Source organism: Mustelus asterias, chromosome 8 (assembly GCF_964213995.1).
Source record: "Mustelus asterias chromosome 8, sMusAst1.hap1.1, whole genome shotgun sequence".
Taxonomy (NCBI): Eukaryota; Metazoa; Chordata; class Chondrichthyes; order Carcharhiniformes; family Triakidae; genus Mustelus; species Mustelus asterias.
Window position 1 is genome coordinate 75,514,298 of NC_135808.1, and position 266,084 is coordinate 75,780,381.

Below are 266,084 nucleotides of genomic sequence, written 5' to 3' on the forward strand. Positions count from 1 at the left end.
CTACATGACAGAAACACCAAACATCCCAAACCGTTTTGCGGTAGGAACAATTCCATGCTCTCAGAAGGGGTATATTCGGAGGAGAATAGTAACCTGGGCTATTAGCAGGGAATTCTGCGCTGACTGGGAAGCCCCGGGTACACTGGGATCCTCACTGGGGTATGGGTTCCTCGGAGCTTTATCTCTGGGGGGGTCAGCCGGGGTAATTGGAGCAAAGAATAGAAACCATATTGTTTGTGGACTAACAATCCTGGGAAACAGCACTTCAAAAGCATTGGAGGCTGTTAACCAAGAAATGGCTGAACTGAGATTGTATCCACAGCAGACACGATACGCAGTGGACTACCAGTTAGCACAAAAAGGGGGAGCATGTGCAGTCATAGGCAACAAATGCATAACCCATGTCACAGATGAGTCTTACAACATTACACAGGTCATCAATGACATCAGGAAACAACTTGATAACTTTAGACAGGGACCCAGGAGAGGAAGTAGTTGGCTGGCATGGCTGGTGGGGGAGTCCTGGGAGTCGTACCTGTTACATGGATTGGTCATACTCATTGTCATTATAATTGTCTGTTGTCTGACTGTTGGATGCCTTAAAGTCTGTTTTAAAATAATGTTGACAAGAATTGTGCCAGGAGTCAGTGTGTACATCAAAGAAGAGCCCCTAATGAAGATCCCTGAAGACGTCGGAAGAAATGAAGATACTGGAAGAAATGAAGACATCGAAAGAAGCGAAGAAGGAGAGAAGAACGAAGAATTGTATATGTGAATGTATAATTGTTGGTCTGGGGATTGTTGAAGCCATAATCCGACCAAAAGGAGGGACTGTAAGGGGAAAATATAAGGAAAGCACACTTTACAATGGCTGCCTGGCACATAAAGAGTTAACTGGGAAAGGAGCCAAAAAGCAGACACCAGCTCCCACTTATCAGAAATCACTTTAAATCAAAACCTAACAGACAAGCCATTTCTAAATCACAGACAGTGACTCAAAGTAAAACAAACACCTCAGGAAGCCAAGCCGAGGGTCGAGACATCTTTTAAGATAAGGAAAACCCGAAACAAAGGGAATAGATTAGCCATAGGTAGGGCGGGAAAATATGAATGCAAGGAAACCAATTAACACCTGAATGAGCCGAAACCAACCATTGATAGATACAGACATGAGGAAATGTACCCATTCATAAGAACAATACTATGTTAAATGTCTATATCTGTTTGTACCTGCCTAAATGATGTGATAATGTTCGAATCACCGGTCCATCCATTGTGTAAAAAGTATAAAGATGGACCGCTCCCGACATTTTACCGAGAGAAGGTTTGCTACAGACATGTGCCTTGTCTCCATGGAGCTCCGTTAAATAAATCGTATTTTCTGAATCTCGAAGTCTGACTACTAGTGGATTTTTCCCACAACACCACCCAACAACTATGATCTCTTGTTCTAGATTCCTCTCTTTCTATAACCTCTGCATTACCTGTTAATGTTGGGATGGTACTAGTGTCCTCCAATGTAAAAACTGAGGCAAAATATTGATTTAGTGTCTCAGCCATTTCTGTGTTCCCCAATAATAACTCCCCAGTCTTATCCTCCAAGGGACCAATATTCCCTTTAGCTACTCTCTTCCCTTTCATATATTTATCGAAGCTTTTGCTATCCTTTTTTATATTTTGCGCTAGTTTTCTTTCATAATTTACCTTTCCTCTTTTTATTACTTTTTTTAGTAACTGTTTGTTGATCTTTAAAGGTTTCCCAATCTTCCAGCCTGCCACTGGCCTTTGCAATAGGGTATACCTTGGTCTTTGTCTTTATGTTATTTTTAACTTCCTCGCTTAGCCATGAAATTTAATGGATGTGTTCAATATTGTTATGGGTTTTGATAAATAAGGAAAAGTTGTTCCCATTGGCAGGAGAATCCAATAACCAAAAGACACAAGTGGAGAGCTCCAGCTCAGAGGGGCCTATCTCCATCACTGAGCCTATCAAAGTTTGAGATTGATGGATTTTTGGACACTAAATGAATTAAGGGATGGGGAGGGTAGAAGATCGACCATAACATTGCTGAAAACTCAAAGAGCGGTATGGCCAACCAGGGGAGAGATGAGGAGATAGATTCCACACAGTGAGCTGTTGTGATCCAGAATCAGTAGCAACTTACAGAAGAGAATGTGATCTATATTTGAGAAGTATAAATTTATAGGGTAATGGGAAAAGAACAGGGGCTTGGGTTGAATTGGATATTCCTCTTGGAGGGCTAGTACGGGCACGCAGGGCCGAATGGCCTCGTTCTGTGCTGTATCATTCGGGCGCTGGCTGCTCTTAACTGCAACCTGCCTTTTTGACACTGAGTACAAAAGTGGCACCAGCGACTCTAACTTTCCTGTTTGTGTGTACATGTGAAGGGACTGTATCTCATCTAATACCTTATCACAAATAGTGTCTATATTTATATTACTTTGTGTCTGTGCTTTTTAAAACCGCAGTACAGCTATTCTTTTCTATAATTCTAGGGTCTGTTTATTCAGATCTGTCTGCTTTCGGACAGGATTTATTTGTAATTAGACAAGTGTTTTGTGCCGCTTGTCGCTGGGGCCGCCTCTGGACTCGGAAGCAGGAACTGGGCGGATCTGCGGGACGGAATAGCCTCGGCTGCTCTCACTGTGAATCTGCTCTCGCAGCGGAGCGGAGCTCAGCCCCCGGTGGCCGCGATGTTGCCACTGCCTCCGGACCGGGAGATTCTCTATAAAGATAGCAGAGATGCTCTCTCCATCCGCCGCCGCTGGAAGCTGCTGGTCGGCCTCCTCTTCGCCTCGCTGGTCGCAGCTTACCTCGGGCTGGTGGGATACTTCGCCGTTTACAGGGATTTCTTTCCAGGTAAGAGCCAGTCTGTTGTCCAGAGAACCCCACCGATTTCAAACATTAGCCTCGGAGCCGCGGGAGGGGATGAGAGGGGTAGGGTTCACAGGTTAAAGTGCTCTCAGATATTGCTGGTGGTAGTGTGTCTCGGATATGAAGGTGCTGGGACCTTACCTGTGATGGGGTGTTAGTGCGTCCTGGGTAGGAAGGTGTTAGGTCCTTACCCGTGATGGGGTGATAGTGTGTCCTGGGTGTAAAGGTGCTGGGTCCTTACCCTAACATGTGATGAAGGCAGTGAGTGCCCCTTTAACCGAAGCCAACTGTCTTCACTCTTTCAGATTTCACTATCCCACAGTTGCACTGCCTCACACTCTCAAACTGACTCTCAAACACACAAAGCAACTCTCGAATACAAACATTTGTGTACAGTGTGTTTCACACAGACACGGATTGGCTTACAGACGCTCTCTGGCACATGCTGCGCTTCTTTTCATTAACCAAATAAACTAAATCGATTAACAGTGGGGTAAATTAAAAATGCAGCCCCTTAAAGGGATATTGCAACAAAGTGAACAGGATCTCAAAGGAAACTTAAAACATCAAAGCAAAAAGGGATCGATAATGCAACCTCGTACCCATGTCTTTGGGCAAGGAACTGGCACACGCTGTGTGTATTTCTTTCTCTCTCACAGCTACATTCAAACAGTTCACAAACAGCCTGACTCACATATATACATACTGCTTCATACATGTGTACAGACATATAGCTTGGAAAAGAATATGATAAATGAAAGTGATCAAATTGCAATCATTCTGATTGCTGGATGCCCCCGTTAATTATATTTGATAATTAAAATATTTATAACTTGCTTTGTTTTCACAAAGATAATGTATAATTGGTGAGTTTTGAAAAATGTGTCACACATTTAAGTGTGGTTCAGTGGGCAGCACTCTTGCCTCTGAGTCAGTAAGTTATAGGATAGGTCCCATTTCAGGAACTTTACACAAAAGTCAAGGTTGACACTGCAGTGCGGCACTGAGGGAATTCTGAGGGATCAGTGTCAGAGGTGCCATCTTTCAGATGTGACGTTAAATGGCTGTGCTCTCAGATGGACATACACCATCCCATGGTGCTAGTTTGAAGACCCTCACCCTAGTAGCCTGGTCAATATTCATCACAAAGAAGATGATCTGATCATTATCATGTGGGAGCTTGCTGTATGCAAATTAGCTGCTATGTCTACTCCATTACAACAGTGACTACACTTCAAAACTCCTTCATTATATGTAAAGTACTTTGCGACAGCCTGTGGCATGGAATAACATGAATAAATGGATGCTGGTGAGGAGACGTGTGGGTTTGGTTCTAATTACAATTCACAGACATCAATATTCATTCCAATGATGGACTGGAATGATTGCAAAGTAAACAAACTAGAGCTGACAACCCCGGCCCCCCCCTCCGACAGCCCCCGCCCCCACCCTCCCTCCGACAGCCCCCGCCCCCCCTTCGACAGCCCCCGCCCCCACCCTCCCTCTGACAGCCCCCGCCCTCGCCCTCCCTCTGACAGCACCCACCCTCACCCTCCCTCTGACAGCCCCTGCCCTCCCTCCGACAGCCCCTGCCCTCCCTCCCGACAGCCCCCGCCCTCGCCCTCCCTCCGACAGCCCCCGCCCTCGCCCTCCCTCTGACAGCACCCTGACAGCTCTTGCCTCCCTCTCCTGTTGAGGTAATGTTCTACATGCAGAAGATATTCACCTAAGTGGTCGTTTTTTTGTGCTTAAGCCTGAATTGTAAGTGTTGACAGGTTATTTAACTATGGAAGCTATCACAATAAGTTAGATCATGTCCTTAACAAAAACAGAAAATGCTGGAAAATCTCAGCAGGTCTGACAGCGACTGTGGGGAGAGAATAGAGCCAACGTTTCGAGTCTGGATGACCCTTTGTCAGAGCATCAGACGTCTCAATTTCTCCGCTCCTCTCAACCACTCTAACTTGTCTCCTTCTGAACTTGCTTCACTTCTTTCTCTTAGGACCAACCTTGTCATCAAACTCGCCAACAAGGGCTGTGATGTTGTTGGCTGGCATATGGACCTCTATCTCACAGAGGCTGAGTGAGCGCCAACTCTCGAACGCTTCCTCCTACCTCTCCCTGGACCATGACCTGACCACTGAACATGGTTCTCAGCTCTGACAAAGGGTCACCCTGACTCAAAACATTGGCTCTATTCTCTCCCCACAGATACTGTCAGACCTGCTGAGATTTTCCAGCATTTTTTGTTTTTGTTTTCAATCCCAGCTTCCGCAGTGTTTTGCTTTAGATCATGTCCTTACCCGATATATACACTTTCCAGCAGTGCCTCACTGGATTGCGATGAGCCTTGCTGATTTTTATTGGCTTTCTCTAGCCAAGGGCAAATATAGCACAAATGCAGTGTGATTGACATCAGTTAACTCAACACCTTCTGGCCTGCATTATTCAGCATTATATTGCAGTTGGAAGAATTTCTAATTAACTCCCAGCTTGCCCCCACTGCCTAATGAACACTCGCTGTGACTCTTTGGTACCACATCAGTGCACTTGCAGCCTGTTCAGCAAAGCCAACAAGTCAGTGGCAGCTCCAGTAAAACAGCAGGAACTGATCTGAAGTCTCTGAATAGAGCATACCACAAGCTGTAGTGGGAGGAACTGAAACTGGCCAATGCAGCCCATGTGCCCTGGGGCCAGTGGAATTGTACCAATGAGACTGGGAGCCTATGTGACTGGGCAAGATTACCACAGAGATTCAGATATAACCACATGCCCACTAATGAAATGGGAGGCATTAAGTTGAAGCAGAAAATATCAGATGAGTCTATCATTGTGGTTTCACTAACAAAAACAGAAAAAACAGCGAGTCAGGCACAACATCTGTGAAGACAAGTGTGACAAGCTAAAGTTTCATGCATAACTCGTCATTAATGGGAAATGCAGGATTTATGTCTGAAACATTATCCTGCCCCTTCTCTCCACAAATGCTTTGTCTGCCCAGCTGAGTTTCCGACACTGATCCCTTTGACGACTACTACTTTTTAATAACGCCTTCGTTCCTAGAACAATCCCCATATTCTAGAAAAGCAGTTCAAACCAGAGCAATAGGATTGGTCAGCTATCCTAGAATAAACTGGAATGGAAAGGAGAACAATGTCTATTCAAAATGAATGCCAATAAGTCTGGGAATATAAAGGACTGGAAATTATTATTCAGTTGTATAGGGCTTTGGTCAGGCCCCATTTGGAGTGCTTCTATTTGTTTATGTAACACGCCTCAGGAAGAATATATTGAAATTGGAAGGGAGATTAATTAAATTAATGAGTTAAATTGTGCAGACAAATTGTACAAATGAGACTTGTATTTCTTGGAATTTAGAAGATTGGAGGGGAATCTAATTGAGGTGCTGAATTGATAAAGCGGTTTGATGAGGTGAGAAAGAAAGTCTTGCATTTATGTAGCACTTGTCACAGTCGTAAAGTGCTTCAAAGCACTTGGCAGCCAATTAAGTAGTTTTGAAGTGTAGTCACTGTTGTAATGGAGGAAACAAAGCAACTAATTTGTGCACAGCAAGCACCAACAAACAACAATGTGGTAATGAACAGATAATCTGTTTTGGCGATGTTGATTGAAGGGTAAACATTGGCTGGGATAACTTTCCTACTCTTTGAAATAGTACCGTGATTTTTTACAGCCTCTGTCTCCTCTGGAGGAGGAAATCAAGAACAAGGGAAAACAGGCTTATAATTAGAGCTGGCCATTCAGGAATGACCTACTACACTATCTTCCCCCAAAAGGTTGTGGATGTGAGGATATTGGAGCTTTCAAGACAGCTTTGTAGTAGATAAGATATCTAGGGTTATGGGTCAAAGATGGGTAAACGGAATTGAGGTACAGATCAGTCACAAACTAACAGAATGATGAATCAGGCGTGCAGGTCTGAATGTCTTCTCCTGTTACTGCATTCTTGCTGCTTTTGAGGCAGATTCCAACAACAGTGTGTGCTGCCATCAATGGAAGCCTCATCAGAAACTATCACATAGGCTTGGTACAAGAAAATGGAATCTTTTTGACCCAGGGACTGACTGCTTGGTCAAATTCTAGTAAAAGCACCCAGATCAAATCCCACTGCTTGAAGCTTTTTGTATGTATAGATTTCTGGTAGGATTGGGTTTGGTTGTGATGCTATCTGTGTTTTAGATAATGCACTGACATTAACTTTTCCAATTCACTTATGAAGAGTACACTCTTGTTTATTGGGATACCAGAGGGATGCAGGTTCCTATGGAATGATAGCCTGGCAAGAGCAAGCCCATGTGGAGGGTGGAAGTTAAGCACATGTGCATTAAGTAGACAATATCATTCCTCATATTGACTCAACAATATTTTAAAAATGCCACCTTGCTAAGGATATAGGAACATAGGAATTAGGTGTGGAAATAGACAAATTCAGTCTTTTGAGCCTGCTCCGCCATTCAATCAGATCATGGCTGATCTCTCCCTGGACTCAAATCCACCTCCCCACCTGTTCCCCATATCCCTTTATCTCTTTTTTAAAGTTAGAAATATATCTATCTCCTTGAAACCATTCAACGATTCAGACTCCACCGTGCTGTGGGGCAGCAAGTTCCACAAATTCACCACCCTCTGAAAGAAGTAGTTCCTTCTCATCTCAGTTTTAAATCTACCGCCTCTCAAACTATACCTGTGACCTTTTGTTCGAGATTGCCCCATAAGAGGAAACATTTGGTCTACATTTACTTTATCAATCCCTTTTAAAATTTTATATACCTCGATCAGATCCCCTCTGATCCTTCCAAACGCCAGCGAGTAAAAGCCCAAACTGTTTAATCTCTCCTCATACATCAACCCTTTCATCCCTGGAATCAATCTGATGAACCTCCTCTGAACTGCCTCCAATGCCACCAAATCTTTCCTCAAATAAAGAGACCAAAACTGGACACAGAACTCCAGATGTGGTCTCATCAACACCCTATACAATTGCAACAACACTTCTCCACTCCAGTCCCTTTGCAATAAATGCCAACATCCCATTTGCTTTTTTTTATTACATGCTGCACTTGCATACCGACTTTGTGCAATTCATGAACATGGACACCCAAATCTGTCTTTGAATCTTTCCATTTAGGTAATAATTTGCCTTTCTATTTTTTCTGCCAAAATGAACAACCTCTTATCCACAGTAAACGCCATCTGCCAAATTTTGTCCCATTCTCCAGCCTATCAATATCTGTCTTTTTATATCCTCTGCCTGCTTTCCTACCTATTTCAGTATCATTCGCAAATTTTGCTATGTTACACTCTGTCCTTGCTTGCAGATCATCAGAATAGTGAGGTAGCTATGATAGTAATTTATTATGGATATACTAGTGAAATTGCCAATCTGTAATTGTTGAATTATTCTGTAAAATAGCCAAATATTAAATAATTGTCAAAATTCCAATGTGTCCAATGTATTGGAATCATGCAGTACAGAAGGAGGCCATTTAACCTGGCCTTTTTGAGAGAGCTGTCTGATTAATTCTACCCCCGTCCCCTAATCCCATAACTCAAACTCCTCTTGATAAATTCTAATAGGGGGCTGATTAATAGAAGGTTATTAGATGATGACTCTTCCCTCCAACATTATACTCACCCCAAACTTTAAATTGGAATCTATTGTTCCCAGTGTAACATTTTGTACACATGAATACATATCTAAATTGTGTCTCTCATCAGTCTAAAGGTATCATTTACAGATCCAACCAAACAAATCAACAGCAGGATTAAAACTCAATATCGAATGTAATGCAATGTCTGTCAGATATCACCAACAACTTGCATTTATATAGGACCTTTAATATAGTTGGCAAGCTTCTCGAGAGTGTAATCAAACAAAATTTGACGCCAAGCCACATAAAGAGATATTTGCACAGGTGAACAAATGCTTGGTCAAAGAGGTAGATTATAAACAGCAGCTTAATGAGGAAGAAGATTCGAGAGCTTAAAACAAGGAAGAGAATTCCAAACAGTAAGCTGGCACAAAGCTGTGTTACTACCATTACTTAATTTAACTACAATTGCAGGATGGCCAATATCATTATAGGCTTGAGTATTAGTGGTTACTGTAGAGGTAAGTAGAGTCTTAATAGTAATTTACAGACTTTAGTCCATCATAAATATAACCTAATTGTAAGTTTCATGAAATATCATTTCATGTCCATATAATTATGTGAGTTTAAGTTCAAAGTCTCTTTTCAGTGTATCATTAGAAACCTTCAGTATCAAAGCCATCTCTTGGCTTGTAACCATAGAAAATATACACCTCCTCGCAAACTGATTGTACTGTCAGACAGAATCATTGCAGCACAGAAGGAGGCCATTCAGCCCATCATGTCTGGACTGGCTCTCTGAATGAATAATTTATTTGATGCCATTCTCCTGCCTTCTACCCGTAACCCTGCATATTTGTCCTTTTTGGATAAGAGTATAATTCCCTTTTGAGTGCATCGATTGAAGCTGCCTCCACTACACTCAGTGCTGTTCTTCTCTGGGTGTCATTTCAGGACAATTCAGTGATAAACTGTCATCATATCAGCTTTCTCCAGTATTTGTTCTTTATACTTTAGCTAAACTGCGACATATTGTAAACTTTTTGAATGACTGTTGTACAGTACGTCATTCAGTATTTCAAATTAAGCTACTAGCAATTAACACTCAACATTTCTATTGTTCGTCAAGGACTGTGTAGTGCACTCTCAGGTGAATGAAATCCAACAAAAAAACCTTAAGCTACCATAAAATTAAGTTCCCAATTTGATGACAATGCTTTCTAATGTTCTGTTTTAAAACATATAACTGACTGCCTGTGGGAAGTCTTGCAAGATAGTGTGCTCTGCTAATGGCCAATATCGTAACTGCTGAGGAATGCTTTCAGTCACAACACTGCCTGAGTCATCATTTTTAAAGCTCCAAGTTAACATGAACCAAAGAAGAAGAAGCTCCTTCCCAAGATCCACAAACAGGACTGACCTGGTAGACCTATTGTTTCAATCTGTTCCTGTCCCACTAAACAGATGTTTTCCTCACACCCTACACCCTGTAAGGATTCCATTCCATTCTCCCAATTCATAAGAACATAAGAACATAAGAAATAGGAGCAGGAGTAGGCCATCTAGCCCCTCAAGCCTGCTCCGCCATTCAATAAGATCATGGCTGATCTGATAGTGGGTTCAGTTCCACTTACCCGCCCGCTCCCCATAACCCTTAATACCCTTAATGGTTAAAAATCTATCTATCTGTGACTTGAACACTTAACGAGGTAGCCTCTACTGCTTCATTGGGCAGAGAATTCCAAAGATTCACTACCCTCTGGGAGAAGAAGCTCCTCCTCAACTCTGTTCTAAATTGACTCCCCCGTATTTTGAGGCTATGCCCCCTAGTTCTTGTTTCCAATGTAAGTGGAAATAACCTCGCTGCTTCTACCCTATCCAGCCCCTTCATTATCTTGTATGTCTCTATAAGATCTCCCCTCAACCTTCTAAACTCCAATGAGTACAGGCCCAGTCTACTCAATCTCTCCTCATAAGCTAACCCCCTCATCTCTGGAATCAACCTGGTGAACCTTCTCTGTACCCCCTCCAAAGCTAATATATCCTTTCTTAAATAAGGGGACCAAAATTGTACACAGTACTCTAGGTGCAGCCTCACCAGTACCCTGTACAGTTGCAGCATGACCTCCCTGCTTTTATACTCCATCCCTCTCGCGATAAAGGCCAACATTCCATTTGCCTTCTTGATTACCTGCTGCATCTGCAAACTGAGTTTTTGTGATTCATGCACAAGGACCCCCAGGTCCCTCTGCATAGTAGCATGTTGTCACCGTTTAAATAATAGTCCATTTTACTATTATTCCTTCCAAAGTGGATAACCTCACACTTACCAACGTTATACTCCATCTGCCAGATCCTTGCCCAATCAATTAGCCTATCCAAATCTCTCTGCAGACTCTGTGTCCTCCACGCAATTTGCTTTCCCACTCATCTTTGTGTCATCTGCAAACTTTGTTACCCTACACTCGGTCCCCTCCTCCAGATCATCTATGTATATGGTAAATAGTTGAGGCCCCAGCACCGATCCCTGCGGCACGCCACTAGTCACTGATTGCCAACCGGAAAAGCACCCATTTATTCCGACTCTCTGCTTTCTGTTAGATAGCCAATCCTCAATCCACGCTAACACTTTACCCCCAACTCCGTGTACCTTTATCTTATGCAGCAACCTTTTGTGAGGCACCTTATCGAATGCCTTCTGGAAATCTAAATACACCACATCCACCAGTTCCCCTCTGTCAACCGCACTCATTATATCCTCAAAGAATTCCAGTAAATTAGTCAAACATGACTTTCCCTTCATGAATCCATGCTGCGTCTGCTTGATTGAACCATTCTTTTCCAGGTGTCCTGCTATTTCTTCCTTAATGATAGATTCCAGCATTTTCCCAGCTATGGATGTTAAGCTAACTGGCCTGTAGTTACCTGCCTTTTGTCTACCTCCTTTTTTAAACAGTGGCGTTACATTAGCTGTTTTCCAATCAGCTGGCACCTCCCCAGAGTCCAGTGAATTTTGATAAATTACAACTAATGCATTTGCTATTACTTCTGCCGTTTCTTTTAGTACCCTGGGATGCATTCCATCCGGACCAGGGGACTTGTCTACCTTTAGTTCCATTAGCCTACCCAGCACTACCTCTTTAGTAATAGTGATCGTTTTAAGGTCCTCACCCCCTACATTCCCATGACCGTCAATTATTGGTATGCATCATCCATTTCCATTGTCTCTGTTTCAATGATGCAACCTTCTACAACAGATTTTCTGAGATGTCTTTTTGTCTCCTCGTTCAAGGAGTACATTTACAAGACCTGAACTCTTTTAGGATTTCCCTCTTCCCAAACAATATCCAATCTAATAGATCAATATGTAAAGGCCAGCTTATAGTTACCACACTGTATATGATTGAATAGTTAGTCCGAGGAACGTTCTCTTGGTTTGGTGAAGATATTTGTTTTACCTGCCTCCAAAAAGGTTTTCTGCACTCTTACTTCTGGTCTGGGCCAGCTGGAACTGACTTACAGGCTGTTAGGTGGAATCTGCACCCTGCTTCCACAAAGAGGCTGCCAATGGTATCATTGTTTCCCTTTGAAGATTCTCTCTGTACATTTATCTGTCGATCCCCTCGACTTCTGTTAGTTTTTCAGATTAACATATGTATATTTTTCCTGAATGGTGCAAATGTCTACCTCAATATGCTTCCTGTTGGCAGGATCGCGTGTTTCTTTTGGTCTGTCTACGACTGCCAATCTTGTCTAGGGATTCACATCCTGTGACAATACCTTTTAAAATGCTTTGGACCTGCTGGTGTATTCATGACACCAGCACCAAACACGTTTCTCCCCCGCCTCTCCTTTCAGTATTCCGAAGGGACCATTTCCTCCATGAAACCATGATCCACACCTCCATCATCCTGTCACTTTCCCAAGCACCTTCCATGCAAACACTGGTTTCCTTTTTACCTTCTCTCTCGTCACCTTTCCCAAACAGCCATCTGACTGTATGTAATAAATTCTGATTTTTTTTTCTGAGTATTAAGTCCACTTAAAGGGATTAATTTTCTTTTTGGATACAGCTGTATTACAATATACTTTAGAAGCAGTGATTTACAATTGCTTCTTTCAATTTAGCATACTGTATTCACTGCTCACAATGTGGTTTCCTTTATATATGGATTGGGTGATTGCTTTGCAAAACAGCTTTGTTTAGTCCTCACGCATGATCCCGGTTGCTGGCAGCTTGTTATTTTAATTCTCCATCTTGTTCTCACGCTGACATCCTTATTCTTGACCTGCTTGCACTGCTTCAGTGAAGCTTAATGTGAGCTTGAGCTGCAGCATTCCATCTTTCAATTAGGCAATTCCCAGCCTTTTGCACTCAACACTGAGTTCAACAATTTCAGACTGTAACCCCAACTTTATTTTCTTTGAATGTTTCGGTTTGTTTATTATTTTCGCTTTCATACAGCGGAAAACCTACACTAGGCACATCTTTTGTTCTATGTTTCTTTCCTTGCTCCATCACCATCCCCTGTGGTGCTGTCTGACTTACCCTACTGTCCTTCAATCTCTCCCGTCTTACACTCGATCACAAACCTTTCTTTGTCCTTGTCCCATCCACCCCTTGCTCAAAACCCATTGGATATCTAACCTTTCTCAGTCCTGATGAAAGGTCATTAACTCTGGGGTGGTTTTTCTGGCCTCCCCATGGTGTGTTTCTCATGGCGGGAGGTGGCATGCAGTTTGCTGGTGGTGGGGTCTTCTGGTCCTGCCACTGTCAATGGGACCAGAAGATCCCGGCTGCCCACTTAACCTGTTCAGCACCACAAGGAGCCATCTTTTCATAATAATCCAAAACCACCAACATAATAATCCTGGTTTCAGGCTGCTTGTGTATAATGGAGAGAAGTGCTTTGCAAAAATTTTATGGGCTTAAAAAGAAATCAACTGGGGCAACAAAATGCAGTTTTCCACAAAAGTCATAGGGTTGAAGAAGTTATTCATTGTTTAATTTTCGCTCCGGACTGTGGCGGATTGCTAGGGTTTAAGTTCGCGCTTGTGATTTCGTAGCCCTGTGAGTTCCCATTTCGACCTGCTGCTGGTCAGACTACTGCTGATAACGTCTTAAACTGACGAATCCAAACATTTAGTGACAGAATAAATCTGTGAAGAGTTTTGCGTGAAGAGTTGCACGATGCTTAGTATGTGTGCGAGAAAGAAATCCAGAAATTCTCACGTTATTGGTGTATGCTCTGCACTTTTCCTGCTTTGAGAGCTCTTTCCTGAAGTGACTTCCTTCAGTTGTTATGGGACCTTCACAAATCGCTGGCCTTGCATTGTCTGGATGTTACATCAGGCGTGCGTGAGGTGAAGATTTAAAAATGAACCTTAACTACAAGCCAAACCAGTGAAAGATGCTGTCAGCGTGTAGGAATAGCAGTGAAAAATGATTCTGCTTGCCCTTTAATCAGATAGCAATGATCAAACACAACAATTCGGGGCCTCTCCCTGCACCATCCTATTTTTTGTTGCACTCGGAGTCACGCAGCTCCATAATTACCTCATAATTATCTTCATTACAGACACCACAGAGCTCTGAGAACTGACAATGCCTTTTACTGGTGAATTCTCAAAAGCACAAGAAATGTTAATGATACTGTTTAATGACTTACAGATTTGGGCAGAGTGTTGCTGGTTGAGACACTCCCTGTTTGAATTTTACCTCAATTACTCACTGCAGACATTATCCTCTATTCATCAAAATCTTCAATCAGGTCCTTACACCCCCCCCACCCCCCATGCCACCATTTAATTTACCCCCCTCCAAAGAATCATCCTGGGGAATGGGGGTTGGTGTCGGTGGTGATTCCTAGTTATTGCTTGACCTCCATCTAATGGTGCCTCTATCTCTTGGAGCCCAACAGTGAATGGAGCAGGCTATTCAACAATGGAGGGTGTCACAACTGAACCTGATGATTTTCTCACCCGGGGTGTGAACACACATACTTTTTAGCAACTGTTGCAGGGTTCTGACCTCGGCTGGTTTTATTATCCTCTCTCTAGCCCCTAGAGTTGCCAGCTATGATTTATGTGTATCCCTGGAAGTTTCATCCCATGACTTCCCATGCTCCAGCGATTAAACAACTCCCCCCCCCCCCCCCCCCCAACAACATCTGGTAAAGAAAAAAAAAGTTCAAAGAAAATGGGAAAACAACTTTAATATCCCGATGATTTTTCCAGTGGTATAATGGAGATTAATCTTCAATTTCTGGAGACTCCAGGCCCATCCTGGAGGATTGGCAACCCTACTAGTCACAGGGACTGACTTAAATTTCAGTAAGGTGAGATAATCCAGTACAGACTATCGAGTCGCACAGAGATTTTACTGGTCTGTGTAGCTTAGAACCATGTTTATCTGTTGAGCCCAGGATATTGCTTTTAAGTTTGCAGTTATAATTGCTGTTGACATTGAACTGTGAGGTTACTACTGTGCTTATTTTCTCCAACTAATTGCATAGCAGAGGAACCAGTGAGGAGGAGTCCCCAGTCCCTTTTTATATCTTAGGTTATAGTGTCCCTGATTCATACATATGTCTAGCTCGAGCTGCTTCCAGATCAGATCAGGCAGCTGAGAAGATTAAAACGGAGCTTTCCAAGCTTTATGGATTTGTGGGTTGCATCATCTGGGGACCACATGTAAACCTTAGATCCGTGTTCCTATTACTTTGCAAGTAGTTCATAACATTCATGCTCTATTCATAACATTCATACTGTATTTATCCGCCGGTGAAGGCACAGCACTAAAAACAACGGCTGGGATTCTCCCAAAACAATTCTAAGTGTCAGATTCGCATAAAAAGAGGGAGTAAATCCCACTGGTTTTTTTTTTAGTGGGATTTTCAGAATGAATCTCCCACTCTGAGCACTGCAGAGTGCCCTAGCGAGATTCACGCTGAAAACCCGGGGATGGGGCCTATTCTCGCTGGAGAGGCTGGCAGCATAGCGCTGAGTGGGCAACTGCGCATGCGCCGATCTGTCAGAGTAGAGATCACGCATGCACAGTAGCCCTGCACTGCTAGCCTCCTGATTGCACAGCAACCCTGCATTGATGACCGTAGGAACCCCTCCCACCCGATTGCTGGCCTCCCAGATGCCTCTGGGTCAGCCCCCACCACCCCTCCCCCCACAGTCCCTATCTGCTGATTTCTCCCCCCCCCCCCCCCACCACAATGGTCAACCCCTTCCCTCCCTCTGCACTGATCCCAATGCAGAATGGCAGTGGGGCCCTGCCCCCCCCCCCCCATGGCACTGCCTGGTGGGCAGTGCCAAGATGCCTCCTGAACATTGCCACTTTGCCCTTGGGCAGTGCCAGGGGACCGATTACCCCTGACCTCCATGGCCTCCCTTCACTCTAGTGGGGTTGGACCGCCAGCTCCCGGTTAGCAGGGAGCTGTTGGCTAGTGGGCCAGGCGACTACAGCCCCGGGCCCGCTAATAATATTTAAATAGGGATTTCAATATTCAAATCAACTCCACGCTGATTTCCAGCACGGATCTGTCGTCGCCGGAAATCTGGGCTCTGGAGATGCGCGGAGGCTGTGGTGCCCACCCAGGAGCCCACAAAACGGCTAGAGCAGCGCAGCGGGCTGGGAGAATCACCCCAACATTTTCCAAACTTCCACAAGCACAGAATTCAGGCAGGATAAACCAACAAAATAAAGCCACAAATGGGATTTGTTTGTTAAATTTCCAGAGCTTGGTATTTAGGGCATGGAGTTTGCATGTGGCTCTGAGTGCAGTTCAGACTCCACTAACATAAAGGATCCCAGGAAGGGATTGGAAAAAGAAGGACTTGTATTTATATCTCGCCTCTCACAATGTCAGGATGTCCCAAAGCCCTTTACAGCCAATGAAATACTTTTTGAATGATAGTCAGTGTTGTAATGTAGGAAATACAGCAGCCAATTTGTACACAGCAAGTTCCCACAAACAGCATTAAGAAGATGACCAGATAATATTTTGTAATGATGTCAGTTAAGAATGAATATCGGGCAGAAACCTGGGGAGAACTCCTCTGTTCTTTTTCTACATGGAACCCTGGGATCTCCTACAGCCGCTTGAAATAAAGGTAAGCAGAGAGACGATTGAGAATGGTTACGGGAACTTTTTACTTTTGGCCAAGGGGTTTCTTAAGGTGTGCAGAAATCCATCTCCATGTACGAGTCGCTGAACCAGAGAAATCCATCTGGTTAAAGCTTTCATTTGCCTGATATGGAATACAAACTCTTTTTTGTAGGGCCACTCATGCCTAAATCCAGAGAGCTTAGCAGAGGATGTCAAGAGAAAAGCATTAGTGATCTCCCAAATCTGAACAGGACACTGGTAAACATCCTGCTGTCATTAGCAATAGGGCTTTGGCTTGCCAAATACTTTGGAGTCAAGAGAAAATAACTCCCCAATGGATAGTGACTGGTCTAGTCTTCCAACTCCCTTGATAAACCAGGCTGGTTTGTCAATCATCAACACACACAGTGGGACATATGGAGATTACAATCAGAGGATAACATGGGGAAACCATCAGGGAGGACACAAAGGAAGAAGCTAAATGGGCAATGCTGCAGTCATTAGGATGTTCAGATAAAGGCATAAAAGCCATTCCTGTATAATGTGAACCCTACCAATGAACCAGGTTTGATTGTTACTGATGTAGAAGAAATAAATCCAGTAAGTTACATCAGCACTTTTTATGTCACAAAATAATATAATATCTGTGACCAAAAGAGGGGGAGGGATCACTTAATCAAAGTGAGTGGCAGGTAAAAACACAATTAGCATTCTTATTTGTATCTTCAGACAGGGACCTCAAGATAAATGGATCTTTCAGCCCAGGTGGAGACCTGCTGGATTACTTGCTTCAACAGGGAATGATCGACAGGAAGGATGGGCTGCTGGTCACTTGGCACCATGCTGCAAATAGCAAGAGCCAAATGGAGAAGGCCCTGAAAGGTAAGCATCCAGAACTCAGAGAGTTTAGATCAAAAGAAGTGATAAATAAAAACCAAGTTTACCACAGAATAAGTTACCAGGACAGAGCCTTTAAGCAGACGGTATAAATGTAATCACAAGGTGGAGAGACATGTTTCTGGAGAGAAAGGATTGAGGGAGTGTAAGAACATGCATAAAGATACCTGGCTCATCAAGTTTATCCCTTCTGTAGAACAGGTAGAATCTGCTGTACGTTGGACACAAACACAACATACCTGATTCCCGAAGGAAAATCCTCCACAATGGATCTCAAAAATATTAATCTGTCTTCACATTTCTACTTTTCAATCCTGGCCTGCTGTTCTCCACAAACAATATTCCTCACCCCATTGTGCTGGTCCCAATCAGGGAAATGTCAGGTATTCCTGGAGAATTTGATACATATTATTCTCCAAAGCTATTACTCTTCAACAATGGAGAGGGCAGAACATCGTACACTCATGCCCCATTCCATGTGTTGAGCTTGTAAATTAAAAACAAAGAATGACTCCAGCATATATTCCCAGATCAACAGGTCTTGGAACCAACTGTGTTCAAAACCACATTGTGCATTCTGTGCACTCTTTGACGAATGTTATTCATCCTGGCCTCATATTTGATCTGGGCATTCATAGATAATTAGATTAGCATCTTCGACAAGACTGCTGCAGCCTGTCTGACTTGCACATCAAAGTTATGTATACTGTAACCAAAATCTGGACATTTGTCTCTACCTTACAGTTTAGATTCTAAAACATATTTACCCTAGGTATCTAAAATCACATAAAAATATAATGCAGACACCTTTCTCTAGTTGGTGCAGGGTGAAAACTTTGCTTTCACTACAAGTTGGGAATGGGCAATTTGCTAAACTGGTTATTGGGCGTATAAGTTTGAAAGGAAGCTGTCCAGAACCTTCCAAAGACATGAGGAAAAGATCAAACGGTATCAGTAGCTTAATGTCAAAGGACCACAAAGTTAAACAGAGGCTGTGTCCAGAATGTCTGCCTCCGATCACGAAGTCTCTCAACTATCTTCAGTTTGCTGCAGTGATTCAATTTATCCAGTGCAGCTTTAAGCCTAATAATCACCCAATGTGATGGGAAAGAGGAATTTGGGAATGATGCACTCAGGATTTTGGAGCTGTTCTTGTTTATTAAAGTCCAGCTCAAACATTTCCTCAATGACTAGTATTAATATTGCTCACATTGTGAGGAGGACTGTGGCTGCACCACCCGGGAACTAGCGCGGCATGGTAGCACAGTGGTTAGCACTGCTGCTTCACAGCTCCAGGGACCTGGGTTCGATTCCTGGCTTGGGTCACTGTCTGTGTGGAGTTTGCACATTCTCCTCATGTCTGCGTGGGTTTCCTCCGGGTGCTCCGGTTTCCTCCAACCTTCCAAAGATGTGCAGGTTAGGTTGATTGGCCATGCTAAAATTGCCCCTTCGAGTCCTGAGATGTCTAGGTTAGAGTGATTAGTGGGTGGGATATGGGGATAGGGCCTGGGTGGGATTGTGGTCGGTGCAGACTCGATGGGCCGAAGGGCCTCTTTCTGCACTGTAGTGTATCTATCTATCTATCTATAGGAGAAGAAAAACCCCTCTATTAATAAAGATGACAGGCTCACTGCTGAATTGGCTCAGTGTTTGTAAAGAACTAAACTGTATGGACAAGTTCATTGTCTGGAATTTGTTAAGGTGGCTGCTCTCAGGTGGAACAGTGTGTAAGAGTACTGCAGCAGTTCTGGAAAAGGGTGGAATTTAAATATTTATTTGAATGAAGAAACTCAACCAAAGGAACTCACAGAAGCATAATTAGACAAAGAACTCCTGACACAACAGGCCTGGTTAAAGATGAGCTTCTGAATGCTGTCAAACAGGAACTCACAAGCTCGCAGTTAGTGACACAATACATTGGCCCACTGTACATTGCTCCTTTGGTGTTGAAAACCAAGGTCAGTGGGAGAGGGGTTTTATTGATGCAAACTTTTTGTGGTAGTCACAGCCTGATTATTGTATATCTGTGTTCCCAGGCAGTGCAATGGTGCTGGAAGCTGATGTCAATATTGAAGGACTCAACACTCTAAACGAGACTGGCATTCCGATCATGGCTCACCCTCCTGATGTCTACAGTGATAATACTTTGCAGGAGTGGCTGGATGCTGTCATCAGATCCAAGAAAGGTAAAACTCACCTCAGTCACTCTGAACCAAATCAAGATTTTCTTCCTTTCCATCCACATTGAATTTCTCTGCGGCCCTTATCGATGCTTTTGTTACTGCTAAACTTGACTATTCCCACACACTCCTAGCCAGCCTCCCTAGTTCCATCTGCCACCAGCTTGAGGTAATTCAAGTATTACAACTGGGATGGGAAGAGTGCGCAGTTTATCTAACCCCACTACTCCACACGGTTAGTGTATATGCTTAATTCACTCACCACAATGGCCAATTATTCACCTTCACTACCTGAATAAAATAAACTTCAACCAATAAACTCAATAAGAAGTGTCACAACACCACATTAAAGTCCAACAGGTTTACTTGGAATCATGAGCTTTCGGAGCGCTGCTCCTTCATCAGGTGAATGGAGAGGTACGTTCACAAATATGGCATATATAGGCAATGACACAATTGCAAGATAATGGTTGGAATATGAAGAATGGTTGGACTGTGTGTCTTCTTGCATTCAATGCGATGGTTGGAATGCGAGTTGTGAGACTTCTTACTATGTCCAATGCCGGCATCTCCACATCAATAAACTCAGTGATTGTTTTATTATAGAACAAAACTTTATTAAAACAGCTTGCAAGATCTAGGTAACACACAGTTTGTAATCTGGAAGTGTATTTATCTTCCCTTTTAAAAATACCCCAGCAAACACAATCACACACACAGGACAAACAAATAGCATCCCTGCAGAGATTGGCAGTTAAAGATGCTCCCTCATGCAAAGACAGATTGCTAGTCCCATGTCTGAAAGTTCTTGCCAAAGACACTTTGGTGTGGAGAATAGTAGAGCCAGATTAATCCTTGGGATTGCCCCCTCATCTCAGCCTTTTGGGTTTCCAAATACAGATAAACTGCACTGAGATGAGGATTCCTAGCTGGATATCGATAACCACACTGCATTTCAGACAAGGCAAGGAACGTGAAAACATTCCCCTTGATTTATTCCCAAATTCGTTTTCTAAAAAATCAAGTTCAAAACATAAAACTTGTCTCTGTTGGGTGATTTCCAGTAAATCACTCGGGCCATTACCTTTCAAACATTTCCCCCCCCCCCCCAGTAATTAAAGTAATTACAGTTCAGATAAGCAAATTGCATTCCTCCTGAAGTGATATGCTGGTCATTTAGCTGAAGTCATGCGATTTCTTGGAAAATATGTATTTGTTCACATTAAGGTGAATTTCTGACTTTTAAAAAAAATCCAGATCCGTTCCCAAGTGAATGTCTTGATATTCCAATTTTTAAATTGTGGATTTAGATCATAGAACATGGAACAGTACAGCACGAACAGGCCCTTTGGCTCACGATGTTCTGCTGAACATGATGCCAAATTAAATTAATCCCGTCTGCCTGCCCTTGGTCCATATCCCTCTATGCCTTGCATATTCATGTGCTTAACTAAAGGCCCCTTAAATGTCCCTATTGTATCTGCAGCACATTCCAGACAACTATCACTCTCTATGTAAAAAATACTTTTCCCTCACATCTCCTTTGAACTTTCCCCTCTCACCTTAAGTGCATGCCCCCTAGTATTAGACATTTCAATTCTGGGAAAAAGATTCTGACTGTCAGCCCTGTCTGTGCCTCTCATAATTTATAGACTTCTATCAGGTCTCCATAGCCTCTGCCGCTCCAAAGAAAACAATCCTGGTTTCTCCAGCCTCTCCTAACACAAAACTCTACTGTCCATGTCCTAATTTACACAGGACTCTGCTTATCCATTTTCCCTGTGCGGCCTGACATAGGCTGGCTCCTGAATCAGCAATGCCTCCAGTTTTCAAATTCTCATTCTTGTTTTCAAATCCCTCCATGGCTTCACCCCTCCCTCTCTCTGTAATCTCCAGCCCACCCAAGATCTCTGGCCTCTCCAGCATCCCCAATTTTAATTGTTTAACCTCCTTTCAGCTGCCAAGACTCTAAGCTCTGGAATTCCCTCCCTAAACTTCTCTTTCCCCCTTTAAGTTGTCCCTGAGTACCTTTCCTTTTTAATATAGCTTCTGGTCATCTGGCCAAATCCCCATTTATGTGGCTGTGTAAACTGAGTTTGATAACACTCGTATAGTGCCTTTTGGATGTTTTATTATATTAAAGATGCTACATAAATGAAATTTGTCCTTGTATTAAGCTACATATTCTGTTCAGGAATAGTTTTATACCTTTCTTTAGATGAGAGAGGCTGAGATTTAATGGGAGAAAGAATAACCAGAAGAGAGATTTGTCATATTAACCACAATAAAATCAACAAATTCAACGCAACATGTTTTTGTAAAAATTAGTGCGCTTTTCGAAGAAGAAATGAGACTTCAATAGTTTCATTTTGTTTTACTGTATTACCAGCCCAAGACTGCCAGAGAGACAGACTCACATTAATGTAATCAATCAATGCCAAGGAGCAACAGACACTGACAATAGCAAGTTAGAACAAATTTATTCTTTGCTCATTTCACAATGGACTAAAAGGATAAGTCATTTCTTGTTCTTTTTAGAATGAACAATAACAGGTTCTGGGCTGGAGCTTTGACTCCTGTGGTGGTGCGGGGACTGATCAGTTGGATTTTTTAATAGTCTTGATTACAAATAACTGTTAAATATGTTGATAAATCAGCAAGATTTTAATTTGTTAAACAAACCCCTGTAACTCTGCAGTTTAAGATATGAAAGCTTTTCATTTTGTTGGGAACAGGAAAGGACTATCAAACATAATCGTGCTTCTCTCTTTATCATCAGTCAACCCCACCCAGTCATTTGGCTTCTTAATTGTGATGTCCTCATTTTTTAACCGCTCACTGATGGTATTTGAATCTCTCACTATTGTGAAAGATTACCACAAATTGACTACATCAACCATGTTCCTAATCTTGAAAACATAATTGCAAAGTTTAGCTTAAAACGTTCATATCGAAGTTGTTAATTAATCCATGTTACAAATAAAAAGCATTTTCTGCTTGACCCTTGGGTTACTCCACACCCAACATGTCTCCAGCCTGAGAACTTGCCATTTAAATCTACAATCGACATCTTTTCTAAATCTGTTATTTACCTTGCATCTATTCCACAATTCCTTATCGAATGTTGTGAAGGTCAGAGCCTCTGTATAGTACAGCACTAATGCTGGCCGCAGCTCTGATTTTAACAGTAGTGCTACAGTGCGAGGAAGGGGATCCCCTCAGGTGTCTTTCTAAAACACTGCTTGAGGCAGTAGTGCTTCCACTGATGGATCTAATGGCTGTGAATGGCAGGACAGTAGTGGCAATAACTGGGGATGTCATGGCTAGGTTGGACGGTGTATTTTCTGGATGCAGTTAAAATGACCCTTCCGATAGAGTGAACATTGCAGTTTTCTCTTGGCTGATCTGTATCAACCTCTCCCAACATTGGGGAAAGTTTGTGTTTGTAAAATGAAGGTTAAAATAATACCTTACAGACACAATCTTATGAATGGCTGTTGCCAGTGGTACTTTTGAATATACCTGCAATGTAAACATTGTGGATTATTGATCAGAAATCCCAGAATGTTAAATATGTGAGGGGCCCAAGACGTGGACACCATTGGATTGGAAAGGGTTCAGCGGATATATCTAAGGCTCTGAGGAAGTAAAATCAATATAATTTTCCTTAGGTATCAAGCTGGATTTCAAAAGCATTCATGCGGTAAACCCTTCCCTGGACATCCTGGTGAAGAAGTATAATGAAATGAGTTTCAACAGACCGGTCTGGTTAAACGCTGACATTCTGATTGGTCCAAATGTCCCAGGATTCATTCAGCCCGTCAATGCCTCCAGGTAACTTTAACCTTGGCGCACTGCTATTTTCAAATCCAACTTCAATGTTACTGGACACTCTTTTTGCATCAGCCATACTTCTTTTTTAAATTACTTTGTGGGATGTGGGCATCATGGGTAAGGCCAACATTTGTTGCCCATCCCTGATTGGCCTTGAGTCGAGTGGCTTGCTTGACCACTTCAGAAGGCAATTAAGAGCCAACCACATTGCTTTGGGTCTGGAGTTATATGTAGACTTGACCAGTTAGGGATAGCAGATTTCCTTCCCTAAAGGTCATTAGTGACTCAGTTGGATTTTTATAACAAAAAAATGATAGTTTCATGGTCACTATTCTAGAGATCAGCTTTTAATTCCAGTATTTGCTAATTAGTCAAATTTAAATCTCCCACCAGCTTCACTGTAATTTGAACTCGTGTCCCCTGGGATTATCACTGCAGCACCATCTTCCCTCTAATAACACTTCACATTGTGGAGAAACCTCACAAAAAACAGATTTTAAAAATCTTTTTGTGCTTAAATGTTTCTAAATGTAGAACTGTTAACAAGGAGTTGCATTGGTGGGGCCCACCGTGCAGCACTCTTGTGAAGCTGCTGGCCAGCATCATGTCTATGCTGTGAACCTGTGGTATGTCTGTTCAGGATGATGAATGGACCTGCTGCAGTCCCATCATCAGACCCTGGGTGCCAGGCAGCAACAGGTCAAGATTATTGATCAGAAGCTATAAAGATTTCCATGTGTGCAAGCATCCTCGCTCACCGTCTTTACATTGCTCATTGCTCAGCATGTGCCTGAGATCTTTTATAAACTGCATTGGATTCAGCAGTGATACTCGGAATAGTCTAGGATCCTGTGATCACTCACTGTCAGCAATGGCTATGCATTGGAGAGTGCTACGGAACTGTAACTCAGCGGGGATAGCATTTCTATTGAAAGGCAGGGATAGAAGAAACTCTTTATAATTCCCTTATTTCAGAGAAGAAGCTGCTCCTTGCACAGACTTGAACATGCGCTTATAGAACCTAACACTTCCCTTTAAATAATTTAAGAACAGTTGTGTAGCTTTAAATCACCTCTTGACCGATTTCGCAAAATGTTTTCTCGGAACCATCTGTGTATTGTTCAAATAACATTTTTTAAAAAGTAATTTTTACCTCAATTCCTGTAATATTTCCTATCAGATCTTTCAGTTCCTTAATAACAATCATGTGATGTAACTACAGCTGTAGTCCTGTCACGTGTCTGTGAGAAGCCACAAGCTTCTTCCAGCTCTGTCAGTTTAAGTCTGGTAGAAATCCAGTTATCAAATCAAGAATGTGAAATTCACGTGCCGTCATTTTCAAGTTGGGGTGGCACGGTTTGCACCTGCTTAATTCGAGGTGGGGAAGATACAAAATTCATCAGCTCAGCTCATCGGAATGATTTTAGTGCCAATTCCAGCACTTCTCTCTCCTTAATGCTGCTGGTGAGCTCTCTACACAGCAGGAGGCCCAGGCAACATCACTGCAATTTGCTCTTTTTAAAAGGCACATTGTTTTTTCAAAGGGAAGCTGCAGAGATAGATTGCTGCAGTGAAACTTCTTGCAAACGGAGAGATCCAGACTGACTGATGCAGCACTAGAGGCATTAGTGAAGTAGGTAAACGTGAGGAGAGACACAATGGTTCCACAGGAGGCCAGCTCGCTTTCAAGGCCCACTCTCAAAGGGAATGTGAACAGGTAGATCAGGGAGGTCAACTCCTGGAGTCTGGAATTTGACAGCAATGCCACAAGAGGTCAAACAATATTAAGCTATGGTTCACGCTGGTGAATGCATCTTCACAGAATAGCTTCCACTCACCACTCCACCAAACCCTAATGCTGCTCAATACTCCCATCACTCGCCCAGCAACTCTCACTGGAAATCAGGATTTATACCTCACATCCAAATATTCCACCTCACCCTCACACACACACACACCAAAACTGCTGGCCTCACACTCGCCTCTCATCGCTTGCATCTATATCCAGCTATTCAAACACAGTACGAACCAATCACTGACATTCTTCCCTCGCTCGCGCAGGGCGAGGCGGCAAACAATAAAAGATAGCAACCTTCCCGTTGGGAGTTCCTGTTTTCGGACACATAGGTAGGGCCACCTGCCTGACCACAGCAGCTGCTGAAGAGAGAGCTACAGCACTAATGTAGAGGCCGCGTCACTAACACTCTCAGCCTCCAGCTCAGACACTGACACTGCATTTGCCTTGAAGGCAAGTATCAAGTAGGGAGCAGCCCATAATGAGTTATTGGGCATGAGTGGGCCGGGTAAAGGGATGCTCCATGTGCCAGGGGGTGAGATGACAAACAAGCACGGCTGCGGTGGACTGAGGTGAGGGTGTTGATGGCCAACATACAGAAGGGCATTGACTGGGCATGCTTGCAGACCTGGCGCAGAGCAGCCAGTGCCACTGCAGTCATCCACAAGTTGTAGGTCATGTATGTCCATGGTGGCCAGTTTAGTTTTGGCACACAGACAACTGAGCTTAAGGAGTTTTCCATTGATTTAATACTGACACTAGAGAACAAATGATCTTTGGTGAGGTGAATAGCTGCCAGGGAGGTTGGAAACAGTCTGGGGGTTGTTTGACCCTGGTTCAGATTTTGAGGCTGTTTCAGATCTCCCACTCACGACAGTTGCAGTCATAGTTTCATGAAGCGATCGCAGGATTACGATGAAATCCTCTGGACATTTAAATCTTTGGAGCTAACCCACAGAGCCTCGTGATTTACTGAGGCAAATACTTTAATCAGGATAATAAATGCAACACATAGAGTACAGGATGTTGCTCTCGACATTTTTCTTCGATTTGTCTGACAAGGAAGATCATGTTGGAGGTTCCTCTGAAATATCTAAAGCCACAATGTCTCCAGGAGGATTTCCTCAGCCACACACGGTAAGAAATTCAGGGGAACGTGTGTCAGGATTTTCCCCACAATGGACAAGAGGGAAATATCTTGCTAGGTTCGAATAGCATGGTTTAATCTCCCTTCTTGAAGATAGTTGCAGCTGTCACATTTTTGAAGTCCTCCTAAATCTTCAAATCTGCATACAAGAAACTCAATCTGCTCTTGAATGTGACCCACATCTGGTCAGCCTCATATTCTACCTTCCATATATGTTGAAAGAGAGGCACTGGATTGGCTGAGCACTTCCCATATCTTGGCTGCCACCTCTTTCCAAAGGCAAGGGGAAATCCTACACTGGATCAGCTGTGCAGCTCCCCTTTCTGTAAACTGCGGCAGTGAGTGTTTAACAACAAAGACAAGTTAACAAGTCCTAGTGTCCAGAGCAGATGCCATCACCACTCTCTGTACTGCCATGGGACCTGGACTGTATATTAGAGACACAGCCAGGGAAATTCCATCAGCCTCTCCCGCATCCTCTGGGTTCAATGGGAGGACCTTCAAATAATTGCTACTGTTCTTCTTCAAACCAGAAGCACAAGCATTTGGGATAAACTCCCACAAAATCAACTTCAATGGATTGAACACTGGTCAAAAACTATCCCCCCAACCATCTTGTGTTTTCTCAACTTCAAATGGCCAACATTCCAGGGGAGAGGACATAGAAAACACTTCAAAGACACTCTGAAGCTCTCCTTGAAGTGTGGCAGCATTGACATTAGTGAATGGGAGGCAATTGTTACCAATTGTCCAAAATAGCGACAACCTGCCCATCAAACTCCGTCATGCTTTAAGTCACAATGTCTAAATGATGAGGCAGAGGAGGGAAGGAAAGGAAGCAAATCCTGTACTCCAGGTCCCACAGTCTTGTGGGACATCCTGCCACAAAGATCTGTAGGTCAAGAATCAGTTCAGTCCATGAAGACCCAATGGCAGAAACACATAAGCCTGAGTAGATGTCATCCACGAATCGAGGGGCAGCCACTAACAATGACAAATGGGTTTGAACACCAAGATGCTGGCTGCATTGGTTAGCCTGCCAGCCAACCTCTTGTCACTGTTAAGAGGCATGCAGGAGTCTGTCTCCAACTTGGCAAAGGACATGACGTTTTGTTTTCCCCCTCCATAGTCTCTGCTCCACCTGTTTGTTGTGTTGCAGACCAGACACATTTGCGGTACTATTGCCGTACCCTTTACAGCCTGTGTGGGTGTGGCTACACTGTATGGCAAATGCATCAAAATATCTCTAAAAACTCTCCAGAGTACTTTCAGACATTTTCCAGTAAGAAAAGTTCCAATAATTTAACTTGCCTGCAATCAAGGTGCCAGGTTCTCTAAATGCAGTAACAGTTCCATGGGGCCTATCTTTACCCTTCAACACGGGCATTGCCAAATATGGAATCCTGGCCACACATCAGAATGTTGGGCTGTGCAACATTCAAGCTAACACCAACTCATTATGTTTGGGGACAGGCAGGGGTTACAGCTGTGTGGCCCCATCACAATGGGGAATGTCATGCAGGCTGGGTGGACAGCAGTCAGTAACACAACCTGCCCCCTGGGAAAGACCACTAAGCCTTTGTTGTGCCATAAGAACTTGCATTGCATGGTTCAATTTTTCTCTCCAAAAGTATTCAAAGTGGGAGGAAATCCATTTGATCCAATTATTCTACAGAAAGCTAATTCCTGTCCAGTGTAATGATAGCGTTGTGATAAAAAATCCATTCCTAGTATCTAATAACTGGCTGTGATTACAGACTGTAAACTATTGAAGAGGTTTGGGAGACTTGCATATAGAATAATGAATCCCTGGCATGAATGAATGACAGACATTTAATTAAGGGGTTCGGATAGTCGTCAACGACTAGATTCTGATCTAGGGATGTTGCTAATTTCCTGAACAAAATAACTTAATAATAACGGGTGCCTGTGAGTGTGAGTCGCAGGCTGAATTTAATCTATCACAGTGGAGAAAATTAAACTCTGCTGGTTTCTAACCATGTACCTTATGGCTGGGTAATAGCTGGGAATTATTGACGAGGGACAGCTTGTGTTTTAAGCAGAGTTTTTATGTTTCATATTGCTCCTCCTTTTGAACAGTTTTCTCTGACAATCCCAGCTCGCTAAATGCATCAAGTTCCTGCTGTGGGATTACACTTCCTAAAGGGACATTGCTGCACTGTGAAATTTGTAGCGTCTCGTAATCTTTTACCTACTATTTGCTCACAAGGGAATTACATGGTTTCTTCTGACTAACTTCAGTTTCATAACAGCACACAAATGCCTAGCAAATCCCTGCAAGTGACTTGCCTCCTGATTCCCCAAAGCTTGTCTACCCCCTCAATGGCACAATACTCTCCACTTATCAACACTCCAGAAGCTTAACAGCATTCAGGACAAAGCAGTCTGTTTATTGGGCATCCCTTCCACAAACTTACCATACACGTTCTCCACCACCAGCATACAGTGGCTTCCATGTATCACTTAGCTGGAGAGACAGAGAGCAATGTATCTACGTTTGCTCACGATACCAAGCTAGGTGCAAAGGTAAGCTGTGGGGAGGACACAGAGAAGCTGCAAAGAGATATAGACAGGGTAAGTGAGTGGGCAACAAGATGGCAGATGGACTATAGTGTGGGGAAATGCAAAGTTATTCACTTTGGACCTAAGAATAGAAAAGCAGAATAACTTTTAAAAGGTGAGAAACTCATAAGTGTTGATGTTCAAAATGATTTGGGTGTGCCTGTCCAAGGAATGCAGAAAGTTAACATGCAGGTGGAGCAGGCAAACAGGTGGCACGGTAGCACAATGGTTAGCACTGCTGCTTTACAGCTCCAGGGACCTGGGTTCGATTCCCGGCTTGGGTCACTGTCTGTGTGGAGTTTGCACATTCTCCTCGTGTCTGCGTGGGTTTCCTCTGGGTGCTCCAGTTTCCTCCCACAGTACAAAGATGTGCAGGTTAGGTTGATTGGCCATTCTCAAATTGCCCCATAGTGTCCCGAGATGCAGAGGTTAGAGGGATTAGCGGGTAAATGTGTAGGGATATGGGGGGTAGGGCCTGGGTGGGATTGTGGTCGGTGCAGACTCGATGGGCCAGATGGCCTCTTTCTGCACTGTAGGGTTTCTATGATTCGATGAATTAGGAAGTCAAATGGAATGTTGGCCCTTATTGGAGGGGATTGGAGTACAGGAATAAAGAAGTTAGACAGGGTTTTGATGAGATCACATCTGGAATACTGCTTGCAGTTTTGGTCTCCACATTTAGGAAAGGATATACTTGCATTAGAGGCGGTACAGTGAAGGTTCACTAAATTGATCCCTGGGTTGAGGGGTGGTGCTATGATGTGAGGCTGAGTAAATTGGGCTTATATTCCCTGGAATTTGGAAAAGATTCTGAAAGGGCTTGATAGAGTGAGGAGCGATGAAAGGGTGGCACGGTGGCACAGTGGTTAACATTGCTGCCTCACAGGTCCAGGGACCTGGGTTCGATTCCTGACTTGGGTCACTGTCTGTGCGGAGTTTGCATGTTCTTCCCATGTCTGTGTGGGTTTCCTCCGGGTGCTCCAGTTTCCTCCCGCAGTCCAAAGATGTGCGGGTTAAGTTGATTGGCCATGCTAAATTGCCCCTTAGTGTCCCGGGATGTGTAGGTTAGAGTGATTAGCAGGATAAATATGTAGGGTGATGCGGATAGGGCCTGGGTGGGGTTGTTGTCAGTGCAGACTTGATGGGCCAAATGGCCTCCTTTGCATTGTAGGGTTTCTGTGGTTTCTATGAAGAAAGTGAAGTGATTAGCCGTGATTGTATTGAATAGCGGAACTGGCTTGACAAGCCATGTGGTCTACTGCTGCTCCTATATCTTGTGTTCTGTCACTGTCTAAACTGTCACTGTGTAAAGATGCATTGCAAAAATCCCCAAAGTTTCTTCAACCGCAGCTCTCAAACCTCCACAACCTAGAAGGACAAGGACAGCAGGTGGGTGGAAACACCATGTTCTCCAAATTCCCCTCCAAGTCGCATATCATCAGGCATGGATATATCATCATTCCTTCATAATCTCTGGGTCAAATCCTGGAGCCCAGCAGCACAGTGCAAACACCTTCACCACATGGACTGCAAGAATTGATAAAGAAGGCCCGCCATCACCTTCTCAAGCGAAACTAAGGATGAGCTCTGACGAAGGGTCATCCAGACTCAAAACATGGGCTCTATTCTCTCTCCACAGAAGCGGTCAGACCTGCTGAGATTTTCCAGCATTTTCTGTGTTTATTTCAGATTCCAGCATCCGCAGTATTTTGCCTTTATTATAATAGGCAATATATGTTGGCCTTGCCAGCAATTTCCATAGCTCCAAACCGAATTGAAAAATAAGTCCTTAAACTGACCAGTGCTTTACTAATGTTTTGAAATTCTAGGACCAGAAGGGAGCATGAACATGGGAGGCTTCAGGAGAAACAGTCTGCATGGATTTCCTTTGGGTGTTCTGGTTTCCTCCTACAGTCCAAAAATGTGCAGGTTAGGTGGATTGGCCATAATAAATTGCCCCTTAGTGTCCAGAGATGTGGGTTGGGGGGATTAGTGGGGTAAATACGTGGGGTTAAGGGGTTAGCCTGATGAGTTGGTGCAGACTCGCTGGGCCAAATGGCCGCCTTCTGCACTGTCGGGATGCTATGATTATTTCTAAGAGCTATATATTAAACAGATACTTCTGATTCTGATCTAATCTGTAAATTGTTTCCTGTAGGTTCTTCGGTCTTATTCAGCACAGGTTCCCAAACGTGATCCTCTCCCCTGGCTGGATATCGCTGTACTTACCGGTGATCGCGACCAAACCCTACACACGAAAGATGGTTGAAGAAATGTACGGCCTGGTCAAGGGTTTACCACAACGTGTCACATTCCCTGTCCGAGCTGTGCTGCTGAAGCAAGCTTGGCCACATTTTAGTTGGCTACTCAGTCAGTCACCAAGGTAACTGCAATGAAATTTTAACTAATAAAGGCAATGTGCTTATTTGAGTTGCTTTTATATTGGTGCTATTGCATTCTGATTCAGGGGCTAGGGTGTGTGAATGTGTGCGTGTGAGTAAAGTGTGAGAACGTGTTGCAAGTGTGTGTACGTGAGGCAGAGATCATCTTCGTTACGCTTATGCTGTTAAAATAAATTCCATTATCTCAGAGTAAAACCTTGGGACCCATGAAAAATAGGGCCAGGGAATCAGATTTAGCAGTAAAAGCATTAGCATCTAGCTCAGGGTGGCTGCGTTCCAAATTCAAATGGGACCAATATCAAAGCAGCTTTTAGATATTATCAAAAATGGTTTGAAAGTCAAACCAGTGTACGTTATCAGAAGAATGTTTTTTAAACAACCCTGTAACTGGGCAAGGCCAGGGAAATGATTAGATCCCAGTCTCTGCTACTGTAACTGTTTGGTAGACGTTGTGTCGGAGACCTACACAGGGTCATCTCCTCCTCAAAGCAGCCAGTTTGAATTCAGATACCGGGATGTCTTATGTGCTGTGCACTCTCTTAAAAATGGGCATGCACTGTGTAGGTTGGTAAATGACAGATAAATAAGACAAGAAGGGTAAGGCTGAATCTAGTTGTGCTCCCTGCTGTCTGGCAGCTGGTAATAGTAAGATGGTGAGACGCATGTGAGTGTTCCCTGGAGTATTTGTTTATTTTGTAATTATATATAATTAGCATTGTTACTCACTGCCATGTTAATCATGGGCGCCTATCTTATAAATGAGATGGAATTTATGTAGGTTAATTGTTTAGTTTGACTCATGGCAGAATCCAACACAAAATAATTTATTTAAAAAATTTAAATACAATTATGGTCAGAAGAAGATAAAAAGCTACAAAGATTGATATTAGTTTGTTGCTGATAAAACTTATGTTCCTTCCCCTCTGAATTGCTGTGGTTAGAATCTACATTTACATTATTTTAGCTCAACATTGGTTAATGCAAATGATCTCATTCATTTCATTTTGCAAAGTTCCAATTTTGCTATGTTATTGTTGGTGGGATAACCGAGGTGACCGGTACTGCCTAAAGTTTAGATAATACAAGACTCACAAGGCAGGTATCCCTGTATAAAGACATAATTTTATTTAAACCAGCAGCTGCCAGGAGACCATCAAAGGGCCAGGACAGTTCTGAGATAAAGCTATCAGACCTCTCTGATGAAATCTGATGTAATTCAAAACACATCAATTGTAGGTTTTCTTATCAATCATTCCCGCCTTCCAGTAAATTTAAATCAATCATCTTCAGGGTACACAAATCAACAATAATACATGTCAAATACTTTAGCCAATCACATTCCACTCCTCAGCATAATGGCACTTCATTAGTCCATGAAATCCAGAAGCTAACTCCTGTCTTGGCTGACCTCACTCCCCGGTTGCCTAGTAGCCTAGGATGCTCAGCCCAGAGTTCAAATAAACGCTCTCATGGGTTCCCTTAAAGGTCACTGTCTAACCAGACTAACCTGTGACACCACTTCTGGGCACTAGTCCATCTTGTCCGGACAGTCAATAAACTCTATTCATGAAAAATGATTAAGTGTTCTAAATGTTCTTTCCAACCAAAACTTTAACTGATAAATCTTGCATATTTCCAAGATTCTTTTATTCTTTCGAAATATGGCTTCATCTTAATGTCTTTTTACCGTGATGCCCAGCTGTAAATTGCTGTTAGATAAAGTGAACAATATTCCTTTAAATCAATAATAATACATTCAAAATGTGTTTTACAATCATCACTCTTTTGAATCAATTACTGCATCTAGTATGTGTAAATTTCTTCTTGTTAGCTCATAAACGTATTTTAAAAGTCATTTAACTGAATGCTGCTAGTTCTGTCAGTGCCTCAATGTCTAATGGTTTACAAATCTTACCACGCCATTAGGGGTTCCACTTACAGTTATCTACATTGGTTCACAGAATTGTTACAGTGCAGAAGGGAGCCGTTTGGACCATCATGTCTGCACCAGCTCTCCAAATAACCATTACACTTAGCGCCATTCTCCCGTTCTCTCCCCATAACCCTTGGGATTATTGGATAATTTGCCTCTGCTTTAAGCTTGGAAACAAGTGGGTGCTCGAAGTCCATTGCAAAACTGTAATCTGCAAGAGATTGGAGAACCTCTGCATGTTGCCCAGAGATCAGCAGAACCCTGGGGTAACTGGGAAATGACAGGCCCAGGACCTGTGGTGTGAAAGCTCCCGTGTTGGGAAATCTCTGGACAACCAGTCAGTGTTCAGTGCTTAAGATCGAGTGCAGGTTACATGCAAGACGAACAGCTTCTATTCTACTGATGGAAATGGTTATCCTTTACCCTCTCTGTATGAAACTGGACAAACATGTTTTACTAAGGAGGATCCTTACAGGCATTTGAAAGAGAGCAAGAGTGAGACTTTACTCATTTCTCATGGCTGGATTTGTCCCCGGATTCTAGAGATGAAAGGTTAGCATTACCTATTCACCATCTCTGTCAATACAGAAAGAAGGACTGACCAATAGCATCTGGCGCAGAGCTTCTTAATTGGAGTTTTAATTTTTGTTTTCTTTCCCGCTGTTTTGGTGGGGGGGGGGGACTGGACTGATTTTGCTGCATTAAAGCTCCATTGGCACCAGATACCCTTCAGCACTTTGCCTGACATCCATTCCTCGTGTGTCAGTTATTCAGCCATAAATGAGTATGTCCACTTCCAAACATACATGAACAACAGCACGGGTGTTCCAACAGAATTCCTGGGCATGGGAAGCCCAGGGAGACTTATTTCTCCAATGTGAGGAATGGTGTGAACTAAGACAAAATACAGTCACGAGTGGTTGTTAGGCATTGAACCTGAGAGCTTCTATTCTGTGTCACTTAGTAAAATAGCATGTGTCCCACAGTCAGCCTCAGTATCCCCCTGACAAGAAAGGAGTATAAATCCACTAGTCATACCCCTGTTCAGCAAGGAGGGGTATTTACCCACCCGAGTTAACCTCCCCTCCCTCCCCTTGTCTAGGAAGGGATATGTATCCACTAGTTACATCCTTCCCTGGTGTTTAGGAGTATCACCAGAGTGACTGCCCAGACTAGGAAACACAAAAAAGCAAGGCTTACATCTATATAGCGTCTTACTGGACTCGCAATGTGCTTCAGTCATAGAATCATAGAATCCCTACAGTGCAGAAGGAGGCCATTCGGCCCATCGAGTCTGCACCGACCACAATCCCACCCAGGCCCTACCCCCACATATTTACCCGCTAATCCCTCTAACCTACGCATTTTAGGATTCTAAGGGGCAATTTTTTTAACCTGGCCAATCAACCTAACCCGCACATCTTTGGACTGTGGGAGGAAACCGGAGCACCCGGAGGAAACCCACGCAGACATGAGGAGAACGTGCAAACTCCACACAGACAGTGACCCGAGCCGGGAATCGAACCCGGGACCCTGGAGCTGTGAAGCAGCAGTGCTAACCACTGTGCTACCGTGCCGCCCCTTCAACAAAGGATAAAATCATGCGGACTGTTTGCATAAAATTGGGTACCCTTCAGTATAGAAGATTGCGGGCCAATCTCATCAATGTGGTTAAAACATTAAGTTTCAACAGGGTAGATATGAAGGAACTATTTTCTCGAGTCAGTGAAGAAGTTTTTTTAAAAAGACTAGTCAGGGTTGCAATGTAGGAAACACAGCAGCCAAACTCCCACAAACAGCAATGTGGAAATTATCACAAAACTGTTTTATGTAAAGGGAAAAATATTGGCCGGTCACTGGGAATAATCTTCCTTCAAAATAATGACATGGAATCTTTCACATCTGCTTGAGAGAACAGACAGGGCTTTGATTAACAGTGCAGCTAGTGAGGGGTATATAGCCATTAGAACCATTCCCTCCCACCCACCCAAATACAGAATAGAAACACATAGAACAAAGAACAAAGAACAGTACAGCACAGGAAACAGGCCCTTCGGCCCTCCAAGCCTGTGCCGCTCCTTTGTCCAACTAGACCAATCGTTTGTATCCCTCCATTCCCAGGCTACTCATGTGACTATCCAGGTAAGTCTTAAACGATGTCAGCGTGCCTGCCTCCACCACCCTACTTGGCAGCGCATTCCAGGCCCCCACCACCCTCTGTGTTAAAAACGTCCCTCTGACATCTGAGTTATACTTCGCCCCTCTCACCTTGAGCCCGTGACCCCTCGTGATCGTCACCTCCGACCTGGGAAAAAGCTTCCCACTGTTCACCCTATCTATACCCTTCATAATCTTGTACACCTCTATTAGATCTCCCCTCATTCTCCGTCTTTCCAGGGAGAACAACCCCAGTTTACCCAATCTCTCCTCATAGCTAAGACCCTCCATACCAGGCAACATCCTGGTAAACCTTCTCTGCACTCTCTCTAACGCCTCCACGTCCTTCTGGTAGTGCGGCGACCAGAACTGGACGCAGTACTCCAAATGTGGCCTAACCAGCGTTCTATACAGCTGCATCATCAGACTCCAGCTTTTATACTCTATACCACATCCTATAAAGGCAAGCATACCATATGCCTTCTTCACCACCTTCTCCACCTCTGTTGCCACCTTCAAGGATTTGTGGACTTGCACACCTAGGTCCCTCTGTGTTTCATGTGACATGTGGAGACATATGTCTCCATTAGAATCACCATCACCACCCCTCCCCCCACAAACTAATGAAAGACATACACACTCTGTCAACACTCCCCCCCCCCCCCCCCCACCTCTGCAGACGAAGGATGGATAAATACACTGGCGTCAGCCCACTCCCTCCCCAGCACAGGGTAGGGAGGGGTATAAATCCACTATAGCTCCCACCAGGCTTTGGAGGAGTATATAATCACAGGAGCTTCCACAGTCTAAGGAGGAAAAATGTCCATGAGAATCACTCCCTTCCCCATTTTACACTTCTGGTTCTAATATGGAGAATTCAGCTGGAAAATTGCACATCCCTGGGATTGGGGTGAGAAGAGCTCAGGCGCCAGGTATGAAGCCACCCATGCTTGGAAAGCCTGCTGTTCATGAGGAATGGTCCTTAGACAGGATCATGGGGTTTCTGATGGCCCTTGAACTTTAACCTTTGTAGCAATAAGTATCTCCAGGAGACGAGGGAAGAAAATTGTGAATCTGTGTAAATGGTCATTTGTAGATGAGTTCAGTGTTCATGAGCAGCCTGCCTATCAGATTTCTAACAGTTGTTTATTTGTGTATGTTTTAGGTACAGCCTCACTCTGTGGCAGGGATCAATTGATCCCATCACTGTGGAAGATCTCTTATTCTTCAGAGACAACAGCAATGTTGAGCAAATCTACTACGACATTTATGACCCTACTTTGTCTAAATTCAAACAAATTGCATGTATGTATTCAAGTTTCTTTTAATTAATTCTGCTCTCTCTTCCACTGCACATCTTTTTGATTTGATTTATTATTGTCACATGTATTGGGATACAGTGAATAGTTTCTTGTGCGCAAAACAGACAAAACATACTGTTCATAGAATACATAGGGGAGAAGGAAAGGAGAGGGTGCAGAATGTAGTGTTGCAGTCATAGCTAGGCTGTAGAGAAAGATCAACTTAATAGAAGGTAAGTCCATTCAAAAGTCTGATGGCAGCAGGAAAGAAGCTGTTCTTGAGTTCTTAGGGCAGATCAGAGCTCTGCTGTGAGGCTGTTGACATTGCCTCTGTTACCTAGTTGATAAAATGTATATGTGAGCACAGCTTGCAATCAATCTTCATCTGGTCAATCTGCCTCCTTGTGGGAAGTTGCCCAGACTCTGTTCAGAGGTTCCTTATTCCAGCACGTTTGGTGTCATAGAAGTTTACAGCATGGAAAAGGCCCTTCGGCCCAACTTGTCCATGCCGTCCTTTTTTTTTTAAACCCCTAAGCTAGTCCCAATTGCCTGCATTTGGCCCATATCCCTTTACAGCCATCTTACCCATGTAACTGTCTAAATGTTTTTTAAAATACAAAATTGTATCTGCCTCTACTACTTCCTCTGGTAGCTTGTTGCAGACACTCACCACCCTCTGTGTGAAAAAAACTGCCCCTCTGGACCCTTTTGTAATTTTCCCCTCTCACTTTAAACCTATGCCCTCTAGTTTGAGACTCCCCTACCTTTGGGAAAAGATATTGACTATCTAACTGATCTATGCCCCTTATTATTTTATAGGCCTCTATAAGATCACCCCTCAGCCTTCTACGCACCAGTGAAAAAAGTCCCAGTCTATCCAGCCTCTTCTTATAACTCAAACCATCAAGTCCCAGTAGCATCCTAGTAAGACCCTTTTGCACTCTTTTTAGTTTAATAATATCCTTTCTATAATAGGATGACCAGAACTGTACACAGCATTCCACGTGTGGCCTTACTAATGTATTGTACAACTTCAACAAGACATCCCAACTCCTGTATTCAATGTTCTGACCAACAAAACCAAGCATGCTGAATGCCTTCTTCACCGCTCTGTCCACCTGTGACTCCATTTTCAAGGAGCTATGAACCTGTATCCCTCGATCTCTTTGTTCTGTAACTCTCCCCAATGCCCTACCATTAACTGAATAAGTCCTGCCCTGGTTCAATGTACCAAAATGCATCACCTCGTATTTATCTAAATTAAACTCCATCTGCCATTCTTTAGCCCACTGGCCCAATTGATCAAGATCCCGTTGCAATCCGAAATAACCTTCTTCACTGACCACTGTGCCACCAATCTTGGTGTCATCTGCAAACTTACTAACCATGCGTCCTATATTCTCATCCAAATCATTAATATAAATGACAAATAACAGTGGACCCAGCACCAATCCCTGAGGCACACCGCTGGTCACAGGCCTCCATTTTGAAAAATAACCCTCTACAACCACCTTTTGGCTTCTGTCATTAAGTCAATTTTGTATCCATTTAGCTACCGCAGCCTGGATCCCGTGATAAGAACATAAGAACATAAGAAATAGGAGCAGGAGTAGGCCATCTAGCCCCTCGAGCCTGCCCCGCCATTCAATAAGATCATGGCTGATCTGAAGTGGATCAGTTCCACTTACCCGCCTGATCCCCATACTTAACCCTATGCAACAACTTACCATGTGGTACCTTGTCAAAGGTCTTTCTAAAGTCCATGTAGACAACATCAACTGCACTGCCCTCATCTACCTTCTTGGTTACCCCTTCAAAAAACTCAATCAAATTTGTGAGACATGATTTTTCCACTCAAAGCCCTGTAAGGTGCTGTAACCCAACCTGCTGCACAATGTGAATTTTCCACTGTGCGTTTACGACTTCAATACGGCTGCTGTCAGTTGTTGCCTAAGTATTAAACTTCTGAGTAATGACGGCAAGTTGGGCAGGATTACCCAGGTCAGGCACAGCAGTTTAAATACAGACCAAAGCACCAAAACGTCACCAGCCAACTGCAGATAAAATTTCATCTAGTGAATTCAATATCAAATCAAGTGGAGAGAGAGAAAGATGGGGTTAAGGGAGTTATAAGATAGAATTAAAAAGTATAAATGTTAGTACACATTTTTTATTTTTTTAAATCTCTAATAATTGTTAAAATATGAAGACCTTACAGTTTAATTTTCAGTGTTAGAGAGGTTGATAGTAATGAAGGCTTCCCTTTATTTCGATGCTGAATGACTCAATGAGATACTGAAGCTTCAGGAGAAGCTGGTGAACTCGGACAACAACTTCCTGATTTCTGTGTTAAACAGCTCATGTGTGATCACTTAATATAGCTGAGCGTTTATTCTACAATAATGATCAGTGCTAATATCCTTACCATTATTTTTACTGCAAAATCTGAACTGTTTTGCCTTTAGGCCAGTTCATCTGTCCCTGATGGCTATCCAGTGATCCTTGCTGGAAGGTTTGGTTATTGGATGAAGACAGGATTGAACTTGGTTGCACCCTCTTTCCCCCCCTTGCTCATCACCAACACTGGTGGAATATTTTAACATTATCTAGGTTCACGGAGGCCTGTGTGTATCAACCTCTTCAGGGGAGGTGGGGAGAGATTTGAAATAAAGCAATAAAATCTGAATGTAAATTTAAGTAGTTTCCTGCAGAGTCAGAATTCAATTTTATGCAGTTAATCTACTTTCATTGTGCACAGTGCAAACAAATCGTAGCAGAAGATTTTACCCTGGTGGGGAACTACTGGACTACTTCCGCCATCAAGGCCTCAATGAGCTGCAGATCAACTGGTTTGACATTGGAACCACATTGCTTAGCTTGAAAGAATTACTTCAAGGTAACACCATTTTTGATCACAGGATTTATCGTCACAACAATTTCAAGCCACTGCCTCCTCAAACCTCAACCTAGAAAGAAAATAATGAAAATTAAAGTTATTAAAAAGTTAGAATTAATAAAACAACCAGGAAATATAGGTTTAGGTAAAAACAATTCAACAAGCTACTTGCTAGATCATTTTATCTTGGAGAGTGCTCGTGTCTGCTGAGTTGTATCTTGCATGTGAAGCAGCTGATTTATATAAACCATTCACTCCTTATTCTATCAAAATCACCATCACCAATGAATCTCTCAGTTCCGTGCCACATCTTCACCCAAGTCAATGTGAATGGAATTAATTCTGTGCTATTCTGGTGCTTCTAAATTCCTCTGATGTTGGAATCAGAGGAATTTGTCTATATGATGCTATAGACATATAAAGTAAATCTATACTGTCCCAATGAGTATTCCAAGGTCATACAGGACATGAGACAGTCAAAGAGTAAAGTTGTCTCTATGCTGACTCAACATCTAATATTGTAGAACCGGACACTGAGGATATGCTGCACCAGTGAGATCTATCAGGTCATAGAGTAGGCTCATAATAATCTCCCTCCATCATGCCCCAATTGTGTAACTTTACCTCATTTTAAAATATTTAAAAATGCCATTGAGTGAAATTTAATTATAAGCTGTGCTGGGCAGTGGCCTCATACTACAGGGAAATGGCATGAACTGCATTATACACCTGATAGCCAGTCAGTGAAGGAAGAAGCCAGAGACATTCACACAATGAATTATCACAGGTATATATCTCCTAGCTTATCTCATGCCCTGTGTCAGTAAGTATCTCCTTTTTTCTTTAGTAAGTGTCTTTTATATGTGCTCAAGTAACCATCTAATCAATGCTGTCCACCTGTATACACTTAACCTTAATTGATATCTGACTGGAGTACTTAAACCTTTTCCTCAGATATGTTCCCCTTGTGTGACCAACAAAAAAAACAGAGAATCGACTCAGATTTCACTTAAACAAAACCTTTCTCTTTACTTAGCACTTTACCAATTCTCAACATAAATCTACATTAGTAAGTTGCAACACTTATTTTAACCTACTCAACTTAATTCGTTTAACTTCAACCTTAACTTTAACTCATTTAACTTTAAACTTGTTAACACTGGTTTAACTTTAACTCTAACTTTAAGTTTTTGGCTGAAAACCAATAGTACCTGCTTGGGTGAACTGGCCAGGTTTGCCTTGGGTATGAATCTTCCTCGTGGTTTCTTTGTCCTTTATCTTCAGGACACACATTGCAACTGAGATTCTCGCGTTTCCACCGAGGACAAAGACTCAAAGTACCTCTTTTATCCTAAACTTTGCACATTCTTCCAGAAGGTTCTCTGGCACTCAACTAATGATACCATCGGAAACTGCTCACAATGTTTGATTATAGCCAATGGAGTAAACAATTCCCGAATGTTTATACGAAGTTGATGTAGTTACATAGCCTCACCCTATATGGAATCAATGGCTCCAGGATGTCTTGCACCCATCCAAACAACCATCCTTATTTGGTCAACACAAGAAGTGTCAGGTCACATCTCACAGGACAGGTCATGACTTGCTGCAGCCTTCTCTGACCTACATCGGTGTTTTGACACAACTTGGCTAAAATTCCCAGCATGTTTAATTCTCAATGTCACTGTTACCGTTGCCCATCCAGCTACACAATTAAAAAGACCGGCTACAAACTCAGTCCCTAACAGCCAACAGAAGAAACAGGTTTTAACCTTATTGGTTTGATGCGCAAGAGGAGGCAAGAATTTTCTCTGGCAGTGGTGATATTACTAATGATACAGGCATGAAAGTACAATAGGGCCACAAAGGCTAACTTCAGAGAGCTTGCAAAGACCTTTGCTTGTAGAAGTCCTGATAAAAACGCTATGTAATGTAATTGGAGAGATATAGACACTGAACAGGTCAAAGAATGCTTTTGCTTCTTATTCTTTGACCTATGGTATCTCAATAACACCTCTATATCTAGATATAAACTCAGTAGAGATAATGCCACTTTCACTTCAGCATATATGAATGCTAATTATGACTACAATTAATGTGCAATACAGATTGTTTTAAATGTCAGAGACTTTATTCAATTTATCACCTTTGAAAAAAGTAGTTTTTTAAAGAAAGACAGATTTTTCATTTATGCAGCATATTTTACATTGTTGAGACATTCCGAAACACTTCACCAGTCCAAGGGAATTAGTGTGATGGTTATTATTTAGGTGAATGCAACAGTCGATTTGCACATAGCAAGGTCCCATAAGCCACAATAAGATGAGTCATCAAATAAATTGTTTTAGCACTATCCGTTGAGGACATTGGAGAATTAGTTTGTTCTTCTTTGAATAATGCCATGAGCTCTACCAAAAGTGCAGCCCTCCCTCAGCACTGAATTAGTGTCACTCCAGATTGTGTGTGCAGGTATCTGGGGTGGGGCTTGAACCCACAACCTATGATTAAAAAAAGTGCTACCACTGAGCCAAACTGACCAGTTCTGGTCGCCACACTACCAGAAGGACGTGGAGGCTTTAGAGAGAGTGCAGAGGAGGTTTACCAGGATGTTGCCTAGTATGGAAGGGCTTAGTTATGAGGAGAGATTGGGTAAACTGGGGTTGTTCTCACTGGAAAGACTGAGGATGAGGGGTGACCTAATAGAGGTGTATAAAATTATGAAAGGCATAGATAGGGTGAACGGTGGGAAGCTTTTTCCCAGGTCGGTGGTGACGTTCACGAGGGGTCATAGGTTCAAGGTGAGGTTGGGGAGGTTTAACATGGATATCAGAAGGACGTATTTTACACAGAGGGTGGTGGGGGCCTGGAATGCGCTGCCAGGCAAGGTGGTGGAGGCGGACACACTGGGAACATTTAAGACTTATCTAGATAGCCACATGAACGGAGTGGGAATGGAGGGATACAAAAGAATGGTCTAGTTTGGACCAGGGAGTGGCGCGGGCTTGGAGGGCCAAAGGGTTTGTTCCGGTGCTGTATTGTTCTTTGTTCTTTATCAATGGAAATCAAATTGCCTTTCTACCTCTTCATTTTGAAAGTCTCTCTCTTCAAATATATACATATATAGTTTGTTCTCTTTAGGTTACTTCTGAGACATTTACCATCCAGGCATTGAAAGGTTGGTACCATTTCTCACCAGTTAGATCAAGGCCTGAAACTCAGTGCATAAGGATCACAAGAGTGAACTTGCAGCCTCTATCTTCCTACCAGGGGCTTGATGAGGGCTGAGTAACGGGATATAGTATCGATATAGCAGCAGGTAACAATACAGCAGGGGGTGGAGGTGGTTCCATTAACGGCATAAAGTGCTGAAATGAAACATCAAGACAAGATCATAACTTTCTGACAGAAGCCAGCAAGTTTAGGTGAGCTGAGAAAGAAATGGGACAGTAGGATTTGATGTTATCATGATAGAAGGTCATACTGACAACTAATGTGAGGTTTATTTTGGATGACCAAGTATGGAAGAATTCAACATAATTTGTGCATATGCCTGCAGCCGAGGCAGATGATTGTGGGATCCAGCAATTAGCCCTTCTTGGGTGCCTGATATTTGATTCCTGCAATCCCTGGATTATGCCCACTTTATTCCCAGTTGGTCAATGATTTCACTATTGTTCTGTACCTTTATTATCTCAGTGTTTGGTATTCATTTTATGTGGTGACATATTGTGCGGTTTTGACTGTTTAGTAAAAATGAAATGTAAACATCTGATGTAGCCTGAACACAACATATAAATGTTGTATTTTCAATTTATTAAGGAAATGATGGAGGAATGCTTATTCTGAATGTGAAGAGAGAAGCTAATAGTGCCGTTCTGATGGTAGAGAGTTCGAAAGACGGATCGGAATTTCCTTTGGAATCAGCTCTAAGTCAGATCTTAAGTTCATCAAAACCATGGGGCATCTACCTGAAGATAAAATCCCAGCAGGCACTGACCCAAACCCTGTATCTGCTTCAGCGAGCTTACACAGCACACCTTCTTCACAAGCCTGTCTGGGTCAGCATGGACATCTCTCATGGCAGTTTTAGCATCCCTGGATACATAGAAGGCAAGCAATTCATCAAAACCATAAATGAAATATTTCCTTTTGTGACTGTAGCTCCAAGCTGGCCAAATGAAGCACTTGCCCAGGGTTACACACAGCCATTAGTGGAGAACATGTTAAATCTTTGTCAGGGGCTGTGGCAAACTGTGTCCTTCCAGCTTCAGGCTGTTGCTCTGGGTAAATCATGGAAGGCCACCACTGAACTACTGCAGGCTTCCCCCAGTTACACTCTGACAGTGGAGCATCTCCATCAACAAGGCACCTACACAGATGGGTTTCAGGGGCTGATCAACATCCGAACATACAGCACTCAAAGGATTTACTACCGTTTACCCCAGGATTATAGAAACAGCTTTCAAATTGATGTCTTCACTTCATAAAAACTAATTTGTGATTCTTTGTATTTGTGACCTACCAATCCTGTCTCTCAGGCAGGCAAATCATTGTCACGCTCTGCACCATTAAGTCCTTAGTCCTGAACCACAGAAATTATTCGCTGAATTTTGTCACATACATAAGCTACAACCTAATTAACTTTCAATATTTTCTCAGTTTAATACAGATTAAGATTTTTATACCAAAGATCGTTTTCCAGCTATTGATTGTAAAATTTGATGAAAAGGCCAGTACGCATGAGTTGGGGTGCATTGTACAGTTTTACTCACTTAGCAAGTTGCAATTGTGTTCTTCAGTTTTCCCCATTAAACAGAGACCTTGACACCCCCTCCCCACCCCCCCCCCCATTCATCTACCCTTGCAAAGGTAACACGAAATGCAATGAAAGGTGTCATCTCATCAATCACTAACCTACCATGCAGATTTGTGCAAGCTCACATACACAGACCTCAGCTTCACATCCATCAGTAACAGATTGCAATGCAAGCTGTAGATATCTTTTACACTGAGGTTTCACGCAAAGACATTTCAGTTTTCTTAGTGACTGCAGCTAAGTGACGTTCGACACAACAAACTTGTCAAGTCACATATGGAGTGACACCCACTTTAGTTCCTGCGTGATCTACTTTGACAAATCTCGCTTCATCCATTTAAATGTGATTCATCTCATTCTTTCTGATCATTAACCTCACTAACATTTTCACAAATATTGGCAGCTGTTTATACAGGTTTGTGTCCTCTGTGCCCACCTCTATTCCCACCCAGAGGTAGCATAGCCAGTTAGTACTTCCACAGTTAAATTGTTTTTTGCTTCATTCAATCATGTATAGCAGGACCTCACGTATAGCAGAAGATTCTCACAGCTTGCTCTCCTTTTGATGGTCACATTCAAATGGCAATGTTGGATTTTATTGGAAGAAACAATAATTTAGAGATGGGCAGAACAGGTTAGAGATCATGTTCAACCCAGAATCTCACTGAATAGTACACACAGTCCATTTGACCTACAGTCAAGCTAGATATTCTAACTTTTACCCTCCAGAAGACGCATGACTCATCCATGTCCCACACAGGCATGAGAGTAACTACCATGATTTGGAAGCAAAAGGTCACACTACATGAATCTGCTGAAATTAATTTGAGGTGGTAACTAGCAAGGACTCTCGGACACTTCCTCCTACGTCCCCCTGGACCACAACACCCATCACCGAACATGAAGCCACTGTTTCCAGGACTGTCAATTACCCTATCACCTTTGGAGATCTTCCTTCCACAGCTTCCAACCTCGTAGTCCCCCAATCCTGTGCAGCTCGCTTCAACCTGCGCCCCAAAATCTACAAACAAGACTGCCCATCATATCAGCCTGTTCTTGCCCCACTCATTTCTTCCTATTCAACTCAATTCTCTCTCCCTTTGTCCAGTTCCTTCCCACCTATATCTATGATTCCTCTGATGCCCTACATCATATCCACAATTTCCAGTTCCCTGGCCCTAACTGCCTCGCTTTACTATGGTTGTCCAAACCCTCTACACCTCCATCAGCCATAGGGCTCTCTGCTTCTTCCTCCAGCAGAGGCCTGAATAATCCAAGTCCTCTATCACTCCTCTTCGTCTTGCTGAACCTCCTCTCTCTCTCTCAACAATTCCTCCTTTAACATGTCTTACTTCCTGCAAATAAAAGGTGTGGTTAGGGGTACCACATGGATCCTGCTTATGCTGTCTTTTTATGGGGTATGTGGAAAATTCCCCATTCCAGTCGTACTCCGACTCCCAGCACTCCATCGGTACATCGACGATTATTTCGGTGCCACTTTATGCTCCCATCTGGACCTGGAAAAGTTTATCGATGTCCAAAAAAATGAGGCATCTTGAGATATGACGGATTAGGTTGCTGGGTCTTGCTAATCACACTGCTTATAGGGTTTTAAAAAATCAGAATTACTTACAGAAACTAGCCAGTCAGTTTGATACACAATAGCTTGGGGCAGAGATGAACTTTCCATATGTAATTAATTGTATATGCATATGTGAGTAATATGTGACAATTGGATTGCTCCAGCAGGAAGGGCAGAACAGAATACCTTAATGGCAGGTAAAGGGTTAAGTCATTTAATTCATAGACCAGTATCTTGGGGACTCCTTTTAAGTCTCTGCTTTTCAACTGTATTTTTGGTGAAATCATCATTTTAAATAGTGGAAATGGCTGAACACCTGAAGTACTCGAGACAAACTCTCTCATATCTTTCAATAAAGCTTTAAAACAACGTTGAACGGTATATCTGAGGTTGACTTCCACCCAGCCAGCAGTCAATCTGAAGCAGTCATTACCACATGAGGCAGTCTCTTCATTTATGCATGTGGAAATAACCAGCAGAATTTTGCTGAATGCTGGCTTAGAGTGAATTTCAGCTTGAGCCATTGCCTCCAGGTACAGTGGTCTCAGGCTAGGTGGATGTGGTGATTTAATTTTCTTTCCTCATGGCTTTTTTCCCCTCTCCTCCTTATTGGAACTGAGCTCCAAGAGCAATAGCCACAACCTTGACAGGAAGTGGCAACAAGCTTTTCACCTGCAGGATCCTAAACAGTGCTTGAGAACAAGGTCATTGGAATAATGTTCCTCTCCTCTCTGCTAACCCACTAACACTGTAGTTCCCTGGATATTAAACTGGGGGACCTTTCCTTAAGTCAGTTTTTCATTGGCCACATTCAGTGGAGCTGGTGATTAAATTTTAACAGAATGATTGCCCTTTAGCTGAACCTCTCTGACACTTCTCAAGTTGCATAATTTTTGTAAGTCTTCACGATATTTCCAAAAAATCCCCACATTTAGTTATTTCACTGTCATCTTTTAAACACTTCCAGGAGCTTGCTGATATTGTGGCAATACTGCAGAATGTTTAACTTGAATTATTTTCATTTGTAACTGGCTGATTTTATAATGTTTAACAGGCTATTGTGTTATGTTAGTGTTTCATAAAGGTTTTCATTTAAACTTTTTAATGATCAATAAAGTACACACCCATGTTAAGTGTTTTTATTCAGTGTTTGTTGTGGGTTCTCTAAAGGCTAGGTATCGCCAAAACTTCAGCCAATACAAAGACACTCAAACCCAGTGTCTTGGTTTAAAGATGTATCTTTATTAACCAACGATCAAAGGAAGAGATAACGTTGGTCAGTCCAATGCCTCTCTACAGAGAAGGTTCTGAGTTTTCCAATACAACTCCGGTTACAATGCACGGATTGATCAATTATACATTTCTCATATCAAATTCTCTCGCCTTTCATTAGTTATGATCAAATCATCTTCAATATAAATCAATCATTAATAACACTTGTCACATACTTTAGCCAATTGCCTTCTATCCTCTGATGTCATGGGATTTCATTAGTCTGTAGAATCCGAATGCTTCCTCCCTCTGTTGCTGATGCTTCTTCCTCTGTTGTCCAGTAACCTCTGACGCTTAACTACAAACGTCAAAGGTTCCCACCAACTCCTGCTACGTCATTGGCCAAACAAGACAGATGTATGTTCTCACGTCTGAGAAGGGACCTATCTTATCTGGATAGTATGAAAAACTCTGTTCGCGAGTAGCCCTGAGAACCTTACTGCTAGCGACTTTCACTGATAAGAACTTACACATTCTGAGGTTTCAGTGTCTCCAAAGAATGTGGTTCTGCCTGCTAAGGTTTCATCCCATCATTCCTTGCAACAGTCTACACTTGGCTAAAGTGCACAATTTTATAAAATATAGTTAATACATTTAACATACCAAAATACATGTTTATATTAGAAATACTTGTTCAAATCTCATTCTTATATGCCATTATGCAGGCAATCTCCCTGTTAAGCTATTTGTCTAATCTGAGGTCATTTCACTTAATGCTAGTTTTTTTTCGTGACTTAAATTCCTGATTATTTTCAATTTCTCTCACCTACGAGGATTTTCTCCCCAATAGTGTTATAAATGGCAGAATTCATTCACTGGAAATGAGGGCTGCGATTCTCCCAAAAGTGCTGAATTGGCGGGAAAATTGTTTTGGATCCCGACTGTTTGATCAGTTCAGCTTCTCACTCGAATCTCCGCACTCTGAGCACTGCAGAGGTCGCAGCCATGAATATCATTAAAAACCCAGGGGGCGGGGCCTATTCACACTGGAATTTGACAGTTCTGGAACTCTGCGCACGCGCAGTGGCCCCAATCTATCAGACTTCCCATTTTCTGGCCAGCTCGATCACTGGCCAGCGCGAGACCCCTCCAGCTCCCCCCCCCCCCCCCCACGGCCCCACCCCCCCCCCCCCACAACAATTCCCGGGCCAGCCCTGAACCCCCCCCACCCCAGAGCGCCCCGATGTCCAGCCCCACCCCGCCACCCCCCCAGCAGTGGCAATCCCCTCACCTCGGCAGACCTCCCCACTGCTGACCCTCCTACCCTCCCCCAGCAGACCAGCCCACCCCGATCGCTGCCCTCCCTTCATCCCAGACCAATCGCCATGCAGAGTGGCAGCGGGACCCCCCCCACCCCCACTGATTGTCCATTGGCCCTGCCCACAACAGGCCCTGCCCCTTGGCACTGCCCAATGCCCAGTGGGCAGTGCAAGGTGCCCCCTGAGCATGGACATTTTGCCCCTCGGGCAGTGCTGGGGGCACAGGCTGGCACTGCCAGGGTACCCATGCCCAGGGGACACCACCCCCCTGCCAACCGACCCCCTGGGACCCCCCGATTGCTTCCCTTCATTCCGGCGGGGTCTCCCGCTAGTCCCCCCAACATGGAGAGTAACTCTAAACCCCGCCGGAATTAAGTACTCCTGGCGGGGTGGGAGATTCAATCGGGACCGGTAAGTTCCCGATAATTACATTGAAAACATATTTAAAATACATTAAAAACAGATTCAAATTACTTACCTGCCTTCCCGCCGGTTTCCAGCGTGGTCTGACCGGTGACTGTTCGCCGGCTTTGGGAGATGCGCGTGCATTCCTGGCACATGCGCAGATCCCGGAACAAGGCCGGTGACGCGTATCTCCCACCGCGACCTGCCAGAAAAGTTGCAGGTTGCGATAGGAGTATCGTGGCCGAGCTTTCCACTAGCACATGGTGAGTCCTTGTAATCACTGTATTCAGTTCCCTGATGGTAACTTTGGCTAGCGTTAAATTGATTTTCTTCCAGCGTTTCAATGTTACATTGTAGCATCAACTGTGGTTTCAGTTGAAAGGAAAGGATAATTGACCGTGACCTAACGATAAAGTATCTTTTTGAAACCACACTCGCAACTCAAAGAGACACAGAATTGGCAAGTTTAGCTTTACAGAAAACATATACTTGCTTTAATGAATTTCCTGGCAGATTGTAAAGAATGCAAAAAGAATTTTCACTGTACACAGGCAAAATGCACAAAGTATTCAACAGGAACGACTCAGAGGCCAGTAACATGATCATCAATTTGATTTTATTTTAGTCTTATATCAGTGACAGCTTTTTACCTACATTCCTCATATATTCATCTTTAAAGTCAATTCTTTTGAAAATTAGTATAAAAATATAATGGATTAAATCTGGCAGTCTGCAACAAATTGCTGTACACAAGGCCGTTATTCTGTACAAAGACTTGGCTCAAATTTACACACATAAGCCAACGGCAGTAATCTCTGGTCTAAACAGATTACAATGCAGTTCTCAAACATCACTAGTGTTATTTCATTATGATGTTCCGTTTGCATTAGATCTCAACTAACTGAGGACAGTGCCCTTGGTACAAAAAACACACAAATGTTATGCACTGCGTTGCCCCAAAACGCTTAATCATCATCAGAATTTCAATTAATCAAAACTGGCATAAATCCCATTTACCCCATGAATTCACTCCTTTGCACCAATTTCAATGGATTGTGATGATGTGATTCAGATCATGTAGAAATAGATACTATTTCCTACATCTCACAAATATCACAAAGCTACGCTGGCTATATCCTTATTTAGTTCAAGAAATTTAATACAAGCCTCAATGACTGTGCAGAGGTCGGCAGAGAGTCCAGTGATGTTGCGGGTGATGTACGGGAGGACCCCAGGGGTTGCCTGTATGTAATAGGTAATCTGAAAAATAAAAGATAAGTAGCTCCATTATCCCCAGGCGCTGACAGCAAATCAACTGTGTGCTACGACCTAATTCTTTCCCTTTCATTCCAATCAAAGTAGGAACACGGTTTCCAAGTACAGATTTTGAGGAATTCCCCCAGTGGCTGCATTGGTACAGGAGCCATATAAAAATGGGAATGTCTCAGGCCTGTGTACTATGATGGGTGATCCTAGTGGTAGGAATGAGCCAGTGACAGTGGAACCATAAGTCTTAAAGGAGAGGGGTAATAGATGTGCACAGAAATAAAGTTATCGCTTAGGTGTCAGATTTTAACAGTAATTGTTTGGTTTCCTTGCATTTTGCTTCCTTTGGGCCGGTGAGGGGAGGATGGGAGTTTGAAAGCGATCTAAATGTCTTTTCCGTTCGCTAAATGAACCCACTGAATTACTGGAAACACTTATACATTTGAATTAAAGTTAACTTTGAACCACTTCAGTGTTAACAGAGAGACAGGCTGTGGTGTGTCAGTGAATGTTGTTTTCGCATCTTGGTCCTTCTGGAGTTTTGCACTTTGCATTTCAGCAATAATTCACATGAAGGGCTTATTTTCTGAATTGGTTATCAGTTTGAAGTTCTGTCCTCATGTTCTGAAACCAAGACCTCTAATGTCACAAGAAACATTTCCTACAGTCTTGCCACTGCATAGAAATGGCACCATTTCAGATCTGAAATGTGTTAGTGCAATCTACTACCTGGTATCACCTCCCTTGCATTCTGCTGGAGAATTTAAAATACACACTTTCAAAACAGATTACATTCCAGTAACAAGCCAAACAGCCTCCATAAATAAAAGGAAAACTTACACCACACCCACAGTCAGATTCCAATTCACAATCATTTCTCCATTAAAGAAAAATATTTATATCTGTCTATCTGACTTATTAAGTAAATAATATATTTGGATCGATTGATGACCACAGTTTATTAATGTGCTGGAGACCCCTTACCTTGGTGTGGGTGTCATCTTCCTCCCAAAGTGTAAAGCCAGCACACAACACTTCACTCCTGACAAGGTCCTTAGTTGGCGGGGCTGCAGGGAGACTAACCGATCGGAGTGCTATCAGATATGGATCCCTAGGAAGAAAGTTTACAACAGCAGACTGAATACTTCTATCAATGCTGAATGATATAGTGGGGTGACAAATTGGGACATTTCACTCACACTTTGATCCTTTAAAGCCAACAACCAACTCGAAGAATGAACACAAGTTAGCAATCTTAGAATAAAAGTTGCTACACTATAGCTTAGGTTTCTCACTTGGCTATTAAAACCAGTGCAGTGTTTGGGGACTGGTGTCCACCACAGGCTTTGCCCTGGTCCCAGATTACAGCCTGAGGGTCATTTGCATCTCCTGGGCAGACTGTGCAGCCTCTACATGGAGTCTGTTTGGAAGGACAGGAGAACTTGTCGGAGAGATGTCTTGGAGAACTGCTGCAGAATAATTTGGCAGGTGACCATTTAAAAAGTTTAATTTGTATTTTGCACAGGTGGGTTTACAGTTCATGGTGTCCCATGTTCACCTGTATTTCTGCTCCTCCCAACCTTATGCCCCTCCCGACCCCATCCTCACCCCACAGAATGCAAAGGCAGAAGCCACAAAAATACACAAATTGATCACCGCCTTTTAACATGTAAAAAGGCGCCTGTATGAATAATTGCGATGCGAGTCTTGAGGCATGCAATGAGATGGAAAAAAAAATCAGTTGATGACATCCCTGCAGCACCAGCCAGTGCAGGGTAGTGGCTTTGTCTGGCAGGATTCAGTTCTTTGTCATTTAGCATTTTCATCTAAACTTCTATCAAAAAGCACGTGAAATAAATCAAGAGTTTTCTTCAGAAATTCACTTCTACGCTGCAATTGCACCACTATTGTCACAAGTAACACTGGCAGTCTCAACGATGATCTTCTCTTTCCCCTTTAAAGTGATTTCACTGTCTCTAGTTTCAGCAAAAAATAACTTCCTGTATGCTTCTCATTATCAGAGGGATCTATATTTCTTTGTTATTGTTAGTGCCTCTGCTTCCACTGAGCTATAGCAATTTCAAACTTGCATGACAAAACTTTTAACTGAGCTAACAATTGCAGCATTCAATAAAGTTGTATCAGCATTTTGCAGTGATTTGCTGATGGCATTAATTCTTTGAACCAAAAGAGTAACAACAATATTGTACGTTTCAAACTTCTTTAAGGATTTTGCTTCAGCTTTCACACATGTTTTCTCTGAATTTGATGCGGCTATGTCTAATAAGGATTCCTTTATATCAGCAAAGTTCATTTTCAAAGCTAAAACAACATCTGCACGAGCTGACCACCAGGTGTTACAAATTCTTTTGACGGTCAAGCGTTTTCCATTTGTCTGCTCCAAACACAATTGCAGCATATTCCATTAATGCATGGAAATTGAAAAAAAAAGGCATACACATTTTGAACAAAGTCAAAAAAATGTACAGCTCTCTTGCAGGATTCAGCTGCAGCATTGCAGATTAAATTCAAGGAGAGACTGGAACGTGGGATAAATAATACCCAGGGGCTTGCATTGTTCAGTCTTGCTTGTAGACCTGAATATTTGCGGCATTGTCGAAGATCTGCCCAATTTTTGGTGTACAAACTTAAATTTGCAGTGGTTTCCGAAACAGTTTTCTCCAGACTCTCAGAAGTGTGGGATTGTAGCTGGACTAAACAAGGGACTGTTCTACAACTTCACCACCGCTGGTCACATATCTCAATGTCAATTGGTCCACATGACTCACATCCGGGGTTGAATCAACTATTATGGAATAGTATTTGGCGTCTTTTACTTCATTAGTGAATTAGTTCCTGAACCGCTGTACCATTATAGTGATGAAGTTATTGTAGGCTTGGTACATTATAAAGTTGGTCTTCCCTGATCCACAATACTTTTAACTTTTCAAATGATCTTTGAGAAGCTTAAATTCACTGAAATATTCATGGTAGGCTAAAAAATTACCTCTTTGATTTGACAATGACAATACATCATGTCCTCTTGGAGGTAGCCCCAAAGAAGCCAGCAAATTGACAGTAGCAACTCAGCACTTTCCTTCAATAAGAACACTCCTTTTCAAACTGAGCCAATAACGCAGAATCAATTCTTCCAGATAATTTACATATTTGAATGAACACACACATCACTTTAATATGATCTTTGGAAGTGTCATGATCAACAATATGTCTTCCAATATTTCTCCAGTTAAGAGTACCCATCGACGAATGCGTGCTTCCCTTTACTAGAATCAGGGAATAATTTGTAAATGTAATAGTAGACTCCGAAAAAAAAATCAATTTCTAATTTTTGACATCCCATTTCTCTTCACCCTCAGAAAATGGGACTTACAAAGACTTCTAACTAGTCTTCTACCTCCAATCTCAAACACTTTTCTCAAATTTTCCATCTTACCTAGGTTTTCTGGTTTACTTAGTATGAAATATTCTATCATGCCTAGTGCAACAGATTTTGGTCGTAAGACAATGTCTTCAGGGTAGGTTTCTTCTCACTTCAACAGAAGAATCAGCAATTTCTTGTAATTCCATTGGCTTTTCAGAGTCAACCACTTGTTCAACTTTTCCAGGCGATGTGGTTTCTCTGGAAATCGGCAAGTCGAAGTCATCAGATAATTCACCCATACTTTTGGATGAGGTTGAATGTGCAGTTTGTGCACTGTTTAATACTTCAAACCTTTTAAAAAGTAAAACGACGAACTATCTTTTTGCCTAGTTTCGTCCTCTTTCCTAACTTCAATTTTCTGTGTTTTTGACAGTCAGATTGATAGTGTCGCTTCATGTTGCTGAAGAAACTGATCTTGATTTTAGACAGCTAATAAAGTGTCTGAAAGAGCAGGCGTTTGCACAGTCAATCCCATGTTTTTATTAAGTACAAGCTCCGAAAAAATTGGATTCATTTTTTAACTATGAAGCTGTGATTCTGATCATGAATTTCAAACAACACTCACTCTAATCTCCTCCTGTTCATTCCCTCACAAACTCTCCCTTCCCATGGACCCCCAACCCCATCACAAACTCTCCTTCCATCCATAATGCAATACGGCCCTCACATAGTCTCCCTCACTGCAAGTCTGCATCCAATCCCCTCATATTCATCTCCTCTCTCCCCACACCCTCATATTCTTTCCCCCACCCCCCATGCCTCAGTCTCCTCCCCCCCCCCCACCCACCCCTCACACTCTCCCATTCTCACTCACATCACTCGCCAGGGGTCTTCACTCTTCAAGGCAACTTTTATCACTTGCCGTTGCCACTGCACCTCTCCCTCACCTCAGGGCTTCATCACGTGCTTGTTACTGACAGCTGGCTTGGGTCCACTCTGCTGCTGGCACAATCTAGTGCTCGGCTCCTATTGGCTTAATTCGGGGTGTGGTGCCAGTTTCTATTGCTGGCCTGGGTCCATTCGTGCCGGTGCCTGGTGCAAACCTGCTCGTCTCCTTGTGGCTTGATTTGCAAACCTCAGTCATTAATACCTTGTTGAGTGGCTGGCCGCCACACCTCTTCCTCACCTCTCGTTGTGGCCTCAACAAGTTAACCATTCGTTCGTTACCAGTTTTCCCGCTCTTTCAGACTCCCCGATCAGAGTGTGATTTCCCTCTGCATTTGCTGCTGATAGGCTCATTTAAACTTGTTTGAGCCTATCAGCAAATGTCGAGTAATCAGCCTCCGATTGGATGCCCAGTGCACTGGCCCACCCACCACCCGCTCGGCCCCTCCCACTGCAAATGCGCCTCTGATTGTGTTAAATTTTACAATTTAGCACCTAGACCTAACCAATCTGTTTGTCATTTACCCGCAATAATTAGAATTTTGTAACTAATTACTTCTTCTAACAAAATGTGAACTATGTTTAAGGTACAGGATGAACTAACTTGAACATGGAAAAGGACAGAATGACCTGTCCAGAGGAAAAATCTGCCAACATGTCAATTGCACAATTCGCCACATCCCAAAAAATGTGGGAGGTCAGGAATAGGTCATAAAGCTGCATATTCTGAGATGTAAGCTATATCAGTAAGGTACTGTTAGAGTGCAACCTCGACAGCAGCAGAGTAAGCCAGATAGCAACTTTTGGATTTCTATGTTTAACTGCACATGTACGTATTCTAGAAGTTGCTGTGCAATGCACCCGAAACAGTGAGGGCTGTTAACCTCTTTGTTTGGCCCAATGCACAATCCAAGCCATTGTTATTTGAGGAGGGGAGGCATGGCAGCTTGATAGGAAAGCATTTGATAAATGAAACATTACAGTGACATGAAATGTGAATGTGTAGTCAGCTATAGAAAGTGGCACAGTCGTTTCAGTAACGTGCTGCTGGACATTGCTCTGGTTGACAAGTACAAGTATTACTTAGAGGGAAATGCAAATCATTTTGTAGAAAGTAAAATAAACTGAACTCATGTAAATCTCAAAACAAAATCTGCTCTTCTTGGGAGAATGAGTAAGAATGATTAAGCTACTTAAGCACGTCAAAAGCACAAAGTGAAATTACCCAACAGCACAAGGCACTCTACGAGACGCCAACAACACAAAATCTTGAAAGTTGCTCCTCTTGCTGACAGAAGGGGAGATCACATGATAGATGACATCATCCTCATCCACCTTTTGGATCAACTCAAATTTCCTTGGAAGAAACATAAAAGGGTTAGAGATGGTGAGGGTTTGTGTGCTTTTCTGTGTGCAGGGGTTTTAGTGCATGGAACACACTTTCAGGACTCAATTTGAAACCACAGTATTAATCACAGTCAGGCAAAATCTCAGTTTTACAGATTTGAGTTAAACACATTCTTACTATTTATTTTTATTCGTTCATGGGATATGGGCATTGCTGGCTGGGCCAGCATTTATTGCCCATCCTCGAGATAAATGCTTTGGCTCTGGAGTCATAGAATCCTACACTGCAGAAGGAGGCCATTTGGCCCATTGAGTCTGCACCAACACAATCCCACCCGGGCCCTATCCCCATAACCCCATGCATTTAGCCTAACCTGTCCCCCTAACACTAAGGGGCAATTTAGCATGGCCAATCCACCTAACCCGCACATCTTTGGAGTCACATATAGGCCAGACAGATTTCCTTCCTGAAAGAACATTAGGGAACCAGATGGGTTTTTACAACCATTGACAACAGTTTCATGGTCATCATTAGACTTTTAATTCCAGATTTTTATTGAATTCAAATTTCACCATCTGCTGTGGTGGGATTTGAACCCTAGTCCCCAGAGACTCAGAGTATTACCCTGGGTCTCTGGATTACTAGCCCAGTGACACGACATCTGCCTCCCCCATTCCTGATGGTTTGAACCATTTCCCTCCATTACCTAAAAGGTCCCACAAAGAAAAACTCTTATTCCCTTTACAGAATCTTCCAGCAAAGGAAGAGGTCATTCAGTCTGCGATTGCTCTATGAAAAAACTGTCCATTTTGCTTCATTCCCAAGCCCTTTCTCTATTCCCAATTAATCACTTCCCTTTTGAAAGTTGGAATGGATTTTGCTTCTGTCTCAGCTTCTAATTATTTCTCCCGACATCTTTCTTTGGTGCTGGTGTTAATGACGCAATGTCTGGAGGAAATAGGGGCGCCAATCAAGTTGGATGGTGAGTTGCACCCATCAGGCAAGCAGTGAGTATCTAATCACACTACACATTGTGCCCTGTAGGTGGTGGCAATGTTTTGGGGAGCAGAAGGTGAGTTGCTGATTGCAGAATACCCAGCCTCTGACCTGTTGTGGAGATGCTGGCGTTGGACTGGCTTTTGGAGAAGGAGCAGCGCTTCGAAAGCTTATGGTATTTGCTACGAAATAAACCTGTTGGACTTTAACCTGGTGTTGTTAAAACTCTTACTGTTGTACCTGTACAGCATTTACACGTCTAGGTCAATTAAGTGTCTCGACAATGACCCGAACTCCCCACCCCCCAAAGCTGTTAATGGTCATGGACTATGTGATGGGAATGATATTGAATGTCATGGGGAAATGGTTCAGTTACCATGTCCTGCAAAGCATTTTGACCATATCCACTGTGGCTGCTGATCAAGCATCCAAGGATATTGAAGTAAGTGAGAATGGAAATTGCAGAGTCGCTGGTCATATTTCTCTAGACTCAGGGGAGGTGCCAGAGACCTGGGGAATTGCAAATGTTACCTCCTTGTTCAAAAAATGCTGTAAGGATAAGCCCAGCAATTACAGACCAGTTAGTTTAACATGATTGGTGGGAAGCTTCTAGAAACAATTATTTGGGTTAGAATTAGTAGATGGAAAAATGTGGGTTCGCTAGGAAGAGGCAGCATGGAATACTAAAGGGAAAATCATGCTTAACTAATTTGCTGCAATTTTCTGAAGAGGTAACAGTGAGGATGGATGTGGGTAGTTCTGTTGATGTGATTACAAAAGGGATTCGATACAGTGTCTCACAATAGACTTATAATTCATGGAGTAAAAGGAACAGTGGTAATGTGGATACAGAATTGGCTTGTTATTAGAAAGCAGAGTAATGGTCAATGGGTATTTTTAAGGCTGGAATTGGGTTTGTAATGGAGTTACCCGGGGGTCAGTGTGTGCCCAATGATTTCCCTGATATATATTGATGATCTAGGGGACAATTTTAAAGTTTCTGGATGATATGAAACTTGGAAGCATTGTAAACTTTGAGGAAGACAATGTAAAACTTCAAAAGGACATGGACAAGTCAGTGGAGTGAGCAGACAATGCGGAGAAGTGTGAAGTGTGTGTTTTGGGAAGAACATGGGCAGACATTATAAAATATGGGCTACAACTCTAAAAGATGTGGGGGCAGGAGCAGAAGGGACCTGGGGATATGTGTGCATAGATCATTGAAGGTTGCAGGACAAATAAAAAGTTTAAACTTTATTTATTAGCCACAAGTAAGGCTTACATTAACACTGCAATGAAGTTACTATGAAATTCCCCTAGTCGCCACAGTCCAGTGCCTGTTCGGGTCAATGCACCTAACCAGCACGTCTTTCAGAATGTGGGAGGAAATTGGAGCACCAGACACAGGGAGAGTGTGCAAACACAGACAATAACCCAAGCTGGGCATCGAACCCAGGTCCCTGACTCTGTGAAGCAGCAGTGCTAACCACTGTGCTACCATGGAGAGAGCAATTAATAAAGCATATAGTATCCTGAGCTTTATTAATAGGGACATAGAGTACAAGAGCCAGAAGGTTATACTGAATTTGTGTAGGACATTAGTTAGACCTCCGCTGGAGTATTGTATACAGTTCTATACTTTGGAAAGAATGTGGATGCATTGGAGAGAGTGCAGAAGAAGTTTGCAAGAATGGTTCCAGGGATGAGAAACTTCAGTTATGAGGACAGATTGGCGAGGTTGGCACTGTTCCCTTGGGGAGAAGGCGGCTAAGAGGAGATTTGATAGAGTTGTTCAAAACCTTGAAGAGGCTGGACAGAGTAGATAGGGAGGAACTGTTCCCGCTCGTAAAAGGATCGAGAATGAGAGGGCACAGATTTAAAGTGATTTGCCAAAAAGCAAATGAGGTGTGAGAAAATCTTTTTCACACAGCGAGTGATTTGGGCCCGGAGTGTTCTGCCTGGAAGTGTGGTGGAGGCCGGTTCAATCGAGGCATTCAAGAGGACATTAGATGATTATTTGAATAGAAACAATGTGCTGGGGTACAGGGAAAAGACAGGGGAATGGTACTAAGCCACAATGCTCATTTGGGAGCTGGTGCAGACATGATGGGCCAAATGGCCTCCTTCGGTGCTGTAACAATTCTGTGATTCTGTAGTACTGTGAGCTATATCAAGACCTTTCCCTTCCATTACCCCTTCCCACTGTCACTGATGCTGACTCCTAGTTTATGGTGATTTTCTTACCGGTAGTGGGTGTCCCATTCATGCCGACGGCTCATATCGGACAAGAGTGTGAAAACTTGCTTGACGTTTACAGAAACAGACATTTCCACCTTGAAGGACAGGAACTGACCTTCCTCCAGGGTGAAGAGTTTAGCCTAGAAAAAGGAAATTAACATCATTTCCTGAACAGATGGTTGCCTAGAAATCCCTGAACTCTTTATGCTGCTGTTATGTTAGTTTAACTTGCCTTGTTCTGCGTGCAGTTCAAAACCCAGTTTTGTTTTGCCGCCAGCATTTTCAGTGCAGAGATGTTATTGTAGCTGAGGTAAACCTTAAACAACAACAAAAAAAAAATCAAACCAGTCACTTCAAACATCAAGTGAATAAAGGAGGTTCCAGCTCGGCTACCTGGTCAGTACCTGGATACCGGGACAGCTGAGTGCTGTCACAGACATCAGTATTCTTGAGATGCCAGCAGGGGATCGTGACAGAAAATCAGCCAGATTCTCCATTCCTGATCGCTATCCATGATTATTTGTGAGCAATGTGGGGAGACAGGACTAGCCTTTGATGTCCACCACAGTTAAACGGCTTTCTACATGAAGACAGGGCACTCAGATGAATTATTGGAGGACTGCTGCTGTTTGCTGAGCAAGACCCCAGCAAGAGTCAGCTCCCTTCAGAGAAAGAGGGATGGAAAAAAAAGGCAAGACAAACGTGGAGTAATATTAACGGAACATTAATGTTACGAGTTATAAAAACAGGACTGCAACATGAAGCTGGCCGGAGGCCTGGCTGATTCCAGTTGACTTGGACAACACAACTCGGTGAGTCGGCCGGACTCAGTATTGGGAGCATTTCATTGCAACATAACAAAGGACAAGATGAGGCAAATTTGAACCTGCCTGTCTTATGTCCATCACACAAGGCTCAAGCTCCATTTTGACACCAATTTGGCAGCTAAAACAGACAGGAATCTGAAAAAGGTTCTATGGATGATTTTGTGCTATTCACCTGGCTCTGGACTCTTGTGAGTATGCATGCTGAATCATTAACACAAGAATAGTTAACTAAATTGTTGCCCTGTCCAAAACACCGAACAGTAAAAGAAGAATGAGCATCCAAAGATTCCGGCTGTCAATAGGGAGGCACATGGGCATAAAGCAACAGACAAAAAGATAACTTACTTAATGACAATAACAAACATTCATACACAGTAATCTATCTGTAATAAAATGGCAAGTTACCTGATTGCTGGGGTCCCAGGGGACAGATAGCGGAACTTCAGTTTGTTTACATGAAATTATATATTTTCTGAAAGAAAAAAATGGATTTTCAAATTCCGTAAAAAAAGATTTGCAAAATACGCTTCACTTGTCCAGTTCAAAGTTCAAATGATCTGGAGGAATTTACAGCGCGCAATCTTTACCTAACATTCCATAATCCTAATTATATTTTACAATTCATCCATGACACTCGGAACAAGTAGGCCTGTTTTCAGACGTTAAGGCCCTGATTTTGCCAGCACGCCCCCCCCCCCTCCGAGGCTCGCAGAATGGCATTCTCCGTTGGCCTCAGACGCAATCTTATGAGCCTCAGGCGGGCGTGCCGGTAAAATTCCGGCCTAAGTGTTGGACTTGGTTCCACGGTATTGAACTTTCTTCTATGTCAGAAGGTCAGAGGTTCAAACCCACCCTCCAGTGACATGAGCAAATAAACCTCGGCTGATACTGCAGTGTAGTGTTGGACTTTTGAAGATGACATGTTAAACTGAGGTGCCATCTGACCTGTTGGCTGGATGCAAATGGATCACTATTTGAAGCAAAGTAGGGGAACCCCCGCCCCCCCCACAACTGTCCTCCCCAAAAACAGATGATCTGGTTTTAGCTGATTGTGCACTCAGGGCTGTTTTTGGGGCTTTTCTGTGTGCAAATTGATTACTATGTGCTATATATTTAAGAGATTTGATGACTGCGCAAGAGCTAGTCACATGATTTGATGGTGATGTCACTGGGGTCTTTCTTCAAATCATCTCCAGAAGTACGAACTTCCTTAGTCCCTCGTGTTGTGAATACCACTAAGGAAGACTTAGTTAAATCTGAGTTGCCTGATGACTGTATCGTATACAAACAAACAGGAATAGATATCTTCCTGGTCGACATTCTTATTGATTGTGTACAATGATTAATGGTGTATAGTGCTGTGCCTAGAGTATTATTTATCCTAACTTTGTAGTAACGTGCTGCATGACCACAGATGTAAAGGGGGGGAGGGAGGTTATATATTTAAGTGGTTGTATGATTGCTGTAAAGAGGTCTCATGATTTGATGGTTGCCATTGGGGTGTTTCACAGGCTCCTGCTTAGTTTCATCTTCTGTCTGTGTAGAGAACCTCTCTTCAATAAACCTATTGTGCGGCACTTTGAATCAGTGTGTGCAAACCACATTTTTTTCCTTTTTGCTAAAACTCACGATCCCTAACAGAGTTAGGACATTACACTATATTTTCCAGCATTAAGACAGTGGCTACACTTCTAAAGCTGGCTGTGAAACACCATCAGGTCATCCTGATTATGCCAAAGGTGCTATACTAATACATGTTTTCTCTTTCTCATGAGTAGAAGGCAAGGTTACACTGAAAAACTCAGCATCAGGGCTCAACATCAGAGACTGAAACTGATCCCAACAACAGGCTGTCAGATGGTTGGCTCTAGACTTTGCTACCATGTCACTGCATGAACCTCCTCAGATTGAGAAAATTCAGAAAAATCAATATGCTCAACTAACAGCCTGGTGAAACTCGGCCCAAAGAATCCTGCATGCAAATCCCACCCCAAAACAATGGTGTTTGCATGCAAATCTTTGGGTGCGGTCTTACCAGCTATTCATGCCATGCTCCTGCTGCAGCAAGGTTGGAGAATTTGGCGCCCAGCCAAATCTCCGTTCACTGCAGTGGGATGGGAAAATCCTGTCGGTGTGAACGGTGGTAACATTCCAGCCGTAGTATTTGCCACAAACAGGACATTGCCAGGAGGCAAATGGCATTTCCATTAATGAAGCTAGAAGAACCTGCGCTTAGCATGTTCTCACATGCATTTGTTTCATTTACATAAAGGTGGGAGGGGGACTTCTGGGATTAGCTGTTTCCAGCAGCTTTACTCTTTGCAAAACTCACATATAACCTGATCAAATTTTCCACACAGGATGCACAATGTGTGCCCAAGAGGAAAAATATTGACACAGCCAATGGACCTTTATTGACTCGACAACAGCAACAGATTGCATTTATCCCGGGCCTTTAATGTAGGAAAACTCCCAAAGCACTTTGTGAATTCAATGTTTATGTAGGGTAGGCTGTCAGGCATTGAGCTGCATCAATGGGAATTCCCCAACCTTCTGTTCTCAGTACAGTACATGTGGTGCAGTTGCCATGATCAGTGCAAAGTGAAATTAAAGAGCAGATCAGCAGCTGGCCAAGTTTATTTGCATCACAGGCACCATTGGCTGTCTGTTTTAACCAGGTTTACAATAGTGCTTTCTGCTTGTTTGGCAACACATGCTTTACGTGAAGCCGATGGTAATTTTCCAGAGGGTTCACAGAGGGGGTCACAATGCAAAGTTCTATCCTGCTGCAATGTTCAAATAAAGAATGTGTGTGAGAATTGCTGTGCTGGCCAGCTCTGCTGCTCTATAAATACACTCACTGAACTATCAAAGGGTTAGAGTGTGTAAGTTTACTGACCTATCAAGTCGTATTTTCTTTCGCGCACTTGCTTCTCGGTATCTTCTTTCTCCATCCTGTTGGGAGAAATGTGGTCAGTTACAGCAATAATCAGCTGGCAATAGAACACCGTTGTGCTGACTGTGGTCCCTTGCGCATCCTGCTCCCCTCTCCCCAACCAGCTCCCTCACCCCATTGGCTATCACATCTTCAGCTGTACAGGCTTCATACTCTGAAGTTCCCCTCCCAAATCCCTCCAACCCTTCTCCCTTTCTTCCATTCTTTGGAAAACCACCTCTCTGGCCAAGTTTACCCCTTCTAACATCTCCTCTGGCTTGGCATCCAATTTTTGATTATGCCTCCATGAGGCACTCTGTCAAAGACACCACCTAAATGCAGGCAATGGTAGTTTCCGTCCTCATAAACACTGAACGAAGCAATCACATTGAACCATGATAAGCAGGACTCTGAACTTGTACCAATGCTTGTACATATCATTAAGGTGATATAGAATATCCAGTTCGGAAACACACCATTTGGCTTAACTGTTCTGCTGAGTTGTCTACTTGATTGATTTGCAACAATATTGACACACCAACTGGATGGTCATAAGACTGGATCAGTAGGGGCCAACTGATACACCCCTAAAATAAGGGAAAATACTGCAGGAAATCTAAAATAAAAACAGAAAATGCTGGAAAAACTCAGCAGATCTGGCAGCATCTGTGGAGAGAGAAACAGAATTAATGTTTCAAGTCCATATGGCTCCAGACTCAAAACGTTAACTTTGTTTCCCTCTTCACACAGATGCTGTCAGACCTGCTGAGTCTTTCCAGCATTTGCTATTTTTATCCCGCATCATACCGCCTTTTAAAAAGATCACTCATTCTCAGATATGGGTGTCACAGACAAGGCTGCCATTTACTGCCATCCTTAATTATTCTGCTTGAGTTGTCACTTCAGAAGTCAGCTATGAATCAGCCAAGGTACATATAGACCATATTGGGTAAGGACAGCAGATTTCCTTCCCTAAAAGGACATTAGTAAAAAGGTGGGCATTTAAAACAATCCAACAGCTTCATAGCCAGTTTTGGCGACACCAGCTTTTTTGTTCCAGATCTTTCTGAAATGGAATTCAAATTTTCAAATTTCCCTGGTGGGGTTTCTTTGGTGAGACTTCTTACTGTGCTTACCCCAGTCCAACGCCGGCATCTCCACATCAGGGATTTGAGTTCACATCTTCTGTATTATTAGCTCAGTAACATAAGCATGACACCACTATCCCCTGCAATAAATCAGTGCAGACTAGTAACTGAACTTCTCCAGTCGAGGTATAATTAAAAACTCGGATCCAGTCAGTTCCATCTGCCTGGGCCTGATGCGAGACTGAGTCAATTACATGTCTCCCAGCAAAATGCTTGGGCTTTGTAGGTGCAGATAGAAAGTTTCACTCCCCATCTACATGCATGAAAGTTGGCAAACTGAGTACAGCTTGTGTTCCGAAGTGAGATCATACGCAAGCGTAGATTGCACCGCACTTACCCCTGGTTCTGGCTTAATGCGAGGCAGTGTGTTGAGCTCCCCATCTTTGCCCAGCATGACGTAAGTCAGAAAGGCACTGTTGATATGTGTCTTCCGATCCCAGTCTTCCTGATGGTAGGCTTCTGCACAGATACCAACTTCAAAGCTAAAAAGCACCCCAGAGATTTAGAAAGTATCTTGGAAGGATCTTCAGTGACTTTATTATAATTTTAAAAAATTAAACTGATGTGTTTATACTTAACTGAGATACATTATTATACATCAGCAAAGTGGGAATCTGCTTCAAATCCTACTGGCTGTTTACAAAGTTTACCACAGGTTTAAGGTTTAAATGTTCAAATTTTCGACGTTATTATAATGATAATCATGGTTGTCTCCCCTTCCCTCATCTCCCAAGTATGGTTAATCCTTTCTTTAAAGCATATCATGTTACAGAAGTGTTCACATTATTCCTTTCCTGACCTCAAAACAAACACCACACCAGGTCCCTTCCACCTCCTCCTCTGTGGGCACTGATGTTGGTATACAATTCCATAGCTGCCAACAACCCCCAGTAAATCACACTAAGTTAATCTTCAAATGCCAGCTCAGACAGTCAGTGTCAACGGGTGATTCAACAATGAGTAGTAACCCAAGCTTTGGTTTTAATCCCCTCCCTAGCCTAATCACGCAACTGTAGCTCCTCCATCTACTCTTGGCTGCCATCAAACCAACGTTTAAGCCAGGCCACTCATGGTCTACATGGCGATTACCCACTGAACCAACAAGGAGCACAGATTTCCCCTGTGCAATACTGTCTTCCAGAAACTATTACAAGTTTAAAGTGTAATACTTATAATAAATTGCTGATAAATCCCACAGATATGTTTTATCCTTCTTTCCACAGAATGTTATGCTGGAGGGGTTGATCAACACAACAATTAAACTTTATAATAGGTGCAGCTCTTGATTAGCATTACCTTGAGAATACAAGGTAATCCCATATAAAGCTGCGTTGTGCTACGTTTTATCAGCTCTGTCCTCGAACAAAGTTTTTTTTCCTCTTCTGATAAGACTTGATTATTGTGAAAGCAATGGAAACACCTAATCAAAAGCAGGTTTAACCACCTGGCAAAACTCCGAAAGTGTTTCATTACATTTTGCAGCAAACACACTCTCTGGCCATCAGCTTTCAGGGGCCTCTTTACATTGAAATCTATCATAACATCCAGATGCTCTTACTGTGAATGTACTGAAAACACAGCGACTTAGAGAGCAGCCCATACAGTAAGACAGTATAACCTCTCTTAACACTCGCATCAATAACTGGCTGTTTCATCATCAACTACAGCAAGGTGAAGTTACACGAATGTTTGTTCAGGTATAAAAAACCAGATTCGAAATCATAACAATCCGACTTTTACAACAACAGTTAAAACAACTTGTATTTATATAAAAGCAAATTACTGCAGATGCTGGAATCCGAAACAAAACAGAAAATGCTAGAAAATCTCAGCAGGTCTGACAGCATCTGTGGAGAGAGAATAGAGCCAATGTTTCGAGTCTGGATGACTGTTTATCAGAGTATTTATATAGCTCCCTTAATATAGCAAAATGTCTCGAGGTGTTTCATGGAGCTGGAAAAATGTCACATTTCACAGTGTATGGAGGTGATGCCCAGCTCAGACTCATAACCCTCACTCAACCCAGCCACTATTCCTAAGTGGTTACACAACTTGTCTGATATTCAGTATTGGATGAGCAGAAATTTCTTTCTACTAAATACTGGGAAGACCACACCCTGGGTAAGAGTGGCACCATAGAAAGTATTCTTTCTGGTTTTGTATCACAGCCTGATATGGCTCCTGCTCTAACCAAGACCGCAAGAAACTACAAAGGGTTGTGAACATAGCCCAGTTCATCACGCAAACCAGCCTCCTATCCATTGACACTGTCTACACTTCCCGCTGCCTCAGAAAAGCAGCCAGCATAATCAAGGACTCCACGCACCCCAGACATACTTTTTTCCGCCTTCTTCCGTTGAGGAAAAGACACAAAAGTCTGAGGTCACGGACCAACCAACTTAAGAATAGCTTCTTCCCTGCTGCCATCAGACTTTTTATTGGACCTACCTTATATTAAGTTGATCTTTCTCTACACCCTAACTATGACTGTAACACTACATTATGCACCCTCACCTTTCCTTCTCCCTTATGCACTCATTGAGCGGTATGCTTTGTCTGCCTTTATGTCAATATTAACACCTGCTTTAGTCTTTAACACTGTCATTACTACTGCCAACCATTGCCAGACCTGCTGAGATTTTCCAGCATTTTCTGGTTTTTTTTAGATTTCCAGCATCCAAAGTATTTTCCTTTTATTAATATGAAATTCAATTGTATTCTGATCACTTTTTCGCAGAAGATCTTTTACCATGAGATTACTAACTAAATCTGCTTCATTACACAATATTAGGTCTAAAGTAGCTTTATCCTTTATTAGTTCCACAATGTATTGTTCCAATAAACTGTAGCAAAAACAATCTTCCAGACTACATTTAGCAACCTGATTTGTCCAATCTATACGAAGATTAAAGTCCCTCACGATTATTAAACTGCCTTTGTAACAGGCTCCAATTATTTCTTGCTCAATGCTCTGACCAGGGGGCCTATACACTGTACCTATCAGAGATCTCTAAATCTTGTTATTCCTAATCCCTATTTAAACAGATTCTGCCTTCTGATCTTCTGAACTAAGATCTTTTCTCACTCCTCTCTTTATGCCATCCTTTACTGTTAGGACTGTTTGCTCCTTTTCCATTCAGTCAGTCTTTTCAAAATGTTGTGTGCCCTGAAGTATTTATTTCCCTATCTCGATCATCGTGTAACTATGTCTCTGTAAAGACAATTAATCTAAACTGTTTATCTTTATGTGCCACGAGCTCATCTATCTTATTAAAAATGCTTTGCACATCCAGATAAAGGGCCTTTATTTTATTTTTACTGTTGCGCTGTTGGTTCCACAATGTATTGTTCCGGTAAACCCTTTTGTCCCTTTCTGTCTTACACTGGTCGTCTTTGCCCAAATCATCACTGCGCTTTGCTGCCTCGACTTTTCTCTTTTAAGATCAGAAATTTCCCTTTCGCCAACCCTTTTGCCCATTTTAGTTTAAACCCCTAGTCATAGCTGTAATTATACAACTTGCCAGGACTCTGTGCCCATCCCAGTGGAATAGCTGCTCTTTCCCCAGCACTGTTGCCAGTGCCCCATGAATTGAAACCCTCTTCTTCTTACACAAGCCACGTCCAGGGCTGGGCTTTCAACTTGGTTGAACAATTTGAAATCTGCAGTTTTCTGAACAAACTCTGGAGACACAAGTCAGGAAGCAGCAGGTAAGTTAAAAACACAAACAGTTGAACGAGTGCAAAGCAAAACTGCTCATCACCTGTTACCATTACTCATCAATCATTAACAACCACTAACCTCATATACACAATTCCTTATCTTCCATAAAATTAGTTGGCAATCACAGAAACTGGAGATTGACAAATTATTTTCCTCTTCTACTCTGAGCGTTCTTCACACACGGGGACAATCTTTTGCTGGGTTTCTATCCACTGGAGTCCTTCAGTTGTACATCCAAGTGGCCATCTTTTATTTGTGAGCTTGGACCATATGTGGCTATTCAACCATGAAGACCACCACAGATTACCCAATCCTGTGGTCACTCAACACTCGACACACACTCAGTATCCAGCAGGATTCCTGGCTGCTCTCTCCCCCCCCGAGGACTCAGGCCATCTGGTTATCCAAATTTAAAATATTTAGCTCTGCTCAATCAAGGGACCAAATTGGCTTTTCTTCCTAGTCCACTTTGATTTGCATGAAAAGTCAGTTGCGTGTCACACAAGAGCTGTACAATGAAAAGGGCGAGGTCAGAGGCAGGCCCAACTCTGATTTGTAGTTATAATGGGATCAATTCTCACATACGTAGGTTGACTGGTGTCTGAAGAGGCCGAGATGTGAAGCTTCATTCTCACCTTGTTTTAAATGCGTTGTTAACTATCGCCTTCAAATTTATGCGGTCCCCAACTTGTGAGGGTCCCCTGAAGTGGAACATGTCAATGGTTTTCAGCACTGGATGCTCCTTGCAGAAACGGCTACAAACATAATTAGGCAAAAATAAATAATTAAAGTTTCATTTAATGAGTGAAAATTTAGCTGAAGATTAGTAAAATTCATGGAATGTAACAATTCTGCCATCCATTCACCTTTTCCAATTAGTACTACAGTTTTACTTCAACAGGGACGTTTAGTTTCCAGGAGGAATATATTCAATAAAACAGAATTTTGATGTGAACACTGCCATTTCTATGCAGGGCTGTGCTCAGCATTACACACCAATACCCTAAATCCAGTAGCCACAGGCAGATCACTGAGAAGTCCCAGTTTAAGGCTCTGTCCCTTTGCAAACTCCCCCAAAATAGTGAACAAGATACCTAGAAAATTCATCAATTTAAGTGAATAGTTAATTATTTAGCTGGATATGTGGAGCTGTGGCTTTGTTCGATTTAAAAGACAAAGTCAAGGAGGTAAGTGGTTAATTTGTGTCACAAGTCAGCTTACATTAACACTGCAATGAAGTTACTGTGAAAATGCCCTAGTCGCCACACTCCAGCACCTGTTCGAGTGCACTGAGGGAGAGTTTAGCATGGCCAATCCACCTAACCTGCATGTCTTTGGATTGCGAGACGAAACCAGACCATCCAGAGGAAACCCACGCAGACACGGGGAGAATGTGCAAACTCCACACAGACAGTCACCCAAGCCGGGAATTGAAACTGGGCTCCTGGTGCTGTGAGGCAGCAGTGCTACCCACTGTGCCTCCCTGCCACCCCATCTGGTGTATTACTAAATCATACAGACTAGAAGATTGCAGGTTTGAATCCTGGGGTATGTAATGTTAGCTGATTTCAGCAAGCACAGCAATTCTTTTATCATTTGACATTATCATCCCTGGATAAGGCTGAGGGGAGAAACAATTTTTATGATCCCTGCAGAGAGCTATAACTTTTAAAGAGAAATTCAAACTTCTAGGTATTTGCTGAAAGAATATGGCAAAATTTCACACTTTTAAACCTTTGACTCTAACATATGACTAAAAAATACTATTGACTAAACATAATTTTCTTTTGGCAGCTTATACTTTAAACTATGTTAGTAAACATTCTTTATGACTTATGTCCATAAAAAAATAAAGTTTTTATCACAAAAGGTTTACGTTTGTTCCCAGCTTCCACTGGGTTGTTTCCTTTTTACATTCCCAGCTGAGGGATTTTTAATCCCAGAACTGGTTTTCACTGTAAGTGCTATGCAATAGACTCCTTCCTATATTACCAAGCTAGGTGAATCTTCCAGCCTCCTGTAACACCTTACAAACTTGGTCTTCAATCTGATTCCAAATTCTCACTTGTGTTCTATGTGATGAACATAAGAACAGAACATTAAGCATTTTCTCTGCTTAAGGTGCAGACCTGGCTGATTCCATTTTGTGTTCTCTCCTTCTCAGTTGGCTGCAGACCACAAGACAAGACTGCAACTGCTGTCTGTCTGTGACATGCCCAGGTTAATGAGGAAGCCTGCAACCTAAAAATCGCTTGCTCACGCTTTTCCCCATTTGCTCTGTATCCACGCTGAATCTGAGAAAGGTGTAGATAGTTTGAGTCATGTTGAGATCAAAAAGAAGGCGGTATTGGGGTTCTTGAGAAAAATTAAGGTAGACAAGTCCCCAGGGCCTGATGGGATATATCGCAAAATATGAGAGAGGCAAGGGACCTTGAGAGAAATCTTTGTATCTTCACTGGCTTCAGGGAAGGTCCCAGAGGATTGGAGAATAACCAATGTTGTTCCTTTGTTTAAGAAGCATAGCAAGAATAATCCAGGTAATTACAGGCTGGTGAGCCTTACGTCAGTGGTAGGGAAATTATTGGAGAGGATTCTTCGAGACAGGATTTACTCCCACTAGGAAATAAGTGGACGTATTAGCGAGAGGCAACATGGTTTTGTGAAGGGGAGGTCATGTCTCACTAACTTGATCGAGTTTTTCGAGGAAGTGATGAAGATGATTGATGAGGGTAGGACAGTGGGTGTTGTCTACATGGACTTCAGTAAGGCGTTTGACAAGGTCCCTCATGGCAGACTGGTGCAGAAGGTGAAGTCGCATGGGATCAGAAGTGAGCTGGCAAGGTGGATACAGAACTGGCTCGGTCATAGAAAGAAGTCTCACAACACCAGGTTAAAGTCCAACAGGTTTATTTGGTAGCACAAGCCACAAGCTTTCGGAGCGCTGCCCCTATAAAGGCAGCGCTCCGAAAGCTTGTGGCTTGTGCTACCAAATAAACCTGTTAGACTTTAACCTGGTGTTGTAAGACTTCTTACTGTGCTTACCCCAGTCCAACGTCAGCATCTCCACATCATCGGTCATAGAAGACAGAGGGTAGCAGTGGAAGGGTGCATTTCTGAAATGTGACAAGTGGCATTCCTCAGGGGTCAGTGCTGGCACCTTTGCTGTTCGTAGTATATATAAATGATTTGGAAGAAAATGTAACTGGTTTGATTAGTAAGTTTGCGGATGACACAAAGGTTGGTGGATTTGCGGATAGCGATGAGGACCATCAGGGGATACAGCAGGATACAGATTGGTTGGAGGCTTGGGCGGAGAGATGGCAGATGGAGTTTAATCTGGACAAATGCGAGGTAATGCATTTTGGAAGGTTTAATAAAGATAGGAAATATACAGCAAATGGCAAAACCCTTAAGAGTATTGATTGGCAGAGGGATCTGGGTGTACAGGTACACAGGTCACTGATAGTGGCAACGCAGGTGGAGAAGGTAGTCACGAAGGCATACGGCATGCTTGCCTTCATTGGCTGGGGCACGGAGTTTAAAAATTGGCAAGTCATGTTGCAGCTTTATGGAACCTTAGTTAGGCCGCACTTGGATTATAGTGTTCAATTCTGGTCACCACACTACCAGAAGGATGTGGAGGCTTTGCGAGGGTACAGAAAAGATTTACCAGGATGTTGCCTGGCATGGAGGGCATTAGCTATGAGGAGAGGTTGGTTTGTTCTCACTGGAATGATGGAGGTTGAGGGGTGACCTGATAGAAGTCTACAAGATTATGAGGGGCATGAACAGAGTGGAGAGTCAGAAGCTTTTTCCCAGGGTGGAAGAGTCAATTACTAGGGGCATAGGTTTAAGGTGCGAGGGGCAAGGTTTAAAGGAGATGTACGAAGTTTTTTACACAGAGGGTGGTGGGTGCCTGGAACTCGTTGCTGGGTGAGGTAGTGGAAGCGGATACAATAGTGAGTTTTAAGCGGCGTCTGGACAAATACATGAATAGGAGGGGAATAGAGGGATATGGTCCCTGGAAGGGTAGGGGGTTTTAGTTCAGTTGGGCAGCATGGTCGGTGCAGGCTTGGAGCCGAAGGGCCTGTTCCTGTGCTGTAATTTTCTTTGTTTTTTGTTCACGCAGAAATATTAATTCGTTATATTTGATCTCAACTCCCTCTCATCTTAGAAGTAAAGGAATACTGTTTACAGTTTAATAGCTATAACGCCTTCCTTGGACTGTGGTCTATCCATGGGATACTCAGTACCTGCTGCCAATATTTCCAAGTATAAATACCCTGCATTTGCCTCTCAATAAGACAATGAGTCTTCTTCAGATTGCTAACAATTAAACCACCCAGGCTTACTGTCTGGCAGACTCGAGCAGAGGTCTTGTAGTCCCTTTCACTTACCCTATATTTAAAGTTACAGCCTCAAATTGTAGTAATCTTATAAGGCAATTTTATTGACCTCACAACTGTAACACAATCATCCAGGGTTCCCACTCCAGATTGCTATCCAGTGGCTGCTGTTGGAGAATGGACAGAATCAGACTCAACTGAAAATGCCCAAACAAACACACTGAGGAGCAAAGGCAGAAAATGGTGGAAATACTCAGCTGACCAGACAGAATCTCTGGAGAGGAAAAACATAGGTTAATGTTTCAGATCGATCTCCTTTCACCTGAACTGGGAAAAGTTACAAATGCAATAGGTTTTAAGCAAGAGAACGTGAGGAGGAGAGCGTCCCTGAAATGTTACCCCTGAAATGTTACCCCTGCTTCTTCCTCCACACACGTTGACTGAACTGCTGATTATTTTCAGCATTGTTGATATTGGAAAGTAAAACGAAGGAGGTGCCAGTTTACACAGAATGTCTAGTCTATTACTGTCACAAGTAAGCTTACATTAACACCGCAATGAAGTTATTGTGAAAATCCCCGAGTCGCCACACTCCGGTGCCTGTTCAGGTACACGGAGGGAGAATTTAGCATGGCCAATGCACCTAACCAGCACATCTTTCAGACTGTGGGAGGAAACCGGAGCACCCTGGGGAAACCCACGCAGACACGGGGAGAACGTGCAGATTCCACACAGACAGTGACCCAAGCCAAGAATTGAATGCGGATTCCTGGCACTGTGAGACAGCAGTGCTAAACCCTGTGCCACCATGCCGCCCGTGAATGCTCCATGTATCAGGATGGAGGGATTATCACTGCTGGAGAAACAACAATACAACAATCTACACGGGTGGCACCGTGGTCAGGGCTATTCCAGTGCTCTCTTGGTCAGCCTCCTCTTCTGCACCCTCTTCGAGTTGCATTTCACTCAATCCCACACCAATTTGTACTTGCTCATGATCTCAGTCACTGATCTCAGTCAAAGATCCCCAGTCCTCCAATACCCTGTGTTTAAACCCCATCAAAACCTTGCATCTCCCTATCTCTTTCCTTACTCTACAATCCCCATTCCTGAACTCTCCTCTTCCACCTATTATTTGCCAGCTGTGCTTCAAGATGCTGAATTTTCCACTTTATTGAATTCCCTTTCCCCTGACCCTTCGTCATTCTCCTTCTTAAACTGCACGTCAATATTCATAATCTCTGCCATTATTTTTAGGAGTTAAATGAGGTGCTCTGATGACATTTTTTAAAGATTTGCACCGAATGCAACATTCTTGAGTGGCGAATGTTGTTCCTCTGTTTAAGAAAGGGAATAGAAATGACCCTGGTAATTATTGACCGGTTAGTCTTACTTCGGTGGTTGGTAAATTGATGGAAAAGGTCCTTAGGGATGGGATTTACGACCATTTAGAAAGATGCGGATTAATCCGGGATAGTCAGCACGGATTCGTGAAGGGCAAGTCGTGCCTCACAAATTTGATTAAATGTTTTGAGGAGGTAACTAAGTGTGTTGATGAAGGTAGGGCAGTTGATGTCATATACATGGATTTTAGTAAGGCTTTGATAAGGTCCCCCATGGTCGGCTTATGATGAAAGTAAGGAGGTGTGGGATAGAGGGAAAGTTGGCAGATTGGATAGGTAACTGGCTGTCTGATCGAAGACAGAGGGCGGTGGTGGATGGAAAATTTTCGGACTGGAGGCAGGTTGCTAGCGGAGTGCCACAGGGATCAGTGCTTGGTCCTCTGCTCTTTGTGATTTTTATTAATGACTTAGAGGAGGGGGCTGAAGGGTGGATCAGTAAATTTGCTGATGACACCAAGATTGGTGGAGTAGTAGATGAGGTGGAGGGCTGTTGTAGGCTGCAAAGAGACATAGATAGGATGCAAAGCTGGGCTGAAAAATGGCAAATGGAGTTTAACCCTGATAAATGTGAGGTGATTCATTTTGGTAGGACTAATTTAAATGTGGATTACAGGGTCAAAGGTAGGGTTCTGAAGACTGTGGAGGAACAGAGAGATCTTGGGGTCCATATCCTCAGATCTCTAAAGGTTGCCACTCAAGTGGATAGAGCTGTGAAGAAGGCCTATAGTGTGTTAGCTTTTATTAACAGGGGGTTGGAGTTTAAGAGCCGTGGGGTTATGCTGCAACTGTACAGGACCTTGGTGAGACCCCATTTGGAATATTGTGTGCAGTTCTGGTCACCTCACTATAAGAAGGATGTGGAAGCGCTGGAAAGAGTGCAGAGGAGATTTACCAGGATGCTGCCTGGTTTGGAGGGTAGGTCTTATGAGGAAAGGTTGAGGGAGCTAGAGCTGTTCTCTCTGGAGCGGAGGAGGCTGAGGGGAGACTTAATAGAGGTTTATAAAATGATGAAGGGGATAGATAGAGTGAACGTTCAAAGACTATTTCCTCGGGTGGATGGAGCTATTACAAGGGGGCATAACTATAGGGTTCATGGTGGGAGATATAGGAAGGACATCAGAGGTAGGTTCTTTACGCAGAGAGTGGTTGGGGTGTGGAATGGACTGCCTGCAGTGATAGTGGAGTCAGACACTTTAGGAACATTTAAGCGGTTATTGGATAGGCACATGGAGCACACCAGGATGATAGGGAGTGGGATAGCTTGATCTTGGTTTCAGATAAAGCTCGGCACAACATTGTGGGCCGAAGGACCTGTTCTGTGCTGTACTGTTCTATGTTCTATGTTCTGTGCTGTACCATTCTCTGATTGCGTTCTGTTTAGATTCTGCAAGCCTCCTTTAAATAGAGAGCTGTCTCCATCTGGTGGACAATGTCAGTAATACCTAATCCATTAAAAACAACAGGATAACGGCAGGAATAACAGGAAACTAGCAATCGAGGGCCACCTAATGTTTTGGAAATCATAGTTTCTCCAGTTTCCCACAAAGCTTTCTATGTAATAACTCACTAGCTTACTCATTATTCCAAAGATCCCTAAAACATTTCCATGCAGAATTTACCTTCCAAAATATCACAGAATCACAGAAAGTTACAGCACATTCGGCCGATCCTGTCTGTACTGGCTCACTTCAGAAGCAATTAGCTTCGTGCCATTCCCCCGCCTTCTCTCCATAGCCCTTCACGTTCTTCTTTTTTCAGATAGCAATTCAATTCCCTCTTGAATGCCTTGTTTGAAACTGTCTCCAGCACACACTCAGGCAGCGTATTCCAGATCCTAACCACTCGATGCATGAAAAAGTTTTCCTCTTGTTGCCTTTGCTTCTTTTGCTATTTCCTAAAGCGTGGCGCCCAGAATTAGGCACAATACTCCAGTTGAGGCTGAACCAGCGTTCCATACAAGTTTAACATAACATTCTTGCTTTTGGGCTTTATGCCCCAATTAATAAAGCTTAGGATGCTGTATGATTTATTAACCGCCCTCTCAACCTGTCTAGCCATCTTCAATGATTTATGCACATATACAGCCAGGTCCCTCTGCTCCTGAACCCCTTTAGAATTGCCCCCCTTTTTAAAATATTGTCTCCCTGCATTCTTCCTATCAAAATTAATCTCTTTGCGTTTCTCTGCATTGAATTTCATCTGCCACTTGTCCACTCATATCACCAACCTGTCTATGTCCTTTTAAAGTTCCACATGATTCACTAACATTCACAATGCTTCCAAGTTTTGTATCATCTGCAAATTTTAAATTTGTGCCCAAGGTCCAGGTCATTAACACATATCAGGAAGAGCAGGAATCTGATCATCGACCCCTGAGGGACTCCACTATAAACTTTTCTCCAGTCTGAAAAACACGCATTAACCACTACTCTCTGTTTCTTGTGATTCAGCCAATTCTGTACCCATGTTGCTACTGTCCCTTCTATTCCATGAGCTCTAACTTTGTGCACAAGTCTGTTGCACGGCACTTTATCAAATTCCTTTTAGACATCCACGTACACCTACATCAACAACAGCATTAACCTCACTAACTCACTCCTGTCAGATCCAGAACCGCAGAGGTGATTTATTTTCCGAATTCCCATCCTTGTATTCATTTCCTGGTGAATTGCTTGTCCTGGTGCTCACCGTTAGTTATTAGGGGATGGGATGGGGGAAGGAAAAGTAACAGTGTGAGGGAGGAGAACTTAGTGGTTCAGTGAAGGGAAAGTGGATAAGGGACAAGGAACGATATGGTAATTATAGGAAATCATTGAAATGGAGGTGAACAAATAGGCAGACGCAGTCCATGCGAAAGGAAGGTGATCAGGAGGGGCAAACAGCACGTGATCTGATATAGCCAAGAGAGGGATTGGAATGCACTAACCATGTTACAAAAAGAAAAGGCCAGGAAAGCAGCTTCTGGATCGCAATGGTACACAAAATGACGCAGTAATGGGATCGCAAGGAACATGGAACTTGGATTAGACACTGGCTCAATGGAAGAACTGATGTGGAGATGCCGGCGTTCACACGACACACAACAGCGCAGAGTCGCTGAGCAGAAACTGATAGCCAAGTTCCGCACACATGAGGACGGCCTAAACCGGGATGTTGGATTTATGTCACATTATCAGTAACCCCCACAGCTTGCCTCCTGGGCTTGCAGAATCTCACTAGCTGTTCTGTCTGGAGACAATACACATCTCTTTAACCTGTGTTTAATGTTCCCTCCACCCACATTGTCTGTACCTTTAAGACCTGGCTGGTTGTAGGGATTCGCATTCTAAATCAGTATTCTGCAACTTGATTTTGTGTCTGTTTGCACTGGTTGAGAGCACATTTCCACTCCATCTGACGAAGGAGCAGTGCTCCAAAAGCTTATGGTATTTGCTACCAAATAAACCTGTTGGACTTTAACCTGGTGTTGTGAGACTTCTTTCAATGGAAGAAGCCAGAGAGTGGTTGTGGAGGATTGCTTCTCTGAGTGGAGGCCTGTGAGTAGTGGTGTGCCGCAGGGATCGGTGTTGGGTCCATTGTTGTTTGTCATCTATATCAATGATCTGGATGATAATATGGTAAATTGGATCAGCAAATTTGCTGATGATACAAAGATTGGAGCTGTAGCGGACAGTGAGGAAGGTTTTCAAAGCTTGAAGAGGGATTTGGACCAACTAAAAAAATGGGCTGAAAAATGGCAAATGGAATTTAATGCAGACAAGTGTGAGATATTGCACTTTGGAAGGACAAACCAAAGTAGAACGTACAGGGTAAATGGTGGGACTCTGAAGAGTGCAGTTGAACAGAGGGATCTGGGAATACAGGTACAGAATTCCCTAAAAGTGACGTCACAGGTGGATAGGGTCGTAAAGAATGCCTTTGGTACATTGGCCTTTATAAATCGGAGTATCGAGTATAAAAGTTGGAGTGTTATGGTAAGGTTACATAAGGCATTGGTGAGGCCGAATTTAGAGTATTGTGCACAGTTTTGGTCACCTAGTTACAGGAAGGATGTAAATAAGGTTGAAAGAGTACAGAGAAGGTTCACAAGGATGTTGCCGGGACTTGAGAAGCTGAGTTACAGAGAGAGATTGAATAGGTTGGGACTTTATTCCCTGGAGCGTAGAAGAATGAGGGGAGACTTGATAGAGGCGTATAAGATTTTGATGGGTATAGAGTGAATGCAAGCAGGTTTTTTCCACTGAGGCTAGGGGAGAAAAAAACCAGAGGGCATGGGTTAAGGGTGAAAGGAGAAAAGTTTAAAGGGAATATTAGGGGGGGCTTCTTCACGCAGAGAGTGGTGAGAGTGTGGAATGAGCTGCCGGATAAAGTGGTAAATGCGGGGTCACTTTTAGCATTTAAGAAAAACTTGGACGGGTTCATGGATGAGAGGGGTGTGGAGGGATATGGTCCAAGTGCAGGTCAGTGGGACTAGGCAAAAAATGGTTCGGCACAGACAAGAAGGGCCAAAAGGCCTGTTTCTGAGCTGTAATTTTCTATGGTTCCATGGTTCTATGGGGAAACAGGGTGGGATGTCGTTGTGATAGTGGATGCAAGGTGAAGAGCAAGGAATAGAAGGGGTGGGAGGGGGAGTCATGCAGTCTGATTAAATTGCAGGGCATTTAAGGGGCATAAGGGGCAAAAGTAGGTGTATTAGAGAATGCATTAGAGGCAATGTGGTGATGGAGCGTGAGAGCAAAAGCATGTTGAAAAGTCATAATATCACTAAGGGGAGGTAGTGGGTGAAACAGGATTTCAGGGCACACAGACAGTCTGTCTCACTGTGATTACAGACAATATAGCTCAATTCTTCCCATACTTTCCCCACAGCCAACCTGCACCCAGACTACCTTCCTACACGCCCAGCCACCTCAAAACAAATCTATACCCAACAAGTGGACCCCTCGCTGTGCCTGATGTCTCCCCACAACAATTTTCGGGCCTATTATATTATCTCAGTCCTACATCCACCCTCTAACCACCACTTAACCATTGCACTTTCCACAACACCACATCGCCTCCCACCCAAAAGCAAAAAAGAAGTAGCTGTGAAGGGAAAAACAGAGAGGCAAGCAACAGTAGAGAGAAACTGCGACTTCTTCCATCACCATCCATAGTTATATCCTGTCTGACTGAGGGGGTTGGTTTAGCTCAGTTGCCTGGACAGCTTATTCTTGATGCAGAGTGACACCAACAGCACAGGTACAATTCCTGTACCAGCTGAGGTTATTCATGAAGGTCCACCTTCTCAATCTTGCCCCTCACCTGAGGTGTGATGACCCTCAAGTTAAAATCAGTCAGCTCTCTTCTTCAAAGTGGAGAGAAGCTTTGGTCATTTGGAATTATGGTGACTTTACCTTCACCTGTCTGGCTGGTAGGCCAGGCCACCACAGATGGTGGGAACAGTTGGGAGAGTCTCCAGGCTCAGTGAAGTCTCCTGGTATCAGATCAAAGATGGGCAAAGATGGGTAAGACGCAGCATAGGTTCATGAAGGGCAGGTCATGTTTGACTAATTTGGTGGAATTCTTTGAGAACATTACATGTGCAGTGGACAGTGGGGAATCTGTGGATGTGGTGTATCTGGATTTTCAGCAGGCATTTGACAAGGTGCCGCACCAAAGACTGCTACATAAGATAAAGGTGCACGGTGTTACGGGTAATGTATTAGCATGGATAGAGGATTGGTTAACTAACAGAAAACAAAGAGCGGGGGTAAATGGGTGCTTTTCTGGTTGGCGATCAGTGACTAGTGGTGTGTCTCAGGGATCAGTGTTGGGATCGCAATTGTTTACAATTTACATAGATGATTTGGAGTTGGGGACCAAGTGTAGTGTGTCAAAATGACACTAAGATGAGTGACAGAGCAAAGTGTGCAGAGGACGTTGAAAGTCTGCAAAGGGATATAGATAGTCTAAGTGAGTGGGCGAGGGTCTGGCAGATGGAGTACAATGTTGGTAAATGTGAGGTCATCCATTTTGGTAGGAATAACAGCAAAATGGACTATTATTTAAATGGTAAAAAATTGCAGCATGCTGCTGTGCAGACGGACCTGGGTGTCCTTGTTCAGGAATCTCAAGGAGTTGGTTTGCAGGTGCAGCAGGTAATTAAGAAGGCAAATGGAATTTTGTCCTTCATTGCTAGAGGGTGGAGTTTAAAAACAGCGAGGTTATGTTGCAGCTGTATAAGGTGCTGGTGAGGCCACACCAGGAGTACTGTGTACAGTTTTGGTTTCTTTACTTGAAAAAGGATATACTGGCACTGGAGGGGGTGCACTAGGAGATTCACTAGGTTGATTCCGGAGTTGAGAGGGTTGGCTTATGAGGAGAGATTGAGTAGACTGGAGCTATACTCATTGGAATTCAGAAGAATGAGGGGAGACCTTATAGAAACATATAAGATTATAAAGGGAAGTTGTTTCCACTGGCGGGTGAAACTAGAACTAGGGGACATGGCCTCAAAATAAGGGGGAGCAGATTTAGAGCTGAGTTGAGGAGGAACTTCTTCACACAAAGGGTTGTGAATCTGTGGAATTCCCTGCCCAGTGAAGCAGTTGAGGCTACCTCATTGAATGTTTTTAAGGCAAGGATAGATAAATTTTTGAACAGTAAAGAAATTAATGGTTATGGTGAACGGATGGGTAAGTGGAGCTGAGTCCATGAAAAAAATCAGCCATGATCTTATTGAATGGCGGAGCAGGCTCGAGGAGCCAGATGGCCTACTCCTGCTCCTCGTTCTTATGTTCTTATGGACAAAGAAATCTGTTGATTACCAGAAACCGCCCTCCCTCAGCTGATGAGTCAGCGCTCCCTGTGTTGAACACTAATTGGACCGATCACTCAGAGCATCAAGGGCACAAAATGTACTCAGGTGGGGACTTCAATTTCCATCACCAAGACTGGCTTGGTAGCAGCACCACAGACCGAGCTGGCCAGGTCCTAAAGGACATATCAAGCAGACAGGGCCTGTGGCACGTAGTAAGAGAACCAACTTGAAGGAAAAACCTAGTGGGCCTTGTCACAGGCACTTTTATTTATGACAATATATTGAGAATAACCATTGCACAGTCCTTGTGAAGATAAAGTCCCATCTTCACAATTAAAACACTCTCCATTGTGTTATGTGGCGCTACCAGCTCAACTGGGGATCCATGAGGCGCTGTGGAATTGCACTCACCTCAATCTGTAACCTCATGGCCCGGCACATCCCCCACTTTATCATCACCATCAAGACGGTGGCCGAACCCTGGTTCAAAGAGTGCAGGAGGGCATGCCAGGGGCAGGCATCAGGTATACCTAAAAATGAGATGCCAACCTGGGGAAGCTACAAGAGCGGACCAAATGCATGCTAAACAGTGGAAGCAGCTTGTTACAGAAAGAGCTAGGTGACCCCGTAACTAACAGATCAGATCAAGGCTCTGCAGTCCTGCTACATCCTGGAGGCCCCAGAAAGATCCCCATCTTCAATGCAAGGAGAGCCCAGCACATCAGTAGGGAGATCACAGAGCCTCCACTCCTCAGGATAAATCCTCTACCAGCTGATTTTCAGTTCTCTGCACTGCCAAAGAGATGCTTTACGCTTAGGAGGAACAGATGAAAATCCATCCCATACACTCCAAATTCACGTCAGCACAACATAGACTGATAATTGTATCTAAATACCTATATTTTCCTATCTATAAACAAATATCTATCTGGTGCACATTTTATTTGCTTATCACACTTCCTGCATCTCGATCTGGCTCCCTTTACCACACTGCATTTGCAAAGCTCTTGTAGTTGATTCATAATTTACATTCATAAAGTAGCTGTGAATTATAGCTTTACAGGTAACCCAGTACCTGTCAGCAAGTAATAAGCTGCAACGAAAACTGCCAATTGAAAAAATTACCAATCAAAAATGGGAGGTCATTGAATAACAGAAGGGAGAAGGTCAAATATTCAATTCAATGAAAATATTTTTTAAAGTCATTTTATGCTATCTTCAGAGTCTGATCACTGAAATGATTACAGTGTGGGGTAGGGAAGCGGGTCAGTAAGAGAAACATTCTTCATCCTTATTGAAGTTGCAGTGCTCTGGTGGTAGCTCACTACAGAGCAGCACGAGTGGGAAGCTGTAACCAGGGCTCCAGCTGACCAGCTAACAGCCTATGAAAGAAGGGACAGCAAACAAACACAATAGAGATCTGACCTTGCTGAGATTGCAGCAACGCTCTCCATCCAAGCCATGATCTGTCCTCCGAAAGTGTTACTCTGGTGATTGGCATGAGGTGGTAGGACAAGCTCGATGCTCTCTACCCTGGTCTTCCCGGCTGGAACTGCACTCTGCCATTCTTCACCATTCGGCTCTGGTTTAATAAACACATTTCACATGTAAACCATATCTCAGCTTTTCACTTAAAGACCAGCTCAGGGCATCCTAGCCCTGCAATTCAGATCCATGCGAGCAACCACTGGAATAAACTTGTACAAGAAGGGTTGATCAAGTTCCTTACTCCAGTGACAAAGCTACATTAGTTATTATTTTAACTAGTTCATATTACAAATTCTGGCGCCAGACTAGAGACCTGTTCCGGGAATTACTAGCTATGGAAACAGGGAAAAATCTGTCTTAGTGCGGGAAGAGAATTGGAATATTGCAAATTCACTTCTTGTCACAAGTCCTCCGAGTACAAACTGACTTACTCAGCTTAGTGAGTAGCTCCCACAGTTCGAGATGCACGAGGGAGACAAAGTTCTCCATTCTCTCCTGCCCACAGGCAATAGAATTGTCAATTTAAATGCCTGCTCACACATGTGCACAATTCAATTAAATAAAAATGCTGAAGAATCGGACAGTTAACCATCTTCTGATGAAACAGGGCATCACAGAGAATGTGTCATCAGCACTAAGTAACTCCTGTCATGATGTGGAGATGCCGGCGTTGGACTGGGATGGGCACAGTAAGAAGTCTCACAACACCAGGTTAAAGTCCAGCAGGTTGATTTGGAACCACTAGCTTTCAGAGCGCTGCTCCTTCATCAGGTGAGTGAAGGAGCAGTACGCCGAAAGCTCATGATTCCGAATAAACCTGTTGGACTTTAACCTGGTGTTGTGAGACTTCTTACAGACGCCTGTCACAACATACCTCTTCACTGCCTCTCACCTCTGTATTAAGAAGATTTTATTAATGGTTAAATGGGTTTGTTTTTTTCATGGATTTCTTCTCTGGTGCAGAGATTTAGGCCGGAATTTTACCGTCCCGCCTGCCACAGGAATCGGAGCGGGTGAGGGGCGGACAATGGGAGGGTCCGTTGACCTCGGGTGGGATTTTACGGTTTTGGGACGAGCAAGGCCATAAAATCCTGCTCTTAGAATTTTCTTTTTTTTTAAACTGCATAACACAGCCAGAGACAATAAAGGAACTCATCTCAGGAATTTGATCGCACAGAAAGTCCTGGAGAAAACGGAAATGAAGTATCACACTATTGTTTTTTTGTGCATGTTTGATTCCCAGAACAGTCAAAATAGTGCCAATTCTCAAACTGGAAAAGCTCCAGACTGAGGAATTCCTCTGCTCTGAATAAAGGAATCAAACTGGGAAATTCCTGTGCCTCTCTCATTGCAGAGATGAAAGAGAAAACAGAGGTGGACCTAATCCTCATAGCTGAGGAAATGAGAAAGAGTGAGAGACAGAGAGAGAGAGATAATGAATGTGGAGCAGAGAGAGGGAGTGAGAATGAATCTGAGGTAGAGAGAGAGGGATAATGAGTGAGAGAGAGAGAGAGAGTAAATGTGGGATAGGGAGGAAAAGAGAGAGAGAGAAAGTGATCAAAAATATGAATTTCAATTCAAAATTCCATACATCTCTTCAGTTGAAAGCTTCATATTATTTACTGTGAAATAAACTGATATTTAACAACAAGAAACAGTTCTGTCAGATGTCACTTACCCATCTTGAGGAGAGAAGAAAAGGTAGCAAGAAACAAGAGAGAGAGGGGTAAAGTGTAAGCTGTTTCGATTAAGTAATGAGTGCTTTCTGATTTATCAGAGTCGGCAGTGACATCACCCAACAGGAAACCATATGAACCACATTCTGTGCTGACCAGTTTCTGTCTCAAATTGGATCTGGATTCCTTCTGAAAATCTCTGTTGTGCTACAAACTCATATTCTCCGGTTAGCTCAAAGCACCGCTCCAAAGTGGCCATTTTCCATCATTGGGCTTGCGTTGTCAGGCTATTTGGCTGTGGTGGGCATCACAGCTGACTGACTCAGTTTGATCAATCAAAGCTGAGTGCCAAATTACTAAGCAAATGGTGATTTACTTCCCATTTGTACTATCACGCACAATACTTCAGGCCATCGTTAATGAGGATTGCATTCAGATACTAAACTAAAAGTTAAGTCATAGGTTAGCAAGGTCATTAAAAAAGCAACAAAGCCCTAGGCTTTACTTCTAGAGGGATGGAATTGAAAAGTAGGAAAGTTATACTGAACCTTGGTTAGACCGCGCTGAAAATATTGTATGCAGTTCCAGTTACTATATTATAAAAGAATATAGAGGCACTGGAGAGGGTGCAGAAACAAGGATTTACAAGGATGATACCTGAAACATATGGAGATATATACACAGAACGAATCGACAGGCTGGGTCTCTTCTCTCTTGTAAAAAGGTGGCTGAGGGGTGACCTAATAGGAGTGTTTATAATTCTGAAAGATTTTGATTGAGTGGGCAGAGAGAGAGCGTTTCCATCCGTGGGGAAGAGCAAAACTAGAGACCATCAAAAAAGATAGTCACCAAGAAATCCAGTAGGGAATTCAGAAGCAATATCTTACCCAAAGAGTGGTGAGAATGTGGGTGAAGTGAAAAGTATAGATGTATTCAAGAGGAAACTAGACAAGCATTGTTACAACAGTAGATTCAGATGATTAAAGATGGGAGGAGGCTAAATTGGAACATTAACACTGGCATGGGCTGGTTAGGTCGTACATCCTATGGAGGTGATGCAAATCCAACATTTTTGAATAATCTGGGCTGAGTGGATGACAACTATAAAGGCTGCTATTCTGTACATTACTTTTTTAGTCCACCATTAAGATTGCATGTGGAGCAGGGGCAGGGAGAGAACAAAATGACTACCATCTTGAATTGTACTGGAGGAGACCAGATCTTTGATGGTTTCCAGGTGGTGTAACCTCATCCGGCGCCGTTCAGCAGCAATGCTGTACTCCATCTGCTCTTCAGAGGTTCTGGGAACCATAGGCTTCAGCTGAACCTGGCAAGAAATGGATATTTACATTAATGAATTAAACGTTGAAAAAAGATTATCCTTTCTAAAATTCTTTCACAGGATCTGTGTGTCACAGGTTAGGCCAGTATTTATTGCCCATCCCTAATTGCCCTCGAGAAGGTGATGGTGAACTGCCTTCTTGAACCGCTGAAGTCCATGTGATGTAGGTACACCCACCGTGCTGTTAGGGAGGAAGTTCTAGGATTTTTCACCCAGCGATAGTGAAGGAACGGCGATATATTTCCAAGTCAGGATGGTGAGTGGCTTGAAAGAGAGCTTAAAGGTGGTGGTGTTCCCATGTATCTTCTGCCTTGTCCTTCACGGTGGTAGAGGTCGTAGGTTTGGAAGGTTCTGTTAAGGGAGTTGCTGCAGTGCATCTTGTAGATGGTACACGCTGCTGCCAATACGTCAGTGGTGGAGGGATTAAATGCTTGTGGATGGGGTGCCAATCAAAAGGTCTGTTTTTTCCTGGTTGGTGTCATGCATCCATCCAGACAAATGGAGAGCATTCCATTACATTCCTGACTTGCACCTTGTAGATGGTGGGAAGGCTTCAGGGAATCAGGAGGTGAGTTACTATTTGCAGGATTCCCAGTCTCTGACCTGCTCTTGTAGCCACAGGGCAGAATTTTACGGCCCCTTCCGCCAGCGGAAATTTCCAGTTCCACCAAAGTCAGTGGATATTTGAACGGCTCGCTGCATTTCCCAGCCCCGGCCCCTCCTCGATGGGGTTGTAAAATCCTACCCACAATATTTATATGGCTAGTCCATTCAGTATCTGATCAGTGGTAACCTCCCCAGGATGCGGATAGTGGGGAATTCAGCGATGGTAATGCCATTGAATGTCAAGGGAAGTTGGTTAGGTTCCCTCTTGTTCGAGATGGTCTTTGCCTGGCAGTTGGGTGGTGCTGAAACTACTCAGGAAAAATGATTCAATACATTATTGGGTTCATTTGCCAAATACGATAAAAGTGGCAATGGCAGGCTCCCTCTCTCGATCATTACCTAGTGATCCAGCTAGAAGTCCCCATTAGGACATCTGGTGAGAATGAGATGAAGTTTGAATGTGATGAACCTGGGTGTCAAATAGCCCATCGACATGATCATGAATGGAGAATGCCCAGCTAAACATGGTACAGATGTTGCCTTTGCCCGTGGAACTGTAACACAGGAAAGCAGTCCATACCCACATGCAGAAAGACCTGGATACCCTCCAGCTCGGATTGGTATGTGGTAATTAATGCTTGTGCCACACAAATGCCAGGCAATGACTATATCCAACAAATGAGGATCAGTATGTTTCAGACCAATGAGGAAGGAGGTGTTGTTAGATCCAGTTCTGGGGAATGAGATGGGTGAACTAGATGAAATGCCACTTATGGGGACCACTTATGAGGCACTGATTTCAGTAACGGAAAGTTTAGGATGGCTATGGAAAAGGACATGGGGCAATCCAGGGTGTAAATAGTTGAATTGTGGGAGGGCCACTTTAAATCGGGTGAGAACAGATCTGGCCCAGGTAAATTGGAACCAAAGATTGGCAGCCAAAAATGTAACTGAACAATCTGCTGTCTTTTAAGACGAGGGGGTTTGGGCGCAGTCGAGGTACATTCTCAGGAGGGGGTGATGCTAAGACAAACAAAACAGAGCTTCCAGGATGTTAAAAAAGATAGAGTAAGATGAAGTAGTCAAAGGAAGTTTATGATAGATGACAGGCTGATAATTCAGGTGAAAACCACGTTGAATATAGACATTTCAGAAAAAAATTTAATATGTGAAGCAAAGAGAGAGTATGAGAAGAGGTGGGCAGCTAACATAAAAGGGAATCCCAAAGTCTTTTAAAGGCATCAAATAGTAAAAGGGTGGTAAAAGGAGGACTAGGAATGATTAGAGATCTAAAAAACAGACTTACACATGGAAGAAGAGGATGTGACCGAGGCACTAAATGAGTACTTTACATCGGTGTTTACCAAGAAAGAAGATGTTGCCAAAGCCATCGTGAAAAAGAAGCTTGTGAAGACACTTGATAAGCTAAAACATGATAAAGAGGAGGTACTAAAAAGGCTAGCTGTATTTAAAGTTGGTACGATTCTAAGGATCGGATCGGACTGAGAAGCATCCAAGGATACTGAGAGAAGGGTGGAAATTGTAGAGGTGCTGACCACAATGTTCCAATCCTCCTCTGTTATAGAAGTGGTGCCAGAGGACTGGAGAATTTCAAAAATTACATTCTCGTTCAAAGAAAAGTGCAAGGATAAGACCAGCAACTACAAGCCAGTCAGTTTAACCTCACTGGTGGAAAAGCTCTTAGAGATGATAATTAGGGACAAAATTAACAGTCACTTGGACAAATGTAAATTAATTAAGGAAAGTGAGCACAGATTTGTTAAGCAAAGATAGTGTGCAACTAATTTGATTGAGTTTTTTGATGAGGCAACAGAGTGGATGTTGAGGTTAATGCTATTAATGTGGTGCACACGGACTCGCCCAGTTTGATAAATTGCTCCATAACAGGCTTATCAATGAAGCTGAAGTCTATGGAATAAAAAAGGACTGCAGCAGCATGGATTATGAAGTTGGCTGAGTGACAGAAAATAGTAGTGATGAATGATTGTTTTTTGAACTAGAGGAAGATATATAGTGGAACTCCCCAGAGGTCAGGGTTAGGACTGCTGCTTTTCTTGATCTATATTAATGATCTAGACTTAGATGTACAGGCCACAATTTCAAAACTTGCAGATGACATAAAACTTGGAAGTATTGTGATAGATCTCAGGCTGAGTGGAATGATCAGATGTGTGGCAAATAAAATTTAATGCAGAGACATGTATTGAGATACATGTTGGTGGGAAGAATGAGGAGAGGCAATACAAAATAAAGAATACAATTCTAAAGGGAGTGCAGGAGCAGAGGGACTTGAGGGTATCTGTGCACAAATTGAAAAGATTAGAAGGCAAAGGTATATGAGATCCTGGGCTTTATTAATTGCGGCATAAAGTTAAAAAAAAGCAAGGAAGTTATGGTGAACCTTTATAAAGCACCAGTTCAGCTTCAACTGGAGTATAGTGTCCAATTCTGGGCATTTCACTTCAGGAAGGATATGAAAGTATTAGAGAGCGTGAAGAAAAGTTTTATGGGAATGGGTTCCAAGGATGAGGGACTTTAATTACGTGAATAGATTGGAGAAACTGAGGTTGTTTTTCTTGGAGAAGAAAAGATTGCGAGGAGATTTGATAGAGGTGTTCAAAATCATGGTGGGGTCTGGACAAGGCAGACGGGGAGAAACTTTCCCACTGTTGCAAGGTTGAAACCCAGAGGACACCCATCTAACCACTAGCCAAGGAGCAAGGCTACATGAGGAAAAGCTTTTTATGCAGAGACTGGTTGGGATTTGGAAAGTACTGCCTCCCAGAGTGGGAAGAGGCAGATTCAATTGTGACTTTCAAAGGGAATTGCATTATGACCTGCAGGAAAAGAGATTTGCAGGCTTTAGAATAAAAGTGTAGCAGTGAGACGAGCCAAGTTGCTCTTGTACAGAGCTGGCAAGGACATGAAGGGCTGAATGGCCTTCTTCTATGTTGTAACCATTCTGTGACTCTCCAAATCTAACAATTTCCCCACGACATATATACAGCTTCCCATATCTGATTTCCCTCGGCATAATCATTCTGGGCTTTATCATTGATCAGAAACTGAACTGGATCAGCTATATCAATACTATGGCAACAAGAGCAGGTCAGAGGCTGGGAATTCTGCAGTGACTAATTCACTTCCTGACTCCCTAGAGCCTGTCTACTATCTACAAAGAATAAGTCAGGATGGAATACTCATGAGTGCAGCTACAACAACACTTAAGAAGCTCAACACCATCCGAAACAAAGCAGCCCGCTTGATCAGCACTCCATCTGCCAGCTTTTCAACATTCATTCCTTCCACCATCAGTACACAGTGGCAGCAGTGAGCATTATCTGCAGGATGCACCGTTGCAACTCACTAAGCCTCCTCCAGCAGCAACTTTCAAACAAGCCACCCCTCTCAGCTAGAAGGACAGGAGCAGCAGACCCATGGGAACAACACTACTTGCAAGGTTCCCTCCAAGTCACACGTCTTCCTGACTTGGAACAATATTTCTGTTCCTTCACTGTCCCTGGGTCAAAAATCTGGAACTCCCTCCCTAACAGCACTGTGCCCGAGAACAATACCTATACTCGATGGCCTGCAGTAGATCAAATAGACAGCTCACCACCACCTTCTCAAGGATAATTAAAGATGGGCGATAAATGCCCAGGAATTTTTAAAAAAGATAGCACAGAACCCATAATCAGATTTTCTTGGTTTATAATTCACCTTGTGCCTGCATGTAAAATCCAAGTAAATAATTCTACAGAAAGCAACTTGGGAATTCCATCAAGCAGTCTTGGAGAACAAGAGATTCCTGCCTCTGACTGGAGCTCTGGTTTGTAGTCAGATGCACACTGTTTGACAAATCAACCAAAGAAAAAAGGAACTGGGTGAATCTCTGACATCATTACACTTTGAGTTGTGCTCGATTCATTAACTGCTGATGCCAGTACATCCCATGACAAATGGTGTTTCTTATGAAAGGCTGAGAAACTGTGCGTAACGGTGCTCATTTTTGAGCACCACAAGAGCCCCCAAGCTCCAACATGGCATAGTGCACACACACTTGAGGCGAGTTGCACCGGATGCAATAACAGTGCAGGTATTAGTGTGCATGCACTGGCTATCACGGGAAGTAAGCAGAACTGGCAGATCATGCATCATTCAGTATCCAAAGTTGATTTGATGCCAATGATGCCATTTTGAAGATCTATGTTCTGGTCAATACCCTCGCTTAACCTCACACAGCAGCAGGTAGGACTCTGCCGGCACTATAGTTAAGAAAGCCCACCAACGCCTCTACTTTCTCAGGTGGCTAAGAAAATTCGGCATGTCTGCTATGACTCTCCCCATTTTTTACAGATGCACCATAGAAAGCATCCTTTCCGGATGTATCACAGCTTGGTATGGTTCCCGCTCTGACAAGAAACTACAAAGGGTCATGAACGAAACCCAGTCCATCACGCAAACCAGTCTCTCATCTATTGACTCTGTCTACACTTCCTGCTGCCTCGGTAAAGCAGCCAGCATAGTCAAGGACCCCACGCACCCCGAACATACTCTTTTCCACCTTCTTCCAGTGGGAAAAATATAGAAAAGTTTTAGGTCACGTACCAACCAACTCAAGAACAGCTTCTTCCCTGCTGCTGTCAGACTTTTGAATGGACCTACCTCGGACTAAGTTGATCTTTTTCTACACCCTAGCTATGACTATAACATTACATTCTGCACCCTCTCCTTTCCTTCTCCCCTATGTACTCTACGAACGGTATGTTTTGTCTGTATGGCGTGCAAGAAACAATACTTTTTACTGTATCCCAATACATGTGACAATAATAAATCAAATCAAAATCCTCGTAAGTGCTATTTAAAGGGAGGGTCAAATATATACAGGTTAGCTGTTAGTTAATTTATTTTAGCTGTTGCTATGATTCTACATGTGCTTGGCATTTTCTGTATTTGTTTCAAGTTGCAAAACTCTACAGGGAGTGTGCAGCAGGTGTTGAGGGACTTTTTGTTGACTTCAAAGCTTCTGCACAAACCAGTTGCTCCCAGACATGGATGAACTAATATGAATTCCCCTTCGTATACAGCATGACTTGGAGAATGAACAGACAGGCAGAGTAGGATAAACTGCTGGAAGGGCTCTCAGCAGGAGGTCATATTTACCCAGAGATTCTCCCATCTCAACCTCAGTGAGGAACAACATGTGATGTCTGCCTGTCGCTCACCAAAATCTGCGACCTTGGACTTTCTGCAACTTCCAGTCAGCACAAGGACCACATTGCCAGTGGCTGTGAAGGTGACTGTGAGATAAACTTTTATCTTTCTGGTTCCTTCCAAATTGGAACTGAACGTATTTGCAACATCTCAGTTTGCTGTACGCTGCTGTGTAAGGGATGTTACTAACAGTCTCTATTCAACGAAGGCTAACTACAAACCATTCTTTTTTGTCAGAGAGAAACTGGGGGAGCAAACATGTAGCTTTGCGAGGATTGCAGGCTTTCCCACGGTGCACGTTGCCAATAACTGCAGACACATTGCCTTGCAGGCATATGTCAACCCTGCTCTATACCAGAACAGAAAGGGATTCCATTCTCTCGATATCCAGAGTGTCAAGCTGCTCATCAGGCAGGTTAATGTCCAGTATCCTGGCAGCAAATCATTATACCTTCTTTCTGTGCCAGTCCACTCAGCCAGCTACATTTGAGCCACCTGGACAAACCAAAAGGTGACTAATGGACAACAAGAGTTACCCTCTGACAAATAGAATGAGGACTCTGATGCACACCCCATGCACACATATGCAGCATCATGTTGCCACAAAAAATAAGTTAGTGCAGAAATGTATCTGCCGCTTGGACCACTCTGAAGAAGCCTTATAGAACTGGGAAGAGTGCGCAACCAGATTTTTGGTGGTTGCTGCAGGCTGCATGACTTCACCATCACGTGAGAATAGTCCTTGCCAACAGCTACACAATGAATAGCTGAGAGGAAAAAGGAAGGGACAACATATACAGCACCACTCCAGTTGGGCTGTCCATGAAGAACTCACCTTAGTGTTATACTAGTAACTGCAACCATATCTTCTCTCCGACACTTGGCCACAATGCAAAGATAAAAGCCACTATAAATAAATATCACAAATCAAATTTCTAAATAAACCATGCCATCTTGCACAAAACAATCAATTAATCACCTTTGTGCATTCCCTTACTTTCTATCTTCTTCGTGCTTTTGCCTGTTCTAGTTATCCTACACAATGCTACCCCAGTGGCTACATCAAGGCTGGTGCAAGGCTGCACTTTTTCAGCAGAGGAGACTGCAATGGCTTTCCATGAAGACCTTCTGCAGTTCTGGATCTAGAAGGCCGGCTGTGGGCTGCATCATCTTGACATGAGCAGCAGGGGTCTGGCCTGGCTAGCTGACAGAATGGCAGTGGTGGAGGATATGTGCTGTCTATCTGAGGTTCATGCTCCATAAAGTCACTGCCATTCCTGGAGAGGTGCCAGTTCAGTTTTAGTAATCTGGTGGTGATCAGATTGCTGTGACATCCCACAGATCTCTGTGTAGATGGCATGACAGCAGCATTCAGATATTAGGAGGCTGCTGCTTATGCTGCAATGGAAGCTGCAGCATTGGACATCACATATTGCATCATGGTTGAATCCACAAATGTGTGAACAGAATTGGCCAATGCCTCCATGCTGGGTATGATGGGCTCCAAGCTTTGAACAACCTCCTGTGTCAGGTTGGTGCTGGATGTTTCCACTCTCCTTGGCACTGACCACAGGCTGTCAAGCTTCCCAATGCATCAAGCATTTTGCGTGCATGCTCATAAGTAGTCTTTTGTAGGCTACCCCATTGGAGTCCTCAACTGAGTTCTCTGCTGTGGAACCAGTATGTGTCCTCACTCTCCAGTAAGCTGGCACTCACACATACCTTGCTCTATGCCCTGATTGCAGCACACTTGTGCCTGGTGTCTCACCACCTACAAATGCCACCTTTGATTTCTCCTCTAAGAGACGTGCAGTACTAGTATCTGAGCTGGTCTCTGTGAGTGTGAAATCAAGCGATGGTCCTGTGTCTTCATCATCACTACTTTTTTATTGTTCCTGTACTGCTTGGTCAGGCATGTATCACTTGGGTGTCTGAAAGGAGAGAAACATGTGGGTAAGATTGTGGTGTGGGGAACAAGGGATATTAAGAGGTGGCTGCTTACACTATAAGCAGTTTGTAAATCAGAGAGATTATGAGATAAGCGGGAAGAGGGATATGAGAAAGAGGATTATGAACAAGGATACTGTCAGCTTCAATGGACTCAGCCCCACCAGTGGCCACAACCTTAGACAGTGGGCAAACCAATAATGGTCAGCACCATCTCCTCCATGAGAGTTAGGACACACTGGCATTCACTTGGTTCCTACTACCTCCAGTTATGCACCAACTTGTCCTGCATGACAGGGGAACGTGTCAATGGGCATTGTTTATTCTGTTTAGCTAATGTGGCTGTCGTAGTTGAATAGCTGCCAGTATGTGCAAGCTGTAAAACCTGGACGTGAGGCTTGCAACAATATGAAGTATGTGAGGGTGAAGGCTGTGAATATTATCAATGATAGAGATTGTTAGTATATCATAGAATCATAGAAACCCTACAGTGCAGAAGGAGGCCATTCAGCCCATCGAGTCTGCACCGACCACAATCCCACCCAGGCCCTACCCCCACATATTTACCCACTAATCCCTCTAACCTACGCATCCCAGGACTCTAAGGGGCAATTTTTAACCTGGCCAATCAACCTAACCCGCACATCTTTGGACTGTGGGAGGAAACCGGAGCACCTGGAGAAAACCCACGCAGACACGAGGAGAATGTGCAAACTCCACACAGACAGTGACCCGAGCCGGGAATCGAACCTGGGACCCTGGAGCTGTGAAGCAGCAGTGCTAACCACTGTGCTACCGTGCCGCCCAATATAACTGAAGACGGTATGGTGATTTGATCAGAGTCTGGGGCTGGTGATGCAGCTGGTACATTATGGCATTTGAAGGTATGCTCAGCGACCTTGAACACTCACATGAGATCATTGAACTCCTTGCAGAACTGCATCCACGTCCTTGGGGCATGACCCCTGGCACTGGCAATTCTCTACTCCCTTTTGACCATGAATCTGGGTACAATTCATCCTTTCCACCTCCTCCACAAAGACTCCCGGTGCAACTTCTGAAAATCCCGGAGTCTGCTCTCTTCCCAGTAGTGCCATTCTTCACTCTTTTCCAGGTCAGACTCTCTTCAAGTACAACGCCCAGCACCTGCTGTAGCCACAATGAACCTCCCAATTAAGTGATATGGGTGTTGCTGGCTGGGCCAGTATTTATTGCCCATCCCTAATTGCCTTGATTGAATGGCTTGCATTTAAGAGTCAACCACATTACCTTGGGTCTAGAGTCACATGCTGGCCAGACAAGGAAGGCAGATTTTCTTCCCTAAAAAACATCAGTGAACCAACAATTGGATAATGGTTTCATGGTTCTCATTAGACTTTTAATTCCAGATATTTTTAATGAATTCAAATTTCCATCCGTGATGGGATTTGAACCCAGGACCAAGGGTCTATGGTTTACCAGTCCAGTGACAATACCATTACGCCATCGCTCCCCTTGCTAGTTTATCCAGCTAATCAACAGTGCAGTGGCGCTGGTTGGGTGCATAGATTGTTCATATGAGCAACCAGCATAAAGTTACAGCTGTCTGTATTCCAATCAGCAGATGTGGGCGAGTTGCACATTGTGATCCCTGCACCCACTTCTGGGCACTCTCCAATTTTATCCCCATAACCTTTACACTGAGACACAAGTATACACACCTACATACCTAAAGCCCTGTCGCAAGACCTCTTCATTCCTGTAGTCCAAACTTCTTACAATAAAGGCCAACATGTCATTTATCTTCCTAATTGCTTGCTGTTACCTACATGCCAACTTTCCGTGTTCCTCATACACCAGAGTCTTTCTGAACATCAACATCTACAAGTTTTGCAACTTTTAAGGAATATTCTGCTTTTTTATGCTTACAAGCAAACTGAATAACTTCACGCTTCCCTACATGATACTCCATCTGCCATTTTGTTTCCCACTCACTTAACCTGTCTACATCTCTGTGCAGTTTACCTTTCCACGTCGCTTTGCATCATCAGCAAACTTAGAAAACTTACTCTCGTTTCATCTGAGTCATTGATACAAACAGCAAATGGTTAAGGCCCCAGCACAGATCCTTGCAGCACTCCATTAGTCACAGCTTGAAAATGCCCCCTTTATGGCCACTCTTTGCTTCTTGTCCATTAACCAATCTTCTTTCCATATTACCCCCAACTCCATGAGCCCTCATCTTCCTATGAACATTCTGTGTGGCTGGTATCACTGCTGCTTCTGAGGGACCAATGTTTACTTTGGCTTAGAAAGTGGTTAGCTCTTCCCTTCCTTTTTATACACTTTAAAAAGCTCTCGCAATGTTATATTTCTGGCTAGTTTGGACAAAGTCTATTGTCCAAGTTGAGATTAATTTTACTAAATGTTGGGGCTGTGACTGTGGTAAAGCATCTACGAACTATGTTGGGCAAATAATCTCTTTACAACAATCTGAGGTCCCTATCTGCTTTAAGATGATGACCATCATCCTGGTACCTAAGAAAAACCAAGCCTCAATGGCTATCGGCCGGTGGCTCTGACATCCATCATTATGAAGTGCTTCGAAAGGCATCATGGTGCAAGAGATGAGATCGGATTCCATACAGATCATTGGTAGGTAATATGGGTTGGGCAGTAAGAGTGGTGTTTCATCCAATCCACTGGATTAATTGCTGGGCAAGTTAGGTTAAAATCACCCACAATTAGTCCAATAAAATGCAATTATTCTTCAATAAGGTGAATGTATTTTATTAACTAAAGCTTTGTTTCAGTCACACACAAAGAACACAGTTTTTTAAAAAATTTATCTCAGAATTCACCATCTGTAAGGGGAAGTGTGTTACAGATTTTTCACTATCATTTTTGTGAAAAAGTGCTTCCAGATTTTCCTGCTAAATTGCTCATTCAACGCTCAGTGCAAACATTGATAAACTTCCTTAGATATTCAACTATGTATCAATCTGATTCGAGTTTGCATTTAAAGAATATTAAGTCTAAGGAACAATTTGACAAATTAAAACAACATCACAGTTGATAATTATTATAGTCTGGAGATCTCAGTAACTGTTTTAAGTTCACACTTTTACCTTTCCAAGTCCTGTTCCCTTTGCTACAAATGTAGCAAACGCGTTGCACACTTTCCACTGTGTTCCACTTGAGGGATCTTCACAAGTGATTGTAATTCCAACCTAGAAAGAGTGACTTTTGAATGAACCAATCTAGGCAGCATGGCCCAACAACACAAACTGAATCTCCAGTCAAACGCTCTTCCCCACCACCACAAACATCTGACTGACTGTTCTGAGGCTAGGGCGCTGCTATTGGCTTCAATACTCATGGAATTGTGGCAGAGTTGCTGCTTTGGTTATTCACCTCAACCTGTGGATGGGGCTTGTGGGGGAAGGGCAGTATTGAGCTTGACTACAATACTCTCTGAGGACAATAACTTGTTGGAAGTTGATACGAGATCTAAAATACTAGCAAGGTGCCAGAGAACTGCAGGCCATTGTGGAACTGTAACTTGACATTTTCAGGGGGGCACAGATAGAACATTGTAGTTAGTACTGCTACCTCACATAGCCAGAGACCCAGGTTGAATTCCGGCTTTGGGTGACTGCGTGGAGTTTGCATGTTCTCCCTGTCTACATAGGTTTCCTCTGTGTGCTTTGGTTTCCTCCCACAGTCCAAAAGACGTGCTGGTTAGGTGCATTGGCTATGCTAAATTGCTCCTTAGTAACCCAAGATGTTTAGGTTAAATGGATTAGCCACGGTAAACCTGTCTGGCTACAGGGATAGGGCAGGGGAGAGGATCTGGATAAGATACCCTGTCAGAGTCGGTGCAGACTTGATGGGCCGAATGGCCTCTTCTGCACTGTAAGGATTCTATGATTCATGGAAAAAAATAGAGCAATGAAAAACTTAAGATCGTTGCATTTTAAGCCATTACAGTATGCTTGAAATATTGGTGCTTAAGATTCTTTAACTTTATTTGTTTAATGAAACTCATTGTACAGAAAAGGTTCTGACCTCCATGCTCGTGTTAAAGGCACGATTCACCTTTGCTTTGATATTGACCACTTGTCCAATGCTGGAAGAAAATGAAAGCATTCAGAATTACTCAGAAAAGAAATCCCTTAAAATATTCAAATTCCTCGTAACATTTTACAATGCTAGCCTCATATTCCTTTTAATAGGTAACTAGCATCCAAATATATTGCTGTTAATGGGTAACTAGCTCTGGTTTCTATTACTTTTGATCCATAGACCAACCACTATTTTTATCTATGAATTATCCCCACATCAGATGCTGCTATGGCGCGAGGTGTTCTGACTTCCTTTTCTAGTGTAGCTAATCTGACTATTCTACCATTGAGTACATTTGTGCTGCCTCCACTGTCTTCAGGCCTACCAGTTATTCCCACTCTCAAACCTGTAATTTGCCAATCCCATGGCCTCTTAACCCAATGTCCAGAAAATTGCAGACGTCAATCATGGCTCAGTAGTAGTATATTTGCCTGAGTTTGAAGGCACAATTTCTGAGGAGTTCTTGTTGTTGGCCAATATTGATTGTTTAACAAACACCACTAAAATAGCTAATCTGATCATCGTGATTTGTGCAACTTTCTAGGTTCAAATCGACTGCTGTGTTTCCTACTTTACAAAAGTACTTCATTGACTGTAAAACTGCTTTGGTCATCCCAAGGTTGTGAAGGTGCTCTATATTTCTTTCTTTCTTCAGCCACAATTTAGCTTTGAATTACTGAACCTGCAACTTCCCAACGCAACTCGATCATTAAATGCTGCCAGCTGCACTTGTGAAATCCTGGCATATTGCCTCCTATGTGGCCCCCAAAACCTAAATGACCGGCAGCATTCCAGAAGTGAGGTTTGGCTGAAGCAACTATAATTAATAAGCAGGGTGTGAGAGGCTGCGAGTTTGATCATTGAAAACTGAAGTAGAACTAAAGTCCAAAGAGTGGGGCTGAGAAACTGATAATGCAAGCTAAGGCTGCAAGGAACAGCCTTGAAGGCTGTCTTCAACAAATCCATCAATTTTCCAAAGCTATTGCATTTTAATTATTTTTAAAACTACTTTATTTATTTTAAATGAATAAAGATTGCTTTCAAATATTTACGTATAAAACTGCACTGCGACACCCATCAACCCATTATCACATATTATTTCTGGCATTTCAGAGAGAAATCTTCAGAAACTTGTGATTCCCAAGCAGACTGAGTGATAGCTTGTGTTTATACTTAAACATCTAGACCTTTCACAAGATGATACACAAGTAATATTGTGCCCAGCTCAACCTCCAATCAATCGGCCCTGCTCCATTTCTACCAATGCCTTCCAACTCCTTAGTCCTGGTCCTTCCTGCCCCCATGCCCAGTTGCTCTCTTCTCTGATAAAATGTCTACCAGTCCCATACACTCCTACCCCTGCTCAATGCTGTGTCTATACCAATTGCCTCTATCTGATATTTAATACTCTCCAACAACACATTTTCCTCACACTCGCTGCTACAAACTCTGACCTCTATGTCACCCTTCATCATCAGAACAGAGGAAAAAAAAGTGAAGAATCAGAATAGCAGGGAGTCAGAATCAAGAGAAAAACAAACACAAATGCACAAGTGAGAGACGAGAGGGAAGGGCAACACGACAGAACAGGAAGCAGCAAGGCTTCATGTTCCAACTTGCCATACACAATAGCACAGGAGATGTAACATAACAAAAACAGCTTCATGATCTGTTGCCGTACAATTTGTGTGGTACATTATCCAGAAAACAATATATTACATGGACACTCTTTAACATGATTGCAATCATATTTAGCACACTTCTGTCAATACCAAACTGCACCACTTTCAGCTACCTCATGAACCTAAAACACACTGAACAGCTCAACTGAAAAGAAAATAAATACATGTATTTATACAACACCTTTCACCACCTCAGAATGTACATAGCCAAAGTATTTTGAAATATGGCCTCTCATGTAATGTAAGCAAATGTGGCAACCAATTTGCACACACCCAGTTATACTATATATATTTTAATCGAATAATTATTGAATTATTTAAATTAGGATGAGTTATTATAGCTCGATTTATATTTTCAGATATTCATAGATCATGCTGTAACTCGCCCAATTCATACTTTACTCATGTGGGATGGACGACTGAGATGCTAAACTATATAAGCTGCAATGTTTGTTTGGGGGGAAGGTGTGAACCCTATGTGCCTCCAGCACTGACAGCAGCAAATTTACACGAAAAACACGTCAGAAGCTTTCACAACAATGGGAACCATGAGTCAACATTGCGTACTTTACGAATTCACTAGAAGGTTGCTCATACATGGACGTCACACCCCAGCTATCACCATAAAGACTGCTTTGCCAAGCTTCCTGACAGAGAAGAACAGCAAAGTGCACACCAATCCATGGACTGCTCACTGGTTTGGTTAGGAGCATTACAGATTTGTGTCCATTTTTTAACTTTTCAGCTCTTGTGTCTTAAATCACTTTTCTAGGTGAGCTCCAACTCATGGAGAGGTGCAAAGATATAACCCAGCTCCAGTTAGAAATGATTTCACCAGTTGCAGAGGATGCATTCTTCATTTCAAAAGGCTTGAAGGTAAACTTGTGATGACAACCCATTTGAATCATTTCTAAAACAAAGAACAAAGAACAATACAGTGCAGGAACAGGCCCTTCGGCCCTCCAAGCCCGCGCCGCTCCCCGGTCCAGGATTGAATCCTGAATCCAGGATCCCCGCCCAATTTTCCAGCCTATCTACATCCTAATATCCTATCCACCGAGCTGTCCCTCACAGCTACGATGCTTTGTTCATCACAAGCTATTAACTCACCCCCACCCCCCCATTCCAGACCATGTAAAACAAGCCACATTTTCCCACATTTATAAGAATGCAATCGTAGATGCAATAAAATACAGACAGTGGAACTCACTACCTGATTGTATGTTCAAAATCAATGTCATCCACTGAGACAGTAACGCAGGGGCAGTTTGCATGCCTTTCCGCTTCAGGGGGTGGTGGGGGAAACAGGAGAGAAACGAGAAGTAACATTATGCCAAGATAACATCTTACACTGAAAGATTAAGAATTAAGCATTCACGTTTTTTAGTAATATCGGTATATTACTCTGCATCAAAATATTACATCTCCAATGAGCAATCATGGCTTGGTTCTGGATACCACAACAATTTTCTGGAGCATGATATTCCCCAAAATGAAAAGGACTAAAAGCTCTTTGAGGAGGCAACAAACTTGTGATTCTCAAGCCAGCATTTGTACATAGCAACGTTGTGCAATATGCAGTCTGTCAAAAATACAGACAGCAGTACTGTTACTGCTGTGGCCAAACAGGCCACCTAAAATGGCGATTTGCAAAGCACTCTGGGACAATTGGGCAAGAACTAAAACAACAGGCTGCAGTTTAAAGGCAGAGACAAACAGACTGCAACCCGGACGGGTGCATAAACAGGATATGGGTCATCTCCAGGATGAAAGAGACTTTATGGTCACACTGGGTTGTGTACCAGACATGAGGGCGCCGTGGCCCCTTGTTTGGGGGGAAGGTGTGAACCCTATGTGCCTCCAGCACCTACAGGCATGGCCGTTGGGTACACACCCAGAGATCGGTGTGGCAGCACCTGATTGGACTCTTATCGATCAGGGTGATCAAGTCCTGATCGATTGATTGGCAATGGCCAAAAGGGGCGTGAAACCCAACGGGGTATAAAGGGTGCTGCGCAACCAGGAATCTCTCTCGCTCTCTCTTTCTTTCGCTCTCTCTCTCACTCTCTCTGACCCCATGAAGGAGCTACAACAACGGTGAACATCACCAGCGACGACCAGCACGTTGAAAGAGAGCAACCACACCCGAGAAGGAAGGAAGGAAGACCAGAGCCAGAGTGCCAGACCAGACCAAGGGACCAGACTACACAGACAACTACCGAGACCAGCGCACAGATAAAGGCCAATATCTGCTTGAGTATTTGCCAGTCACGCAAAGTTAAGTTAAGGCCTTGTATTGGACTTGAATTCTAGTATTTTCCTGTAAGATAACTTATCATTGGTTGGGTGGGTGATTATTGATTGTGTGGGTTTAAATAAATATTGGCTGTACTAACAAGACATCTACTCGTAGTTATTTGTCCACCGTATAAGGGTTAAAACAGACTGTGCGGCAGATAAGAGTCAAAACTGCTAAGAACATAACTTAATTAATCCTCTTATCACGGCACGGTATCACAGTAGTTAGCACTGGTGCCTCACAACACCAGGGACCTGGGTTCAATTCCAGCCTTGGGTGACTGTGTAGAGTTTGCGCATTCTCCCCTTGTCTGCGCGCTTTTCCTCCCACAGTCCAAAGATGTGCAGGTTAGGTGGATTGGCCATGCTAAATCATCCCTTAGCGTCAGGAGGATTAGCAGCGTAAATACGTAGGGTTACGGGGATAGGGCCTGGGTGGCATTGTTTCTGCCTGGCTGGTGCAAGTTCGATGGGCCAAATGACTTCATTCTGCACTGTAGGGATTCTGTGATTTCAACTCCAGAGTTAGTAGCATGAAGGCCCTGCGACTTAATGAACGATATAAAAGTCTACTGGTCTGGATATGATCAGAATGCAAGGGCAAAGCTGATGTCGGCTCTCAGCCAAATACTCATCATGGTTTGATATCACTGATACAATTTACATTTACACATGCAGCTTTGATGAGGGTGGCTATGTATGTGAGATGCAACATGAAGGTGGCATCCAAAGACTAAAAAGGGATAGTTATGAACTCTAACTATTTGTTTAAAGTGGACAAAGTTTGAGAGCCCAGTTCTCCATTATGAGAATAAAGCCACAAGATTCCATGGTTTTAAACAAACAAAATAAACTTTACGAAACAAAGTCAGAGAAGTAAACCAATTAACAATATTTATAGTATACCCTAACATTCAGAATTAACCCATGAGGTAAATATGAATTAACTGCACAGTAAATGGCAGTGATCCCATGGATTTCACAACAAGCCATCCAGGCGTCAGTGAGCACTGTGAGCCACAAAATCTCATTAAAACCCTGCCTCATTCCACAAGGGATTTCAACTCCTCATTTTCAAACATCCAGCCTCTGAATTCCCGCAAAGGCTGCCCAGCTTGGACTGTCTCAATGGCTGCTCACCTCTCGGTCATTCAGCCTCTTCTCCAGAGGCCACATTTCATGGGATTCACAAAGCTGCAACGCCCACCTCTAACTACCAGCACACTCGTAACTCTTCACTAGCTTCACTAAGCTAACACTGCCCCTGGATTTCTTTGAACTCCACCTACCAGCTGCACCGAGCTCTAAATAGCTCCCATGGCTTCTTTGAGCCCTGACTGCCTGGCACCAGTGACCTTTCCACCTTTCCAGCTCCCCAAGACTTCACTGAGTTCTATCTCCCTGAAGCCTGCTAACTGCTCCCCAGCCTTCTCGCTGAGCTGTGAACCACACAAGGTCCAAACTACAACTAACTATCTCTCAGCAAACATAAAGATGATTTGAAACCAGAGGAACTTCTTAAGGTCCACCCATTTCCACGATGGCATAACCCTTCGGGGTTCACAGAATGCTTTTAAACTAACTTAACCGTGACTCTCAAAACAGAACATCTATTCAGACTGCTTTTCTTTGCAAGCAGTGAAGGAAGCACATCTCCAATTCTCCAGCTAAGTAGGCTCACCTACTATTTCACAGCTCTTACCTTTCTGCCTGTTAACCCTTTAAGTCAAATGGGCCCCAATCTTTTAAGTAACTTCAACTTGCTTTAGTTGTATTTTTCCCATACTCCACAATTAAACTAAAAATTCTCTCTAAAATATTAACACAAACCATGAACAAGATATTCCTCACAGCATGTACACCATGTCTGATTGTTCACACACTCCCAACCATTGAAGATTAATAACCTAATTTCCATTAGGTATCTGCTTTGATTGATATTTGGATACACAGTCACATATTCAGCTTGTAAGAATATGAATCATGGTTTATGAGAGAAAGGGAATTTTGACATCAGTGCTGGAAAATGGAGCATTATTCCGTTTCACACATGCAGGGTGGAATTTTCCCAAAAAAATGACTAAGTGTCATTTTGCATGAGAAAACCGGCGCGATTTGCACTGGCATGTCCGATGTGATTTGGATCATGAACTTCCTGCACTTGGTCATTTTTTTTGGGAGGGGTGAGTTTTGCACTGTTTCGGAAAGGGATGAAACCTAAACACGCCGGGAAGGCTGGCTTCCCAGAGAACAAAGAACAAAGAAAATTACAGCACAGGAACAGGCCTTTCGACCCTCCAAGCCTGCACCGACCATGCTGCCTGACTTAACTAAAACCCTCTACCCTTCCAGGGACCATATTCCTCTCTTCCCATCCTATTCATGCATTTGTCAAGACGCCCCTTAAAAATCACTACCATACCCGTTTCCACTACCTCCCATTTTTAAAGGGCGCCTTGATCACAAAGTGAAATTGAAGACCTGCACCCCCAGGGACATCAGGACCAAACCCCTCATTGATAGCAAGCATCCCCCCACTCCCCAACATAGATCGCTGGCCTGATCTCCACCTCCCCTGCTCAATTTGAACATAGGTCGCCAGCATCAGGGCATTGGAGTGCTCCCAATTGGCCCCCTTCAGGCCATGCCCAAGTCAGGCCCCACCTCTCTCTCCCCATTCTGCCCCCCCCCCCACCCCCCACCAATTCAGGTCCCTACCCCCCTCTGCCCTCTCTGGCCCCACCCCCATGACACTGCCCCCTGGCACCACCATGCTTTCACAATCTAGATTTGAGGGCTGAACATCTCGAGTTCTATGAAGTATATTGTTTCTAGTCAGCCCAAGGCTCTGACCACTGGTCTTACGGTGTCTTGTGCTTGGTGTTCATCGAGAAGGGTTGGAGATGGGCGAACATCTTGGGTCTTTGCCAGGGCCTAGGCTTTTCTTTGCTGGGGCTTCAGGACAACCTGATGGAATCTATCCAAGGCTGCTCAGGGAGACGAGAGATGAAATCGCTGGGCCTCTGACGCAGATCTTTGTCTCGTCACTGGATACAGATGAGGTCCCAGAGGATTGGAGGATAGCTAATGTGGTCCCGTTATTTAAGAAGGGTAGGAAAGATAACCCGGGAAATTATAGGCCGGTGAGCTTGACGTCCGTGGTAGGGAAGTTGTTGGAGAGGATTCTTAGAGATAGGATGTATGCGCATTTAGAAAGGAATAAACTCATTAACGATAGTCAGCATGGTTTTGTGAGAGGGAGGTCATGCCTCACTAACCTGGTGGAGTTTTTTGAAGAAGTGACTAGAATAGTTGACGAGGGAAGGGCCGTGGATGTCGTCTATAAGGACTTTAGTAAAGCGTTTGACAAAGTCCCTCATGGTAGGTTGGTGCAAAAGGTTGGATCATGGGATAAAGGGGGAGGTGGCTAGATGGGTGGAGAACTGGCTTGGTCACAGAAGTGGAGATGCCGGCGTTGGACACAGAAGACGGAGAGTGGTAGTGGAAGGGTCTTTTTCCAGCTGGATGCCTGTGACTAGTGGTGTTCCGCGGGGCTCTGTATTGGGACCTCTGCTGTTTGTGATTTATATAAACGATCTGGAAGAAGGTGTAACTGGGGTGATCAGTAAGTTTGCTGACGACACGAAAATGGCTGGACTTGCAGATAGTGAGGAACATTGTCAGAGGCAACAGAAGGATATAGATAGGCTGGAAATTTGGGCAAAGAAATGGCAGATGGAGTTCAATCCAGATAAATGCGAAGTGATGAATTTTGGTAGAACTATACGATAAATGGCAGAACCATAAAGGGTGTAGATACGCAGAGGGACCTGGGTGTGCAAGTCCACAGATCCTTGAAGGTGACGTCACAGGTGGAGAAGGTAGTGAATAAGGCATATGGCATGCTTGCCTTTATAGGACGGGGCATAGAGTATAAAAGTTGGGGTCTGATGTTGCAGTTGTATAGAACGTTGGTTCGGCCGCATTTGGAATACTGCGCCCAGTTCTGGTTGCCACACTACCAGAAGGACGTGGAGGCTTTAGAGAGAGTGCAGAGGAGGTTTACCAGGATGCTGCCTGGTAGGGAAGGGCTTAGTTATGAGGAGAGATTGGGTAAACTGGGGTTGTTCTCACTGGGAAGACGGAGGATGAGGGGTGACCTAATAGAGGTGTATAAAATTATGAAAGGCATAGATAGGGTGAATGGTGGGAAGCTTTTTCCCAGGTCGGTGGTGACGTTCACGAGGGGTCATAGGTTCAAGGTGAGGTTGGGGAGGTTTAACTCGGATATCAGAAGGACGTATTTTACACAGAGGGTGGTGGGGGCCTGGAATGCGCTGCCGGGGAAGGTGGTGGAGGCGGACACACTGGGAATGTTTAAGACTTATCTAGATAACCACATGAACATACTGGGAATAGAGGGATACAAAAGAATGGTCTAGTGGGCACATGAGCGGTGCAGGCTTGGAGGGCCGAAGGGCCTGTTCCTGTGCTGCATTGTCCTTTGTTCTTTGTTCTAACATGGCAGAGGTGTAGAGGCTTCAGTGAAACTCTGGATGGATCCTGGATGTTGCTCAATATTCCTGCGAAGGCTTTGGCCCTTTTATGTTCTATGGATGGCGGATTATCCTGCAGTTCATCATTAATCCTGAGCTTTGTTCCCTTAAGATTTTAATCCTGACTTTGTGATATTGTCTTTTATCCTGACTAGGGTGCGATATATGAATCATTGATGCAGATAGTAAATAGTGGGTACCCAGCCTTGATCCCTGTGGCAGTCCGCTTGTTACAGCTTACCAACTTGAAAGTGGCTCATTTATCTACTCTCTGTCACTGTCACTGGGAAAATGCTAGAAATTATTATTAAGGAAGTTCAAGCAGGGTACTTAAAATCGTCATGCAATTAGGCAAAGTCAACAAGGTTTTGTGAAAGGGAAATCATGTTGGACTAATTTACTGGCGTTTTTTGACGAAGTGACAAGTAAAATGGAGAAAGAGAAATCTGCACTTGGATTTCCAAAAGACATGTTGTAAGGTGCCACATCAAAACTACTGCACAGAATAAGAGCTCAACTGTAGAGGTAACATATTATCATGAACAGAGGATTGGTTAGATAACAGGGAACAGAGAATCATAGAATCCCTAAGGTGCAGAAGCAGGCCATTCGGCCCAACGAGTCTGCACTGACCACAATTCCACCTGGGCCCTATTCCCATAACTCGTCATATTTACCCTACTAATCCCCCTGACACTAAGGTTAATTTAGCATGGCCAATCAACCTAACCCGCACATCTTTAGACTGCGGGAGGAAGCCAGAGCACCCGGGGGAAAATCACGCAGACGCGGGGAGAATGTGCAACCTCCACACAGACAGCGACCCAAGGCCGGAATTGAACCCGGGTGCCTGGTGCTGTGAGGCAGCAGTGCTAACCACTGCGCCACCATGCCACCCGAGGATTGGTTAGATAGCAGGAAACAGAGAATAGATAAATGAGCCAATTTCAGGTTGGTAAGCTGTAACAAGTGCCACACGGATCAATGCTGGGTGTCCACTATATACTAACTGTATCAATGACTCAGATGAAGGGACTGAATGTACGGTTGCAAAGTTTGCCAATGACACCAAGATAGTAGAAAGGTAAATTGTGAGAAAGACATAAAGAGTCTACAAAAGAGATTTAGATAGATAAAGTGAAAACATGGCAGATGGAGTATAATGTTGGAAAATGTGAGCTCATCCACTTTGGCAGGAAGAATAGGAAAGGAATATATTATTTAAATTTTGAAGGATCACAAAATTCTGTGGTAGAGGGGGATCCAAGTCCTGGAATATGAATTACAAAAAGTTAGTATGCAAGTGATTAGGAAGGCAAATGGAATATTGGTGTTTATTACAAGAAAAATGGAATATAAAAATAGGGAAATTTTACCGTAGCTGTACATGGCATTGGTAAAACCACACCCAGGGTCTCCTTACTTGAGAAAGGATACCATTACATTAGAAACTGTTCAGAGAAGGTTCACTCTACTGATTCCTGGGATGAAATGGAAATCTTATAAGCAAAGACTGGGCAGGTTAGGCCTGTATCTATTGGAGAATTAGGAGAATGAGGAGTGGTCTTATTGAAACATACAAGATCCTCAGAGGACTTGACAGGGTGGAATCAGAGAGGATATTTTCCCTGGTGAGCAAGACGAGAACAAGGTGACACAGTTTTAAAATAAGGGGTCTCCCATTTAAGATGAAGATGAGGAGAATTTATTTTCCCTCAGCGGAATGTTAGTGTGTTAGTTGTTAGCATTCCTCAGAAAGTAGTGGAGAAAGTGAATATTTTTAAGACTGAGTTAGATAGATTTTTGATTGATTTGTCAGATGTATTGGGATACAGTGAAAAGTATTGTTTCGTGCATAATATACAGAAAAGACATACTATTCATAGAGTAGATAGGGGAGAAGGAAAGGAGACGATGCAGAATGTAGTCACAGCTCGGGTGCAGAGAAAGAGCAGTTCAATATATGGTTAACATATGATTAACAAGAGAATTAAAAGGTGGAGTTGAGGGCACAATCAGATCAGCTAGGCTCAAGAGACATTGCCTAGGCCAACATTCTGATGGAGTTCTCCAATTAGTCCCATTTCCCTGATCTTTCCCCATAGCCCTCCAATATTATCCCTTTTTGATTATTGTATATATATTGTTTTGAAGGTTACTTTAGATATTCTCCCATCCAAAGCTGTGCGGGTTAGATGGATTGGCCATGCTAAATTGTCCCTTAGTATCAGGGGGACTAGCTAGAGTAAATGCATGGGGTTATGGTGATAAGGCCTGGGTGGGATTGTGGTCAGTGCAGACTTGGTGGGCCAAATGGCCTCCTTCTGCACTGTAGGATTCTATGATTTCACTCTTTTGGACAGTGAACCCAGGTCATAACATCGATAAAGCAAAGATATATCCTAGAACCTTGAACTGTTCAATGGTGGCAAAGTACATTTTTACTGAGAGAGAAGATAAATAAATGAATTTGATCAGAACAGGATTTGACAGCTGTGTAATAAACCTGCTGGAGGAACTGAGGTTGTGCAGATTTTGTCCTTTTAAAATTAAGCCGCTTGATTGCAATGTTAACTAAGTAGATTGTGCCACTGACTGAGGGAGCAACTTCAAACTGAATAAGGTCATTCCCAAGTAAGTAGCCCAGCAAGCCAAATAGGAGGCACAGTTCAATGAAGAAAAATTGACATTACACATTTTGTAACTAAGAATCGGGATAGGAAGCACACGATAAAAGGCAACATTTTAAATGAAGTAAAGAAGGATCTTCTGAAGTTCAAAAATATACAAGTCATTCGAGGGAGTAGCATAAACAGGCTATGACATAAAATGACAAACAGAATTCTTATCTAAACGCAAAGACAAAAGTAAAAAGGTAACGTTAAAGTTGTATAAGAACTTGGGGCACAATTAATTTATCGCATACAGCTTTAGGAACCCCATTGAAGCAAGGATATAAAAACAATGGGAAAGGGCAGTAAAGGCTCATAAGCATGTTACCAGGGATGAGGGGTAACAGTCATAAAGAGAGGCTGGAGAAGCAAACTTAAGGGACGGACAGAGATCTTTAAGATTGTGAAAGGTTGTGATAGGGTACAGGAGAGTGCTTCAGTCATTTGGCAAGATGGTAACAAATTTAAGATAATCACAATTAAAAGGAAGTGCTTTGTTCTAGAGAGAGGCTGCCTGGACTGAGAAATGTTCTACCACCCATTGCTAAAACAGAATCAATACATTCCTCAAAATGGTCAGATCATTTCTTAAAAAAAGAAAAAGTCTACAAGGAACAAGGAGGATCTTTGAATTAGAGTAGGGGTCTCATGTGAAGTAAATACTGGCAGAGATTTGGTGGACCAAATGGATTGTCCTGAGCTGGATATATTATGTGATTTTATAAATATTTTAGCTCAAGAGCATGCTTTTCCTTTCTAGGTAGCTGTCAATGTGATTGTCTACAAAATTAAATTTGGCAAATAATGCAGCTCACCAGACAGGCAGGCTGTAGTGTCCATCCACTTCAGCAGTTGCCCTGCGCTCAGCTCTCCACGGTGGTTGGCGTGACATGGCAGGATAAGCTGACACATCTTTACTTCCGTTGGGTTTATGTGTACATCCCCGCTTTCCAAAATGAAGAGTGGCTCCTCCAGTATCTCCGATTCATTGGTTTCTGCCATAATTCATATAGAACCCTAGAAAGGTGGCAACATTTGCAGGATCAGCTAGGTTTCAGGAAAATACACAATAATGAGGCACCACAATAAGAGCACTCCAGGATCGCAGCAACAGAACACCACAAAGATCAATTCCAAGTGATTACAGAGGGCACCAGTGCTTGAAGGCTCTCACATTCATCATGAGGTCATTTAATTTGTCGCAATCTTTTGTATTTGCTTAATTGAGAAATGCATTCAAAGGGCAAAGGTCTAAAGCATACCGTATCACCAGGTCTGAAACTAGGGTAGGGAAGTAGGCGAAGTAAACCAATAAATGGTGGTAATCGGGTGTTTACAAGTCTTTTTTTTTAAAGCCTTCAGATCATCAAAGGGAAGATTGAAGAAAGTCAGAAAGACAGACGACAAGACTAGGGAAACAGTTTTGATTTCAGTGTTGTGAAGCCAGGCAGCATTCAAAGTGGCGTAATTGCAGCTTTGGCAGAATGAGAGAAATTAGTACGAGAGGAGCAGTGACCACATGCTAGATCATGTTTTTATTACTAAAAGCTAGCTTGAATCTCTGGCTAATTTGGCTGTCCCGTTCATTGACCATTAGGAGCGGAGTTGTTGAATTCAAGTACTGTGATTAATTTATTTTTTTTAAAAAGAACACATGAAGCGACACCACATGGACTGCAGCGATTCAGTAAGAAAACTCAGTACCACCTTCTCAAGAGTAACAAGGGATAGGTGATAAATCACCTTGTCAGGCTTCTTCTTTCGTAAGGCTTTAGAAGCAGAAGCAATCGTCACAGTTTTAAAATTTAAGTTCCCTAACCAGTCCAATGCCCTGCTGGAGAGCAAGCGTAACTCCAGGATGTCATGCTCTAATTTAAGTCAGGGTGGGGGGGGAGAAAGTTATTCTGTGCTCCGAGCTTTGGTCAGGGTTTCCGTAGTTGCAGCCAAGTGAGGCTTTGAATGGTGTGCGCCTTGCGATTTTCAAGGTGGAATGCAGAGATGACAAACTTGACCGCGTTTGGGTGCAATCCCACTTGGCAGAATATTCAGCCACTTCTGACAGGTCAGAGTTTAGCATGGCTTCCATACTCTGTCAATATTTTGCCCGAATTGTCATGGCAGTGTCATTGGCATGAATAGACTTTTGTGATGATGTGGCGGGCATGTCACTTATGTAGATGTTAATGTGTCTGTGCCAGGACACTGCCCTGCGAGAGGCCATTATTGAGTGATTTTGGAGTACTGACCCTACCTCATTCAAGACTTTCATTCTTCTGCTGCCCAGAAATGTCCACAGCAGCTGGAATAGTTTAGCAGATGGTGGCAGCAGTAGGGACAGTTTGAGCATCAGTCCATGTGTTCATACAGTATCATAAGCTGAGGAAAGATCTATGAAAGAGGCTTCGTCTTGAGCTTGTGATAAAAACCAGCCTCAATGTTTGTGATGACAATGAAGGCTTGTTCACAGCAACTGCTGTGGGCCGAATGCCAGCCTGCTCCTGGGGAAAGGATGAGTTGGTAACAGGGCCAATTCTTAACACAGCGTATCACTCCAGAAGCTTATGGGTTGTACAGAGCAGTGAAATGGACCTGCAGCTCCCTGGGTCATCTGCTGGCTTTCGTAGCAGGGCTATTACCATAACCTCACACCAAATTCTCCACCACAATTGAAAACATTGTAAATATCTGTTAGGATACCATCTTTCCTGGCAGCTGTGCCCTTTTTGTGGTTGCTGGGCCAGCATCTGGTTCCACAAGGGTAAAGTTATCTGATAGTGGAGAAGACACTGGACAACTCATTATTGCTTCTCTGACTTTTTGCTTGACCTCTTGTTTGTGTTTTGTCAAGGCCAGCAGCCTGGCAGCTTCAGCATTTGCACTGACTTGCGGGTTAATGGCCTCTGCTGGGTTTGATGCACCAAGATTCCTCAGGAGGTTCCTGGCCCGATGGCTTGAGTACATATAATCCATGGATTCCTCGCAATTCAGCCAGTTTTGTTGTCCATGATTGTCCAAAGCTTCAACTATTGCAGTGGCTGAAAATGGATCTCATGTTTGTTGGTATTGTTGAAAGAGCATTTCACACTCAGGGCACCAATAGGAGATGTCCTATGCTCTTGAGATCGAGGGATGGTTTTCTTTACTCTAGCAATAAACAGGGCCACAAATCGATTTTACTGTTTTGGTGTCAGCGGAGGATGGGGTGGATGGTTTTCTCCACCTCGGCAGCAAATCCAGGCAAGTCTAGAGATGGTAGTGGTGTAGCGGTATTGTCACTAGACTAGAATTCAGAGACCCAGGGTAATGCTCTGGGGACCTGGGTTCAAATCCCATCACGGCAGATAGTTAAATTTGAATTCAGTAAAAATTTGGAATTAAAAGTGTAATGATGACCATGAAACCATTTTCGATTGTTGTAAAAACCCATCTGGCTCACTAATATCCTTTAGGGAAGGAAATCTGCCGTCTTTACCCGGCCTGGCCTACATGCGACTCCAGGCCAACAGCAATCTGGTTGACTCTCAAATGTCCTCTGAAATGGAGGGCAGTTAGGGATGGACAATTAATGCTGGGCCCAGCCAGTGACACCTACATCCCAATAAATAAATCCAGACAAGTTTGCCTTATGGAAGTTCCATTTTGGCACTTGTTTTGTTGATACAATAGGGATTTCAACCCCCACCTAGTCAACATAGGCTGATTATCAGCTATGTGGAAGTCTGAGACAACAATCAGGACACGCGTAGAGGGACACCCAGTGGTGAGATCAGAATTATATCTCCTCTCCCACCTTGCTGATTGGACAGTCGCATGATGTTTAGCATTTTACACTAGGTGAACAGCCTCTGACTACATCCAATCTCAGTAAGAGTTTTAACAACACCAGGTTAATACATCCAATCTGTCAGGGGTTCCCCACGTTTATCATTTGAACCATAGCCCCATTCCATATGGTGACGACTGACGTCCTCCATGTAGATAGTTGGGTGTTGAAGGGGTGGGAGAGCTGGATTAAGCCTTTCTTCATTGGGGGGGTTCACAGACATAATAACTGGCAGCTCACCAATCTTAATAACTGCTGTGAAGGTACCTCTAGGTTCCATGCTTGGGATTGTAATATTGTTAGTAATTTAATCTGTCACATAAATCACCAGGCCATATTTTGCATGATGCAAGGTTGCTTGCTCATTGTTAGCAACATACCATTTCCTGTAACACAAGGAAATAACAGAATCACAGAAATGTAACAACACACCTGCTCTCCAAACAAGCACCATGACTTAGTGCCATTACCCTGCCTTTTCCCCATACCCCTGCACATAGTTTCTGTTCAGATAATGCCCTCTTGAACGTCTGGCTTGAAGCTGCCTCCATCACACTTCCAGGCAGTGCATTCCAGACCTAAACCACTCATTGCGTGAAAAAGTTTTTCCGCATATCACATTTGCTTCTTTTGCAAATCATTTTAAATCTGTGCCCTCTCATTCTTTATCCTTTTACAAGGGGAACAGTTTCTCCCTATCTACTCTGTCAAGCCCCCTTATGGTTTTGAACACCTCTATCAAATCTCCTCTTAACCCTCTTCTCTCCGAGGAAAACCTTTCCAATCTAACCTCATAACTGAAATTCCTCATCCTTGGAAATATTCTTGTAAACCTCTTCTGCACTCTCTCCAGTGCATTCACATCCTGCCCATAGTGTGGCTCCCAGAACCATACACAATGTTCCAGCTGAGATCTAACTAGTGTCCTGTATAAATTCAGCATAACCTCCTTCCTCTTGCACTTTACGCCCCTATTAATAAAACCCAGAATACTGTATGCTTTATTAACTGCTCCCTCCACCTGTCCTGCCACCTTCAATGGTTTTATCATTATTTATTCTCAGCATCCTTTCCAGTCACAATTGGTCCATGAGAGAACTTCAACATTCAGTTCTAGGGTCCAATCTTCAGAATGCTTGGCTTTGAAAAGGGTTATGGAGAATTTTTAGGTTTGCTCTGTAAACTGGGAAACGCATAAATAGCGTTCGGTTGCCATTTCCATGGAATTAGTTACGAATTCAAGAGTTCAAAAATCTGCTTGACATGATGGGCCACAAGAAGGATATTGTTGCCCATATTGTCAGTGATGTCCACATAAATAAATATCAACAACTTATATTCATGAGGTGCCTTTGATGTGGCAAAACATCCCAGGGCACTGAATCAGAGAATCCTACAGTGCAGAAGGAGGCCATTCGGCCCATTGAGTCTGCACCGACCACAATCCCACCCAGGCCCCATCCCCATATCCCCATGCATTTACCCTAGCTAGTCCCTCTGACACTAAGTGGCAATTTAGCATGGCCAATCAACCTAACCCGCACACCTATGGACTGTGGGAGAAAATTGGAGCACCCGGAGGAAACCCATGCAGACACGGAGAGAAAGTGCAAACTCCACGCAGACAGTGACCCAAGCCCGGAATCAAGCCCGGGTCCTTGGCACTGTGAGGCAGCAGTGCTAACCATTGTGCCACCCTTATAATGGGCCCGTCCGGGATGCACATGACTGTTACAAAACAAAATTTAATAACACGCCATACAAGGAGATATGAGGGCATTTAACCAAAAACTGTCAAAGAGACAGGTTTTAGGAAACATCGGAGGTAGAGAGATTGAAGGGTTTAGGAAGGGAATTCCAGATCATGGGGCCTTGGCAGCCCCCTTGATTGGCACCCCGCACACAAACATTCACTCCCTCCATCACCAATGCACAGTGGCATCAGTGTGTACCATCCATAAGATGCATTGCAACAACTCAACAAGGCTTCTTCGCAGCACCTGTCAAACCTGCAACCTCTGTCACCTAGAAGATCAAGTGCAACAGGTGCCAAGGAACATCATCACCTTCAAATTTCCCTCCACATCACACAACATCCTGATTTGGAATTATATTGGCTAATTAGGCCTGGAGCTGAGCAGCCATGGCAAAACCCAAATTGAATATTGGTGAGCAGGTTATCGCTATATAAGTGCCCCTTGATAGCACTGTCCACAATACATTCCATCATTTAGGTGATGACGAAGAGTAAATTGAGGGGATGGAAACTAGACAGACTGGATTTGTCCAGCTTTTAGTGGACAGGACATACCTGGGCAATTTTCCTCATTGTTGTACAGATGCCAGTGTTGTAGTTGTATTGGTTAAAGGTATGGCAAGTTCTGGAGCACGTCTCCAGTTTTACAGCTGGGGTGCTATCAGTGCCCAAAGCCTTTGCTGGATCCAGTGCCTTCAGCTGTTTGTTGATATCACATGGACTGAATTGAATTGGTTAAAGACTGACATCTATGATGCTGTTCATCTCAGGAGGAGGCCGAGAAGGATCATCCACTCGGCACTTCTGGCTGAATATTGTTGCAAATGCTTCCACCTCGCCTTTTGCACAGATGTGCTGAGTTTCCCTTTCATTTAGGATGGAGATGTTTGTGGAGATTCCTTCTGTGGTTAGTTACTTGATTGTCCACCACCATCCACAACTGGATGTGACAGGACTTTAGAGCTTTGTTCTGATCCATTGGTTCTGGGATCGCTTCTGTCTATTGCATGCTGTTTCCATTGTTTAACATACACGCAGTATTGTGTTGTAGCTTCACCAGGTCGGCACTTCATTTTTAGCTCTATCTGGTACTGCTCCTGCTCTGCTCTCATACACTCCTCATTGAGCCAGATGACAAGTTAGGACATGAGCAGCAGAGTTTTGGATGAATTCAGGTTTACAGAGGGTGGAAGATGGAGGATCTGGCCAGAAGAACACTGGAATAGTCAAGTCCAGAAGTAACAAAGGCATGAATGAAGGTTTCAGCACCAAAAGAGCTGAGGCAGGAGCAGTTGGTGTTTTGAACAGGGCAGATGTGAGAATACTTCAGGGATGAGGTACTTGAGTTATGAGGAAAGATCGGAAATGCTGGGGTTGTTTACCTTAGAGAGAAGATTGAGAGGGGATTTGGTAGAGATGTTAAAAATCATGAGGAGTTTAGTCAAGAGTATATGGAGAGAAACTGTTCCCTTTGGCAGACAGATCAAGAACTCGAGGGCATAGATTTAATGTAAGTGCCGAAAGAACCAAAGGTGAAATGAGAAAAGGTGGAAGGTGGTTAGGAGCTGGAATACACAGCCTGAGAGGAGGGTGGGAGGAGATTCAATTGTAGCTTTCAAAAGGGAATTGGTAAGTACCAGCAGATGAAAAATTGGCCGGATTCTGGAGAAAGGGCCGGGGGGTGGAACTAGCTGAATTGCTTTTGCAGAAAGCCAGTACAGACTCAACTGGCCAAATGGCCTCCTTCTGTGCTGTAACCAATCTATAATTCTATGACGGTGTCAGAAAGATTCCAAAGATTCACAACTCTCTGAGAAAAAAACCTTCTCGTTCCTGTCTTAAATGGATGACCCTTGGTTCTAGATTTTTCCACAAGAGGAAACATTCCTTCCAAATCCATACTGTCAAGGCCCCACAAGATCTTACCAACACATCAACTCCAACCCATACAAACCTCGCCTATCCAATCTTCCACTGTTTATTCAAACCTCGTTCGGCCTATATCTCTAGAGCTGCCTATGCAGAGTCATTAAAAATACAGGTGCCTCCAGTGATGTTCACTGAATTATAAAAGGTGTGAAAAACCTTTGTTCTTCTAAGAGAACAGGAGACAGAAAGCGATTTCAAGGGACCTCAACATTATTAATTTCATTGCATGGTGGACCAATGCTTCATCTAAATTAACATAGCAGCCATTTTAAGTTTTGGAACTGAATAAAACCCGTTTGAGAACAAAACCCCAGGAAGAACTCAGAGAAACAACTTCAGAGAGTGTGCTTGGCCAAGGGAGGACAAAGAAGAAAATAATTTTAAAATCAACTGGTGTTCTGCTGAAAGAGTCTAAACAACCTGCAAGTGCCATAACTGCAGAATTAGTGAGGAACAGGAAACCTCTCTCTCCCAAAAAACCTGCTGAGTCCATAAAGGCAAACACCAAATAGTTGACTGCAGAAGCTATGTCAGCTGCTCAACTAAATCTCATGTTTCAATCCCGTCACTCCAGAAAGAAGGAACTCAAGCAACTGGTCCACAACAATAGCCCACAGAGACTGATTCGAAAACTCATCTTTAAGTATCCTTTTCCTTTATCTGCTTTTAATCTTTGTATCTGTATTTTGGTTAAAAACATTATCATTTTTACTTAAGCAACTTACAGCAGTAGTTCCATAATAAGCTTGGCTGCTGTGTTATTTTTAAATTGAGTCACTCATAAATTAAAGGGGAGTTACATAGACAATACAAATTCTTAGCTCACGCACCACTTTAAGGAAACACCCTTTCTGTGGTTGAGTCAGATAGGGAAAAATAAAATGAACAAAAAGAAAGATGTCAGTTCAGGGCTAAGCTGATGGTGGGGTAGGGAGGGAATTTGTTTAAACTGATTAGTTTAGGGAAGGCAGGGAAGTGGCAGAGGCAGCTGATGGTGTGGTCTTAATCTTAGTGACTATTAAGTCTGTGAGTTTCATGCACATTTTATTGTGATGGGAGGGAGGAGGGAATGAGGGAGGGATTTAGGAAGATAGAATAAATAAAATACAGAATAATTTATGGAACAGAACAAACATTCACTGACTCAAGTGCTGTTTTCATTTATTACATATGAATAGATCTTTTAATGATGACTGGATAAAAGGAAGGTAGAAAATATTGAACTCATCATTGAGATCTGCACTTACATTGACCTTCAAGTTTACACCTCTTATTGCTCCGTTTAATTTATTTCAGCAATTCATGCTTCCAAGGTTTCTCATTCAAAACCACAAAAACGTACAAACAAAAGCGTTGCCCTTTCTCTTGTAGAATATAACTAACCATTGATAACAGACCTTTTCTTGTGGCTATGACACACTATGCAAATTTTATATCACTGATTACTGAGTCTCACTGGAAGGTTAATCTACATCTTGTGAATGAAGCCAAAACTACTCTGTTCATGTTGGTAACAGAGAACCATCAGAGCCAATTCTAAGAAAACTGGGAAGAGGAAGTTCCAAATACGGAACACAATCTTGATTGTGTAACTTGGGCTGACATTGAAGCATTCTGCACTCAAACCTGCAGGTATTGATGGAATTGCAATTGACCAGAAAATACACATCAAGAAAAACCTTACTGCTTCTTTTCAAACTGCACTGACATACATGAAAGCTAAGGGCAAGTCAGACTACATTTTGCACCCTAAATATTCACTTCAGGCATACAATAAAGTTTTTATATACAACAATAAATTAGAGTTTTGATTAGATCCCTGTCGAGGTAGTTATTAAAATTTGGCCATGCCTGAATCCAGAATCACATGGTTTTTAACAAGCTAATTAAAATTAGAAAATAAAATGAATTTTCTTCTCCCATGTTCCTCTCATCTACGCATAGTCATTGATACCAGCAACCATTGGATTTTTGGGAAGGGTGGACAGAGTTGGGGGCAAGAGGTAGAATAGAGGATATGGAGAGCAGCTGATGCATATCTTTGTTCAAGTCACCTGTATTTGAGTTCCTGCGCGTGAATTATACTCGGAGATTTTCACAAAATAAAGACTTCAACGTCTCATTATAGCAGTGCAGAAGTTAACACTCTGCATTAGTTATTCCTGTTGCGTAAATTTACTAACGTTCTGCTCCCAGGAGGGAGCCACATTGTAAGTAAAGAAGTCAGTGGTTTGACAGTAATGTTATGTGCCGAACCAGTTGTAACTTTCCAGTGGAAATGTGAGACTTGTGAATTTGCCATTATTTTTTCTACCTTGTCTTGAACAATCAGAGCCACAGACACTTCAGTCACCGTTGCCAACTAGGGGAGAGCTTCTGAGGAGCAGAATCAACCCAGCAGGCCCTGATCTGGACAGTCAGGAAAGGTGACTTTCAACATGAACTGAGGCAATCCGATGCAACATCATTGTAGTTACTGGCCCATTCCTATGCCTTTTACTTGCATGCAACTGATCTCACTGCAGGGTTTATCTGCTGTCTTTTACCAGAGGCCAGTTATACCCCCTTTCCCTTTAGTTTCTGCAGAGAGAGATAATTGGTGCAGAAAACAGGAATGGAAGTCATCTAACCAGGACCAGCTTGGAACATAGCAAGAGAGATACAAGCTTAAGATGGCAAAGGTTAATCAAACAGAAAGTAGTGAGTGAAGCACACTTTGCAACACAGTGCTGGTTGTGGGTGTGTGCAGGCAGCAGAGATTGAAATTGTGCAGTACCCTGTAGATCAATGATATGTGAAACTGGCAAAGAGATGCAGTCAAAGAATAACTATTGGTCGCAACAGGCAATTTGCTCCACTTGCCTGCCCAAGCAATGAAATGTGGAGAGGCTATGATATACGTACAAGGTGGCCATATAGGGAGGGAAATACAAAATAGAGGCAGCATTGCTTCAGTTGTACCAATCTTATTCAATCCCCAGCTAGAGTGCATTCACCTTTGGGCAACAAACCTCATGTAGGATCTATCGGCCTCAGAGCGGGTACAGGTTAGATCCATCAAATTGAAACCAAAGCTTCTAAGGTTAAATTATGAAGATAATTTCTTTATTCCCTGGAGTTTGAAAGGTTGGGGAATTATTTAATCAAAATATTTAAAAGGATGAATTGATTTGATTTGGTAAATACAGATAAATCATTTTCTCCAGTCAAGAGTGGCGTAATCCAGAGCCAGAGAATCACAGAATCATTACAACGCAGACAGAAACCATTTGGCCCATCCTGTCTGCATCGGCTCTCCAAATCAGCATTGTGATTTACTGCCATTCCCCTGTACCCCTGCACATTGTTTCCATTCAAGTACTTATCTGATGTCCTCTTGGATGCCTTGATTGAATTTGCTTCCACCACACTTCCAGGCAGTGCATTCCAAACTCCAACCCCTCGATGTGTGAAAAAGTTTTTTCTCACATTTGCTCAACTTCCACCAGCTGCAGTGGGTTCATGGATTTGAACTTATGTCCCCAAAGCAATAACCTGGGCCTCTGGATTTCTAATCCTTTACTAGACCCCTGCATTGAAGAAAGGCATTTAGGAATAAAATCAAGAAACATTTTTTTTCCTAACAGCGCATTAAGGAAGTTTGGAATTCCCTTCCCAAAAGGCTATGGATTTGGGGTCAAATGAAATTTTCAAGACTGTGATCGATAATTTTTTATTAGGCAACAGTAATAATCTAATTAAGATGTATAAGATGATAAGAGGGGTTGACAAAGTAGACGCGGAGAGGATGTTTCCTCTTGTGGGGAAACTAGAACAAGAGTTCATAGTTTTAGGACAAAGTGTGGCAGATTTAAAACAGAGATGAGGAGAACTTAGGGGCTTTGACAAAGGGTCGCCTGGACTCGAAACGTCAGCTCTTTTCTCTCTTTACAAATGCTGCCAGACCTGCGGAGATTTTCCAGCATTGTCTGTTTTGGTTATGAGGAGAAATTAGTTCTCCCAAAGGTTTGTGAATCTGTGGAATTCACCACCTCAGAGTGCGGTAGATGCCGTGACTTTGAGTAAATTTAAGGAAGCGGTGGACAGATTTTTAATTAGTTAGGGTTTGAAGGGCTATGGTGAATGGGCAGGAAAGTGGAGTTGAGGCTGAGATGAGATCAGCCATGATCGTGTTAAATGGCGAAGCAGGCTCAAGGGGCTAAACTGTCTACTCCTGCTCCTAGTCCTTATGTTCTTAAGGGACATGAATCAAAGCTAGGTAAATTGAATTAAGGCACAGATAGCCATGATCTAATTGAATGGTGGAACAGGCTCAAGTGGCTAAGCAGTCATTCTTGTTTCTATCTTCTTCTGTTCATGACTATAAAAGAAATGCTCAAACTAAAGAACACAAAGCAGGATAAATAGCTCTAGGCAGAAAGTAAGTGGAGTTTAAGCAGACAAAATTACAGATGATTGAAATTATGAATAAGAACAGAAGAAAGAAAGATACCAGCAAAAAATATCTCCAAGTTAGGATGCGACCATGAAGACTTCTGGCTGAAGAAAGCAGCAGAAACGGAAGAGGGAAATATATGAACCTCATAAAACCAATAGTGGGAGGGCCTGACAGAAAGATCATTGGAACTATCGAGGGTAAGGACAAGAAAAAAGAGCTAAAGTGGAAAGTGTTAGAGCCAGTGAAGGCAGTAACAGCATGTGTTCATGAAAAAGTAGACAAGAGAAAACTTGAGGTGAATGTGCTTCTGGTGATTAAATTAGAAAATACAGCAACACAAAATGCTGAAATTTCATTGGCATGCAAGTTCCTCAGGTTTGGAAATTAGCAATAGTACATTTCTAAAATAAACGAGAACATGAAAGAGTATAAGCATCGCAAAGGTATAGGCCTCTCTTGTGAAAGTTCCAGAAGGTGTTTGTTAGGTTGGTCCTAAACACGATACTGTATGGATGGGTCACTTTGAACAATCAACTTTAAGATCTGAAGAGGGGGAATGATTGATGACAAGGTGCTGAGGGCTCTGTTATTGTCTCCTGCTGCCAATCATGATCTATTGAACATTAATGGAATAGGAGCACATCTGTGTCGGGGATGGGGAGAGGAATATCAAGTGAACAAAGGCTTGGACATTTAAACACTTTCTAATCAACCTGCCAACAGTCTGCTTAGTACCTTGGCTCAAAACACAAAGAATGGCCATTTAGAGGATGGATGCTCCCAGAACAGTTCACCAAAAAGAACAAGCAGCTTCAGGAGAGATTGAAGTAATTAGAAGAAAATATCCTCTTCTGTTTGGATATGGCAAATAATCCATGACAATAAAGCCATGCAGATCTCTAAAATGTCTTCCATACAAAAATCTCTAAAAACTCAGCTCCCAGAATACGAGACAAGCAAAGTTTCACAACAGCTAAATAACAATTCACAGATGTATACTTGATCTTTTCAGTTGCTGTGTTGGGCGTTTCCTTTCTGATACCAACAAATGAGGTTAGATTAGGAAATCTCCATCAGTTCCTTATCCATAGTCAATCAGCAAAAGTAACTTTCTACTTATGCAATTATTTTTTAAAAATGTTCATTCAATATTGCCATCATGCAAATATTGTTTCCCCTTCCACCAAATCCCTAAATCAGTCTGGATTTTCAAATTGGGTCGACATGCTTTGCCAATTTGTAACCATAAATCAGGCAGATCTGATTTCAACAGATCTGTTGTTGCACATAAATTGCCATTGTTCCTGTAAATGCAAGTGGTGAAGGAAACCTCTGCTTCAAACAGGCAGTGGTTTCATTTTAATATTAGTTTGGGGAAGTGGGAACCTGCTACATGCTATTTTCCAAAATCCTACCACACGGGGCGTCCATCCTTAGTTGTGTCCTGGATGTCCAAGGTTGCTAGGCTGTGATACATACATGACCATCTTGAGCAGTTTGTCAGCATTGAAATTCTTGTGAGCTTTTGTACAGATTTATTCAATATTTTTCTGCCAGTACCAAGAAACCCAACAGTGGGTTTCCCGATAGGAATCACCCATCTCTCAGATTTGAAGGACGCTCGGCTACATGAGAGTTGCTATGTGACCTCCTGCCAGCACCTGCACACCCACATTGCCAAACAGAGGTGAACTGACTGAACTTTGGCAGATGATTCACACAAGTAGAAGCTCCTAACCCCAAAGAAAGCTGAGACAGCATACCTATTAGGAAATGTGAATATCTCATCTTTACTTAATCTCAGTATGCCCTGTCTTCAGTGATAGTGCATACAAGTTGGCACGCTGAGGGATCAACACCCAGCAAAGTCTGATTGGTTGTATCTACCACAAGGCCAGAAGCCATGTCTACAATATTGCATGATGGTGACCATGAAGATCTCAACCTTTACAGTGTTGAGTCCTAAATACAGGGCTGTTCCATAGGACTGGCGCACCTATTGACAGCATCAGGAAGTTGCAGTCTCACTCCAGCTTCCTCCATCTTGCAGACATGTTGCAATGCTGACCAATGAAGATGATGGTATGCAGAGGCAAATGAGCCCCATGTAACGCAGCACTACTACACTGCTTTACAATCAAAAAGCATATTGAGCTGCAAGGATGTGGGGAGGCAGCGACATAGTATTATTGTCACTAGGCTAATATTCCAGAGACCCAGGATAATGCTCTGGGAACCTAGATGCGAAACCCATCATGGCAGATGGTGAAATTTGAATCCTTTAGGGAAGGAAATCTGTTATCCTTACCTGGTCTGACCTATATATGACTCCAGATTCACAGCAATGTGGTTGACTCTTAAATGCCCCCTCAGCGGCACTTAGTGATGCCCACACCCCACGAAAGAATAAAAAATAATAATTTATCTGCATTTAGATTTATCAAGTCTACATGTTGAGTTCCTTCATTTTTGTTTGCCTCTGGTAAAAGCTGTGAATGGAATTTCTTCTAAACCCTTCCAAAAGCCTTCAAAATTTTGTTAGCGTTTTCTGCCACTTCCCTTTAATTATTCTCACACTGTTAACTTTCACCCAAATACATGTTCTGCTCCCACCGCTACACACATGTCCAAATCTACACCTTAAGCTATGTTGTTGAACAAACCTCAGAAAACTGCATGAAACAACACATTTACAAATATTCATATCTTAAAATAAACCATCTCAAAAAATCTAAGTTACAATCTCATATAGGCACCAGAAGAAAGGTCACACAAGTAGTCATTCTTTCACCTACAAACATAGACTATTGTTAACAGACTACTGAATCACAGAGAAGGCATTGCAGCCTAACTGAATCCCAACCTTATCCAGACTCCGCAAAAAGACTTACCAACAAGAGTTCATGGACAATGCTTATGAATGAAGAGGGAACTGTAGCTTGCAGACTGCTGCCTTGCTAGAGATCCCTAAGCTTTCACAAACTGCAGGTTAAAATTAGTCTCTGTAGCTCAAGTAGTGTATCAGCTGGTGCATTTATCCACAGCACACTAACACAGCAATTATACAGCCTATAAACATGGTCTTTAAATAAAAGTTCGGTGTCTACTAATAATCCATAGACTGCATTTATTAGATTTCTGCAACTTAAACTCACATGATTTGAGTCAAATGAAAGACTTATTTGTTTGGTCAATCTTCATCATCCACTACATTGTCTGCCAAAGGCTTTTCCTTACAAATTCAAATCTAAGCCTCAATTCTGAGCTAATACTTAAAGGGGAAGTGTTGTACATACAAATATTTAATGAATCATTTCAGTAATTGGAATGTGAATATAAAAATAATGCTATACAGCTCTAGATTTTAACTGTATGCTTCGTCGGATCACCTCACATGGGGCAAATTGACAGCCTTATCCAGTTAGGAAACATACCTAACAAGCGCAAAGTAACAGACTTGCCCTGTAAGAGAATGTATTTAATTGGGTCAAAGCAACAGCCTTACATTATAAAGAAATATACTGAGCTGTATCAAAGCAACAGCCTTACACTGTAAAGAAATGCACTGAGCTGTATCAAAGCAATAACTTCGTCTTGTGACAAGTTCAACACCATCCAAGATAAAGTAGCCCTTTGATTGGCTCCCTATCAATCACTTTAATCATTCACTCCCTCCATCACTGATGCACAGTGGCAGCAGTGTGTACCATCTACAAGATGCAATGCAACAGCTTGCCAATACTTTGACAGTACGTTCTAAACCCGCTACTGCTGGAAGGATAAGGGCAGCAGATGCATCGCAACATCACTAGCTGCATGTTCCCCTCCAAGCCACATCCAACCCTGATTTGGAACTATATCACTTTTCCTACACTATTGCAGGATCAAAATCTTGGAACTCCCTCCCAACAGCACGGTGGGTATACCTGCATCACATGGACTGGTTCATGAAAATGCCTCACCAGCACCTTCTCAAGAGCAATTAGGGATGGGCAATAAATGTGGTGATGCGGAGATGCCGGCGTTGGACTGGGGTAAACACAATAAATTGAGGCTCCTTACAATAAATGTGGGCCATTGCACACATACAAATAAAAACGTACTCTCACATCTCTATTTATTGTTCAGTGCTGGTCTGATTTTGTGTGAATCATTGACAAGTCAATATTCATGTGAAGTTTAAGGACATTCTAAAGTGTTCAGGGATAAGCTACAAGAATGATTTGGAGATTAGATAATTGCAAATAAAAATGATGATATCTTTAAATGGGGAGGAGGACGAAAGATGGAATCGAGGACAGAACCCTTGTCTTCGAAATGCAGAGAAGCAAAGTCAAAGTGTTCATAAACAGAATATTAGGTGATAGCTTAATTTGCTCTAACAGCTTTACTTGTAAATTGGATGATTGTGCATTCAGTCTGTACTTCAGGGTGTAAACACACAATCTCGGCTGACACTTCAGTGCAGTGCTGACAGAACACTGCATTGTTGGAAATGCTATCTCTCAAATGAATCATTCACGGAGGATCTGTCTGCCTATTTAGATAGAAGGATCCTATGGCACAACCATGCAGACGCTATGACAACAGATGAATGAACACTGCTCGACAATCACCAGGCAAGACTGTTCTCTTCCTGTGGGGGAGCACTTCAGCGGTCACGGGCATTCGGCTTCTGATCTTCGGGTAAGCGTTCTCGAAGGCGGCCTTCATGACACACGACAGCGCAAAGTCGCTGAGCAGAAACTGATAGCCAAGTTCCGCACACATGAGGACGGCCTAAACCGAGATGTTGGCTTTATGTCACACTATCAGTAACCCCCACAGCTTGCCTCCTGTCCTGTCTGGAGACAATACACATCTCTTTAACCTGTGCTTAATGCTCCCTCCTCCACTCACATTGTCTGTATCTTTAAGAACTGGTTGGCTGTAGAGATTTGCATTCTAATCAGTATTCTGTAACTTGATTTTGTGTCTCTGTGCCCTGTTTGAGAGCAGGTTTCCACTCCATCTGACGAAGGAGCAGCGCTCCGAAAGCTAATGGTATTTGCTACCAAATAAACCTGTTGGACTTTAACCTGGTGTTGTTAAAACTGTTACTGTGTTTACCCCAGTCCAACGCCGGCATCTCCACATCAAGACTTACCTGACGAGCAGGAGAGTTCAACTGGTGTCCTGTTAATCAGTAATCCTTCAACCAATGTCACTAGAACACACACAACAAAAACAACTTGTATTTGTAGAGAATCTTTCCCAAAATAAAACATCCCAAATGACTTCATAGAAGTTTCATAAAACAAAATGTGACACAAAGGACAGGATTTTATGGCCTCACTCGAACCAAGACCGAAAAATCCCACCCAAGGTCAATGGACATTTCTATTGTCTGGCGTGGCAGTAGAATTCTGGTGAAAATCACAGAAAGTGTCTGGTCACATATTTCATTCGTTATGGTTGGGACTTTGTTGTTGGCTAGTATTTTTCCTTATGTTACATTCGAGACTACACTTCAAAAGCAATTCATTAGTTTGCCTTGACATATCCAGAGGATGTGAATGGTATTATTGGGGGGCGACATGGTGATACAGTTGTTAGCACTGCTGCCTCACAGCGCCAGAGACCTGGGTTCAATTCCCGGCTTGGGTCACTGTCTGTGTGGAGTCTGCACATTCTCCCCGTGTCTGCGTAGGTTTCCTCCGGGTGCTCCCGTTTCCTCCCACAGTCTGAAAGACATGCTGGTTAGGTGTATTGGCCATGCAAAATTCTCCCTCAGTGTAACCCGGACAGGCGCCGGAGTGTGGCGACTGGGCGATTTTCACAATAACTTCATTGCAGTGTTAATGTAAGCCTACTTGTGACCCTAATAAATAAACTTTAAAGTGCAACTCAAATAAAAAGCTGCCAAAGATAAAGTTGTCCTCAGTAAGTGGCTAAGTAAAATGTAGTGACAGTTATAAAGATCTAACAAATACTTAATGAAACGAAAATAGAAAATGCTGGAAGCATTCAGCTGGTCGGGCAGCATCTGTGAAGAGAGGAACAGAGTTAACATTTAACTCCATTTCTCTCTCCACAGATTCTGCCTGACCTGCTGAGAATTTCCAGAATTTTCTGTTTCAATTTCAGATTTCCAGCATCCACAATATTCTGCTTTTCAACAATATGAACCATGATAGTTCCTGAATTAGTGCTACCGTGGGAATATTGTGCTATAAAAACCAACTAAATAAATGGATAAATTGAATCAATTAATCATTATGTGGCTAAATGAGAATTTATATCATGTCGATTTCTCACTGTCCACATGCTGAGCTTCACAACATTAACCCACCATTGGTCATGGGGGCTCGTGCAATCGCCAGACCAGAGTTTCTAACCAGAAAGCTCCAGGGAGGCTAAGGTTACCAACCCTCCAGGATTGGCCTGGAGTCTCCAGGAATTGAAGATCAATTCCCAGGACACTGCCTTGTGCAAACTTGGAGAAAAGTCATTGTAACATTTTTTTTGTTCATTTTTTTGAACATTTCTCTTTGCAGGATATTAAAATATTGAAAATTGGAAATAACAGTTGTTTGGCTGATAGTCAACATCCTGAGTCCATTTACTTCCCAACTGATGTCAGAAAACAGTATCACAAGGATAGATGTGTTGGCCGACTAATAGCCAAAGCGTGGGGACAAGGCATCTGATGAAATTTCCAGAAATTCTTTGGCAACCCTATGTGAGGCTGAGTGGCTCAGAAGCTCAGTGAGACAGGGGGGCTCAGTGACAGAGAGGGACTAAGTGACACAGTGAAGCTCTGACATAGAAAGGCTCAGTCACACGGAGGCTGGGTGGAGGGGGAGGCTCAGTCACACAGGGAGGGAGGGAGGGAGGAAGAAAGGGAGGGGGGGCTCAGCTACGCGGGGGGGGGCTCGGCTACGCACAGGGGGGGCTCAGCTACGCGGGGGGGGCTCGGCTACGCGGGGGGGGGCTCGGCTACGCGGGGGGGGCTCGGCTACGCGGGGGGGGGCTCGGCTACGCGGGGGGGGCTCAGCTACGCGGGGGGGCTCAGCTACGCGGGGGGGGCTCAGCTACGCGGGGGGGGCTCAGCTACGCGGGGGGGGCTCAGCTACGCGGGGGGGGCTCAGCTACGCGGGGGGGCTCAGCTACGCGGGGGGGCACAGCTACGCGTGGGGGGGGTCAACTACGCGGGGGAAGGGGTGGGGGCCCGGTAACAGGGGTCGGGTGGGGGCCCGGTGAAGGGGAGGGGGGGGCTCTGTGACGGGGAGGGGGGGGCTCTGTGACGGGGAGGGGGGGCTCTGTGACGGGGAGGGGGGGCTCTGTGACGGGGAGGGGGAGCTCTGTGACGGGGAGGGGGGGCTCTGTGACGGGGAGGGGGGGCTCTGTGAGGGGAGGGGGGGGCTCTGTGACGGGGAGGGGGGGCTCTGTGACGGGGAGGGGGGGCTCTGTGACGGGGAGGGCGGGCCCTGTAACGGGGAGGGCGGGCCCTGTAACGGGGAGGGCGGGCCCTGTAACGGGGAGGGCGGGCCCTGTAACGGGGAGGGCGGGCCCTGTAAAGGGGAGGGCGGGCCCTGTAACGGCGAGGGAGGGCCCTGCAACGGCGAGGGAGGGCCCTGTAACGGCGAGGGCGGGCCCTGCAACGGCGAGGGCGGGCCCTGCAACGGCGAGGGCGGGCCCTGCAACGGCGAGGGCGGGCCCTCTAACGGCGAGGGCGGGCTAACTGCGAGGGCGGGCTCACTAACGGCGAGGGCGGGCTCTGTAACGGCGAGGGCGGGCTCTGTAACGGCGAGGGCGGGCTCTGTAACGGCGAGGGCGGGCTCTGTAACGGCGAGGGCGGGCTCTGTAACGGCGAGGGCGGGCTCTGTAACGGCGAGGGCGGGCTCTGTAACGGCGAGGGCGGGCTCTGTAACGGCGAGGGCGGGCTCTGTAACGGCGAGGGCGGGCTCTGTAACGGCGAGGGCGGGCTCTGTAACGGCGAGGGCGGGCTCTGTAACGGCGAGGGCGGGCTCTGTAACGGCGAGGGCGGGCTCTGTAACGGCGAGGGCGGGCTCTGTAACGGCGAGGGCGGGCTCTGTAACGGCGAGGGCGGGCTCTGTAACGGCGAGGGCGGGCTCTGTAACGGCGAGGGCGGGCTCTGTAACGGCGAGGGCGGGCTCTGTAACGGCGAGGGCGGGCTCTGTAACGGCGAGGGCGGGCTCTGTAACGGCGAGGGCGGGCTCTGTAACGGCGAGGGCGGGCTCTGTAACGGCGAGGGCGGGCTCTGTAACGGCGAGGGCGGGCTCTGTAACGGCGAGGGCGGGCTCTGTAACGGCGAGGGCGGGCTCTGTAACGGCGAGGGCGGGCTCTGTAACGGCGAGGGCGGGCTCTGTAACGGCGAGGGCGGGCTCTGTAACGGCGAGGGCGGGCTCTGTAACGGCGAGGGCGGGCTCTGTAACGGCGAGGGCGGGCTCTGTAACGGCGAGGGCGGGCTCTGTAACGGCGAGGGCGGGCTCTGTAACGGCGAGGGCGGGCTCTGTAACGGCGAGGGCGGGCTCTGTAACGGCGAGGGCGGGCTCTGTAACGGCGAGGGCGGGCTCTGTAACGGCGAGGGCGGGCTCTGTAACGGCGAGGGCGGGCTCTGTAACGGCGAGGGCGGGCTCTGTAACGGCGAGGGCGGGCTCTGTAACGGCGAGGGCGGGCTCTGTAACGGCGAGGGCGGGCTCTGTAACGGCGAGGGCGGGCTCTGTAACGGCGAGGGCGGGCTCTGTAACGGCGAGGGCGGGCTCTGTAACGGCGAGGGCGGGCTCTGTAACGGCGAGGGCGGGCTCTGTAACGGCGAGGGCGGGCTCTGTAACGGCGAGGGCGGGCTCTGTAACGGCGAGGGCGGGCTCTGTAACGGCGAGGGCGGGCTCTGTAACGGCGAGGGCGGGCTCTGTAACGGCGAGGGCGGGCTCTGTAACGGCGAGGGCGGGCTCTGTAACGGCGAGGGCGGGCTCTGTAACGGCGAGGGCGGGCTCTGTAACGGCGAGGGCGGGCTCTGTAACGGGGAGGGGGGAGCTCTGTAACGGGGAGGGGGGAGCTCTGTAACGGGGAGGGGGGAGCTCTGTAACAGGGAGGGGGGCTCTGTAACGGGGAGGGGGGCTCTGTAACGGGGAGGGGGGCCTCAGTAACGGGGAGGGGGGGCTCTGTAACGGGGAAGGGGACTCTGTAACGGGGAGGGGGGGCTCTGTAACGGGGAGGGGGGCTCTGTAACGGGGAGGGGGGCTCTGTAACGGGGAGGGGGGCTCTGTAACGGGGAGGGGGGCTCTGTAACGGGGACGGGGGGCTCTGTAACGGGGACGGGGGGCTCTGTAACGGGGACGGGGGGCTCTGTAACGGGGACGGGGGGCTCTGTAACGGGGACGGGGGGCTCTGTAACGGGGACGGGGGGCTCTGTAACGGGGACGGGGGGCTCTGTAACGGGGACGGGGGGCTCTGTAACGGGGACGGGGGGCTCTGTAACGGGGACGGGGGGCTCTGTAACGGGGACGGGGGGCTCTGTAACGGGGACGGGGGGCTCTGTAACGGGGACGGGGGGCTCTGTAACGGGGACGGGGGGCTCTGTAAAGGGGAGGGTGGCTCTGTAAAGGGGAAGGGGGCTCTGTAACGGGGAGGGGGGCTCTGTAACGGGGAGGCTTAGTAACGGGAGGGGGCTTCGTATGAGGGGGAGCTTCGTAAGAGGGGGGTGGCTTAGCAACACAGGGAGGGGGGCTTAGTAACCTGGGGGGCTTAGTAACGGGGGGGGGCTTAGTAACAGGGCGGGGGCTTAGTAACGGGGGGGGGCTTAGTAACGGTGGGGGCTTAGTAACGGGGGGGGGGCTTAGTAACGGGGGGGCTTAGTAACGGGGGGGCTTAGTAACGGGGGGGGGCTTAGTAACGGGGGGGGCTTAGTAACGGGGGGGCTTAGTAACGGGGGGGGCTTAGTAACGGGGGGGGCTTAGTAACGGGGGGGGCTTAGTAACGGGGGGGGCTTAGTAACGGGGGGGGCTTAGTAACGGGGGGGGCTTAGTAACGGGGGGGGCTTAGTAACGGGGGGGCTTAGTAACGGGGGGGCTTAGTAACGGGGGGGCTTAGTAACGGGGGGCTTAGGCTTAGTAACAGTGGGGCTTAGTAATGGGGGAGCTTAGTAATGGGGGGGGGCTTAGTTACACAGAGGGTGAGACACGGGGGGGGGCTCAGATCCACGGGGAGGGTGGGTGCTCAGATCCACGGGGAGGGGGGTGCTCAGATCCACGGGGTGGGGGGGCTCAGATCCACGGGGAGGGGGGGGGCTCAGAACCACGGGGAGGGGGGGGCTCAGATCCACGGGGAGGGGGGGGGCTCAGATCCACGGGGAGGGGGGGGGCTCAGATCCACGGGGAGGGGGGGGGCTCAGATCCACGTGGAGGGGGGGGGCTCAGATCCACGTGGAGGGGGGGGGCTCAGATCCACGGGGAGGGGGGGGCTCAGATCCACGGGGAGGGGGGGGGCTCAGATCCACGGGGAGGGGGGGCTCAGATCCACGGGGAGGGGGGGGGCTCAGATCCACGGGGAGGGGGGGGGCTCAGATCCACGGGGAGGGGGGGGGCTCAGATCCACGGGGAGGGGGGGGCTCAGATCCACGGGGAGGGGGGGGGCTCAGATCCACGGGGAGGGGGGGGGCTCAGATCCACGGGGAGGGGGGGGCTCAGATCCACGGGGAGGGGGGGGGCTCAGATCCACGGGGAGGGGGGGGGCTCAGATCCACGGGGAGGGGGGGGGCTCAGATCCACGGGGAGGGGGGGGCTCAGATCCACGGGAGGGGGGGGGCTCAGATCCACGGGGAGGGGGGGGGCTCAGATCCACGGGGAGGGGGGGGGCTCAGATCCACGGGGAGGGGGGGGGCTCAGATCCACGGGGAGGGGGGGGCTCAGATCCACGGGGAGTGGGGGAACTCCGTTACACAGAGGGGGGGGAACTCCGTTACACAGAAGGGGGGGAACTCCGTTACACAGAGGGGGGGGAACTCCGTTACACAGAGGGGGGGGAACTCCGTTACACAGAGGGGGGGGAACTCCGTTACACAGAGGGGGGGGACTCCGTTACACAGAGGGGGGGGGACTCCGTTACACAGAGGGGGGGGGACTCAGTTACACAGAGGGGGGGGACTCAGTTACACAGAGGGGGGGGGACTCAGTTACACAGAGGGGGGGGACTCAGTTACACAGAGGGGGGGGACTCAGTTACACAGAGGGGGGGGACTCAGTTACACAGAGGGGGGGGACTCAGTTACACAGAGGGGGGGGACTCAGTTACACAGAGGGGGGGGGACTCAGTTACACAGAGGGGGGGGACTCAGTTACACAGAGGGGGGGGACTCAGTTACACAGAGGGGGGGACTCAGTTACACAGAGGGGGGGACTCAGTTACACAGAGGGGGGGACTCAGTTACACCGAGGGGGGGGGGACTCAGTTACACCGAGGGGGGGGGGCCTCAGTTACACAGAGGGGGGGGGGACTCAGTTACACAGGGGGGGGGGGGACTCAGTTACACAGGGGGGGGGGGACTCAGTTACACAGGGGGGGGGGGGACTCAGTTACACAGGGGGGGGGGGGGACTCAGTTACACAGGGGGGGGGGGGACTCAGTTACACAGGGGGGGGGGGGGACGCTCAGTTACACATGCTAAATTCTCCCTCAGTGTACCCAAACTGGCGCCGGAGTGTGGCCACTAGGGGATTTTCGCAGTAACGTCATTGCAGTGTCAATGTGACTTGTGATTAATAAATAAACTTTTAACTTTAACATGAGTCCCCCCCGACTCAGTTAGACACAGAGGGGGGACGCTCAGTTACACAGAGGGGGGGGGGCTCAGTTACACAGGGAGTGGGGGCTCAGTTATATAGAGAGGCGGGGGGGCTCAGTGACACATTGAAGCTCTGACAGAGAGGTTCAGTCACACAGGGCGCCACAGTCATACAGGAAGGCAGTGCAGCTGATCTCACGCTGCGGCCGCAGCAGTGGATTCAGGCAGGGTGGGATTTTGACACGATTTGTTCGCTTAACAAGCGAGAGAGGTCAGATTTGCCCTCGAACTAGGAGTCCTGGATTGTCCGGGTCGGGAGGTGTCGTGGCCGGGCAGGAGCTCTGACTGCCCAACAGTTTGTTACTCACCAAATCACCTTGTCGGCCCTCCCTGCCCAGTGGCACAGAGCCTGTGGCTGAGCCGCAACAGCGGCGCTCAGTGGTTCAGGCTCCTCAGTCACGGCAGCCTCTACACACAATCTGCACCGTATCATTTTGCACATTTCCTCCTGGAAATGCCTGGGCCAAGTTTCCATGGAGACTGCCAGTCCTGGTGTCTCCATGTTCTATCCCTGATCATGAGTTATTCAAATCTATATTTTCTCTTGCACTCCTTATCAACAACCTGGTTGCATAATGTGCCTGGCTCACACAGTATTTTCCGCATTACTGGCTCTGTTTTGGGTTCAAAGTGTCTTCCACATCACAATTCAACAGGATGGTGCAGGTTGCACTGGACACTGTTGTGGATAGGTCAGTAGCACAGGCACTGAGCATGTGCAGGCAGATAGCGGTGAATCTGCATCTAATGCTGCTTTGAAAAAACTATTTCACGGGACGTGGCATCACTGACTAGGCCACCATATATTGCCCATCCCTAATTACCCTTGAGAAGATGTTGGTGAGCCACTTTCCAGAACTGCTGCAGTCCATGTGGTGTCGGGATACCCACAGTGCTGACAGGGAAGAAGTTCCAGGACTTAGCAATAGAGTTCTAAGTCAAGATGATGCGTGGCTTGGAGAGGAATTGCCTCAGCACCAGGGACCCGGGTTCGATTCCCAGCTTGGGTCATGTCTGTGTGGAGTTTGCATGTTCTCCCTATGTCTGCGTGGGTTTCCTCCAGGTGCTCCGGTTTCCTCCCACAGTCCAAAGATGTGCAGCTTACTTGAATTGACCATGCTAAATTCTCCCTCAGTGTACCCAAACAGGCGCCGGAGTGTGGCCACTAGGGGATTTTCGCAGTAATGTCATTGCAGTGTCAATGTAAGCCCACTTGTGATTAATAAATAAACTTTTAACTTTAATATGTATCTGCTTCCCTTGTGGTTCGAGGTAGATAAGTGTCCAGCAGCAAGAAGGACCCACCCTCATTCACCAATAAAATCCGTGATATTTAGAAGGGTCATCAACCACTCTCAAGCTAGTTTCTGATTGATTTTACTGGTTCCTTCTGAATTGGTGGAAGTGTTTGATGAAACCTACAGGGAGTGAGGTGTCACATGTGAAAGGCTTAGTTCTTACATCAAGGCTTCTCATCAGACTTGCTTCAAGTCATGAGTACTATACTTTGCACCCTGCAGTTTGCAGCATGACAAGAGAGAATGACAGAGATGGACAACCCAAAACTTGTTTCCACAGCCACATCTCCTTCCTCAGCAACTATCTCTGATTCTAACTTATTGTACTTGGTTTCCAACTGAATCTCAGTGACACTCAGTTTGGGTTTCGCCAGGGTCACTCAGCTCCTGACCTCATTACAGCCTTGGTTCAAACATGGACAAAAGAGCTGAATTCCAGAGGTGAGGTGAGAGTGACAGCCCTTGATATCAAGGCTGCATTCAACCGAGTGTGGCATCAAGGAGCCCTAGCAAAACTGGAATCAATGAGTATCGGGGGCAAACTCTCCACTGATTGGAGTCATACCTGGTACATAGGAAAATGGTTGTGGTTGTGGAGGGTCAGTAATCTCAGCTCCAGGACATCTCTGCAGGAGTCCCTCAGGGTAGTGTCCTAGGCCCAACAATCTTCAGCTGCTTCATCAATGACCTTCCTTCCGTCATAAGGTCAGAAGTGGGGATGTTTGCCGATGATTGCACAATGTTCAGCACCATTCACGACTCCTCAGATACTGAAGCAGTCCATGTTCAAATGCAACAAGATCTGGACAATATCCAGGCTTGGGCTGACAAGTGGCAAGTAGCATTCGCGCCACACAAATGCCAGGCAATGACCATCACCAATAGGAGACACTCTAACCACCGTCCCTTGACATTCAATGGTGCAACCACCACTGAATCCCTCACTGTCAACATCCTTGGGGTTACCATTGACCAGAAACTCAACTGGGCTCACCACATAAACACAGTTGCTACAAGAGCAGGTCAGGGGCTAGGAATACCGTGGCGAGTAACTCACCAGCAACTCCCCAAAGCCTATCCACCATCTACAAGGCACAAGTCAGGAGTGTGATGGGATACTCCCCACTTGCCTGGATGGGTGCAGCTCCAACAATACTCAAAAAGCTTGACACCAGCCCGCTTGATTGGCACCACATCTACAAACATTCAATCCCTCCACCACTGACGCTCAGTGGCAACAGTGTGTACTATCTACAAGATGCACTGCAGCAATTCACCAAAGATCCTTAGACAGCACCTTCCAAACCTTCCATCTAGAAGGACAAGAGCAGCAGATAAATGGGAAAACCACCTCCTGCAAGTTCCCCTACAAGCCACTCACCAACCTGACTTGGAAATATATCGATGTTCCTTCGCAGTCACTGGGTCAAAATCCTGGAATTCCCTCCCTAACGGCATTGTGGGTCAACCCTCAGAACATGGACTGCAGCGATTCTAGAAGGCAGCTCACCACCACCTTCTCAAGGGCAACTAGCGATGGACAATAAATGCTGGCCAGCCAGCGATGCCCACGTCCCACGAATGAATTTTTAAAAAACTCCACCCTTCGTGTATGCAGTTCATCCACAATTGGTTCAAAAATTTCAGATTGCAATCTCCGGCCTGATTTTATTTATTTTTTCCTGACAGGTTGTAGTTTTACTCTTTTCTCTTTTTCTGTGTTCAGACAGCAGCTGCTCATCATTCTGTCATTCACATCTGTTTCCTGCAATTCAGTTTTACCTTTTAATTTTAATGATTTCCTGTTCCCTATAGTAAGCATTTGCTGTGTTCTGCCATTGGCCCATTCCTAGTTATTTACACCCACTATTGTTGTCCACTTCTAGGTTCTGCTGGACATTTCTCACCTTTATTTTCTGTCTGCTCTTTTTACATTCCCTAAGATTGTTACCTGAATATTACCATTTGCTGCAAGATTGTCTATTTTGATAGTGCCACAGTATGGCTGAATGGCCCTCGAAACCTGCAGTGTGTTTCTCAAGGGACTGAATCAGTAAGTACTTTATTTAATCGTACTTTCCTGGAAACTCTGGAAAGTGAACATATACTGTTTTGAATAAAAGGTAAGGAAAATCCTTAGTGTGAGATTTAATTGTTCACACAATTCATAAGTAACTAAAGGCACACTGAAATGCAAACAAAACTTCATCATAAAAAAGAAAGAATTGCATTTAAATAGCACTTTTCATGAAATTCCAAGGCACTTTACAGCCAACAAAATACTTTTGAAATAAAAACAAGATGCTGGATAAACTCAGCATCTGTGGAGATAACAGGCAGGACTTTACAGCCTCGATTGTCCCGAAACTGTAAAATCCTGCCCAAGGTCAACTGAGTTTCCCATGCTCTGGAGGGCCCGTCCCTGTCTACATCAATGGGGATGAAGTAGAAATAAGTTTTTAGGTGTCCAGATTACCAATAACCTGTCCTGATCCCTCCATGCAGACACTATAGCTAAGAAATCCCACCAACGCCTCTATTTTCTTAGGAGACTAAGGAAATTTGGCATGTCTGCTGCAACGTTCACCAACTTCTACAGATGCACCATAGAAAGTATTCTTTCCAGTTGTATCACAGCTTGGTATGGCTCCTGCTTTGTCCAAGACTGCAATAAACTACAAAGGGTTGTGAATGAAGTCCAGTCGTTCACTCAAACCAGCCTCCCATCCAATGACACTGTCTACACTTGCTGCTGCCTCAGGAAAGCAGCCAGCATAATCAAGGACCCCATGCAGCCCGGACATACTGATTTTACGGCCTCACTCAGGCAAGACCGGAAATTCCCGCCTGAGGTCAACGGAGATTTCCATTGTTGGACCCTTGCCCGCGCTGATTCCGTGGTTGGCCAGGTGGTAGCGTTCCGGCCATTCTCTTCCATCGGGAAAAAGATATAAAAGTCTGAGGACACGTACCAACTGACTCAAAAACAGCTTCTTCCCTGCTGCCATCAAACCTTTGAATGGATCTACGTCGCATTAAGTTGATCTTTCTCTACACCCTAGCTATGACTGTAATACTACATTCCGTACTCTCTCCTTTCCTTCCCTATGTCCGGTATGTTTTGTCTGTTTAGCACACAAGAAACAATACTTTTCACTGTATCCCTATACATGTGACAATAATAAATCAAATCAAATTAAATCAAATCAAATGATCCGCCACTGTCACCCGCTCCGATTCCCGTAGTGGGTGGAGCGGTAAAATTCCAGCCAACGTTTCTAGTCCATTTGCTTTTATTTCAGATTTCCAGCACTTCGCTACTATTTAAGTACATTTGAAGTTGTGCCGTTATTGTAATAAGAACAAACAAAGAACAAAGAACAATACAGCACAGGAACAGGCCCTTCGGCCCTCCAAGCCCGCGCCGCTCCCCGGTCCAGGATTGAATCCTGAATCCAGGATCCCCGCCCAATTTTCCAGCCTATCTACATCCTAATATCCTATCCACCGAGCTGTCCCTCACAGCTACGATGCTTTGTTCATCACAACCTATTAACTCACCCCCACCCCCCCATTCCAGACCATGTGATCTCCAGGGAGAGGCGAAAACCCAGAGTGAAAACCCCAGGGCCAATATGGGGGAAAAAAAATCTGGGAAATTCCTCTCCGACCCCCTGTGGCGATCGAAACGAGTCCAGGAGATCACACTGGCCCTGATCAGAAAATGCTTCCCAACCCTATTCATTTCCACTTCTGCTTTACGAACACCATCTGAATTCCCTGCCCCCGAGACAGGTTCCCAACTATCCGCAGTCTCGCTCTGTACTGGCACCAGCAAGATGATCATAGAATGAAGCCTTGAAACGAGAAACAAAGAACAATTAGCCCGCGCCGCTCCCTGGTCCAAACTAGACCACTCTTTTGTATCCCTCCATTCCCACTCCGTTCATATAGCTGTCGAGATAAGTCTTAAACGTTCCCAGTGTGTCCGCCTCCACCACCTTGCCCGTCAACACATTCCAACACATCCACATTTCCTAATGTAGGAAATGCAGCAGCCATTTTATACAGAGCAATCTCACACAAATAGCAATGTGAAACTGAGTACATAATCTATGCTTTTTAACGATGTTGATCAAGCAATAAGAACATAAGAACATAAGAACATAAGAAATAGGAGCAGGAGTAGGCCATCTAGCCCCTCGAGCCTGCTCCACCATTCAATAAGATCATGGCTGATCTGAAGTGGATCAGTTCCACTTCCCCGCCTGATCTCTATAACCCCTAATTCTCTTACCGATCCCTTACCAAATAAATAATGACCAGGTTGCTGAGGATACCCCTCTGCTCTTTTTCAAAATGGGGCCATGGGCTCTTTTACATCCATGAGAGGGCAAATGGGGCCTCAGTTTAATCTCTGTTCTAAAAGGTGCTAGTTCCAAAAGTGTAACTCTGCCTCAGTATTGTATTAGAATGTTAGCCTTGATGTTTGAACAAATCCTGGGTGGGACTTGAACCACAAACCTTGTTAGTCCCTTAGAAGTAGAGGTAGGAGAAATTATCATGGGAAACGAGGAGTTAAAGAAGAATGTTTTGTGTCTGTTTTCACAGTGGAAGATACAAGTTACATACAAAAATATATGGTGGCCTTGGTCCTAAAAGGTGTGAGGAAATTAAGATAATTAATATTATCAAGGGAGGTCTTGAGGCACCTGAGCCAGATGCCCCAGGTTTCACTCCAGGACTTGATGACCAAGGAAACAGCATTCATAAAGAGGGCAAACTGGTTGAGTATCAGCTTGTACGTACTTCCAACCTACACCAATGACCAGGCAGTAAGAGCGGGAGTGATTCCTGGTCAGCCATCTGCAGAAGGCAACAGCAAGCATAACCATGGAGCAAGAAATCCATGGCTGCCAAAACCCTCTCACGGCATGACACCTGAAGAAGAATATTAACTGAGAAGTACTGGAGAAACTTGAGGAGCTGAAATCCAGCAAATCCCCAGACCTGAATGCTTACATTCCAAGATTCTAAATGAGTTCGCTGCAAAGATAGTAGATGTGCTGGCTATTATTTTCCAAAATTCTCTAGTTTCTGGAACAGTCCCAGCAATTTGGAAATTAGCCAAATTTCACATTGCTATTCAAGAAAGGAGGGAGACCATAAACAGGAAAGAACAGACCGGGTATGAGGGAGGCATGGCCTAGTGGTATTATTGCTTGACTATTAATCCAGAAACTCAGCTAATGTTCTGGGGACCCGGGTTTGAATCCCACCATGGCAGATGGTGGAATTTGAATTCAATAAAAAACATCTGGAATTAAGAATCTATTGATGACCATGAACCATTGTTGATTGTCGGAAAAACCCATCTGGTTCACGAATGCCCTTTAGAGAAGGAAATCTGCCATCCTTACCTGGTCTGGCCTACATGTGAGTCCAGACCCACAGCAGTGTGGTTGATTCTCAACTGCCCTCCAAGGTTAACTAGGGAAGGGCAACAAATGTTGGCCAGCCAGCAATGCCCATGTCCCACGAATGAATTTTTTTAAAATGTAGCATAATATCAGTCAGTCATCAGGAAAATGCTGGAATCTTTTATTTAGGAAATTTTAACAAGTCACTTAGAAAATCTTAATATGGCCAGACAAAGCCAAAATGGTTTTAAGAAAGGAAAATTGTATTCGACAAATTTATTAGAAATTTTTGGGGGAAATGAATACCTGGATTTCTAAAGGTATTTGTTCAGGTGTCATACAAAAGTTTACCAGACAAGATAAGGGTTCATGGATTTGGGAGTAATATATTACTATCAATAGAGGATTGGCTAATGGACAGGAAGCAAAGTGTAGGCATAAATGGGGAGTTTTCAAGATAGCAAGCTGTGACTAATGGAGTGCCACAAGGATCAGTGCTGGGGCCTTAGCTATTTACAATCTATTTTAAATTTAATATTTTATATTTAAAATTTAAAATACCAAAAGGTAGGGTTTAATTACCTGTGTAAAAGTACAAGTGAAACAGTCACTGCTTCCTAAATTGACTTGACTATAAAACATATAATGGCTATAGTTAGTTACCTATGGTTTATTTACACAGGGTTTATATGAATACTGCACATTAGAGCAAAACAGATAACTATCCAGATTATTTACAATTACCTAACAGAAAGATTTCCTTCATAATTCAAGAGGCACAGGCTACTTTATTCACTTTGTTGATATTTATATTATTTCTATGTTATCTATGCAATCACACCTCCCAACTTATTTTTTAAATCATCCCTAAATTAAACAACATGGCAAGTTCTTCTGCATTGTTAGAATGTAACCAGTGACAACTTTGTATTGGTTGTAATGTGACCAATGGTAACAAGCTGCAAGGGTCAGCTGACCCAGTAAACCATGGAACCAATTACGGAATGATGTGATGGTCAGCTGACCCCAAGTTTGGAGTAAAGGAGTTTCTTTATTAAACCCTTTCTTTGATTTATAAGTTGGAGTAAGTTTTGTTGTATTTTTATTGTCTACATTTGAAGAGTTCCTTCTGAAGAAACATGCATGACATCACACATTCCTCAAACAGAGGAATATTGTTTCAAATGAAAATTCTAAAATACTAGAAAAGTGAGTAAATCCTTTGTGATTCTTCAATTGCAAGCTGTATGACTGAGTCACTGCTTCATTGCAAAAACATTAATATGAGTAAAAGCTGTAACAATGACTGTTACTAATAACAGTTACTAATAACCACATTCCATTAATATTTTCCCTCCTTCAATCTCATCCATTTTTCCCAATCTTTTCTCTTTACTTTTTTTGTTTCAGCTTTCATACAATTGATGGGCTGAATAGCCTCCTTCTGCACTGCAGGGATTCTATGATTGAATTGTCTGGCTGCAGAATTGCAAGTATTTCCTCTTGCTTTATCAGTCGTAGGATGATGAGCAAAAGAGCTGCTGACCTAGCTTTGAAAGTATTGTGAAATCCATCTAATAAATGAAAGCACCTACAGTATTAATGGAAGAAAGCTGGGATAGCCTGGTCTTCAAATCATAAAATATATTTTCTGAAAATAATTACCTTATCTTTGTCTGAAAGAGTGTAAGTCCATTCTCAAGTCTGTCTGGAAAGAATCTTTGGCTTCAAGAAGTAGTAACTATTCACCGTGATGATGTTGATTGTCTACACTTAGAAATTTATTGCAACTGATGTAATTGTTTTTATGTTAATGCAAAATGAGCTTGCAGTTTCATATCAGATGCAAGCTGTTTGACAATCAAAGTAGGGCGGCACGGTAGCACAGTGGTTAGCACTGCTGCTTCACAGCTCCAGGGACCTGGGTTCGATTCCCGGCTTGGGCCACTGTCTGTGTGGAGTTTGCACATTCTCCTCGTGTCTGCGTGGGTTTCCTCCGGGTGCTCCGGTTTCCTCCCACAGTCCAAAGATGTGCGGGTTAGGTTGATTGGCCATGCTAAAATTGTCCTGAGATGCGTAGGTTAAAGGGATTAGTGGGTAAAATATATGGGGGTAGGGCCTGGGTGGGATTGTGGTCGGTGCAGACTCGATGGGCCGAATGGCCTCTTTCTGTGCTGTAGGGTTTCTATGATTTCTAGATATGAAAGACCATCTAACCTCATTACAAAAGGTTTACGCCTTACCCTCTTCAACATGAACTTCAAATTTAATATAATTCCCTGCTCAAGGGGAAAGAAATTATTTGATAGTGTATTCTAACTTGGAGACCCAGAGGAATGGTATGATATAACAGCTGGGGGAGTTTCCAATTTCATCAGTTCTCAATCTCTTGTATCAATCATTTACCTTTTAAATAAACATATGAATAAGGAGTAGGCCATTTTGCCGCTTGAGTCTGCTCTGCCATTTAAGCAGCTTGTGGTAACCGCAAACCCACATTCCTGTCTACCCTCAGTAACCTGTCACCCACTTGCTTACCAAGAATCTATCCACCTCTGCCTTTAACATATTCAAAGTCTACTTCCACAACATTTTCAGGAAGAGAGTTCCAAAGACACTCAATCCTCTTGAGTTTTAAAAAAAAATTCACCTCATCTTTGTTTTAAATGGGCAAGCTTTTATTTTCAAACAGTAACCCCTAGTCCTTCAATTATATGACAATGTGATGGTACTACATGAGGCCCCAAGAAAACGTAACTTACAATTTTCAAAAACTCTTGTCAATGTTCTGAAATGGCACCAACATTTCAGATGCTCTTAGTTGTTTGGTAGTACAGAGCTTCAATATTGCTGAAAAAGAGATTTTTTAATTGAAGCATTTCATCTTGCATAGATCATGACCATTTGCAAGAATGTTCTGACTGATTACAAATATCTCTCAAACATAGCTGGTAGTAAACCTTTGCAAACCCACAGATAAACTGGAGAGCTAATAAACCTTTTAGTGACGAGACACTAAGTTCCATGAGGGGGATGACAGAGACGAAAAGTTAGATGCTTTTCAGAGTAGTATAAAGGCCTGTGTAGACGATAGGTAAGATTTGAGGAGATCAATATTTTACTTTTGCCATTAGATAGAGCCTGAGAATGCAGTTTGCTAGAACTTGAAAGCTAAGCCTGTGGCATTGGCAGGAGAGTCTAGTGCCGTTCCAAGAAATGCTTTAGCAGTGAATGAACAAACCAATACCATCTAACACATTTCTCATGGGTGTAAATTAGAACATAAACGATTGAGAGTTTTATATTTGAGGGTGAGGTAACTCCAGAAAGATGGTTATTCTTTGCAATCCCAGGGTCAGCATGATCCCCAATATTAACAAATTTCTTTCCAGAAATTTCGCTGAATAAAAGTGTTTTGATACTGAGGATTGATAGAATTTGTTTCCCTATTCCATTGTGTAGAGAGATTTTAAATTGTTTTAGTCAGTGAGTCTGTTCTTATAGTAGCGGTATGCAAATTACTTATAAATAACGTTGAACTTCTCTTGAGGAACGATCTGCTGAAGACCATGCCCAGCCTCCAGATATTTCCAAGAAATTGAAGTGAATAAAAATACTAATGTATCAGCCAGATCAGTGAACTTGGAAGAACATATACTTGTCTCGGAATCTGATGTATAAGACAATGGTTTAACGCGAGGGATGCACGAAGAATCAAGAGCGCAAATTTTTGATTGAAAAGATACCAAAGCCTCAGACTGACAAACAAAGAATTTACAGCCACTGAAAATGAATTCACTCTGTCTGATCCTAAGCCACAGTTGTCAAAGCAGAATACAGCAGCTAAAAGACAACAAAACAAAAACGATTTGGCTCTAACTAATGTTGATTCTGTGGAATTACAAGGACGTATTAAAGTTTTGGAGTGTAAATTCAAACTTCCGAAGGATAAAGCAGTTGCTGTGAAAGAGGAATTGAGCAAAAATCATGCTCACCGATGGAAAGGATTTAAAGCAATCTGAGAATTGCCTAAAAGAAAATGAATATCAAGATTTTTTGATTGTTGTGACTTTAATGATATTCCTAAATGAAGGAGAATTGTAATCTTGCATTTAAATAGATGGATGGTTCAGCATTTTGGCTAGCTGGAATGTCCTTTCCTAACCTGGACAATTAAAAAATTTACATCCAAGATAGAGAATGGAGATCAAGTGTTAGCACCTAGACCAATCGGTCCATAGTCAGATCCTAAAGAAAAACATGAAGCCACATGTGGAGAGGAGCTAGTTGACAGAGGAAGTGGTCTCAATTTGCTGTTTACAATGAATGGAGTTCAACAATCATACTGATTGTTTCAAAGTAACAGATTTGACAAAGTTACCCAAACCGAATCAATTGGAAAATCTTTTAACCTAGGAAATGGAAATGCTGTGAAATTTAATCAACAGGAAGAAGGAGATTTATTATGACACACAATAGAAGGTGAAGCCAAGAACAGTAGCACAGTGGTTAGCACTGCTGCCTCACAGCACCTGTGTAGGGGAAGTTTCTCGCTTCCTACCAGCATAACGGGGCATAGAGTATAAAAGTTGGGGTCTGATGTTGCAGTTGTATAGAATGTTGGTTCGGCCACATTTGGAATACTGCGCCCAGTTCTGGTCGCCACACTACCAGAAGGACGTGGAGGCTTTAGAGAGAGTGCAGAGGAGGTTTACCAGGATGTTGCCTGGTATGAAAGGGCTTAGTTTTGAGGAGAGATTGGGTAAACTGGGGTTGTTCTCACTGGAAAGACGGAGGATGAGGGGTGACCTAATAGAGGTGTATAAAATTATGAAAGGCATAGATAGGGTGAACGGTGGGAAGCTTTTTCCCAGGTCGGTGGTGACGTTCACGAGGGGTTATAGGTTCAAGGTGAGGGGGGGCAGGTTTAACACGGATATCAGAAGGGCGAATTTTACACAGAGGGTGGTGGGGGCCTGGAATGCGCTGCCGGGCAAGGTGGTGGAGGCGGACACACTGGGAATGTTTAAGACTTATCTAGATAGCCACATGAACGGAGTGGAAATGGAGGGATACAAAAGAATGGTCTAGTTTGGACCAGGGAACGGCGTGGGCTTGGAGGGCCGAAGGGCCTGTTCCTGTGCTGTATTGTTCTTTGTTCTTTATAAAAGACAAGCAGACATGAGTACAGTACAAAAAGGCAACACAAACTTTATTCTCTGTTTAAAATAACAAAAACCACAGGCCTGGGGAGAGACAGCTGCTAGTCAACTGCTCTCCTGGCCATTGTGCGCTTTACAATTTATAGGGTTTTGAACTTCGCGCCAAACATATGGTAATAGGCTCATCATTTACTCCCAGTTACATGATCAGTGCCTGCTAATAACACAAAGCAGTGGCACAATAGCAAGAAGTTAAAAAGCCATTATAGATAGGTGGAATTGATCTGTGGCTGATGATGATGTGAACCCATTTCCCTGGGCTGATCTCTTTCTGGAGGGTTCTCTTTGTGTTTTGAGCTTCTTGCATAATATAATCAGTTGAGCTATTGTCTATGTTTTCCCTGCTCGGAGTCTAAAGTGATTAGGCTGTCTCAAGTGATTAAGGGGTGCCCATGAGTCATCGCATTGCTGTGAGCTGCTGACAATATTTTAAAATAAATTTGATATACACGCGTAAAAATGTCCATGATATTAAGCATAAAGGTCGCCCCCTTCAACCTGGATCCCAGGTTCAATTCCAGCCTCTGGTCACTGTCTGTGTGGAGTTTGCACGTTCTCCCCGTGTCTGTGTGGGTTTCCTCCGGGTGCTCCAGTTTCCTCCCACAGTCCAAAAATGTGCGGGTTAAGTTGATTGGCCATGCTAAATTGAGCCTAGTGTCAGGGGAATTAGCAGGTTAAATGTGTGGGGTTACGGGAATAGGGCCTGGGTGGGATTGTGGTCAGTACAGACTCGATGGGCCGAATGGCCTCTTTCTGTACTGTAGGGATTCTATGATGCCTATTCTAAACAGTGAAACAAGTTCTCTATAGGAGAGAAAGAACTTCAAATGTTGACTAAAAAGTGGAGTTGAACTCTTAACTATTACATGCTGCAAAGACAAATGTGATAGCACGAGGGAGAATATTCCTTGTATAGTATATAGTAAGTTATAAGAATGTGTATAATGTTACAAATTGCTATATTTTGGTTAGTGTTTTTGAAAACTGATCACTAAGGTGATGACTTTTGTCTTAGGAGGGAGTTGTTACAAAAATGAGGTCAATAGGATTGTTAAGTTTTGGGATCCTGGGCAATATTTTTTCAGCTGCACTCGCCTCATGACCAGAAAATACTGCCCAAGGTCACTGAACCTTTGCACCCCCCCCCCCCCCCCCGCCCGCTACAATTTCGGGAAAATTCCACCTCATGTCTTAATCTAAGGTAAAATGAAGGGGGTCTTATGACCTGTTCTGAGGTCTGTCTGACAACAGGCTTGGATGATGTGTCTGTTAAAGATTAAAGGGAGGCCTGGTTTCTTTTATAAAAATCAACATTTGCATTCATAACCCCATATCAAAGATAGTTAATTCTTTCATAATGCCTTTGACCTGTCAATCAAAATGTGAACAGACAATGCACCACCCCCTGACCACTGTGAAAATGATAGGCTGTGGAAAGCAGCTAAATATTATAACGATAGCACTTGGGGTAATTTAACAAACAGCTATTGAAACTATTAGAAAAAAATTACTTCAACTAGCACAGGCAGGCAGTCTTTGCAAAATTACAGTGCTATGCATTTAAATAACTTGACAGCCTGACAGAACTTACCCACCCTTCTAGAGCATTTGCAACTTCAAGATATCCCACAATTCAGGATAAGGCTGTTGCTCCAGTGAAAATGAACTCATCATTGATGTGGGAGTCGCATCCTATCTTTACTCCCCTCCGTCCCTTGGCAATAGTGGGATCTATCGGAAATGGGGCGGCACGGTAGCACAGTGGTTAGCACTGCTGCTTCACAGCTCCAGGGTCCTGGGTTCGATTTCCGGCTCGGGTCACTGTCTGTGTGGAGTTTGCACATTCTCCTTGTGTCTGCGTGGGTTTCCTCCAGGTGCTCCGGTTTCCTCCCACAGTCCAAAGATGTGCGGGTTAGGTTGATTGGCCAGGTTAAAAATTGCCCCTTAGAGTCCTGGGATGCATAGGTTAGAGGGATTAGCGGGTAAATATGCGGGGGTAGGGCCTGGGTGGGATTGTGGTCGGTGCAGACTCGATGGGCCGAATGGCCTCCTTCTGCACTGTAGGGTTTCTATGATTTCTATGACTTCTAGATCTAGTCCTGTCCGTCACTTTCAAAGGTCCTCCGTCTCCACGGTTGTGAAAATCTGGTCTGATAACACTGTCCCTGACTTCAGCTGAAACTCATTAATGTTTTACTTATTGCAGTTTTACCAATATTCACCATTTCTGATTTCCCTCTCCTACTTCCTCCACTCTCTCTTCTGAAGAGACATTGGAATAGATCATGAACATATTTGTCTCCAGAATTGAAAACATCAGCTTGGCCAGATCCTCCCCTGACCCCAATCTTCCTAACTGAGACACCATATCCCAATGTCCTTCCAGCTCTCATCGAACTAATTTTTCCCAAGGAAATCACTGTCACTCATCCATTACATATACATTCATTACCTCAACATTCACAACTGAAATGTTTTCTGCCCAGTCTTCTTACTCTAACACCATACCAAATCTTTGGAAGGATATATTGATCTTAGAGCGATTCCAGATTTAATGGTCTGATAACTGGACTCCAAGAGTTAAGCTACAAGAAGAGGTTAAACAGTCCAGGGTCATATTCCCTGAATTTAGAAGGTTAGGGCCTCATTTTATCCAGGTTTTCAAGATATTATGGGAAGGGATAAGAAGAAACTATTTGGAGCTTGTGTATTGTTGAAAAAAGAAACATACTGTCAAGCTTTTTGTCCTGCACTTGTCAGGGCATATTCACATAAATACTTTATATTCATGAATGGGCCTAAGACTGCCACTTTCAGTCCTGAAATATGCCCAATCCACCGCAGATTACCCTGGAAGAGTAAGGTGTCTCAAAAATATCAGCAACAGATGAAGCTACATTTTTCACACTGCAGAAGAAACACAAATGGTATTCTCCACTGCCAGGTGCTGCTGTCAGGCCAAAAAGAAGTTCTGCTTACCACACAAATGAGTCATGTGGTAAATGAATTTCCGTGCCAGTGTAATGTCAGGTATGGAGGGCTTTTGCCCCACTTACTGGTGGATCATATCAAACAGCATGTCCCTTTGTTTCACAACAGACGAAGTTCTCACCGTATTCAACCAGTTCATACTTGCAAAACTCAGCACATAGCATGCTACATTAGCGGTGATTCTGTGATTGGGCAACACCTACTAAACAATCCCGATTGTGCTAAGAATTACACTAACAACCAATTTAAGATCATCAGTTGGGCTTGCAGTGTGTCTCTTCTGCATGCTAGAAGCTACATATATTCACACACACAGCCCTGGCCTTTGCAAACATGTTCAGAAAGAACGTGTACATGTTGTGCCTTTTCCAATGAAACAAAAGCTTGGGGCACAGCCATTTCCTGATTCATTTGCCTTGATACATTTACCACAATCAAGTGTCAATTTGCCTAGTTTGAATTTAAATAAGAGCTTGGCTGTTAAGTGTTCCTCGGTGGACTCTCCATGGCAATCCGAGATCACTTGCCAACCAATCAGCATCTTTTTCTCGTGCAATATAAATTGTTGTTCCCTTTGAGATTTGGTATTCTTGTGAATATGTACTGATCAGTACAAGATGAAAAGCTTTGACAGCATGTTTCTTTTTTCAGCAATACTCAAAAAACTACTTCTGCTAGTTGAGGACTCGAAGGCTGGAAGGAAAAATCAAAACATTAGAGGCAGATCTTTCAGAAATGAAATTGGGCAACGTTTCATTCTGCAAAAGGGTGGGAGAAGTCTGGAACGAACTTCTGTAAACAGCAATTGATGTTAGATTAAATGTTAAGTACAAAATTGTCAGATTTTTGTTAGCCTAAGGCATTTGGGCGAAGGAGGCCATATGGAGTTAGACCAAGGTGATAAATGGCCTATTGGTTTTCATGTTCCACTCCCTTAACAAATTTGTGGCCTAAGTTCTCTTGTGCGCCAATTCCTGACATCCATTGCCTTCATCCTACCAACTCCAACAAATCATATTCAAGTTCCTTCATGGCCTCATCACATCTTATTTGGGTAACCTTTGCGAGCCATATATTCCATTCTAGCTGATTGCATATATTCCTCCAACTTTCGATTGCTTGCTTCATTTTCATGCCAAGCTTTTGATCCTCAGTCCTTTATCTCCTAGAAGTCTTATCCAAAATCATTTGTCTTGCTTCCTTACTTACGTTCTCTAAAGCTTTTCTCTCACTAAACTTTCAGCTTCCCTTTATCTCGCTCCCTGTTTGACATTCTTCTCTAGTCAAGCCTCTACAAGAGGAGCAGCATCTATTTTTTTAGGTTAGTAATAAGACTAGCGCTCGTTTGAGGGGGAGTTGGTTGGCTGCCTACCAGTACTCGCATCTCCTTCTGTCTAACTTTTGAACAGTAATTCCTGAAACAACAACTTGCAATCATCTAAAGGATTTAATATGGTCAAATGCCCCAAGGCGCTTCACAGCAATCGATATTATCAAATAACATTTGATAAATTGCATAAATCTGATTTTAAGAATATAAATCCATACACCTTTTATTTCTGCTCTAATATGAAGGCAATGGGTATGCAAGTGGCTCGGAATTACACTTCATTTTCAGAATCTACAAATAAATTGTCAGACTAACAACAGCCCCGCCCTAGTTCATTTAATTGGATACAGCAACGGAAGCCGAAATGAAACTGAAGCAATATTTATTAAGTCTGAGCAGTTAAGGAACTTTGTACTATCATGTTATTGTGTGTGTACGTGAAAGGTGTGGTAAATAAATATTTTAAAATTCAGTTGGTAAAAATCCAGACAAACTAGTTTGTCAACTGTGCTGAATGCTGTCTGTCACTAAATGCCTGTCACAGAACTCCTGTACTTTGCAACTCATTGCCTGACTCAGCCGACCTAAACAGCAACTTGCTGACGTGTCACCCCCTGTTCAAGTTGCAATAACCTGGGTTAAGCGCACGGCAGTTAATGAAGTAAAGGTCTCTCAACAACTCCACCAGGCGCCGGATCCCAAAGGAGCTTTTACTCTGACAAAACAATCTTGCAATTGATGCCGAGTCATCATGAGTGCGACGGATGAGTGACAGCTCTGGCTGCCAAGGCCCGCCCTCGCTCGCTTCCCACTGGTCAATCTACCATAACTGGCGGGCAGCCCGGGGCCGGCTTGTCCTTTCCGATTGGCCACAGGGCGCTGTCACTCAGCATCAATGTCCAGCACCCCCGCCCCTGAATGGCTGCCGCGGCTGTCACTCAATACGCGGCTCCAGGCTGGCTTGAGGTGGGACCGGGGAATCTGTCATCGAGTCTCATCAGCCTGGGAGGGAGGCCATGGCCTGGTGAGGAGCGAGCTGGGGAGCCGAGGGAGAGCGGGTAAGGGGGGTGGGGAGCTTGACTTGCATCCTGTGTGATTGGGGCAGTGAATGAGGACTGGAGGGTGGGAATCGCAGCAAAGTCCGCTGCGGCCTCTCGGAGCAGCGGGTGCCACATTGTAGCGGCGGCGGGAAGGTTGTTACCCAGGGTTAGAATGTTGGCGAGACAATGTTGCCATCACTCGGTGTCTCTGCACTCGCTGCTGCGTTACAATGTTGCAGCTTCTTGCTGGGCTCAGCGATGGCCGCCGGGAGTAAGGGGGGAGATGGATGAGTCCAGGCCACAAGCCGCATCTCCCCCCCCCCCGGCCTCCTGCATTGTCAGCCCCGGCCTTTGCTTCGGGTAAAGCCGCAGTTATGCTACACGGGGTTTGCTGCTGTTGCTCCTCCTCTTCCTCCCCATCAAGTGTCTGGGACTTACTTTCGCCTCTGGCCCCAGGGCCCCGCTCCGAGACGGCATGAAAGTATCTCCAGCAGGGCCCACACCGGGAGTACCGACACCTAGTTAGAGGAAACAGCTTGTAATTGAAACATGAGTCTGATTGTATTGAAGATGAGTCGTGTGTATGTGTGTGTGTGTATATATATATATATATGTAGCATAAGAGAGATGTGTGGAGGCCTCTTTCACCTGTGACTAAAATAACTTTGTCTCCTTTCGTTTAATTTGTGGTCATTTACTATTTTGACTCCCTTTTCGAGTCGCTTGGAATTCGCCCAATTTCTCTGAAGTTCGGAGTTTGACAGCCTTGCATGAATTCCACTATTTGCTACGGTGTTGTTGCTTTTGATGTTTGAAGACACTCAAACTAGACAGAATGTCTTTGGGCTGCTAAATTAAATCTAACCTATTAATTTCTGTCGGGTTTGCTCGCAGCAGAAAACCTACGTTTTCCCACCGAAAATTAAACGGAATCGAATCATATCATCTACAGGTCACTGCTTAAGACATTCCCGAAATACCTTGCAATAAAACTTTGATTTAACTGTCGTCATAAACCATTGGACCGAGTTATATACAGATAACCATGTGTGGTAGAATCTGCTGCTAGAATGAGCACAGTTTCAAATAAGAACACGATGGGTTGAAATATTCAGTTATAGCGACCTAGATTTTGACTGACCTGGCTGGGCATCGCCTGATATTTGTACTTGTACAGATGTTCTGAGATTGCTATCTGGCCTGGTCAATCTCCTCTCTGACTTGTCACTCTAGATATGTGCTCTTCAGAACAACACTGCAAGAGATGATCGATTTATTTATGATCAGCTATTATATCCATTTATCAGAACGAATAGGTTCTTGAAACTTTAAGTTAATTTACAGATTCATTCATTATATAGTACATGAAATAATATTTATGCATGCACTTATAACGGATGGTTGTGGAGATTTGACACAACTAAGAATTGTACTTTTTACCTTTAACAAATAAAATATCCCAAGGCATTTCTCCAGAGTAATTGTAAAACAAAATGTGCTACACGAGATGTTAGAGCAGTTGACCAAAATATTGACCAGAGCGATAGATTTTTGAGGAGTGTCTTGAAGGAGGAAAGTGAGTTGGATAAGTTTTTAGTGAATTAATTCAAGAGCTTAGCACCTAGACAGCTGAAGCCATGCTGTTATGTTTGCTGAACTTTACAAAATGATTATTTTTAAAAATGTACCTTTATTTTCACAGTAACTTCATTGCAGTGTTACTGTAAGCCTACTTGTGACACAAACTTAAATACACATCTCAGCTTGGAGACATGCCCATGTGATCTGGTTGTCATGGCGCAAGAACCCAAAACAAAGATCTATTAGAGGGGAGGGGGGAAACCTTTGAATACACTTTACAGTCTCTGGGTTGGATTAGAATAGCCAAATCTGGTGGCAGTGTATGCATAGGTAAGGGTTTCAGTAACAGAAGAGCAGAGGTGGAAATAGAGGTTCTTAGCAACTATTTGGTTGAAAGCTCATCTAGGGTTCAAATATGGCACTGTGGTTGTGAACAGTCTGGTTAGGTTAGCAGGGAGAGGAATAGAGTTGGTGGCCAGGAAGTGACTTTTGTGGCAGAAGCCATAGGTAATGACTTCAGTCATCCCAGCATTTAATTGGAAGGAATTTTTGCTCATTAATACTGGATGTCAGATGAACAGATTGACAATTTAGAGATAATGAAGGGATTGAGAGAGTTGGTGGTGAGGTAGAGCTGGGCACCATCAGCATATTTGTGGAAACTGGTATGTTTTTTGATTTTTGTCACAGGAACAGCATGTAGATGTGAGATAGGAAGGGGATAAGAATAGCTCCTTGTGGGGGTGGGAAACCAGAGGTATCAGTGCAAGGTTGGGAAGAGAAGTCATTGATGGAAATTTTCTGGATACGATGAGATAAATAAGAATGGAACCAAGTGAGCCATCTACCTGGGGAAATGGTATGGTTAGCTGCGTCAAATGCTTGCATGGGTAAGGGTTTCAGTAACCCTGAAGTTAAGGATTCCCAATAGGGTTAGTTTTCCTGGCACAGTCATGTAATTTGGGATTTTTTTTAGTACTGTAGCAAGAGCAGTAACTAATTGGAGACATTCAAACATGGAGCTGCAGGAAAGATGGGCACGAGTTTGGGAGGTGGCAACACATTCAAGGACTCAGGAGAAGATAAGGCAGTAGTTTGCAAGGATGGCGAGGTCAATGGTTTTTATTGAAGGGTGATGTTGACTGATTTGAGGGATAGAGGAACAAAAGCTGAGGAGGGAGAACTGTTTGCATCTCTAAGTTACAACATACACCGATTGGTAAACCTACATCATTTCTATTGATTGGCGTGGGCAAAGATTACTATTTTTCAAACATTTCAAAGATTTTGCTTTCCACTTGTTATCTCCCTTTTCCAAGGTCACCCAACTGTTCTAATTAAGCTAGTGCCAACCAGTAATCATGTAGGTGTTATCTTACTTGGGAGGCTTATTTTAGCCTTTCAGTAGAGAAGGTAAATATGTGAAATTGTGGAGTACAACTTTAGCTGTTCATTACATGCCAATTAACCCTTTTCTACCCATGTCTCCTAACAACAGACTGAGTCATCAGAGGACTTTAAATGAGATGTTGAGTGCTTGTTCAGGGGATGTTGAACATTTTGCATCTGTTATTTAAAGCATAAGGGGGTTCTGTGTCTTGGTTAAATTATATCTCTTGTAACAGCATCAAGATAGATTAACTGGTCACTTACCTCATTTGTTTTTGTGGGATTTCACTGCACAAATTAACTGCCATATTTACACTTCAAAAGTAATGAATTTTCTGCAAAGCATTTAAGGATGTCCTGGGGATGTGAAAGACAAATGTAAGTTTGTTCTTTTCCTGCTCTTCCCCTGCACCCTCCCATACCTTCCAGATTTAAGCAGTTTCTCCTGTTTATGGACCAACCAGTATTCAGTATCCAAAGAGAAGGTGAAGAGCAATTCTGCCTTCAGTAGAAACAATCCACCTGCTGATCAAGAACCCACATCTCATGTACAGCTTGGAGTCTAAGAGAAAAGAGAGCAGTATATGTAATGAGAACTGTTTTGTGAATAGAGAGAAAATGTGTGCAGTGACAGCTGCTAGTGAAAAGAACAACACGTGTGATGGGAGCTGTTAGTGAATAGTGTCAAGTGTGGAGAGAACTATTAGTGAATAATGAAAGCTGAGATTTTGTGTTTTTCCTTAAGTAACGACAATGACTCATTACTGAGGAGTGAAGATTTTATTTTTTTTCTATTTGCTGGAGTTCATTCAATGGCACAGAAATGGGGGTAATTTTAATTTAAAATTTTATTTGGTAACTTCAGGAAAAAGGGTACAAGGATTAATCACAGGCCATGAATTGAATCCCTGATTACGATTAGGGGAATTAATAGGATTGAAAGATTCCAACTACATTATTAAAAATATTGTCTCGATGTTTGTATTGATGTAATTGTTAGGTCTCTCAACTAATCAACTTGTGCAATCACCTCAGAACTTCCAGTTTGGACATCTCACTGCTGCCTCACAGCGCCAGGGACTGGGTTCGATTCCTGGCTTGGGTCACTGTCTGTGTGGAGTTTGTACGTTCTCCCCATGTCTGCGTGAGTTTCCTCCGGGTGCTCCGGTTTCCTTCCCACAGACTGAAAGACGTGCTGGTTAGGTGCATTGACCCAAACAGGCGCCGTAGTGTGGCGGCTAGGGGAATTTCGCAGTAACTTCATTGCAGTTACTTGTGACTAATAAATAAACTTTACATTACTTTACTTCCACCAAGTGCCCTGCAACCCAGCAAAGCAATAGGAAATGGCAACTGAACTGATCTGAATCTTGAGAGTATCTGAAGTGCAATAAGACTTGGTTGGACTGGAAACTGAATGAATGAACTTGAAATCTCCCACCTGATATCATGGGATATTAGCGTTAAAAACAAATGTGAAACAATCATTCCCCATTATGAACTACCAAAAAACTTTTTAAGCAGGATTTTTAAAACTGACAACAGGCTGGTGGAAGGTTATAGAATGTCATGTTTTATTCCTCATTCTAATCATTGGAGCCGTGTCACAACCTTTAGGCTGAGAACTGCTGCCACTGTGAAATTCAGTGACAAAGGAATGTTGCTGAAATGTTTCTCAAATATCCAAAAATTGTGTTTTGGTATAAGAACATTTCAAAGAGTTAACTCCTTTTCAGGAGTAATTTCAAACTGATTTGGGTATGTACGCCTCTAGTGTTTGGGTCCCATCTGAGCTTGATACAGTGACAGTGCTGAACCACCCTTGGGAAGTGAGTTCAGGCACTTATAAACTGCTCCCCTAACACCCCACCACAATTTGCCATCAACATGTTGACATTGAATAAGGTCACATGAAGAATGGTCACTTTGGCAAATAATCATTGGTTGACTTCCTTTGTAGTTATTGATCTTGGTGCTGTTTTTAAATCCAAACCAATCCTGATTATTCTGAGGTCAAATAATGCAATGATGCATGTTAGAAGCTGCCTTCCAACTGCCCAACAGGCTACTTGATAAATACATCCTCCTGTATAATGCTGGTCCAATTTCTCCTCTTGAATCTGTCAAAATGACCCAAAGGTTGGCCTATAGGTGAAGGGCACAGAAGGTCAGCAAGTTGTTCCAGCCCATTTCTGAAGACTCCCACTTGAAAATGCACGTATGGAGACATGAAGCGAGTGACCCGTGGCATCATCATGATTGAATGGTCTGATAACATTCATTAGCTTGGCTCACACACATCCACCCAGGAATAATTTGGAGTAACCTTGGCAAAGAATTTGGTGGGGATGACTTCCCTCCTGCTTAATTGGTGCAAATAAGAGTAAACAGGTGGTAGGAAGAGTGTTTCTGGAAAAAATCTGTTGCATTGGAATCCTTTCAAGTTAAAGCTGTATTGTTATCGATACACAAAAAGGTCAGGTATGCTCTTAATTTATTTGCAATAAATTTAGTAATCCATAGCTGATTCAAACAATTAACTATTGCTGTAGTTCACTGAAATCACCATGGAATTGCTCAAAGTCAGTGATGTAGATAATCAGCTTTGTAATTGTTCCTCTTCTGCACCCATTAAATGGAGAACAAGTTACTTATCTAACATTTCACTGGTACGTTAAGAATAATAGTGAAACATTATTTTTATTTTTTTCATATATATTTGTAGTTGTGTACTGAGCTGAACCAAAGTGAAAAACGTGTACTTGATTATTAAATGTTTCCTCTCTCCTTGTCTCACTTTCTTAACTGACAACCTTATGCTGGTCATTTCTGCAACATATATGTACATGTTCATTTTTTATATAAATATGCGCCAGTTTTTTTTTTCAAACCACTTATGGTAGTTCTATTAAGAAAATGTAGCTCAAGGTTGACCTGGAAAACATACTAAAGAGTGATTTGCAGAACTTTTATGATAAAAGTTCTGTGTTGTCATTGGGACTTAAAAATATACATAGAAGTGTCTAATTTTTCCAAACACTGAGGCCATGGAAGCTGTAGGTGTTGATCTATTCACCTTAATTAAGTTACTTGAGGTAGATAGAGTAGATATGGGGCAGTGTAGTTGATGTTGTGTATATGTGGACTTTGAAAGTGTTTGGTAAATATCACAGAATAGACTTGTTAGCAGATTTGAAGCCCCTGGAGTGAAAGGGACAATATTGGCACATATACAAAATTGGCTAAGGGGTAGAAAACAGTTGAGAGGCTAGCTGTTTTTCAGACTGGAGGAAGGCAAATGAGTTGGTACTAGGCGCAGTAAAATGATTACTGCTGTTTTTTTTGACATGTGCTTTGACTTTGGGACATTAAGGCCCAACTTCAATATTTGCAGATGAGACTAAACTTGGAAATGTAGTAAAGAATGAAGACTATGGTAATAGATTTCAAGAGGACATAAGCAGGCTTGTGGCATGGGTGGATGTGTGGGAGCTGAAATTCAAAGCAGAAAAGTGTGATACATTTTGCTCAGAAGAATGGAGACAATATATTCTAACTAGTATAATTTTAAAAGTGGTGGAAGAGAGACCCAGGGTGTTCGTGCACAAATTAGTTGCAGGCGGCAGGACAGCTTGACAAAACCTTTAATTAAACATTAGGATTTTGAGCTCATAGATATGAGTACAAATGCAAAGAAAGTATGCTACACCTGAATAAAATGTTGGTTTGCTGCAACTGGAACATTGTGTCCAATTCTGGCACCACAGTTTAGGAAAGATATGAATGATTTGGAGAGGGTTCAGAAAAGATTTATTAGTGGTTCCGGACGGGTGATGGATAGATTGGAAGCAGGATGTTGTTCATCTTGAGAGTGGAGAAAGCTGAACAGAGATTTGATTGAGGTGTCTATAATCACGAGTTTTGACAGTAAATAGAAAGTGTTTCCCATGACTGAAGGGTTGAAAACCAAAGGGTTATTTTACATGATTCAATTACAATTATTGGATAAATTTATTTTAAATGAACTGTTGTTGTGGCACATTGATCCAGTTCCAGAAATTTGGGCACCCTTGTAATTTCTGTGCTGAGTGCCGATAGTACCTATCAGTTCGTATTGAAAATCTCAGCTTCCTCATTAGCCATTATCTTTCCCCTGACAGTGCCGCATTGAAGAACACGACGTGCTTGCAATTACGTTTCTTGTATGTCTGAGGGCATGAGAAGAACTGCTGTAAACTAATACAAGTAATTAAACTGGCAATGTGTAAATATTTTGAATCTGTTCCTGGAGTTGAAGCCATGCTGGTGTGTATTTGTCATGTATGCATGCAATTCCCAGAGCAGGGGAGACTTGACATTTGTACGTGTCCAATTTACCCTTGAGACAAGGGAGCCTTGTGTGTTGCTGTCACACATGTACATGCTGCTGTTCGAACAGGAGAACTCTGATGTGCAGTCACATAGGACCATTGTTTAAGTGGGGAATAATAACTTGGTAGCAGGTGTAAACACTGATAAACAGGTTGCATTCCTCAGGCAATATAATTTCAGGACAAACATCAGTAAATGAGAGGAAAAAACATCTATCAGCAGGTGGAAAAAAATGACTTGTTTCTTTGTACGCATTAAGATGAGAGATGTTAATACTGGGAAAAGGCTCTTTGATATAGATTATTACTTCTCAGATAAGTGTAATTAGTTTTCCTGTGAATTCAATTATGCCCCCACATACCCATCCCTTCCTGGACTGATTGTATATGCTTATTTTTCAGCAGCCTAAAAATAATTATGATTCCCTGCAGCTTTATTTTTCCTCTCTCACTATCGACTTAAAGGCTATTCTGCATTTTCTCACCCAAGTCTCCCATACTCATGTCTCCTTCCCTCTCTTATCTGAACCACTTTCTCCTTTGCCAATGTGTTGCTTTTCATTTCCTACGTCAGTTATCTTTTGAGAGAATACCATATCAAACGTCATTCTGTGAACAGAATGGGGATCGGAATCCTATTATTCTGAGTTTGATGTAGGTATCAAAGATCAATTTTTTTTGCCTGAAATGAGTCATTGTATATAATAGAAATGTTCACTAATATCTAAGTTTGATTGCTATAAGTTTTCAGTATTGTAGTAGCCCTAGCATTCCAATGCCAGTGTTGTGCAAAAGCACTTGCTAAAGTGAGTACATTCAAATTTTAAAAATTGTTTTGATGGTCCCAGTGATTCATTGATAAATACAACACATGTTGTGTTACTAAGTGACATGGACAAGGTCCAACTCTTGTGTTGAAGCAGTCAGTGCTGTATTTGGCTTCAACATATTGGATTAAACAAGGGAATATATCCGATCAAGTTCCTGCTCATGTTTACTAATGAAAATTTGAGGACAGGATCAAACTTGGCCAACAATTGCCAACAATCAGCATAAACTCGGTGTTTTCCTGGTCTATGTGACTCAGTGCCATGTTGCACCATTTATTCAGAGAAAATATTTCTTCTCTCATTATCTCTCTCCTTTTACTGAAACTGCTGACTCATGCTGTGACTTCATCCTTCAGCTGTCAATAAACCTTCAACCCCTTCAGCAGATCATTGATTTCTGAACACTGAATGTTGGTAAGGTATTTAACAGTTGAGAATGCTGTACCCTAATGTGAACTTCTATATACATAATATCCACTTGTAGGAAAGACGATATAGATCATAGGCACCCCAACTCCCTCTTTTTTCCAAATTGGGAACATTGAAGGTAATTGTATTAGCCCCACCACTGGTGGTTAGCAGTCCAAACTGAGATTGTTGAGGGAGTTTAAGGGGGATTTCAATTTTCTACAAAAGTTTCAATGTGCACTTTCCTAATTTGGTTATGGAAAGGGAGCAAGCTACTGTTGCTTGCCTCTAAGTGAAATACTGTACCATTAGAGGCCTCTGCCCATGAACCAGTCCATTCTTTGCAATATTTATTCACTTATAAACTTTTAAGGAGACTGATCTTACTTAATGGAATCATTCCTTGGCAAGTAGCAGAGGTCCCCAGGAGTGACTTGATTCAAGTCTACAAAATTATGAAGGCCCCTGATAAAGTAGACAAGGAAGACATGTTTTCCCCCTGCAATCAAACTCAATCACCCAGGGGGCACTGATTTAAGGTGATTAGTAGAGGAAATACGGGCTAAATCTTGTTCACCCAGATGGTGTTGGGTGTCTGGACTTTGCTGCCCAGAATGGTGGTTGAGGCAGAAACCCTCAACTCATTTAGAAAGTACAAGGCCACAGACTGGGTGGTGGAAGTTGGGATTAGAATGGGCAGCCAGGTTTTTTTTTTCAACTGGTGCAGACACAATGGGCTGAATGGCCTCTTTCTGTGGTGTAACATTCCTATGGCTTTAAACCCAGGGTGCAACATCTTCTCTGAAAAAGATGTACAATTCACAAATTTTCTTCTGTCTTGCCCTCCAACAGCACTGTTTTTTAAAACTGAGCTAATAGATGGCAGTTGCTGTATCGAATCCTTTCCATTTTTGTGTTCTTCATTTGGACATTGTATTCTGTATGCACAAGGTCCACCATATGACAGAGAAGAACAGGCTGCAAAGGCTATGTGCAACATCCTGTCATTTTTTTAAGAGTCTCAGAGGATAATGAGTTGTGTTTTTAGGGTTATGTTTAAAACCCTGATTTAGAAAGAAAACCGTAGGTGGCAGCACGTGGTGGAGAAGGAGCTTTGATGTAATGGTGAGGCAACCATACCTATTGCAAACTACAACTGCTGGGGGACATTATGCAATATTTTATTCCATCTCCGACTGAACTAAACTCAAATGTTGACAATGGGTCAATGCAGTACCTCAGATGTGGGGTTACCTCCATTCTATTTCTTCAGTGTGCGTGTGCTTGCATGCATGTTCATTCAGAAACTGAGCTCTAGGTAATCCATGATTCTTTCTCTGCCGCAGAAGGGGAAAATTAGCCCTTCACTAAACACCTGCAAAACTAGGGTCCTCTTTCAGCCATCTGCTACAGCAAAACACCTCCCACTGTTGAATTTAAGATTAATGATTATATCCTGGAAAATGTGGACCATTTTTTAATATCTTGGGAGCTTCCTCAATGAAAGCAGACACCAATGACAAAATTCAGTATCGCCACCAAAATATCAGTTCGACTTTTAGCAGCTAAGGAAAAAAGTATTTGAGTACCAGGATCTTAAACCCGAGACTAAGTCATGGTTTACCCTGCATTCCAATATTCTACAGAGACTTGAGTGACTACTGCAGATTTCTCAAAAGCACTGGACAAGTACAACCAGCAGTGTCTTCAAAAGATCTTCCCAAATCCTGTGGCAAGAAAGTATTCCAACAGCAACATCCACTCCCAAGCTAACTTGCCCAGTGTCGAGGCACTAATCACTCAAAACCAGCCCTGCTAAACAGGAATGTCTTTTGTATGCCTGAGACCAAACTGAAATAATTGTTCTACTCCTAACATGACCAGAGACTTCCCTAAAATGTTTCTGATGTCCTCAAAGTATCGGAGAGACTAAACATATCCACTGACCCATGCACCCAGGCTTGTGACCGATGACTGAATACATTGGGAACATGCAGAAGTACAGTCAAGGTGTCAGAGCGCACAAGTCTCAAACAACTCATCTGCTACATGTGGCAAGGCTGCAGATTGTGCATTGGCTTGTTGCTTGTTGCTCATCTTGGAGCCCATCAGGAGGAAACCCACGCAGATGTGGGGAGAATTTGTCACTAGAGGCCGGAATTGAACCTTGGTCTCTGGTGCTCTGAGGCAGCACTGCTAACCACTGGGCCACTGTGCCACCCATATAGTCATATAGCATTGAGATGAGTGGTTTAATAATTTACTTTTAGTGATGTTGATTGAGGAATAAATGTTGAAAGGTCACTGCAAAAACTACTCTGCTCCTCAATAGTCTCAAGTTATTTTCTATCCACCCAAAGAAGCAGATGAGGCTTTTTAACAACTTGCCTAAAAGATGGCAAAACAGTAGAGTATTCCACTGAAATGACAGCATATGTTCTGTACTCGCGTCTTTGAAGTAGGGTTTGAACTCTCAACCATGCCTATTATATTGAATCATTTTTATTCATGTGAACCTGCTAAGAATGTAGCTTTGGAAGTAAGGATAGTTGTTAAGCATTCACCAATAGGCCTGGTAACCTAAATAAGGAAGGAGCCATGGCTCTCTGTGCCCTCTTTCATTGCCCTCTGAGCACCCTGAGCTAGAGAAGAGATTCTTTGTAGTCAATCATATTTTAAACCAGAGACTGGTTTAAAGATGTGGGCCTAGCATTGGAATCTAAATTACAGGAGGTAAATTTTCCAGCCAGAAACTGCCTATACAAAAAAGGGTCAGCTGAGAAAAAGGATAGGGGATCTGGTTTATTTAATTATTTGGAGAACGGTGCGATCGACAGAGATTCCATACAATGATTGTGTTTATTAAAAAAACAGTTTAGTGATTCACATTGAACCTCATCTCACTCATCTGCCAGATTGTAGAAGCTCTTGACGATCCAGTTTGTTTATTTATTAGTGTCACAAGTAGGCTTACATTAACACTGCAATGAAGTTAATATGAAAGTCCCCTAGTTGCCACACTCCGGCGCCTGTTCGGGTACACTGAGGGAGAATTTAGCGTAGCCAATGCGTCTCACCAGCACATCTCTCGGACTGTGGGAGGAAACCAGAGCACCCAGAGAAAACCCACGCAGACACGGGGAGAATATGCAGACGGCACACAGAACAGTGACCCAAGCTGGAAATCAAACCCAGGTCCCTGGTGTTGAGGTAGCAGTGCTAACCACTGCGCCACCGTGCCGCCCATGTGAAAGAAACAAAGGATTCTAACATCTTCAAGGTTGATATTGGGCAAGGGTGACCAGGAATATTGTACCGACCAAAGCAGCACAGATTGGAAATCAACCTTGGAACCTTCTGGAATGCCATGACCTGTTGGACTTTAACCTGGTGCTGTGAGACTTCTTACTGACCTTCTGGATTACCAATGGTCAGTTTCCTCTGTGCCATTACCCCGAGACATTAGTAAGCTGCTAATTGTGTCTTGTGTAGAACAAAACGAAAGACCAATTTGAATTCTTACAGCTTAAAGCATTGGTCAGATTTCACCTTGAATTTTTGTGATCTAATTCTAGGAAAGGTATTATTAATGAAACAAATGGGAGATAGAATACGATTTTTGGGTGAGGAAGAATTTGGGCAAATTAAATTATTGCAAAGGATTTAAACACCAAAGGGGAAAGTTAAAAATTAAATTAGAAGTAAGTAGTAGGTAGGTAACCTAGCTGTGAATTACCAGGGAAGATCATTGAGGTGAAAGTATATGATTCAAGGCTAAGAAGAGATTAAGGAGTGTGCTAGGATGGTTGGGTGAATTAATCTAGTTAAAAGAACCTAAAGCCTTCTCTTGCTCATTAAAAAAAATTAATTGTTATATTTTCTCTTCCCCAAGATGCCCAAGAAAGTGACTTATTCTCAAACGGAGTTGAGAATGGACCCAACCTGAACGGATGTGAAATGTGCCCATTTCAGTGCAGCTGATTTCTGCTTCCTTTCCTGAGAAGCAATGACCTGTGTACAGTGACTGTGGAGAAATGTCGATGACAACTGGGTGCCCGGCGGAAGTGATGCCATCACAGAATGCTAGCCGTTACTTCAGTTACACACTGGAAAACCACACAGTGGAAGCTTTTAAGATAATGAATGAGATCCGCTTAAACAAGCAACTCTGTGACGTGACACTCCGGGTGAGGCACAATGCCCTGGAGGAGGAGTTTGTTGCACACAAAATTGTGCTTGCATCCTGCAGCCCTGTTTTCAAGGCCATGTTTACCAATGGTTTGAAAGAATGTGGAATGGAGGTTATACCTATTGTGGGTGTTCACCCTAAAGTAATGCAACGTTTGATCGAGTTTGCATATACTGCTAGTATTACAGTGGGAGAAAAGTGTGTGCTGCATGTCATGAATGGAGCAGTGATGTACCAGATAGATAGTGTCGTTAAAGCATGCTGCAAATTTCTAGTGGAGCAATTGGATCCCAGTAATGCTATTGGTATCGCCTCATTTGCTGAGGAAATTGGCTGCCAAGAGTTGAGTGAAAAGTCCAGAGAGTATATATACCTGCACTTCAGTGAGGTAGGTACAAATAATGGCTTCTTCTCAATTTGGATGGGTTATTGAAACTTCTGTGTTGCTGTTTAGAACATGGGAACAGGAATAGTCTATTAAATTTCTTGAGTCTGTTCTGCCATTCAAATAGATCATGGTTGACTTGTATCTTTACTTTATTTACTCAGCATTTTCCATTTCCCTTGTGACCCTTTCCTTAACCTATCACACTCGGTCTTAAATTTCAATTGACTCAGCATTCACAGCCTTTTGAGAGATACAGTTCCAGGTTTCTATGATCTTTTATTGTGCCAATGTGATAGTCATTGTGGGTGTTTCAGACTCCAATTACCTGTGTTTTAAACAAGTCTAACTTCTGACAATATTGACTAGTATTCTTCCCTGTGGTTTGGCTCTTGGATTATTGGTATATGGGCCAGCAGTAGTCACCAGAGACATGACATTGGTCTAGGGAATGGTAAATAAATTAGTCTGAGGTTTGGGTCAGACACCGAGTCGGAGAGTGGATTGGGACCCCATTCTTCACCAGAGCATTGGAAGAGAGACTTGGGTCAGGGGGAAGCTAAGTGGGTTGGAACTTGATCGTGTCAGAGAAAGAGAATTTTTTAAAAAGAAAAACTGCTTAATTTGAACAAAAGCAGGCACTTTAAAACATGTGTTTTGCATTCTTCTGACAACTGAATCATAATGTCAAGTGACCATTGACCACTCAGCAACTTTGGTGGTTTAGTACAGTATATTACAAACATACAGGCAAGACAAATATATCTTGGGTGTACATGTATCATAAATATCTGGCATAGAAAATTAAATGTCCATCACATGAGAAATCATTCCCCACACGTTTCTGATTGGCTTACTTAATCACACTCAAGTTAGCCATGCTGATTTCCGAAAATTTGCACCACTAGGAATTGCTATAAATCAGAATCTGTAACACATGGAAAACAAACCAATCACTTAGATGTTTTCTTCAGATTCCTGAATGGTCTTGTTTTTTTTCAGCCAGCTAATTATATACTTCTTAAAAGTTATTTTATAACAACCCATATTTCATTCACAAATATTTTAAATGCCCATTTTTTAAAAATCCCTATGTTCTGCTTGAGAATTATTTTGTCCTTCTGGGTGAAGCTTACTCCTTTTTAAAGTTTTTAAAAAAAAATATTTTCCCCTCCGTATATGTATCCCCCTCTATTCACGGGTATCATTGTTGTATCTTCTTCACTGCATTCCCACTTCTGCTGTAAACGTTGAGATAAGGCTGTGCTCCCCACCCACTGAATACTGGCTGCTGATGATTCTGGGCTTCAAACATCTTTTTAGAAAATCTAACTCTGTCGTAAAGACTAAAAGAAATGGGACAAAATAGACCTAGTTACCAAACAAAATGTTTGAAATTTTCACTAATGCTAAGGAGCTATTAAAATTAGTGTTACCAATAAATCTTAATGTGAGAGAGGAGAGAAGATCAACAAAAGGGAGAGATAAGAACTAAGATTAGAAGGCACTGATTTTCGTGGGAATTTCTAAACTTATTCCATGCGAGGAGTTTCATGATAAAATCTATCTACATATTCAGAATTCACCAAGATGAAATGTTCTTTGGATAAAAGTATTGTTCCTAATACTTTCCCATGTTGCCCTGACGAGTCAGGTACAGCATTTTTGGTAGTAACGAAAACTCCCCCTCTATAATTAGAGGGGGGGGAGGGAGGGGGGGGGGGGTGTTTACAACAATCTACATCGTCCCAAAGTTGGTATTTGTCCTTCTAAAATAATGTGAAATTACTGCAGTTTGTGAGATGCTCATAATTATTTTGAATTCCAATTCATTGTACTCATTTCACACAGGTGTCTTATCCTGTTAGGCCAAAGTTGGGTTCAAATCCAAGCTTGAGTTGCAAGATCATGCCTAACTAACTCATTGAGCCTCTCCTCCCCATTATTTTTAAATTTATGCATTATATTGTAATGCTTCTTTGGCTTGATTGGTATTTTGGAGCATTGACACATTCATGGAATCATAGAATCCTACAGCGCAGAAGGAGGCCATTTGGCCCATCGAGTCTGCACTGACCACAATCCCACCCAGACCCTATCCCTACAACACCATGCATTTACCCTAGCGAGTCCCCCTGACACTAAGGGGCAATTTAGCATGGCCAGTACACCTAACCTGCACATCTTTGGATGGTGGGAGAAAACCGGAGCACCTGGAGGAAACCCCTGTAGATAGAGAGGGAACGTGTAAACTCCACACAGTCAGTGACCCAAGCTGGGAATCAAACCCGGGTCCCTGGCACTGAGGCAACAGTGCTAACCACTGCATCACTGTGCCGCCCCTTCAACCAGTGATCTGTAAAAGCTGAGTTCTTAGAGCTGTGCTATTGTGCAAAGTTCTAGTGGGACAGTAATTTCGCCAAGGGACATAACTATGCACTACTTGATAACTGGTTTCAAAGCAGTATCACAGAGCCATGAAAGTAGCCAAATCAGTCACTGCCCTCTTCTTTAAGAGTGGTTAGAAAGTTTGAGTTTGGGAGGGTGTGAGTGAACAGAAAGTAATCTCTTTGGCAAAGATTTGCTTCTCCACATTAGGTGACACATCTTGTACTTTCTGCGAAAGGGGAAAGATTTGGCTAGAATCTAGTAATATTTGAAATGCACTAACATAAGAAATAGCTTTGGTAGGCCATTGGCCCATTTCACAAGATCATGGCTGATCTTCGACCTAAACCCCATATCTAACAATTTATTGACCTGTCTTGAATGTGCTCAATAACTGAGCATCCACCGCTCTTGAGGGTAGAGAAATACAAAGATTTGTAAGCCTTTGAGTGGAAAGATTTCTCCTCATCACAATTCTAAATGACTGACCCTTATTATAAAACTCTGACTCCATGTTTTCCCCCTGGCTGGATAATCTAGCACATTTTCTCAGCATCTGCCCTGTCAAGCCCTTTTTCAATTAAATTTCATAGAATCGCTTCAAGAGGTTTTTGTTAAGCTATGTCAACAAGACTGGGTGGTTGGTAGGGGTGTGTGTTTTGTGCTAAAAGTTGGGACTAGGATGGCACAGTGGTTAGCACTGCTGCCTCACAGCACCAGGGACCTGGGTTTAATTCTGGCCTCTGGTCACTGTCTGTGTGGAGTTTGCACATTCCCCCTGTGTCTGCATGGGTTTCCTCCGGATGCTCCAGTTTCGTCCCACAGTCCAAAGATGTGCGGGTTAGGTTGATTGGCCATGTTAAATTGCCCCTTAATCCCCCTGACACTATCAGGGTAAACATGCGAAGCTATGTGGATTGTGGTCTGTGTAGACTCAATGAGCCAAATGGCCTCCATCTGCAATGTAGGAATTCTATCCTTCTATTCTAAATTATTTTATTAAAATATGACCTGAATATTTTTGCTGTAACTGGAATTTTAATGTTCACAAACTGTACGTTGTAGGTATATTCTATCTTGCATAGAAAAAGAAGTTGATTACATTAAGTAGTAACATGTTGTTTTCAAAAAAAAACAACATTCTATTGTATCCTTCTGGTAGGTAGCAAAGCAAGAGGAATTCTTCAACCTCACGCAGTGCCAGCTGGTCAGCCTGATCAGTCGAGATGAGTTGAACGTGCGCTCTGAATCTGAAGTTTACCACGCTTGTATAGAGTGGGTGAAATATGACTGTGAAAACAGACATCCATATATCCATGCATTGTTGAATGCCGTTAGGTGCCATTCTCTGACTCCAAACTTCCTGAAAACGCAACTGCAGAAGTGTGAAATACTCCGAATGGACTCTAAATGTAAAGATTATCTCGTGGAAGTCTTTAAGGAACTGACACTGCACAAACCAACCAAGGCCTGTCCCTGCAGGTCACCAAATGTTCCTCAGTTAATGTACACAGCAGGGGGCTATTACCGTCAGTCACTGAACTTTCTGGAAGCCTATAATCCTTTGGAGAACTGTTGGATTCGTTTGACAGATATGCCAATGCCAAGGAGCGGCTTAGCTGCTTGCACCGTCCACGGGCTTCTGTATGCAGTAGGAGGAAGAAACAACTCGCCAGATGGCAACACTGATTCAAATGCATTGGACTGTTACAATCCTATGAACAATCAGTGGTCCCCCTGCACACCAATGAACGTTCCCAGGAACAGAGTTGGAGGAGGAGTGATAGATGGAATGATCTATGCTGTCGGTGGATCCGAAGGCTGTATGCATCACAATTCTGTAGAAAGGTTTGTCGCCCCATGTTTCAGCATTTCAAAATAAATATGCCGCTGTTCTGCTTTTTCTCCCCAATTAGGACCCTGAATTTAATTGCAGTGTCTCCCATCCTTGCTCACTTGCATCCAAGTGGAAACTTCTTTATCCCTATATGTCATCACATGGTGCAATACGTCCTTCAAAAAGGCATGAATTTGCTTGCATTTACTTTGCTGACCTTTAACAGCAAAATACTAATGCAAATTTTGTTCTAATAGTTCTTGGGCTAAGTTCTGTAAACGGACCTGCATCATGTGTAAAATTTACAATACAATCGCTAACCATCATTCAGTTCTGCTGAATGAACAATGTACTCCAATGTTCAGAAATTTTGTTTTTGAATGTACAAAGTTTTTACATACTATCCATTCTTCCTGTGTTATCTGATTCATTCCTGCAGATGAAAAGTTGTTGTGCTGGATCATAAATTCCACAAGGTCATGTTATGATAGAGAAGTTATCGTCCTCCTTCTGACCCTGCTCGATAACTATGGCTAGCAAACTTTCTCCCAAACTGCTTTCTGGCATCAAGAATTGCAACCTGTCCTTCTACATTCAGACATTATTCATAATTACTTCTGTCCTCCAGTGACACCTGTTACTGTAAAACAGCACATAGCTCACAGGAAACAAAGGGCAATATATCCATTTTTACGGCATATTTAGAACAGTGCATCTGCGTTTACAGATATGATCCAGAGAAGGACCAGTGGGAGTTTGTGGCTTCGATGTCAACCAGCAGAATTGGTGTTGGTGTTGCAATTGTAAATCGCCTCCTGTATGCAGTCGGTGGTTTTGATGGAACAAATCGCCTCAATTCAGCAGAGTGCTATCATCCTGAAGACAACATGTGGAACACCATTGCACCAATGAACACTGTCAGGAGTGGAGCAGGTTAGTGAATTGGCGCAAAATCCCAGGCAGGTCAGCAATCTTAGAATTAAAACAGGCCAAGGAAAAAGCTCATGGCACAATTATCCATTCCACAGTAAGCCACTGCAGCTGTCACTGGCAGAAAGGAGATGCATTTCCCCCACTTTTTTTAACTTTCTCTTTCTTAAAATCTCACTCCCTACCTCCTAAATCTACCATTCGTTGCAACAAAAGTAGGTAAAATACATGAGTAGTGTGCTAGATGGAATGGAATACACTGATTTCATCTGGAGCGCTGAAGCATTAGGCAGTCTTATAAACCTTTTCTGGAAACCTTCACAATCCAGATATCCTGATCCCACAGCCAGACAATAGGGAGAAAAGATTAAATGCAAATCCAGTGGTAAGCCACTAAGGATTCTCTTGTTGACTCAACAGAGCCAGAAGGGTGCCACCAAATTCTCTGAACCCAAAACATGACTCAAGTATGTGCTTAAATGTACTATGTGGCTCTTTTTTTCTCCTGAAAACACACAATGTTACACAATACTTCCAAGAGAATACAAAATGTAAAACATGGTTGAAATATTAACTTTTTAAAAAATCCTAGATTCTCTTCCTGATTTATGTTGCCTTGCCTGATCTTAGCCATGTCATTGGAATTGGTGACTCAGACCTATGAGAAATGGCAGCCATGTTTCGTACTATTGAGAAGCGCAGTAAAATGGATGTGTGAATATCTGTTGATGAAGGAATCTGGCTCAGCTATGAATCTCCGCCACTAATGTTGAACTGCCTGTCCAACACTTATTTCCGCACACACGAGGACGGCCTCAACCGGGATATTGGGTTCATGTCACACTATTTGTAACTCCCACAGTTGCGTGGACCTGCAGAGTTTCACTGGCTGTCTTGTCTGGAGACAATACACATCTTTTTAGCCTGTCTTGATGCTCTCTCCACTCACATTGTTTCGTTTCTTAAAGACTTGATTAGTTGTAAGTATTCGCATTTCAACCATTATTCATGTAATTTGAGTCTGTGTCTTTATAAGCTCTGTTTGTGAACAGAATTCCCACTCACCTGAAGAAGGGGCTAAGAGCTCCGAAAGCTTGTGTGGCTTTTGCTACCAAATAAACCTGTTGGACTTTAACCTGGTGTTGTTAAACTTCTTACAACACTTATTGCTGCAGCTAAATCACATGAGTGAAGAACAGGATACGGTGTCATGGAATCACAGCCACATATGAATCAGTGCCTTCAAAAAAGAAAGTAAGTAATTGTGGAGGGTGTGGAATTATGAAACTGGGTTATGCTTAAAGGACTTTTTGTTTTTCCTGTTTAGGTATCTGTGCACTAAAAAACTATGTTTATGCAATTGGAGGATATGATGGTGTAAATCAACTCAACAGTGTAGAACGATACGACATTGAAACGGATAGATGGACGTGTATAGTGCCAATGAAACACAAGCGCAGTGCTCTTGGAGTAACTGTCTATCAGGGCAAAATCTATGTGCTTGGTAAGTTTACCTTTATTTCCTCATTCTTGACCATCCTGTTCCAGCTTCGCCAGGCAAGCTGAACCAAGCTCCCTAACATTGAGACCTATGCCTAGTTTGAGTGTTTAAACATTCAAATTGTCTAAATCCCAGAACTGCTTTGAGGAGGTTATGGCAGAAATGTCACCTCCCTAAATATGAACTTTTATTTCTATCTTTGACCTCTTCTGGTATATGGTTTTTGCGACAACGTAAACCGCAGAATGCCCCTCTGCTTAACCACTCCTCATTGCAATTACCCTCCAAGTGAGCATATAGTCCTAATCACACTTGGTTCTCATAGCCCTTCACCAACAATCTAATCTTGAAAGCATGGTTTCTCCCTCGGCCATTAAACCAGGAGTGAATTCTGCAGCCTCTCTTCTATCACTTCTTTCATATTTCTTGTATCTACAGCCCCTCATTCATGATCTTTCCATTGCTGGGAACAAGTTGCTTTTATCAACCCTGTTCCATCCTTTTAATAATTTTAAACATTTCTATTATTGCATCATTCCAAAAGATCCCATTTGTCAAGTCTGCCTTTTGTATTTGCTTCGTTTATGACAGTCAACATCTTAATGAATCTGCATTGTACTCTTTTTAAACCCTCTCTTTTTTGTACATTATCTAGCCCATGCAGCACACTGTACTTGGGCCTTTATTAAGGTTCTAGATAGGCTTATTGCTTATTTTAAGAAAGCTTTTATATTTTGTAGCTCTGATTCTCTGACTTTCTCTATCTTTCTGATTTTATTAACTTCATCAGCATGGGATGTTGTTTTCAATGTCGTATGAGCCTTTATCCCCAAATCCTTCTGTTCTTCCACAGCAGCAAGCCACCATCTATTCAGAATATAATGAAATAAAATAGCAGTAGCCCAAATAATTTGCCTCTCGCTACTTGATGTTGATTTCCACCAACTATGTTTTAGCATATTTCCCCCCAACCTTTCTATGGCCATTTGTAGGTTGTTTTGGTCCTAAAATTAGGTGCATCTATTATAAGATCATAAACATAAGTGGGTGTAGGCCATTTGGCTCATTGAGCCTGTTCAGTCATTCGATCAGATCATGGCATATGGCCCTAACTCTGTTTTCCTGCTGTCCTCCGTAACCCATCACTCCTTGTCAATCAAAACTCTCTCTAACTCCCCCTTGAATATATTCATACTCAGTCTCCGCTGCTGTCTAGAGAAGAGAATTCCAAAATCTGACAACCCCGTGAGAGAAGAAATTTCTCCTCACCTGTCTTAAATGGGAAACTCCTTATTTTTGACTCTGCTTCTCATTTTTAGATATCCTCGCAAGAGGAAAGATTCTCCCAGCACCTACCCAGTCAAGCACACTTAAAATCTTTGTTTCGATAAGACCATCTCTTATTCTTCTAAACTCCAATGAGAATAGGTCCAACCTACTTGACCTTTCCTCATAAGGCAATCCTTTCATCCCAGGAATCAGCCAGTGAATCTTCTCTGAACTGCTTTGAATGCAAGTATACCCATCCTTGAGTAAGGAAACCAAACTGTTCACCGTACTCACCAGTGCCCTGTATGGCTGTAGCAAGACTTCCCTACTTTTATACTCCAAACCCCTTGCAATAAAGGCCAATATTCCACTTGCCTTCCTAATTACTTGCTGTACCTCCATGCTACCTTTTTGTGATTCATGTATCAGGACACTTGGAACCCTCTGTACTGTAGCATTCTGCAGTATCTCACTATTTAATAATATTATTCTTGCCTCACATTTTCCCATATTATACTTGTATGCCAATTTCTTTGCCCACTCACTCTCTACAGACTTTGTATTCTCTTCACAACTTGTTTTCCACTTATCTTTGTATTATCAGCAAATATGGTTACAATATAGTCTGTTTCTTTACCCAAGTTATCAATATAGATTGTGTATTGTTGAGGCTCCAGTACTAATCACTAGTTTGCCAACTGTTTCCTGTTTGTTAGCTAATCCTCTATGCACTCTCATCTTGTGCCTTTTAAATGGTATTTTGTTAAATGCCTTTTGAAAATTCAAGTATACTACATCTGCTGGTTTCCCTTTATCCACCCTCTTGTTACAGTCTCAAAAAACTAATAAATTTGTCAAACCCTATCCCTCCCTTTCGTCATTTAACATTTTCTCAATCTTCTGACCTCTAATTTTTGCAGCATTATGCATCTTTCAATTCAATACCATCCTGAACTTCTTTTGTTAACCAGAGGTGGTGGATCCTTCTCATGGGCATCTTTATTTCTCAATGGAATATATATTTGAGCATTATTAAATATATCCTTAACTGTCTGCCTGTGCTAATCTATCATTTTAGCTTTTAACCTGTTTTCCCCTTCAACTTTGGCCAACTCTGTCTTCACACCATTGTAATTGCCATTATTTAAGTTTAAGACTCTAGCTTCAGATCAAATTTCTCACTCTCTAACTGAAATTCACCATGTTATGATCACTCTTATCTAGAGTATCATTTAGCATGTGGTCATTAATCTTTTCTTATTACACATTAACAGGTCTAAATTAACATGTTCCTTGGTTAGTTTCAGAACATGTTCCAAAAAACTGTCCCAAATGCACTCTTATGACATCCTCCTGGATAATTTCACCAATTTGATACGTCCAACCTATATGAAGATTAAAATCACCCACAGTTATTGCTATATCTTTTCCTAAAGCCCACATTACCCCTGTTGAAATCCATGTGCTACTTTATTAGGGTATGTGGTAATTTGATTTGTAAATATTGTAAATTTTCCCTGTCATAGATATAAAACTAATTGGCCTGTAATTATCCATTTTGGCTCAATTTCCCTTTTTTTGGTCACTCTTCAGTCTTCCACATTCAGTGGAGTCCCAAAATTTCTTGCCCCTCTCCACGTCTTTGGGCCATGACACATGATCATCCTTTAACCTAACTTAAAATTTTCCTTTTATCTGTCAATAAAGTCCCTCACGTTAACTGCCAACCTTCTGCTTGAGGAAGGAGTCATTTACAGAATCCTAGGAATTCGGTTCTCTCTTTATTGATCCTGTCTCTGTACCAATCAAGTTAATAATTAACATTTCACAGAACAATAATTTTGTTGTTTCTGCTCATCTATAATCTGTGATGGTTCCCGTATCTCATTCAGATGGTCTTTTCTCTGTGTAAGTCTATGCAATTAATGTCAGCTGACTCTACGCCTGTGGTGACTGAATCCTATTCTTGTCTAAATCCCCAGATGGATACTTTCTTGAGGATAGTAAGGAGTAATGAAACTTGGCAAACCTTTTCATTCATAGCCAAGAGTGCTAATTGTAGCACCAACTGTGTGTCAGCTGAGATTGTCTGACTCTGCATCAATCAAGAATTGAACCAGAAATATTCCCAAGCTGTTTAGCTCGGCATATATCAAGTGGTGTATTTGGGGAATTAAGATATCGAGAGAGTTGTGCTGAAGTTTAGTTTCACTGCATGCACTAGTTACTGGCCCTATTGAAATTCTAGAGCAATGGTCAGTTTACTAAGCAACTAAGAACGTCTGTAAACAAGGCATATATGCAAACAAAGTGTCTGGCATTGCCTGTGGCTCCCAGACATGCCAAGTTCAATAGGTACAACCTATTAGTCACATGTAGATGAGTTATGTTGTAGAACTGCTCCTGAAGTGTTCCTGCTGCAGAGCAATTTCTACAATTGCATATGTGTCCACTCTAAAATCCTAGGTATTGACCATTTTATTGGGATTAACAAAACCTTGTTTAATGTAAATCTGTACAAAACCAGAAATGCTCTAATGCACAGCAATTCAGACACCCTTTTTTTAAAAAAAAAAGATTGTTTTGGAGTCAAATTAGTGACTGGAAATGGTGTGAACGGCAAGAATGCTTCTTCAGCCTTTGGGCAACCATTAGTACTTTGTGTAGGTCGCCTAACAACAACAAGGAAAAGGCTGCCTCAAATCATGAGGGCTGCTTCGGTAGCATTGTTGGTTAGCTGCTGATTCTTGGATTTGCTGTTAATGGTGCATTGGCAGTGCAAGCATACTATGGACATATTTGGGACTGTTGAGAAATCTTTTCACGCAGAGTAAATCTTTGTGGCTCCATCATTGAATATATTTAAGGATAGAGTTTTGGTCTCTTGGGGGAAATGAAGGATATGGAGAGTGGGTGGAAACATGGAGTCGAAACCCAAGATCAGCTATGATAGTGTTGAATGGCAGACCAGGCCCAATGGGCTTTTTCTGCACTTATTTCTGATGTTCTTAGGAACCTACAAATACCAAATTATGTTAATATCTGATTATTGCTGGGTGGGTAGGTTGTGTAGAGGCTGCAGAGTGATGTGCACAACTCAAGCCTACTCTTGTGTTCTAAAACTGGAAGATATTGCCGTAAATACATCAAACTAGTCTTTCCCTAGTTAATAGTTCAAAGTACATTTCCTGGCTTCTGATTTCAGCAGTTTCCGTTTAGTGGCCTTCCCGTTGTGGTTTGATGGTTTAAGGTCCGTTGTGTTTTCTAAAAACCTTATAGATGGTGTAAAGAAAGCCACAAGATCCTGGGTTTTAAGATTTGCTGATTTGACCTTTTCAATTTAAACAAGGAATTTATTTTTCTGGATTTTTATGCATTTCTGTTATGAATTTGCAAATTCTAAACCACTTAATTTAGCCAATGCTTTGTTCTGTACTCATTCATATTTCGAAATGCATAATTGGCTTAATGTTCAGCACAACAGACCTATTAAATTGTATATTATCACATTTTAAGGAGATATGTATTTTTGAACAAATAATTTAAGATCTGAGATTAAAAGAAACTACGGCAGGCTAATCAGCATTTGAGAGAGATCAGTTAACATTTTGGGTTTGACCTGTTTATCAGAGTTTAGAATTGATAAAGTGAGCCACCTAAAATGCTAACTGCATAGGGCAGCACAATGGCACAGTGGTTAATGCTGCTGCCTCACAGCATCAGGGTCCCAGGTTCAAATCCGGCCTCGGGTCACTGTCTGTGTGGAGTTTGCATGGGTTTCCTCCCACAGTCCAGAAATGTGCGGGTTAGGTGCATTGGCCATGCTAGATTGACCCTAGTGTCAGGGGAATTAGCAGGGCAAATGCATGGGGTTACCAGAGTGGGGCCTGGGTGGGATTGTGGTCGGTGCAGGCTCAATGGGCCCAATGACCTCCTTTCAGGGTGGCATGGTAGCACAGTGGTTAGCACTGCTGCTTCACAGCTCCAGGGACCTGGGTTCAATTCTCAGTCAGTGTCTGTGCGGAGTTTGCACATTCTCCTCGTGTCTGCGTGGGTTTCCTCCGGGTGCTCCGGTTTCCTCCCACAGTCCAAAGATGTGCGGGTTAGGTTGATTGGCCATGCTAAAATTGCCCCTTAGTGTCCTGAGATGCGTAGGTTGGGGGGATTAGTGGGTGGATATGGGGGTAGGGCCTGGGTGGGATTGTGGTCGGTGCAGACTCAATGGGCCAAATGGCCTTTTTCTGCACTGTAGTCTGTCTGTCTGTCTGTCTGTCTGTCTGTCTGTCTGTCTGTCTGTCTGTCTGTCTGTCTGTCTGTCTGTCTGTCTGTCTGTCTGTCTGTCTGTCTGTCTGTCTGTCTGTCTGTCTGTGTCCAGTATTTAAGATCAAACGTCCAAACACGTCATATCCCTGTATCATATTCCGCATAGGAAATAGAAGCTAAATTGAGGGTGGGTTGCATGGACTAGACTTGTATTCCAAGAGTATAGGAGACATTTGATTTGGGGTTTAGTACAAACAGGCACAACCTTTTCTTCACAAAAAGGGTGTTTGAAATTGGAAAAATCTCTCAAAAGCTGTTAAAGCCAGGTAAATAGAATATTTCAAAACTTAGATTGATGGATTTTTATTGGGCAAAGATATTGAGCATTATGCAACTAAGGTTGGTGAATGGAGTTGAGATAGACAAGTCTTGATGTAATAGAATGGCAGTATAGGTTGTGAGCCTACTCCTGTTCCTGTATGAATAGAACAAATGATTTAAATGGTAAGCAGTTCTATATGTTTCTTAACCCTTATTCGATATTGTTGCAGACAGCTGTCAGTGTAGTTCCATATGTTTCATGAAGCTAGTATAAGCACATCTTCGTGCAAGTGTTTAAGTACATTACTTGAGGGGCACCAGATCATCAATGCAATCTGGAACTAAATCCAGTCTAGATTGGCAGAATGTCTATCTGTCAGGGTCCTCTGAAATCTAGTCTCCTGGAGCTTACCATTCGGAATAACTGAGAAATTCACTGCAATGTTTTGTTTGATTGGCACTCACGTTTGGGAGATAAAAATGCAGAAGGAAAATTACCTTCTAATCTATGCTGCATTTGACCAACTGTTAGTGCTTTTTTTTTTCAACACTAATATTCACTTTCAGCACAAAACATTCATCAAAAATAAACTGAATAGTTCCTTTGGGAACAACGGTAATGATGATTGCAGGATCTTGATTGTATCTGCTATTAAACTAAAGTCTGTTTCATTATTGGGCTTAAATAAAGAAGTGCAATAAAACATTTTCAGTTAAGTTTACTTGTAGAAAAATTGCAATTGGTTTTGTTAATCCTTTGAGTCTTGTTCCAGGAAAACTGCTCAAGTAGTTTTCATACTAATTTTGGATCAACTGCACTAAACATTTTACATATTTTGATATTCAAAGTTCACTTTGAATGTCAAATATGTTTCCTTTCCTAATGATGCAAATTCCATGTTGAGTCAGTTCCAAATAAGTAGGATTCAGGATCCTAGATAGTATACCTGCGCACTGTTCAGCTATGCTGAAGTTTATCACCAAAAGGCTGATGCGTAAACTTACCTTTAGGATCATTGCAAAACAATCCAAAATCAGCAAGTGAGTCCCGAGCTCCTGGCCTCCCTGCTCCCCCAAGAACAATAGTGCTGTCTGCTTCAGAATCTCTAGTAAGAAGTCTCACAACACCAGGTTAAAGTCCAACAGGTTTATTTGGTAGCATAAGCCACAAGCTTTCGGAGCACTGCCCCTTCATCAGGTGAGTGGGAGTTGTGTTCACAAACAGGGTGTATATAGACACAAACTCAATTTGCAAGATAATGGTTGGAATGGAACTCTACCTAGTGTTATGGACATGAAGGGGGTTAATTTAAACACACTAATTTCTCTTGCTACCCTTCCATAAACAGTTGTTTTGATTTACTTACCCCTTTATAAGCAATGGCATATTTCCCAGTCCCTCCGTGTTGGCGAGATCCAATTTTCTATTAACCTCACAGCAAACTCAAGATAGAGGGAACTCAAAAGTTAGCTTATTTGCACACACAAGATGCAGGAAGGTCACAATATTGCCCCCTTTACTCTATCCCTCTTTCACTATCTGAACACAAAGAAAGATTTGTAGTGCAGAAACCATGTAGAAAATAAATATTATTTTGAGTCCTGAAGTCCAGACTCAAAGTTCAATGAGGTATCCCTTCACAAGATATCAGTTAGCAGAAAACCGATAATGGATAATTCACTTTTCCAGTGTATTGCCTTCACACAATGAGATAGACATGTAGAGATGAATCTGTCTTGTAAAAAGCTGTTTAGATGGCACATGAGGCTGCCAATCAGATAAAAAAGCAGACTGAGACTTTGCAGTTCAGCAAGGAAATACTACTGGTTCCACAAGCCAGAGGCCTGTGTTACATCTGGATAAGAATGGTTCAATTAATCAGACGCAGCATGGATTCATGAGGGGAAAGTCGTGCTTGATGAACTTGTTGGATTTTTATGAAGATGTGACTAGTGCGGTTGACGGAGGGGAACCAGTGGATGCGGTGTTTTTGGATTTCCAAAAGGCGTTTGATAAGGTGCCTCACAAAAGGTTGCTGAAGAAGATTGGGTCACACGGAGTTGGGGGTAGGGTGTTAGCGTGGATTGGGGATTGGCTATCTGACAGGAAGCAGAGAGTTGGACTAAATGGGTGCTTTTCTGGTTGGCGGATGGTAACTAGTGGCGTGCCGCAGGGATCGGTACTGGGGCCTCAACTATTTACCATTTATACAGACAATGTGGAGGAGGGGACTGAGTGTAGGGTAACAAAGTTTGCAGATGACACAAAGATAAGTGGAAAAGTGAATCGTGTGGAGGGCGTAGAAGGTCTGCAGAGAGATTTGGACAGGCTGAGTGGGCGAGGATCTGGCAGATGGAGTATAACATTGACAAATGCGAGGTTATTCACTTTGGAGGAAATAATAGCAAATTGGATTATTATCTAAATGGAAAAAAATTACAACATGCTACTGTGCAAAGGGACCTGGGGGTCCTTGTGCATGAGACGCAAAAACCCAGTCTGCAGATGCAACAGGTGATCAAGAAGGCAAATGGGATGTTGGCCTATATCGCAAGGGGGATAGAATATAAAAGCAGAGATGTCTTGCTGCATCTGCACAGGGCATTGGTGAGGCCGCAGCTGGAATACTGTGTGCAGTATTGGTCCCCTTATTTGCGGAAGGATATATTGGCCTTGGAGGGAGTGCAGAGAAGGTTCACCAGGTTGATACCAGAGATGAAGGGTGTTGATTATGAGGAGAGACTGAGCAGATTGGGTTTGTACTTGTTGGAATTTAGAAGGCTAAGGGGGGATCTTATAGAGACCTATAAGATAATGAAGGGGCTGGATAGGGTAGAGATGGAGAGATTCTTTCCACTTAGAAAGGAAACTAGAACTAGAGGGCACAGCCTCAAAATAAAGGGGGGTCAGTTTAGGACAGAGTTGAGGAGGAACTTTTTCTCTGAGGGTGGTGAATCTCTGGAATTCTCTGCCCACTGAAGTGGTGGAGGCTACCTCGTTGAATATGTTTAAATCACGAATAGATGGATTCCTGATCGGTAAGGGAATTAGGGGTTATAGGGATCAGGCAGGTAAGTGGAACTGATCCACTTCAGATCAGCCATGATCTTATTGAATGGCGGGGCAGGCTCGAGGGGCTAGATGGCCTACTCCTGCTCCTATTTCTTATGTTCTTACATGACACCCACCTCTCCACACTGATAACACATCTTTGATAAAGGACATGTATCCCTCGTTTGGATCCAGAGATCGTTAAATGTCTCATCCATTAAGAATTGAAAGGAAGGTTGCAGATCATTTGTCTTAGACAAGCAAACTCCTGTTGTCCAGCCTGGGTTATGATATGCAAATGGCTTTTGTATAGCTCTCCTTGAATTTAGTCTGCAGCCCACATGGGGTCATTAGTGGCTCTTCAGGAATGACAATATGCAAGTTTCCCCAATACTGCCAGGTAGCTACTTTTGTCGAGGTCACAGATGTAAATTCACCCATTTTTGCTCAGAGTTTAAATGTTTTGGAGATAACAATCAGGTTTGACAACATCTGTGGAGAGAAAAACAGTCACAGCTGAATTGCAGGAATGTTAATTTCAGTGGATGTAAAGCGTTCACATTTTGACTTACTTTTTATTTACAGGTGGCTATGATGGACAAGATTTCCTCAGTAGCGTAGAATGCTTTGATCCAGACACTGGCCAATGGACAGAAGTGACGGAGATGACCTCAGGCAGGAGTGGTGTTGGTGTGGCTGTGACAATGGAACCGTGCAACTTGGCTCGGCGCTAATGTTCCCAATCTCTGGATCAATCTTAACAGTTCTACTGGACTTTATAGTGCGGTTATCATTTTGAAAGACAGTACCGGGCTCTCTGCTGTAAATCCCAATTTCACCTATGCAGTCAGATCACAGAAGAGCAGTTTGTTTGGGTTTTTTGCACTTGTTTCCTGTAACTTTAAAGAAAATTTATATAAACCCCCTTAATTTGACATTTAATAACTGATGAGGAATGTAAATTCTGAATCCCACAAACAGTCCAATTAGAGTGCTTAATGAATACTTGTTAGACATTCACAGGTGGGTTTGTGTTGCAGGGTTTGTCTTGCTCACCAATCTGAAATCTACAGTGTTTATCACCTATTCCCAAAGACAATTTCCATGTTCTAATGAGAATGGCATCTTGTAACAATATGCTAATTACCTAAATTAATTAACTTTGATATTTGTAATTACCCACTTCTTGAACAGCATGCACTAAATAACCGTAATAGATGAGCATATGGTAGTAAATTGGAGCACGACTCTCTGTTCCATGTGAGAGTGCAGAATCCAGGTCGGATTACATTAGCTGCACAGAATTAAAGGAGGAGCAGGGGGATGGGCACTGGAAGGAACATCCATTTAAAAGATTTTCTCCTTTTGCTCACTACATCTGGTTTCTCTTGTGCTCTGTATTGAGAAGGGGAAGTGTGGAATTTAAGTACGACAGTTTGCCGGTGCCATACCAGATTATTTTGCACTAGTACTTCGGTAAAGATTTCCAAAATAAATAATTGAATCTATTCTAACAAAATGAACATCAGTGACTTAATTTCTAAGACAGTATTTTTAATAAAATGTGTTCACTTTAATAAACATTGTATTTAATAAATACACTGTGGTGGTCTATTTCAGTGTTTCACAGTATGTGGTTTTATTTCTTTTTTTTTTCTAGGTGTAACCAGGGTTGATACTATCTTGATATTCATTTTTTTTAAATCTAACTAAATGTTGCAAATTCTGGTGGCTTTATCTTATAGAAAATTGGGTTTTTTTTGTCTTGTTACACGATATAGGTGAGCACATCAAGCAAGTTAACTCTTATTTGCTGGGTTGTGCAAAAGGCTATCTGGATTGGGTATAAACTTTGTTTCTGAAGATGAAGGAACAATGTGCTCACCCTCTGCACTGATAGGGATCAAACCCGTACTCTATTTTCAGTAAATGGTCAAAACTTTCAAATGCTGAGGTACACATCTCAAGTGAAGGGACAAATTGATAAAGCTATGTTTGTAAACGCATATGATTCATATGGGCATAAAGTGTGAAAGTAGAGGCAATGCTCTTCCTACACAAAGTAATGTTAAGCTGGTTTTGGATATCCTGGTTCCAGACAGCAAGAGTACGTAGATGGTGTAGAAGCAAATCACTCAACTGATAGCTTTAATTGTGCAGTGAAAGCTCAAATGAGAGTAGGAAAAGGTGCTCGAAAGTAGTTTTGTAAAGGCAAATCGAGGGGGGAAAAAAACTGATCTTGAGAGAATAAATTTGATTATCCAAAGAAAGGGAGAGGTCAGTAGAATTTTCTATTATACAGGAGGTTGTTAGGTTTATGTCAAACCCTACCAGAAACCATGGTGGGAAAGATTCCATTATAGCATTTTTTGTAAATTTATTTTAAATGATGTGGTTTTTATAAACGGAATGGAGAGTCAGTGGAGGCAAGGGACTATGTGAATGGCTCTTTGGGAACTGGCCCCAGTTCTCTGGAATGAATTAGTTCCTGACTTTCCGTGTTCATTTACTTTTTTTTTCTCCAACTTTCCTTCCCTGTCCACTTATTTCTGCTTATGGCTGCAATTCCAGTTTTTGTGTCCCAAAATCAGAGATTAACACACGGATTTCCACATCAAGGTTGGTGATTGTAATACCTTCCCTCTCTTATTTCACTTGCTCTCATTTTTGTCTTGACCTTTTCTTTCTCAATATTAACACAACATGGGTAATAGGAGTACAAAGTAAGTCATATAGCTCTTTAATTTGTTCTGTTGTTTATCCCCTTGTGTCTGCTACTTTGCCCATTCCCAGAATGTTCTTAGTTCACTGCCCTCTATCTGCTAACTCTCGTGAAGGGGCTGCAATTTGCTTTTGTCAATGTAGCTCTGCTAATCTTTGCAATGTGAGCACAGTGGTCTTGGTTAGAGAAGGAGAAATTAGACTATTTGCACTTTCTTGCAATCAAGTGATCAATCGTGGAAGAATATTTTTGCAGTATGTGGATGTTGTGGTGCTGTTGCTGTCAAATAATCCACTGTCATTGAAGGAAAGAAAACACGTGAACAACAAGCACTACTTTGAGGCACTGCAAGGTACCTGACACTTGGGAAGTATAACCTCTTAAAAATTTGCCTTCAGAAGAGGATTAGGAATCTGGAAATGTTGGGGAAACCTAAAAGAAAACAAAAAGGGCTAAGCACAGGAAGTACATGAGGTGACAAATTCTGCATTTGTCCCACCAAACGAATGGTGCATGGACTAACACATCAGTCAGTAGAATCTCGACAAATTAAAATGGTTCTTTTCCATTAACAATAACAATCTAATCAAAGTAAATCCCAAACTGAGTTGATGTATTTTAAATGTGATGCAGTTTCTGTGCATTTTGTGTTTTTCTAGAATCTGCTTCTAGTCCATTGGCGCTTCTTGAGGTATCCACAAGAGCATTTAGTTTTGACATGTTCTCCAACTTTATGACCTGTTCCCTATAGAGAAATGTAAATGTATATCCTGCTGGCACAAGTCACTGAAGGAGACAGTAGGAAAATTTAATGCAAACCATTAAAATACTGGAGTACCCACTATTCTCATGTATGCATTTATTACCACACAACAAAGCAAGCTTATGAATTTGAGATTCAAAGACTTGTGCAGTTTTGCCAATGTGATGATCCAACTAAGGTTAGACAGAACATTCTGGTCCCACACTCGTGTGTATTCTCTCCAATTGACTTTCTACACTTTCAGCATATTATAGTCTTAACAAATCTGAATTTAAGTGTGCCTCTAACTGGTTTCTCATTCACTCCTGGGTAGATATTGCAGCATCCTAATACTATGAAGTGAGAGATCTGTTTGAATTTTTTTGTGACTTTCATGCTTGGGTACAAAACTCATTGAGCTAAGCACTTGGGTTCCCCTGTAATCAGAGTAGGTCCAAACATTATGACACGTATATAAGTTTTTCAAACCACCTTGTTTTTGACTATGTTGCAATAAAAAAATAATAATAATTGGTACTTCTGCCATTTAAATATTCACATCCCTGAAAAGCTGAAACATTTAAAACAAAACTAAACTGGTAAAAACGTGTTTAGAAAATTGAAGGCACTTTAATATCATTTACATCTCCAGACATTTAAGACTGTTAGTGAAGTGCAGTCACTTCTTCAAATTGTAATTTGATAAATGGTTAGTTGAATATTAAATATGTACCAAGGTATCAGAGAAAAACTCTACATGTTCTTGGAATCACTTGCCTCCATCTGAACAAATGAGAAAATCTCAGTTTAATGTTGCATCTGAAAGATTACACCTCTGACAGCACTTCCTCAATGCTATAACTGAAATGTTTGCCTAGATAATGCATTCAATTCATCCAAATGTTAAATTAATCTGATATGAGATTGCTACCACCAAGGAAAAGACAAACTTTTATAAAGAAAATAGTCAAGTGATGCATGCTAAGACTCGCAGATAATTGCTACTCCAATAATGTCAGCTATGGATCAATGGTAGCACTCTTGTCTCTGGTTTAGGATTTGAACTCACAACCTTGTGACTCAAAGGTTTGAGTACATAAACCAGCCTGACACTCCCAGTACAGAGGAGATGTTAAACTGAGGTCCTGTCCACCTCGGGCAAATGTAAAAAGCTCCATGGTTACTATTCTGAAAAAGAGCAGGGAGCTGCCTCTGTGTCCTGAACAATATTTATCTTAGAAAATCTTAGAAACCCTACAGCACAGAGAGAGGCCATTCGGCCCATCGAGTCTGCACCGACCACAATCCCACCCAGGCCCTATCCCCATATCCCTACATATTTACCTATTAATCCCTCTAACCTACGCATCCCAGGACACTAAGGGCAATTTTAGCATAGCCAATCAACCTAACCCGCACATCTTTGGACTGTGGGAGGAAACCGGAGCACCCGGAGGAAACCCACGCAGACACGAAGAGAATGTGCAAACTCCACACAGACAGTGACCCAAGCCGGGAATCGAACCCAGGTCCCTGGGGCTGTGAAGCAGCAGTGCTAACCACTGTGCTACCGTCCCGCCACTGTGCTACCGCGCCACCCCAATCTTATCCATCTGCCAAAATTACTGAAAGAGATAATACAATTATCATATTTGTACAAGAGGCTCCTTTATGAGAGAACCACCTTGACCATTGCCTCTCCGTCTTTCCCTCGCTGTGCATCACCAGGTTTGATATTGAAGTTAATAGACTTAAGGTCATAGATCTGACTCTTTTCAATTGGCTTCAATAGCCTGGAAAGAAAATAAACCAGGTTTTCCACTCTTGATGGCAGTAACATAATGGGCTCAGTTGTGACACCCTCCTTGATCAAATATTGGATTAGCATAACACTACATTCTGCACTCTTGTTTCCTTCTCTATGAATGGTATGCTCTATCATATTTGTGGAATCTTGCTGTGTTTCCTACCCTACCTCGGTGACTATGCTTGAAATGTAATTCATTGCAAATAAAATACTTTGTGACATCCTGAGGTCATGAAGGTGATATGTAAGTACAAGTTATAACTTTCTGACTAAAAAAGTTAATCTCTCATTTCTCACAAGATTTGAATTGATTTATTATTGTCACATGTATTAGCATACAGTGAAAAGTATCATCTTGTGTGCAACATAGACAGAGCATACCGTTCATAGAGAAGGAAACGAGAGTGCAGAATGTAGTGTTATGCTAATCCAATATTTGATCAAGGAGGGTGTCACAACTGAGCCCATTATGTTACTGCCATCAAGAGTGGAAAACCTGGTTTATTTTCTTTCCAGGCTATTGAAGCCAATTGAAAAGAGTCAGATCTATGACCTTAGTCTATTAACTTCAATATCAAACCTGGTGATGCACAGCGAGGGAAAGACAGAGAGGCAATGGTCAAGGTGGTTCTCTCATAAAGGAGCCTCTTGTACAAAGAAAAACTTGAACGGAAGCTTCCAATTTCTCTCTGTTCAATTTTGTGACTGAAAATTCTCAGGGTCATCCTGCTCCAGAAAATATTCAGATCTCGGAGATCTTATCATTAAAGTTCTTGTATTTGGCACAATTCATCCGAGGGTCAGCTGAGAGCAATCTATCAGCCTATTTGATTGTATCAGCACATTGAGCTTTCGATAGTTAAGAGATGCTGGAACTTTAAATCCATTCCAAAACATGTCAGGCTTAACCTCCATGGGACAGGTTCTGTTGTCTCTGGATCAGCCTGTTAAATTTAATTCTAATTATTTGATTATAATAATTAGTGGGGAGCAGGTTGTTTCAGGTTTAGATTAAAAATACTTTGTTTCTACAGTTATTATACTGTCTCTCATAAGATAGAGTGCAATATTTGTAAGTAAAGCCTTAATCTTTGTTTCAAGGAGAGGTGTGTCATACCGACACTGGGGAACAATGAATTCACTGCTGTTTGTACTCCTTTGAATGTAGAGCTAAAGAGCCTGTGAACTGAACATGTATGAGATAACAATCTGACCAATCTATGTATATAAACTGCACACCTGGGGATGCTAGAAAGCAGTCGGAACTCTTCCAGAAACAGAGGTTATGCAGCCGAGTAAAAGTCCTTCCTAGTGATATAATCCAACATTCAGACAGTGTATAGATTGGTCGGATCATTATCTTAGGCTCCTTTGCTCCACAAACAGTGGAACTTTCATTGCTCTCTAGTGAATAATATGATTTTTTCACAAACACATTTGAATACATTTCCTGTGAATTAATTTGAAATTAAGTTTAATCCATATATTTGTAAACACCTGGTACAGCACGTGACATATTTTCCAATTCCAATACTAGCCAGCCTGCTCCTAATTGTACCTAAATTTCTAGCTGAGGTTGTCAAATTAGCACTTTTGTTCTATTGGTCCGTGGCCTTTGAGCAATAAAATTCAGTCCATCCAAAATCATTTCAAGCCAGTTCCAGAGATGGAAGGCCACTATTCCCTATTCATGCATTTCTAAGTAAACCTGTTGCTTAAGTGGGTGGGAGAACTCAATGGGAGCACAATGCTTATGTTGGTGACTTACAAACTTTCTGCCCCAATAACAAAGAATTTATCAATTAAAACATGTTTCCATTTTTTAAAATCAATACTCAATGGATAAATGCTCTGAACAATCATCTGTTAATAAGCAATGCAGATTAGGAATATCCCAGGTTTGATTTCTCATTTTGTGTTAGCTGATTGTAGTCAGAGTGGTAGCAGAGGAGCTATCATTTGGCCTCTGCCCAATTGGCTCAGAAATAAAAGACAAGTTGGGTTTCTGAAAGCTATCCAGTGAGTGTGCCTGAAAGGTGCTCATATCTGGATGTCGGATGAGGACAGGATTTTGCTCCTTTTTTTTCATACCTACTTCTGTCTGGATTGAGATCAGTTAGTTCAGCACATGCAAATTGAACCTTTGTCTATATATTGCAAGACCGTATAGTGCATTTACTTGGTCCCAAATAATATTTATAATTTCTCTCAGTTTATGTTGTCAAAACATTGTTTGTTTCAGTTTTTGCAGCATTCCATGACTGAAATTTCACCTTCCTTACCTCATGAGGTATCTCAAAGTAGGTGATGTATCAAATGTCTTTAGAAAGTCGCACAAAATGTTGCTCTTTTTAAATTGTGTACCAAATACTAAGTCACATTCTTCAGGAAAGAAAAATCTAATTAACTAGTAGGGCACGATCTCAGTTGTAAATCAATGTTAGGTTCATGTCTCATCTTTATTTTCAAAGGTTGACCCTGAATTGAGTCCTTTGCAATAATCACTTGATTTTACTAAATCTGAGGTCAGGTTCATTGGTCTAGAATTCCCAAAGTCTCTTATTAATTGGTGCCAGGTTAGCTGCTTTTCAGTCTTCTGGGGTCTCCAAGGTTTTTATTTTTTAAAACCTTTGTCATACAATCAGTGTCAAGTACAATGCTTTCAATTACAAGCTTTTTCCTTCCAATTTGCTACAAGTTTTGAAAGTGCTGATTCATGCTACAGCTCAAGCTACTTTCCAATGCATAATTCAGGTGACCATTCTTGGGAATTGGCTCTAGGCTACTCGGCTGTTAATGGCATCACAGCAGAATCTAGTCACAACCTCACCTGAAGCCCACAAACATTTCAACAATATGTCTGTCACAGATATGATGGGCCGAATGGCCTCCTGTGCTGTAATCATTCTATGACATTATTAAAATCATTGAATTGTGAGCAAGTATATATTTTTTCCTTGCATAGAAAATGGGAATAGGAGAATGCCATTCAGCCCTTCAAGTCTGTTCTGCCATTCTATCAGTCAATGGCTGAACATCAATGTTAATTCCACTTTCCCACCCTATCCCCATTTCCTTTGTGATTGTAATTTGTTGATTTCAGTCTGGAATATACTAAAAACAAATTGGTCATCCAAAGCCATCTGGTGTAGAGAATTCCAAAGATTCTCAACCCTCTGAAAATGAAATTTCTCCCCACATCAGTCTGAATTGGCTGACCCCTTGTCATGAGATTATGTCCCTTAGTGCTAAATTCCCCAGCCACGGGAAACAGCCTCTGGGCATCTTACCCTGTCAAGCCCTCTAAATTTTATATGTTTCAATGGGATCACCTCTCATCCTGCCAAACTCCAGCAAACACAGGCCCATTATACTCGATCTTTCCTCAGCATTCTCATCTCAGCAATCAATCTAGTAAACCTTTGTTACACCCCCTCCAAGAGGTGGTGAGACCAGATGTAATTGCCTTTTCACTGCTCTAACTGAGAACAGCTAACTTGGTACAGAACAAAATATGAATCTTGGTCCTTCTGAGCTGTGTAACTGACTTCATGATGGCTTTCTGCATGAAACCATTTTGCAGTGTTTAAAAAGTAGCTTTATAAGGTGCACTGAAATGATCATGTCACAGCCATAGACATTATCAAACATTGTACATTTAAAAAAATGTAGAGACTTCCAAAACACTCGCATCATACTTGTAATAAGATGGAATTGGATTTAAGTGGTTTCTAGCTTCAGATCTCTAGAATTGATTGAACTCTGTGAATGGAAAAAGTTTATCAAATCAAGCAATAGGTAGCCCAGGAAAGTTCTAAATTTTCTTTTAGTACAGTCACTGTACGCAATGGAAATCAGAAATACAATTGTGTACTTTAAACATTTTTACAAAAAACAAATGGCTTCCCAATGGCTCAGCCCATTAAATCATTGTCCGGTCTGGTAATAAATCATATAGATCAGGAGAGTCCTTGATCCAATCCGTGGTTTGTGCTGAGTTGGCTGATCTTAGCTGGAGCAGCAGCAGTAGTGAGGTCTACAACTGGCATCCATTGTGGGCTGAGGCTAGGGAGAGGGGGGAAAAACTCTTTTGGGAATCACACTCCTGCACAAACATGAAGAAATTGCTTCTGGCACTGCAGTTCAGTACGACAGGGTGAGCCTCCAGCTTCTGGAAAGGAAGGGTAAAAATAAGAGGGAATTTGAAGAAGGAAAATCTTTTATCTGACCACAGGTTTTCCCAGATCAAATCGTTTTTTGCAGACGAAACCTCCAAGGGTTCTTATTATCCTTGTGAATGATTCAAACTATCTTACAGTCCTTTCATTCCATTGTTGTCAAAACAAGCTTCCTTATCTGAATTCAGCAGGTATAAACTGGAATTGCATTCTACAAAACACACCTTCAAGAAAGAAATACATGCCAAAACATGAAAATGTACAATTTGTAATTTGAGGCTGCTTCCTGTAACTAGTTGTTAACCTAAATATAGTCTGTTATTATAAGATTTATTTTCAGAACAATTAGATTGTTTTGTCTGTATATAAAAGAAAAGCACTGTTGGAAGCAGATTGTACCTACAGCAATGGCTGCAGCTTTCCTGGAATAATGCTGATGATCAGTCCCATAGTTTTAACTCAACATTGTACCAAAAACAATGACTGCAGATTTTTATAGCATTGCACTATTAGTTATTCCTATATTATTAAATGTAGAGTTCCTAAATCATAACCTGTGCTAATTTCTATAACATAACTGCAGATTGTGCATACGACATTAATACTGCTAATACTTAGCAATGCCTACATATTATTCCCATCTATAAACTGAACGGCAGCTTGTTGGCAGATAGTTCAAATCTGTAGCATTAACTGTGTTTCTCCCCTAGAACATCAACAACAAAATATTCACAAAGCGATAATTTGATAAGAGCCATAGCATTAGCTGCAGATTTTATCTGCAGTATTATTTGCTGCAGATTAAGTGATGTCCTTTCCAGACGTGTCGTTTACAGCTGCCACCAGATGGCGCGTCGCTCACACTTGAAATGCATTTCTCAAGCTCCTGGTCGAACATATTCTTTATCGCAATGCAATTTACACAATGTATGTACCGCTTTATTGTTCCACTTCCCTCACTCTCCCTTTACAGAGAGGCACATGACGCACTTTGCAAGGCTTTAAGTTCGATTTTTAATTTGCTTTTTTTTTTGCATTGGGAGCTCTTCAAAAACATTTCATTTGCTGACTGCGAATAAATATTGCGTAAAATATGTAGATTCAAATATTTGGGACCTAACATCTTACAAACAGGCTAAAGAGAATGACTGCAAAAATATAACAGAAAACTTTTTCCTTGCCACAACTTCCCAGTGTTGGGAACAATATAATATCAAGCGGCTGAAACATGGGTAAACCCAACAGAGATAAAAGGGGAAGAACCAGACAGGGAGACGGAGGAGAGAGAATGGGTGGGACAAAGGTGGATAAATGAAGCGAGTGGATGAGAAAAAGACGGAGAGTTAAAGAAAGGTGAGGAAAAAGAGGCAGAGAGTGAGAGCAGAAAAGGGGATGAAAACAAGAAGGGGGTGGGTGAAAGAAAGAACGGAGGGGTGGGAGAGAAAAGAAGGGAGTGAGAGAAACCAGATGAAATAAAAAGATCCAGTGAAAGGATAGAGAGGGAGGGACAGAAAAGAAAAGCAAAAAGCCAAGAGACAAAATGGGATGAAGGAAGAAGGTTGGAGCGTGTGGTGATGAGAGTGCGATGACAAGGAGAAGGTGATGTGCCAGACAGGAATGAAGTGACTTCAGACCCACCACAGCAGACTCCCTCCCACTACAAAACCAGCCCCTGCTGCCAGGGTGGACAGTGAGACCTGGCTGGACAGTGAGATTGGGGTGGACAGTGAGACCTGGCTGGACAGTGAGATTGGGGTGACAGGGAGCCTGGGGTGGACAGTGAAACCGGGGTGGACAGTGAGACCAGGTGGACAGTGAGATTGGGGTGGACAGTGAGACCTGGATGGACAGTGAGATTGGGGTGGACAGTGAGACCTGGATGGACAGTGAAACTGTGGTGGACAGTGAGACCTGGATGGACAGTGAGACCAGGTGGACAGTGAGACTGAGGTGGACAGTGAGACCTGGATGGACAGTGAGACCAGGGTGGACAGTGAGACCTGGCTGGACAGTGAGATTGGGGTGGACAGTGAGACCTGGATGGACAGTGAAACTGTGGTGGACAGTAAGACCTGGATGGACAGTGAGACTGGGGTGGACAGTGAGACCAAGATGGACAGTGAGACCAGGGTGGACAGTGAGACCAGGGTGGACAGTGAGACCTGAATGGACAGTGAGACCGGGGTAGGCAGTGAGACTGGGTGGACAGGCAGGCCGGGGTGCTCAGTGAGACCGGGGAGGACAGTGAGACTGGAATTGACAGGGAGACCTGGGTGCTCAGTGAGGCCGGGATGGACAGTGGGACCGGGATGGACAGTGGGACCGGGGTAGACAGTGAGACTGGGGTGGACAGGGAGCCTGGGGTGGATACTAAGGCTGCCATGGGTGAAGGGCCTGGGCTGGTACAGGGGGTCAGGGAGAGGGAGTATGAGCCTGGCCTGGGTTCGGGCTGAGGATTAGGATTGGGTCAAAGTCTTGAGTTGGGGCTGGGGTCAGGGATTGGGGCAGGAGTCGGGGTTGGGGTGGGGGGCTAAGGGCTTGGGCCTGGGTCAGGACTGGGATCAGGTTTGGGATTAGGAATTGGGGCTTATGTCGTGATTGGGGCTGGAGTTGTGGTTGGGGTCAGGGCTGGGGTCTGGGCTTGGGACTGGGGCCAGGATCAGGGTTGGGGTTGGGCTCAGGCATGGGGGCTAGGATCAGGGATCGAGGTTGGGGTTAGGGTTGGGGCTGGGGGCTGGGGTTGGGGCAGTGGTCAGGGATGTGGGCTGGGGTCTGGTGTCAGGGTTGGGGTTGGGGTCAGGGCTTGGGTCTGGCATTGGAGCTGGGGTTGGGGGTCAGGATTTAGGTTTGGTATTGGAGCTGGGGTCAGGGCTGGGGTTGGGTTTGGGATGTGGAGATGCCATGAAGACTCGCATTCCAACCATTATTTTGTAAATTGAGTTTGTGTCTTTATATGCCCTGTTTGTGAACAGAACTCCCACTTACCTGTCGAAGGGGCAGTGCTCCGAAAGCTAGTGGCTTTTGCTACCAAATAAACCTGTTGGACTTTAACCTGGTGTTGTGAGACTTCTTGTTGGGTTTGGGGTCAGGGCTGTTGTTGGGGGTTGGGGTTAGGGCTGTTGTTGGGGGTTGGGGTTCGGGCTGTTGTTGGGGGTTGGGGTTCGGGCTGTTGTTGGGGGTTGGGGTTAGGGCTGTTGTTGGGGGTTGGGGGATCAGGGTTTGGGTCTGGCACTGGTGGTGGGGTCAGGGCTGGGGTTGGGTTTGGGGTTAGGGCTGTTGTTGGGGGTTGGGGTTCGGGCTGTTGTTGGGGGTTGGGGTTCGGGCTGTTGTTGGGGGTTGGTGTTAGGGCTGTTGTTGGGGGTTGGGGGATCAGGGTTTGGGTCTGGCACTGGTGGTGGGGTCAGGGCTGGGGTTGGGGTTGGGTTTGGGGTTAGGGCTGTTGTTGGGGATTGGGGTTAGGGCTGTTGTTAGGGGTTGGGGTCAGGGCTGTTGTTGGGGGTTGGGGTTAGGGCTGTTGTTGGGGGTTGGGGGATCAGGGTTTGGGTCTGGCACTGGTGGTGGGGTCAGGGCTGGGGTTGGGGTTGGGTTTGGGGTTAGGGCTGTTGTTGGGGATTGGGGTTAGGGCTGTTGTTAGGGGTTGGGGTCAGGGCTGTTGTTGGGGGTTGGGGTTAGGGCTGTTGTTGGGGGTTGGGGGATCAGGGTTTGGGTCTGGCACTGGTGGTGGGGTCAGGGCTGTTGTTGGGGGTTGGGGGATCAGGGTTTGGGTCTGGCACTGGTTGTGGGGTCAGGGCCAGGGTTGAAGCTGGGTTCAGAGCAGGGGCTGGGGTTTGGGGTCAAGTCTGAATTTGGGATCTGGGCTGAGGAGAAAAATGTTGAATAAATCAATAGGATTGCTGCTCCATGGCTCTGAGCTTGTTTCTAACCAATTCAAAGGCACCTTATGTTTGTAAATCCTGTGGACTTTGAGGTGGAGATTTCTGCCTCCAGTTTATTAATGCCTCTGGTCAGCCAGCCCTTCTTTAGCTGCTTCGGGGGGGGGGGGGGGGGGGGGGGTGTCTTTACATAGCTCTGCTCTTTCATATTGAGGTTATTCAACAAGAATCTCAATTTATAAAGTCCCTTAAAGACAGTGAGCATTCACAAGAGAAGTTTTGAGAAGGTGCATGAGGTAGAAAGATCTGGATAAAAATGCCAGTGCAGAGCTTTGAGCAATGTCTCTTCTGGGGGACTCCCAGTCACCCGGAACACTGCCAGCCTGGAGCAGAGTGGAAGGAGATCACAGTGCTGTTACTAAACAGTGAAAAGGAGTTTAAAATCACTGCACTGGGGATGGGGAGTCAATCAAAGTTTACAAAGACATTGAATGAACAGGACAAAGTCTGAATGAGTTGCTGGTGGGTTAAACCTACAAGGCCAGTGAGGCTTTGAGGCCCCGGCTGCTGAGAGTTTGAGTAGAGGCCGGGGTGTGGTGGGGGGGGGGGGGGGGGGGGGGGGAAGGTGGGGTGGGGGCGGCTGGCTGATAATATGGAAGTAGAAAATTCTGATCCTGTTCATGGACTATACGTGAGTTTGAAGCTATATTTAAGATCAAACAAGCCAATCAGATTGTACATAGCTGGATTTACCCTAAACAAGAGAGGGGAGGCAGTTGTGCAGTGGGCTAGTAATCCAGAGAGCTAGGGCAATCCTATGGGGACCCGGGTTCGAATCCAATTGTGAATGCATTGTGGTGCAGTAGGTTGAAATTTGAATTCAACAAATTTCTAATAATGACCATGAAACCATTGTCCATTGTCGTAAAACCCAATCTGGTTCACTAACATGACTCCATGTCTACATGTGACTCCAGATCAACAGGTTGACTCTTAATATAGCCACTCACTCAGGGATGGGCAATAAGTGCTCTCCCCCCTCCCCCCACCCCTCAGCAATGCCCACATCCCCTGAATGAAAAAAAAAGTGAAAAGGGAAGGGCTTGAATCACCTGTGGCTAAAAAGCTGTACACAGGGAGAACGTAGCTGTGACAAAGGCAAAATACTGCGGATGCTGGAATCTGAAACAAAAAACAATGCTGGAAAATTTCAGCAGGTTTGACAGTCTGTGACGAGAGAATAAAGCCAACGTTTGGAGTCTGGATGACCCTTGGTCACAGCTCCCAGACTCAAGACCCTCCGTCACAGCAGCCAGCCTCGAAACATTGGTTCTAGTCTCGCTCCACAGATGCTGTCAGACCTGCTGAGTTTCTTCAGCATTTTCTGTTTTTGTTTGAGGACACAGCTTTATTGGGTTCTATCCTTACCTGGTGTCTGTCCCCTAACCTCAGCAAGGGTGCTTGGATAGCCATCAGCAGCAGGACCCTTGTCTGATCCTCAAAGTGATTAAGCTAATTGTATGTCCCTCCTACTATCCCCTTTAAGGTTAGTTGGCTCAGTACAGGTTGGAGGCCAAATCTGCTCCATGACTGGATAAACCATCTAGGGAGATGGTTTTGATTTATTATTGTCACATGTATTAGTAAATAATGAAAAGTATTGTTTCTTGCACGCTATACCCACAAAGCATACAGTAGGAGAGGGTGCAGAATGTAGTGTTACAGTCATAGCTACGGTGTTGAGAAAGATCAACTTAATACGAGGTAGGTCCATCCAAAAGTTTGCTAGCAGCATGGAAGAAGCTTTTCTTGAGTCGGTTGGTACCTGACTTAAGACTTTTGTATCTTTGTCCTGATGGAAGAAGGTGAGAATATATCCGGGCTGCGTGGTGTCCTTGATTATGCTGGCTGCTTAACTTCCCACAAAAGTAACCACATTTCAACGAATTTCAGTGGCTCTGAACCGCTTTGGGACGAGGTCGTGAAAGCCCCGATAGCAGAGGTTTTTTTAGGCATAATGTCACCACATCATTGCCCATGTGTGCCCCATCCAAAAAGCAGCATACTGCAGTATGAGGAGCGGTCCAAGAAATGAATGGGAAATACAATATCAGTTCCTCCATTCCGCATAGATCTTGACCTTGTTACGACGAGGCATCCGGTGGAGGCGAATCATTTGGAGGCGAGAAGTGAGACAGGGAAATTGGGAAACATGATATCGGCAGCCTTATTCTTGCATCATTTCAAATGGATTGTTGAAGACAATATTGGCAGAATACTGAGGTGACCTGCATGTCCTTATGGCCTGATTCAATGCATAGTTCATGGAGTGTGACTCAAAAAAAATACAGAGGTTCAAACTGCAGGGATACAAATGCTGCACCGCACGCTCACTTCGTTGGTCAACATAGCATTCCTTGCTTTTCTGGGAAGTTAGTGTTACAGCAATGACCTTCATAGTGTAGAATTCGGGGTCTGTACACATGTCCTCCAGTTTAATCACTGTTGTTTCATGATAAATGTGTGGGTGTGTGCTGTGAAATCATCAAAGTACATAATGTCCATTCAAGCAGGATTCTGCAACCGTACATCTGTTGGCAGTGAGTTCCTAAGGCAGGCAATCTGCAGTATGCTCTACTGACTGCAGTGGCAACATGCATCACCTGGTGTAGTCCCAAACTCAGTGCACACCAAGGAGACCCCAGGTTTGATTCCCAGTGGGGAGCAGCAGGAATCTTACTTCTGGCTTGGGATGGGTAAGAATGAATCAAGGTTTCCAATCCTCACTACTACCCAGTCACTCCTGCTACAAAGTGTCAGACGGCAATTAAATCAAACGGAAATGCCCCATCTAATGTAATGGCCTGCCACACAAAGTCTCACACACACACAAGGAACAGGCCAGGTCAATAAAAAATTACTATGGCAGGACACGGGACGGAGTCGCCAGGTTTTTTTTGACGGAGGGGGTGAGAAACAGGTTAAATTCAGTGTTAATAGTTGAAGCTTTGTTTTAAAATAGGAATGTATGGCCTCCCAATGTGGCTTGTTACATAATACTATAGTGCATTTAATGAGATTCCCAATTCCAACCACATCGTTAGATGTAGGTTACAAGGCTACTCGTTAATTTATCTAATTTTTTTTGAAAACATTGGCTTGTTTAATGCGTATTTGTTTAAAACATGTATTTGTTACTATTTGTTTTGGTCATGTCAGCCATTAGATTTCACTAACCTCAAAGGCAATCCTGTTAAAAGGGAACTTCCTGTAACAGCTCATTAATACCACAGCTTCCCTGCCCGCAGCCTGACTCAGCAAAACTGGAATGGAGTGACACCGCAATTCACTATGGGGGCAGCAAAAGCGCTGGTATAAATAATACACTGTGGGATATAGAGGTTACAGGATGCAAATAAGGAGTAGATCACAGACTAAGAACATACCTTAAAGTTTGGAGAAATGAGAAATGGAAATTCCCCGCCCCCAGTATATTCTCTACTATAGTATACATCGGTAACATGCTTGCCATCTGCACCCCAGTGGATCCCCAGAGTGTATCCTTTGTATAAACCACTGTTGCCCCTCTTATGTTCCCCACTCATACGACTTCCTGCTGTGCCCCGCCCTCTATTTTTATAAAATCCCGAGAGCATTTTAGGAATACCGATTGAACTCAGGTAAAATTTAATCCCAGTGTCCACATTTGAATGGATTTGAGCCGAACTATATTGGCTGAGGAGGGCACACATTGAAAATCGTGAGTACCTTCAGAATCATGGGCCTTAAAAAAAAAACTGAAAGCAGAATGACTTTGAGCATCATCGAGGGAGATCTCAGGCCTTTCAGGTACTAACTTCAGTCTCAACTGCAATAAGCAATTTCTTAATTTCAATATGATACATCTAATTGGAAATAGATAAAGAAACATTCATCCTGTAACTAATGAAGCATCCTGAGCCTGAAACTGCCCTTTACATTGGCCACTGATCAAAGGAAACTTCGAGGAACCTATTATGGTCTAATTTTTTCCATTTGAACTGAAAAAACCCCTTCTTTTGAACAAGTTTAAAGGCAATACAAAATGACCTTTAAAAATGAGGAAATACAACTCATAAAAACTGAAAATAAGGCTGCTTAGTGGTTTCATTAGAAGTTTCACTATCTGCTTTGGTACTGAGCCGTACAGGCCAGGGTAGTTTCAGGTTTGATTCTGCACCTGTACTGAGATAGCTGAACTTAACTAGCACGATACAAATTATGTCAGTGCTGCTGTGTAATATTTCAAATCCCTATCTAGTATCACATACTGAGGAATGCAAGTTCCTCAGTATATTAGGTGAGAAGATCATTAAGTTACCATTGATGACCTCTCAGTTGAATAGACTGGCTCAGATTAAAAAGGATCTTTGGGCATGAGAGCAAAGGGAAACCAATACCTGTGGCTCCACTTGTTTTGGTCACCTTTTGATATTGTGCCCAAGTGGTTATTCTTCAAGGATGAGCCAGTGAGAGTTGGTATTCCAATGAACTATGAAGATATCACAAGTAACATCCACTTGGTCATTTTTCAAAATGTGGAGAATGAAAGAAATTGGTAACATTGGCTCTTTAGTTAGAGACTTGATTTTTTTGTGGCAATTTGAAATGGATCACATTAGGACCCTGATAAAAGTTCTGTGACTAATCATTAAGTGGATTGATCTATGTGTTGTATTCTCTGTGGTGATAACTAATTGGTGGAAGCAGTCCAAACTGATGTTTGCCAATGTTTATCCTTAGCACAGTGCATGCTGAATGGTGAAACACACCCAGTGAAAGGCAAGAGTGGAGGTAGGATATCAAGTAACATTGAACATTATGAACACTCATTTTCTACAAAGTAGGTAAGGGTGCAAGAGGGAACAAGGCATCCTCATTGAAAAGTAAGAAGAATCAAAATGGTACAATGCAACAGCCAACATTAGCTTGCTGGCCACACTATCTTTGGTGTGTGACAGAAACTTGTGAGCTCACGGTTCACACAATGCCATAGTTTGGAAATATAGCAGCAAGTCACAGCAGATGGTCAACTATTGATCACACAGGGCTTTTCAAAAGGGTCAGCCCACAGTTCACAGTTGAATACTAAAAGCTTTATTATTTTACCATGTTTTCTGTCTTATAGCCATGCTTGAGGGATCAGTATTGGAAAGTTCATAGTGTACTAACCTGTATTCCAATTTATGTACTTAATTGGCATATGTTTCACATTGTCACACTTTGGGTCTGTTTGTCCCAGATTGTGGTTAGGAAGCTGGGAGATACACTAGAAAATATGGCAATTGAATCATAATTCAAAACTTTAATTCAGATTAATTAATACAAAGTAGAATTGATGAAAAATAATCTGAATGAAAGTTAGGCAGTGACAGAGTTAAAATGGATATTGTTGCACCTCCACCTTCTGTGTGTAACTTAAGATCCCTGAAAACCAGTTGCAAACAACTTTGTTCTCATACCTGTCTAATGAAAAAAAAGGGTAAATTACAAATGTTAAAACTAAACATTCTACAGTAAGCAACCAATTGCAGGAAGCATCTTTCTGTGAAATTTTGATTGTGATTGAATGTGACCTTGATTGCTAGACAAACACATTTCTGAACGTGATAGGCGGGTTACGCCAGAACATGGAGATGTGAACCCTGGACTGACCTTGGGCAGTCTCGTTGAATCTGTGGTTTGTTCTCAACTCCCCAATTCCAGGACCAGTGAGCAATAGATATATAATATTTCAAAGAGGCACCTGCTTTGGAGAGTCCCTATCTGGAATGCTCAGTTTGCAAAAATATCAAAGTTTGCAAGGACCTCTCCACTAAAAGTGTAAACTAATGTGTAAATATATTTGTTAGAAGAAAAAAATCAGAGAAGAAAATAATTTTCAGAATGAAAAACTGACAAAATGTCCTGGGACACAAGGCAACTTGTGCACATTAGACAGCTAAGGGTGTTCTGAATAAAAATAATAAGGAATCAACACATGTTTTCATTAATGAAAACACAATCCTCCGTAACCTGTGTACATTGATTTGTAGCTGCATGACATGTCTTGAAAATATAAACTGATCACTGCCTTCCTGGGCTTGATTGAACTTTATTAATAGAGCCGCAGGCAATATAATTGACTTAGATCTTCTGGAAACTTTGAAAATTGTGGGACAATGAGAGAGTTGCAAGAAATTTAGATAAGAATGCGCAGTGATGTTTGGGATAAACTAAAGAAGTCACCGCTGTTTAAGATTGAGTTTCTAAGCTCAGTTGTTACTTGCAATTTCTTAGTTCTTCATGTTGAACTGGTTGTAAAGGCTCCAATTGAAGAGATTTATGGAATCAATTATTTCACATCTTCTGTTGAATGACTGTATTCATTGAATAACATGACCAGAAGAATGAAAGATAGCTAAGAGTCAAACAGCGAAAGATTGGCAAAATCTTTGGATTTCATTGGTTTGATTTGTGTTTCAGAACTTCCAATGATGCCTGGAACTCACATCCTGTATTATATAAATACCGCACTTTGAAAAGACATCCAAAGAGACACACAGTGTAGAAGCAAGTGCAAGAACTTGAAGATTACTTTTAGTCATCCATAAAATTGTGTAACTAATAGATCATTTCTAGAAGTGAAGGACTAAGCAGAACTTCACAGAAAAAAGTCACAAAGATCATGACTGTATACAATCTCATGCTTTGACAAGTAAACACTTTAAGTCATGAAAGAACAACTGTGTGATTTTGCTTCTAAAGTTTAGAAAGCAACAGTATAGAGTCTGTTTTTTTCCTCTCGTTTTCAAGGAGGCGTTGCTATGTATGCATCTGTCCATTGCCAAAAGGATTTTGAAAACCTGTCTGAAAACAGATAAATAATGTGTTCCAGAGGAAGACATAGGACTAATTACCACCTTTAATATCCTGGGGACTTGACATCCTCACCAATAATTAATTTTGTACAGAAAATGAGATGTATGAATGTTGTTCTAAGTTCCATTTACCTACACAAGCAGTTTTCGGGCTTGAGGAAAAAGTAATGCTGAACCTGTGAAAAGCTTTTCGATCTGTATGGATACACAGCCTGCAATGGATATGGCTTGGAAGTTTAGGTTTTGCCTAAAGACCAATAAAGCTACCTATTAATTAATTAATCATTTATTTATTTTCGGTCACAGTTATTTGTAATTGTTTTGCTGGCCAGTGAATGCATGCTTCTTTTCTTTTCTTGGTCTCAAATCTATTAAACCAAACATCAGGTGTAAGAATTTTCAAAACTAAACTATTGGGAAATTCATCAAGATATAGATTCCACTTGTATCATTTGAGGCACTCTCTCTTCCCACAGTATGATCCATAACATTTAGAATGAAGGATCCCAAACCTTGTTATAGGGTGTTGTTGGAACTTAAGAGCTAAAATTATTCACAGAGCATGAGTGAACTGACTGTCCAGTTACAACCCCACTTTTTTAAGAGGAATCTGGAAGCAATACTGAAGAGTCTCGGGCTCCAGGGACAGGGGCCTTCCAAATTCCAATGCTGGGCTAGCCAAACTCAGTAATAATAGTGCCCTGGCACACTGTGCACATCTCTGGCTTGTGTAACAAGTTGTTGAGTCTGCCAGAAAGGATAGGCTGATCCTGAATCTTCCATAGTTAAAACCAATCCCTAAGGAGACAGTTTACACAGAAGTTGCATGGAATCAAGCAACGATGATACTTAGAGGGCTTTGGAGATTATTTAGCTAAACAAATATCATTCAAATACTTTTTGTGATTCCCCCCCTTATTTCATCACTGGTCTAAATCTTGTGCTTAAATTACAGTTTTATAAAATAATATGTGGCACTGTACTTTAAAAATAAAATACGAAAACAAAAGTACCCAGTTTTTTTTCTGACCATTTACAGGACTGAAAACACGAGAAATGTGAAATAAAGCTAAATTATTGAAAACATATAGTAAGACTGTTAAAAGAGATCAAGTTCCAGGCGCAGAGTTTTTGTCAGATTAGCAGTATTTTGCCCCTATGCTGCATGGAATGTTGTGCTAGACGACTTTAATAGGTGAGTTTGGAAAATAGCATCACAGTACTGTACTGGCATTCAGTTGCAGCTTGTGTGGGGCTGTGGTTATGCAAATGACAGTCGGTATTTTTAGCCTCCTGTGTGTACACATCTGAATTCAGACTCCGTAGGCATTAATTCACTAAAAAATAGCATTTTAAGTTGTCCAAACAAATCCTGATGTCTTGGACCTGTGTGCGATAGGTACATTTAATATTGACGCCTGATTTAAAATAAAAAGGATACAATTTAAGATTTTTTTGCCTTTCTTCTTAAAAACGTATCATTGAAGTCATTATTCACAACGGTAATCAATTCAAATTACAAACTGAGAATTTTAAAAGGGGATGGTTTTGTGTAAACAGTATTCGTAATGTAGCGTTTTAAATGGGTTGCATTTCATTATAGTTACGTGGTCATATACAAACAGATCTTGTACAAAAACACGCCGCGAATAAACTTAGAATCCGACCCAAAGCAAAATGCATGGATTCAAACGATAATTCTGGTTGTAGTCACAGAATTGACCAATTAATCTACATATGTTTATACACACAGGAAGCCGGTTTCTGAATAATTTACTAAACCATCCTGGAAGCTCAAGAAGTTGATCATAAGGTCTAGACGATAAAACCTCGCATTGATTTTGCATAGGATGGTGCGGGCTTTTCCACTCACGTTGGATGAGTGTCTGATATTGTTACCATCTAGGAGGACTTAGTAAACTGGGGAACAGCGCTGCTTCTCAGGCGGTTCTCTTCCCGAATGAGTTGCAGTCTATAGGATCAGGTCTATCTGAATGGAAAACTACTGCACATCACGTGTATGCAAACCGGTTTCGATCAGTTCCAAACTGTTGCGTTCCTCGTTCTCGTGTTCGCACAAGGGAACCTTAAAAAGGGAGCAAGAAATATTCCGCCACACAAAAATAAAGCTATTAAAACATCGCGAATAATGAATGACTTTTGCGCAGTTCTGGGCTAATTGCCTCTCCTGCTCGTTGTATTATTACCTGAAAGCACATGCTTTGCGTTGCATGCGCTTTTGTTCATGAGCCGGGATTTTACAACATTGATTTTAAAACCGAGTAATCGGAATCGGGTTTTGCACATATCTGCAGTTAACTCTGTATGAACCTAGCATCTCCTTTTACATTGCCCGAGGGGGAGGGGGGGGGAGGGAGGTCGACTTTGTTAAAGCAGGGGGAGATGTATTTCAATTAAGCAACGACAAAGCACCAATTTCTACGGGGAAATTACTAGAAAAAAAACGTAGTATCTTAGAAGGGCTTAACCAGAACAAAACTGAATGCCATAGGAGAAATAATCGAGCGTTAAACAATGGGATCGTGTTTAATTTTTGTTGGGGGGAGAACTCTGTGTAGCATTCCGTCCCAGGTTTTCACAGCAGCCGCCGAGTAGGGGGAATGCCGCCCCTAGCCCGGAATAGCAGAAGAGGAGGAGGAGGAGGAGGAGGAGGGGATGGCGGGGGGGTTTTAGAAACTCCTGGGCATGCAGTTTCCAGGCTCCCCCGTGCCGATGTATCTCAGCCGGCGGACCAATCAGCGCAGCCCGCCCCTGTGTAACCAAACTGGCCCAGTCACTCCAGCGGGAAAGTCCCGCCCACCTGCCCGCGCCTGATTGGCGCGGCGGGATCCCCACCCCCCTCTCCCCCACCGTGGCTGACTGACGGTGCCGCCGAAGCCGCCGATAGGCCGGCTGGCGAGATTGACGCGGGGTCCCGGGCGTCCATTGGCCGACACCCCGTGTCACTCTGGCGCTGAGGGGGCGGGGCGGTGAAGTGTGGGGGAAGGGGGCGGGACTCAGGCCCGGGGAGGCCCCGCCCTTTCCGCTGCCGGGGCTGGGCTGCGTGCGGCGGACGCGGCGATGGGGTCGCCCCGGGTTTGATGGTTTGACAGGTGCCCGACGCCAGGCAGCTCCTTTCTACCCCCCCCCCTCCTCCTTCTCCTCCCACCTCCTCCTCCTCCTCCCCAAAAAAAAAAGCATGTTCGCCAAAAGCAAAGGTTCGGCGGTGCCCTCGGACGGGCAGGCTCGAGAAAAGTAAGTTTTAATTTTTTTTTGTTACTTGTGTGGAAATGAAGAAACCCCCCTTGCTGACTGGCTTCCCCGGGGCCAGGCAGCGGCCGCTGCAGATCCCGGGGATTCAATGGCTTTGCATCGTTATCATTATTTTCTATTTGTTTTTTTTCCTCTCTCTCTCTCTGTGACTCGCACGCTGTGCGTTTCCGCTTCTTGGGAAGAAAGCTGAATGAAACATTGTGTCCGGCGGGGCTGGCTGGGTGCAGCGCCGCTCGCTGACAAACCCCCAGCTCCTCTCTCTCTCCCTCTCTCTCTCTCTGCGTTCCCGCTGTAATAAATAGAAACCTTGTAACCGGCTCCCTTTGTGTCTCCTTCGCCCCGCAGGTTGGCTCTGTACGTGTACGAATATCTGCTTCATGTCGGGGCACAGAAATCTGCACAGACCTTCCTCTCAGAGGTAAACTGCATGTCTCCATCACTCCGCTTTAGCCTTTGTTTCTCAGGCGGACAATCTCGCCTCCATTTTGAATTGTGTTAACCTTTTGCCATTTATTGTGGCTACAAAACAAAAAAAAAATCTATTCAGCTGGACTAGTTCTGAATGCAGCCTGCCCTCGTTCCCCCCTCTCTCTCTCTACCCCCCCCCCCCCCCCCACAACCCACCCCCTCCCCACTCCCATTTTCTCCTGTACTACTTCTGAGTGGTTTTATTTTTTGTTTTTTTAAAATTTTGCAGATACGATGGGAGAAAAATATTACATTAGGAGAACCTCCTGGGTTTTTACACTCCTGGTGGTGGTAAGTGGATAATTTTAAGTGTCCCACATTGGGCTTGTGCAGAGTTCCCATCATCGTTCCGTGTGATAAATATAGATACTTTGATTCTCTGTTTTCTCTTGGAACTTTTTTGGCAACATTGTACCAAAAAAAACGCAGATAATGGGATCAACACAGAAGAGCTGTAGTAGCAACAGGCATCTCTTTGGTAAAATCGGAAGTTTTGGTGCTGATTTAAACGTCCTTTCGTTACTTGTTCGCTGTGCGTTTTTTAAAAAAAAATACAGCTTTTATGGGTTATTTTCCAAATTGCATTGTGAGCCACGCAGTCATATGCTAGGATTTTAAGTGTGGATGAGATCATTTTGCAGTTATTGCAGACAAATATTTTACCTGGTGTGGATGGCCTCTCTTTCTCCAACCACAATCTCTTTACGCCCCCCCCCCCTCCCCCCGTTACTGTACTGGGTAGTGGGCAAACTCTGGTTGCTTTGCTGTATTTTAAGACCTCCTAGAAATAATGTAGCATTCTCCAGATGTAGTGTAGTTATGTCTGTTTATTAGGTAGGCTTAATTTTTTTTAAAATCATGCTCTTGGGGCTATTGTTACTTTGTTAAAATGGATTGAAAACCTAGCTGTGTTTTGATGGGTGATTAGAACTGATGGATAATTTTGTTGGTTCAGTGCAGAAATGCAAGTTGAATCCCATCCTGACCGATTTTTTACAAACTAAGAAGAAAAGCAACGTCCAAATTTTTCTCCCATTTATTTAATATTTTGTCTCTTGCTGAGGTGTGGTTCCACAGGTGGCAGCAATTTTCCAGGACCTCTTGCAAGTAGCCATTCTTAACGTGGGAGCCTCAACTTGTGTTGGCAGTATATTTAATCATGAATGGTATCACAGACAAGTTTTGCTTGGGTATTTGCCCGATGTCCACACATGCCCATTTTCAAGTAGGAGTTAGTGTGTTGAATGAGCACTGTGGCTAATTAATTAACATCTCCCAACGCCACCCCCTCTCCTCTGGAAAGATTGCTGTCGTTCCCACCTGAGATACAACCTATTACAGACGGAGGTTTGAAGCTGGAATCTCTTTATTCTCTGGTTTGTTTCACAACAGAATTACTTTATTGGGAGTAGTTTGCCTGTTGGCTTGTTGGCTATTAGGATAGGGCCAGATGGTGGTTCTTCTTTGAGGACAGAGGGGTGCTAGAGAACTGTGGAATTTTTCAGTGACTTTTCAATATATTATCCTGGACAGAAAAGCCAAGAGGCTAAAAATTCATTCAGGCCCGGATTCAACCTCCAAGGTGCAGTTAAATATCTTGAGTGAAAAACTGAGAGGAGTCCCCAAAGTGGTATTCCTTCTATTAACTGATTACAGAGTGATGCTGATTGTAGCTTAGCAGCCACCCACACAGTCCTGCTGGAACTAAAAGAGGAAATGGCAGCTGTTTAGGGATATATGGGGGTGGGAACAATGCAAGGGAATTTTATGCTGGACATATTTAAAGTGAGTTGGGAGTTCCATACTATATACGTGACTGGTGTCTACGTCACCAGACCATCTTGTGTAAAATTGTCTTCTGAATAAACAGTTTTTTGATGAACGCAAACTACTGCAGATGCTGGAATCTGAAACAAAAACAGAAAATGTCGGCATCTGTGGAGAGAGAGTAGAGCCAACATTTCAAGTCTTGATGACCCATCGTCAGAGTTTTTTGACGTGGAGCAATCTGTTTCTGTGCAACTTTGTAATCTGTCATAGAATTATAGTTTGATAAGCATTTGTTTGTATGCTTACAGTTGTACATGTATAGTTTTGGCCAGCCTTAAGTTATTTACAGTATTTGGCCTGCTTGTATCAGTCACTGGGCCTGATTCTCAAGTTCCTGAACAAAGTCCAAGGGATCATCTTCAACCATTTTCTATTTTCGAACCCTCGCATCACCCCCTCTTCATGGTCAGGATATCTGCTTTTGCTGGGTAGCTCCATACCATATCATTGGTTGAGCAGCCAAGACCAAATCAAATTTGGGGCCCATATCTTCCATGCGGTGTGATTTACTGATACAGAATATTGGACAGTACAGACGATACCACTCTTTTCCTTGCCCATTCCCAAGCACTAAAATATCACTTCCTTTAGTTATTTTATATATATATATGTAGGAATGTAATAAGTTATCTAAATGTCTTTATATGCAGAGGTTGCTAAAAAGAATTCGGCAATGGCATATCTGGTTTTCACCCTTCAGCCTAGCCAAAGGGTGTTGAAGCCAATTCTACCACATCAGTTGCTACCCCAGGATTGGCCAAATTAGCATTAAATCTAGGATCTTCCAGTCTGAATGTAGGAGTATTCTCTCTGTTAGGCTATCTTTCAGGGTTGAGAATGATTTGCTTCCACACCGAGATGGCTGATAAGTCTGACAAATGGTGCTTGAAGGGGTGGATGGATGAGTTGTTTGGAGGTTTGTGCACTCTTTTTGATAGTGTCTTCCTGAATGAACTTTCCCCAATTTAGTTGATGACAAACTAGCGTCTCCCATAAGGCATTGTGGATATTTGACTTTGGGAATGTTTTGAGGACATCCCTAACTAATTTCCGCTGTCCTTCTGGGAGTCTTGTACCACAATCGAGTTCCAAGTAGAACAGTTCTTTGGGAATCTGGTACCAGGCATGTGAACTACATGTCCTGCCCAACGGAGCTGGTTTTGAGTGATTAGCACCTCAATACTGGACAAGTTGGTTTTGGGGCAGCTGCTGGAGGGAATGTCTTGTCATCAGATTTGGAGAATCTTGCAAAGGTATCATAAGTGGTGATTCTCCAGTGCTTTGTGGTGCCTGTTGTAAGTTAAAATATCTGAAGTATATAAGCACAAATAGGTAGTAAAGAAGGTTGTGAAGAGAACATCAAGAGTTTCCAAGGGGCACAGATAGGTTAAATGAGTGGGCAAAAAAATTGGCAGATGGGAGTTGAATGTGGGAAAAGGCAAATGAGTCCACTTTGGCAAGAACAAAAGAAAAGCAGCATGTTATTTAAATGAAGAGAGATTGCAGAACTGAGATACGCAGAAGGATATGTCTGTCCTGGTACACAAATCAGAAAAAGTTAGTATGCAGTTACAGCAAGTGATTAGGAATGCAAATGGAATTTAGTTGGGATTGGTGAGACCACATATAGAGTATTGTGTACAGTTTGGTCACCTTATTTAAGAAAGAATATAAATGTGTTAAGGGCAGTTCAGAGAAGGTTCACTTGATTGGGATGGAGGAGATTATCTTATGAGGAAAGGTTGGATGGGTTGGGCCTGTATCCGTTGGCATTTAGAAGAAGAAAGTGGTGGTTTTGATTTGATTTTTTTATTGTCACGTGTATTAGTATATAGTGAAAAGTATTATTTCTTGCGCACTACACAGACAAAGCATAGCATACGTGGAAAAGAGAGAGTGAAGACTGTAGTATTACGCTCATAGCTAGGGTGTAGAGAAAGGTCACCTTAATGTGAGGTAGATCTATTCAAAAGACTGATGGCAGCAGGGAAGAAGCTGTTTTTGAGTCGGTTGGTACGTGATCTCAGAATTTTGTATCCTCCTGATGGAAGAAGGCGGAATAGAGTATGTCTGGGGTGCGTGGGGTTCTTAATTATGCTGTCTGCTTATCCGAGGCAGCGGGATGTGTAGACAGTGTCAATGGATGGGTGGCTGGCTTGAGTGATGGACTAGGCTTCATTCACGATCCTTTGTAGTTTCTTGCGATCTTAGGCAGAGCAGGAGCCATACCAAGCTGTGATACAACCAGAAAGAATGCTTTCTATGGTGTATCTGTAGAAGTTGGTGAGAGTTGTAGCCTAATTTCCTGAGGAAGTAGAGGCGTTGGTGGGCTTTCTTAACTATAGTGTCTGAATGGAGGGACACGGACAGGTTATTGGTGATCTGGACACCTTAAAGCTTGAAGCTCTCGGCCATTTCTACTTCGTCCCCATTGATGTAGACGGGCATGCCCTCTACTACACTTCCTGAAGTTGATGACTATCTCCTTCGTTTTGTTGACATTGAGGGAGAGATTATTGTCATCGCACTAGATTCTCTATCTCTTTCCTGTACCCTGTCTCGCCATTATTTGAGATCCGACCCGCAATGGTGGTGTCATCAGCAAACTTGAAAATCGAGTTGGAGGGTAATTTGGACAGACTGTCAAAGATGTGTAAGGGGCTGAGGACACAGCCTTGTGGGGCACCGGTGTTGAGGATGATTGTGCAGGAGGTGGTGTTGCCTGTCCTTTCTGAGTGCAGTCTGTGGGTTTGGAAGTCTAGGTTCGAGTTCCAGAGGGATGAGTTGAGCCCCAGGTCACGAAGTCTGGAGATGAGTCTCGTAGGAATAATGGTATTAAAGGTTGAGCTGTAGCTGTATTTTATTAAAACATTCAAGATTCTTTGGGAACTTGACAGGGTGGATGCTGAAAGGATGTTCCCCTTGTCGGAGAGACTAGAACTAGGGGACAGTTTAAAAATAAGTGGCCTCCTATTTAAGGTAGACATGAGAAGTGTTTTCTCGGGGTCGTGAACTTTGGAATTCTCTTCCCCAGTGAGCGGCGGAGGCAGGATCAGGAGAGGCAAATATTATCGAGGGTAGGTGGAATGTGGAGTTGATGCCACAATCAGTTCAACCATGATCCTATTGAATAGTGGAGCAGGCTTGACACGCCAAATGGCCTACTGCTGCTCCCAATTCATATGTTTGTATATAGTAGCATGGGGAATACTGCTGTCTGGTAAACCATGACCTTCGTGTTGGGTTTGAGATTCTGGTCCTCAAATACCGTTTTCTTCAGTTGGCTGAAGACTGAGCTGGCACACTACCAGTCTGCTACTCGGTAAACTGTTGGAGAGGGCTCAAAATTCTATTTTAATCTGTGCTAGTTACCATTTTCTCTCTTTTTTCACTAAAAGACTCTCTTTTGAGGGGCTATAGTAATGACGGTGAAAGCTGATGCAGGATTGTAGTTTTCTATTTGTGCAAAGTGCATCATTTTAAAAGAGCTTCTTTGTGACATCTTATCAGCAGTTTGTCTTAATTTTTTTGGAGAATCTATAGTGACAGTTTGTTCACCCCCTCAATTATAGACTGTCAGGGTCTTTGATTCTTGTATATGTTGTTAAAGAGCTTGAGTCTTCAGTGGAACAAGGATTGTGACATCTAGTGACTAATTTGGCTGTTTGAGTGTTGTACTAATGAATATTGTACGGGTTCATCTGTTGTTAGAAGTCAGATGATGTATTGAATTTGCTACTGATCAATCCATTTATAGTTTTAGAAGAGTGATTGACTTAAAACTGTGCTTAGGCACCCCCAGCACTGTTTAGAAGCTGCAGGATTTCAACGTAGATTTTAAAATCTCCTTGGATTTAATTGAATTTGTTATTATGCATTCTGCATAATTGTGAAAATCATATGATCATATTTCACTTGCGCTGGAAGGTTTTGATACAAAGGTTCTTAAGTCTACCAAAAAAATGATAGGCTAAGCACTCATGCAGAGTGCAATAGCAGTGTTTTAGAGAGGGGTTGAGTGAAGATGGTAAGATTTGCCTGATGATCTATAACCTATGAGCAGGCTGAAAGGCAACAGGCCTGGGAGCAAGTTGTTTAAAAATGTTTAATATTTTTAATGATTAGTACATCTAACCTTCCTGATGCACTGTCTGGAGTGAGATTGGGCCATATGAAACATAGAAACCCTACAGTGCAGAAGGAGGCCATTCGGCCCATCGAGTCTGCACCGACCACAATCCCACCCAGGCCCTCCCCCCACATATTTTACCCGCTAATCCCTCTAACCTACGCATCCCAGGACTCTAAGGGACAATTTTTAACCTGGCCAATCAACCTAACCCGCACATCTTTGGACTGTGGGAGGAAACCGGAGCACCCGGAGGAAACCCACGCAGACACGAGGAGAATGTGCAAACTCCACACAGACAGTGACCCGAGCCGGGAATCGAACCCGGGACCCTGGAGCTGTGAAGCAGCAGTGCTAACCACTGTGCTACCGTGCCGTCAACTAATATGAGCATCATATGGATCAGGTTCAATCTGAGTTTCTGTTAATCTTGGCCTAAGTGATGGGGTGCTATAGTTGTCCTCAGTGACCTCAGGCTAGGGAGCGGTAGAACCAGCTAGAGTTACTGATTGTTAAGCATAAACTCCCACTGGAAACGTGTGGAGGCAAATGTAAAGGGACTTTAGGAGTTTCAATAAAATACCAAATGGAATAGAAAAGTTGGTAGTTGAACCAAAGTAGCAGAACTGATACATCAGTATAAAGCAACTGGAGGCAACTTGTAGACTCATTTTGGGTCGCATCTCATGCAAAAAATAGTTAGGATGGTCTTCCAGCTAAGTGGTGATGGCAAATACATGAAAGTCGGTCAAGAGGCAGTCACAAAGGAGATTGTAAGCTTTGTGAATGAACTGAATGGTGAAATGGCTGTCTTCTATGTTTACCTAATTTGTGTGTTTGTGAAGTAAGGAAGGGTAAAGTGAGGTTTTATGAAGGGTAAGATGAGGTTTTGCTGAGACACATCTGTGGTGGAATAGTTTACTGTTGCTATTTAGATGGATTGTTTAGTCTTTCAGAAGATGCTGGTGCCTTTGGAATTGTAGCTCAATATGAATGTGTGCTTCCTGTAGAGGATTCGGAGAGGGTTGGAATTTCTGACAAAAAGGTGGGGAGTGGAAATCAGTTTTTTTAAATCATGTTTACGATAATCTGTCCCTAATTACTAGTAATTAGGATCTCTTACAAGTAGGTCTGCTTAAGATAAGGCAGGATTTCATTTTGATGGCTGTGAATTATATATAGTACAAGTTGGAGAGCTGTCAACGGGACACTAATTATATGGAATAATGACTGACTAGTTTGCAAATTTACGGGTTCAGTCAGGTAAATGTTTAAGTTGAGCACCTGCAGGGACAGGCCTGGGGCGGAACCTGGGGATTTGTGAATGTGCAGCACACAGTATGAATGAGCAGATGCCTTGAGAGAAGCGATGGGTGAGAATTGTAACTTGTTTCCTTGGAGTTACTATTTGCAGTCAACTAAGATGAGCATCAATTTATTTGATTGTCACTCAGCCTAAGTAATATTGCTTTTTTAACTGTCAGTTTGTTGTAAATATTATAAACTGAATTGTCTTTTCATTCTGCTGCTTTTTAAAGCTTCGAATTTATGAACTAGTTTTTTTGTGGTTTTGCTACCAGTATACATCCTGTATTTATATAGTTTATCATTGAGAGCCCGGTATTCTCCTGAGCACAGTGGATGGCAGCCTAATGATCTTTGTTAACGGAACACTGTATTTTGCATGTGTATGCCTGGCGTATATTATCTTTTGTATTGAGAATAGGTGAAATAGTAACAGAACATTTTTCTTCCTCCCCCAGTGTATTTTGGGACCTTTACTGTGCAGCTCCTGAAAGACGAGACACATGTGAACATTCAAGTGAAGCAAAAGCCTTCCATGATTATGTGAGTTCTCTTAATTCCTGTGAATAACTGTAGGTTTAAATAATTCTGTTGTGTGCAGAGAGAATAGCTGCCAAATGGGATGTCTTGTCTGAAATTGACATTGATGCTAGTTTGCAGATTCTTAACTTCTTTTGGGGGAGTTATTTTATTGTTCTAAAATCCGTATGAAATACAAATCTTAGTATTTTATTGGTGGATATTTTAAAAATGATTGATTGTGGCTTTCTGACTTGAATAAATATTGAGATTTGTTTTGTCTTTGGGTGCTGCTTGTGAAGACCCTGCTTTGTTATACTAAGCAAATTAAAAGTTTGAGAAAAAATTGAGATAAAATTGTGTACTTTGTTTTAAAATAAACTTTTTAAGGAATTTGAGTTGCGTTGGATTTGTCGTAGTTTTACATAAACCTTGAATTCTGGTCTCTTCAGAGGAAAGATCATTTGCCACTGTTACCTATTAGTTATCGTTACTATGTACTGGTACGTGTAGGCACCTGGAGCATGTCAGTACAGTGAAAGAGCTCAGGATAAACCCGTGTTATATCTAAGATCTAGTGTTTAACCTTCCAGTATCACACGTTGGCGATTGTTCTGTGTAAGGAAAATCTATTGGAAATGTGTTTGCTGCAGAATGGAAATAATTCTTAAGCATATCAAAAATATAGTTTTAAAACTGACCATGTGATTTTTAAAAAACAAAAGCTGGAGACTTCAATATTTTACAATCCAACATGAGCAGTTTTTGAAGGCACTTGGCGATTGTGGATTGAGCTCAAATGAGATGCATATTGGAGCAGAGTTTGTAACAGATTTTTAGTTTGCTTTGCTCTTCCTTGCTGAATGACTGCTTTTGTTGATGGGTTCGACTGTCTGCAGACACATGCTCTGCATAGTTAATACTTGTGTACTGGGATGTCTTGACTTAGTATGTCAGCGATAGTGAATGATAAATAGTACAAGCTGCTTCCTCAGTATAAAGCTTGTGCTACAAGAGCAAGCTGTCTTTGTGGGAGTCATTTATTTTGGAAAATGTTATCACGCTAGTGTGCGTGAGGCTGTCTCAAAAATTGATTTGTTTCGCTTACGGCTGTACTTCAAATTAAATGGTTGGGTCTGAACAGAAGCTTATTTAGACAGAATTAAAAAAAAAATAAACAGATGCACAGGATATCTACTAAAATATTGCGAAGCTGTTTAGTAGGTAAGGCCTGGTCATACTGCTACCACTGTTTGGTGTGCTCTGTAGCCTGATGATAAATGTTGGTATGTCTCTTGTTCAACTCTGAGTTGGCCTCTTCTCTCACCTGCTTGCGAATGGAACATGAAGTAAAGTCAGTGTCCCTGTGTAAGAATGAGAGCTGCACCTTCCCAGCGGCACTATGCTAAAGCCTAGAAAATTTATAACCCTGGCACGAGGTTTTATTTGTTGGCCAGGTGACGACAACCTGTTTATGATTAACTGAACTGCAGGTGGAACTGAGTGGTTGGAGCTAGGCTAAAGTGACCGGTTGAGTAACAATAGTTTATCAAACTTGTTGGAAAAGGTGTTGAAGCATATATGCTGCAAAGTGTCACACATGTTCTGCAGCAACTTGAGAAAAATGCAGTTCGACATTGTTAATTATTCTCTATATGTAGCCTGTGTTGGGACTCCATTAGTAGGAAAGCTTGGGCAACTTTCATTTCTTATGTTTTTTAGAATTTGATTTGTGTTGCATGTTATATTGTTAATTGGTTGCTGATTGCTTTAAGAGCTGATCACATGATTTGATGGTGATGTCATTAGGGTGTTTGCAGAGGCTGTTGTTTTACTTTGTTTGTACTTGTACAGACAAGACTTCCTGGAATAAATCTGCTGTTAGTTTGAATCTATGTGTGCAGACCACATTTTTTTGTGTAAAACCCACAACCCCGAACATAGAACATTACATTAACCAAATAAAAGTGGAATGTGTTGATAGAACTCTAGATTACACTAAGATTCAGTGCATTCACTACTATAGTTGTTTATACATTAGCACGGTGTCCCAGCACCAGAAACCCGGGTTCAATTCCGGCCTCGGGTGACTACCTGTGTGGAGTTTGCACATTCCCCCTGTGTCTGTGTCGGTTTTCACAGGATACTCCGGTTTTCTCCCACACATCCAAAAGATGTGCGTGTTAGGTTGATTGGCCATGCTAAATTGACCCTCCGTGTCAGGGGGATTAGCAGGGTAAATATGTGGGGCTACGGGATAGGGTCTGGATGGGACTGTTGTTGGCGCAGGCTCGATGGGCTGAATGGCCTCCTTTTGCACTGTAGGGATTTGATGCTGTGATTCAACGTCATGATGTGCAGATGCCGGCGTTGGACTTGGGTGGGCACAGTAAGAAGTCCAACAGGTTTAATTGGAATCACAAGCTTTCGGAGCGCTGTTCCTTCATCAGGTGAGTCAGGTCACCTGATGAAGGAGCAGCACTCCGAAAGCTTGTGATTCAAAATAAACCTGTTGGACTTTAACCTGGTGTTGTGAGACTTCTTACTGTGATTCTATGTAAATCACGGCTTAACTGCAAGTTTTGCCAAATTCTGTTTAGTCTGCTGTAAATATCGGGCTGCCTATAGAGGGTAACTTTCATGGAAAAGTGTTTCTTTGTAATAGAATAACTCCTGAGGTGAATAGCTTTGAATACAAAAGTTGGCAATTACTGACAAGACTTGTCAATTTTGAGCAAAACAAAAGCCATTAGGTTGATAGAATGTTGTCTGGGTCTCAGCAGCTTATTGTCGAAATACATTGTTTTTGTGGGATTGAGGGACATAGACCTGGACGATGTTGGCTTGGATCTTCTTGGTGAGTTTGCTATGATGGTGCTCCAATTAGCCTCATGCTCCTTGGAATCCTTTTTTACAAAAGGTTAATTGACTGAAGTTTTAAGTTGTTACCCAGATGTGTGGATGGCTGAGGAGCACAGAAAGTATACATAAACCTCAAGTGAGGAGGTCCGCTGGTACTATTGAAATTGTATACCATTTCTAGTTACTGCCTAAAAGTTGAGAGAAAAATTGAAAGAAAATAGAGATTATTTAAGTTCCCTCTTTGCCAAAGTTATACTTCCAGATATGTAAAGCGGACATTGTATAGTCAGAACTTGAAGGTGTTTAGTTCAGACCTTTCCTAATGACTTAGTTTTTACATTAAGATCTCATTTGGTACTGCATAAAGTCAAACCAGAAGTTTCCAGCCTTAATCATGGTCTGCTGACTTAACTGTTCTTAATTGAGGTCATGATGTGGAGATGCCGGCGTTGGACTGGGGTAAACACAGTAAGAAGTTTAACAACACCAGGTTAAAGTCCAACAGGTTTATTTGGTAGCAAAAGCCACACTTTTGCTACCAAATAAACCTGTTGGACTTTAACCTGGTGTTGTTAAACTTCTTACTTAATTGAGGTAACAGTTATGATAAAATTGGGCTACTCACCTCTCAATTGGAACAGCGCAAAACCAGCTCCTGATATAGTGATTCCTACTGGAATTTGGACATATGGTTAGAGAAGGATTGGGCCTCACTGTGAAACTCGTCTCATTGCCTAGGCACCTGTCTTAAGAATGTCCACTTGGATGATTAGTTCCCACGGAAGGGGGAGGGATTTTGGGAAGAAATGGGTCAACTCCCAGAATTGAAAGACCATTGCTCAGTGTTAGTGGCCACTGCTGAACAGCATCCTTAACCAGAGTTTATATAATGTTGATGTGGTTACCTTCACTATCCTATCACCAGTGATTCTATAGGAAGATCAGAAGACATCTCTACATAGCTTCACAGTCTTCTATGGGCAATCATAGAAAGCTGTAACCTTGAGGTTCTGCTGTGAATAAAGTCCCTAAAACAGATTGCCAGAGCCATGAAATTGTGCCTTTCCAATGATTCTGAATGTTCATGGATTGGATACTTTATAATAGAATGTAATAAGACTGTATTGTGTCTGTCATTGATGGCACCTTTTGCCCAAAGTGTAAATAGGTTTGTATCTTGTATGGCTAATGTTAGGTAGATTACATTCTAGAGCATCTATGTCTACAGCTGAGTAGGGTGCCTGCATTCTCCTGTTCTTTAAGTGATTTGAGACCAAAATATTGTGAATGTTGGAAGCCTGAAATAAAACAGAAAATGCTGGAAATACTCAGCAAATCAGGCTGCATCTATGGAGAGAGAAGCAGAGTTAACGTTCCAGGTCTGTGACCTGTTTCCAGGACCATTCATGAAAAGTTTGACTGGAAATAGACCTTCAACATTGACTCTATTTCCATCTATAGTTGCTGCCAGACCTGCTTAAGCTTTTTTAGAAAGTTTATTTATTAGTGTCACAATTAGGCTTACATTACCACTGCAATGAAGTTATGAGCACTTTTGAGAATTTTATTTTTTATTTTTTAAATGATTGCCTTTATGGAGCATCCAGAACTACTGTACAGGACCTTGTTCTGCTACTGTGCTAATGTTTATGTGAGTTAGTATTGCAAGCACCAAATTGCTGTTTTATGCAAATTTCTAATGGTTTGTATACATCTGCTTGTGTGTGTATCAAATTACCGTTGCAAGAGATTTCCTGTTTTGCTTTCTCTCAGACCACAAAATTGGGACCCAAGTGCAGCTCCAGCTTAAGGGGCTTTGCTCAACAGAAGTCAGCACCTTGCCCCAGTGCTCATTGTGTGTGCGCTGATGGACTCCTTGATCGTGGGCTTAGCAGCAGAGGCAGATTTCGCCTAATATATATGAACATTTCTGATAGAGATCACTGGCTAATGATTAAGGACAAAAATGTGTCTTAATTTAGTTTTTTTTTGCCTCTGGCCTGGGAACTTACAAAACAAACTATCCTTATAGCTGCACTGGCAGAGACCACATGACTTGAGATTTGAATTTGAGACCCTCTTGTGTTGGGTTATATACCTTATTGTACAAGTTTAAGTACCTTATTGGATGGTGTGTTTACCTGCTTCCATTGGAAGAGATGCAGTTGACAGGTGTTTATCACCACTTTGTCCTATTTGTAGTAGGAGTACGCAACTGTTTCATGATTTAGTAAGATACAGCAATTGGTGATGCATGTGATGTCAATCTAACTTCAGCGCCCTGCCGTTCTTATGTGGATACTGCTGGTCAGAATTGGTGTTTAATATGCCCATTTCATCAGAGCAATCATTTGTTTCAACATTGGAATATACTATTATGTCACTTCCTCTTCTTGCTGCCAATCCCAAACTATTGATATGGGCTGTGGTGTAGCTGCACAACTACCAGGCCCACTCTGGTCCAGGGGTGTATCCGTGAACTGTGATCTCAGGCAGTGGAAGTCAGCAGGCAATAGGACAATGAGAGCACAGTGGTTGAACCCAGGCCTGGCTTACTGGGATGGCATGGTGGCACAGTGAATAGCCCTGCTGCCTCACAGTGCCAGGGTGATTCTGTGTGGAGTTTGCACTTTCTCCCCATATCTGTGTGGGTTTCCTCCAAGTGCTCCGGTTTCCTCCCACAATCCAAAGGTGTGCAGATTAGGTGGATTGACCATGTTAAATGCCCTTTAGTATCTGAAGGTGTGTAGGTTAGAGAATTAACTGGGAAAATGTGTGGGGCTGGGGGGGAGGCGGGTCTGGGTAAAATGCTCTGTCAGAGTTGGTACAGACTCGATGGACTGAATGACCTCCTTTTGCACCATAGGGATTCTATTACTATTGGTTATCCTTGTGCAATCTCTTCCTGCAAGTATCACCAACACCAGAGCTTGGATTTTAGTTGCCATCGGCAATTCTGAGGTTGTCTTATCCTTGGAGCTGTCATGCTGATGCCTGGTGGAGATCAGAGAAGTCAGGACAATTTGTCAAACCACGTGGACTTTCCATGTCTTTCACTTTGCTCTGGTGCATTTACCGACTGTGCAATGTCATCGAGCTCCAGAAGTTTGCCTTGAACAGTTTTCTGTTTGAGTTCTACTCATTGCGGGTACTTCTGGTGTAATACACTCTGCTACATGCACCAACTATACCATTACTCTTGTAAGGAGTATGTAATTGAATGTTTGAATTTGAGGTTTGAGCTTCATTTTGTGGAAGGAATGTTTTGACCATAATGACTGGAAATAGACAATTTAGCTGCTGCGGTTTAATTTGTCATAAGTTCTGGCTGCAGTGTAATATTTAGTCGTGACAGGTGACCGCCAAGCTGATTTTGCATTGCTTTGAATTATTGAGCACAGTTCACTAAAAATTGCTTTGAAAATTAGTGAAAATGATAGACTGGTTAGCTCGTTATAATTCACTTTCATTGTGCGTTAATGGGCAATATTATAATATACCAAAATGCACTGTTAGAAACTTGTGATAAGTTTCCTTATATCTGTACTGTTTGCGTTTTAATTTAAAAAAAATGCTACATAAGGGTGACCAAAAGGGAGTTTTGTGGCATTTCAAAACTTATCCACTATTAATTGCCTCCTGCTACTTATTCCTAATGTTCGAGCAGCAGCTACCACAGGGTTACAAGCAGGTCGAATTTCCCCTTCTCCCCTTTTCCCTCCGATCTTAAAGGGTCCCACAAGACGGCAGCACTTGTGTACTTCAGGATAGTGGATCTCATTATTTTTGAGCCTTGCTAGACTTTATTGGCGCTTGAATCATGATGCCTTTATCATTTCAGCATCACGTGTGTACTTTCCGGTGGGGGCTGTTAAATTTCCTTTTCCTGACTGAGTTGCTGCAGCCAATTTTAGTGACTCTGTTATCACTCTTGCTGAGATCAGCTAACTCAACACAAACGCAGGAGTTGAACATGGGACCTCCTGCTCTATACTTGATTGCTTATATCTGCGACACTGAGTGAGGTTTGGAATCAATTCGTCAAGGAGGCTTCTGTTGTGAAAATTTTACCTTCGAAATTTCTAATGTAGGGAACATAACGAGGTAGGTGTGTGTAGGAATTATTGAAACATTAATAAATATAAACAGGGAATAGCATGTTGCCCACATCCTGCAGTCTTGTAGAGTATGGGAAGGAACTGAGAGCAAATGGTGAAGAATCAACCCTACAAGTTCCACAACTCTGTATTTTAGTGGACAGTAGTCACAGCTGAACAACATTTGTTACACATTAATTTGACTTGAGCATATTTGCAGGTTCTAATAAAAAGGAATTGTGATATAAAAATACTGAAAGTTGGAACTGGATTAATCAACATTGGAAAGAGGAGGGGGAGGGGTTAAGTTAATGTTTTACCCTTGGAGAAAAGGGGAGCAATTCTGCCAAGTTCGTTTGCACAAATTTGAGAACTGATCATGCCACATCAGTAGTGGGCTGTGCTGTCCACTTCAGTGTCTGCATCACCTTAAGCCAATGGTTGGATTGTATTGATGTAAAAGATAATGAATGGCCAAATTGTTCCAGGCAACTGGCCAGCGTGTTTATACTCCATGTATCTTGGAAATGGTATCAGTGATGCAAGTAAACACTTGATACAGCATTGTGTGGCTGATACTCGGGTGTTACGCATGCAACAGATGGTTTGATGCATTAATTTTTTTTATAGCTCCTCCACCAGCTCCACAAGTAGTTGAGCTGTACAGACCAGGAATCTCGGATTTGATTCTTGTGGCAACGGCTGAATTCAGCTGGATTTTTTGGAGGAGATGGGTGGTTGGGTGAACACTATAATGAAACTAAATTTTACCTGAGGTAGGGAGGGGAAAATGAGTCAGATTTTCTGACCCATGAGAGTTTTGCTTGTCTGTGGATCATCGGTGAGAGCTTAAGTCGGGGTCAGCTTTATAGTACCCGCTGAAATCAACATTGACGAGGCTAATTCACGACGGTTACCCGTTTTGGGCAAGATACCCGAGAGCACTTGTGGTCCAGTAATGAATCATCATCATCATCATCAAAAAGGGTGGTGAAGCAAATTATGGCAGATAAGAAGAGGGAGAAAACATATATCTGAAACCAAGTAGCAACTGGGACTGGCCTATTTTGTTTGAACTGGATGTTTAAAGGAAATAAGTCCTATTTTGGGAACAAAAGTTTTATATTTGTCCTTTGATAGACCTTTTATAACTGATCATTGAAAAGAGTGGTGCTTCAACTGTGCTAGTGTTGATGTGACATGAGTAATTGTTCAAGTCGGGTTGAAGTAGTGTCAGTTTATTGGGATTCAACTGTCAGTTGTTTTGAAACCTTTTCTGTAGTGAACTTAATTGAAACTTTTGTCAGATGTGTCACTCGGTGTATGAATTTGTGGATGAATAGATTCAATTGCATGAAGGAGGTACAGTTCTCGTGTTTTGTGAGGAAAATTGCTGACTAATGGCTTGCTGACAGTACACACAGGCTGGCTTGGGTGTAACTTTCTTTGATAACTGCATTAAAATGTCAGAGAAATAAAAAATATTCTGTATGTTTTTCCACAGGAGTTTCTAATTGTTGGGATGTGTTGAGCTACAAAATACATAGGTCCTTGCTCACATCTCCAATTTCATTCATTCCTTCCCTCATCAACCCCCCCCCCCCCCAAAAAAAAACAACCTTGAGCGCTCTTTAATAAAAGCAAAATACTGTGGATGTTGGAAATCTGAAATAAGAACTGAAAGTGCTAGATCAACTCAGTTCTGTAGAAGAGTCACATTGGCCTTTATCGCGAGGGGGATAGAATATGAAAGCAGGGAGGTCTTGCTGCAACTGTACAAGGCACTGGTGAGGCCGCAACTGGAGTACTGTGTGCAGTTTTGGTCCCCTTATTTGCGAAAGGATATATTGGCCTTGGAGGGAGTGCAGAGAAGGTTCACCAGGTTGATACCGGAGATGAGGGGTGTAGCTTATGAGGAGAGATTAAACAGATTGGGTCTGTACTCGTTGGAGTTTAGAAGGATGAGGGGTGATCTTATAGAGACATATAAGATAATGAAGGGGCTGGATAGGGTAGAGGTGGAGAGATTCTTTCCACTTAGAAGGGAAACCAGAACTAGAGGGCACAGCCTCAAAATAAGGGGGGGCCGGTTCAGAACAGAGTTGAGGGGGAACTTCTTCTCTCAGAGGGTAGTGAATCTCTGGAATTCTCTGCCCATTGAAGTGGTGGAGGCTTCCTCGTTGAATATGTTTAAATCACGGGTAGATAGTTTTCTGATCGATAAGGGAATTAGGGGATATGGGGAGCAGGCGGGTAAGTGGAACTGATTCGCTTCAGATCAGCCATGATCTTGTTGAATGGCGGGGCAGGAGTAGGCCAGATGGCCTACTCCTGCTCCTATTTCTTATGTTCTTATGGGCTCGAAATATTAGCTTTATTTCTCTCTCTCCACAGATGCTGTTAGACCTGCTGAGTTTATCCAGCATTTTCTGTTTTTTCTCCAGCTCTCTGTGTCTGTCGCATATCATTTTTGTTGTCACTAGATTGTGTACTTGTTCACATTGCTGGAACTGGCTACCATGAGGTGTACAGGAAGAGAGCAGCAGCGGCTGTGCCTCTGCTCCCCTGAGGAGCACTTCCCTGAAATGGTATTGTTAGCAAAAAGAGAGTTACACTGCACTTCACACCTCACATTCTGAAAGGCAGCTATTTTAAAGTACATTTACTGGCATTTGGGAAAGTGTGATAGCCATTTTATTGATAGCCATGGGTAGGCGATGGCCAGTGGTATTATCCTAAGACTTTTAATCCAGAAACTCGGCTAATGTTGTGGGGAACTGGGTTCGAATCCTGCCACAGCAGATAGTGGAATTTAAATTCAATAAAAAAAATCTGGAATTAAGAATCTACTGATGACCGTGAAACCATTGTCGATTGTCAGAAAAATCCATCAGGTTCACTAATGTCAGTCAGGGAAGGAAATCTGCCATCCTTACCTGGTCTGGCCTACATGTGACTCCAGAGCCACAGCAATGTGGTTTACTCTAAACTGCCTTCAGGAAACTAGGGATGGGCAATAAATGCTAGCCAGCCAGCGACGCCCACGTCCCATGAATGAATTTTTAAAATCCACAAACAATGATGTGTCCATTAAGCTTTTGGTGGTGGTATAGGGGTGGAATACTCTTGCCTCTTCGTGTAACTCAACTGCATTTCAGCATTCACTTGAACCAGTGGAACTAGTAACCAATGGCCCTTAGTTTAATGCCATCAGAAGATTACACATCTAGCCATAAAGTATTCCCTCAAAAGCTGCACTGGGGTGTCAGCCTTGATTATGAGCTAAAGTCCGAGAGTGTGCCTTGAATTCACAGCATTTTGATTTAGAAGCTAGAGTATTAACCATGATGTGTGGAGTATTGTACAGACAAATCTGTCTGAAAAAGAATGACTCCAACAAAACAACTTGTACAGTGTATCGTCAGTGTTATTAAAATTAAGTAGCTGTGGAGTTTTTACTGTTGAAATTGTGTAAACATTTTCTCTTTCTCCTCTCCCTCCCTTCATGGTGGGGCTGAGTTGTTTTAAAATTTCATTCAGCAAGGATCTCTTGCTACACACATCCAAGTGGCTATTCTTTGTATGTGTGATCCCAGATTGTGTATGTCAGCAGGCTTACTGGATATGTGTGGCATTCCAAGGGATGATCTTGCTCTCATTTGTTGTGCTCATATGTGCATTTTCCAGTGGGAGTGAAGGCCTTGGCTGCTACTTTCCACTGTTAGCTCAGGGCTGCTGTGACTACTGGTAGCAATCCAGCTGAAGCAGAACACAAGGTAGTTTGAAATGTTCATTTTGCACCAAAATTAATGAATAGGAATCTCTTGTTTTGAAACCAGAATAACCCGAATTATTGATGTGTTATTAGGTCAAGTACTTGTGTTTTTCTCTGAGTTACTTGGTATAGTCCTACACTTGTTAATTTATCTCCTTCAAAGAGGTATTTAATTTCCTTCTGAAAGAATACATGAATGCTGATATTTCATTGGAAGGAACATGGAAATATCCAAGTAACCTAAATCTCCAACATGATCTCCAGGATAAAGCAGAAAGGTGAGAAAATAGTAATAAATTTTCCTCCCAAGAGAAATATGGCCTATTTATTTGGAACTCTTTTAAAAGTGACTACCAAAACTGCATGCTAGTGGTCAGCATGGCCAATGCACCTAACCACATCTTTCAGGCATGCTGGTTAGGTGTATTAGCCATGCTAAATTCTCCCTTGGTGTACCTGAACAGGTGCCAGAGTGTGTCGACTAGGGGATTTTCACAGTAACTTCATTGCAGTGTTAATGTAAGCCTACTTGTGACACTAAAATAAAAAAAACTGCAAGGATTAGTAGAAGCTAATCATTCCTAAAGTACACCGAACTGACTGAGTAAAATCTAAAAAAGGGGTGCATTGTTGACATGGGTAAGTTTGAGGCTTTTTGGACCCTATAAATCTTTTTCACTTTTACCATAAAATGAACTAAATGACTGTAATCTAATGGCAGTTCAGCACTTGAGTTAAACTGTGCCTATTTATTAAAGGCAGTTTTAAAAATTTATTTGTTCATGGGATGCAGGCATCGCTGGCTGGGCCAGCATTTATTGCCCATTTAAGAGTCAACCACATTGCTGTGGGTCTGGAGTCACATGTAGGTCAGACCAGGTAAGGACGACATATCTACTCCCTAAAGGACATTAGTGAACCAGATGGGTTTTTCCAACAATCAATGATGATCATCATTAGACTTTTAATTCCAGATTTTTATTGAATGCAAATTTCACTATTTGCCATGGTGGGGATTGGAATTTGGGTCCTCAGAGCATTGCCCCATGTCTCTGGATTACTAGTCCAGCGACAATACCAATATGCCACCATGTAGTGTAGGAAAGACAATATATTCCTGGGTGGTTCTTTATTTGAGAAGTAAAGCTGTAATACATGAGATGTATGGAATTGATGACTAATGTGTCAATAACCAAGGGCTTCCTTTCAGCTCTTTTCCTTCACGACCCTGGGAAAAGCTGTGTACCAATGCTTAGAGACAAATTCTGGAAGTGATTCTCCTGTTTACCCATCCCTCCTTCCCTGGTTTACCTGAGTGTTAATTGATGTTTCACACAGATAAATATGTACATTTAATACATCTGGCCTCAATAGTTACTGTAAAATGTTTGCAGTATCCAATATTTCCAAACAATTGCTAAGAATAGTAACAATTAGAATGACACATCAGAATTAGTCTTCTGCATGGAGATGGCACTCTGAGACCGAGCTGCTTCCTGTGAGCTTTGGGTGGTAATATTGTTTATCAGCAGAATGCAACAACTCGGAGCCTAATGCTTGATTTTTGTTTCCTCCCACTGGTTTAAAATATTGCTGGCAGAGCAAGAATTCCCCCCAACCCTGAGCTGAGAGAATGTTTGTTTTTTCATAGCAGCAGAGCTTGGCGTAGCTGATGCCCAGTGTGAGCTGCCTTTTGTTTGTAGAATGTTGTTCATTGTGTGCTCCGAGGATGACATGGCCACGTGTAATAGGGGCCAGCACTCAGACAGCCTTTGTGTTGGTTTTGGGGCAGCTATTGCTGGCTAATTTGCACTCTGGAGGTGTCTGACCCTCCCAGGGTAGCTGGGTGGGATTTTGGATTTTGGAGGGTGGGGTCAGCAGTTTTCCTTGGGTAAAAGACCTAATCACACATTTTGTAGTTTTTGCTGGTTTTTGGGCCTCCATCCAGGTTCTTTCCACAATCTCTGTTTCTAAAGGACAAAGGGAAGACAAAAGAGGGAAATTTGCAATTCGTATTGGGGCTGCAGCATGATTTGCTTTGTGAACCACAAAAAAAAAGCTTCAGTTATTTGGGCTCTTCTATTCAAACACGGCATCTGTCCCTTATGTGCTCTTGGTGAAACATCGTAAACTCTCTCCTCGCTTTCAAAAGTAGTGGCGTATCTGGATTTATTTGCTTTTTTTTTGAGTTTAGAATGTTGGGGGAGGGTTGGTTAGCCATGATCCTGCTGAGATTTCTAGTGAATGTTCAGTGTTTAAACCTTGATGTGTAGGGGGGTGGGTGGGGGAAGAGGAGGAAGTGAATTGTCAAGGCACTTTCCACCTCCAAAATTTTGTAATCTTTACTGAGATTGGGTTTGTTTTGGCTCTTGTCAAACATTCTCTTGCTGAATGGAGGAGAGAATATCTTTAACAAGGATGCACTGCAGTGATGTTTTTGTTAGATACTTAACTAGCCTGTCCTTATCACCACACAAAACCTAAACTGATTTGGTAGTAGAAGTGTACTTTATTTTGAAAAATTGAATTAGATTAAAAGAACCGTGGCCTGTGTTTGTCACCAAAACACCCAAGTTTAGCCTATCCAGGTGGGACCTAAATAAATGTCAGTCATCAGAAGATGTCGAAATTGATTCTGTCGTCACCTAATGTGTGTGTTCCCAGAGTGGTCCCTGATGATGATCAGGAGTGGAATCTTGGCTGCTCTGCCCCTCCAAACCTCCCAGACTAAACTGCAGAGGTCAATTGTAGCATACCCGCAATCACACTGCTAAAATGAACAAACTCACAAGTACCCTGCATGAATCCATGGTGGAATCCAGCAGCTGACTTGTGAAAAGTGCTTAATAAATTAAATTGTAGCATTCCTTTTGGCCTAAAAGTATATCAGATGTTTGAAACCTCTTGTTAAGTCGTGATTTGAGAAGTGCCTGGTCTTATGCTACTTTGTGAAATTGTGGAAATTTAGTTTCTTCATTAAGGGGTTTGCAAGTGAAGTGAGAAGCCCATTTTAAAAATAATTCTCTTCCTACCTCTTCACTAAATGTCAAGGATTTATCTTGTGCTGCTGTCTGGTTTGTTAGCAAATAATAATTTATAACTTCAGAAGCTCCTCATCAGAACTTGACTCAACTGTTGTACCCACCTTTTCATAGTTCAGTCCTGGCTACATGTTTGTACAGTAAGAAGTTTAACAACACCAGGTTAAAGGTAGGAAGGGATGTTCCTTCTTCCCAGATTCTCGCCAAACCTGACAAGTGACTTTTGTCTGTTCAACAGTGAACTCGTCTTGGGCAGTACTGTTGCATCCGGCAGACTGCCTCTGTTGGTGTACAACACAAAACTCTCATCTCAGTTAAAAATCAGAAATGTTTCACTTCCATCTCGTTTGTACCAGAATCATGACCTAGAATGTAGTTATTAATTTTTTAAATTTTGTGTTGACTGCGGTCATTGTTAATTATATTAGTATCTTAACTATTTCCTGAATTATTTCTGCAAATTTTATCTGTATTTATGCTGTTTAAATTAACTGCTACCTCACCTCCATCTTAATTGTTCTTATCCTGTTCCCTTGTTTCTTCTCTTGGCTACAATTCACTTGAGCGTCTCCCCACCTCCACACCACCATGAATTGCAACAAATTAATGGGTTTCTTTGTCACTAAGATTTAACATTATCTGATCAGCTGCTTCTTTTGCTTCCTCCGTTTCCCTCTGCCCATGTCAACAGTTTATTTTTATATCATGCTTTTACTGTAATAAATTGCCCCATGGCTCTTCATAGAGTTTTTTCAACCAAAACTTGACCCCGAGCCACAGTACTCCAGAGCATTAAGACAGATGACCAACAGCTTTGGCAAAAAGGAGGTTTTGGGCCATGGAAACTGAAGGCACAGCTGTCACTGGTGGAGTTAAAACTTCCTTTTGCACTATTTCTGTTGCTGAGCCCTTCTCCAATCTCTTTCCTATCACCCCACTTCCTGTCTCCAAACTGGTTTTGTCCATAAGTTTCAACTTCTGTCTCCTTGATCCTGTGAAGCGCCTTGGCTTTCCAGCTAACATTGCAAATGTTCCCTGTCCCGCCTCCTTCAAATTCCAATCCTCAGCCATGTTGTTCTTGCAAACTAACACCCCATCTCTAACCTCCCTTTCTCATTCACAGCTGAATTTGCCTTCCAATTCTGTTGCCATCTTTTCTGCAACACCATGTTTCTCCTTTTGACACTGTTGAGACTGCTGATATGACCCTCAAATTACATCATTTACTACAGTAACCATGATGCACTTTCACTCCTTTAAGGCTGCTACCTTTGACATGATACCATCACACCATACTCTTCCAATGCCTTAGCTCTGTCCAACTTGGTTCCATTCTCGGCCCTTTGGCTGAGATCAACGTAGGATCAAGCGTGAGATCAGGTGTAATGCCTGTTCTTGCCAGCTTAGATCTAGGTTGTCTCTTTTGTGGGGGCCATGAATTAGTTTCAATTTGGATTTTCTTTTTGGAGCAAGCAAAGTTGGATTAAGGGCTTGCCCTATCCACTCTGCACATCTTTGTAACTCTGAGAAAGGGATAAAATTTAACAGAAACTTGGTTCCATTTTTTCTTAACAAATCATAGTCAGAGCATCACCACCAATGGCTTTTATTTTGCCCCTTGCACCATTGCCTCAAAGTGCCCAAAGATTTGTCCTGGGTCCCCTCAGTGACTTTGTCGATGTGCTGCCCCTGTGAAGCATTTTGCAGACATGAGATTAGCTTCGACATGTACACTAACAAAATTTAGTTCTACATTTCTGCCACCACGTCTTGATCCTTTCTCTGCTTTGCTAAACTGCTTGTCTGAGATCCAGTCCCATCTCAGCCATAGTTTCTTCCAATTAAGTATTAGGAAGACAGAAGATGTCCTCTTTTGCCCCTGCCACAAACTCTGTGCTTTTGCTGTCAATTCCATAATCCTCCCTTGTCACTGTGTCAAATTGTATGAAGTCATAGTCTATTGCAGCTGAACTTCCAACTCTATCACAAAGATTTCCAACTTGGTAATGGCATCATTTTGTTGCTCAAATTCTCCAAAATGCCTTTGGCATTTCCAGACTCTGCTGTTGTAATGCCACCCTGTCTGGTGGCTTCTCCTTGTTCTGTAACCATCTACTTGTACAAAACTTTGCCTGTGTCCTGTCCCATGCACTCATCACTCCTGCCTTTCTCACTGACATTGGTGCCTCATCCTCCAAAGACTCCAATTTAAAATCCCATCCTTGTGTTCAAATCCTATCCTGGTTTTCGCCCCCGAATTTATGTGACTTGCATTCTCCTCTCCAATTGCCCCCAAGAAGTATTCTCTGTTTCTGGCTTATTCCTCTTTTTTTGCCCTGCCATTGATGAAAGCATTTTCAGTTGTCCAGACCTTTCCTCAAGAATTCCCTCCCTGACCCTTGCACTTTCTTTGAACAGGGTTTTCAATACCTCGCCGAATATTTCCTCCATTGGTTTGGCATCCAGCTGTTTTCTGTGAAGCAGCTGTCATCACCTTCCTATGTTAACTTGCATTTACATTTTGTACCTTTTATTAATGCATGTTCCACAGTGTAAAACATGCAGAGTAAATGCTTAAACAGAAACAGTGGGTGGGATTTTCCGGCTGCGCTCGCCCCAAGACCAGAAAATCCCACCTGAGATCAATGGAACTTTGCATGTTTAACGTCCGTAGTTGGGAAGATGCTAGAGTCCATTATTAAAGAGGAAATAACAGAGCACCTGAATAAGAATGGTTCGATCAAGCAGACGCAGCATGGATTCATGAAGGGAAAGTCGTGTTTGATGAATCTACTGGACTTTTATGAAGATGTCACTAGTGCGGTTGACAGAGGGGAACCGGTGGATGTGGTGTTTTTAGATTTCCAGAAGGCATTCGATAAGGTGCCTCACAAAAGGTTGCTGCAGAAGATTGGGGTACATGGAGTTAGGGGTAAGGTGTTGGCGTGGATTGGGGATTGGCTATCTAACAGGAAGCAGAGAGTTGGGATAAATGGGTGCTTTTCTGGTTGGCAGTTGGTGACCAGTGGCGTGCCGCAGGGATTGGTGCTGGGGCCTCAATTGTTTACCATTTACATAGATGATCTGGAGGAGGGGATTGAATGTAGGGTATTCAAGTTTGCTGATGACATGAAGGTGAGTGGGAAAGCGAATTGCGTGGAGGACGCGGAAAGTCTGCAGAGAGATTTGGATAGGCTGAGCGAGTGGGCGAGGATCTGGCAGATGGAATATAACGTTAGGAAAATAAGTAGGAAAATACTCAAACGGGGAATTAGAAGAGCAAAAAGGGGTCACGAAATGTTCTTGGCAGACAGGATGAAGGAGAATCCCAAGGCATTTTATTCATACGTTAGGAACAAAAGGGTTGTTAGGGAAAAAATTGGACCTCTCAGGGACAAAAGTGGGGACTTATGCTTGGAGCCCAAAGAGGTAGGGGAGATCCTAAATGAATACTTTGCGTCGGTATTCACAAAGGAGAGGGATGTGTTGACTGGGAGTGTCTCGGAGGGGAGTGTTGAATCGTTGGAGAAAATCTCCATTACAAAGGAGGAAGTGTTAGGTTTGTTAGAGAATATAAAGACTGACAAATCCCCAGGGCCTGATGGAATCTATCCAAGGCTGCTCAGGGAGACGAGAGTTGAAATCGTTGGGCCTCTGACGCAAATCTTTGTCTCATCACTGGACACAGGTGAGGTCCCAGAGGATTGGAGGATAGCCAATGTGGTCCCGTTATTTAAGAAGGGTAGGAAGGATAACCCGGGTAATTATAGGCCGGTGAGCTTGACGTCCGTGGTGGGGAAGTTGTTGGAGAAGATTCTTAAAGATAGGATGTATGCGCATTTAGAAAGGAATAAACTCATTAACGATAGTCAACATGGTTTTGTGAGAGGGAGGTCATGCCTCACTAACCTGGTGGTGTTTTTTGAAGAAGTGACCAAAATGGTTGACGAAGGAAGGGGCGTGGATGTTGTCTATATGGACTTTAGTAAAGCGTTTGACAAAGTCCCTCATGGTAGGCTAGTGAAAAAGGTTGGATCCCATGGGATAAAGGGGGAGGTGGCTAGATGGGTGGAGAACTGGCTTGGTCATAGAAGACAGAGGGTGGTAGTGGAAGGGTCTTTTTCCGGCTGGAGGCCTGTGACTAGTGGTGTACCGCAGGGCTCTGTATTGGGACCTCTGCTGTTTGTGATTTAAATAAATGATCTGGAAGAAGGAGTAACTGGGGTGATCAGTAAGTTTGCGGACGACACAAAACTGGCAGGACTTGCAGATAGTGAGGAACATTGTCAGAGGCTACAGAAGGATATAGATAGGCTGGAAATTTGGGCAAGGAAATGGCAGATGGAGTTCAATCCTGATAAATGCGAAGTGATGCATTTTGGTGGGAATAATGTAGGGAGGAGCTACACGATAAATGGAAGAACCATAAAGGGTGTAGAGACGCAGAGGGACCTGGGTGTGCAAGGCCACAGATCTTTGAAGGTGACGTCACAGGTGGAGAAGGTGGTGAAGAAGGCATATGGCATGCTTGCCTTTATAGGACGGGGCATAGAGTATAAAAGTTGGGGTCTGATGTTGCAGATGTATAGAACGTTGGTTCGGCCGCATTTGGAATACTGCGTCCAGTTCTGGTCGCCACACTACCAGAAGGACGTGGAGGCTTTGGAGAGAGTACAGAGGAGGTTTACCAGGATGTTGCCTGGTATGGAGGGGCTTGGTTATGAGGAGAGATTGGGGAAACTGGGGTTGTTCTCCTTGGAAAGACGGAGGATGAGGGGAGACTTAATAGAGGTGTATAAAATTATGAAAGGCATAGATAGGGTGAACGGTGGGAAGCTTTTCCCCGGGTCGGTGGTGACGTTCACGAGGGGTCATAGGTTCAAGGTGAAGGGGGGGAGGTTTAACACAGATATCAGAAGGACATATTTCACACAGAGGGTCGTGGGGGCCTGGAATGTGTTGCCGGGCAAGGTGGTGGAGGCGGACACACTGGGAACATTTAAGACTTATCTAGACAGCTATATGAACGGAGTGGGAATGGAGGGATACAAAAGAGTGGTCTAGTTTGGACCAGGGAGCGGCGCGGGCTAATTGTTCCTTGTTTCTCGTTTCATGGCTTCATTCTATGATCATCTTGCTGGTGCCAGTACAGAGCGAGACTGCGGATAGTTGGGAACCTGTCTCGGGGGCAGGGAATTCATATGGTGTTCGTGGAAGTGGAAATGACTAGGGTTGGGAAGCATTTTCCGATCAGGGCCATTGTGATCTCCTGGACTCGTTTCGATCGCCTCAGGGGGTCGGAGAGGAATTTCCCAGATTTTTTTCCCCATATTGGCCCTGGGGTTTTTCACTCTGGGTTTTCGCCTCTCCCTGGAGATCACATGGTCGGGAATGGGGGGGTGGGGGTGAGTTAAAAAGGTTGTAATGAACAAAGCATCGTAGCTGTGAGGGACAGCTCGGTGGATAGGATATTGGTATGTAGATAGGCTGGAAAATTGGGCGGGGATCCTGGATTCAGGATTCAATCCTGGACCGGGGAGTGGCGCGGGCTTGGAGGGCCGAAGGGCCTGTTCCTGTGCTGTATTGTTCTTTGTTCTTTGTTAGCAAATGTGAGGTTATCCACTTTGGAAGAAATAATAGTAAATTGGAATATTATTTAAATGGAGAAAAATTACATTGTGCGACTGTGCAGAGGGACCTGGGGGTCCTTGTGTACGAATTGCAAAAACTCAGTCTGCAGGTGCAGCAGGTGATCAAGAAGGCGAATGGAATGTTGGCCTTTATCGCGAGGGGGATAGAATATAAAAGCAGGGAGGTCTTGCTGCAACTGTACAAGGCACTGGTGAGGCCGCAACTGGAGTACTGTGTGCAGTTTTGGTCCCCTTATTTGCGAAAGGATATATTGGCCTTGGAGGGAGTGCAGAGAAGGTTCACCAGGTTGATACCGGAGATGAGGGGTGTAGCTTATGAGGAGAGATTAAACAGATTGGGTCTGTACTCGTTGGAGTTTAGAAGGATGAGGGGTGATCTTATAGAGACATATAAGATAATGAAGGGGCTGGATAGGGTAGAGGTGGAGAGATTCTTTCCACTTAGAAGGGAAACCAGAACTAGAGGGCACAGCCTCAAAATAAGGGGGGGCCGGTTCAGAACAGAGTTGAGGGGGAACTTCTTCTCTCAGAGGGTAGTGAATCTCTGGAATTCTCTGCCCATTGAAGTGGTGGAGGCTTCCTCGTTGAATATGTTTAAATCACGGGTAGATAGTTTTCTGATCGATAAGGGAATTAGGGGATATGGGGAGCAGGCGGGTAAGTGGAACTGATTCGCTTCAGATCAGCCATGATCTTGTTGAATGGCGGGGCAGGCTCGAAGGGCCAGATGGCCTACTCCTGCTCCTATTTCTTATGTTCTTATGTGTCCCGCCCATTACAATTTCTACGGCAGGCAGGATTATAAAATTCAGTCAATATAAAGTGGTAGAGGAAAATGTAGGGGAATAGCTCTAAGTCATGATGCTTGTTTGGCGAGTCAGTGCAACCAAGATGGGCCAAATGGCGGCCTCTTGCGTCATAACGATTGTGATCCTGTAAATGTTTGTAGGTTTATATAATGCCACTTTTCTTTAAAAAGCTTTGCAGGTTGGTGATGTTTATTTTTGAGTTTTCTATAGGACTGTATGTATGTTGTCCGAATTATTTATTTCTAATTTGATGTTTAGAACCTTACACAAAGAAAAGACTAGGAAAAATCAGCTTTTCCATCAGACATGTTCCATATCACCTAAGAGTGACAAGCAGTCACATGATAAAAAACTTGAGGCTAATCTACAAGGGGTTAGGAGTGAGTCAGGGGGCAGCAGTGGTGGTGAAACTTGTGCATTTTTGGGACTTCTCTCTTTTGCTGAGTGAAGAAATCAGACCCCTCTTTTACTGCAAAAATGTCTGCCTTGACGGTAATTTAGAATAAGTTTGTGCTTTTGGCTCTCTCTATGGTAAACGTGGTGAACTCCTAATTTCTGACTTGGTCCAGAATCATCCTGTGCTCAATTTGAATTGATGATCTATTGTTTTATGTCCTACTATATCCCGTCAACATGCATTTTCCTTCAATCTGCCTTCTCCTTGTTATGAATGGTAACTGCATGATTTTTCAGTCAGTCATAGAAACTATAGTGAATTCCACACATTCACCACCCTCTGGGTGAAGAAATTTCTCCTTACCTCAGTTCTAAAAAATTTACCCCTTTTCTTTAAACTATGACCCCTAGTTCTGGACTCCCCCATCATTGGGATCTTTGTCTGAATCTACCCTGTATAACCCTGTTAGAATTTTATAAGTTTCTGAGATCCCCTCTCACTCTTCTAAAGTCCAGTGAATATAATCCTAACCGACTTAGTCTCTCCTCATATGATAGACCTGCCATCCCAAGTAAACCTTCGCTGTACTCCCTCTATAGCAAGGACATCCTTCCTCAAATAAGGACACCAAAACTGCACTCAATACTCCAGATGAACTAGGGGATCATTAACTGTTTGAAAAATTGGCAGCAGCATTTTGACAGCAGATGCATAGTTGTTGACTGATATTTGGGGAGGTGGTGAAAATTAGCAATGTCCATTTAGTATTGGATTTGTTGTTTAATTATAGAGGATACATTGATTTGTGATATTTTGAGAGGAGAAAGAACACATGGTGAAAAATTAAGCTGTGGAGCAAAATAATGTGAACTGTTTTTTGCATTTTTTTAAACTAGAAACTCCTCTTTCTAAAAATATTTTTTCTTTTCTTAAGCTTATCCCAAAAGTAAAACATAAATGATCCTTGAGATATTCCTTGATGATGAAGACCAGGCCCTTAAAAAAAAATTAAGTGGTTTCTTTGTGTTCACACTGAAGTGATGATGGAATTGTGGACAGGAAGCTTCCCTCTCTATAAACAGTCTGGTAAATCGGAAGTGCTAAACAAAAGCAAAAACGTCCATCGAAATGGAAAAAGAGGTTAATGTTTCAAGGAGAGAATCTTGTCAGAAATGCCAAGTTTTGTTGGCTTGATGTTTAATATTTTATGGAAAAGCTTTTCACAGGTTGATGTAAATTGTTGTCTTGCCGGTGGGTTGCTGATAAACAAGGAAGTTGACTTGGCGCTTGTACTCTGCACTATACAGAATGAGATTGGCTAGTACAGCTTTGGGTGCCAGGAGTACTTGAAGTCAGCAAAATGGAGATGACCTTGTCCTCAGAATCAAGTTAGCTGAAGGTGTATCTTGCACCAACGGTACCAGTTTGCATGGAACAAATGGTGATTGGTAACTTTTGAACATGTCTGCAGCTGTTACAATTTACGTATAATTATTTCTCATTTTTTGCGCAGCTTTGATTCTGAGATTCTTCTCTTTCCTGGAGGTGTTGAAGTACATGGTTTCTTGACACTGACATCTTGCCCAAATTTGCTTCCTTCACTTGTAGCTCCTGGCGTTTGAGTGTCAGAGGACTATTTAACTGGGGAGTGGAGCAACTCAATTAAATCCCTGCCTTTACTCAGTTTTCCCATGTGTACTTTCTAACAGGGGTCACTGTATGACAGCCAGGAGGGGGAATGTAGGCTGTTCTTGTTGCACACCTCCATCACCTTCTCCCAGACTGCACCCGGGGGGATATGGAGACAGTAGTTGCTCTTTGTTACCCTTACAGAAACCAGATTAGCTCAGCTGTGTGCAGGTATGGAAAATTGCCCATTTTTGCAATCTTGTGACTTAGCCCTGCAAAGGATCTTTGGCTGTAAAAGTATTCCAGAATTAGTTCATTGGGTCCATTTCATTTAACTTGAGACCAAAGGTAACAGAGGTAGTTGTTTTATAAAGATAAAGCAATAAGTTAACAAAAATGCTTTCTTGTTATGGGACATAATTTCACTCTTTTGAATGTTTTTGTCCAAGTATTTGCATGCAGGAGTGTTGATCCTTGCAGAGCCCTTAAATGAAACTTTTATAAAGGACCGAGTGGTGAAGTGGGTGAGATACTAACCTTTCAAATCTAGATTAAAACTCAGACTAGGTCCTGGAATTAAAATCTGTATTGGTTCTAAGTAGTAGTTATAAGATGCAATGTGGTCCCCTAGTGTATACAGGCACAACACAAAACTGTCCCAAATTGGACGTAAACAGCCAGTCTCACTCGAGGGGAATTGGCCAAAATGTAAAAAGATGTTTACTGCTCCTGGTTACCATTTGTAGCACTGAGAAAAATAGCTGTTCCTTCACTGAAGATTAAAGCTCTGACAAAGTGTACAATATACACGCTGGTTTTCACAGGTTTTATATCTTTCAATTGTCGCTTCAATTTTTGAAAGTCCTCCCCAGCAAAGAAACTGCAAAGAGCAGGAGGCCTGGGCAGAGGGAAATGGTGGAAGGAGGAAGTCTGCGGTGGGAGACCTGTTGATTTGCCTGTCTAGAATTTGGTTGAGTAGGCTGCCTGACAGAGTTGAGCATGTTGATTTGTGCTGCTCAATTGACAGATGGATGTCTATCACTGTACTTGAGGTTTCTGGAAGTCTATAGCTTGATATTGCAACCAGGAACCACTCAATCTTTTGTTTGTGGTCTAAATGCCACAGTGAAGACTGTGAAAAGCCTTTGTATGTTTTAATATGAAGGCTCAATATGAATTCACAAAATTGATTTTGGAGATAATTTTGGCATTTATATTTGATTTGGTTCTGCATCCAGCCAGTTGCTTTCATTCAGAAATAAATACTTGGTTCAAATGAGTTCCGAGATGTGTACGTTGCCACTTTGGGTACGTCCAAAGTCTTTGCTAACTCATCATTTACTAGGAATTAAATTAAACTTGTACACTTCAGTCTATTGTTGGATTGACCCACTGAGCTATTGTTGTGTGCAAGGCATTACCAATTATGCAAACCTTGCTTTATTTTAAAGCTGGGGAATACATTTTCCAAACCGGTTATGATTGTGGTAGGAATTGTTTTGCAAGTTAATTAAGTTAATGCAAGGAGTTTGTTGCCTGCTGAATTAAAGTGTTTGTATGTACATAGACAACCTCACAAAATAGATGAAGGGAGTGTGCCTTACTTTGGAGGTGTGGATCATGAAGAGCTTAAATTACAGGTGGGGTTTGTACAAAAACTGCATTGTTTCAACAATGTGCATCTTTCACTAGTCGTTCACAAGTTAATTGTAATAGTAGTCTTAAACATGCAGTAATCTGTAAACCTGCCCTGCATGCCCCTGAGCTAGGGAGGGAAATGTTGGCCCTGGTTCTGGACCACAGATAGAACTGGCTTGGCTCTGCAGCCCCCATTGGATAAATACCTTACTTAGCACTTTCGCAAAAAGAATGTAATGTCTACAAGGCCAAGCATGTGTGCCAGTGAGCAAATGTATACTGCTTTTCACAACAGACCTTCAGTGCATGCTAGTGCGCTGGATCAGTACAGTTGGCATCTAATCTCTAGTGTGGTTCGTTCTTGTGTGGTACATTTGAATTCTTTTTAATGTTGCACCTTTTCCTTGCCATCCTTGCCAAAATAGCCTCTCCCATAGACTTGGGCTAGTGATAAGCTGGAGTATTTGTAGCGCTCTGGTACCTTGTCCAAGTGGATATTTTTTGCTCACCTATCAATTATCATCTTGTCCCACTCCACAAAGGCTTTGACAGTTTGAAGAGATAAAGGTCTGATGGCAGGAGTTTTCTGCTGTTTCACCCAAAAGACTCTTGTGAGTTTAGATGGATGAGTTTTTGCAGGCTGTTAGACTACTTGCCATAAATATACTTGTCATAAAGGCAGTGCAACTAAGGTTCACTAGACTAATTCCTGGGACGAAGAGATTATCCTATGAGGCAAGATTACATGGATTAAACCTTTATTCTCTAGAGTTTAGAAGAATGACAGGTGATCTCATTGAAATATATAATTCTAACAGAGCTCGACAAGGTAGATGTAGGAAGGATGTTTCCCCTGACTGAGGGGATTCTAGAACTGGGGACACAGAATAAGGGGCAGGCCATTTAAGACTGAGATGAGAACTTTTTTCACTTGGGGTCGTGAATCTTTGTAATGTTCAGTCTCAGAGGGCTGTGGCGGCTCTGTTGAGTAAGTTCAAGACTAAGACTGACTGATTTCTGCATATTAAAAGCATTAAGGAATATGAGATAGTGCAGGAAAATGATGTTGAAGTACAAGATCAGCCCTGGCAGAGTGGACTTGAAGGACTGAATGGCCTACTGCTGCTCCTATTTATGTATAGGCAACATCAATAGCAAACCCAATCCAGTCATAACTGCTCAAGCAGAACTCCAGTTTTCATGGTTGCTGCATTGCAGCCAGGAGTGGGTACCTAGGACAGTTGTAGTACCCCTACCATTGCTCCTGGTGGGAATTGTTAATTTGGGATACATTAGAGATAAAATTTGGGCTCTTTCTAGTTTCGTGGCTTAGGTGTTGATTGTATTAAGCAGCTGACCTATTGTGCAGGGATCATTGATCGTTCCTGAAATGTGAGCTTTGACAATGATTATTCAACTATAGGAGCTGTGACAAGTGAGCCAGATCTTTCTCTTTGGTGTACCCGTTTGTGAACTTGCGAGCAAGGTTGTTGGATAGCAATTGAGGAGTATGACAGTAATTGTATCATCACCATGGCCAGGATTGGCGAGTTCAGCAAGGACCAGGGATAGAATTTGAGATATGTAAACCAGGAAAATACCAATACATGTTGGGCAGGGCATTGAAAGATTTTGCATAGGCCTTGTTTATACACAACTTGAACGAAGCAAGTGAGCTCCAGGGGTATCCAGATGTTTTGGAAAATCTTAATTTTTTAGCTGGCATTTAATCTTCTAAAAGTAAACTAGGATCTCAGCTGTGTCGGCCTTGTTTAGTTGATCTTGGAAATTAGAATATATTTTGGGATAATATTTTGGTGTATTAATCTACATGTGTTTTGTTTGCTCAGTGTGAATGCAGTAGTGGGGATGGCTGGGGGTCGTGTGGACAGGAAGGGAAGAGGTGATTGCTATTTGTATATATGATTGCTATGCTGGGACGATTGGCAAATGAAGATAATTCCTCAGAGGTGATGAATGTGGATTCTCGGTCATTTTTCTGATGTAGTGGGGCTGTTGCCACTAGACTGTTCAGTGGATTGTTCATTCCATCTTGCTGATACATGCAGCTACTTGGTAGTCAATCTGTCATCTGGTTCTGCTTTTTGCTAAAAGGGCATGAGCAGGGCCACTGGGGTTGCCAAGGGAATTGGACTGAACAGCACTTTGCAATGTGTTCTATTTCAGCACCAGCTTTGCAGCCTCAAGTGTTGTCAATAAAGTTGAAAGAATGCCACCTTGTATTTTTTGAAAAACATGTCTACTTTATTACTGAGGATCAAGACTTTGATTTTTTTTGCATGTGTAACAATTTTGAGGATTGAGCGATTTTCCTACTTTTTGACAATTTACATTAATTTGAGAATTTATTTATTAAAATTATACAAGAGACATTTGAGTGTGAGCCCATTTAATATATCTGCCTGTTGTGTTTTTTGGAAAAAATTACATTCAAAAATATGGCAGCAAATATATTTTCCCTTGATGCACACTACATCCTGTCCTCTTAACCCATCTGCCCTTCTCCACACTTCCTGACAATGTTCCATTACGATGCAGTGCGAGTGCTTTGAATTTCTCCCATACCTCTGCACCAAGGTATGGATGATGGTGATACATTTAGCATTTTATTTCATACTATGCTGATGGTAACATTTAACCGCCTTAATCTTAACATCCATAAAGATCCATTTAATGTCAAGTTTCTTTGCTGTGATCATAAAATCTCAATGTGTTTGCTATGTTGTATGATTCGTTGAATATGAGGTTTGAAGTCATGCCCAGTAAAATCTCAACAGGGCCAGGGTTAAAAAACAAAGTAGTTGTCATTTGACAGGCATATAATGCGCAAGTTGGTGGGCATCTTGCAGGCAGGGATGGGGAAAAAATGAATCTTGCAATCCATTGCTCATGGATAGCATGTGTGCACACCATTCTTGTAAAATGAGTTGATCATGGTTCAAACCCACTGTTAAACAGCATATATCTTCATCCTATTCTGTTGGGGTAGCTGCACAGCTCTGCCTACCCTGGCTTGCTTGTGTACCACACAGTAATATTACTTTTTGAAAGCAGGCATTTGAATTCCTCATGGTGAAGATAAATTCAACTGCTGTAGATTGTGGTGTGTGTTACAGATATGGAGTTGTATGTGGAGACGATTGGTGCATAGCACACGTGAACTCGTTAAGCAGTGTGCGATGCAATGCAGCTTATCAAGCATTGATTATATTGGCAGGCAGATGGATTGTCAATCCCTGTGGAGTTGGATTGGAGCAGATCTGATTTGCCCCAGTTCAGATTGGATAATGTAAACTGGTATGCATGAAATGAAAGTCTTCATTACGGCCAATTCCAATATAAGCTAAACATGAGATTTAGATATTACACACACACACATGCGCGCGCGTGCACACACATCATTGTTCACATGGATAAGTCAGTAGGTAAATCAAATGTGGTGCAGTGGTAAGTTATAGCGGTCAGAACAACTTGTATAGCACGTTAATAAATTGACATATCCAGACATGGCCTCATGGGGGAGGGATGGCAGAAAAGAGATGTTTTTGGCATCAAACAGGAATTGAAAAAAGAGTGCGAGGAGATGACCCAAGATCTCTTTGAAGAGAGAATTGTTGAAGAGATTTTGTCACCAGGTGCAAAGGAGAGAGATCGGGGGGAAGAATCAGCTTAGTCTCCTTTTCCTAGTCTAACGACCTGTGCTGGAGAGTGTTTCTGGATGTTGGTTTACAATAGGATCAAACTCGGTTGTAATCACCCTACACTGCCACAATGGTCAAATTGTACTGCTTTCTCTCTTTCTACCTGGATTCAGGGAAGCAGACTGTAGATGTCTTGGTTTAATCTTGCCTTCTGTTTCTAGCTGTCCCCTGACTAATGGTCAATGTTTGTTTATTAAGGAGGGAGAAATACTGATGCTAAAAGAAATGTTAATTAAAAATGTTCAACTATTTAATATGTTCATACTTCAGAAGTGATGATGGAAGCTATGGAATAAATTTTAAAGTGTAATTGTTTTCGCAGTCTAGAACTAACCAAATCTATTCTATTTTGAACAGAGATAGTGAGAGGGACAGAATTAGGAGACAGATAAGAGGAAGGAGATCTGCACCATTTAAGTTTGTGAAGTATGTCATGGGAGATTGTAAAATTATTAATATTTAAGGGCAGATGTGAGTGAGCTGATCAACACAGTACGCACCAATCCCTAAGATTTTGCATCCTTTTGAATAAACCCCTGTAGAATTAATTTGCTTGCATAAATTTGGCTTTCCACTTCTTGGAGTGCAAGTTTCTCTCAGCCTTAGTGTGGTGCAGTTAATTCAGGGAAACACCCATTTATAGTACAAAATTATATTGCCTGACTAGTAGAGTTGTTGTGTTTCTTTACTGGAGGCTCCCCTGTTTCCTTTAGGTTCAAAGCTGACTTTCTCAATATATAACGTTGTCGCGTGTTGGCACGGATTCCAATTTTTCTGCTCATGGATTTTTGTTTGCTTTTTTTTGTTCTTTGTTTTTCCTAATGGTCATCTGCCACCTCAAATTGATCCTGTTATGTGTTGATTATGATTGGCTAAGGAATGGTTGAGGACACTTAGATATGTCTGAACAATAACTGGTTTATTGTGTGAACGTAACTGTTTACAGGTGTACAGGACTACAGGTACAACTCCGTCTAAGTCAGGAGTTTCTCCCTCTAGACTCCTAATCATGCCACCTCTCTATGACACTCTATAGAATGTACTGAGAGTCTTTATCAAAGTGTGTTTAAAATTTATATTTACACTACCACTTCTCCCCACGTCTCTGATTTCAAAGATTTAATCGGTCAGGCAGTTTCATGATTCTCCCTGATCATGTTCTTGAGGTTTGGAAGATTGATAGTCTCCATTTGAACTTCTTTAGTTTGACTTTGTTGGTCTTCGGTAAGAGTTGCAGTATTTGGTGCGCTCAAATTCTTCATGATGAAGATAAATTCAACTGCAGTAGATTGTGGTGTGTGTCACAGATATGGAGTTGTATGTGGAGATGATTGGTGCATAGCACACGTGAACTCGTTAAGCAGTGTGCGATGCAATGCAGCTTATCAAGCATTGATTATATTGGCAGGCAGATGGATTGTCAATCCCTGTGGAGTTGGATTGGAGCAGATCTGATTTGCCCCAGTTCAGATTGGATAATGTAAACTGGTATGCATGAAATGAAAGTCTTCATTACGGCCAATTCAAATATAAGCTAAACATGAGGATTAAATATTACACACACGCACACATACCATTGATACTCTACATCTGGTTCTCCCAAATGGACAGTGGAAGGCTCTTTTATCTGGATCTGGACTTGATCCTCCTCTTTGTTTCCTTGCTGTGTACCTCTCTTGACCCACTGTTTCTCCATCTTGGTCAAATTTTCTGAGTTTATCCCTCTGTTTACTGTGTTCCCCACCCTTGTTTGTCGAGTTGACTCTGGTTCTTTTGATGGTTTTATCTGCCTTTCTTTCCTTTTGGAGCGATGACTCCATGTAACCTCTGGTTCATGAAGTCTTGGAGAATCCTGGATTGCTGTCCATGGAGACAGTTGTGGAGGCAAGACAGAAAGCTGTGAAGGAGGCAAACGATCAGTATCTTGCTGTCCCACAAATTCTGCTAACTTCAGTGTAGCAGGAAAGTCAGTTTCCTCCAATATGGAAGAGATGGACATTGTCTGGTTTGGTTCTGTCTCTAGTTTTGGACTTGTTTGATTGCTTGCATCCTTGACTACCACTTTTGGTGGATGGATAGGTGTGGATGCACTTATCAAAGGGGCCACCACTGATTGAAGGTGGTATTATAACAGATTTTTCTGTTGCCTGAGTTTTGTCTTCCAGCTTCCCAGCTGACTCACAGAGATTGAATGATCATGGCCGCACTCAGGTATTCATTGGTTGAATTGGTTCCTTACTACTTCATAAGAACAAGTTTACTCTCCGTCCCCTAGTCACCTTCTTGGAAAAAGGCTGGATTGTTGGCCTCAGATCAGCATTTAAGTCCCAGTCAAGGTCATTGGAGCATTTGGACAGTTCGAGGGGCTTCAGTTTAGAACAATCAATGAATATCAGTTCATTTATATCTTCCACTGTTTTGATGAGGTCAACACAGGCGTTTTTGCTGGGAAGAGATAATTCTTGATTGTGAATCACATGTATTGTTTCCAGTTTCTGTTTGTCCCTGCATTGGAGCGGTGTTTGTAACATGCCTATGCCTTGTAGCTTGAGTCCTCCTGGGCCATATAATGGGTTTTCAGTTGTCCTCAGCCACATGTTTACTAGCAATGGTACTTTACTACACAGGACTGTTGCAATTGCTCCTGTATCCAATTTGAAATTAGTGGTCTGGCCATTAACAAAAATGTTTGCATTCCAGAAAGTGTATCTTGGATCTTTGATCTCACCTGGGAAACATCATTGTTCCTCTACTTTGTTAATAGCCTTGTGTGCAAAAATTCTTTTGTGATCATCTGTGTATCCAGAGGCTTTAGTTCTACACACCATTTCAAATTGTCCAACTCTTTTACAATGAAAGCTTTCTGTGGTGCTTGCCGGACACTGTTCTAGCTGGTGGGGCTTTTCGGCACCTTGAACTTTTGTTCCATAAGGGCTTTTTTGACTGATGTGTCTTTGGTAATCTTTTGTTTAATAACCTGTACCATTGCCATTGGGGTCATTCTGAATCATGGTTTGTCTTTCCCTCTGATTATGACTATTTTGCTGATGGACTTTTGACTAACTATTGCCATCTCGAAAGTTAAATCCTCTTTAGATGGTAGTAGGTTAGAAAAAGTGTTATCGGTTACAATGTGGTCTTGTATCAGCTCAGATTTATGATCAGCATATTGACAACCATCAGCCAGTTGATACAGGTAATTGATAAATGTATCCATTTGTTCACCAGGTTTGCGGAACCTTTTAATCTTAAAAATCTTTTTCTCCATAATGCCCAATTCTGTGTCTGATCTAGAACAAAGAACAATACAGCACAGGAACAGGCCCTTCGGCCCTCCAAGCCTGTGCCGCTCCCTGGTCCAAACTAGACCATTCTTTTGTATCCCTCCATTCCCACTCCATTCATATGGCTATCTAGATAAGTTTTAAACGTTCCCAGTGTGTCCGCCTCCACTACCTTGCCTGGCAGCGCATTCCAGGCCCCCACTACCCTCTGTGTAAAATATGTCCTTCTGATATCTGTGTTAAACCTCTCCCCCCTTCACCTTGAACCTATGACCCCTCGTGAACGTCACCACCGACCTGGGGAAAAGCTTCCCACTGTTCACCCTATCTATGCCTTTCATAATTTTATACACCTCTATTAGGTCACCCCTCATCCTCCGTCTTTCCAGTAAGAACAACCCCAGTTTACCCAATCTTTCCTCATTACTAAGCCCCTCCATACCAGGCAACATCCTGGTAAACCTCCTCTGTACTCTCTCCAAAGCCTCCACGTCCTTCTGGTAGTGTGGCGACCAGAACTGGACGCAGTATTCCAAATGCGGCCGAACCAACGTTCTATACACCTGCAACATCAGACCCCAACTTTTATACTCTGGCCCTTTCAGGTGTCCAAATCAGTCTGTTCTGGTGAATTTGGAATCCATTGCTGTTTTAAGCACTTAAGGAGGTGGTCTGGATTTTTAAAACTTCACTGCTGCTAAGAATGTTGCATGTTGGTTGTGACTGGCTAAAAATGGTTGCAAGTTGCAGAGACGTAGATGTGTATGAACTAAATTTATTGTATGAACATAGCTAATTACAGGTGTACAAGACTTCAGCTATTATTCAGTCTAAGCCATGAGTTTTCTCCTAGTCATCTAACACTCATCATCACATGTGGATGGTACTGCTTTTCCAATCCCATACATTAACCCTTTCAACCCTGGACATCCTAAAACAATGGATCTTAAATGCGTACATACCTTTTTGACATGAGCACCTACCAAAGTGCATTTGGAAAAAATTTTGTTGAAGTGCTGCATGACCACAGTGGCAAATGAAAGGAGCACAAGGAACCTCTATTCTGGGTTTGGGTTTTTCATTTTACATCCAGCCAGTCTCTACTGCAGCCGAATGGTGTACTTAACAATGAATATATACACTATTATTCTCAGTGCCTTTGAACCAACTCCCTACCAATTGGTGACATTTTGGAGTGAATTTAAAAATATGGTTTTTGTTATATTCTTGAGTCTAAAGAAATGCATCCAATTGCTGGTTTTTAAATTGTCTTTTAATTTGCTTGTTTGGTTGTTGCCCAATTAAGTATGATTTATCATTTGTGGGAGTTCATTCTAAGGCATGACACATTACTTGAGAAATTCTAAATCTCAATGATCATTTCATGGTTTTAAAATAGGTTACTCTATCTTTTAAACTGTCCACAATCATTCCAAAAACAGACTTTTTGTTGTGATATCTTGATAAACAAGGACCTGGTTCCAAATCAGAACATCCTGTTTCCTTTTTAAATACATTCCTACAGTCCATGAATTTAAATAGACTGATCCACATGAACTGTTGAAACTATTTGCCCTCCCGACGCTGGTTGAAATGGTTCCAAGAAATATTCCTTTTGCCTATCTTTCCAGTAATGGCACAAACTTTGATTTGGGATGTAGTAGTGATATGGGAGTGATAGCAATTCTACAAACCCTTGCAAGATATTTATATTTTGTTTTTTTAAATATATTGATTTGTATATAGCAGACTGCACAGAAATTTGTAGAACATGTCAAGGGAGACCTTGAGTGATGAGATAATTGGATTGTCCAAGCTGTGTGTTTAAAGTTGATAAATTGGTATGTTAATTTTTTCTAAGAATTGTATTTATGTTGCATCTTTTGTGACAACAGGACACCGAGTGCTTTTCCAGCCAATTGATTAATTTTGAAGTGTAGTCATTGTTGTGGTGTAAGAAATGTGGCGACCAATTTGGCCAGCGATGTGATAATGGCTGGATAATCTTTTTTTGGTGATGATGATTGACGGATAAATGTCGGCCAAGAAGTAAGACTTGAACCCATAATATTCTGACTCTGCCACTGAATCGAATGTTTAATTTCTGTTTGGGGGGGTGAGGTGATGGTGGGAATGCAGAGTGGTTAGATATTTGGTTTTGTTGTGCTGATGATTGAATTATTTTCAATGGCTGTAGTGTTGGTGTGATTTTTAAAAAATTTGTTGGTGCTTTGCAATGTTGAGGGAGTTGGTCCTGTTGGTGAAATGAAGCTGACAGCTGTTTGAAGCTGCTGTTAGCTTGGAGAAAAGTAGCTCCGTTTAGGTTGGCATCTCCAGTGCATGCAACAAATTATTGCACATCTGAGATAACACGTGGGATTTTTTTTTTGTCTATCTTCTTTCTCTTCTGTACTCTCCTGCAATTTTTTGGTCTCTGTATACACCCAGCAGCTGCCTTGTAACCATCAAGTGAGTGGCTACATAGATTTACTGTATCTGGGCTGCTCCTGTAAGCTGGCCGAGCTGTTTTTGTGTGTCTGATTTTTAAAAAATGTGCGTGGTGTCTCTTAGCTACAGTAGACACACATTTAATATATTGGGAGGTAAAGAGGAATTACTGATAATGAGGGCTCACTCTTAAAATGAGGCAAACCAAGCAGGGAGGCCTCACGTGAGATCCCAGAACTGTGCTGTTCACCACTTTGCAGTGGTGCAATTAAATCTGGTTATGGTTTACAGTCAGTGGCTTGCTGCATGGTTTTATTGTTTTGTACAGAGAAGCCTTGTCCTGGAGCTTATTCCATTTGAACTGTGAAATGGTTACATCGGATTGATAGTGACTAAGCATAGAGGTTAATGGTGTTCTCAGCAGTGATCATAGGAGCATAAGAAAAGGCAGAGTCCGTTTAGCACCTTGAGCCTGTTCTGCCAGGTAATTAGATTATGGCTGATCTGCGACCTAGATCCATATCCCTGCCTTTGCTGATATCTATATAATTGCATATTATATATTAACTATATAATGTATTAAGTATAAATAATACATATCTAAACACACTTGTGCAAACATAATCAATATTTTGTATATCATTGAATAACAAATCTATCTATCTCTGATTTTAAAAATGCAATTGATTTAGTGTCATTTGTTATTTGAGGAGAGAGTGCCAAACTGTGTGTAAAAGTGCTTCCTATTTTTACTCCTGAAAGATCTGGCTCTATTTTTTACACTATGCTCTTGGTCTTAGACTCCACAACCAATGGATATAGTTTTTGTCTTTCTACCCCATCATTTCTCCTTCATATCTTGAAAGCTTCACTCAAGTCACCTCTTAGCCTTTTAGATTTCAGGTTATGCAATCATAAGGTTTATTTATTAGTGTAACAAGTGGGCTTACTTTAATATTGCAATTAAGTTATTGTGAAAATCCGCTAGTTGCCACACTCTGGTGCCTGTTCGAGTACACTGAGGGAGAATTTAGCATGGCCAGTGCACCTAACCAGCACGTCTTTCAGACTGCTGGGGCAAACCGGAGCACTGGAGGAAACTCGGGGAGAATGTGCAGACTCTGCACAGACTGTGACCCAAGCTTGGAATTCAACCCAGGTCCCTGGTGCTGCAAGGCAGCAGTACTAACCACTGTATTTATGTAACCTCACCTTTTATAGTTTAACCTGTTAGCCAGGTTTCAAAAGAGCACATGATAGGGGTAGACCGGATGCTCCATTGAGCCTGCTGTTCCATTCGATGTGATAATGGCTGATTTTGACTGTAACTCCACCTTCCTGTCTACTCCCTTTCTGGAAGACCAAAGATTTCTCTGCCAGCCTTAAATATAGTCAGCGAATGTGTGAAAATTAAAATTCAGATGAATACTTCGCCTAGTCCTGGAGTAGGCCTTGAACTCTGAGGCCCTCTAACTGTAAGGTAGGAGCGCTATCAGCTTAAGCACTCCAACTTCTGATAAAACTTTGCTGCACTCCCATGGAGGTCAATATATCCTTCCACGGGTGTAATGTCCAGAACCACTATTCAGGTGTGGGCTGACCAGAGCTTTTCAGAGCTGAAGCGTGACTTCTGTTCTAGCTGCCTAAATACAAGGGGCAGCATTCCATTAGCCTTTATGATCATTTTCATGACATTTTAATAATCTATGGATCTTGTCTCCAAACCTCTTCGGATCTCTGTTATTTCTAGCATTCCACTGTTTAGAATGTTCTATCCTTTTGAGATCCAAAGTGGATGATCTTGCATTGAAGTACATCTGCCACAGTTTTGTCCATCCACTTAATGTATTAATATCTCTTCATAATTTTGTGCTTCCTTCTTGGTGCAAATATTTTCTTCCTTGGTCTTGGCTTCTTTTGGTATCTTGGTATCAAATGAATATGGTTGATGTTGTCTTGGAAGAGTAGTTTTGGTTTTTGATGTAAAGTTCAAAAGTTTGATTATCACAAAGTTCTCCAACGTACTCCAATCACCACCTGTGTCTTTCAGCCTTATAAACCTGTTTGCCCATTTAGTGGGATTGAGGCCTTTTTATTTGTTCGTTGGATGTAGGCACCGCTGACAAAGACCAGCACTTATTGCCCATCCACATTTGTTCTTTAGAAGATGGTGGTAAGCCACAGCCTTAACTGCTGCAGTCTATGTGATGTCAGTACTTCCACCATGCTGTTCGGCAGCGAGTTTCAGGATAATTGTGCAGTGACAGTGAAGGAGTGGCGGGCGATAGGGCTTCACGTCAGGACGGTGTGTGACTTGGAGCGAATCTGACTGGCAGTGATTACCTGTTTAAAAGGTGCTGTTGAAGGAGGCTTGGTGAGTTGCTGAACTGCCTCTTGTAAATGGTGTACACTGCTGCTGCTGTGTGCTGGTTGTGGAGGGAGTGCCAACCAAACGGGATGCTTTGCTCTGGATGGTGTTGAGCTTTTTGAGTGTTACTGGAACCTCTAGGCATGTGGAAAGTTTCCATCACACTCCTGATTTGTGCTGCGTGGGTGGTGGATGGGCTTTGGGGAGTCAGGAGGTGATTACTTACTGTAGTATTTCAAGCCTTTGACCTGCTTTTGTAGCCACAGTATTTATATAGCTGATCCTGTTCAGTTTCTGGTCAATTGTAACCCCCAGGATGTTGATAGTAGGGAATTCAGCATTGCAATGCTACTGAATGCCATGGGGAGGTGGTTAGATTGTGGCTTGTTGGAAATTCTCACTTATTGGAGATGATCATTGTCTGACGCTGGTGTGACCCTGGATATTTGGACTGGTGGACCTTGCTTGGTCCAGTACCGTCAGCTATTTCTTCATATCATGTGAAGAGAATGAACTGGCTGAAGGCTGACACTTGTAATGCCGGGGACTGTAGGAGGCCAGGATGGATCATCCCACCTAACACTTTTGGTTGAAGATGGTTACAAATACTTCAAGCTTGTCTTTTGCACTGATGTGATGGACTCCTCCATCATTGAGGATGGGGGTGTTTGTGGAGCTGCTTCCTTCAGTCAGTTGTATAATTGCCCGCCACCATTTGTGATTGGGGTGTGGCAGAACAGCAGAGCTTAAATCTGATAGTTAACTGTCTGTAGCATGCTGTTTCCGCTGGAGGGAGTGAATATTTGAGAATGGGCTGTTTTGGTGTTGAGCTTGAGTATTGTTGGAGCTATACTCATCCAGGCAAGTGGAGGATATTCCATCACACTCCTGACTTGTGGATGATGGACAGCTTTGGGGAGTCAGGAGGTGAGTTACTTGCAGCAGGGTTCCTAGCTTTCTGACTTGCTCTTGTAGCCACAGTATTTATATGACTATCCCAGTTCAGTTTCAGATTAATGGTAACCCCCATGGTAACTAAGGCTTTCTACAGCTGTAGCTAAACATCTTCCCTTTTTGTATTCCAGTCTTTTCTTTAAATAGACTAACATTCTATTAGCCTTTTTGATCTTTTTTCCTACCTAAATATAACACGTTTGTGATCTGTGTTTATGGAGCCCTCAATCTCTTTGGCCACTGTTGCTAGCTTTACACAATTTAAATAATACTCATGTCTATCCTTTTAGGCTGCAAAAGTGTGACCCCCCCCCCCCCCCCCCCACATGTGCTTGTATTCAAATCCATCTGCCAAAATTTTACTCACTTGCTCGATCTTTCAATGGGTCTTTAGAATTTCACATTCCCCTCTACATTATCTACTTTGTGATTACCAACCCTGAATATGTGGCCCTCACATTATCTTTTTTATTTGTTCCTGGGATGTGGGTGTAGCAGGCATTCAGTACCCTAAAAACAAATGTCAGTGATCCACATTCTTGAACCGCTGCAGTCCTGTGTACTGCAGGTCCACCCACAGTGCTGCTGTAGCGAGTTATAGGATTTTGATCCAGCAATGATGAAGGAATAGCAATATATTTCTAACTGAGGATATCGTTTTACTTGATCTTCCTGTGTACCTGATTCTATTCTTTTAGCTGGTAACAAAATATGAATAATTGAGGCTCCAGCTGAGATTCTCGTGGGATCCCACTAGTCACATTCTTACAATTTGTATAGATACCCATTATCGCTATGCCATGACTTTGACAACCTTAACCGATCAATAATTTTCATGTCAATTCCATGAGCTTTAATTGTTGCCAACAGTCTCTTGTGTAGAACCTAGGATTGCCTCACCTCTTGGATGTGGTGCACCAATATACAGGACATGGTAGGGAGAGATGGTGTTGGCTGTCGCACTGTACCCTCGTGTGTGTGCATGTGTGTGTGTGCGTGCGTGCGTGCGTGCATGCATGTGGCTGAACTGTGCTTTTTCCTATTTTCCTTCTCTGACCTAATCTATACGATTTGCGTTAGTTTGATGTATTTCTTTTTGATCCTGTTCCTGAGATCCGCAGAGTTATCGGGGCACAAGTTGGAAATGATGATGCTGTCCGAAGTGAAACATCAAATTCTTATGTGCAAATTAGCTGCTGCATTTCCTGCACTAAAACTGTGTTGGCTGTAAAGTATTTTGAGACATCTGGTGGTTGGGAAAAGCACTATATAAATGAAAGATCTTTTACTTTTACTTCTATTTACGCTAAGAAATCTGAGAGATTTTCCTGCAGCAAAACTTAAATCCACAGAAGGCTGGATATTTGGTTCTGCCACAAGGATAAGGAAGACAGCTTTATTCATGTAAATCCAGGGAGCAGGTTCTCAAATCCCTTCTAAACAAATGGCAGTTGAAAATCAATTGTTAAACCAATGTTTGTGTGATCACCTCATAAACGCCATAATCTAACTGCAAGTGACCATGTTCATATCTCAGAATATACTGAACCACTTAGCATCTGGGCTGGAGAATTCCAAAGGTTCACAACCCTCTAAGTGATGAAGGTTCCCCCTGATCTTGGTCTGAAATGGCCATTTCCCTGACCCTTGGACTACGTCCCCATGTTGTAGACTTTTCTGTCATGAAAACATCCTCTAGCATCTATCTTGTGAAGCCCTCTCCGATCTTGTGCTGCAATGAGTTTATTTTGTGGTTCAGTCATGTTTTCAGCTGGCGAAGGCTACCTGAGAATCATAACTTGTCTTTTTATATATTTTTCTTTTCCTACTTCAGGAAATACTTTATGGTCCTTAATTCGCTAATTAAATTGAGTTGGATATGTTTTTTGAGATGGCACGTGCCTGAAAATTATCTTAAAAAATGAAGCATGAAAATAAGATATTCATTTGGATATTGACTGTAGATTTGTTAACCGACAGCAAGGTTTCGTAGGGACTCTCGGTTATGATGTGGGATTAAGAGTACTTGAACCAGAGAGCACAGAAGGAAGCCATTTGGCCTTTTGTACTGGTTTGTGACTGTTTCAGAAATGAACTGAACGAACTTCAAGCTGCCTTAGTTTTGAGGGCGAAGGAGAGGTTGTCCTCAGTATGCAGGAGGGAGAGGATCAAGAGTTTCAATGGAATAAGTTGGAAACTTACTGAAGTGTGGCTCTCATATCTGAGGATGCAGAGATTGATTGCAAACAAATGCTTTAATTGAAAAGATTTGTTTATAAAGTTTATTAATAAAAAACCTACGGTAGAATGTGCTTGTCAACTTTGCTTCATTATTGAGAATTTTCTCTTTGTGTGGAATTGCATGATTTTTCTCAAATGACAGATGGAATTTGCTTGCTGCTTGGCTGATGCGTAATCGCTAGACTGATCAGTAATGCCAATGCTGCTGAGTTATTTTAAATTTCTGTTGGCGGGGGGGAGGGGGGGTGGGATTGAGCGCTCTTGTGTTATCTACACACTGGTGTGTGATCTTTTTGTGCATGTGCGAGGTTCTCAAAATTCTGCTTGTAATTGTGGCTGTGATAATTGATCTGGAATTATTAGCAAATGATCAGCTTTTCTTTTGACAAATGATCACATTCGAAACAGCAAATAATTTTCTGATTTGTAATTTGATGCTGCATGAGAATCTTATCTGAGACTTTCTTGCATAGTTTTCTTTTCCTCCTTCCGTGAATATATTTGTGTCCTTAATTTATTGTTGGAGTTATGGAGCAGAGTTGGAAGGTTTATTTTGACATTGCACATGTCTGGGAAGCCCATTTTCTAACTTCAAAGTAGTGCGTGAAATGAATGCTACAGGCTGTCCACAGCTGTGTGTGAGGAGTCCGCCATCGCAGTTTCCTTTCTATGGGACGGTGTCCCCCTCTGTCTCTCAAGAGCACAGTTGAGAGCAGGACTCCATTGTGTAGGAAATTGGAAATGCACAATCGCACCCTATCTGTGCTGAGGATGTGGCTGGAACACTGTAACCCGGAAAGCTACCAGTCTTGAGTCTTGGCTCAGTGCTGCATCACCTAGAGAATGGAACTGTATATTAGGTAATAAATATTTTTAATTATTAAAGGAGAAGTGTAAGAAATTACAAATCCCTCACAGTTGCCCGCTCATTTAATGTTTGTTTAGTTCGCTTGATAAAAGACCATTAATATTTACCGTATTCTAGTCAAAAGCCTGTCCCCGGTGCCGTTTGATTTTTGTTTGTCATTTTAATACCATTTATTTCAAAAGAATTCTGTGCAAAGCTCTGCTGTCTAAAGAACTTGGATCATGCTGATGGCTCTTAAAACCCAAGTATTGCTGCATCAAGACGGGCGGTCGGTGAAGGTCAGAGTCATTGGAACTATAAACTGGGATTGAAAGCAAGCTCACAAAGATCTAAATGAGACTGAATATAATGTAAAATAAATTGCTGTAAGAATTCAATAGGTAACAGCAGCCAGAAAATAATACGGAACATTGGCACTATGGTGCTGAAAGTGCCCCTGAAGAACATAAAAACTAGGAGCAGGAGTAGGCCATCGAGCCTGCTCCGCCATTCAATAAGATCGTGGCTGATCTTTTCATGGACTCAGCTCCACTTACCCGCCCGCTCCCCATAACTCTTCATTCCTTTACTGTTCAAAAATGTATCTAACCTCACCTTAAAAACATTCAGTGAGGTAGCCTCAACTGCTTCACTTGGGCAGGGAATTCCACTAAGAATTGCAGGGTGGTGAAATGTAATTTGTGAATTTCAGAGTTAAAAGCAAGTTGAGATCTGAAAATGCTGAGTTCTTAAAGGTTGAAAGGGTAAAAAGTGTATTGATGAGGAAAAGTAGCATGTGTGTAGTCACTGTAGGTAATTTGTATGGCCAGTACAGGCGTTGCCATAGATGATGTACAAGATTTTGGTTTCATCACATTGACTTAATATTGGGGTGGTGGTTGTAAGAGAGAAATGTAATTAATTGTGGGCCCTTGACTACAGTTGTCCTTGATTAGTTCCTGATTTTAGCCTTGTTGTCAAATGTGGAGGTAAGACATAGAGCAAGGGGAAAACCTGACAAAAGTCCATTATATTCAATTTTTCTTATTTGGTCAAGGACTCTGTTTCTCACAGCAATGTTTTTTTAAAATAGGGCCTAAGAGTGGGTCAGTGGTGTGAAGTATTCCGAAATGGGGAGTGAGTTATGGGGGAAGATTGTTCTTGAGGTGTCATCCCTTTGTTTCGGATAAACAGAACATGTGCTGCAGAGGTTGCTTTCAAGTTGAATATCAGGAAATTGTCAGATGGATAAAACATTTTTTTTTTATACACAGGAAACCAAATCTCTAACATCTCTTTTTTTTCCCCTTACGTTCCATGTTTGTAGCACACACCCTTTTTAACATTAATGCGCAAACCGAGATATAGAAAGACAGGTGTAGGGTTCAGTGAAAGCTTTGAGCTTCTTCGACTTTTACTTGTAGTTGAGACTGCAACAACTGGAGGATTCCTGTGTGGTTTGGGTTTGTGCTTTTGAATATCTGTTGTAGTAAACACAGAGCAGCATCATTTAGATTCTGCAATTATAACTGCTGCTCTGCAGTTGTGTTTTTTTTTGGAACATGTTTGCATGTTATTGTACCATTCAGCCCATAGAGATAGGAGTTGGAATGCAGTGGCTGTAGCATCTCTTGATGAACTCTTGTTTTTTTTTGCAGCTGCTGTGTTGGGTGCTGGTCATGTCTGTTTCCTATTGAAACAGAATTTGGTGCCAAATCATCTGTAGTGTTTTAACATTTTTAAAAAACCATGCCTAGATATTTTGGAATATTTGGGTGGTTTGTTCTTGCCATTTAACAAAACGGTTCAGATTTTCTTCTGTAACAGTTTCTACTGCTTGCAATAAGCTATCGTTTTGGATCCCTCTAGAATATAGATTAATATTGCTTGAACACAGTCCTGTTGTCTTACTAGTATGTACTGGATGCTTATAGAAAGTGTAAACATGTAGGTGAGATTATAAGATTTATAATTGAAGATTGTTGAGGTTTTCTGGGATGTTGACTATGTTTGTATAATGTGTAATAGATGAACTAGCAAGATGAGCCTCTTTTATTGTGGCATTGAGATTGAATTGTAATATTCGGAGAATAGCTTTGATTTAATGGATCGAGATGGGAGCATAGGGTCCCTGGTATGTGGTAGATCGGAGGTGAATTCTTGGGCATGAAAATAATCAGAAGTGTTTAGAAGTGGGTAAAGGTGAGATGTGTATCCTGCTCGATGGAACGTGTAATTCATTTCAGCAGTTTCCCAGCTATACAAAGCAGCAGGAAGCTATCACAGACCTTGCTGCACACTGATTGATAACCCTTGCCCTGTTGCTTTCTGTAAATTCATTTCGAATCTGCAGTTGATGCATGTTGACTGCTTTAATTGTTTTAATGACAGTCCATTGAATTAAAATTGCCAGATTTTAATAGAATTTCAGCTTGGTCATAACATGAATGCCCTGAGACATGTATTTGTGTTTTTATTCTTACACGGGATGTGGGCGTCACTAACTAGGCCAGCGTTTATTGCCCATCTCAACTGCCTTTGATGAGTTGGTGCTCAGCCACTTGGTCTTTTTAGTTTTCTAGCTTTTCTCTAACTCTTTGTGTCTGACTGTTTGTCTCTTTCCTTCCCATTACTGCCAAAATAATCCTGCTATGTTATAGTAGAGTGTAGTTTCACGTACTCCCCTGATCTTTGGTGTTTTTTTTATGCCCATGTAACTTGTGCATTTAGCCACTGAGTTATTAGGGGAGGCAGCTAGCTTCATAAACTGGCTACTTGATTTGTCATCTGAATTCTCCCCAGTTTACACCCAAGTTGCTGATTGTGTACATTTCAAAAATTTATAGCAAGCAGGCGTTGAGATGATCAGTTTGCAATTTTTAAAATCTTACAGCAGGGTGCCTTTTGTGAGATTAGCGACCAGCGTCTGGCCAGTTGCGGGTCTCCAAGGCGCTTTTTATTTAGCATAATCAGCTCCACACCAGAAATCAGCACAGAGTTGATTATCATATGGAAATTAACATTTCCATTAGCGAGCCTGGGACAGTAGCCGGGAATGGTTCCCTCCAGCGGGGTTTACAACTGCTCCCCTCTAGGGAACGCTGGTGGGGATTAACCCCCCCCCCAACCGCCGGAAGTCGGCGGCAGGGGGATGTCCCTTAGTGGGTAACGTTGAAAGAATAAGGTTGGGAGAAGAGTTGCTCTATCCCTTTTAATCATTGCATGTTTGTGTGGAATCCATCTTTACGTTTTGCACCATAACTTTATGATGATTGATGGCAAACAGGAGAGGGGGTCACTTTCTTCCAATCCTAATTGCCATCCAGTGGCATTCTGAGCTCCCCTCTGCCTCGTTAACGTGACATAGTTTTCCATCTGTGCCAGCAATTTTCAACTACGCCGTACGTGGAGCTATTCACAACATCAAGCCGAGATAACAACTGTTACCAAGATATTCAACTATGGATGGCCATGAAATGGAGCCCATTCTCTCCATCTCCGTTGCAAAGTCAAGCAGAATGCCACTGGACGGCAGTTAGGAACCAAAGAAAGTACCCCCTCTCCTATTTGCCATTAAACATCATGAACATATGGTGAGCAATGTGAAAGTGGAGAACCAAATGAAATGTTAAGGCAGCAGTTGAATACCTTTCTGGGAAAAGAATTCAGGCCTCCTGACCAAAAAGCACAGGGATTCTTGGACCTAATAGCTTTTCCATGTGAACACACAAATCTTGTTTAATCTGTGCCTCTTTCTGAGAGGATTGATCTTTCTGAAATTACCAACAATCAGGTGTAAAAGGAGTAATGTGAACTTTGGAGCAATTGAGTTTGGTAGGAATGCTCCCAGAAAGAGAGACTGTTGATGGCCCAGATTGGGTTCTGAATCTGTTGTTGCGCTCTCCTGCTGTACTGATCAACCCCTGAATCTCGAAAGTACTCAGCTTTTTGTAAACCAAACAAAACTTTACACAGTGAATGAACTGCTGTGCCCCTTTTATTGGAAAAGATGCCAATTTCATTGAATCCCGGGGGGAGACATCAGAAGCTCAATCCACCAACCCTTTGTAATGGAGGGAGATACTCTTTGAAATTGAGGGGCAAAGGAAGAGTACAGTGAGTGCATATGTAGCAGCAGTAAAAAGCCTTCATTAAAGATCCGTGGCCAACCTCCTTGCCTACCTTTGTCATAGTTTAGAAAGAGATAATACAACACAGCAGAAACAGGATGGGCAATCTTGGTATTCCAGTATGCCTGTCTAATTTGAGGGACGTGTTTAACACCGTCAAAATGATCAATTTTAACTTTAACCTGGATTATTTTCAAATGTACTTTTGCATTCCTGCACTTGAATAGAGACATTGGCTGGGATTCTCCCAAACAAAACAAGGGAAAACAGAAGAATTTCCTGCCCACATTTTACCCGCCCCCCCTTCACCACCACAATTCCACAATTGCTACCGGACAAACCCCCTCCCCTCCCCCGGGCTAGCCCTGAACGCCCCCTCACTTCCTCCCTCCCTCACTCCACGCAGAGTGGCAATGGGACCCCGCCCTCCAGTATGTCCCTGGCACCACTAGCAGTGCCAAGGTGCCTGCTAGGCAGTGCCAGTGTGCCCTTGAGCAGTGCCAAGCTGGCACTACCCAAAGGACACCACCTGCACTTGACCTCCTGGAGGGCCCTCGGGGCCTCTGCCCCCATCAGCGGGGTGAGTATGCCTCCTCATTAGTGGGGAGCAGTTGTAGCCCCCAGTGGAGGGACCCACTCCCAGCTACTGTCCCGGGCAGTATAATCCAGTTGAAATGTTAATTTCCACATGATAATCAGATCCATGCCGATTTCCGGCGCAGAGCTGATTATGCTAAAACAAAATGCTTGGAGACCCGCGACCACGTCTAGAATCTCATGCTGTTGAGCAGCGCAGCGGGCTGGGAGAATCCTCAGTCTCAGTTAAGTTCAGCTGCAATTTTCTAAGTGGTGCATTAGTTCATTATTAGAACAATAACTGAACATAAAAATGGAGTCTGCCTTCCATGTTTTTCCGACTCATATTCATGACCGTGTAGAACTGATGACATTGTGCCCTGATGTTGATGCCAGCATTTCAGTAAAGGTACTTTTTGGGTACAGCATCCCACTCTAGCACCCTCAAGACTAGGACCGTGCCAGATTTTGGATTTTCCCAGATTTTAGATGTCTAACCTGGCATGTCATTCAAAATACCCCTTTTTGTTACCATGCAGTCGGTTCAGTCACGGAGTTCAATATGTAAGGTTTACATACAGTTCACATGCAATATCAATCTTCAGTTACCGGTTTGTGCCTAGCTTATTACATTCTGAGGGTGAGTTATCAATCAGAATTAGAGAGAGTAAGCAAAGATACAAACAAGTGGGAGCAGGAATGGCCATTTGGCCCCTCCAGCCTCCTGATAATGTCATGGCTGATGTGATTGAGGCCTCAACTCTACAGTACTGCCTTGATTCCCTTGTTAGTCAATAATTTATCAAAGGTCCTCATACTCTAAGCTAGAACTGATACAGACTGAGGCTCAACCTGTACAGTGCCTGACCAGAATGCCATTTCAAAAATGGCATTAAATTACTTAAATTGATTTATTGTTTTCCTTGTGGACATTAATCTGGGAACGCATTTTTCAAGCAGACAAAAACTAGTGTGTACTGACTCGAACGATAAAGTTCGCTATCACAGAAATGTCTGGTTTTCAGACACTATTGGATTTTGGGCAGCTGGATTTGAGGTACTTTACCTATAATGGGTGTTTAAAAATGTTTATCTAATGGTGATTTGACTTGTGGAAGAACAATCATTCAACGCTATTATTAGATTTTATCTTTCCAAGTTAATGATGCGTTGAGAAAGTTTTGAGTCATGTAACATTCGGATGAAGTATTGGTTATATGTTTTGATGATGGCGATGAAGATGATCAAGAATTTACGTTTACATGCCACCTCTCATGCCCTCAGCATGTTGGAAGATGTTTCAGCATACCTTTGAAATGTAGTCACTGTTATGTCAGCAAATGTAGCAGCTGGTTTGTGTACATCAAAATAATGAATGGTTGAGAGATGAGTGACCAATTAATCTGAAGAGTTAATGCTGGCCCTGATATTGGTAAACCACCCGGTTTATAATTGAACATTGAACCACGATAAAATATACCTATAATGTTCAGGGGTCTCAATCTGGTACCAGCACTAAGTAACTCAGCTTTAGGGAAATAATTCCCCTCTGCCTTCAATACAAGATGTAGTAATTGATGGACCAGTCTAATCTTTCATTTTAATTCTGGTTATGCAGTTAACCAGATTCTACATTGTATCTCGTTCTCAAACTGCCTACAGTCAGTTTCTTCTTCTTTCTGCACTGTGGGAATAGTCAACATTATTTCAATTTAGTTTTTTAATTTGGTGTTTCATAGCTAGGATTTCTAATTGAAATATTTATGAAACCAGCTCTAATGCTTAACTGTAGTTAAGAAAATAAATAAGGTACTGGATTAAATTAGCAGTGGTTTTAGACTGATGCAAATCTGAGGTTGCTAAGGCCAGAGTTTAGTCCCCTGTTAATGAAGACTTTTTGCATTGAGAGAATAGTGGTGAGCAGTAGTTATTGTACGAGGTATCAAGATCTTCAGATCCTCTCCCTTGTTTTTGCCACCATATCTCAAAGCTTTCCCAGCCCCACAAACCTCCTGAGATACCCACACTTCTCAAATTGCGGCCCCTTGAGCATCACCAGTTGTAATTGCTTCATCATTGGCACCAGAAGGCAAAGCTGTCAAGGTCGTAAGCTCTTGAATTCCTTCCCTGTCTGCCTCTCTTTTCTCCATTAAGGTGCCTTAAAACCTACTTCTGACCAACGTTTGGTCGTCTACCCTAATCTTGTTACAGAGCTGTGTCAAATTTTGCTTTAGAATTCTCCTGTGACACACCATGACACATTCTATTACATTGAAAGTATTATATCTGAGGTGGGTAAGCTTTTTGGTAACCAAAAAACATGCCCAGGATACCAGTTAGGACAGGAACAGTTAGAAAGGCAACCTGAATATATGTGACCAGCAGTTACCCTGAAAAGTAGACCCAGCAAGGGTTGCAAAGTTACCTGGCTAAGGAAGTTGACAGACGAAATTCTGTGTTACATTTACAACAGCAGCAGTTGAATACCTTGCTTTTGGAAATTGAAAGATAGCTACCATCTTCCTTCGTGCACGGTATGACTCCAACCAATCTGGAGTTTCCCCCAGATTCTCATTGACTCCAGTTTTGCAAGGGCTCCTTGATGTTATACTCAGTCAAATGCTGCTTGATGTCAAGGGCAGTTGCTCTCATCTCTTAAAGTTCAGCTTTTTTGTTCATGCTTGGACTAGGGCTTAATGAGGCCAGAAGCTGAGTGGTCCTGGTGAAACTGAGTGCCAGTGAGCAGGTTGCTCAAGTGCTGCTCAATAGCACTGTGTTGCATACACCCCCCATCACTTTGCTGCTGATCCAGAGTAGACTGATGGATTGGTAATTGGCCAGGTTGGATTTGGCTTGCTTTTTTTGGACTGGCCACAATTGGGCAGTTTTTCACATTGCCGGGTAGATGCCAGTGTTGTGGCTGTACTGGAACAGCTGGGCTTGGGCTAAGAATGCAGCAAGTTCTGGAGCACCAGTCTTCAGTACTATTGCTGGAATGTTGCCTTTGTAGTATTCAACACCTTCAGCTGTTTCTTGACATTATGTTGAGGGAATCGAGTTGGCTGCAGACTGTCATCTGTGAAGCTTGGGAGCTCGAGAGGAAACTGAGATGCATCTCCACTTGGCACTTCTGGCTGAAAGTTGTTGCAAATGCTTCAGTCTTGTGTCTTGCGCTGATGTGTGGGACTTGATCATTATTGAGGATATAGATTTGTGGAGCCTCCTCCTCCAGTGAGTTGTTTAATTGTCTACCACTATTCATGACTTATGTGGCAAGAATGCAGGCTCAGATCTCTTGATTGTGGGATCACTAAACTCTATCACATGCTGCTTTCACTGTTTGACATGCAAGTAGTCCTATGTTGTAGCTTCACCTTATTTTTAGGTGTGCCTGATGTCGCTTCTGCATTCTTTATTGAACCAGATTGATCCCATAGTTTGATGGTAATGGCAGAGTGGAGGAAGTGCTGGGCCTTGAGGTTAAAGATTATGATCAAGTACGATTCTGCCGCTGCTATGGCCCACAGTGCCTCATGGATGCCCAGTTTTGAGCTGCTTGATCTGTTTGAAACCTGTTTAACACAATGGTAGTTCTGTACAACATAGTGGAAGATATCCTCAGTGTGAAGGTGGGATTTTATTTCCACAAGGTTGTCTGGTGGTCGCTGCTACCAGTACTGTCGTAGACAGATGCATTTGTGACAGGAAGATTGAGGACAAAGTTAAATAGGTTTTTCCTCCTTATTGGTTCCATCACCACCTGTCGCAGACCCAGTCTAGCAGCTAGGTCCTTTAGAGCTTGGTCAGTACCAGTTCTACTGAGCCAATCGTGATGCTGGACATTGAAGTCCCCCGCCCAGAGTTTGTTCTATGCCCTTGTAATCTTCTGTAGTTCCGCCAACATGAAAGAGTACTGATTCATCAGCTGAGGGAGGGGGCGGTAGGTGGTAACCAGCAGGAAGTTTCCTTACCTGTGTTTGGCCCAATGCCATGAGTCTTCATAGGGTCCAAAGTTAATGTTGAGAGCTCCCAGGACAACACCCTCCTGACTATATACCACTGTGCTGCAGCTACCTCTGGCGGATCTGTCCTGTTGATGGGGCAGGACCTACCCTGGTATGGTGATGGTGGTGTCTGAGACAATGTCTACAAGACATGATTCAGTGAGTATGACTGACTATGTCAGACTGTTGCTTGACTCGTCTGTGGGGCAGCACTCCCAATTTTGCCACTAGCCTCCACATATTACTAGGGAGGAAGTTGGAGGGTTGACTGGGTTAGTTTTGTTGTTGTTGTTTCTGGTGTCTAGGTTGATGCCAGATTTATTTTTGTTGATAGCACTATGAAAGAGCTGGTACAGACACGATGGGCCTGATCACCGCCTGTGCTGTATCATTCTATGCATAGCAAATCCTCAGTTTAATCCTTGATCTGTGTTGCCTTGGCTGATAGCTTAATTGTTAAGGTTGGCTTTGGCATTCAGGTTCAGGAGAGGAGGAAAGCAGCTGGGGTTCCTGCTGCTGGTTGCTATCCAACTCTTTCTGGAGTTTTGTTTAGATATGTGTAGGTGTTGGTGTCAGTGGGGTGTGCTGGTTCCCTAAATGGAGATCTCGGTCTGCAGCTGTATTGTAAACCTGCCAAATTTGTTAAGGCAGGTGTAGAAAAAAAGCTGATGGGGCTAAAAAAAAAAGCCACCCTCAGCAAATCCAGTGTGTTTTTGAAGTAGGGTTGCCGCCAGCTGTGAGGCCCATGGAAAGATATGAGTACAAACACCTAGTACTGCAGGTTCTGTGTTGGGTAACCAGCAATGTGGCCTGGGCGAAGGCAGCAGAGAGATGCTGGCAGGATCTAGTCTAGTCTGGCCTTCAGGGGAAGGAGTGGGAGGGGAAACTAATCCCAGTCAAGACTTACCATTACCTCAACAGTTTAACACTAACTGAGAGAGTTGAAATATACTAATACATGCCTTACACTGACATCATTCCTATACACATTGGAGTGATGACAATTTTTGCCTTTTAACCACTAGAATGTCGTCGAATCAATAATGTTCATTGGAACTCTTAAGTTACAAGCCAGTGAAAGATTCTTTGCTCCCAGCTTCAAGAGTGTTGAGTACGTAAAGTGCCAGCCTAAGTTTTAAGGCATTTCAATTTGGTGCCCGTATTATTACTACTAGCAGTTTATATACAAAAAGGGTGAACTTTAAATCTATCCTTTTAAATAAAAGTAGTGTTTGAAATACTGATGATAAATGAAGTGCGTCAAAAAAAAACACCTATAAAATACCCTCTGAAAACGCAAGCTCAGCAAAATAAGTTTTTATGCAATTGAAATTCTGCTGGAAAAAGCAGAGGCCTACGTTGCCTAGGTGTAATTAAGCAATGTATCACATCCAGCTGTGGGTGCTAATATTTATGTACAAGCACACACTGTGCAGAAAGACACTAGATCTGACAGAGGTGCAGGTAACTTTAAAAATGGTGATGAGAGCAACGGTTTAATGTTTGAGCAGAGATGTGTTTGCTGGAAAATCCTTGATCATCTTGTTAGCCGGAGTGCACGTGGGTGGGTGGCGGAGGGGGGAAGACAAGAGGATATTTATTCCATTCACTTTTTTGTTGCTGGCAGCAGATCTAGTAGAGATGCTAGACCTCTACAATTTGAAGTTTAGTCTTTATTTTGCTGCATTTATAGAGAAATGATGTGTGTGGCTAAGAGAGCACTGGATTCTAATAATGCCGCACAATTTCTACAGCTGGCAAATTGCAAATTTCTAAGAACCGAACAGATATTTGCACCATTTGTTTAAACTCTGCGACAGGTTGGACACGGCGCTGAAACCCTGCGATGGGTTGGGTATGGCATTGAAACCCTGCGATGGGTTGGGTATGGCATTGAAACCCTGCGATGGGTTGGGTATGGCATTGAAACCCTGCGATGGGTTGGACATGGTGCTGAAACAGTGCGATGGGTTGGACATGGTGCTAAAACCCTGCGATGGGTAATTGCTGTTCTGCTTGTGATGGGAAAACTCTTTCATAATCTTACACAAAGGATAGTTTTACAAGCAAAGGGAACCATGCATCGGGCCTTGCTGCTGGTATTCCTTTTAGATGACTTGGGAATGGTACAGAACATTGGTGCAGCTGTAGCAGCTCTTGTGTTCTTGGCACACACAAAGGTCTGGCTTAAGTACTATTAACTGAAGCACTGTTAACTGCTACGGCATCATTCATTACCTAGCAGGGGACTGATGACATTGGTAAGAAATATACTGCTACGGATCAAGTCATCTTTCCAGGCCAATGGTTTTCTTGGTTTTGAGCTGTACCAATTCCAGGAGCAAGTTGTGGGATTTCCATGCAGCCTGTGAAGTGGGTGACTGTGTAATGAGGCTCATCTGGAATAAATTAGGTGACCTTATCAGTGTTCTTGAAAATGACTTTTGAGAAATACTTTACTTTCACTTCTGACTAGTATTCAGAACCAGTCCTGACCTGGTTTGATGTCTCTGTGGATGAAGGGCTCCATGTGAGATTAGTTTTGACAGCCATGACACAATCTACTTTGGGATATTGCCTATACCAAAGCTTTTATTCAACCCAATTTCAGAAGGGCATCCCTTATTGTGTGAAACTTTCCGCATTCTTAACCATCTTGTTGTCATTTTTTTTTAAGAATGTGAAGTTGTGTAAATTTTCTTTTCTTTCACCACTGTGACTCCTTCAATCAATTTTCCTTTGGGAGGCTTTATAGCCAATAGGCTTTTATATCACTGGGTGCGTCACAATTCAACTAAAGTTACTGATGCCAGAGAACATTGCTCTAACTCATTGCATCAGTCAACCTTTTTGGTGGGTTCAATGTTCTGCTGCTCCTTAGATTTGCAGCTACTGTATCCTGCTGAACATGCTTGCCAACCAGCCTGCCTGTTCTCTGAAGCACTGTTAGTTTGTTCGAATTGAATGGATCAGTGTCCAGTTTTATTGCCCGAGTGTATGGCACATCTGCTTTATTGCTACATCAGCAAATTAAAGGGTGGGCAGACAGAAACTGACAACATTCAAAGGTAAGTAGAAACGGTATGTGAATGGCTGAAATATAGAAGAGAGTTCATTCATTCTAATGGTTAGTTTCTTTTAAAAAAATAGTGAATTAACCAGACGCGGTAGGGAGAGTGTAGCAGACCGCTTGCAGTTTGCGTCAACGTTTCTCTGAAGCAATAACGTGTTTCAACATAAATGATCAGTGAGTATTTGTGAAATACGGTGCTTTCCTTTAACTGTGCAATTATTAAAGTGAAATTCAAATCGTTTTAAAGAATTTTATTGTTGCAACTACCAGTTAATGATGTACTGAGCAAGGAGAAAGCTGCTGCTTGGTTCCCGCTAAAGGGTTAAGGGGGAGGGGGGGAGGGGGGGGGGGGGGGGGGGGGGGGGGGGGAGAGACAGGCTCCTCGGTACTGGCAGGTCTGGAACAGCTGCAACACCAACCATATTTGCATTTACTAGTATTTTTGGAGTGACAGTTAAAGATAAAGGATTAAATGTTTAACCGGTACTTTCCGCATCAGATCAATGAGTGACAGGGAGATCACAAAAGTAGAATTTCTTACAAATTGATATTATATCAAAGCGAACACTTGGTGCACTTTGGCTTCAAACTGATGATCCAAAATGAACTAAGAGTATGAACATGAGAGCGGTTAAATGCGATAGTTTTGTGTGTATGTTGGACTGGATGTGAACTGTCAGGTTCTTGTCTGTCTTCGGTTCCTCCTTGGCCTTTTGCAAGAAGGGATTGCAAGTAATTTAAAAATTCACTGGAAATATTTCTTATCCTGAATGCTCATTGCAGCTGGGAAACAGAATTGTGTTCTTGTTGCTTGTTGCCCCCGCACCCTTCTGGCCTCTTTTGGTGTACTGTGATTTGTCTTGTTGCAGTTGTAGAACCATAAAAGATAGGAATCCGTTTTTATTGATGCTAGCTGCTGCATTTGACTTGAAAATGGCATCCCTCTGGGGCTTGTGGTCAGTGTTGTCATGTGATTGATGTCTGCCAAACTGCCGGTTTAGCAGATTGTGAGGAGTGGAGAACAACAGATGCTGTGCTGTGTGTTCCATATGACACAGAGAGTGCACTCGAAACAGCAGATGGGAGCACTCTCCTCTGTCTTGAGCAATGTATTGCGGTACTTTATTTGTCAGAGCAGAACAGCGCTCATGAAGAAAAGCAAGCCTTTCAGATACCTTCATGTTAGCAATATTAATCGAGATGTTCAGGAGGACCAGGAAGGATTAATAAAGTGAATGCAATTTTCCCATGCCAAGACCATTTGTGCTTAAAAACCTCTTTCCCCCATCTAGCCTGGGCTGGGAAGCGGGTATGGGTAGAGTTAAATGATGTGCCACCTGGGAAAGGAAGCTTTGGCTAAGTGTCACAAGTTTTTTTTTTGTGGTGGGGGGTGGGGTTTTGTTTGGGATGACAACAAAATGGAGGATCAGTTATTATATTCCATGTCTCCTCCTTGAAGGGAGTGGAAGGAGCAATGTGATTGGGAATGCTTCAGTGATGTGGATCTAAAGTATTTTGTATTAGTGTGGCTCAGATTAACTTGGGTCATTTTCAAGATATCGTGTTCATAAAATATCCAGTGTCTGAAAGTTCAAACACCTGCAGGCGTAAGTTTTAGGTAAATTAATTGAAGTGTTCAAAATGTTAATTTATTTCATATTTAACTGAATTTTTCTGAATACAAGTAGTACTTGTATATGCTTATTTTGTTTTTTCTCTCCTTTTAGGTGCTCATGATGGTGAGGGATGCTTGTATAGGGCAGTTAAACATCATCCAATTTTTTAAACACCCAGTCAGCATCAAGCTTTCTCAGTTCAGTAGAAATTAGGTTTGATGTAATGCAAAGCCCTCTCCACACACACATTAAGTACTCTCAGGTTGAGTACAGTGTGAATTAGAGGCAGAGTTAAACTCCTAATATAATCCTAACAATTAAACCAAGCCTCAAAAAGCACCCCAGTCACATCAGAGAAATTTTAAAAAATTGTTCATGGGGATGTGGGTGCTGCTGGCTTGGCCACCATTTATTGTCCATCCCTAATTGTCCTTGAGAAGGTGCTGCTGAGCTGCTGCCTTGGACCGCTGTACTCCATGTGATGTAGGTACACCCACAGTGCTGTTCGGGAGGAAGTTCCAGGATTTTGACCCAATGACAGTTAAGGAAAGGCGATCTATTTCCAAGTCAGGATGGCGAGTGGCTTGGAGGGGATCTTGCAGGTGCTGGTATTCCCATGTCCTTCTAGATGGCAGTCGTCTTGGATTTGGAAGTTGTTGTTGAAAGCCTTGTTGAGTTGCTGCAGTCACCTCACATCTACATGTGCTTCCACCTTTCAACTAAGTCCCTCGACTCACCTGGCCCTGCCCCCTGCTGTATGTTCTTGTCTTTTGGATCCTTGATGTTAGCAATGATTACATTTCAAGGTTGAGAGGCAATGCTGCTTTGTACAACAAAGGTTTTGAACTGGTTCTGTTACACATCACGAGTTTCTCATGCAGTTGTGAAATATGGTTCCCTGAAACACTTACAAATGACAATTACTTCCTAGCTTTTTAACAGATAATTACAGATAATACAACAATAAATAGCATTCTCTTCCTTTCAGACGTAGTGCCCTGGGTCAATATAGCTGGTCCAATCGTTGATAATTGTCTTTAATTCACAAAAGTTAATCAACATTTTGAAATAAACTGAACCCCTTTGAGTCTTTTATATTGTGTATTCATTTCTATCAGTATTATTCACTATATTGCTTAGGTGGTATGATGTTGTGTCTCCAAGTTGTAGATTCATTGCCCTTGGTGGTGGATTGACACACTGCACAGGTGGTGTGTGTTGCCCCTGGTGTTGCAGGGTTGTGCTTGCTGCTGTTTGTCTCATTTTCTGGTGATTTTTGTTAACATGGTCTCCTTGCATATTGATGTTTCCAGTGTTGTTGTGGGTCTTTTCCAGCTCTGGTTTAGGTTGAATATAAACTCTGGTTCTTTTAATTTGCCTACTGGTTTTCAGTCTCAGTTACGTATGAGCTTGGTGTCTTGGTTTGAGCAATAGCTTTTGCTGGACTTCAGGTTTTCATGATTGGATCCTATACATATACACTTTGCCTTTCAGCAGCTCAGGGAGAGATTTGGCTTGTCTGATCAAGTGCTGCTGCCCCCTCTCCTGTACTTCAGTGAGTTTTTGTCTCATTCCCTGCTGGTCATTTGAAGGATCTATTTTGCTTGCCAGAGTAGCCTTTTATTCTCTTCCATTTAATTCAACTCTGCAGGTGATTTCATGTCAGCCTCAAGAGGTATGACAATAAGGCAAGGCCTGGGTCTTTTGTCTTGTGGCATTTCACAAGTGATATTTTGACTATCTGGACACATCTTTCTCTGAACCCGTGTCCTTTAAGATAATGTGGTGATGAGGTGATGCTATTGAACCCATACTGTTCAACAAACTTCTTCACTGTGCTGATGTGAACGAGATGCCGTTGTCACATATTCATCTTCCATGAATTCCCTGCTCAACAAACAATATCGTAGTGCTGAGATGATTGTTGTGGCTCTCGAGTCTTTCTTTCTTCCGGATAAGAGGAAACTTTGAGTAGTAGTCTGCGACTGAGATACTGTTCTTGATTGTGTGTGAATAAATTGGCTCCCACAGTATGCCAAGGCCTGGGTGGCACTTGAGCTGCTGTCATCTCTGCTGCTTGTTTCTGTACTTTTGGCATCCAGTACACAGCTGGTCTAGCTATGAGTTTGCACTTCTCCAGTCCCATGTGACCATCATGTATCTTATGGAGAAATTCTTTCTGGTTATTTTGGGTATGATTATTTTGGATCTGGTTAGCAGTGAACACTATCTTCTAGTGAGAAGTCATCTCTGATGGATCAGTATCGCTAGCTGTGCTTGCTGTATCTTACCAGGTCATCTCTGGATCACTTACTGAGATATTTCATCTTCACTAGGCTTTCTTTGCATTTGATCAGAGGGCGCCTTCCAATGGTGCACTTTCTGTAATCCTCCATGTCGCTCGCTCCTTCACCTCATGGTTTACTGTGATAATTTACAGTACTTTACAACTGCTCAATCCCAGAATAGCAGGACCATCTGTGTCAGTCTTGTGCACCCTCTGATTTGGGTTGTTCCTAGCTCTCAAATCTGTTTACCTGTTTGCTGTTGGTTTGATATTGTTCGGTTTCACTTTAATTTGGATAATTTTCAGGGGCGATTTTCTGGTATAGTCTGAGTGGGATGACGTTATTCTGCACTCTGTCCACCTTCACCTTCAGATATATCGCTGTGGGCTTTTTCTTCGTCCTTTTCCTGATCTGAATGATGTGAATTTCTTTTCTTTGTGAAATAGTGCACCGAGCCATTTTGTACAGTTAGATTGTTCCCCTCTCTCTCATGTTCTCAGACTTCACTCATTTTCTACAGTACGGATGTTTTTTTCCTATCCATTTTTCCAGTTGCTCTGGTGCCTCATCCACCATCATCTCTCTTTGTTCTGCACAGCTTTGACCAATAGTTGGTCTTTCCACGAGTTCTGCAGATTGATCCACACATAGGACATTTCCTTCTGTCTGTGAATTGACGTGATGATCCACAGCTCCTGAATGTCTATCTCTCCCTTTGTTTTCATTATTTTGTTGCTACGACACTGCATCAACACTCCTGCCTACCTCTTGAGTAAACTGAAGGCTTGCCGTGTGGTAATCACTGTCTTCATCTGCCCGCTCGTGGTTTTATGTGCTCCAGCAGTGTCTACAGCCTGTGATGTTGTAGGCATGTCTTTCCCGAACAGTGTTTTCCATACTTCAGGGTGTGTAGAACCCCACACTAGTTCACAATCAGCCTTTCATCTGCACCCTTAAACTTGCATATTCTTGCTGAATTTTTAATCACATGAAATCCTAATTCCTGTCTGAGGCCTTGAAATTCATACCAGTTGA

The 266,084-nt window shown here is 42.9% G+C and overlaps 4 protein-coding genes and 1 pseudogene across 15 annotated transcripts in view; 4 read left to right on the top strand and 1 right to left on the bottom strand.

Annotated features, from left to right (window-relative positions):
- Positions 1 to 2,670: 2,670 nt before the first annotated feature.
- Positions 2,671 to 47,283, top strand: fam151a (family with sequence similarity 151 member A). The gene is made up of 8 exons (XM_078218244.1): positions 2,671 to 2,881; positions 17,358 to 17,510; positions 19,562 to 19,711; positions 23,377 to 23,539; positions 31,223 to 31,447; positions 36,722 to 36,861; positions 39,616 to 39,753; positions 43,573 to 47,283. Exons 1-8 carry the CDS (start codon positions 2,716 to 2,718, stop codon positions 44,238 to 44,240), a joined length of 1,803 nt encoding a protein of 600 aa, XP_078074370.1. The 5' UTR covers positions 2,671 to 2,715; the 3' UTR covers positions 44,241 to 47,283.
- Positions 47,284 to 49,561: 2,278 nt separating this feature from the next.
- LOC144497261 (acyl-coenzyme A thioesterase 11-like) lies at positions 49,562 to 132,244 on the bottom strand. Of its 3 annotated transcripts, XM_078218245.1 has the most exons (17): positions 132,150 to 132,241; positions 125,143 to 125,202; positions 108,866 to 109,067; positions 99,738 to 99,807; positions 96,786 to 96,846; positions 95,846 to 95,947; positions 84,800 to 84,935; positions 81,870 to 82,026; positions 68,529 to 68,648; positions 64,510 to 64,654; positions 62,989 to 63,044; positions 60,495 to 60,561; positions 59,495 to 59,578; positions 59,269 to 59,402; positions 55,906 to 56,037; positions 51,338 to 51,464; positions 49,562 to 50,347 (listed from the first exon to the last, which is right to left on the bottom strand). In XM_078218245.1, exons 3-17 carry the CDS (start codon positions 109,050 to 109,052, stop codon positions 50,201 to 50,203), a joined length of 1,725 nt encoding a protein of 574 aa, XP_078074371.1. In that variant the 5' UTR covers positions 109,053 to 109,067; positions 125,143 to 125,202; positions 132,150 to 132,241; the 3' UTR covers positions 49,562 to 50,200. The 3 variants fall into 3 exon arrangements, with proteins under 3 accessions (XP_078074371.1, XP_078074373.1, XP_078074372.1); XM_078218247.1 differs by lacking the exon at positions 125,143 to 125,202 and having other exon boundaries at positions 132,150 to 132,244; XM_078218246.1 differs by lacking the exons at positions 125,143 to 125,202; positions 132,150 to 132,241 and having other exon boundaries at positions 108,866 to 109,182.
- Positions 132,245 to 149,017: 16,773 nt separating this feature from the next.
- Positions 149,018 to 181,420, top strand: keap1b (kelch-like ECH-associated protein 1b). Of its 2 annotated transcripts, none has more exons than XM_078218249.1 (6): positions 149,018 to 149,126; positions 161,613 to 162,297; positions 165,845 to 166,530; positions 167,247 to 167,452; positions 168,777 to 168,953; positions 178,441 to 181,420. In XM_078218249.1, exons 2-6 carry the CDS (start codon positions 161,755 to 161,757, stop codon positions 178,587 to 178,589), a joined length of 1,761 nt encoding a protein of 586 aa, XP_078074375.1. In that variant the 5' UTR covers positions 149,018 to 149,126; positions 161,613 to 161,754; the 3' UTR covers positions 178,590 to 181,420. The 2 variants fall into 2 exon arrangements, with proteins under 2 accessions (XP_078074375.1, XP_078074374.1); XM_078218248.1 differs by having other exon boundaries at positions 149,040 to 149,160.
- A 19,647-nt stretch (positions 181,421 to 201,067) lies between these two features.
- The window catches only part of ssbp3a (single stranded DNA binding protein 3a), a 134,044-nt gene continuing 69,027 nt past the window's right edge, over positions 201,068 to 266,084 (top strand). For 4 of the 9 annotated variants that reach the window (XM_078218257.1, XM_078218250.1, XM_078218256.1 and 1 more), the window contains exons 1-4: positions 201,147 to 201,330; positions 201,694 to 201,766; positions 202,046 to 202,107; positions 209,539 to 209,652. The gene's annotated coding sequence lies outside the window, so the exon portion shown is untranslated. Of the gene's footprint in view, positions 201,331 to 201,693; positions 201,767 to 202,045; positions 202,108 to 209,538; positions 209,653 to 266,084 lie in introns of all 9 variants that reach the window. The other 5 variants (XM_078218253.1, XM_078218259.1, XM_078218258.1 and 2 more) reach the window with 5 other exon arrangements.
- On the top strand, positions 224,702 to 224,917 carry LOC144498102 (U2 spliceosomal RNA; annotated as a pseudogene).

Excerpts from the sequence above, each read along its gene's own strand:
- fam151a (XM_078218244.1), top strand. The coding sequence starts at position 2,716 with ATGTTGCCACTGCCTCCGGACCGGGAGATTCTCTATAAAGATAGCAGA. Across the intron at positions 19,712-23,376 it reads TGTCATCAGATCCAAGAAAG|GTATCAAGCTGGATTTCAAA; the intron begins GTAAAACTCACC and ends AATTTTCCTTAG. Across the intron at positions 31,448-36,721 it reads CTACTCAGTCAGTCACCAAG|GTACAGCCTCACTCTGTGGC; the intron begins GTAACTGCAATG and ends TGTATGTTTTAG.
- LOC144497261 (XM_078218247.1), bottom strand. The coding sequence starts at position 109,052 with ATGGCAGAAACCAATGAATCGGAGATACTGGAGGAGCCACTCTTCATT. Across the intron at positions 68,649-81,869 it reads GTTGCTGCAATCTCAGCAAG|CCGTTTCTGCAAGGAGCATC; the intron begins GTCAGATCTCTA and ends TTATGTTTGTAG. Across the intron at positions 51,465-55,905 it reads AGAGTGCCTTGTGCTGTTGG|GGATCCATATCTGATAGCAC; the intron begins GTAATTTCACTT and ends CTTTCTTCCTAG.
- keap1b (XM_078218249.1), top strand. The coding sequence starts at position 161,755 with ATGTCGATGACAACTGGGTGCCCGGCGGAAGTGATGCCATCACAGAAT. Across the intron at positions 162,298-165,844 it reads TATACCTGCACTTCAGTGAG|GTAGCAAAGCAAGAGGAATT; the intron begins GTAGGTACAAAT and ends TCCTTCTGGTAG. Across the intron at positions 166,531-167,246 it reads CATCACAATTCTGTAGAAAG|ATATGATCCAGAGAAGGACC; the intron begins GTTTGTCGCCCC and ends CTGCGTTTACAG.